This window comes from Gymnodraco acuticeps, unplaced genomic scaffold, assembly GCF_902827175.1.
Source record: "Gymnodraco acuticeps unplaced genomic scaffold, fGymAcu1.1, whole genome shotgun sequence".
Lineage (NCBI taxonomy): Eukaryota > Metazoa > Chordata > Actinopteri > Perciformes > Bathydraconidae > Gymnodraco > Gymnodraco acuticeps.
Genome location: NW_022992222.1, coordinates 1779590 through 2067947, shown reverse-complemented (window position 1 = coordinate 2067947; position 288358 = coordinate 1779590). Strand labels below are relative to the sequence as shown.

At 41.7% G+C, this 288358-nt stretch overlaps 2 protein-coding genes across 3 annotated transcripts; both read left to right on the top strand.

Moving 5' to 3' along the window:
• The first annotated feature begins 51198 nt into the window (after positions 1-51198).
• LOC117539708 (leucine-rich repeat and fibronectin type-III domain-containing protein 2) lies at positions 51199-254048 on the top strand. Of its 2 annotated transcripts, none has more exons than XM_034205972.1 (4): positions 51199-51585; positions 143945-144073; positions 242352-243747; positions 251122-254048. In XM_034205972.1, the coding sequence occupies exons 3-4, from the start codon at positions 242372-242374 to the stop codon at positions 252104-252106; spliced, it is 2361 nt and encodes a 786-aa protein (XP_034061863.1). In that variant the 5' UTR covers positions 51199-51585; positions 143945-144073; positions 242352-242371; the 3' UTR covers positions 252107-254048. The 2 variants fall into 2 exon arrangements, with proteins under 2 accessions (XP_034061863.1, XP_034061862.1); XM_034205971.1 differs by lacking the exon at positions 51199-51585 and adding an exon at positions 186185-186271 and having other exon boundaries at positions 144038-144073.
• On the top strand, positions 75686-78218 carry LOC117539709. The gene is made up of 3 exons (XM_034205973.1): positions 75686-76394; positions 77005-77140; positions 77349-78218. The coding sequence occupies exons 1-3, from the start codon at positions 75802-75804 to the stop codon at positions 78099-78101; spliced, it is 1482 nt and encodes a 493-aa protein (XP_034061864.1). The 5' UTR covers positions 75686-75801; the 3' UTR covers positions 78102-78218.
• Positions 254049-288358: the final 34310 nt, after the last annotated feature.

Sequence of the window (288358 nt, the reverse complement as noted above, 5' to 3'; positions counted from 1 at the left end):
GACAGCGGTTGTCGCCGGAAGAAACTTCAAATACAGAGAATGCTGTGCCTGTGTTGGAAATTGTGTCTGATGGGGAGCTTTCTTTGGTTGATCCTCCTGCTCCAAGTTCTAGTGCATTAGCATTAGCACTAGCTCCGCCGCCTCCTCCAGAGCCTCTAACGTTAGCTGCTGCTGGCGCAACTGCCACCACCAACACCGGGCAAAGCGATGCACCTGACTGCTGGACAACGGACCAGGTGCAATATTTTTGCAAGACCAATGCATGGCTCCTTCTTAAAGATAAGAAGCTAGGATGTCGGATATGCAGAGATGTCAAATCTTTGGGAATACACACTGGACAAGGACTGAAACTGTCAACTGAATGGGGTGAGTGTGCAGTGTCTCATTTCGGTGTTGACAAGGGCAAACAACAAGCTAGCCTGAGAAAAAAAATCAAAGAACATAAAGAATCACAAGCCCATGTAAAAGCTGCTGACATCCTTACATCTGCTTCACGTGAAACTATTCAACATCAAGTGCAGTCTATGCATAAATCTGAATTAGACACCACTATCAGAGTTTTTCGAACGGCATATAAAATTGGCAAACATAGCCGGCCATTCACAGACATGCCAATTGATTTGAATGTACAGAAACTGAATGGGCTGAACGTGGGCAGGGTTTTGCACTCCAATAAAACCTGTGGCGAAATCATCGACCACATAGCTCATGAGCTGAAGAAAAAAATGGCAAAAGACATTACAGAAAACCAAAGAAAACTCTGTGTTTTGGTCGATGAATCTACCACTATTAGTGGTAAAACGGTGCTTGTTGTGTGTCTACGCTCAGCATTAGCTGATGCTGAGCCCGAAACGTTTTTTTGGGAGCTGATCGAGTTGGATGGAACAACGGCTGATGACATCACAAAGGCGTTAATGGAGTGTCTTGGAAGAGATTTTAACGAGGACTTTTTAGGTCAGTGTTTCGTTTCTTTTGCATGTGATGGGGCTTCAGTCATGCTAGGGAAGAGAACAGGCGTTGCTACCCAGTTGTGTAGTAAATTCCCAAGCCTGTTTGTGTGGCACTGCTCCAATCATCGTCTAGAGCTGGCAGTTGGGGATGTGGTCAAGGAGGTCTCAGGGCTCAATCATTTCCAGATCTTTTTTGACAAACTCTATTCCTTGTTCCATGCCTCCCCCAAAAATCAGAGGCAGTTAGCGCAGTGTGCGCAAGCAGTCGGACAGCGTCTCCTGGTGATAGGGCGTGTTTTGTCCATCCGCTGGGTGGCTTCAAGTGAAAGGAGCGTCAGAGCAGTCTGGGAAAACTACCGAGTGCTTCATGATCACTTCACAAATGCTGCAAACGACACGAGCAGGGATTCCAGAGACAGAGCAAAGTACAAGGGCCTGGATGATGTGCTCACATCTGCAACGTTTGTCAGCAATCTGGGACTGATGTACGATGCGCTCACAGAGCTCAGCGACCTCTCTCGGCAACTCCAAAAAAGAGAGATGACACTGCCTACAGCAGATAGGCTCTTAACTCGAGAAATACGAGTTTTTGAATCCATGATCACCATGCCTGGCCCACACATGACTACAGTTCATACAGCTCTAGCTGAGAAGTCCTTCAAGGGTGTTGCCCTGCGTGAGAATGGCAGGCTTGTACAGATTCATGCAGGTCAGTTTTTCCGCAGTATGGTAGAGAATCTGAGATACAGAATGACTTCCACAACCTCCTCTCATGTCAGCACAAGAGAAATCCCATTACATGGCCGGGAGGCCCGGAGCTAATCCAGGACATGAAAGTTATCCATCCTGGAAGTTGGCCTGAAGAGGAGTTAGACGTACAGTATGGGGACGTAGAGGTGCTACGTTTGTGCGAAGTGCTGAAAGTGGACAGAAGAGAGACTGTTCAGGGCTTTCGCGAATACAAGGAAACCAGGGCATCCCGTACACCTGCTGCCATGGAGCCTCTACTGAAAGCAGTCCGAACCATCGCTGTCTCCACTAGTGAGTGTGAGCGGGCATTCAGCTGCATGAACGATATCCTTACTGCAAAAAGGAATGCTCTCTCTGTCAGCCGACTGTCCAGCCTGGTTTTCATTAAATGTAATGGACCATCACTAGGACAGTTCAATCCGGAACAGTATGTGAGGTCCTGGCTGGCAAAGGGAAGGAGAAGTGCTGATGAAAGAGCCTGTCCAGCTCCAGCCCCTGATACTGATGTCCCCAAGGCCTTCTGGAGCCTTTTCTAACAATGTGAAGTATATTGCAAAGCAGCTCACCCAGTGAGAAGACTTTTGGCATAATGTGCCGATTTGTACAGATCCTGGAGATAGAAGGACTTCAGACCAACCAGGGAGTTATCTGATCAGCTTGGTGTTCAATGTAACTCTTTACCATGGCTCAGACTTTGTTACTTGCAGTTACAGTTTCTCATTTTAGATTGTGCAAATTTTGCATTTGTTTTTACATGTTCTTTGTTCATGCTCTTTATCATTTTTCTGAGTTGGAAAGTTAGATTGCATCATAGTTTACTTTATACATATTTGTATTCTTCAGTGGTGAAGTATATTGCAAAGCAGCTCAGCCATGTGAGAAGACTTTTGGCACTTTTTCGTTTTTCGTTTTCTGAGTTGGAAAGTTAGATTGCATTCAAAATGTACAGAAATACTTAATTTTGTTAAAGCTTTTTATAAAAAATGCTTCTGACCAGAGCTTTGTTTCCTTGTCATTAATGTTGAACACCACCAGAGGGGCTCTCACCTGAAAGGTCTCTGCTTCATGTGTCTTCAGCAGAAGATCTAGACTTTGATTGCTATATTTTCAGTTAATATTGACCTTACTGAGCCATATCCGCTGCCTATCATAAAAAATGTTAAGTACAGTGAACCTTTCTAAAATATACAGTAGTAAAGAGACAAACCCACCAGCATTATAGTAGCCAAATTCTTGTTTGTGGGCTGTATATATAAAATTGACTTGAAAAAGTTGCTGATTTTAGAGTACTGGCACCTTTTTCATTCCAATTCAAGCACTGCACACGATAAAGGAAATGTTCAAATTCGGCTGTGATCGTAGCAACATCGGGCCATTCGTGAGGGCATCTTAAGCCTTCGTATGACCGCCGGTGGAGTTTCTTAGGCTCCGGCAGCAACTTCGTGAGCGGTGGGAAAATCTTTGGCATGCCAAAAAATTGCCGAAGGACCTTGCGAAGGTTCATTTTCGTGTTCAATTCGTGTGTAAATGTTGCCCTTCGTAAGGCCATCGTGAGGGCATCTTGTTATCATCGGTGCCATCGGGCATTCTCCCCGATCAGAGTGAGGGTGAATGCACCGATGATAACACGAAGATGACACGATTTGACAAGATGCCCTCACGAGTGCCTTACGAAGTTGCCGCTCACTAAGTTGCTGCCGGAGCCTGAGAAACTCCACCGGCGGTCATACGATGGCTTAGATGCCCTCACAAATGGCCCGATGTTGCTACGATCACAGCCGAATTTGAACATTTCCTTTATCGTGTGTCCATCGGGTGTCAATTTCGGGACAGTGTGACAGGGGCTTTAAGGGCAGCCGACACAAACGAATGCCGTGCTTCCATGAGCGTCAAATCCCGCCGCAGATGGGAATACATTGCAATCATTTTAAAGCTATTTGCGTCCCTTTATGAAGCTGAAGGAGCCTAGGAGCGTCACAACTGCACGCCTCGGGGACCCTGACCAAGCGTCGCTCCTGGACGTTTATGGAGTGAGAGTGTGTTGGATATTACAGTGCAGTCTAGCAGTTTTACATTACAATTAAACTAGTAATTTGTAAAATAAAGAGTTGAATGATGGTTTCACCAACAAACTCTACTGATGTTAACTCGGCTTGGCCTGGAAAGAAGGTACTACACCCTTATCGTGAATGTTTTTACACGGGAAATGTGACAACATGTGGTTTTACTAAGAGTAGTCAGTATGCAAACAAAAACAAGGTCGATTTTTGAGTGATATCGCTGATGTACACCACCGTGTTGCTCATAGATTTATAAAAATATATATATAATTGATCTTTACGACTTTTACCAAATGTTTGCAGATTTGCAAGCGGGAATGCATTTGACTTGCTTCATTAAGGTGCATATGCAGTTGGGAATAACTGCCAGGTTAACTTCCAAACACCATTGCTTCAGACTCTCTTTCAGATTGTAAAGAGCGACTGTCGTTAATTATTTTATTCAAAACATCTCTCATTCATCGCCCCCCCTCCCCCTTGAGCCAAATGCATACTTTCTTCAAGCATGCACACTTATCGAGACAAAGAATTTGCAAATTTTGATGGAATGGAGCGACACAAATCGTGATACTAACCTCTCTTCCCATCACTAACAGATTGAATGTAGTGTTACTTTGTGAATTTTGATCAGCATTGTCATCCCAGAGTCGCAGTTTCAATGATGCCCTGTGTATTCATTCATTGCGTTTTAGTATAAAACACCACATTATGTTGATATATTATATATTACTATGTAGTATTATACAAATGTATATGAAAAGGTACACAAAGTTTGATGGGGGTGTTTAGCAGGAGGCTATGAGGAAATATGCTATCTAGTTGCACTATGAGAAGTACAGGATCCAGTTTTGATCCAAAGGACATTTCGGCTTGTGCTGCTTTTATTTTTACTGTTTTATTTGTATTTTACAGCTATTGTATTAAATAAATGCTTTATTGTGAGTCTTCGAAATAACTTTATTACAAGAGGCTGATCTTCAACACAGAATAAGATAACAGCTACAGTACCTCACCTTTTATCATCTCTAATCCTACAGAGGGTCAATGTTTCACACTAGAAGATAGAGTTTGGAGAACCTATTGCTTCAACCTAGACCACACTTGTTAAATTGGAGACAATTTCCTCTGCTTGCAGTATTGTTTTCCTCTCCTCTATTTAGTTAGACGGTTGATAAATTAATGAAAAAGGTAGCACCAGGTAAAACTGGTGCTCAGTTTCTAAGCCACAGTCTCCGTCCCCACAGACTCTTCTCATCATCACACCATCATAAAGCAATTTCTGGGACCCAGACAAAGTCATTTCCAAGAGCACCTGAATATGGGAGGAAGGAAAATGGATAGAAGTTGTGGCAGACGGGTTTGATTTGTTCTACATTTAAGAAAGTGTTTTATTTTATTTTATGAATGACATGTTTGAAGGAGTGGAATGGAATCTGGCTTCCTGTAGACTCAGAAATAATGAAAAATATGGAAAAAACAAACAAAACAAAACTCTTTTCTCTCTACTGTGTTTTTGCACCAATAGGATTATGACCATTTGTTGTGTAAGTGTTTCCTTTGTGGGAGTAAAACGCCTGCAAAGTCTACTGCAACACCTTGTGTTCAACAAATCGTTTGGTTTTTGGGGATTTAGCCTCACTATAAACTGCGTCTCTCTGTAATCTTTTACCCAGAAAACTGTCAAGTTCTCAAAACACAGAATCCGGTGGGTTTGGAAATTGTATGAGAAAATGTAATTATTCTGTGCTGTAAATAAAAGCACAACACTGCTAAATAACGGTAAGCCTGCCGAGCCATTATTGTGCCGCCACCTGCATGACTCAGCTAATGTGATCACAATTGGCTTCCAATGTGCCACCACAGCCACACATAAAGCATGCTTATTGCCTGATTTATCTTTAAAGCAAGGCTTATCCACTGTGTGAATGGGTAATTAAATTGCTGGTAATTATGTATTGATCCGGAGCTTAAATGTTGTCAAAGGTTAGGTGTTTTATCGTGGGGGGTTGTCAGTCACACACGCTGTTTATGAGGGGAAGGAGGAAAGGCAGAAAATGAGGAGGGGGATGAAGACAAATAGGCTACATGTAGACAAGCATGAGAGGAATAGCTGTAATCATCATCATTTTTCCCTCTAATGCCTTTTTGATTAAATTCTAGTAAGCAATCCCACTGTTTTTTTGTTGTTGTGCTCCATACCCTTCAGCAATCCTGACACGTGCAGGTCAGGTGAGCCGGGAGGTGAGAATGTGTTTGTTAACCTCGTGAGAGACTGTCCACAATGTTTTCCATGCAAGGTGCCATTTCCCCAATGCATGCTGGGATAGATTCAAGACCTCTCAGTGACCCTGAGCAGGTTTAACATTGGATGGGTAGTCACTTTGTCTCACATTGGCCTCCAAAGAGCTTTTAATGGGTTATTGTGATTTTGAATGTAAATACATATACTCTCAACTTGTCCAATTCACATTATTTATGGCTACAGATTTTATGGCTTTAATAGCATCCTGAGATTCTTTCTCATCTGGTTTATGGCTTTGGAGATGAGCTAATAAATGCTAATAGCCAACAAATAGCAGGAAATACCTGTGCTCTGAATGGATGTATAACAACATCAGACTACCTACATTATGGATCTCTAGCAGGCCATATGGTTGTGACTCTTAACTCTCAGGGACAAAAGGGTAAGTAGTATGACATTTATATTAATGCCATAAAATCTCTCAGGAGGAGGTCAGGGTGGATGGGACAACAAAGCCTCAAATACAGGTGACTGTTGACTTATTGTTTACAGCCAACTGTGAACTTTTATGTATTTGTCCTATAGCCTTGCTACCTTGCTTTTCCCTAACTTCAAAGCCTGCGCAAATGAAAATGTTTATGTGAGCAATGATTGAAATGACTCTGTGTAATGGTACATCATAGTGACCAACCAAACCAAAGAGCTACCAATAGACGGTTGTTCTGAGCTCCTCCTAGCAGCATTGCTTAGTGGAGACCGTTAAACTCACCATCGACTTAAAATTGACATTTTTGGGAGAAAATCTGATGTGGGTGGCAGACGTGTTATTTAATGAAATATAGATTTATAGTACACACATTTTTTTTACCTTCAAATCTATCCACATTGTTTTTTGAATGTATTGATACATGTTTCTTAAGAAAGCTGTTATATCTACCATGTGAGGAGGAGGGTATGTGTCTATAAGTCTGAGCATTAAGTAAACAAATGATCATACTGATAGAAATGTTGGAGGTTATTGATCGTACAATGTACAGAGGGGAACATTTTTAAATAAATATGATATATATCAGACATCTGATAACAATGCTTCCTAGCGTCTTTCAGCTTTCTGTTTCTGTACATTATCTGGGCAGTTTTTGTATTTCTGACAATACAGTTTTGGAATTCTTCCTGAAGGCACCAAATAGCAAAAAGACAAAGTTAATTACTGGTTGATTCTGATTTGTTTCTTAGGTGAAGAAGACCAAAACAGAGCTAAATGAAGTGAATAATGGACACATTTCTCAGGTATGTTAATGGTACCATGTGTCTGGTTTATGTGTTTCTTAATGTTTGTAAGGTGAACATATGTAAGAGTTATGATAATAACCCCCATATGGCCAAAAAAATCAATTGCATCTCTAATTTAGTATAGTTGACCTTTCCCATGGTCCTTTTATGAACTCAGTAAACAAGTAGTATTTGTGTCTAAAAATAACTTCTCCCACATTTCAACAGTCATATTTTGGCTTTAAAAGTACTGGCAAACAATGTTGCTCCTCAATTAGTGGCACCATATCACAGACCGCTCATACGTGTACTTTTTTAAGGCAATGAGAAACTATAGAATTGGTCGTGTAATTTTGTCGGATGACGGACCAGTGACATGACGTGTACTGTAATTGGTTGGTGTTCATCAAACAAGTGTTGTCTTTTATAAAGGTGTCTGCGTGGAGGATCAGAGACACAGTAATTCCAGCAGCCAGTTTAACAGCAGAGTGTCTAAAATGTAAATGATGACTCATATTTCCTTATCGGAAGAGAACATGTGCGTTGATGAAATGGTTTGCCAGTTCCACAGTACATCTGCGTTTCAATAATGAGGGTTATCGTTCCTGCTCCGCAGCTGTTCCTCAGCCATTACATTTTCTACATGTGCCAATCCCATAATTCATATGCAGAGATGTACAGTATTCTCTACTTACAGTACAGCCAACGCACAATACCCTGTCAGCATTCAGACCTGAGGAGGTAATTACTATCTGCAAAAAAGCGCAACTGTGCCCAAAAGATGCTGAAAACACTATTTTTTTACAAATCAAGAGGCTGTCGGAAAATCTGTTTATGTAGACAATGTTTATAAGGATGTTCTGACTGCAGCTTGATAAGTTACTTTAGTTTGAGCTGCATAATAAAGAAGAAAATTACGGGAACTTTTATTCGAATAATCTTACAAAGACAATTACACTGACATGTTTGTATTCCAAAGGACTAACCCTAACATAAGACATCTAGAGCACACTGCATTGTGTGTCTCGTATATTTTTATGTTTAACTGCAGAATTTACCAGCCTGATCCCTCAAAAACAACAATCCCATACAGTACAACACAAATACATTGTGAATTTATTTTTGAGAGAAAACATATTTCCTCCCAGATAACATTAGTTTTTGATGTATCAAAAATATGTCCATAACGAAAGTCCCGAAAGTCCAAATACAGAAGAGATTTATGCTGAAGAATATATCAATGTCGACTCCTTTAATTTGTCCACAATGGTTTTATTTCAACCATCAAGCTTTACCAAACAATCGGTTTTTTTGTGTTTTTGTTTTGTTTAAATTAACCACTTTAACCAACCTTGCAACCTTACTATGCGAGAACAAAAGTTAAAATGTTATTGAGAATGCCATTTAGCTTCATGGAACGTAATTTGCATTGTGTTTATGTTACCTTTAATGGTGTAGAGGGATTTTGTGCTTTTTTTTTAATTGTTATTGTTTTTTGCACGTTAACTTCATGTTGGCATTGTCACTCCCGGCTAATATTTCATGTGTAATGTAAGCTATAGAGCGGACCAATATATGTGTTGTGCAGTGAAAAAAGGTGTTTTGGTGCTCCATATGTGCTACATAGACGTTTGCCTCTAAGATGGTTTCATTTTCAAATTTATATTTTAACCATCATGCCATGTTTTCTGCTTCCATACTCCTTGTGCACCCTCAATTATCTGACTTGAATCCCATTTATTTGCAGTTTAAAGTCGATTTTTCTCATTTTCGGACAAGGAGGGGGTAATCAACACCAAATAGATTTTTAACTAATCATAAGCTATGCACACTTTCTGCAAATATAGTCTAAGTCAGGTAAAACATTGACCAGATGCTAATAAATATGTTCATTGTCTTCTAGTAGCCTCCATTGCTACCACCTAAAGACGGTAGGGTGGCTAAATCTGAATTAGAGTGGTGTGTTCTAGGATTATGTTTACTTCCTCCTTTTTATGCTGCTCAGTGAAGAGGGGACTCCAGGTAAAAGCTCCTATCCTGTATTGATGTCCCTTATTAAATATAACAATCACAAATTAGACCATTTAGAGAAAAAGCGAGCGGGAGTTACCGATAAAATCAGCGGATGCAGCTCTCGTAGGCTTTCAGAATAACCAACTCAAAGAGAACTTCTTCACTGACTTCACTTGTTTCTTCAACACTCTCATTTGCATGCCACGGTGGGTCTTTGTCTCCAAAGCAATTGAACACATCTTCCCCGGGGATCAAATGGTCAGTGATCGGGAAATAAATCAAATGTCATGAGAAGACGGATGTCTATCTGTCTCCCCGGGGTGGCATATTGACTGAGTGACTGATTTAGATACTGACTGTCAACTGGTTTGTTGATTAATCATTTTGTGCCAATAACACTGAACGCATCACTTCAGTAATTGCTCGTATGGATAGGAGAGCATGTGTGACGGATTTATCATCGGCGTAAGATAGTAAAACTGATGAAGTCAGTTCACTGTTATAGAGAGCAAATGTAATTGATGCTTTTCTTGAACTGTTTAAGGGAGAAGTGTTGTCACAAACATATAATGGATCATTCCATTTCAGGGATTACCATAAAAGAAGGGTTAGCAGAGATGGTATGTGCCCCAAAACTGGCTTTATAGGCTACAATTAGCCTCTTTTTTTGCCAGACTAGGAGATTTTCAGTTTTTATATTAAAAGTCTTGAACTCTGTTGGAAGGATTGCTTCGAAACTTGGCAATCCATGTTCCTCCCATGGTAAATTATAAAAACTGGGGATCAGACTCACAATCAGAGTAATTAAACAAGGGAGAAAAATATAACCCTAACCCAAAAATAAGTATTAACAATATAAAAGTAAATGAACAATTAAAGTAGTAATATCTGTACTGCATGTTGTTCTAATAAACAGTTCTAAAATAAACCAAATTAAATCTAGTTCATTCGGGATTCAGAAATATTTACTAAATAGGCATTTACTTTCAGATAATGTCAAGTGTAATCTAATACATTAGCCAACAAGATAGGACGCATCATACATTAGACTCAAAGACTATTTAAAAATGTAAGAATGGCTCCATCTTACATATTAATACATCAGTTGTAATATCTCCATAATATATACAGTATTTATAAAATATATAACACTCTTAATGCAGGAATTCTGCATAAAAAGAGCTGTCACTTTGGAACTTTTAGTGCATTATACGGTTGATACCACATTGCACTAATTGACATATGGCATTTTTTACGAGGTAAAATATCTGAATACCTGTACCACTGCTCATTGATTACTGGGAATGTGATCAATCAATCAGTTTTCCATGATGAATACAATAAGCCTAGTGAAGTGCAATTGTATTGCAACTTTACAGAAAACTCTGGATTAGGAAATCTATTAGAATGTCAATACTCTTAAGTGTCAACGTGCAAAATGTAATAATGATTAAGGAACACTTTTCAACTAATTTTGGGATTGCCCAATTGTGGAAGCCTTTTGGAAAGATGTTCCAGGCACAGAATCAGAAATACTTTCGGACAAACTACCAGAATGCCCAAAACTCTTAGGGTTTTCCAAGACTTAAATAACACCAAGAAAAATGTATTGGTATTATTCAAGCTAGACATACAATATTTGACTTTCGGGAAACTCGATTAGTCAGTGGCTAAAAGACCTGTCTCATTGCCTGGCCATAGATAAATTAACATATGGCCTGAAGGGCATTTTCAATTTGTTTATCTTATTTGGGGGTTATACATATGTTTAATGGCTAAATGCAAAATGCAGATTAATTCATTATCCAAATAAATGTCTTTGTTCTCCACAGAATGAGACGTATGAAGGTCAGTTAGTGAAATGCAAGCCAACAACACATCAATTAGAAGCTATAATTCCCCTATTTCATTACAAATGGATATCAATTACATTATATTCCCATCATTCACGGCCATGTGATCATCGATTTGGTTAAAGTGAACAACACTAATAATGTCCAGATAATTTCACACACTTGATGAAAGGTCATCTGAGTGATTGTGTGCGTAATGAGATTAGAAATGGCGACCGTACATACTGATTATTCTTCCAATCATTGATTTTCTTTTGTTTCATTCCATAGGCATGTTGTCAAGTGGTTTATTTGGCTACGTCTTCCCCACAGAGGCTGGTGGTGTCAGCAGGTCACACACACTGATACCTTGATGGGCAATCGACTGCGTGCTGAAAACGACACGTTAATAGAAACGGGATGACAAACTGAAACCTCTCCACTTCACCTTTGATGGATTGCTACAGAGTAAGGGAAGATCAGGGCCATATATCTTCACCGCAACGTTGTCAGGTTGCCAAAGAAAGCATGCAGGACAACAAATATTTCCCTATTTTCTACTGACAAGCTGTGGGAATTGAAATGCAAATCATCAGATGAACGACGCACTTCGGTGGCGACTGACAGAAATGGGAAGAGCACCTTCTATGTTTTCCCTAAGAGAATAGCTACTGGTGTTTCCAGCATTTTCACATTTTAATTTCCATTCCCACGGGTGATAATGTCTAAAACCCATCATCTGTCGGCATAAGTTAACACAAATGGCCATAAGATAATTGCAAACCAATGGGAGATGAAGGACAAATACATAATTACGTGCTTCAAAAAGGAAGTATAAAAAAATGATTTCTAAAAGGCGGATTAAACGGTTACAATGCAGACATTTTGGTATTCTTATCTAGCCCCAAAAGTCAAGGGTGTGAAAGGTCGGTGTCTTAAAATCCCAGCACTGCGTGTACCTGTAGTGAGAGTACAAGGAGATCATGTTCAGGTTATACAGGAAATGTTGGAGGAAACTGAAAAATGATGGAGCATATTTTCAGGTAGAAAATACAATTCTGGCTTTAGGGGAAGAGGGTTATATGTGGCCTGAATATGTGCTTTAATTCAGGGTATGAACAAAGAATTAAGAAGAAATGCAGTTTTAAATGGATGATCTGACTTTCTGCATAGCTGACACACCATGCAGAAAGTCAGACAATGGAGCCTAAAATGAATGCAAATGATCTATCTTGATCTTGTTTTGCATGAGAGAGACAGAGAGAGCAGTAGAGTGTCGTCATACAAGATGGCAGCAGCAGTATTTCTTCTCTGAAAATCAGCCGTGATATTTTAACGTTTTATAGCTTTTAACTACAGTTTTAAATGCTGATATTAATACTATTTCACTGCCTGAAGTCTGCTTTATCAGCTGCAGTCTGCTTTATGTGGTCGCTGGTCTCTAACGGAGACTCGGCACAGCAACGTTCTAGAGCTGCGGGCAGTAGGGTTGGTCCTCCAGCACTTCAAACCCTTAATACAGGGCAAAAATGTGCTGGTGAGGAGCGACAACCGCACCACAGTGGCGTACATCAGGCAGGGAGGAGTCCGCTCCGCCGCCTTGTTGACCGCAGCAGAGAACCTGTGGTTATGGGCCTCAGAAATTGTGTTGTCTCTGAGAGCCCTCCACATCCCGGGACTGGAGAACAGGGGGGGGCCGACCGCATGTCAAGAGGCAGGTCCCTGCCAGACGAGTGGGTGCTTCACCCGGAGGTGGTGAAGCAGATCTGGGCCCGGTTCGGGAGAGCAGAGGTGGACCTGTTCGCCAACCGGCGAAACAGCCACTGTACTCTGTGGTTTTCCATGGCTCGGTGGCACAATCCGCCCTTGGGGAATGGCCAAAAGAGCTGCTCTACTCCTTTCCACCGCTAGTCCTCATTCTCCCCCTCCTGGAGAGGGTGTGACGAGAACATCTGTCAGTCATCCTAGTGGCCCCAGACCGCCGAGTGGCGCCGTGGTTCGCAGAGGTGACACAGATGATGGTGGGCCAGCCCTGGGCGATTCCTCAGGTCTGGGGGGCGATGTCTCAGGGGGCTGGGTGCAATAGGGGCGTTACCCTTTCTGGGCCAACCTCTCCAGGCTTGGCTCCTGAGAGGGACAGGCTGAGACAGGGGGGACTGTCTGATAGGGTTATTCAGACTATCTAGGCAGCAAGAGCAGGATCCACCAGAGCCTGTTACAGGCTGAAGTGGTTGGAATTCCAGCGATGGTGTGAAAAGGGGAGTCTAGAGCCCTTATCTTTTACGCTGGGCTCTAATCTGTCCTACTTACAGTTACTGGTGGACAGGGGGCTTGCTTATTCCACAGCTAAGCAGCAGCCATTTTGTCCTACCATGAGTGATTTGGCGGCAGGTCAGCCTTCAGTCAGCCGCGTATGTTGCGCAATGGGACCTGCCGTTGGTGCTCGAGGCTCAGAACCATTTGAGCAGTCTGGAGCTCTCCTCCCTGAAAGCGTTGTCATTGAAAACAGCTTTGCTGCTGGCCCTGACCTCGGCCAAAAGAGTGTCTGAACTGAACGCTCTGTTTGTACACCCGAGTTGCTTGTTGATCCGGGGTGACCGTAGCGGGCGACACTCAGACCGAACCCCTCCTTTGTTCCCAAGAGCCTAAGGAGTGCGTTCAGGTCAAGGGCTATTCAGCTGGGCGGTTTTAGTCTTCCACCCCATATTGGGGACAGGGAGGCTAAACTGCACCTCCTCTGCCCGGTGCGTGCGCTAGCATGTTATGTGGAGCGCACGGCTGCCATTAGGCGCACTGAACAGCTGTTTGTGTGCTTTGGGGGGGGGGGGGGGGGGGGGGGGATGTGGCCGGTAAAGCTCTGTCCAAGAAACGCCTGGCAGGATGGCTCTGCGAGTGCTTTGCACATGCCCACGGGTCAGCTGGGGAGAGCCTTCCCCACGGGGGTCCGTGTGCACTCTACACGAGCTATAGCTGTGACAACAGCCTTATTTAACGGCGTGAGTGCGGAGGACATATGCACGGCGGCGTCTTGGTCCACGCCAGGCCCCTTTTATCTCTTGGACATGTCTGGCTCCTTCTCATCATGTGTGCTTGCTGGGGCAACACAGGACTGGTGCCCAAGGACCATGCTGCTACTCGGGTTCAAATTGCATCCACCAAACAATATGATTTATCTCGACCTCCCCAACATAACCAAAATCTGACACGGTGTGAGATGTCTTTTTTAGCTGTTCTGTCGTCATTTCCTGCGATCTTCTTCATGCAGTCAGTCAAAATGAATGAATGGGCGTTTCTTTGACTATTTATAGGCAAATATGGGCATTACGTGAAGCCCCCAAAAGCTGCGCCGCATTTTGAGTTGATTGTGATTTATAAAAGGGAAACTGGCGTAGGAAGTGCCGTACGCAAGTCCTGCGCCTGTACGCAGTCTTTTATTAATCGGAAAATGTCTGTGCATGTTTATTTGCTTAAGCAACCTTCCCACGTCAATCCTACGCAAGGTTTTATAAATGAGGCCCCCTGAACATCTCTAAGCTTGTGGTGACTGATGTGGCGCTCTCTGACCCTTCCTGTGTTTTCTTTGAGAGCTCTATTTCCGTCCATACAAATGTTGTGAAAGAGGTAACCACGAGACGTTACTTATCTGAAAATGCACAGGAAATGTTTGTTCAGAATTTTTCTTCCTCAATTGCCCATGCTAACGTCTCAGTAAATGAGCTAGTAGACCATTTTAATTCTAAAATAACAAATGTCATGGATACCATTGCTCCCGTTAAAATAAAGGAAGTATCTAGCAAGAAAATATCTCCATGGAGAAAAGCCATGACCGTGAGAACAGCAAAAATAGAAAAGCTGAACGCAGGTGGAGAAAAACAAATCTCCACCTTCACTTGGAAATATATAAAGAGAGACTCTGCATCTATAATCAGGAAATAATAAAGGCACGACAGCCTTTCTTCTCTGACATCATTACCAAAAACAACTCACGTGCTTTGTTTGCTACCGTCGACAGACTAACTAACCCCCCAGTGTCAGTAGCCTCTGAATTTCTATCCACCAGGGCATGCAATTAATTGGCCTCCTTCTTCACTGACAGAATTCAGAAAATCAGACAAGCAGTCAGTGCCTCTGCATCAGGTACAGCAAATGTGTTGTCCCTGTGTCCACCTAAAATCAATTCAGACATCATGACACAATTCCGTCTGATAAATGATAAAGACCTAGAGGACATTATTAAACATCTGAAATCCTGCCTTGATATTATTCCAACAGGATTTTTCAAAACTGTTTATCATTGCATGGCCTCAGATCTACTTCACACAGTAAACAAGTCTCTTTACTCAGGTGTTTTTCCACAGGCCCTGAAAACTGCAGTAATTAAACCGCTCTTAAAAAGCATAATCTATATGCATCCGTAATGAACAATTACAGGGCAATATCAAACCTCCCATTTTTAGGCAAAATTATTGAAAAAGTTGTTTTTCAACAGCTGAGTCATTTCATGCTTTTAAATGACGGTTTCCATGTGTTCCAATCAGGCTTTCGTCCAAACCACAGCACTGAGACTGCTCTTGTTAAAGTCTTCAATGACATCCATTTAAACACAGACAGTGGCAGAATATCAGCGCTAGTATTATTAGATCTCAGTGCTGCATTCGATACTGTTGACCACAACATATTGCTAAACCGACTAGAAAACTGGGTGAGACTTTCGGCAACAGTTCTAAATTGGTTTGATTCCTACTTAAAGGACATAAAAAACGTTGTCTCTATATTATATATATGTTGCAACCCGGTATCACGGCAAGACGTGAACATGTGACAATTTACCATGCTGGGAGACGTGAAGATGTCACGATTTCATCCCTTCAAACGTGACAGTTACACGGTATTGTTAACATGGCCCAACCAGTGGAGATATAACCGGAAATGCCAAGCAAATGCTACCCCGACGGTCGGTTGTTATTGTCAATATTAATATAATAATGATTTACGATTACGCTGATTTTCTTGTCGACACCTCTTTTAGCAGAAACAAAGGCTACATTAATGTATTAAATCGATGTTAATCCATGCGTGTGGATGTGGAATTAACGGACGTGACGTTGTGCGATTGCGTTGCCAAGCAACAGCTTCGGTTCATGTTAATTTACAAACTGTTCAACTACAACCGTAGTTATATTTAAAAACATGTTAGAAGGCCTCACGAAATACTTTAATGCAAATTCAAATGTAAATGTGAAGGAATGTGTGTATAACAAAATACATCCGTCATAAACGAAACCGGAAACAGACGTAGGCAAGATCCTGAGCTCGATGATTGGATGGTTTAGTCGCAATGCATGCTGGGATTTGGTGTTTATGTGATGTGAAATCCGAAAACATTTTTTAAAAATAAAATAATACTTTATTCCGAGTGTGCTTGCTTTTCTCTTTGAAAGTCATCGCATAACGGCATTGTAATACACGGTTCGGCTGCATTAAATATTACATATCTGCCGTAATTCTCTATTTATAGAGCCCTGCTCAGAAGACTTCTAGACAAACAGGAGAACTGCCGCCAAAACTGAAAACGTGACATGGATCATAAATATATAAGCAATTAAACAACATCTTACATTTCTTTTCACACAATACGTGCCCTTGCAATATCAACACTCATTCGGCTGACTTTTATATTTGATCCAATTGGTAGATTTACACCATAACGGTGCAGAGCTGATAGAAAGGGACACCTGGTGGTTAAAGCACGTTATTGTTTTTTATTATTAGATATTAATAGGAGGATGTGCAAAACAGACAAACTAATAAGGCTTAATTTAAACATTAAAGAATACTTTAGGTAAAGGTCTTCTTTTGAATAAGAAAAAAGCTTTGGGGGTATAGAAGAAGAATATGGAGGGATGAAACCCTCTTTAATGGTCACACATGCAGAGCACACAGCACACACAGTGACAATTGTATCTACAGATAAATATTAAGCCTGACAAAGTACTTAACGTATAATATATTGCTTTCCTGCAATGTTAACTGGTTAAGCACTTATTTTAACTGATATTATACATATGTATTATACTCTTATAAGATGTATGTAGATAGTATAAGAAATGTGCAGAATGACAGTTTAATGGTGGAGGTACACGCATATTGATAGATGTCTTGTAATGCACTGTTGAGGAACCTGTGACCCAAGTTTTTCATTCATTGCATAACTACACCGTAGTTGTGTATAATATGCTATGTCAATAAACCTTAGCTTAGAACATCTTGAAATCTTGAAAGGGATGTGCAAAATAGTCTTTAATTAACTATTAGTAGAGAATAACGAGTAATGAATATACTTTATAGGGATCCTATTAATATCTAATAATAAAATAATAATATTCAATAACGTGCTTCAACCACCAGGTGTCCCTTTCATCGATTTAATACATTAATGTAGCCTTTGTTTCTGCTAAAAGAGGTGTCGACCAGCTGGGGCAACAAGAAAATCGGCGTAATCGAGTGTGACTATTACAAAATAAATCATTATTATATTAATATTGACAATAACAACCGACCGTTGGGGTAGCATTTGCTTGGCAGTTCCGGTTATTTCTCCACTGGTTAACATGGGTTAACAATACCGTGTAACTGTCACGTTTGAAGGGACGAAATCGTGACATCTTCATGTCTCCCAGCATGGTAAATCGTCACATGTTCACGTCTTGCCGTGATACCGGGTTGATATAACTACACATCAGCGTTGACAAATATGACATGCAGGGTTCCTCAAGGCTCCTTCTTAGGATCTCTGCTTTTTAATATCTACTGTATGCTACCACTGGCTCAAATTATGAAAAACAACAACCTAAGTTATCATATCTATGCAGATGACACCAAGATTTATTTAAAAATGTCACCAGGAGACTATTCTCCAATTACAACACTGAGTAAGTGCATTGAGCACATCAATGACTGGATGAGTAGGAACTTTCTCCAATTGAACAAACAGAAAACTGAGATTATTGTTTTTGGAGCAAAGGAGGAACGATTAAAATTCATCGCAGAGCTTCAGTCGGCAGACTTCAAAACAACGAATAAAGCCAGAAATCTAGGTGTAGTGATGGACTCCGACATTCATTTTAACAGTCACGTTATTAAGTCTGCATACTATCACCTAAAGAACATATCTAAGATTAAAAGACTAATGTCCCAACAGGTGATGTTGCTTGGTGCTCATCCTTAAAATGAAATAAACCGTAACTTTTGAGGGGATCTTGACTTTATTTGCCAGACACACGGCACTGAACACACATGCAGAGGTGAACACTGACCACACATGCAGAGGTGAACACAAGACAACATTAGCACGACCAGTAATCCTACAAGCTGTCATCACTACCCTCCTGACTGTTCTCCTCACTGTCTTCCTCTCTGTCAGACATGGTAGCTGATGATGTAGGCCTACTACTTTCTCTCTGGTTGAGTCTGCGATTAGCTGCTTGCATCCACAAGTCAACAGCTGGGTTTGGGTCGAAAATCTCTGTTGTCATCTTAGACAAGTGGATGTACTCAAATAAGTATGTGAACATAACCAATAACCTACCATAGCCAATAACAAATTAATGTAACTTATTTTATTTTTGTTGTTCATATCTTATTTTACCTTAACATTTATTTATGCATTTTTTTTTATCTTTCCAGTTTTAAAGGATATTTTTGGTTTACTGTCCTATAGTATACATTGGAATGATTTCAAACCTGTTTATCCCAATAATTATAAAGGAGTGCCTTGGAAATATGTGTTTACATAAATTGTGATCAAAACGTTTGAGACCCACTGAGATAACTTAGACTAAAGTGAACTATCTAAACACTCTGAGTCCTTTACCTCACTGAGCTGTAGTATCAGCCTCTCAGTCTGACTGGAGAGGACTCTCCCTCCACATCATTGTAGAAACATCTTCTTCTTATATCCGTTAGAGCAGCTAGTACCGGATTCTAATAACAACAGCGCCGGAACCGGTGCTCCCACGCTCACTCGCACTTTGGCTGTGAGCTGCGGGCGCCAGATAAGCCAACATCCCCCATTTTCATCACTTACAGCCAGGGGCGGATCTAGACAAATATTCATGGGGTGGCAAGAGGGTGGCAGGAGATTTTGAGGGGTGGCATCCCCTGACAGAAGTATATGCTGATTGAAATCGCAATCATATCAATCAATTAGGGGTGTAACGGTACACGTACCCGTACTGAGATTATTCGGTACGGGCCCTTCGGTTCGGTACACGTGTGTACCGAATGAATATAGCGTTAAACGTAAAAAATTGAGAACAACTTTCTGGAAGTAATCCCAAGTCATTTCATTGGACGAGAGGCATACTATGAGAGCTGGTCACAGGGATGCGTTCAAATGTAGTCAGTAATTTGAGGAACTGTCGAAATGGCGAACGCAGATAAAGTTGAGCTGAAAATCCTCCAGCATCATTGAAGTCTCCGGTTTGGGAACATTTTGGTTTCGCAGTTACGTACAAGTATGACGGACAAAGACAGGTGGACCGAACCAAAGCTGTTTGTCGACATTGTTCAACTAACATTGGTTACGCGGCTGGCAATACATCACACTCATTTGAAAAGGCATCACCGAACGTGAATATCACCGGTACCAAAAGAAAAAAGACTGAAGTGCAAACCCAACTCCGCTAGCATGTAAGCCTCCACCACTCGCAGAAAGTTCAGACCGAGCCAAAGCTATTACAAACGCCAAATATCCTTATGTTGCCATGGTAGCAAAGCGCTACCTGGCTTTGTCTGCTACCTCTGTTCCTAGCGAGGGTGTTCTCCACAGCAGGAGACATTGTTAGTGCCAGCAGATCTGCCATTTCAGCAAGCAATGTGGACAAGTTAATCTTTCTTTAAACAACATGAAAATAAAATGAAAAGCAAGTCCTAACGTCAAGCTGGCTGCTTAGGAACTAGTACAGTTCAAATACAGATTATTTCAGTTCATCGAAATGCTGCACCTTAATGTTTATTTTACTATATTTTGTATTTATTTGAATACATTAGTCAGTTTAATAATAATTTAAAAAAAATATTTAATGTTTTGTGATAATTTTTTCTGCTGTACCGAAAACGTTCCGAACCGAACCGTGACCTAAAAACGAGGTACGTACCGAACCGAAATGTTTGTGAACCGTTACACCCCTACAATCAATGTTAACTTGGAAAGCCACAATATTAATATTTTAACTCAATCACATAGGTGATATTATTGTGGCACATCAATAAACCTTACATATGCATATATAAGGTGGCAGACGTAATTTAATGAATTTTAACTGAACAATAACTGAATGAGTTTGTCTCACTCTTAGACCAGCAGGGGTACCAAATATATACAGACTGCTGCAATAAGTACATTAATTAACTGTCTCATCGATGTTTGTCTGAATGAATATGATAATATTAACAATCAAATTATTCCTATCAGCTGTCAATCACTGTTAATAAATAATAATAATAATAATAGATTTAATTTGTTAGCGTTTTTACAGGTGCTCAAAGACGCTTTACAGATATAGTGAAGAACTGCATGATTCACATATTCATTTATTATTACATTATTACATTACATTGCATTTAGCTGACGCTTTTGTCCAAAGCGACTTACAATAAGTACATTCGACCAGGAAGACACAACCTTGAAGAAAACAGAATCATATAAGTATATCAGGTTTCATAGAGCCAAACATTTCAAGTGCTACTCAACTGCCTTTAGGTAATCCAGTCCTTTATTGGTATAAAAGTGCTTCGTTAATCGTTCTAACGCTCGAAGTGGAGTCGAAAGAGATGAGTTTTCAGTTTGCGCCGGAAGATGTGCAAGCTATCTGCCGTCCTGATGTCAATGGGGAGCTCATTCCACCATCTTGGAGCCAGGATAGCAAACCCACGTGTTTTCGCCGATGGGAACTTGGGTCCCCCCTCGCAGCGAGGGCGCAACGAGTCGTTTGGCTGATGCAGAGCGTAGTGCACGCGCTGGGGTGTACGGTTTAACCATGTCCTGGATGTAGGAAGGGCCAGATCCATTCGCAGCACGGTAAGCAAGTACCAGTGTCTTGAAGTGGATTCTAGCAGTTACCGGAAGCCAGTGAAGGGAGCGGAGGAGCGGAGTGGTGTGGGAGAATTTAGGAAGGTTGAAAACCAGGTGAGCCGCTGCATTCTGGATGAGCTGCAGAGGTCGGATGGCACATGCAGGTAGACCAGCCAGGAGGGAGTTGCAGTAGTCTAGGCGTGAGATGACGAGAGCCTGGACCAGAACCTGAGTCGCTTTCTGAGTCAGCTGGGGACGTATCTTCCTGATGTTGTAAAGCGTGTATCTGCAGCAGCGGGTTGTAGCAGCGATGTTTGCAGTGAAGGACAGGTTGTTATCTAGGGTCACACCCAGATTCCTTGCAGTCTGAGTCGGGGAAACAACTGAGGTGCCGATGTTGATTGTCAGGTCAAGAGTTGGACAATCTTTTCCCGGGAGGAAGAGCAGCTCAGTCTTGTCAAGGTTGAGCTTGAGGTGGTGAGCAGACATCCACTGAGAGATGTCAGCTAGACAAGCAGAGATGCGTGCGACGACCTGGGTCTCTGAGCGGGGAAAGGACAGAATTAATTGGGTGTCGTCAGCGTAGCAGTGGTAAGAAAAACCATGCGGGCTAATGACTGATCCGAGCGAGTTTGTGTACAAGGAGAAGAGGAGGGGACCAAGAACAGAGCCCTGAGGGACCCCCGTAGTTAATTGACAAGGGTCGGACTCAGACCCTCTCCAAGTCACCCTGTAGGTACGGTCTTTCAGGTATGAGGTGAGGAGGGAAAGTGCAGAGCCAGAAACTCCAAGTTTTTGGAGAGTGCGAAGGAGGATCTGATGATTCACTGTGTCGAATGCAGCAGACAGGTCCAACAGGATGATGACAGAGGAGAGGGATGCAGTTTTGGCAGTGTGCAGTTCCTCCGTGACCGCAATGAGAGCAGTTTCTGTGGAGTGACCTGCCTTGAAACCAGACTGGTGCGGATCCAGAAGGTTGTTCTGATTGAGATAACAGGAGAGTTGTTTAAAGACAGCGCGTTCAAGTGATTTAGACAGGAACGGGAGGAGAGAGACAGGCCTGTAGTTTATAACATCAGACGGGTTGAGAGTGGGTTTCTTTAGGAGAGGGTTTACTCTTGCCTCCTTGAGACTGTTTGGAAAGTGACCAGAAGTTAGAGAAGTGTTGATGAAATGGGTGAGAAACGGTAGAATATCAGGAGCGATAGTCTGAAGGAGGTTTGAAGGGATAGGGTACAGAGGACAGGTGGTAGGGCGGGCAGAGGTAATGAGGGTAAGAACCTCACTTGGAGAGAGAGGGGAAAAGGAGGTTAGTGTGTTGGTGGAAGGAAGGTCTGGTGACCCAGCGGTGAGTAAAGGTGAGTCAGAAAAAGAAGAGCGAATATCATTAACCTTTTTTTCAAAGTGGGTAACAAAGTCGCTTGACAGAAGTGAGGAGGGGGGGAGGAGCTTTTGGAGGGTCCAAGAGGGTGGAGAAGATGGAAAATAGTTTTTTTAGGATTGGAATAGGAAGATTGGATCTTATCTTGAAAGAAAGTGCTTTTTGCCTGAGAGATCGAAGCAGAGAAAGAGGAGAGGAGAGCTTGATAGGTTAGGAGGTCATCACGGTGTTTGGATTTCCACCATTTCCGCTCTGCTGCCCTAAGGACGGTTCTATTAGCACGCAGTGCATCATTTAGCCAGGGAGCCGGAGGGGACTGACGAGCCTGCCGAGATGTCAGAGGACAGAGCGAGTCCAGAGTGGATGAGAGAGTAGAGAGGAGAGTTTCTGCAGCAGAGTTTGGAGGCAGTAGTTGGAACGAATCAGAGGAAGGGAGGGCTGAGAGCACCGACGAGGCAAAGGTAGAGGGAGAGAGGGAGCGAAGGTTACGGCGGACAAGTGTAGGATGGGAAGAGATTAGTTTGTTATGTTTGGAAAGGGATAGAGAGAATGAAATGAAGAAGTGATCGGATGTGTGGAGCGGGTTTACAGAGAGGTTAGAAGTAGCGCAGTTTCCTTGAGAATATGAGATCAAGGACATTGCCAGCTTTATGAGTCGGTGGGGACGGAGAGAGTGAGAAAGCAAAGGCGGTTAACAGAGATGTTAGTTCGTCTATCTTCCCCATCTGGAGGTTGAAGTCTCCGAGAAGTACAGCGGGAGGGCCAGTTTCAGGGATGTGTGAGAGGAGATGATCTAATTCCTCCAAGAAGTCCCCCAAGGCGCCTGGTGGACGGTAGAGAACAACAATGGTTAACTGTATAGGATGGGTTACTGTGACGGCATGGAACTCAAAGGTGGAAGGAGTAAAGTTAGGTAGCTTGAAGAGGGAAAAGCTCCATTTGGGAGAGAGCAGGAGACCAGTGCCACCTCCTCTGCCAGTGGGTCTGGGTGTATGGGAGAAGGAATATGCAGTGGAGAGAGCTGCTGGGGTGGATGTGTTGGATGGAGTAATCCAGGTCTCAGTGAGAGCAAGGAAATCCAGAGACTGCAGGGAGGTGTAGCCAGAGATGAAGTCAGCCTTAGGAACAGCTGACTGGCAGTTCCACAGGCCACCTGAAACTAGATGATGGATCTCAGTGGAGCACGTGGGATAGACGAGAGCAGGCCGGTTATATCGATTAGGAGATACACGGGGCCAGTGATAATTGCGAGAAGACACATGAACAGGAATGGAGAAAATACACATGATTATAGCATGAGGGGCTAAACAACAAAAGTAAAAATTAAAAACGCCAACGATACTTAGCTCAATCAAAGTAGGATTTGCCTCCTCTTTGCCTTCCTCGTGACTCCCGTAGGACTCTAATGTCTTTGTCAGTCTTACTCCCGTAGGACTCTAATGTCTTTGTCAGTCTTAGCCTGTCTGCCGCTGAAGCTGCCGCTCCAGGAAAGAGCTACCCGAAATGGACGCCTGATTGCTCAGTTCTCACAGCTGAAGTTAATTAGTTAACTATCTACAGCTGATGGGCGACAATAGACTGGCCCTGCCTATGTTAATAATGCAGGCTTGAGTGCTGAGAGCTGTAAAGCAGGTTTCGCCTGAGCAGATCTGAGATTTAAAATCTCTCAAAAGCGATTTAGCCGTTTTAGCTACAGTAACAATTATACAGAGTCGAATAAATGAAACCGAGAAGTCTAATTAAACAAGAATATAACTTACAGTGGTTGCTGCGTCAATAGGTAATGTTGTCACCGGGTCCAGATGCACACTTATTGAATAAACTATATTTTTTGGAGGAGTTAATGATGAATGTTCATCAAGATGCTTGCTCACCCTCCTTCAAATTTGAAAAACAAGTAATTATATCATTATTGATATACAGTTACAACCTTGACTTTACATCAGAAAGAACAAACATTAAAGAAGTGACTAACTGCATCAGTTAGGGTTAAAAAACGTGTATTCAGCTAAAACATATACATCGCTGCAGTTATTATCCAGTGGAAGGTCCTTACCTACTGGCCTAGTTAAATCAAAGTGGTTACTTTCTGTTGGCTGGGCAGTGTAGTTTCACACACCGTCTTATTTTACTTTCTCAGGACTTAAAACTGTTTTTTGGGGGCAGACCCCCTCAAAGAAAAAAATATATACACGCATACAAGGTCATCATCTTAACAGTTTGTTATTCTCATCGAGTCATCCATGAGCAGAGCATCAAGTTGGCATGTCTATTACAGCTGAATGCGGCGATTACTATTTTGTTCAGCAAAACGCCTCACAAATGTATTAAGATCAACAGCTGTAGTGCGTTTTGATTCAATGCTGAGTACAGCCAAACTTGACATTCTCTTCTCTGTCATTGTAGACCGCAAATACCTCATTCCTTCAGTGCTTGGGTCCGAAAGGCTTCTCGTTTTGCGCCATCCCCCCGTTCAAGTGAATTCGCCACCAATCATATTTCCACACTCGCGCCAGGACCGGGGGAGGGGTTACATGACGTGCATCTTGTGCTGCATTCACTTTAGGGCTGTGCATCTTCACTGGTCTCACGATTCGATTCGATTACGATTATCCTGTCAACGATTCGATTCAATTCGATATCCCGATGCATCCCGATGCATCACGATTCATACCAATGCGTTGCATCCTCAATTTTCTATATTACTGCACATGGCTTATTTTTCATCAATGCATACATGCAGTAAATACATATGAACTCCCTTTTTATTATTTAGAAAGTGCTTCAGAAATCAATAACATAAATGTCTTGACATTAATTTATAAACCAAAATAAATGAATTGTATAGGTCTAGCCTCCCTATATCTGTGTGTGAAATTGTTCCATCCTCAAAAACAAAAAAATAATGCTTCTGCAGTCTAGCTGCAGCTTCTAGCTACGGTCTTCTGTTAAAAAAAGGACACTGAATGTCCTGAATGTGGCATTACACACAGGACTTGAGTCTGAACACAGCAGACAACAGGAGTATTTACAATAGCATATACAACAAAAATACTGCATGTGGGTGCATACTTACATTCTCTGTCTTACTGTTGCATACATCCCATGAATGTATGAGATTAAATTAGCTTCATTATATCTCAGTGATTAAGTGAATAATAAAGTTTCTATTGGGTCACTATCAGCCTGTCACTCATTATTTCCAGGGAGGGGGCGGGGTTTGGAGGAACGGAGGAGACGGTGATCGCGGGAGCTTTTTTCCTCCTGCCTTCACAAACTTTACACACGTATATCGTCTGAAAATTGCTAGAGGACATTCATACTTTGCAATCCAAGACTTAATTAAATCCACCAAAAACCTGACATGATTGTAACGTGATTATTTTTGAAAAACATAAATCCCTGTGCCGCAGCGACACGGAGTGATTCAGAGCGGGTCCTTCTGCTGTTGGTTTTGGACTGGTGGTGTTTGGTTGGTGGATAAAGCAGACTACTCCGTGTTTGGTGTTGATGTGCCGATGTCACGTCTGTTCCCTGATCTCTGCGTCACCGACCGATTTGATATTAAAGTGACAGAAAAAAAAACGTTATAGTAAAGCCACGGTCGGAAAATCAGGAAGCAACGTTACTACGCTATAACCGATTATCTTCCGTCACTGCATCGAGACCGAATCGTCCACGTCCGCATCGCAATGCATCGTAGAAACGATTATTTTCAACACCCCTAATTCACTTGCACTCGGACATTAGAGACTTTCTCTCATAAATGTCCGATGAGCCACAACTTTTCTTTCAAAACAAAGATGCCAACTGGGGTGGCAGCTGGGGTGGCAAGGCTATTGTTTAGGGTGGCAGTTGCCACCCCATGCCACCCCGGTAGAAAATTAGGATGAGCCCCAATGGTCAAAAATGTGTTTTCCCCTCCCAGAGCTGCCAGCGCAGCGCCTCCACAGATCTGGCGCCCGAGGCGAACATCTATAACGCCAGCGCTACGGGCCGGCCCTGAGTTCATATGCAACTCGCAAATATCTTTCTCTCTCTCCTCTCTTCTCTCTCCTCTCTTTTCTCTTCTCCCTTCTCTCTCTTCTCTCTCTCCTCTCTCTCCTCTCTCTCTTCTCTCTCTCTCAATGTTGGTCCGCATATGCGCCTTTTTTCAAATGACCCGGTGCTCTTTTTTTGGCGGAGGTGCGCATGCACCAGTTATGTGCAGCCCTGATTATAACCTTCATTTAATAGATTGAATACTGTATTGCTTCTTCCTAGTTGTTTTTTAAAATATGACCATATTACTAGAAGATATTTAGCCATCTTCACAGGACCAAAATACATTTCATAATTTAAAGGTAGTAGTGCCGAGAGATATGGAGTCAGAGGCGGTGCAAGGAAGGTGCAAGAATAGTGATTTATTCACAAGCTGCAAAGGACATGTTGTCGGGTCGCAGCCCGGGTCGACAAGAGAGTGAAGTTAGGAGGGCACACAACATATATAGTAAACACATAACATGTCCGTGTGGGAACAATAGCCCCAACTGTAGTTCCATGTAGGCCTATGAATTATGTCCCAGTGTATTAATAGGTGGTCACCACACAAGCCCCACCAGAATTCAAACATGGCAACAAAAAAAAAATCAGGTGAGGACCGGGCCATGGAACGGGCCACGAAAGGGGGCCGCAGGAGAGGGCAGGGGCCCTAACGAGGGCGAGGGCACCCACACCGGGGGCGGGCCGTCGTAAGGGGGCCGCAGTAGGTGTCGCGGAGAACCCAGCAGGAAAGAGCGCAACCCGGCCGCAGGCAGACGCACAACGGCGGCGGGCACGAAGTCCTCGGCAGGCGTCGAGGTATCCCCGGAAGAGAGGAGCAGTCCCCCCGGGAGGAAGGAGCGTAACCCGGCCGCAGGCAGACGTGCAACGGCGGCGGGTACGAAGTCCTCGGCAGGTGTCGAGGTATCCCCGGAAGAGAGGAGCAGTCCCCCCGGGAAGCAGGAGAGCAACCCGGCCGCAGGCAGCGGTGCCGCGGCGGCGGGCATGAAGTCCTCAGCAGGCGCTGAGGCATCCCCGGGAAGCAGGAGAGGCCAGACAGGGTCCCGGAGAGCGCCAACCATGGGCCGATGGAGCATGGGCGACGTCCGGAACTGTCGAGGCGAGAGGGGGTCCAGGAGTGCGCCACCCAGGCGCCGATGAACGTGAGTGGCGTCTGGATATCCCCGGAAGGCAGGAGAGGCCAGACAGGCTCCGGAGCGCGCCACCCACGGGACGATGGCAGCATGGGCGACGTCCAAAACCGTTGAGGCGGGGTCCAGGAGTGCACCACCCAGGCGTCGATGAAAACGTGAGTGGCGTCTGGAACCGCCGTCGAGGTGGTGAAAAAGGTGAGAGTGTCCACATGAGGTCAACCGGCTGGTCGAACCTCCTCTCCGGCACCAGAAAAAAACCTCAAAAGGGCCGATAGCCGTTAGCACTAGCCATCGTTAGCCCCACGTGGTTAGCCGCTAGCTGGCAGCCGTCGTTAGCCCCACGTGGTTAGCTGCCGGGACGTGCAGCCGCACGCCCAGAAGAACAAACCCACGAGGTAGCAATGGGGTTGCTGGTCGACCCAGCAGGTCGTGCATCGTCCCCCCGTTGGATAGAAAGCCGATGCGGGAACGACGAGCAACGTCTCCAGCCTTCTGCGGAGCGCGCACCGAGCCTCAGTCCGCGTGTCGGTGGCACCCACGGACGTCTCCAATCAAACCCCGGCATTTCAAGAAAGGAACTCGAGTTCCTTTTGCCGTGTTCGGCTCCGTCCCGGAAACTTCTCAAGACGTATCAGGGTCACCAGTGTAGTGCCGAGAGATATGGAGTCAGAGGCGGTGCAAGGAAGGTGCAAGAATAGTGATTTATTCACAAGCTGCAAAGGACATGTTGTCGGGTCGCAGCCCGGGTCGACAAGAGAGTGAAGTCAGGAGGGCACACAACATATATAGTAAACACATAACATGTCCATGTGGGAACAATAGCCCCAACTGTAGTTCCATGTATGAATTATGTCCCAGTGTATTAATAGGTGGTCACCACAAGGTATACATATAGTTCAATATTTGATTTGTATGACACTGTCACAGTCTGCTTTCTCACTCACCTATTTTCTGCATTAACATTCCTTAGTCACCTGGTAGTCACACCCTGTCTCTCTCTCTCACTCTGTTACACCCATCAGCTCCATTAGTATTTAGGCCCACTTCACTTTCACCTCAGTGCCAGATCGTACTTTGCAGCATGCCAGTCTTTCCCGCATTACCCTCCAGATTGCTCTCCCGGTTTCGACCCTGCTTGTCCCTGACCAGCCTGCCTCGCCTGCTCCCTGACCCGTTCTGTACCTGCGACTCCCGTCCTGCTTTCTCCTGGAACCCTCGCCTGTCCCCGACCAGCCCTTTGCCTATATCTGCCGTTTTGTCTCCTACCAGCCTATTGCCTTCAATAAAGCTGGTTACCGACCAGTGGCGGCTGGTGGAAAATATTTTTGGTGGGGCTGTTGATATAGTGAGTAAAACATTTTTTTTTGGGAGAAATTACCCCTTAAATTAGGACTTCTGGTGATGTAATGGCGCGTTTCCAGTGCAGCGCGGAGCTTGCTTTCATGCTGCGTTCAGACCGGACGCGATGCGAATATTCGCTTCCCTCTAAATCGCATCGCTCTAGTCGCTCGAGTTTCACCGCGGCTGCCAGCTGTGTTTACTCGCATCATTCAAACAAGACGCGCTGGCTCGGGAGCTACAACTACAACAAAATGAACATATTTTACCGTGATTAAATTGTAATACACGTTTCTAAATGATGCCGACGTAACAACATACTGATACCGGTTAGTAAAAACCATGAATTAATGCTTTGACAAGTCTGCAGACAGACGGCAGGTGAAAAACCTTTTAGAATGGAGCTTGGCTAAGCTAACGTTATATATGCTCCGACCGTCTACACTCACAACAACGGCCTATACAGACATAAATAAACCAGCGACTATATTCTCCATGACACAGACAGTATGTGGTTTGTACTTGTTTAACTTTTGTCTAGTTTCTGAACAGATCGTATCTGTCCCCGGCTGTTTGAAGAGCAAGCATGGGAAACAAAATATAGCATTTACCTGTTTGCATCCAGCTAGCCATGCCTTTCTGGTGTACCAGCTACGTGAGAAGCCTGGTTGATACGTTTTGTCTTTTTCACGAGCTTGCTGTGATATATACAAATCGGGTTGGTCCGGTCCAAGGTCTTTAAGTATCAATTTATCTCCCAAACTTCTCCTTTCGAAAGGATTGGAGAGTAGCTCTTGCACGGAATTGGGTGCGGACCGAGGTCCGGCGACTCCCCCTGCACACCATTCTCATCCAAATACTGCGTCACCTTGGTCACTCACGAGTCTAAAAAACAACTCACGTCAACGCACGTAAGCAACGTGGGCGCCAACGTGAGCGCCCTCGTGACCAAAATATTTTACGCCGCTGATTGGCTGAAATTATGTTTCGGCGGCACAGTTTACTATTGAGACTTTTGCAACGTGCTGGTTGCTGCTGTTTGGCTCGGGGGCTCCGCCCGGTAATGATAAACTAATGCCATGGGCAAGGCCAGGTAGGAAACATGTGATTTATCAGTAACTTTAGACATCGTAACACAATTTTAAACGAGATTTTATTGTAGATTATACATTTTATTGATTCCAATTGTATGATATTTACCTTGTTCATTAAAAATAAAAATATAAAATATATATTTTTAAATATATATTTTTTTAATATATATTTTTTTTAATATTTTTTTTTGTATGTGGGAAGAGGTGCGCCCCTATGGGCCGGCCGCCACTGTTACCGACTATCCCTGGTTTCCCGTGTTGTGCATTTTGGTCCTCAGCTCGTTTGTGACAGAACGATCTGGCCAGAAATGGACCAAGCAAACACCGGGTCTCCTAGAGACCGCTTTGAGAGGGTTGAGGATGCCATCCAGAGACAGGAGGTCACAATAGCTACCTTAGCTACCGAGACCCACCAGGCAACCTCAACCCAGGGACAAACGCTGGCTTACCTTACCTCCCAGATGCAACAGATGGCCGCCACCGTACAACAGCTAGCCGCTACCATGGCTGCTACCGTCCCTCGACCCGCAGCTCCGATGTTCACTCCAGCCCCTGGCCCGACTGGATACGCTCCGGAGCCTCATGTGGGAATGCCGGAACGCTACGCTGGTGAGCCTGAGGGATGCACACCTTCGCCTCCGAGGCGGCTCGTGTAGCTTTCACCGTTAACCATCTGACGGGGAGAGCCCGTTTATGGGGAACTGCAGAGTGGGAGCAGCAGACTCCAGCCTGCGCCTCTTTTGCTGCATTTTCCGCGGAAGGTGTTCGGTTCCGTTCGTCTGGGTCCCGACGCTGCCGGAGGTCTGCTGAGTTTGAGCCAGGGTTCCGGCACGGTGGTGGATTACGCTATTGACTTCCGCACCAGCAGCTGCCGCAGCAGCTGGAACGAGCCGGCGCAGTGTGACGCATATCTGAGAGGATTAGCGGATTATATGAGAGATGAGCTGGTTTCCTATGATCTCCCTGCTTCCTTGGATGGGTTGATTGAGCTCACCTCTCGGATTGACAGACGAATCCAGACCCGGAGAGGAGAGCAACAGACAACAACTTCCGGTTTCCGGGAGATTTCGACTTCCGGTTTCGGCGGAAAATTCCCATTCCTACTCTGACTCACGGTACGGGGAGGTCGAGCCCATGCAAGTGGGTCGTACCAGTCTTACCTCTGAGGAGAGGGAATTACGCCGAAGAGGTAATCTTTGCCTTACTGTGGTCAGGCTGGACATATGGTTTCCCGTTGTCCGGTAAAAGGCAGAGCTCATCAGTAATGGGGAGTATACTGGTGGGCCAAACCTCTGAGCTGATCCCCAATCTAAGACCCTTGTGCCATGCTCGACTCCTCCTGACAGGCAAATCTCAGGCTCTGGCTGTTTTTATCGACTCCGGATCAGATGTTAGCATCATTGACGAGGAGCTCGCACTACAGCTGGGCATCCAACAAGTTCGGCTGCTCCAGCCGGTACCGGCTAATGCTTTGGATGGTCACCTGCTGGGAACGGTGACACACCAGACGACACCGGTCCATATGCTCATGTCGGGGAACCACCATGAGACAATCCAGTTTCATATGCTACGGTCCCCCCAAATTCCTCTGATTTTGGGTTATCCGTGGCTTCGCCGCCACAACCCGAACATTGACTGGGCAACTGGGTCCATCCTAGGTTGGAGTTCCTCCTGTCATCAGGTTTGCCTCAAGCAGGCCGCTGCACCTCAACTATCTGTGGAGATGAACCTGGTTCCGGATATCACAGGTGTTCCGGCAGAATATTTGGACTTTAAGGAGGTTTTTAGCAAGACTAAGACGACATCTCTCCCACCTCATCGGCCCTATGACTGCGCCATTGAGCCACATCCAGGCGCAGTCCCACCCAAGGCCCGGTTGTACTCGCTTTCGGCACCGGAGAGGAAGTCCATGGAGACTTACGTCAATGACTCTCTGGCTGCGGGAATTATTCGTCCTTCTACATCACCCGCAGGAGCAGGGGTTTTTTTTGTGTGCGAGGAAGGACAAGACCCTGATACCCTGCATTGACTATCGGGGTCTGAACGACGTCACGGTGAAGAATCGTTATCCCCTGCCACTCATCTCGTCAGCATTCGAGTTATTACAGGGGGCTACAATCTTCACTAAGCTGGATCTACGAAACGCTTATCACCTGGTACGAATCCGTGAGGGGGACGAATGGAAGACCGCCTTCAACACCTCTTCGGGACATTACGAGTACCTGGTGATGCCATTTGGACTTACCAACGCCCCTGCAGTTTTCCAAGTGTTGGTGAACGACGTACTCCGGGACATGTTGGATCGTTATGTTTTTGTTTATCTGGACGACATTTTGATTTTTTCAAATAACCTCAAGGAACACGTCCATCACGTCCAGACAGGCCTCCAGAGACTTCTGGAGAACTCGCTGTTTGTCAAGACGGAGAAGTGAGAGTTTCACACTTCTTCGGTCGCCTTTCTTGGCTACATCGTGGGTCAAGGAAGTGTGGGGATGGATCCCTCTAAGGTTTCAGCAGTTACCTCGTGGCGGGTCCCTGATTCCCGGAAGGAGCTGCAGCGTTTCCTGAGATTCGCCAACTTTTACAGACGGTTCATCCGTGGCTACAGCACCGTGGCCGTCCCGCTCACCACCCTGACCTCGTCCAAGGTGACGTTCCGATGGTCCCCTGCAGCCGAGGAGGCTTTTCAGGACCTCAAGGGCCGGTTTACGTCGGCTCCTATCCTGCAAGTACCAGACCCCGCTGGTCAGTTGGTGGTGGAGGTGGATGCATCTGACGTAGGGGTGGGGGCCATCCTGTCGCAACGTTCTGGTGAGAACCAGAAGCTCCACCCCTGTGCTTTCTTTTCGAGGAGATTGAGTCCGGCGGAGAGAAACTATGACGTGGGGAATCGGGAGCTTATAGCAGTCAAGTTGGCGTTGGAGGAGTGGCGACACTGGCTTGAGGGGACAGAACAACCATTTCAGGTTTGGACCGACCATAAGAACCTGGAATACATCAGGTCGGCACAAAGACTGAATTCCCGGCAAGCGAGGTGGTTGTTATTTTTCACCCGGTTTAATTTTTTTCTCTCCTACCGCCCGGGCTCCCGCAACGTGAAGGCCGACGCTTTGTCCCGGCAGTTCGGGAGGGAGGGAGACACCTGCGGTATTCCGGACACTATTCTTCCTGCTCCTCGAGAGATCGGCGTCCTCGCTTGGGAGATTGAGGAGAGGGTTAAGACCGCTTTGGTGGACCAACCCGGTCCTAGTTCTTGTCCTCTCAACCGTTTGTTTGTGCCTCAGGGGTTGAGGGCTGAGGTGCTTCAGTGGGCTCACAGCTCCAGACTTTCCTGCCACCCTGGGATTCAACGTATCAGAGGGATGGTCCTACAACGGTTCTGGTGGGCCACGCTGGAGGCTGACACACGGGAGTTTGTGAACGCCTGTCCTGTGTGCAATCGGCACAAACCATCTCACCAAGCGCCAGCTGGCCTCCTTCATCCATTACAGGTCCCACGTCGCCATATTTCTTTGGACTTTGTGACTGGTCTACCACCGTCCCACGGACATACTGCCATCTTGACGGTGGTAGATCGGTTTAGTAAGATCGCTCATTTCGTACCCCTGCCTAAGATCCCGTCAGCTAAGGAGACGGCAGAACTTATTCTTCTCCACGTTTTTCGCATTCACGGACTGGCGACTGATGTGGTCTCCGACCGGGGGCCCCAGTTCACCTCTGTGTTTTGGAGGGAGTTTTGTGAACTGATCGGGGCGACAGTCAGTCTCACCTCCGGTTTCCACCCACAGGCCAATGGCCAGACCGAACGGAATAATCAGGAGATGGAGACCACTCTCCGCTGCATGGCTTCCGATCATCCAACGACCTGGTCAAAACAACTCCTGTGGATGGAGTATGTCCACAACACCCTCATCAGTTCCGCTACTGGTATTTCCCCTTTTCAGTGTGCATACAGTTTTCAACCCCCATTGTTCTCTGCATTGGAGAAGGAGGTTACCTGTCCGTCTGTCCAGGCTTTCATCAGACGTTGTCGGAGGACTTGGAGGCAGGCTCGAACAACTCTGCTTCAGTCTGCTAACCGGTACGCCACATCAGCGAACTGCCGACGCACCAAGGCACCTGTGTACCAGGTAGGCCAGAGGGTGTGGCTTTCCACGCAGAACATTCCCCTTCGGGTGGAGTCTAAGAAATTAGCGCCCAGGTTTATTGGACCCTTCAAGATTGTCAAGGTCATTAACCCTGCAGCGGTTCGACTAAGTTTGCCCCGGAACATGAAGATCCATCCCACCTTCCACGTTTCTAGGATTAAACCTGTCCGGGAGAGTCCTATGATTCCCGTCGCCCCTCCACCACCACCCCCTAGGATGATCGATGGGGGTCCTACCTACACCCTTCGTCGTCTACTCCGTTCCCGTCGCAGAGGAAGAGGGGTTCAATATTTGGTGGACTGGGAGGGCTATGGTCCTGAGGAAAGGCAGTGGATTCCTGCTCGTCATATCCTCAACCCTCAACTCATCCGAGACTTCCACCTGCGTTACCCGCTCAACCAGGCGTTAAGCCAGGGGGCACTCATCCGCTACAGACCAGAGGCTTCGTCGAGGAGGAGGGGGAAGCGTCATCAGTCGAGGACGAGGAGGACGAGGATTTCCAGGAGGGAGCAGCCGAGAGAGCATTCTCAGATGAGTACTAACCTTTCCCATACCTCCACCTTCCACCCTGTGTCTGTAGGGTTTTTGTTTATTCTTCTTTAATTTTTTTTTCTCTCTCTCCTAGAATTTTCTTAGACGTCAGGAGCCGTCCATTAAGGGGGGGGTTCTGTCACAGTCTGCTTTCTCACTCACCTATTTTCTGCATTAACATTCCTTAGTCACCTGGTAGTCACACCCTGTCTCTCTCTCTCACTCTGTTACACCCATCAGCTCCATTAGTATTTAGGCCCACTTCACTTTCACCTCAGTGCCAGATCGTACTTTGCAGCATGCCAGTCTTTCCCGCATTACCCTCCAGATTGCTTTCCCGGTTTCGACCCTGCCTGTCCCTGACCACCCTGCCTCGCCTGCTCCCTGACCCGTTCTGTACCTGCGACTCCCGTCCTGTTTTCTCCTGGAACCCTCGCCTGTCCCCGACTAGCCCTTTGCCTACTATCTGCCGTTTTGTCTCCTACCAGCCTATTGCCTTCAATAAAGCTGGTTACCGACTATCCCTGGTTTCCCGTGTTGTGCATTTTGTCAGCTCGTTTGTGACAGACACAATCCAACGCTGCAGAACTGCTACTATATATACTATGTAGATCATTTTTTCTAGGGTTAAGTTTCATCTTCAAATCTTACATTTTCTAGCCAAAATGATTGACAAAAAAAACACTTTCAATACAGTCAAGCAAACTCAATGTATTTTATTAAATTAAGACCAAAATAAGAGTTTAAGGGCTAAATTAAACTTTTGGCCGGATTGTTTGGTTAAGGTCAAGTTTTTAAGGTCACAATTGCAATCTTGTAGCACAGATATTTCCAAAGGTCAAACAAATGAATGTGCTCCTTGGATGTTCCCATTTCATGAGTTGGAAAATGTTGTTTTTTCTCATAGGCATTTTCACAACATAAAGGTCGTAAGGTGGAAACATGGATATGTTGTATTTAATTGGTCAGAGCATTTACATCAAGTTGATAGCTGTTTCAAAGGTGTTGTTGTTGTTGTTGTTGTTGTTGTTGTTGTTGTTGTTGTTACTACTACATGTGGGGGAGTTGATTCCATATCAGAGGGTGTTCATGGGAATTGTATTAGTCAGGAACATGTTTATTCCATTATTCTGACACCACATGAATTCAGCGAAATTGCCTCATATGGCAATGTAAATGAAAGTGAAACATAATTGTGTATCCACCCTGTGATTCAGATCCACTAAAAAAATCATTGGGTTCTTCCTTGGCCAATAACACAACCTTCCACTACGTTTCATTAAATGTCACTTATTATGCAAGATCCACTTTTTCATTAATGTTATACATAACCATGTATAACAGCATGGCCCTCTCGAAATAAATATTCGCTCACTTTTTGTCCTGATCCATTTATATAAAAACCTGTCTGAAAATTATCAAATTTTGGCCACTTTGTCATAACGATGTTTTGGCTTGTGTGACCATTAGCCAATAACCAACCAATCAACCAAGGTAACCCCCCCCCCCCCCCAACCTTATCACCTGAATCTCCTCCTAGAGCACCATTGTGTTATTTTTAACCAAATATCTCTCAGAGGGGCGTGGGGAGTAGCTCCTTATTTTCATCTAAAGTAACAGACAGAGAATCAGCTCTTTGGAAACAGGGCTGAAACAGAGGGGATTATGGGATGCTACAATGTACAATCTGTTTGGTATTTGGAGCCAAACACTTCAGAGACATATATATGTATATATATGAGACCTAATATATTGATGTAAAACAGTATAATGGGGGACGTTTAAAATAGGGTGAGTCGTTTTTCCCGTATTCTTGGTGACAGACTTTGTTCAGACCTAATTAGCATTTTCACAAGTATGTTCATATGCAATGGTTCCCAACCTGGTGGTTACAAGGGGTCACATAAGGCAAACATACAGGTACAAACAAATTGAAGTTATTGGCTTTGGACAAAAACCGCTTATTTTGGCATGAAACGAGACAAACACGAGACTAGCACAGGACAAAGGGAAACGAGGACTATATATATGGGCTAATGGGACACAGGTGGCAACAATCAAGGGCGGGGCTGACAATCACTGACGGGAAAAGACACAATGGCAGGGAGTCAAGGCCCCTGAAACAAGATTGAATGGTACATATAAAACAGGAAGTGCAATGACAGAAAGTGAATGACAAAACTAGAGGTAAGTGAATGTAACATGTAAAAATGAAACATGACTAAATATAAATAACTAAATCTAAACATGGACTCTAAACTAGACATACGACATACATGATAACTAAAGCTAAAGATGAACTAAAAATGGCTAACTCCACAAACGTGGTGTGATGTTTCACATAAGCAATAGGTTGCCAGTCAATTATTCATTTTACATAATCATAATGTAAAGAGGTTAGAAACCTCTGCCTCCCTGAACTACTTCCATCTCTGCCGTTGGACTTCCCTGCCTCCATTTGTATCCCACTCACCGTCTAAAAACCATAATCACTGCTGTTTCAGCTGCCCACTTACTGCTCCTGTGATTGTCTTTCTCATGACCCTTTCTTTTCATTGTCTTGCCTTTGTTGTCATGGGTTTGTCATGTTTGCTATTACATAAAGGCCATTGTGGTGTCAGTTCATGTTGACATGTCTACATTTATTTTTATTTTTATCCACTGTCTGTGCAAATTGTGCTTTGACAGTTTGTTAATGGAATATGCTTTAACCAAAGGAAAGCAGACCTTGTCTCCTCACACAGGGACACTTGCAGTCTACTTACAGCACTTTCATTGTAATGTAACTGTAGCTAAAAGCCTTGTTTGGGATCATTATTATAATGACATTTCCATAGCTGCAAGGCTGAGCACAAGAGGCACAACAACTGCAGCTGTGTGTCAAAATGAAATAAGAGACGGATGGTTTATTAGCCTTTTACCAGTCTCATAAAGCATTGGGAAATGAGCACAAAGTTTGAAATACTGCCTGTGTGCTGTTGAAACAATTTATGGGGCTGTTGCCCTGTCATCCACTTAGATGTGGTTAAAGCTTTAGGATGGGTTTCAATTTGCCATGTCATCAGCAGATGCAGTTTAACCAGCACCTGTGGTTTAACCATTGAAACTCATGTAAATGTCACTGTATCTAAGGTGTAATTTAAGAGTAATGCAGACCTGGCTTAACTGAAGTTTAAGTTAACTTGATTGGGGTACCACAAAGAATATTTGACAGAGCCAGGCTTTCTTTGCCTTAGCTTACTTTACAGAGCTTTTAGGCCTCGATCAAAGATGGTTATTGTGACGCTGGTGATTAAAATGTTTTGTAAACACTGTTCTATTACCTCTGTACAATGAATTTCACTTGACTTTTGCACTTCTAACGCGAAAAATTGATCAATCAACAGAACTGTTGCTGTCACGATTCTTGTGTTGTGTCACATTTTTAGTTTTGTGTGTCTAGTAGTGGGTGTTTTTCTGTTCTCCTAGGCCCTTTCTCATTTCTCTAACTCCCCTCCTCGACTCCTATCCTCGACTCCTATCCTCGACTCCTATCCTAGAGACTTAGTCCCGCCCACAGGAGATGCGAACGGAGGAGTCGAGGAGGGGAACCGAGGAGAGAGGAGGGGAAGCAGCAGGCGGTTAGAGAAATGAGAACTCCTCTCTGAGCGGTCATTTTAAAGAGACGTCCATTAATGATGACAGGAGGCACAGCAGCCCTCTGTCGGATGGACAGAGGTGTTCATGACCACTTATATATTTACTTTAAATTCATTCACCGTGCGGTATAATGAGACAATAACAGGCTACAGATGCGGACACACACATACACACACACATACATATATATATAAATATATACCATTTCAGAATCAAACAGAGCACTCTCATAATAACGTAACACTATCAGAGACTGGATATATCCCCCCCCCCCCCTCTCTGGTCGCTACAATGAGGGAAATTAATTACGGGCCAAAAGTTTTATTTACAAGTATAGTAGAGACCTGTCTGTCCGCTGCATCTACGCACTGAACAACACACACACACCAACACACTGTACCACACACACACCAACACACTGTACCACACACACCTACAGCTCCTAAAGCATATTATCAGGCTACAGCCGTTGTGTATTTTATTATGTGAAGCACTAAATGGTTTTAGAAAAATATCGACTCTTTGTTTGTAGTTATCTACTAAACTAAAGCAATTAAAGAGAGTAGGCCTGTTATACTGAGTGATATATATTATACACACTGCTCTGCTTTCTGCACGGACCTCACAGCTGTTCTCACTGGAAACATTGTGTTGCGATGAGAGCAGTTAATAAAATAATATCCAGGGGATGCATGCAGAGCTGTCATTGGCTGAGATAAGTCTGGCCGTGCGTCACAACGCTTTGAAACATCTCTGTTCCCGGAAATGCATCCACGAAGGAGCCGTGGAGGACCGTGGAGGACCCATCAGTGTATCCTCGGTTATAGCTCCTCCAGAGAGCACTACCGGAGGACCGAGGAGTCGAGGAGTCGAGGAGGGGGATTTGATGAAATGAGAAAGGGCCCTTGTCACCCCTTCTGTGTCTCCTGTGCTCATCAGTGTCAGTCCCGCCCCTGATTGTTCCCACATGTGTCTTGTTACCCTGTGTTTAAATTCCCCTGTCTCCCAGTGTTCAGTGTCAGTTTGTCTTGTTTCTTGTCATGGTCAGGTATATGCTCCTTGTCTTTTGCCTTGGTCAGGTCTATGCTCTTTTGTGCTCAAAGAAAAGTGTTGTTCCTCACCACGTGAGCGATTATCATTTTGTTCTCAGTTTTGTGTCATCTCAATCTGAGATTAGTTAGAGACCATTTTTGGTTCATCGTGTTTTTTGGAAAAAATAAAGTATCTTACCAATACTTTACCTCTGTCTCCCGGGTCGTGCAATTGGGTCCTACCTCCTAAGTGCCTGAGTTCTTAACAAAATGAACTTACCATTATGACCCAGCCGACCCGAGAACACTTCACTTCACGCCGCTCAGCACACGGAGTGAAAATGTTTCATCACGAGGAACAGCTGGGTATAACCACCCAGAGAATACAAGAGCTGAGAGGACGCCAGGCAGAGATTCAAGAAAACATCTCTACACAGCAACAACAACTGGCTGAACAGATCAAATCAAATCAAGTTTTATTTATATAGCACATTTATAAACGATTTTTGGTCAAGCCAAAGTGCTGAACATATAATAAAAATAGCCTACAGTAGAGACACTTTACAGCAAAAAGAACAGCACAGATTGTTCAGAATATCAGTATGAGAAAAACGACCCCCTCTATCCTTAGACCCTCACATCGTACAAGGAAAAACTTCCAGAGAAAACCCACAGTTTAAGGGGAAAAAATGGGAGAAACCTCAGGGAGAGCAACAGAGGAGGGATCCCTCTCCCAGGACGGACAGACGTGCAATAGATGCCGTGTGTAAATCGAAGAGATAATACATTTTACAGCATATAGACCGAATGTTAGGAAATGCATGTGTCTGTAATAAGAAGATGTATCCACGAGGATGTCAGCTGAATCGTTTGATCCCTCACCTACGGACTGCTCCAGTACCGGCCCCAGTAGCCATGGTCCGAACTCCAGTTTCGGCTCCAGTCCTGGCTCTTCGGCCGATGCCAGCTTCCTGTGTCCTGTCGGCTTACCGACCGTCTCAAGTCTCCTCTCGAGTCCCCTGTCAAGGTCCTTTTCAATTTCCCTCTCGAGTCCCCTATCAAGGTCCTTTTCAAGTTCCCTCTCGAGTCCCCTATCAAGGTCCTTTTCAAGTTCCCTCTCGAGTCCCCTGTCAAGGTCCTTTTCAATTTCCCTCTCGAGTCCCCTGTCAAGGTCCTTTTCAAGTTCCCTCTCGAGTCCCATGTCAAGGTCCTTTTCAAGTTCCCTCTCGAGTTCCCTTTCAAGTCATCTCTCGAGAGCCCTCTCGAGTCTCCTCTCGAGTCCCCTGTCAAGTTCCCTCTCCAGTCTTCTCTCGAGTTCCCTTTCAAGTCATCTCTCGAGAGCCCTCTCAAGTCTCCTCTCAAGTCCCCTCTCGAGTCTCCTCTCAAGACCCCTCTTGAGTCTCCTCTCGAGTTCCCTCTCAAGCCACCTCTCAGTTTCCCCCCTCGAGTCCCCGCTCAAGTTCCCTCTCTAGTCCCCCTCTCAAGTCACCTCTCGAGTTCCCTTTCAGGTCATCTCTCGAGTGCCCTCTCGAGTCACCTTTCGAGTCCCTTCTCAAGTTCCTTCTCAGGTCCCATCTTGAGTCTCCTCTCGAGTTCCCTCTGGAGTCCTTTTTCAAGTCAACTCTCAAGTCCCCTCTCGAGTTTCCTCTCGAGTCCCCTGTCAAGTTCCCTCTCCAGTCCCCTCTCGAGTTCCCTTTCAAGTAATCTCTCGAGAGCCCTCTCAAGTCTCCTCTCAAGTCCCCTCTCGAGTCCTCTCAAGTCCCCTCTCAAGTCTCCTCTCGAGTTCCCTCTCAAGCCACCTCTCAGTTTCCCCCTGGAGTCCCCGCTCAAGTTCCCTCTCGAGTCCCCCTCTCAAGTCACCTCTCGAGTTCCCTTTCAAGTCATCTCTCGAGTGCCCTCTCAAGTCACCTCTCGAGTTCCTTCTCAGGTCCCCTCTCGAGTCTCCTCTCGAGTTCCCTTTGGAGTCCTTTTTCAATTCACCTCTCAAGTCACCTCTCAAGTCACCTCTCAAGTCTCCTCTCGAGTTCCCTCTCAAGCCACCTCTCAGTTTCCCCCTCGAGTCCCCGCTCAAGTTCCCTCTCGAGTCCCCCTTTCAAGTCACCTCTCAAGTTCCCTTTCAAGTCATCTCTCGAGTGCCCTCTTAAGTCACCTCTCAAGTCCCTTCTCAAGTTCCTTCTCAGGTCCCCTCTCGAGTCTCCTCTCGAGTTCCCTCTGGAGTCCTTTTTCAAGTCACCTCTCAAGTCACCTCTCAAGTCTCCTCTCGAGTCCCCGCTCGAGTTCCCTCTCGAGTTCCCTCTCAAGTCTCCTCTCGAGTCACCTCTTGAGTCACCTCTCGAGTTCCCTCTCAAGTCACCTCTTGAGTTCCCTCTAAAGCAGTGTTTCTCAAACTTTTTCAGACCGCGGACCACTTAGCCAATAATAAAACACTCGCGGACCCCCTAACTCCCCAAATATCCTAAATAAAATAATAAGCCTGTTTACCACTCCAACAGTATATTAAAAATTACAGCCTAATAATGACAACTTTGTGTGAACTTCTCTATCGCTCGTTCACACATTAAATCGACAATACAAAACAACTACAGATTATACAAGCATTTTGCTCATATGCGATTTAAACGGTAAATGCTGATAGATTTGACACATCATATGAAACGTAGACTACATTTATTATGGAGTTAATGTCCGTGCGAACAGAGCCGCAATTTACTGACAGCAAGATCGTTTGCTACTGAGAGATATGCAAAATACACCGCATTTAGTACGACAAACTTCCTCTGCGGATTTTCTAAATAAAATACAGTAAAACTATGGTTGCAGTCCCAAGTTAAATAGGAATTTAACAATAAACACAAGATAATTATTTACACTGTTACATTTACAAATAGCATTGTTTACTCACTCATACACTGCGTGTCTCTGTTGCCAACTAATGGGAGGAATGGTGCTGCTTGTGCTGAGACATCAGTGAAACAATGTCGGGATCCAAACTGGAGAGTTTTAGTCTCATATCACAGTCCACATTGATCCTGTTACGCTGCTTTGTTTTCAGACCAACAAGTGCAGAAAAACCAGCTTCACAGTTGTAGGTGGTTGGAAACGGCATCAACTGTTTCAGAGCAGCGTCAGCCAGCTCTGGGTGCTCAGGCTGGACGTGGACCCAAAATCTGTCAAGCTTTTCTCTCTGAAAGTCGTCCTCAGTGTCCCATCAGATGCGATGTCCACAAGGCTGTCAACCTGTCTCGGTGGGAGCTTGGAACTGACATGTTCAATGTGTGTTTTGTCCCCAAATGGATTCCTGATCCACTCAAAGCCTGCATCTAGTTCTGGGAAATATCTTCCCAGCTGAAAGTGAAGGCCTTGCAGATGTTCCTTGAAGGCTGCAACTGTGCCGCCGTCCAGCTCTTCATCTGCAGCGAGGAGAAAATCCGCCAGCGTCGGAAAACAGTCAAACTCCTGGCGATCCAGACGGACACACCACAATTCCATCTTGAGGCGTGCAGCTTTAATTTTGTCCTGCACATTGAAAACAGTAACAGCTTTCCCCTGCAGCGCTAAGTTCAGAGCATTGAGAACGCTAAAGACATCGGCCAGGTATGCCAATTGTGATAGCCACTGGAAGTCATGCAGTCTGTCATACAGTTCATCAGTATGATGCAAGAATAACATCACCTCATCGCGCAGTTCAAATAGACGGGTGAGAACTTTCCCACGCGACAGCCAGCGAACTTCAGTATGAAAAAGCAGTTTTGTGTGTTCACTTCCCATTTCTTCACACAGAGCTTTAAAAAGACGTGTGTTCAGTGCTTTGGTTTTTATTGTATTCACAATTTTCACAGACTGGTCCAGTACTGATTTGAGGCATGGTGGCATTTTCTTCACAGCCAGCTGTTCTCTGTGAATGCAACAGTGTGTTGCTGTGGCGCAAGGTGCAACTGCGCGTATGCGCGCTGCCAGTCCCTTATGTTTTCCAGTCATTGCAGTCGCACCATCTGTGCAAATACCAACACATCGTGTCCATCGTGTTCTGCACGATGAAATTGTTGACCGAGTCAAAAATGGCTTCCCCTGTGGTGTTGGTCGGCAGGGAACGACAAAAAATAAATTCATCCTGCACACCGCCAGCATGAATATACCTTACACAACACAGCAGATTTGCCTCATTCCCGATATCAGTTGACTCGTCCAGCTGCAGTGTGAAAAACTGGCTTTGGGGTAAACGTGTGATCAGCTGATTTTTCACATCTTCAGCCATGGCTGTTATTCGCCGCTGGACAGTGTCATTAGAGAGTGGGACCCTGTTAATTTCGTCACTTGCGGTCTCCCCAAAAGTCATAACTTTGGCAGCTGGTTTGACTAAATTCTCACCTATCGAATGAGGTTTTCCTGCTTTTGCAATTAGAAGGGATACCCTGTATGATGCCTCTGTAGCCTTCGCATTTTCCCCCGGTACAAAAAACTGTGAGGGCGCCTTCGTCATGTGTTTCTTAAATTCATCAAGTTTTCTCTCAAAAACTCCCAAATGTTTCCCAATGTAATCCTTGTGTTTACTTTCAAAATGTCGCTTGAGCTTGGCAGGTTTCATAGCCTCGTTCGCCAACGACTCGTAGCACAAAACACATTGTGGATTGGGATCCTCTTCATCTCCACTCCAAAAAAAGCCAAATTTGATGTAGTCGCTGTGATATTTTCTCTTCACTTTAGCGCTGGACTTTCTGCATTCAAGCCGAGTTTCACAGCTTTCAGCCGGGTGGTTGTTAGACAGTGAACCACTCTCCTGGGACTCAGTAACGCACACAAAAGCACTTGTTGCTGCTGAATCACCTGCATCAGGACGATGCACCTTGACTGTTGCATCCGATTTTTCATTTAATTTTCTTTTAACTGACCCTGTCTTTAGCCATCGATCCATCTTGTCAGTTGACCGTTCTTTTGTTTATTTTTTTAGTTGACCGCTCAAATTGACCGCGCAGATCATTTATGACATAAGACGTAAAACAAACGTACGTACCTACGTACATACGCTACATCTATGATACACTCTATACTAGTAATTTTTTAACAGTTTGAGAAACACTTTAAACTTATAATATATATGAATTTCAAATGTGGCATTTTACCAATATACTCGCGGACCACTCTTTGAGAAATACTGCTCTAAAGTCACCTCTCAAGTCTCCTCTCAAGTTCCCTCTCAAGTCCCTACCCAATGTCCTGGTTCGTTGGAAGTTCTGCTGGGGGTCCTGCCAACCCTATGTCCTGTGCCGTTGGAGGCCCCGCCGACTACTCTTCTCCCGGGGGTCCTGCCAACCCCATGTCCTGTGCCGTTGGAGGCCCCGACGACTACTCTTCTCCCGGGGGTCCTGCCAACCCTATGTCCTGTGCCGTTGGAGGCCCCGCCGACTACTCTTCTCCCGGGGTCCTGCCAACCCCATGTCCTGTGCCGTTGGAGGCACCGACGACTACTGTTCTGCCGGGGGTCCTGCCAATCCTATGTCCTGTGCCGTTGGAGGTCCAGCCGAAACCTGTTTCGTTGAGGGTCCTGCCAACTCCATGTCCTCTCCCGTTGGGGGTCCCGCCGAGACCTGCTCCGCCGAGTTTCCTGCCAACACCGTGTCCTGTCCTGTTTTCGGGTTCCCGCTGACACCAGCCCTTGCTCCGTCGTGGGTCCCACTGACACCAGCCTAGGTTCCGTCCAGGGTCTCGTCTACGCCTGACCCGCCAGAGGTTCCACCAGCTCCTGCCCGTCCCTGTGCCCGGCCCGGCCTCCTGAGTTCCCAGCGGCTTTCGCCCTAGAGCCCGGTCTCCTGAGTTCCCCAGCCGAGGACTCCACCATGAACTCTGCCTTGCCCCTGGGCCCGTCCGCTCGAGAACTCCATCATGGGCTCTGCCTTGCCCCCGGGCCGTCCGCTCGAGAACTCCATCATGGGCTCTGCCTTGCCCCCGGGCCGTCCCGCCCGAGGACTCCACCATGAACTCTGCCTTGCCCCCGGGCCGTCCCGCCCAAGACACCCTCATGGACTCTGCCTTGCTCCTGGGTCGTCCGCCCGAGACACCCATCATGGACTGTGCTTTGCCTTTGGGTTGTCGTCCCGGACCCGTCCTCCTGTTTTTTTGGGGGGGGTTTTGTACGTCTGGAATCCGTCCCTTGGGGGGGGGGGGTTCTGTCACGTTTTTTGTTTTGTGTGTCTGGTAGTGGGTGTTTTGCTGTTCTCTTTGTCATGTTTCCTCCCTGTGTATTGTCTGGTCTTTTCCCCTGTGTTTTCCTGTCTGTAGTTAGTTTCCCTGGTGTGTCTAATTTCCTGATTGTTTTCACCTGTCACCCCTTCTGTGTCTCCTGTGCTCATCAGTGTCAGTCCCGCCCCTGATTGTTCCCACCTGTGTCTTGTTACCCTGTGTTTAAATTCCCCTGTCTCCCAGTGTTCAGTGTCAGTTTGTCTTGTTTCTTGTCATGGTCAGATCTATGCTCCTTGTCTTTTGCCTTGGTCAGGTCTATGCTCTTTTGTGCTCAAAGAAAAGTTGTGTTCCTCGCCACGTGAGCGATTATCATTTTGTTCTCAGTTTGTCATCTCAATATGAGATTAGTTAGAGACCATTTTGGTTCATCGTGTTTTTTGGAAAAAATAAAGTATCCCTGTCTCCCGGGTCGTGCAATTGGGTCCTACCTCCTAAGTGCCTGAGTTCTTAACAGTTGCTGCAATTAACGCGAAGGAGTGTTCGCAGAAAATTGCCTAATTGTGTAAGGTCAAAAGAGATCCTTGATGTCTGTCTTTGTTTAAGTAAGTTTACATTTAAAAGGCAAATGTTCACTCCCTCTGGCGTGATATTTGGGATTTTAGCCTTGGCAGACCATTTACATGCACAAAAACCTAAAACACTACAGGAAAGGGAAAACCCCAAAAAGCAGAATAGGGCCCTTTAAACTTACTTTTAAAAGGGTATCATGACGGTGGTTATCAATTTGTAGTGAACACAAGGCTCTGTGCATTTTTCCACAAAAAAGGAGGCTTTTGGCACATTTCATTTCTAACTTATAAAATGGACCAATTGCGTACCAACTAATTCTGCCATTGTACAGACAAAACTAAAGAACTTTTGCTGCAAACAATGCGAAAAGGAATGATGGCAATAAATGACTATATGGTGTTAATCATAGGTTAAATATAGACTTGGTGTCACTTTGGTGACATTGAAGGGGCCCCTCAGAAGGAGTGTGGCCAGCAGCAGCTCAAGTTACATTTAAAGCTACGGACCCAGAATCAGCACTTTTGTAACAAGGCTGAAACAGAAGGGTATGAGGCATGGCTACACTGGATCTGTTTGGCATTTTGAGCAAAACACTTCAGAGACATGCTTTGTATAGATATGGCCCTATAATATATTGTTCAAATATAGCCCAATAAGTCCCAACATACCTCGCTAACCTACTCATCTTCTTGGTACACCCCTGTAGTTTAACCTCAACCTGCTGCAGTCTTTGTTTAACTAAGGTTTGACTTAAACTTGCTTTAAAGAATTGATGACAGTGGGTATCAACCTGCTTTGATAACACAGGTTTTCTTCCTCAGGCTCTGTGCGTGTTCCCATAAAAAAGGGAGCTTTTGGTGCAATATATTACCAAATTGTGAAAATCTGTAGTGCAAATGTAGACATGGTGTCCCTTTTGGGAAATATTGGCTTAAAGATCAACATAGCTTGCTAAACTACTAACTTAACTTCAAAGCACTTCCATCTGGTTTAACTTAAAAATGCTTCTCTTCTTGAACTTGAGTCAAACTAAGTTAAAGGTCTTTCAGTTCAGTCAGACACATTTATATTGGTTAGATTTTATTGATTTATCTTTAACAATGTATGTTCCTTTTAAAAGAACATAAAGTGATAAGTTTGCAAGTTACTGTATGTTGTGTATTTTAAAAGAGGATGCAAACACAGATCAATGGCACAGTCTGCAAGAGAGGCAGAGCGGCCATGTCTCCTACCATCTGCATCAATAGCATTGAGAGGAGGGGGAGGAAGTAGAACGGATGGGGAGACTTCCACTCAACCTGCAGAGCTCAACAGCATCAAGACAGCTTCCTGAAAATCATTTTCTACCCAAGAACACTACAGGATCGTAGTGACAAAGACAAAGACACGTCAGTGGTTTTAACTTTGAATGGAGTCCGAGGATATCAGAATCAGCAACAAATAACAAGATGACCGCTTTATAGTCCCATATCCTGAAGAGTTTAACAACTGAAAAATAGTTTCATTAAGACATACAAAACAATAATAACTCTAGGACCACCAACAGCATTACAGGTTGAAATCTTTTCTAGGGGCAGATGGATTTTGCTCAAGTATTTTTGCTTTTGCAGGTTCAACTTTACCACTCTCCTGAATTCTTATTACATACGCTGAAACAAAGATTCAGTATTGAATGCTATACACATTGAATACTTGAATAACTGTTATAAAGTTGTTGAAGTCCTGAGGATTGTTTAAAAGTAACAGACCTAAAGCTTGCAAAAGTTTCAGTTAGGTGTCAATAGCTGTTAGCCAGTAATATGATGTTGCATTCAGGGTAACACAGAACTCACATTCCCAGCCTCCTACTAGATAAAGTAAAATACAACTTCAATCAAAGTCTGAGTTTCTGTCAGAGATTATTCAGGCAGTGGGAACATAAAACAGAACAAATATATGACAAAGGTGAGGTTTACAAAATGTGTAATGCTAGTACAAAAACAGCTAACCAGGAAACTGAGGGTTAGGCTATATGTCCAAACATTGACAAAGGACTGAAATAGAAGAATGTGAGACACACAGGTATATAAAGACACCAAACTACTCACATGAAAAGACACAGCTGGAGTAGCTACCAAAAACACAGGGCAGCAGGGTGATTACACCCTGCATCAAATCAGGGCGAAGGGAACAATCCCCAAAAGGCGGGAAAACATACAAAGACAGGAAATGAAACCAGACATGACATGAGGATCCTATTTTGACAAAATAAAACAGGAAACAGAACAACAAAAGGCAATATCATGACAGTGTATTCTTGAAAACTGGAGGAATATCCATACCCTTCATTTCTTAGCAATTTGAACAATGGAAACACACATTGTAAATCAACTAAAAGGCAACGTAAAGTACATTCACCTGTATCCAATTCATATAATACATACGTAAAATAAAAAATGTATCGCAAAATATGTAGCCAAAGCAATTTTGCAGCCGGCTAAAGAAAACAATCCCTAAAATGTATCTACGCTGCTAAAGGGTTGATTAGGGCTAAGCTTGCCACTAAGGAAATTACAAGCCTGCACTGCTGAGACCTCGATTGTGTGTACAATTTCCAATGAAAAATGACTTTGGCACGGTCAGCCTTTTTCTTGTTCAAATTTGGCGACATGCACCTGGCCTACTTGGAGGTTTTTAAAAGTAATAACTGTCCTCTACTAGTAAAACAAATGTACTCCGAGTTTTCTGGAAGGCAGCACCACATACTGTATGGGTTTCAATCTCCCTGAGTATGTGATCTGAAAATGATGACTAACTACCTAATGGGAATGTAATCAGGATGCATGTATGCATGGCATAACCTCAGTATGGTGCATTACTGTCATTGAAAGAGTAATAACTAATATGTGAGTAATGGTTATTCATTAGCTGTGAGCTATTTGGAGGCTGAGTCAGAGTGAATGAGGAACAGCTGATAAAGAAGGTGTTCCTGCAGACTGAGGGTTTTACAAATACTAAGGTTATGAATTGTCCAACACAGCAATTCTATCTCACTATAACTTGGTCCGAATGCTTTTAAAGCACTTTCCACAGGGCAAGGATGGGACTCTGGTGCAGAGATAATACATCGCTTTAACCCTTAATCCTTTTAATGTTGTGTTTGGGATAATGGAGGCACTGAGACTCTTGACTTATAAGCTTAATACTCCATTACTTCTCCTGATTATATGACTGCTATACATGTTTCAGAAGTAGCAAAAGAAAATTAAACATCGATTTTGTATAAAGTCTCTGAAGTTGCACACAACAGGGATGTATAAGCTATAATTCCAGTTGCGTTATAAATGCAGCACCACTCTTCTCAAATCCAAGGTACGTCAGTTTGGGTTTATTTGATTGGACTCCTTTTTAAAAAGGCATGTTTTCCTTTATTTGGTGTTCTAACAATGCTTTATGGCCATTCCTGTTTTTTTCACAACCCCGTATTTGATTCCTTACTTTACATAGGGTTCTCTTGGGGGCATTGGAAATCAATAGTAGCTATAAATGTTGTTATACATTGATTTGAATGATCGTTATGTATATTGCATTTGAGTTGTTCCTAGAGTGCAAACTGGATCAGGAACCACAGCTTTAACTTACCGAGCTCCTATTCTTAGAACCAGTGTCCAGTTACTGTTAGGGAGGCAGAGAGCGTCCCCACATTTAAGAGCAGGCTAAAGACCTTCCTTTTCAATAAAGCGTGTAGTTAGGGCTGGCTTCAGGCTTCCCTAGAACATGCTCCTGGATCCTACATTTAAGGAAATTGATTTGATTTGTATTTATTTGATTTTCATGTTTCATTCTATCTTGTAATTTCATCATATTCTTGGCATATCTTTAATATGTATGTACATTGTCAATAATGCTTGTTGATGTGTGAAGCCAACTGAGACAAATGTGTTTTGTGACTTTGGGCTTTATAAATGAAATTGAATTTAAACAGATAAATCTCATTAAATACAAAAATAAAACAAACAAACAAATAAAAACATGTTAAAGCAAGGGTGCATTATATATTATACTGTAAGCCTATAACACATTTAAAACAATCAATAGAGAATCCAAAAATAAACTATTAAATATGGCTCTTAAATAATATAGTGAATTTAAACCATATTTCCCTATTAGATAGTATAAAGTGGCAACACATGGAATTACTTAAATACCCTTTATTGAACTTAAGTATAGTATTAATGCACAGTAAGTAATAATAGCTATTTAATAACTTCTAATTAATTATCATGTAATTGCTGTCCCTATGTCTTCCGACAGGTAGTGAGCTCCTGGTTTCTGAAGGTCAAACAGGATGCATGCGCAGTTTTGGGGTTTTTACAGATGGCACAACAACTTCCTGTCCAATGGCCTGCCACATAATAGAAGACAGTGTTTCCCGCAGCCCTGGTAGGCTACTTTGTTGCTCTGAACGCTAAACACCGCTAAGCACACACTAATCCGTGGTCGGTCCTTAATCTCCTGCACTCGCTGCGGACCGTGCCAACGTGGCCCTTTACTCATCATCATCGCTACAATCACTCCCGTGTTTGTTTGCGTAAATGCGCGGTAGTTCCAGCTGACCTGCTTCTTGCGCCCCCCCCCCCCCTTCTCTCCTCTCCCCGGTGGGCTCAGTGATACCTCATGGTGTTTGTGACATCTAGGGTTATTTGCCGCTCCATTGCAGTCTTTCTAGCGCAGAGACTTCACACCTCACTATCTACTCTCTCTCGGACAACTCCTGAATTATTAACAACACAAACTTTCTTTTTGGATATTCACCCCCCTTCCCCCCCCCCGGCTTGGATGTGCGTTTTAGGAGTCTCCAAAGAGAAGCAAGGGACATATTGTGTGTTTTCCCCGACAAGTAAGTACGGCACCGAGAGGATATAGAACAACGCCTGTGTCATATAGCAGCACTGTCTCTCCCTCTCTAAAGAAATACATACTGGAAATACATCCACGAGCCCTTCACAGCAGCCAGCTAGTTATTTTTACTTGAAGGAGGGAAACTACAAATATTCTGTGAAGCTCTTCGTCGCAGCTTGGCTCCCGGCGAAAAAAAAGCGCAGGTTTTTCAGAGCATTTGCTTACTGCTGGTGGTGGTGGGGCGTACACATTGTGAAGTGCGAAAGAAGAAGCGATATGTGGCTCGCTCGGCAGCTGGTTTCGCAGTTCGTCTCCTGGAATTAGTGGATGAATGGGAAGGGAGCGGCTGTAGCCTCGAACCGGGGAAAGAGAATACTCCGAGCAGAGCCTGCGGTGGCACACAATGGATACTTGTCCGTCTCTAAAGGTAAGGAATAACCTTTATTGGGTGGTGAGAGTTTCTGCTCAGATTTAAAACTAGTAGTTTCTCTATGTGTTGGACATGCAACATCTTTCCACAAGCTTTATTTTGCTGTTAACGCACAAACAGTAGTCTATGTTTATGGACTCGTTGCTTGCTCTATCTTGCAATTACAGGTAATCCGGAGAAAGTAACAATGCACAGTGCTATGAAGATTTTATTTATTTGCATTTTTGAAATGTACATAAGTGGGGAAAAGGTCGCAGCGTTGCAGGGGAATCAAGAAGAGAGCTTGGATAGTTGTGCCCGACGCATACTAATCCAGGGTGTGTATGAACGTGCGTGTTTCTTTGGAGGGGTGTGTGTGTGAGAAAGAGAGGGAGAAAGGAGGAGAGGAAGAGATTAGCCTACTCTTCCCAAAATGTTCCCTTGTGATCGCAGAAGCTTTATTAAAACTCATTTTAAGTTGTTTGTGCGCACGCGTGTGAGACAGCATCGGGTTATATTATGTGCTGATTTTTTTTTTAAACTAGCAGTCCCTATAGAATGTTTCATTTGTGTGTCTGGTTAAGGGATCGATGGCCGCCTCGAGGCATCATGGGAAGCAGTGTAAAGCAACCACCCGCTGTACTCACCACCCTCTTGTGGATTGCAAGTGTTAGCATGGCAGTGTGGAGGTAGAGAAGCCTGTTCAGCACCATGGACAGTGCAGAGAAGTATGGAACTGCAAGTAGGAGGGGAGGCTTTGACATCCACAATGGGGCATTTATCGACTTTTGAATGGCTGCTATGTTATGCTCCTTAAAGCGTCACTCTGTGAAGGATTTGTCTGAAAATAGGTGAGACTTTCAGATAAAAGCGCTGCATTTTACTGAAGAGTTTCTACTGTGTTTGAAAACAGAATAGTTCTGACTCACCGAAAAGAGCACTCTATACAGGATTTACCTCGTATTGTTGTTTAATTTATGTGAGTGGATCCCACTGCCAAGTCTTCAATGTCTGTGGATGGACCAACAATAGCTCATCTAAAAGAAGATTAAAGAGCCTCTCTAGTTTTGTCTTTACAGTATGATACACAGTTTATTCTTATGGGGTGTCACCCAATGAATTTGACTTCACTTCCTTAAATTATTACCTGCAAATACCTTTTTGGTCACTAGGGGGAAGAATATCAAAGTTGTAAACGAAGCATTGACATATGTCTTATAAGTTTATTTAGTGACCTTTTTAGCAAACTGTTTCTTATTTACAGTAACAGAGCCAAATGAATATTTACTTGGACTATCGTTCGTCCACCTGTTGAATGTACGTCCAGTTTTTTCTCTCTTTTTGTTCTATTTTGGCTCCTATCACCTCCTAAGGGAAATATTTCCTGATAATATAATGATTTTGAGAAGGCCACACCCAATTCAAACCTGACAAAAACACAAATAAACTAATCTCAAATAAAGTAATCATATTAAATAATCCAAACGTTTCTACATAAGAAAATTCTGTGCGGAGTGTGACCCAGTCACTCAAAATAATTCCAAAACCACATTTTCACGGCCTATACAGTTTTGAACAAGATCTATTATAAATCAAAGTTACACCACTGATAGTGCACATCTGTGATGAATAATTTCTTGCGCTTACTAAGAATGTAGTGCTCTGACTCTAATACTGATGGAGATGGGCTTTCAATAAGAGTTAGTTGACAGCCTCAGTGCTTCAGTATCAGAAACTAAGGGGCACTGTCGAGGTGTGTATTTTGAGAGTTTGAAATAAGACTGCCATTGAAATTGATCTGTTTTTGGCTCTAGAAATAATTAACATCGTTTTTAATTTCAGCTAAATCCTTCACCGCTATCACCTGTTGGTTGTTGGCTACATAGCAAGTAGTTTTGTTAGCATCACGTATTGTTACTCGAGGACGAGCTATGTAAATCATTATTATTGTGGTATTTAGTTTCTCTTCGCTAACAGTCACAACACAACCGTCAGCAGTGCCCATCTGATATGTTGATATCCCTGGCAGTTATTGTCTGTCAATGCTCGATGCCAGAATGACGCTTGAGGGTTAATGCCTTCTGTCGAGATGCTTGCTGAAATTGATAGGCCTGTCTTGACAGATGAGATAACCTGCGATCGCAAGCAAACGCAATTTACGGGTACAGGCAGATGGATGCTGAGGATGCACTCAGAAGTAGGCCAGATCTACCTTAAGGAGAGGCCTGCCTTAAAGGGCCTGCAAGGGAAATTATGAGAAGCGAGAGGTGGGAGGAATGGAAACCAGAGGACTGTTTTATTAAACGCCACACACAGTGAAATAATAAAGAAGGGATCAATCGCTCTTCATTTCTCATTCATTTCTCACACCGCTCCTCCGCTCCCTTCACTGGCTTCCGGTAACTGCTAGAATCCACTTCAAGACACTGGTACTTGCGTACCATGCTGCGAATGGATCTGGCCCTTCGTACATCCAGGACATGTTTAAACCGTACACCCCAGCACGTGCACTACGCTCTGCATCAGCCAAACGACTCGCTGCGCCCTCGCTGCGAAGGGGACCCAAGTTCCCATCAGCAAAAACACGTGGGTTTGCTGTCCTGGCTCCAAGATGGTGGAATGAGCTCCCCATTGACATCAGGACAGCAGATAGCTTGCACATCTTCCGGCGCAGACTGAAAACTTATCTCTTTCGACTCCACCTCGAGCGATAGAATTACTAACAAAGCACTTATATACTAATAAAGGACCGGCTTATCTAAAGCCAGTTGAGTAGCACTTGAAATGTTTTGGCTCTATGAAACCTGATGTACTTATATGACTCTGTTTTCTTCAAGTTTGTATCTTCTTGGTCGAATGCACTTGTTGTAAGTCGCTTTGGATAAAAGCGTCAGCTAAATGCAATGTAATGTAATTCGCATGGAATAGCTTTGATTGGAGGCAATTGAAGTTAAGCTGAAAAATTAAGTGGAAAATAATTTGGGATTTAGCCGTAAACCCTCTGTGGAATTTTCCCCTGCATGAGTCTCCAAGTCGAAGAAAAACCGGGGCTTGGTTCCTTTCCAGAAAACTCTCCCTCATGGCTCCATTCACTCACCAGCAGAACAAGCTATGTGCATGGAAAATAAATAAATAAATCTGAAACACAAGCAAGGAGGAGAGAACATGCAGGCAGTCAGATGTGTTTGATCTATTTGTAAAATAATGAATATACAGCACAGCGCTTCCTGGGAATGGAGCGCAGCTGCCGGGCATTTCCATGTGCTTCTGCACCTCAAATTGCCCGGCATCAGAGGGAACCATTTCCCTAATGAATTTAATCAGTGCTCCCGTTGTCACCGAGTTGATCTTTTGTTTGTGCGCCTGGTGACCACGGGCCAGCTGCTGTACTGCAGCATATGTGCAGAGTGAAGATGACACTTCATGCAGCGTTTAGAGGAATCAGCTGCTAGGACGGGGCCCCGGCTCCTGTTGAGGGTTGTGTTAGATAGTTGTGAGATGCAGCCCTAGAGAACTCCTTATTCTGCCTGTTTCTTCTTCTAACCAGGGCAGAACAACTACATTATCTTAGGTTAACTTGTTTATTACCCTAACCCTACATTGTTGGCATGTATAACCCCCTCTAGCTAAATACATTCTTACTTAATTAACAGCCATTGTGTCACAAATGGTCACAAACTCACTAAGGTTTTTATTGTTTATATTTTTGCATTTGGTAATTGTTTATAATATTATTACCTATTGTGAGTTTGGTCACGTAAATATGTGCGGTACTGATTAACAATCACCCATATAAGATGTGTGTGGGAGAGCGGGTGAACGGGTCGCTGTATTTTCTATTGACTGCAAACATGTTGTATGAATGTACACGTTATAATACATTTATCATTTTCATTAAATTAAGATTCTGTTCGAGGCATTTTTTAATCTTAGCATTCATTTTGTATCAATGCGCGTCAGACAAAGTCAACCCGGCCCGACCTCAGCCGCTCAGAGTGACTTGTTTTGTTCCTGAAGTCACTACACATTGTTTTGCTCTCATATTTGATCAATAAACCATAAAATCAAACTGTTGGACTTGAAATTTGCTTGAGCTAAAACAATTGTAGCTTTTGGTCAAACTTGGGTTGTTTTTGCAGGGTAATGCATGCAAGGGAAGTATCAATACTTTTGAAAAGTAATTCCAGACGGTGCATTCAAATGCTTGTTGAAAATTCTGATATCTGAGAGACGCTTGCATACCAACAATGCACCAATGAGCTATGCGTTCTGAAACCTATTAAATAATAAAAACAAGGCCTCAAGCATTGATGTTATGAAAAGGAATGGGTAGCTTTCAAGGAAGGCTGCAGTTCTCTGCCAAACTGCCTCTTTAGTCTCCAGTGTGGGACCTCGGAGCTTCCCACCAGCTGAGTGGGAACGGAATATCCCCTCAAGCCTTTTCAATACACTGTTTGCTTTCCACTTAATGTGCAATATCTCACAACAACACTATGAATTCAAACAGTGGTGGAAGAAATGTAGCAAAATGTGTGATCATCAAAATAAACCTAAAGTACTAGGGGTTTCCCCAGGCATGCATTTACACAGGTGAATCTGGTCAAGTCTTGCCTTTCTTCAAGTGATCTCAATTGAAGTTTGTTTCTTTTACTCATTGATTCCATGTTTAAGCTTGAACAAAGGCAACACAGCTGTTCGCAATACTACAAAGAGGCATAAATCCATTATTAAAAGTATTCTTTCATTTTGAAACAGTAGCCATATTCTCTTGTTATTAAGCATTTCTGAGGCTACGCTAAATGCTACTTTGGTGGTCCAGCTAATTTATTATTTATCCAAGCACACAACAGGCAGATTTATTAAAAGTAAATGTGTGATTTAAATGTTTATAGACAGTATTATAACTAGGCTTATATTTGTACCAAAGTGAACAGTTTTAGAGTGCACAAGAAGATGTACAGTAGTTGTCTGCAAATTCCTTACTAAGGGCGTGTTGAAAAGTAGAAAAACATGGTATTTTAGAAGGGTGATATACTATTTTATGGCATGTATTCACCCTACAATAACATTAAAATATGTACATTATATTTAGTTTATAAACTTCATATTGTTCATCTGACTTCCATTGATATGTAAATCTATCTCATTCAAATAATGGTACATCGAGTTCTTAGAAATAACTCTTTACATCAATGCAAGACTCTAAATGTATGAGAATGGAGAACCTACTCTTTCTCAGGTCCTTTGCCTTTGTGTAGCAGCTTAACCCTCTTACAAAGTCAGAAAAGAGAAAGCACTTTTGGCTGGCGTTAGATCACATACCTGTGTCGTGAGGTGGATTTCTCTGCTTGTCTCAGCAGGAAGCCCCTTGACTCAGGAGAATATCAAAGTGAGCGGCAGAGACCGAGGCCAAGGCCACTCTGGGGCTTTAGCAAATATCTCAGGGAGTTTACATCAACCTTCCTCTGTGAAACACTAGTCAGAACATTAAGATGTCACTGCTGACCGACCAACATGGCCGCCGGTACTAACGGTACGTCCACACGGCAGCGTGCGTTGAAGCTTGCCGGTGGGCGTGTCTGGCCGCCCCGGAAACACAAGCACGCGGTTTGATTGACTAGAGCTTGTACTGGCATATGATTTGATTGGCTGGCGCTTCCATCGACACTTGAAAAGTTGAACTTTTCTCAACTTTCAAAGCGAGCAACGGAGGTAATGCGACGCGACGGAACCACAATGCAGTTCGGCAAAGCGTGACGTCACCCCATTCAAAGTGAATGGGAAGCGTCTCCGTTGAAGCAACGCATGCTGCCATGTGGGTGGCCGTTAGATACACAGCAGCAGCTATGGATGTACCTCAGAAGATGTTTTCTGGAGCAATAATTATGGAACCAGCTTGGCTGACAGTGTGTCCGGGGCAAACCTTTGTTAAAATCAAGACTCAGCACTTTCGGTACATCAGGGAAAAGTGTACCGAGTCAAATTACAAAGGCTCAATTCATCTTTTTTCTCCAATCTATGTTTGGCTGGTAAGCGCTGAGAGCGACCAGTCTTATTTTTGCTGTCACCCTTTTCTCTGCTCCCACATGAATTCTATGGTTGTTGTTGCACTTCAGAATAAAGTGCCCCCCCCCCCCTTCCTTCATTTAATGGCAGACTCATTCATCATAGTCAGCAGTTCAAGCACACTCAAGCTACAGTGTTTCAACTAACCTTTACATTATAAAAGCCTCTACGTTCAGGTATTTGCTGCTCACAAAGCGTTCAGTACAGCCGATGGGAGGTCATGTGTTTTCTAGTGTCTCACACAGGACAAAAATATACTGTATGGGCATTTTTTGAAAAATACTCAAAATATGGTAAAAGGGGTTTGATTTTATTACGCTTTGGAGATAAGACTATTTTCCTAAAACGTATTTTAAAAAGGGGTTGTTTCTGCAAAATGAAATACATGCAAAAGATACTTTACATTTTGTATTGATTTACAAACATTTCAAATATTGTATTTGTCGTATGGACAACAACAACAGTTTGTTTTTGGCAATGCAACATACAGTAGTGGCTCCATGGTTCCCTGCCTCTGAGGACACAGTTGACCTGTCAGTAGGTCAGTGTCTGGCATCAGACTAAGCAGCAGAGATTATCTCAACGTAAACACAAAGGAAGAGATCATGACTGACTTGAGGAAGGCCCATGCAGCACTACACGAGTCCCAATCCCTAAATACAGGTTCTAAGAAGTACAATCATTCCTAGTTTGTGCAGTGTGGACACTATACAAAGGGGAATTCTTAGAAGTATGTTTTTGGAACCAGTGTTTGGAAAAGTATTCAAATTCTTAACTTAGAAAAATACTTAAATACAAGTTAAAGTCCTGGATTCTATTTGTAACTAAAGTAAAAGTACTGAAGTATTGTCGGCAGAATGTATCAAGCAAGTAAAAGTACTTATTATGCAAAAGTACTTTTTCTCAGTATTCTATAAGTATAGTTTTTTTTTCTAATACTGTACACATAAGAACATTACACTGTAGTGTTTGCCAATGTGGAGCCAATTTTAGATTATTTGTATAATACTGGGTAGACAAGAATTACAGTACTGCATCAAATTATATGATGATACCAGTGATATGTAAAAAGTAATTATCAGTGTTAAATAAATGTAGTGGACTAAAAAGTATGTTATTTACCTCTGAAACGTCTGGCTTCCCAACCAAAGGGTCGCCAGTTCAAGTCCTGATCGGACTCAATATACTGACTGCTTGCCACTTCCTATGGGTCCTTGAGCAAGTAATTAAATCCCAAACTGCTCCCTGGTGCTGTAAAACATGTTTGTGCATTTGTGTGTAGGCATGTGTGTATTTTTACTGTGTATACATATAAGTAGAAAATACACACATTTCCCTTTGTGGGATTAATTGTGTGGCCTTTTCTCAAATAGAAATACCAAGTAGAGTTAAAATTATATCAAATTAGTACTTGAGTACATTTACTACAGCATTGCTTCAAACTATGATGAAGTTCCACCGGTCCAAAAATGTCTTTAGACTGCACGTCCCTACAGAGGATGGTGCAGCCAGCCGAGTCCATCAGTGGGAATTCCCTCCCCACTATCCATGATATTTATACTAAACGCTGATGCCTTCAGGATCATAAAAGCTAGTAGAGCATCCGAGCAAGATCCTCCAGACTCAGCAACAGCTTCTTCCCCTCAGGCTGTCAGACTGCTCCACACCCTGCTGCCCATGGACCCCCAGTCCAGTCTAGCTTGTTTTTCTCACACTGTCTTGTATAGTCAATCTGTGCATTGCACTACATGCTTGTATCTTGCTTTGGTGTCTTGTTTTACAGATTGCTCCTCGTGTGTAGTCTGACGGTTGCTCTACTCCCATTGACTGTTGCATCATTCATTCTTCTTGTTTTACACCAGGAGACACCCAGCTGCGCTCCTCTATGTGCTGCACTGTACAGACGGATGACAATAAAGTCTCTTTTATCTTCAAACTCACCCAACAGCAGAGGTGGAAGAAGTACCAGTTTCAGAATCGTATTTAATATATCATAGGACTTAATTATTGATGCATTAATAGGTTAATTTTGCAGCTGGTAATGGAAGGGCCATCTTTAATGAGTTAATATACTGTACAACGGCCGTGTCTCAATTCAGGGGCTGCACCCTTCGGAGTACGCAGCCTACGCGGTCCGCGGAGGGCCCAGCCCACGTAGACCGGGTAGGCTGGACCGAGCGGCCTACGAAATGAGACGGTCTATCCTACGGAGCGCTTCGTATTTACGTCACGTGATACGCGCTGTTCGGTTGCGATGCTCCAGCGGCCTGCTAGCAAATTAGCTTACAAGCTAACTCAGCTGAAAAGGATCCAGAAACTTTACTTTTACACTTTAACCATTTTTTGGAGATCACCAACGGTGATGAAATAAAGAGGACCATGTCCTACACGTCAGGGTAGCATTTTATAAATCCCACCGTACTGTAGGCTATAAGGTCTAAATGTTTTCACTTTGGTCTATTTATATAATATAAAGTATAACTGAGCCAAGATCTCTGTATGACTTTAGTAAACTTCTGAATTGAATTAAAAACAAGTGTGAACCAACAGTGTAGTACGTCCAGCTAGCTAGTTAGCGTCACCAAAGTCAAGTATTTATCCGTATTATTGAACAAAAATGTACCTTTTAAATGCCCTTTGGGTTTGACGTGTGTGACGTTAGTTCATTTAAAGTAAGTTAAAACCCAATACTCACATTTACTAGTGATTCCTCCGCTTGCTGCTGCTTTTAAATCCACTCTGCTGGGGAGACCGGACCGCCATTTCATTTGAAAAAAACTCACTCTTCCCTGCGCGCATTGCACCCTGGGATATGGTAGGCCGCGAAGGATACATCAGATGTATCCTCCAAATCCGGGAAAAGAAGGCTGCATTCGTGGGCTGCATTCGGAAGAGTCTTGTCTTTTAAAAAAATTGGGACAGCCTTCTTTCGGCGGAAGTGACGTATGCGGTCTACAAATGCAGCCTCCAAAGGGTGCAGCCCCTGAATTGAGACACGGCCTACATTTCATGCAAGACTTTTAATTGTTATAAATAATGTGTGGGGGCTATGGGGATTTTACTTGAATTAAGTAAAGGAAACTGTGAAATGCTGTACTCTAAGGAACGTTTTTATATTACATTCAAATGATATGCACACAATTTTAATTTATGAGTCTAAAAGACTCATAAATTAAAATTGTCTGAAAATCTGAAAATCCCCCATTTAATGCCAACTATGTGCCTTCGGCCTTCTATTAAAATAGAAAGAAAATGCATACATTCTCTGCTGTATGTGCCTCTGGGTTAAAATTAACTGGGGTGGCCTTTAATATACAATGATGAATTGCATTTGTATAACCTATGAGTGGGACACACTTGATATAATTCCATTACTTCACACACATGTTCCAACACAAACACACATTTTCACATTTAGAGTATTTAAACATATTTCAAGAGTGGGATTCCTACAGTACGGCACAGTTTGTGGGGAATCATCCTCACTTTTTCCCCGCTATGTTGTGAAAAACCCCAAGTTATCACTGTTCCGTTGGGCCGGCTCCTCTTACCCGCTGATGTGCGGCAAGCCTCGAGGTTGGCAACACAAACTGTTTAGCTCCAGAGAACTTAATGTGGAGCTCCTCGTGCCGCTGCGGAGCGATAACATTCAGGCTCTGCTGGGGATGTCGCCACTGTAATTTAGAGAAGGGGATGGAAAAGATTATCTTCCTAAGCCCCTGAGCAAAATAAAGAAGTAGTGAGAAAAAACACAAGACAGAAGCAATGAGTCACAGTTGATGACAAACAGGGATAATAAAGAAGTCTTTTAGAGGAAGGTTTGCTGGTTTTGTCCCGCTTAATATTCATTTAATTCTTGTTAAGACTGAGAGTCACACGAACTGCGTCCAAAAGGTCAACACGTAGGCGAGCGTCTTCACGCTGCTGCAGCCGGAGATGAAAAAAGTCGACGATGTACAGTATTAGATATTCTTTTTGTCTTCCCATGGCAAAGCTGTTGAACGTTTTGGAAAAGCCATATTTCCCTCTTCGTGTTTGATTTGATCTTTTTCAAATCCACCTTAAACTCCATTTGACATATGCTAAGTTGTGTCCTTGAGAGTGAAGGTATGCTTCTTCTGACTGGAATTCTTTAGAGATATGAACATAGTTTGGTGCTATCAACGAGTAACAACCACATGGGTACTAAGTGCTCATAAAGATTGGCTCTCAAGATTACAGCACCAGAGTTGTCCATGCTCTCTTATAAATTAAAGTCATTAGGCAGAACATTTCCCAATTTCTCTTTAAAGTTGAAGTTCCCTCTCAGCAGCATCTTTGATAAATTGATAGCTAGTCTTTTAATCTCACTGTGCTCCTTTGGGGTCCTCCCCGATGATTGCACTGTTGATGGGTCCTTTGCAAAGAGCTTCCCTTGTCTCACAGCGGTGAGTTTACATCAGTTAGTGAGCACGGCCGTCAGTATGCACACAGTGTTCCCCAAGCGTTGGCTTTGAACGCCAACTTTTTCTTTTGCTTGTTTATTAGGCATTCAGTGTAGGGAAATTGCATTGGATTAGACTTTGAATGTGTTTTTCAACATATAACTCTCCGTGGCTGTTAAAGCGCACACTTTCCATCGTGGTTGACGGTTAAGTCTAACTTCAGCTGTAGTCCTTGTCAAGGTTTGCTTAATGAAAGGACCCAAAATACACCTTTATTGCATCAGTAGACTGATTAACGTCTCATACGTCTGTAACTTATGTTGTGCTTTTTCGTGTTCCTTTTCCTGTTGTGTGTTATATAGGTTCCCTGCAGAGGGAGTTTCAGCAGTAGCATTGCTGTTTGATGGACACACATTTTTCTTTAATTTCTTAATAATATAAAGCTGTTAAGTATGTGGACATTTTTGGATACTAACTGCTGAAACATTTAATGTTTATGATTAAAAAAGTCAATGTGTTCCTCTTTTTAATTATATTATGGTGAGACTATTTATGATGTTAAATACAGTACAATAAAGACTGCATGGTGTCGGGTTGAATTTTTCATTCAAACTGCTTCACCAAACGGGTTTCATTATTTCTTCTATTTTCAATAGACTGAACAGAAAACACCATCTGCCTCTGGCTGTGGACAGAATAATTTCCTGGAGAATCCTTTGTAGAGCTACCATGCTTGACTGTGATTGGCTCAGCTGTTTCCGAGCAATGAGACCAGAGATATGATTGTGGAGAATCATTTCAGATAACCAAAACATTGCATGTCATTAGGGATTCATCCCTAAAAAAAGAATTTTCTGTCAAAATTGTTAAGTGAAAAGACATTATTCTTGTTTTACATTCTAACTTAGGAGAAATGTTATCCAAACTTCAAGGCTAAACGTTTCAAACTGTTATAACACAGACTGTGTATGTTTCTCACTCAGAATTGGTGCAGAACAAGCTCTTTTGAGACATTTTGAAAGATTTTGGTGCGTTTTAGAGGTTAGAATAGCTTTTCTATGCAAACTGTTAGAAAAGTGTGAGTAATAGCTGATGCTTGTTAGCAATCGAAAAAAACAGTAATCACCACACCCTCCGATCTACGATCCATCTCACAAAACTGTTTTGCACTTTGCGCTGTACATGAACCAAAATAACAGTGGGCCATTTCACAAAAGCAATTTTCAGGCACCATATACCCGCAGATCGCTAATGGTGCCAGTGTCCCGTTTCACAAATGACTGCCACCGGCAAATTGCAGATGCATTTAAGAGTTCTACAGTCCTCTTGCATGGCTCACAAGTATGCTGTTTCTATCCATTCATGGAAGGTTTCAAAATGTTTGCAAGACAAAGTGATTATTTGTTGGAGATTTGGGGAAAAAATACTTCAAATCTACCACAGTATGTATATCTCTGCACTTAAAATAGGGTCCATAGTCTAATTAGTATTCCCTTTTTTCCCTATTTGTGACACCCAATCTAGCATACTGGTTTCTTCCTCTGATTTAATATTTTGACTTATTTTATTATTTCATTAATTTGTGTATTTACTTGTATGGATGTTTTTTTTTGTTGTCTTTTTCTTTTTATCATGTTCAGGTTTTACTTGTTTTTTTTGTAAATACTTTTTGTTGATGAATCAGTGAATGTCAGCGGATGGTTATTTCGACAAAATGAATGGCAGTTCAGCAGCCTTGCTGGTATTAAAAAAAAAGCATGCAGTACATGTTTCCACGCAGGTACATCAAAGAGATACAAAAGTTGATGTCTTATCCTAACTTTATCCCAGGTATTATTCCATATTGTTCCTATAGAGTGAATGCAGTTGTTTTGGTGGCACCCGTCCATTTAACTGTAACCACGATTTGTGTTGCACTGCATGGGTTGTGTTCCACATGATTGCTTGAAGTGGTGTGATGATGGTGTAATTAGCTATAATAAGGTGCTAGCATGCATCTCCTCGGATTCATGGGAAAACTGCCAAAAATAGAACATTCTGATGAGTGCAATAAGATGTAGCGCTGTGTGCCTCTGATGATCATTTTGTGCACTACAACACAAAACAGCAGGTGAAAACTGCAACTGTAAAGAAACAAAATCAAGCCACAGCAAACATCGTTGAGTGGGGGGTGCTGAGTGTTTGTAGAATGCCCTGCTAATCCCATCCAACGGGCCAACAACTAGTGCGCACAGTATGCAGTGGTGCCTTTGAATTGCTATCGTCAATTGAGTTGTTGAATTTTGCTCCCAATCCACGATCTGTGCCAAAAATAAAAAACAATATCTCAGTATTTATGCTTTTCTCTCTGCTGGTGAAGGGTAAACAGAAAAAAAAGACACACAGCCACAGGCGTTGAGCCCATAATATAATCCCCCAGCATAGTGTCCTTTAGATGTCAACAGTGGCAACAAAGCCTCAATTTGCTGCTTGTATGAAGTGGGTGCTGAATAGAAGTAAAAAGAAGCAGACAGGACCTCGCACAAAGTGATCGGAAAGATAATGTTAACAAAATTATTTGGTTAATCGTAAACTTCTTTGAAGGTAGCAGTTTAAGAGTGGTCGTAGTTCACAGTATTTAAGCTCCTGACATGTTGTGGCCACACAGAGTCAATATCTGCCATCGGAGATCCTTGCTGTGATGTTTTTGCAACATCTCTGGTGCTCCCCATTGTAGTGTTTTATACCTTTATTCCGAAAGGTCACTTCCCAGTTGGAATGGACCAAAACATGGGTGTGACATTTTGTTTAAATGTTGCTGATGCTTTTGACAATAGAACATTCATAAGAAGTGGAAGTTGACTGTGTGTTGTTACCAATTGGTTCAGTTGAGTTAGCCATTACGACTCTTGCCGTTTTCAATGTTTGCCGCGGCCATCTTTGTTTTTTTAGAACCAAAAGGGGGCGGGGCTTATTATACTGAACACTGAACAAGTCATTTTTATGAAGTTCAATTATACTGTACGACGGTTAAAGTTCTTGTATGAAAACACGGACAACGTGGTGGTAGCATCTATTGTCTTTTTTCTCTAAATCGGACCATAGTTTACAAAATGTTGCAGTATTGAAAAAGACTTGAAACTGGCGATTGAGACAGCAACCTATTTAGGAAAATGCCTATTGAGGTGATAATTCTAGTTAAAAGAAGGGTTATTTTCTCATTGAGTTCTAAACAATCAGATTTTTTTTGCAAACAGTCCAAAAAGTGTAAAACCCTCCTGCAATTGCTTGACTTTTCAGAAGTGGAGATTGCAGTTTGCTATGACTCAGTTTTATACAAATCTCATCACATCATGTTGGAGTTGGAAATGGGCTTAAAACAGATATACAAATAATAAAACATTTCTGGACTCATGAAAGACTGTCAAACATATATAATTTATGCAGCACAACAACATTTGGCCTCTTTTACATCAAAAACGGTTTCCCTTGAAAACTAAAATGGAGTTTATCCGACAGCCTGTAAACAAACAGTTCCACTTCAATCGGTTTTGTTACTGTCATCTTAAACATCTCCAAGATAGTACATTTAAAATGCAAATGAAGACGATGAGCTGTTTATAATGATTGGTGGGGTCCACTGATATACTCTCTCCTCTGCCACTCTTACTGTCTCCAGCTCTAATTTCTCCCTGAGAAATAAGAAACTACTGTATTGAGGTTTCACTTGGCTCTTCAAAGATTGCACTTGTTCATGTATATAATTATCATCCGCATTGAATGACATAAGGCCATTTTAATCGCCAATATCAGTTTTTTTTTGGTTTAGAAGGTGTCTGCTACGCCTTAGGTTCAGGATGTTGTTATCCTCAATTTGTACTGTTGCTTCACCTGTGTCATTATGATGGACACAATGGAGGAAGTCCAGGAGGTAGAATGAGACCATCAAACTTTCCTTAGGGTATGGTGGATGGAATGGCGGTGTAGGCGAAGTCTATAGAGATTTGGCTTGGGAACCAGACCGGAAGTTCACTTGAAAGTGCTACCGAGGTGTCCCTGAGCAAGACACCGTTCCCTACACTGCTCCCCGGGCACTGTACATAATGGCAGCCCACTGCTCCTAACACTAGGATGGGTAAAAAAAAAAAAATTGGACAGTCAGAGGCATATTACTTAGAAGACCAGAGTTCACGTACGTGTGAAACCAATAGTATAATATTAAGTAATTTTAACTGACAAAGCATACGCCAAGTGAAATAGTGGTATAACAACCTTAACCTTAATAAACCTAGGCCCACCACCTACGGGAAACAGCGATGGGGTCGGGTGCGCTGCCAGAAGGGTGGCAGTGAAAGCGGAGGGTCTCGACGGACCAGACCCGGGCGACAGAAGCTGGCTTTGGGGACGTGGAACGTCACCTCTCTGGGGGGGAAGGAGCCGGAGCTTGTGCGGGAGGTGGAGCGTTACCAGTTGGATCTGGTTGGGCTCACCTCTATGCACAGCGTCGGCTCTGGAACCTTACTTCTGGATAGGGGTTGGACTCTATTCTTCTCCGGAGTTGCTCAAGGTGTGAGGCACCGGGCGGGTGTGGGGATACTCACAAGTCCCCGGTTAGGTGCTTCGTTGCTGGAGTTTACCCCAGTGGACGAGAGGGTCGCCTCCCTACGCCTGCGGGTTATGGGGGGGAAAACTCTGACTGTTGTGTGTGCTTATGCACCCAACAGCAGTTCAGAGTATACGGCCTTCTTGGAGACCCTGGAAAGAGTCCTGTATGGGGCTCCTGAAGGGGACTCTTTAATCTTGCTGGGAGACTTCAACGCACATGTGGGCAATGATGGAGACACTTGGAGGGGCGTGATTGGGAGGAACGGCCCCCCTGATCTGAACAAGAGTGGTGGTTTGTTACTGGACTTCTGTGCTAGTCATGGATTGGCCATAACAAACACCATGTTCGAACATAAGGATGCTCATAAGTGTACGTGGTACCAGAGCACCCTAGGCAGAAGGTCCATGATCAATTTCGTTATCGTATCATCGGACCTGAGGCCGTATGTTTTGGACACTCGGGTAAAGAGAGGGGCGGAGTTGTCAACTGATCACCATCTGGTGGTGAGTTGGGTCGAGTGGCGGGGGAAGCCTCTGGATAGACCTGGTAAGCCCAAACGTGTAGTTCGGGTGAACTGGGAACGTCTGGAGGAGGCCCAAGTTCAGGAGGCCTTCAACTCACACCTCCGGCGGAGCTTTTCGGGCATTCCTGTGGAGGTTGGGGACATGGAACCAGAGTGGTCGGTGTTCAAAGCCTCTATTGCCGAAGCCTTAGCGGGGAGCTGTGGTCTCAAGGTCCTAGGTGCCTCAAGGGGCGGTAACCCTCGAACCTCCTGGTGGACACCGGTGGTCAGGGAAGCCGTCCGACTGAAGAAGGAGGCCTTCAGGGATTTGTTATCCCGGGGGACTCCCGAGGCAGTTGCAAGGTACCGACAGGCCCGAAGGGCAGCAGCCTCATCCGTGGCCGAGGCAAAGCAGCGGGTGTGGGAGAAGTTCGGAGAAGACATGGAGAAGGACTTTCGGGCGGCACCAAAGTTGTTCTGGAAAACTGTCCGACACCTCAGGAGGGGGAAGCAGGGAACCATCCAAGCTGTGTACAGTAAGGATGGGACGTTGTTGACCTCAACTGATGGAGTGTTAGGGCGTTGGAAGGAACACTTTGAGGAACTCCTGAACCCGACAACTCTGCCCTCTATGTTAGAGGCAGAGCTGGAGTATGACGGGGGATCAACACCAATCTCCCGGGGGGAGGTCACTGAGGTCGTCAAACAACTCCACAGTGGCAAAGCCCCGGGGGTGGATGAGATCCGCCCGGAAATGCTGAAGGCTCTGGGTGTTGAGGGACTGTCATGGTTGACACGTCTCATCAACGTTGCGTGGAAGTCGGAAACAGTACCGAAGGAGTGGCAGACCGGGGTGGTGGTTCCCCTTTTTAAAAAGGGGGATCAGAGGGTGTGTGCCAATTACAGAGTCATCACACTACTCAGCCTCCCCGGGAAAGTTTACTCTAAGGTACTCGAAAGGAGGGTCAGGCCGATTGTCGAACCTCAGATTGAGGAGGAACAATGCGGATTCCGTCCTGGTCGTGGAACGACGGATCAGCTTTTTACTCTCGCAAGGATCCTGGAGGGGGCCTGGGAGTACGCTTATCCGGTCTACATGTGTTTTGTAGACTTGGAGAAGGCGTATGACCGAGTTCCCAGGGAGTTACTGTGGGAGGTGCTGCGGGAGTATGGGGTGAGGGGGTCTCTACTCAGGGCCATCCAATCTCTGTACTCCCAAAGCGAGAGCTGTGTCCGGGTCCTCGGCAGTAAGTCGGACCCATTTCCGGTGAGGGTTGGCCTCCGCCAGGGCTGCGCTTTGTCACCAATCCTGTTTGTAATATACATGGATCGGATTTCGAGGCGTAGTCATGGGGGAGGGGGTCTGCAGTTCGGTGGACTAAGGATTGCACCACTGCTTTTTGCAGATGATGTGGTTATAATGGCTTCATCGGTCTGCGACCTTCAGCACTCACTGGATCGGTTCGCAACCGAGTGTGAAGCGGCTGGGATGAGGATCAGCACCTCCAAATCTGAGGCCATGGTTCTCAGCAGGAAACCGATGGACTGTTCACTCCAAGTAGGGAATGAGTCCTTACCCCAAGTGAAGGAGTTCAAGTATCTCGGGGTCTTGTTCTCGAGTGAGGGAACAATGGAGCGTGAGATGGGCCGGAGAATCGGAGCAGCGGGAGCGGTACTGCAGTCGCTTTACCGCACCGTTGTGACGAAAAGGGAGCTGAGCCAGAAGGCAAAGCTCTCTGTCTACCGGGCCATTTTTGTTCCCACCCTCACCTATGGTCATGAAGGATGGGTCATGACCGAAAGAACGAGATCGCGGATACAAGCGGCCGAGATGGGTTTTCTCCGCAGGGTGGCTGGTGTCTCCCTTAGGGATAAGGTGAGAAGTTCGGTCATCAGGGAGGGACTCGGAGTTGAGCCGCTCGGAGTTGAGCCGCTCCTCCTTCGCGTCGAAAGGAGCCAGTTGAGGTGGTTCGGGCACCTAGTTAGGATGCCACCTGGGCGCCTCCCTAGGGAGGTGTTCCAGGCACATCCAGCTGGGAAGAGACCAAGGGGTAGACCTAGGACCAGGTGGAGGGATTATATCTCTTCGCTGGCCTGGGAGCGCCTTGGGATCCCCCAGTCAGAGCTGGTTGATGTCGCCAGGGAAAATAATGTTTGGGGCTCTCTGCTGGAACTGCTACCCCCGCGACCCGACCACAGATAAGCGGGAGAAGATGGATGGATGGATGGATGGCACACTTAATTATACCCATTTAAAACCACAACATAATGTTTTTCCTTAACCTTACCACATAGATATTGTGCCAAACTTTACTAAAGGGGAAACCTACGGAAACTGTGAACCTTTCATATTTTTGGATTTGGATAAGTGGACTTTTAAACAACTTTTAGTGGCAATTCAATGGCTTGACAAAATTCAGAATGTATGTAAATACATTCATATTTTAATGTATTTAAATTATTAACCAGCTAGTCGAGAAACAAGCAGAGAGTTTTAAAAAAGAAAGTATGCCGTTTTGAGAGAACAGGCCTCTTTTTCCGTTGTTGCCTCCTGACCAGGCCCGGTTCCAGAACAAAATGACTCAGGGTGCATCTGATATTAGAGAGGGTGCAGTGGTAAAGTGCTATTTTTATAAGTGGGGAGTGTACCTAACACCCTCTAGGGCAGTCCTCACCTCCTCTAGGGGGTCCGGGGGCATGCTCCCCCGGGAAGATTTTTTTTAAAAATATTTAAGTTAAAAGCATCAATCTGGTGCACTTTGAGAGCAACATTAAGAGATCTATGGATCTATGTGCTCTTTGCTTGATTCATGCCTTCCCAGTCCCTTATCACGTAGCAGCCTATAAGAGCATGGCGCCAGTTGATGTAGCCAGTTGTGGTGAAGGCATCTGACTTACTTGAACCGAAATGTCTACATGCATGGCAGAAGATGGCATCTTTTTTACATGAATATTCCAGCCAATCTCTGTTTTGAAACCATGAGCTGCAAAATGAGTGCCTTAATTATGTAACTTTTTTTTGTTTTTATCTTTTTTAGCATATTGTTTATTATATTATAACTTAGTACTTTTTTAACATATTGTTGTGTTGTTTGTTTATTATATTATAACTTAGTACTTTTTTAACGCATTTAAGATATGCAACACTAAGCTGTCTGTGGCTCTTTCCTGCTGTAACACTGCAAATTTCCCCTCTGTGGGACTAATAAAGGTATTCTGATTACCCCACTGTACAGGCGAGTTGGGTACTTTTTTAAATATACCTGGGCGGGCTCTGTTTTGCCGAGGTCCTCTGGCACTTGCGGGCCGCTGAGGGGTGGCGGTGTTTGGGGCAACGAAGACGGCTGCGGCTGCTCCGCCTCCGTGGGCGAGGCGGACTAAGCCGGCGAGTCGGGCGTCAGTGTCCACGAGTAACGTAATGTCCCCATGATCTGAACTGTTATTACCTGCAGTAGATGCAGTGTTACTGCTGGCGATTAGGGCTGGTTGTTTTAACCATTTGCTGATGTCCATCACTGACTGCTGTGTAAGCACCTTGCAGATGACGAACACACAGCGTCACAGGTCACACGCACCTGACATAATAACGTTACTTACCGTTTAAATTGACCAAATAAATGCAGCAGACATTATTAAGGCGAGACACCCCAGGTGAATAGGGTAATTTTTTTAACTTAAAGGTATCAGCTAGAAATGTATCCAGTTAATTACTTACAATAAGGCAATTGTGTTATGTATTACAAGTTTTCTGAAATAGCATGTTTAAATATGCAAATTATTCATTATCTCATTAAATATGCACATATTTTAACACATTTCAGGAATCGAAATCTGAACTTTGGATAAAGCCAGGTTCAAAATTCCTGTTTCATTTTGTAGTCATAATAGTATCTAAGGCTTTTACAGAAGGGATATTGGATATCTCTTTTTATCACTCCATAAATCAGAAAATACTGTCAACAGCCCTAAAATATCAATTTTCGCCATGTTTTTAGGTATACAATGTTGTATAATTCAGGCTATGAATTATATATGAACAAACCCTTCTGTAAAAGCCTTCATAATATTGATAGGAATATAACTGGAAGGTTTGGTGTATCTACGTGCTACTGAAGTTGAAATTTCGAACTCAGAGTAGGAGAAAAAACTCATTTTGAGAAAACGACCTTTAAAGATTGCAGTGAGGCGCTAGCTAAACCCTCCTGTTCTTTGGATGACAGCTTGCGCATCGACGCACTCCGTGAAGGTATTTCATGTTCGGGGTCATTTGTTTTTTGTATAACCTTGCTTCGTGCAAGTGACAATTGTTGTCGTCTTCTCTGTGAACGTTTTTTTCGCCATTTTTTTGCCATTTTGAGATTTCAATTTCTAGCGGAAAGTAACCAGGAAGTGTTTTAGCACACCACGTGACGCATCTGAACGAATCACGTTGTCAGAAATTGACACCAGCCAATGAGATTTCGTTTCTTGGTTTAAGACCCCTTTGTGCTTTCACGATTGGTTGCTGATACAAAGGAAATGACCATATGTGGATCTGATGAGATTGTGCAGGGGCCCTTCTCACTTCGGTTAAATGGAATCCTTGCGTCCCTCACTTGCGTCGTTTCCCTGTGACTAGTCCCTCCCACCAGGGAAGCATGGAGAGACGCAAGGAAACCACGAGAAGCAGGGGCTGCGTTTCACTTATCTTATTTTTCATTTCCTCGCTCCTCGGTCTCGGTCTCACCGGAAGTTGATTTGTCTGCGCCATCTTGAGTAGCGTCCCAATGGCCTTATTTTTGCCGGAGGAGCGAGGAGCGATAATGGAGGAGCTATAACCGAGGAACCACCAGACCATCCTTCGATGAAATCCTCAGACACTCGCGCCGCCCCCTTACTGTGTATCGCTCACTGATTGGACGATGCAGCGCATGCACTGATCTGATGCTTCTTGACATGAGAGCAGTTTCCCAGCGGAGTGAAGAAAATACATGAACCTCACGGGAGTCACTCCTCAGTCTATACTACGGTGGCCCTGAAGTGCAAGACACTACAGCATTTCAGAAAACACCACAGCATTTCACAAAACACAACAGCATTTCACAAAACACTACAGCATTTCACAAAACACTACAGCATTTCACAAAACGCCACAGCATTTCACAAAACACCACAGCATTTCACAAAACACAACAGCATTTCACAAAACACCACAGCATTTCACAAAACACCACAGCATTTCACAAAACACCACAGCATTTCAGAAAACGTCACAGCATTTCACATTGGACGGAAAGGGTATTCCTTTAGGGAGAACACTTATTGTTTGTGATTGGACAGAGCCAGCCAGAGAAGCACTGCTGTGATTGGTTGTTTTTGCTGCCAGTCAATAAATGACGCTTCGTGATTGGTCAACACCCGACAGCGAAATATGTCCCAACACATCAGCCGTTAGCACACACTCAGAGCTCACAGCTCCTCATATCTGTTCAGAAACTGGACAAAAGTTAAACATGTACAAACCACAGACTGTCTGTGTCATGGCGAATACAGTCGCTGCTTTATTTATGTCTGTATGACGTTGTTGTGAGTGTGGACGGAGCAGCTACAGGTTAGTTTAGCCTGATGGATCCGATTCCATTCAGAAAACACGCATTTTAAAAGCTTTTCGCCTGCCGTCTTATCTGCAGACTTGTCAAAGCGTTAATTCATGGTTTTTACTAACCGTTATCAGTATGTAGTTACTTCGGCATCACTTTGAAACGTGTATTACAATTAAATCACGGTCAAATATGTTCATTTTGTTGTAGTTGGTATCTCCCATAGAATTTACATGGAGATACGCCCCGCCCCCTCTCCGGCGCGTCTTGTTTGAATGACAGGAGCAAACACTGCTGACAGCCGCGGTGAAACTCGAGCGATTAGAGCGATGCGAATATTGGGTGGTCTACCATAGTATTTACATGGAGATAAGCCCCTTAAAAAACATGAATTAATAAAGCATTAATTCTGTGTTTACTCCTGTCATTCAAACAAGACGCTGGAGAGGGGGCGGGCCGTATCTCCATGTAAATCCTATCGGAATCGGATCGATCAGGCTAAACTAACCTGTAGCTGCTCCGTCCACACTCACAACAACGTCATACAGACATAAATAAAGCAGCGACTGTATTCACCATGACATAGACAGTCTGTGTTTTGTATATGTTGAACTTTTGTCCAGTTTTTGAACAGATATGAGGAGCTGTGAGCTCTGAGTGTGTGCTAACAGCTAATGGCTGATGTGTTGGGGCAATCACGAAGCGTCATATGGCTGGCTCTGTCCAATCACAAACAAGAAGTGTTCTCCCTAAGGAATACCCTTTCCGTCCAATGTGAAATGCTGTGGTGTTTTCTGAAATGCTGTGGCGTTTGTGAAATGCTGCGGCGTTTTGTGAAATGCTGTTGTGTTTTGTGAAATGCTGCGGCGTTTTGTGAAATGCTGTTGTGTTTTGTGAAATGCTGTGGTGTTTTGTGAAATGCTGTTGTGTTTACTGAAATGCTGTTGTGTTTTGTGAAATGATGTTGTGAAATGCTGTTGTGTTTTGTGAAATGCTGCGGCGTTTTGTGAAATGCTGTTGTGTATTCTGAAATGCTGTTGTGTTTTGTGAAATGATGTTGTGAAATGCTGTTGTGTTTTGTGAAATGCTGCGGCGTTTTGTGAAATGCTGTTGTGTTTTGTGAAATGCTGTGGTGTTTTGTGAAATGCTGTGGTGTTTTGTGAAATGCTGTTGTGTTTTCTGAAATGCTGTTGTGTTTTGTGAAATGATGTTGTGAAATGCTGTTGTGTTTTGTGAAATGCTGTGGCGTTTTGTGAAATGCTGTGGTGTCTTGCACTTCAGGGCCACCGTACTATACCATGTTTTGTTTCAATTAATGTATAATTTAGTTACAAATATGTGATATATCTGAACAACAAAGTGGTCAAAAATCATTTTATTCATTTTTTGGAAACATTTTCATGATCGCTTTTTTCGTTTTACCTTTTCATTTATTGTCATTTCCATTCAGTCAGTCATTCAGTGCTATTAACATGTTAATGTGCTACATATCCACACAAACAAACAAAGTGTGCAATCCAATGAATGTTAATCTAACTGGGTTTTGATAGATAACATATCTATTTTTCTTCTCTCAATTATTTTATTTCTATTGTGCACTCTGATCAATATTAATCAAACTATTGTTCGTTTATAAATTTTAAGAATGGCGTTTATCTTTTTTGAGAATGAGTTCTTATTTTATTTTATTTATTTGGGTCTACAACAGATGATACAAATGTTTGTGTCAGTAAATGTATACTAACAGAGGCGGGGGTGTGTGTGGAAATAACGGGGACAGAGCTGCTGTCAGACGATCAGCTGTGCAGCGTCATCACAAACGGACGTCGCTTCACGTGACGCTCCGGAGGAAAGGACGTCCCATTGGATTGCACACTTTGTTTGTTCGTTTGGATATGTAGCAAATTAACATTTTAAATAGCACTTAATGACTGACTGAATGGAAATGACAATAAATGAAAATGTAAAACGAAAAAAGCGATCATGAAAATGTTTCCAAAAAATGAATAAAATGATTTGTGACCACTTTGTTGTTCAGATATATCACATATTTGTAACTAAATGATACATGAATTGAAACAAAACACGGTATAAACTGAGGAGTGACTCTCGTGAGGTTCATGTATTTTCTTCACTCCGCTGGGAAACTGCTCTCATGTCAAGAAGCATCAGATCAGTGCATGCACTGCATCGTCCAATCAGTGAGCGGTACACAGTAAGGGGGCGGGGCGAGTGTCTGAGGATTTCATCGAAGGATGGTCTGGTGGTTCCTCGATTATAGCTCCTCCATTATCGCTCCTCGCTCCTCCGGCAAAAATAAGGCCATTGGAACGCTACTCAAGATGGCGCAGACAAATCAACTTCCGGTGAGACAGAGACCGAGGAGCGAGGAAATGAAAAATAAGAGAAGTGAGAAGGCCACCTGGAGAGACACAGCTTTCCAACGATATCTCTGTTGACATGGTGCACACAGTGGTCGCAGTACTTTATGTTACGTTAGAATGCTAACTTTTGGTGAATTTAGGAGAAATCTACAGACGCAAATAGACAAACTATAGTAAAATAAACACTTAAATGTGTATTTTGTACGTTTTCCTTCCAAAAGCCTGAAAGAAAACATGTTATAGGATCAAAATAGCACAACATCTCAAAATTGACCAGTACTTGAAAAACGATGTTTTTGCCTGCCGTGTCTCGCCTTAAACCACAATTACAATTTATTTTATTTCAACTAAATTCGTATTATTATTATTACTACTATTATTATTATTATATATGTAATATTTTTCACTTTTCATTATTTATTTTTTTCACTTTTTTATTTTTTTTACTTTTCATTTTTCAAATGAGGGTGCATAACGACTCAACTGAGGGTGCAATGCACCCTTATGCACCCCCGTAGAACCGGGCCTGCTCCTGACCCTGAGCATTTGGGTTTGAATAGGCTACATCAGAGCACTAGGGTCTGAGACGTACTTCCGCCTTAGCCGTTATACTGCTCGGACGCTTCCGGGTTGCTTCTGGTCTGCGTAGCTGAGCGTCCACAAATGTTTTACTGTTTAAATCTGTGGTTTAAATATGAGTCGACGGAAGATTTTCAAAACGGAGCATTTGCAAAGACAAGTAAAAAACTACTCCGAGCACTGCTGTGTCCCACTTTGTACGGCGTCAGCTAAATTCAACGGCGTCCTAAGTTTCCATGGCTTTCCGACCGAACTCGAGCTGCGAAGACAGTGGCTGGTTAAAATACGACGCGATAACTTTACAATCTCCTCTCACTCCAAGGTCTGCAGTCGTCACTTCGCTACGGATCAACTAATAGAGCCAAAAACCCTTGATGGCCGTAGGAGGCTTGTGAAAGGTGCTGTCCCAACTCTGTTTGAGTGGAATCACTTCACTGCTCAAACACCGCGGGCTAGTGTTTGGGAGAGAAGGGAGCGGCCCACTGAACCAGTCTCTCGGGAGGAGCAGGAAGAGCACATCGATGTCCGTGACCATGATTACTGCTCAACCCCTGAACCAGCTTCACTGGACATGTCCTCTCAAGCTACAGAAGACAACTCCAAAACAGTGGAGGATCTGCAGAAGCAACTGCAGGAGTTAAGAGTCCAGCGAGAGTTTTGCTTACAGCGGTTTGCTGGCTCCGACGACAACATCCGATTCTATACCAGGTAATGTTTTGGCTAAATTCTATCCAAGTTTTTGAGATGGGTTAGCTTATAAAGAATCCTGTTTACCTGCCGTTTGACTGCTGACTATTTGCATGCAGTGTTGGAATAAGTAGGCTACTCAACTTAACTGAAGTATAAGTACAAATACTATGGTTTGAAAATACTCCTGAACTGAACATGTATAATCATAAATCATGTGTTTTCATAAGTAACTAGAAACTATGAAGGTTAACTAAATGTGGTGGAGTAAAACATACTAATATTAACAACATACTGATAATACTTTACTACAAGTGGAAATCTTCAAAACCTTACCAAAGTAAAAGTACATGTCAATATCCACTGCGTTTCTCCCAGTTGCACACTTAAGAATGAAGAGTAAAAGTAGTCATTATGTGTAAAATGTTCCCTGTATGTTTTAGATTATTATTACTGCTGCTTTAATGTAGTTGTTACATGTTACTGCTGTATATTACTATACCTGCACCAAGTGCCTTCTTAATCAGTCTATTTGAATTGTAATGTATTATAGCAAACAAGAGGAAAGCATTAGCCCATGTGTTACAGTTAACGAGTCAATTAATGACTGACATGTGTCTTTTGTGTACAGATTCCCGAGCTATAACCACCTGATGGCCTTCTGGTTTTTGATTGAGCCTTCCATTTATAAAATGGTTCGTGTTACAAGAGCGATATCAGCTGCCAAGAGGAGTGAAGAAGTGGTTACACACGCACGTCCATCAACGGTAGGCTACGTTTCTTTTAACACACAATCTAAACACAAACTGAAGGGAAAATGTTTCTCCGACATTTCATTGCTTTCGTGTAGGCTAAAAGGCTATAGTACTCAATCCTTTTTGAATACATCAGAGAACTAAAACAACTTAATGTTTTTCCCATGGTGTGCTACACTCATGACATTAATATAGTACCCTTTTTTTGTTTAACTTCCAGAGACAGCTGCTTCAGCCAATTGACGAGTTCTTCCTTTTTCTCTGCTTCCTGTCGGTGGGTTTGAAAGAGAGGGACCTTGCAAACCGCTTCAACGTACACCAGTCCACTGTGAGCCGCATCATTGCAACATGGACGAGTTTTCTTACAACTTTATTGGGGTCACAGTGCATCTGGCTTACACCTGCAGAAGTTCAAGCCCACCTCCCAGAGGCATTCAAAGATTTCCCAGACACACAGGTGATCCTGGATTGCACAGAGCTGAGGTGTCAAACACCATCCTCACTCCTCCTCCAAAGTGAAATGTATTCTACATACAAATCTCACTGCACTATGAAAGCCCTGGTTGGCATAGCCCCACATGGCGCAGTGACATTTGTTTCCAGTCTGTATGGTGGTTCTGTCAACGACAAGGAGATTTTCAAACAATCTGGAATAGCTGCGTTGTTGATTGAAAACATGGCAGTGATGGTAGATAAGGGCTTCCTGATCAGTGATTGCTGCAAATGCAAGGTGTACTGCCCACCTTTTCTGTCAAAGCAGAAGCAAATGCCAGCCTATCAGGTGAGGGAGACACAGGCCATTGCCAGACTGAGGGTTCATGTGGAGCGTGTCATTAGGAGGATAAAAGAGAACAAACTTTTTGATGGTGTCATCCTCCTGTCCCATGCCTACAACATCAACCAACTGTTTGCAGTAGCATGTATGCTGTCAAACTATCAGAACAAAGCACTGGTCAAGAAATGGGTGAAATAAGACAAGATGATGACACCTGTGCAGGTAGCTGTGATTAAGCTGGGTGAGCACACCGTAATCCTGTGTTGCCTGACACACGCTAGTGTTTTGTTTGAATAAATGGTAAATAGCAAATTACAATGCGTTGATGATTTCTTACAAATGCAATGATTTACTATTCATTACACAAATCACTTCACTTTATTGTCTTTTTAAATACAATTGTATATTTATTTACATATATGAAATGTGACAAACAATATATATCAAAAACAAAATATTGAAATCACATTTTGTTGTCATTCAGAACACATGATTGAGGGATTGCCTCCTAAAAACAATGACGGCTGAGCCAGGGTCTAGCAGCTAACTGCTTACAGAGTTAACAATGGCTACAGTGCCCACTACTTTTTTAATGACGGGTACTTCGGCATGCATGTGTAAAAAAAAAAAAAAGTCTACTTTTTCTCTGATTGCTCTTTGCACTTCTGGATCTGTGTATATTCTTTGCACCAGGTAGTCCTCTTGTGCCCACACTACAAAATCACACCACTGCATCCCAGATACAAGAAGTTGACCCTGTACTTGCCAGTAATAGGCATGGCTTTTCTTGAGCTTAGGGGAGCCACATTCTATCTGCACATATTTGCAGTCGACATCATTTGGGACATTGGGACATTTGAATTCAACAAGGCCAAATTGGGGATATTCTGTTGGGTCAAAAACAACTCCATCAGGGAAGGCACCAAGCCAGGGCGTAGAGGGGTGAATGACAAGGCCACAAGGGGAGTAGTTCACGTTTGCCAGTCTACTGTATTCAGCTGCTACTGTGGGCTCCATCTCGGCACCTCTCCTCATTTCTGCAGTCTGCCTTGTACCTTTGAGTATTCGCTCTGCAAGAGAGTTAGCAGAGCTCTCACCTCTGATGTGACAAATCTCTAAACCTAGAGGCAGTAACCCTGGGTTTGCGGAGCAGATGCCACTCTGAGCTAGAGCTTTGCTCACGGGTAGCCTCCTCAATTTTGTGAGACATTTCCAAATCAACAGATAAGCTGTTCATATGTAGTTGCTCCTCTTCTGAGCACACCAGCGGTAAATCACATGGCAAGATCACATACCCCTCTATGGGCAAGTGGGGTGTTGGTGGTGTGTCAGTGTGAAGTGTGGTGTACCGAGACGTCAAAGCAGGCATCTGATAGGACAGAACACTGCCCTCCTGCACAATCCCGAAGGCACTTTCCACAAGGGGCTTGTCAGGTCTCATGTTCATTGTGGTCACAAGCGGCCTGTCTTCAATGCTGAATGCTGAGTATGCCTCCGTAACTCTGAACAGGCAGGGATCTGGTAATGGCCCCACCATGCCTCTGTAGAATCCACTCCTACAAAGAATGGCAAAGACAATATAGCACATTAATGTGACAATAAAGGTTAGGAATACAGCACCATAATTATGAATTTTAAAAATACAGGAAACACAATTTTCCAGCTAAAATTACCTTACTCCAGTCTGCACCATCCTATTTGGTACAGGCTTGGTGAAGACCATGGAGTTGATGGGCCCTGGCTTCACACCCTTAAGGAAAAGACAATTACTGTTCGTTGAGTCACTTTAAAACAAAAACTCTGTGAAAGATTACAAGTATTTGAACCTCATTGAAATTACCATTGTTCGCGGCTTGTGCCATTGCTGTTCCGATTCAGTACAGCTATGCACAGGTGGCACAACTGGCATGTTCAGTTCAGTGTAGTGTGCTGTTTGGAACAGCAATGCTACTGTGTGATTGCACAAAACAGTTCCTGCAACACAGGAGCACTGGTTGTGCGTGAGCGGCACTGGTGATGAATCACGAAGCGTTATCTAAAAAAGAGAGAAGAAATACTAGTGATTAGTAACCTCACTTGTTACTATGAGCCAGGAGGTTATTATGAGTAGAATTATTGGTTATTTTTACTGACCCATTATCCTAGAAGAAGCATGTATTCCTGAATGCTTAGTGTTACCCTCTTACCCTACAATACCACAATGAACTTTCTTTGGAAACTAAGATATTGAAAATTGTATTAAAGCAGTTTTGACTATATATTTTAACCCCCAAACTTACACATCCATAATCAATGTAATAATATCTGACCAATCAGCTGTGATAAAGCAGGGAGAAGTAGGACACTGTTGAGATTCCCTTAAGGTAAACTAATGTTTAACTGAACTGAAACTCAATAAACAGGGGGGAACAGTGTCAATGCTGCCTGCCTACACTCAAACTGTGTGCTGTCTCACTCTTCCTCATTGACCTGTAGCACAAGGCTCTCACGCTGACCTGCCCTGTCAGCCTGTCTTTATTGGACACTGAATGAAGAAAAACAGAGCAACAGCGTTAGATCTATACTCACGTCAAAACATCTATGGCAACATTGCTTTACAAAAGCTGATACCATTATGCAGTGTGGCTAACAACAAGACAACCTTGGCTAGGCTATAAGGCTATTAAACGATAGTATTTGTTAGTAAAATGGCTAATGTTTTAAATAATTAACACCAGAAACAGTACATAGCGTTACCCAGAGCCCTATAGTAGTCTACTATAGTAGTAGTATAATAATAATAATAATAATAGTAGTTATACTATAGGGCTCTGGCGTTACCTAGCTTTTGACAGCTAATGTTAGCGTAACCCGGAGCATAAGCTAGCTGGTTAGTACCGATTACCTTCTTACCTTCATAGTTGTGTATATATGATGCAGCATATAATTTGAAGCCTTTATCGAGTTTGCTGGCTGGGGCTTTAGTCGTCCGGCAAATCCGATGAACATCTGACATTTTTAATTTTGGAAGCTCTTGTAGGCAGCGGGTGTAGAAGGTCGTCATTTTCAAACAGGAGATGAATCGGCCGCTATGAGTAGAATGCGGAAGTGACTGTGCATGTAGCCTATTAGTAATACTTACTTAGTATAATACTTAGTCACGTAACAACCATCATACATTTGGTAGGCGGATTCAGTTGTAAAGCACAAACATGAGCAATTAAATACTGTATGTGGTTTTTTTGGGGCATTCAACACGCTTCTTTTTTTCAAATAACTGTGTCACTGTCATCATACTTTCCATCATCCCTTCATTGTGTCTTTTTGAGCAGTCGTTAGCATGGTATAGCATTGAAGCATTCTCCATGAAATAACCCTGTGAACAAAGCAGCAGCTAATCAGAGAACAATGCCCTGTCTGACCCGCACTGAGCTCCACTCTGTCCGCATGATTCATTCCCACTGAAAGGCAAATCATCCAAGAAACTGTTGCTTGATTCTTAAGCCTCAGTAAATTGCTTCTCTTCCCTCGAGCAACAATAGCTGACTCATTGACAGAGACCCTGCACACTGGAAAAACAAAAAACGTGTCACTCAATGTTCATCCCATCCATCATGGACTCATTTTAGGGGGACATTTTGTTCGCCTTCATGTGGCGTTGACCTGTGGCGCCAACTGCTCATCACAAACAAGGCAGCCGCTGAACTTATTGAAGCGACAATCCTGTGTTGTCAGTCTTTCATCCACCAGTGATGCTGAAGAGCCCCAGTGCAACAATTATCACAGTGTGCACAAAGCTGTCAGATGCAGCGCCACTGATTTGAGAAGGAAAAGCAAAGATATATTTACTGTGAGATTGAAGTTTCTCTCCAGTGATTACTGCTGCATTTCTACTACAGAATAGAACTGAGTTTTACTAACCATGGTCCAAATAACAAAGGAGAATAGAAATCATAGCTCAAAGGAAAGTTATTTTCCCATGAAGCTTATAAAATAAAAGCTGTGTAGAAACACAACAAATATTTTTGTGTTTCTTAAGCAGCTTTTTCAAGTCTGAGAAAATATCCCGTTATGATATATGACATTATATTTATTTCAGGTTGTGCTTGGAGATTTAACAGTTTTACTGCCTTCTTTACAGAGGCCGGCAGGTGCCAAACCGGCCAAAACATTTCCATTAGAAGGTATTGATGCAGTTAAAACAATTATGCAAATGTGCCAAAAGAAATGCAAATGAAAAACCATCCGCAGCATATAGAACATATTCACCAACTTCACGAAACACCCAAATACAAAACTCTGTCTGTCCTGGCAGGAAGCTTTCCACCCATCATGATTTTTTTCCTTTCTTTTTTGTTTCACTAAAAAATATAAATGTTTTCTGACAGACATTCAGTATATAATACTTCTTGGCTGGTTGGCAGATGATTTGCTCCCCCTGTCAGTTTCTGTATTAAGGACACAGGGAGACACTTTCAACTGTTTTCTTAACTAGGATTATATTTCCTCGATGGAAATAACATTTTAAGTTGCACAGTTTCACTGCTGGAAACAATTGTGGCTTACATCACACTTATCAAAATGTTCAATGTTGTGATAGTCATTAGAAGCGCAATTTTTCAAAAAGCCTTGTTTTTCTGATGCCAAAAAAGACCCATAAGGCCAAATGTTATCCAAAGTGGCAAACAGACTCAGACGGCATCAAGAAGATTGCTTGCAATAGAGCTGTGGATGCACTTTCATGGCCTCGGCAATGACAGCCTTAGCCGGCCACCTCGTCCGTCGCCCCTGACAGGATTCCAAAGAGAGCTGTTACTGACTCATAAACATTACAGAGTGCCAGCCCCACAGAAACACACAGCGGCTTTGTGTCCTGAATTGATAGCTGTGGTAGTTTATAGGGGTGTAACGGTTCACAAACATTTCGGTTCGGTACGTACCTCTGTTTTTAGGTCACGGTTCGGTACGTTTTCGGTACAGCATAAAAAATGATCACAAAACATAAAATATATATTATTTTTTTTGTGGAGATATTGAGACCTGGAGCGCCTCCACGCCGGATATATCTGGCTTTGGGATCTGAAGGATTCACCGGAGAGGCCTGCTGTCTTTCTTCAGCCCTGCATCTCCGGGCCTTCCACCTCCAGTGCCCCGGGCTCGGTGAGTGACGCCGCTTCACTTCATAACGGAAAGGGAATATCGTGGATGCTGTGCTGGCCTGGGGAAATGGCCGCTATCGTGGCTCTGCTGTGCCTTTTGGCTGTCTTGGACGGTGAGAAGATTTCTAGTCATCCTGAGAAGTCTACTGGATTCATGTCTGTTCTGCCGTCCGCGGTGAGCATCCCCTGCAAAGGATCTGGAGTGCTACACAAACAATTACCCGTTACCTTGTCACAGCAGACCCGGCGCCAGAACAAATATAAAGGGAGGGCATATGATTTTCATGGGAGGGCACGCAAAACCATCACGTGCTGCGGGCCTGCGGCACAATATCAAACAGCAAGGTCAACAGCATCGCGTAAAGACGCACTTATCGCAAACATACACAAATAAAGGGCAACATAGCAACCACTTTGAAACATTGTGTGCGTGGCAGCACAGACACTGGTAAATCACGAGCAAGGCACACTGGTTAAGGATGGCAGCTTCCTCATCGCTGCACTCGGAGAGAAATAGTAGAGACGGAGACGATGAGCTGTTTAGCCCGCCTTGGGCATGGTTTATTCTCCTATGCACTGCACTCGGACATGCTGTGGAGTAAATCGAGTAACCTCTGAGAAGGAGTTGGTTGACAACTAAAAAAGCTATAATATCAACGACAGCTGACACGTAATAATGGCTCCGTGCCAGCTGATCTGCACCAAAGTTCTAATTTCCTTATTTGTCTCTCTCTCCACAAACTCTCACATGAAATGTGTTCTTTTGATGCGGCATGTCTTAGCAGTCCTTTATCAGTCTGTAATGCGTGTTTCCAGTCGCAAAAACCTTTGACAGTAAAAGCCGCATCAGATGAAGACGTATTTACTTTAAACTGTCTACCGGGGAAACAAAAGGTTGCGTCTGCTTTTAACGAATCTTCAAGCCGTGGTCTGTTGTTGTACCATGCAGCAGCAAAAATGCGCTTCTTTCCTGAAAACAATCTCCCTGGATAACGATCCAGTTTCACCTGGTTGGGTTTATTAACCCCAAGATCATCTGGGGCTGTTGATCTTTGAGCGGTTGCTGGCCCAATAGTACCTGTTGATGTGCTGCGAGGTAGCGTCTGTAGGAGGAGGAGGATGCTGGCGGGTGTGGTACAGGGTGTGGCAATGCAGGTGGTGATGGTAGGGGCACAAGGAGCTGTGCCTCGGAGGACAGCGTTGGTGGCGGCCGCCTTGATGAGTCAAGGATTGGGCTCGCTAACTCAGCCCCGGGGTTTGCCGAGGTCAAGCTTGTGACATTAAGGCGTGCTGCTGCAACGGCAGGTGCAGGGTTGCCAGCAGCACCATCGGCTGCAGTTCTTTCATCGCCATTTCGTTTTAATAAATCCTTAGATCTTTTAAGCTGATTTATGATGTCCATTTCATAATTCAAACAGAAATGGGAGTGTACAGAATGCACAATAAACAAATCCAGAATAGGCGGCAGAGTGTGACGCTGTGATTGGTCTAAATGGGGTCGAATCACAAATCACAACAGACACATGCATTTATTTGACGTAGCCTGCAATTTTTTTTGTTTGTTCTGACATCAGATACATCGTAGCATAAAAGTTCACAGTTTATTTATAATTAAAAAAATAAAAAAAATAATTTTAATTTTTATAAATAATAAAAAACGTGTTTATTGGGGGAGGGCAGGAATGTCAAATGGGAGGGCCTGGCCCTCCCACGGCGCCGGGCATGTGTCACAGGCAATCAGTTCGACAAAATATGTTTGTCTTTTTTGTTTGCCTGCGATGATGGTTCTTCAGGACTGCTTCTTAAGCTCTAATCACACTCTCGCAGACTTTTCCGGTGATTCTAAAGTAGATGACAATGCACTGTATGTGTGTCATTTAAGAGGAAAAGATGCCTGTTTCTTTTGTTGTTATTACTGTCAGGAAATGTACAACCTAACCCTGGTCCGCCCAGTAGTAGTAGTCAGATCGCTACTCCTGCTGATTTTAAAGCTAGGTCTGGGTTGGGTTTAATCCACTTGAATGTGCACAGTCTGTTAGGTAAACTAGATTTTGTCCGCATTTGGGCGAGCTCGACTGACGCTGACGTCATTGTTTTATCAGAAACATGGGTAAATAAATCTATTTGGCCTCTGACATTGCCTTAAATGGTTATAATGTGTATCGTACCGACCGGTAAGGTGGTGGCGTTGCCATTTATGTTAAGAATAAGTTCAGTGTAATCACATTAGTTTCCAAATCTATCAGTAAGATCAGTTGTTTTTATGTGTAACCAATGTGCTGCAGGTCTCCCTTGAAAAAGAGATCGTTGATCTCAATGGGATTTTCACCTGGTTAAATAAAGGCTAGATTTTGTGCGCACAAGATAGTATTTTGTTCGCACGAGAAAGTTACCGGTGCGCCAACCAGAGTTCCCGTTAGAATATTTTTTCGCCGGTCAACATGTCCGTTAAAGTTTAAATCTTCCGGACAAAATGAGAAAAGTGCCGGTCAAAGGTCTTTGTTATTTATTGTGCTTTAAAACAAATTGATATGATTCAATATTAAACAAACTAATTATAGTAGATTAACTACATTGTTCAAAAGTGTACAGTAACTTACAATAACACGGGAATAATAAACGGAGTGCTCTCCCTCTCCTGACAGCCCGTCAGTATCTCATGCAGCTCGCGGATCAGTAATGAGTGACCCGACAGTAAAACTAAACATATCTATAGTTTAGATAGTTTGAGAGGTAATTCAAATAGCTACGTGTGATATTCTAACCTGAAGTGTGTGTTTTGTCCGCTCACCGCTGCATGTGATCATGCAGAGCTGCGTGTCGACTCGTCAGCAGCAGCTGATCTCTCTCTCCCGTCAGATTAGACTTCACTCGCGTTTATGTCCATATCGATCAGATCCAGCTAGTTCTAGCTAATGATAGAACTACCTGCTTATTAAAAGACACCTAAACAATAAGCGTTGCTATGCAACCTGGTGAGGCCGCAAAGTATAGCGCAGCATTATGCATTTGTTTACATGCCCACCGGAACCCCGAGGTATTACCAACAGATCAACGCACAATCAACCCATCCAGGACATCTCTTTCTCCACATTACGTGTTAGACATTATAATTGACTATTCTTGTCTGTCACATAAATGGCGCAAGTTGCGCAACTGATGTGGTATTGCGCTAAACGGAAATGATTTTTGAACGGACACTTTGACTGGAGAGATTTAGATTTGCCGGTCTTCAGCATATTTTACCGGTCGTAGTCCGGTAATTACCGGCTAACGGGAACTCTGGCGCCAAGTAGGAAGTGGAGCACAGAGGAGTCAACCGTTTCATTGCAGACTGTTATGTTTATGTGGAGAAATGGCAGTGCATACATTATTTGAGATATATTTCAAACTCAGACTTCATTTAGGGACATTTTGGCCAGGGGTTTAGAGCTATTTGTTTAAGCACCAGATTCGCAAAACAGAAGAGTCTGTAAACCAGTCTGTTTTGATCTATGAATTCCTGTCCGTGACTCTCACAGTATCTGCTGCCCACAGCTGTTTTATAGAAGGAAAACCTCCTTCACTTTATGAAATCTCTGCGGCACCAGTGGCCTGTACTACGAAGCAGTATTTGCTATTTACTATTCATTCATGAAGTATGACGCTGCGCTGTCAGCACGCTAACCCCGTCCCTTTTCCCTGTAAAGGAATGTGAATCACTACCCACCTTCAAAACCTCTCTAAAAGAGCACCTACGGGAGACTGCAATTCGAAACTGGCCCCCGTAAATGTCCAAACCCGGCCCCTGTAAATGTCCAAACCCAACCCCCTACAATATACAGTTTCCCACCCCCCCTCAATGTATATACTCTCTTTTTAGACACTTTTTATACTCACATACAGTACTGTATATTTGTAGATCTGGTATGTCATAAATGTCTAGATGTAACAGTACTGTCTATCTGTATGTCATGTATTGTCATATGTTATGATGAATTAAATGGGGGACCCTGATGTAAACAAGACGAAAGTATTTTTCTGGTCTGCATCCCCTTAACAATTGTGTGTATTGAGCTGTACTGTATTGTACCCATTCTGCAATCTGTTAATAACATTTTCAATCAATCAATCAATCAATCAACGTGAACGCGCTCTCAGCCGGACAGAGAAACCCTGGTTGAATTACTGAGTTGATAACCAGCTTCGTAGGACCGCTTAGCGAGATCGCGTTTGTTAGGGTTAGTTAAGACGGGTAACTCAAACATATCCAGGGCCTGTTGAACTGGCTTCGTCGTACAGGCCACTGGAGGCAGTAACGTGTAACTCAGCAGAATCTGAGAAGAGCAGCACCAGCTGCAAAGAGCTGTGCCTTTTACTGTTTAGTTCACTGTGTTTCCCTTCATTAGAACCGCTGAATAGAGATTGAGGCTGCTACGTTTAACCACACACACCTCTACACACATCGAACGACCAGAGTATTCCCCCTATTACTCGTTTTATGATGGATATCTCCGGTCACCTGAGTCCTGTACTACGAAGCTGGTTCAACATAACCTGGATATGTTTGAGTTAGCTGGTTGGCCTAATCCAAACCATACGCGCTCTTGCTAAGCTTCCCCAAATGTATTTCTTTTTGGTGTCTATATACGCCGGGATCCGGAGTCATGGATGTTGCTGCGGCTCTGGATCTTGAGTCGTGGCTGTGCCTGTTGCTGTGGTCCTGGATGGATAACCTCATGGATTCATCTTCCTATTATACACACATGCATTTCCAAACATTTGGAATACCTATGTTGCAAATGCATTATCTTTTCAATTTACACACGGCATCTATTGCACGTCTGTCCGTCCTAGGAGAGTGATCCCTCCTCTGTTGCTCTCCCTGAGGTTTCTCCCATTTTCCCCTTTAAACTGTGGGTTTTCTCCGGAAGTTTTTCCTTGTACGATGTGAGGGTCTAAGGACAGAGGGTGTCGTATTGTCATACTGATATTCTGTACAAACTGTGAAGTCCACTGAGACAAATGTAACATTTGTGATATTCGGCTATATAAATAAACATTGATTGATTGATTGATTGATAAGCGGTCCTACGACGCTGGTTATCAAGTGGATCGCTCAAGCCAGCTGTGCCCTATCTAGTTAGGTGTGCGTTCACATGAGAGGGTTGGTATTTGGAGCATTCGACCAATCACAAACATAAATAATCTGTATTTGAACTGTACTGTACTAGTTTGACATTAGGACTTGCTTGTCATTGTATTTTCATGTGTTTTTTAAGAAAGATTAACTTGTCCACATTGCTTGCCGAAAGGGCAGATCTGCTGGCACTAACAATGTCTCCTGCTGTGGAGAACACCCTCTCGCTAGGGACAGAGGTAGCAGATACAGCCAGGTAGCGCTTTGCTAACATGGCACTTTTTGCGAGTGGTGGAGGCTTAAATGCTAGTGGGAGTTGGGTTTGCACTTCAGTCATTTTTCTTTTGGTACCGGTGATATTCACGTTCGGGTGATGCCTTTTCAAATGAGTGGGCAAGTTTGAAGTATTGCCAGCCGCGTAACCAATTTTAGTTGAACAGCTTTGGTTCGGTCCACCAGTCTTTGTCCGTCATCCTTGTACGTAACTGCGAAACCAAAATGTTCCCAAACCGGAGACTTCAATGATGCTGGATGATTTTCGAGCACAACTTTATCTTCGTTTGCCATTTTGACAGTTCCGCTACTGACAACATTTCAACGCATCCCTATGACTAGGGTTGGGAACCGAAACTCGGTTCCAGATGAGAACCGATAAGAAAATGCCGGGTAACGAGTACCCATACAAAATACATAATTTCGGTTCTGCTTAACGGTTCCTAAATGCGGTAGACCCTGTATTCCACCAGGTCCGTCTGCGCCGCCGTGCCGCCGCGACCCAGTGGAATACAGGGTAACCAGCGGTGGACTGGCCATCTGTGTGTTCTGGAGAATCACAGAACGGTCGGTCGTCAGCGGGTCGTTGGCGGCCGGCTCGGTGCGCTGGCGGCCGGTGTTGTGTCAAATTATGCACCCCCGTCGTGAAATGCACCCCCTGGCCTGCCGTAAAAAGCACCCCCCAAAAAAAGATATTTCTATTAATCCCATCCTCAAGCACTTTGGAGGGTATAGTTGTAGGACCAGTACCAATAAATGGAGCTAGTTTCATGTATGTGACACATTTATTGTCAGAGATAGCAAGGGGTGCATATCGTGGCAACCAGGCTATTCATAAAAAGCACCACCCAAAATAAAAAAAATTATATTAATTCCACCCTCAAGCACTTAATGTAAAAATAAACAATACATTGTAAAGCACAAGTACAAGCAAAAGTATACAGACAGGACGTCACAATTAAATAAAACCATATATTAAATAAAAAATTAACTGAAAAATAAGTTACGAATGAATGCAAAATCCAGGATTCGACAACCCAACCATCATAAAGACAACATAGAATAGCGGACTATACATTCAAATGCGCCTTCCCGTGTCAAGGGGTGCATTTCACGACGGGGGTGCATAATTTGACACATCACCGGCACCGCCCTTAATTTTTTTAAACGGCATCATGTACGTTGCGCTCACAACAGTGGTCCACAGTTGCCCCGCAGCGAGGCTCTCCCCGCCCTCCCGTAGACAGTTCACAAGCTCAGTCACTTCATAACACCAAAGATGGATCGCGGTAAACCAGTGACGTGCGGTGAGGTTCATGGCTGGTGAGGCACTGACTCTTTCAGAGTCAGATTTACAAATATTATATATATTTTTACCTTAATCGAAATATTCGGTTATTTTCAAAAGCCTTTTTAGTCTATTGCTTCGATTCATTTTAAACAGACCGTTCAACAAAAGGATACCCAAAATCTAAATATTGGATTGTTCTTTCTTAGTAAGATCCCATTTTCATTACAATTGGGGTCTTACCTTGACTTGAAGATGAAGTCCATGCTATCTATCCTTCTGGACAACAATCTCTTACTTTTTTGTAAAAGTCCTCCTTATCTTCCTCTAGTTTCAAAAGTCTAGTTTGTTGTTTGCGTCTACCGTCTCTGCCTAGAACAGTAACAGTATAACAGTAGCAACAAAAACCTGTGGGCTCCTCACTTGCGCCCCCTTCAGTGCGGCAGAGGTTATGGCTGCCTCCCCTGGTGCTTTTTTCATTGCCGTTGTATGATGAGACCAGCGAGCCTAAATATCATATACGTGAAATAAGTTATTTAGAGACTATGGATGGTGAGGATAAATGTAATAAAGGGATCTACAAACATTACATTGGTGACCTACAGTGAGATGGTGCAGGCATGCGCTTAGGGCCCGCTTTCCAGCCAGTTTCTGTGGGGTGACGCATTCTGAGGTGAGGCAGAGCTCATCTGTGCCTCACCTCACCCCACAGTAACTGGCTTAAGCGCGCTCACAAAATAAGTGCCCGCATTAAATTAGTGCCCGCGCTCCAGCCAGTTACTGTGGGCTTACGAGAGGCAGAGCTCGTCCCTGCCTCACTTCTCATCGCTACCCGTAGTTGTAGCGGAGCTCGGCAAATTTGCTGATTTTGACTATAAAAAGCGATTGGAATCATACATAAATCACATTTACAACACAGATCAGTGGAGACATTTTATTATTATTTAGTTTTTCTTTAGTTGTTTTTCCGTTACATTGGAGTATGTCAGGGGAGGCTCTGCACTACGAAGCCATTTCAACATACCGTGGATATGTTTGAGTTATCTTAACTAACCCTAACAAACGAGATCTCGCCATGGTCCTACAGTACGACGCTGGTTATCAACTCGGTAAATCAAGCCAGGGTTTCTCTCTCCAGCTGAGAGCGTGTTCACGTGAAAGGGGCGGGGTTAGCTACATTTGACCAATCACAAACAGGGACAAGTGTACTGACAGCGCAGCGTCATACTTCATTAATGAAAAGTAAACTAATATTAGACAAATATGAACTTTAAACATCCATGACTTAAACATATAATCCAGGATACAAGCCACATAGTTGCACCTGCAAGGTGAATATAGAACAACTGGTTAAAAAATAACTACCAAGTGTTTGAAAGCGTACAACAGGTTTATAATATCACTGCCCCGTCTAAGACACGAGTGGATCTGACTTTAATTACATTTGAGTTGAGTGTTTCGTCAACTTAATGTGTTGCTTAAAATAATACGTCTGCATACAGTACTGTAGGCCTATATGTGACAATGTAAGTGTTGCACGGCCAGATACGGCTCGAGAAGCTGACTCAGATAAGGAAATATTGTGATATTATCTGATCGATGATCTGATTGATGATGTGATATCAGTGTGATATGAATGATCTATCTGATCGATGATCTGATTGATGATGTGATATCAGTGTGATATGAATGATAAGTGCGACACGTCGGCGTCTACTCTGCATACGGCAGTTTAAACTGTATTTCCTTTATCCTGTAATATGACTTGATAGATTTAAACTCCGCACACTGAGCTCTGATTGGTCAGCAGGCGGTGCTTTCACTGAGTTTCTCTTTTCTGGATGCCGGAGGCGGGCAGCGTCAGGTAAAAAAAGTTATTTAGCCTTCCCAAATCTGAGTCTCACGTGCCGCCTATGCCCCTGGCCTTTATGAATGCCTAGTATGACATTTCAATTGAGCTGCAAGTGATTCATTTAGTTTGTTTAGTTGCAAAAAACAGTTTGTTTGGGTTGAGAAGATATGAAAGTAAATATAAAGAAGTCCACTAAATTAGCTACAGTTCACACTCTGTAAGTGACATTTACAGCCTTTGAAGATAAATACGTTAAAGATTCTGTAAATAATTACAACCCAAGAGTTGCCTTTATGATCATATCAGCCTTATTGCTTCACATAACTGTGACCACCAACATCAGACAGATGTTACATCACCACGCAAGTACATTCCCTCTCAATTAGTCTGAAGTGCTTGTGTGAACATAATCTCGGGGTGATAATTTAAAGATAGGAGAAACAGGGTTGGCGTGTTCTTTATAATGGCTGTGATAATGGCTTGTGATAATAGCTGTTTGTGCAAAAGAAAAATAGTTTTTCTCACGTTAGAGCCAACAGGTCCAGCAGTGCTATGGTGAAAAAAAGAGAAGGATCTCCTGCCTCATCAAATGAGGAGTCAGAGTATGATTAGAAGTCAAATGAGTTTTCACAGGGGCAGAATGAGCTCAATTACCTGCAATAATGGAACTTACTGGTGACGGTGCAAATGGAAAGGAGACGGATTAAAACTGGCCTTTGGCCATTGCGCGGCAAATTGCCTTTTTGAAAAGGTAGCCCAAAGCATGGATCACTTTGTCCTATGTGGGTAAATGGGGACAGGAAAAGTAGGCAAGAGCTGTTTGTGTATGTGTGTGACTGGTGCACTTTACTGTATGTTAATGCATTTGTTGCTGTGTGTGGATAGCCTGTGGGCATGTTTATTATATTCCGGAAAGGGGAGTATGAAGCTCAAACACAGGTTATCTGAAGTGTCACAAAAGCACTTGAGTTATGCAGAGATTGATTATATTTCAATATGCGGCAGAGTACAGTAAGCTTTCTGGCTAACTTGAAAGTATTTATTATTTTTGTAATATAATTGCAGTTTTGATATTAGCAGCTTTTAGTGAAGCTTGCTCCTTTCATCAATAAAGGGGGGCTGCCCTTGCTTAACAACATCCTCTCAATTAGAGTAAATCAAACCCTTTTTGGGAACCTTTAAAGTGTTGCTTACTTTGTTTTAATTTGCCCAGTGGTTTCGGAGCAACATAATCAATTGATTATCATTTCTGTTCATGTTCAGTTGAGGAATTAACTCTAATACTCAATACATTTTTGCTTTCTTTTTAGTTCGAAAAAAAAGAAATGCAAAGTTTAAAGGGGACATATTCGGCCCATTTTCTGGTTTCTATTTGCACATTTTCAGAAAGTGCTTGATTTTTCTCATACTACTTGTGCTGCAGCAAGAAAACCAAAAAAGCCCAATACGGCCCCTCCCCTTGCTTTTTCAGGTGTTTTTACGTCCACTGGATAGAATGAACCCTTAAACTAACTTTATTTTATCTCTGTCACGAACGAGCTGAGAACCAAAAATGCAACACACGGGAGACCAGGGAAAGTCGGTAACCAGCTTTATTAAAACTTGTTTCCACAGAAAAGTTCTGGTGTAAGACAAACTGGCAGACAGTAGGCAAAGGGCTGGTCGGGGACAGACGAGGGTTCCAGGAGTAGGCAAGACGGGAGGCGCAGGTACAGGCTGGTCAGGGACAGGCAAAGGCAAGGTCGAAACCGGGAGAGCAATCTGGGAGGTAATGCTGGAAAGAACTGCATGCTGCGAAGTACGATCTGGCACTGAGGTGAGAGTGAAGGGGGTCAATATACTAGTGGAGCTGATGGGTGTAACAGAGTGTGAGACAGAAAAAGGGTGTGACTACCAGGTGACTAAGGTTATTGAGAAATGCTAATGCAGAAAATAGGTGAGTGAGGGAGCAGACTGTGACAAGCTCTGTTTTTAGAAATATACAATGTATTCAAATCAAAGCCCAGATCTAAAAAAAACTGGTATATTACCATGTACAAGTCGTCATTGCAACAGCCACAACTGAATTTGTTGAATATGTTTAGACTGCAGAGTTAATAATATATGAAGGCTGATACATGTGTCAAAAGTCAGAGTATGCTTTGTATAAGAACAGCTTGCATTCAAATGTATCCCAAGCACTTTTGATTAACAGTTAAAGTAAACACAGGCCTGCTAACCGCACTCAATAAATGTCAGTCAGCTGAGGTGGCTTCAGTGTGTGAGCGCTGTTCAGAAGGGAATGCATTGATTTTTTCCCTTGGATAACAAGGCTTGACCGACTTGGGTGCTTGCCTGAGTTCGATTGCTTCCTCTCTATGCTGGCCGTCCATACAGATCTCAGACATACTCATCAAAACTCTAAATGCCTCCATGCAGCTGTGGATGTCTTTGAAGAGAGACAGCTTTGACCGGTGCCATCACTCTTCAGACTAGTGTTAATTTTGTTGACTAAAACGAAATATGTTCGTCAACGACCTTTTTTTCCATGACGAAAACGAGACTATGACGAGACGGCACAGACGGCAGTAAACAATAACTGTAACGAAATCATCATGCAATATCGTTGACGAAAAGTGACGAGACGAAAATGTAGTTTACTAAATAAAAACTATGCCAAAATCTCTCTTTACTTTCGTTGACGAAAAATGAGGAGACGAAATATTATCAAAGATAACGTTACATCTCTGATAGTTAGTTTTTCTCCCAGCAGTTCCATTTCCGGTGCTGCGGCAGGGCAGCAGCTGTGTGTGTCTGTGCTGCGCGCGGCGGTAGATTTGAATTACACCGGGCAGCGCACACTGTGAACTGTCAGGAAGACTCGGGTCTAACGGCCCCTACACACGACGGCGTGCGTTGCCGCTTCAACGCTTCTGCCCATTCACTTTGAATGGGGTGACGTCACGATTCGCCGAACTGCATTGTGGGAGCAAAGCGTAGCTTCTCTCGCGGTGCTCGCTGCAAAAGTAGAGCAATGTTCTACTTTTGCCGCCTCGACGGAGGCGTCAGCCAATCAAATCCCACGTATGCAAATCTGACATTACAAGCGCTAGCCAATCAAACCGCGTGTATGTTGGGAGAGCCAGACTGCAGTTATTTCCCATATGTCAAAAAATGGAGGAGAAAATTATCGTGGCGGTACTATATGACCACCAGTCCCTCTTTACATACAGGGAGGAGCCAGGCATGGGGGGAGGTGGCAGAGACAGTGGCTGAAACTGGTAGGTTTTCGCCTGTTTGGGGAGTTTATATCCAATGTACTTCGTTTGAATGGACAGCTAGCAAGCATAGACAGTATATTTAGCCAGCATGGATGGTACGCCGCCGTGTGTCGGGGCCGTTACGGCCCCTACACACGGCGGCGTGCGTGCGTGCGTGCGCGCGTGCGCGCGTGCGCACGTGCGTGCGTGCGCGCGTGCGTGCGCGCGTGCGCGCGTGCGCACGTGCGTGCGTGCGTGCGTGCGCACGTGCGTGCGTGCGTGCGTGCGTTACCGCTTGGCGGTGGGCGTGTCTGAAGCTTGGGGATTTTTTACGAACAACACGACCAACAACCAATCACATGAATGTCCCGCCCCGGACATACAAAGCAAAGCATTCATGCTACATCCATGCTGGCTAAATATACTGTCTATGCTTGCTAGCTGTCCATTCAAACGAAGTACACTGGATATAAACTCCCCAAACAGGCGAACACCTACCAGTTTCACCCACTGTCTCTGCCACCTCCCCCCATGCCTGGCTCCTCCGGTTTGTATCCCTGTATGTAAAGAGGGACTGGTCATATAGTACCGCCACGATCATTTTCTCCTCCATTTTTTGACATGGGAAATAACTGCGGTCTGGCTCTCCCAACATACACGCGGTTTGATTGGCTAGCGCTTGTAATGTCAGATTTGCATACGCGGGATTTGATTGGCTGACGCCTCCGTCGAGGCGGCAAAAGTAGAACATTGCTCTACTTTTGCAGCGAGCACCGCGAGAGAAGCTACGCTTTGCTCCCACAATGCAGTTTGGCGAATCGTGACGTCACCCCATTCAAAGTGAATGGGCAGAAGCATTGAAGCGGCAACGCACGCCGCCGTGTGTAGGCTCCGTAACTCATGGTCTAACTAACCTTATTTAACAGAAAATAAAATGGCAACAACAGGGCTTGGGAGCAGTGGTCGCACTCGCGTTAACCGAATACCCCCCCGTCAGCGCGAGTGAGTGATAAATTGTGCACTCGACGGATAATAATGGATTATGACGGAAATGTTACGATCCTGTCCGTCAAAATGACTGACAACGAAAAAGTCTAAAGCCACCACTGCTTGGGAGAAAGAAACGATGTGATATTTGGGCCTATTTTCGCTACAATGAGGTGGAGGAAAAAAGCGAATGCATTGTTTTATCAGAAGGTAAGCAATGTGGCCATAACACAGCTGGTAAAAACACCACAAACCTGACCAGATACTCTCTGCAAAGCTTCTTAATCATTCAACCTGTGTTTTTCATCAAATAAGGACAAGATATCATCTTATTTATTTATATATACTAAAATGACAAATTATTGGTTTTGGCTAGACTAGTTTGACTGAAATGTTCTATATAATCTGATGACTAAAAAAGACTCAACAGTTTTCATTGACAAAAAGTAGACTAAAATAAGACTAAAATGCTCAGACTTTTAGTCGACTAAAACTTGACTAAATAAAAACAGGATGAAGGTGACTAAATATGACTAAAACTAAAAAGAAAATGTAACACAGGACTAAGACTAAAACTAAATAAAAAAATAGCTGACGAAATTAACACTACTTCAGACAGGTTGATTAATTAAGCGTCTGATGTTCAATCAGGGCGACTGGACAAGGGAGGAGAAATGGTGTTCGACAAATTTCAGCCACCGCAATCAGCAGGAGCTTTGATTGATTAAATGCAGCACTTTCACAACTACTTACACCGCTTTGGAAGCTTTTGACAGTTCTACATTCTGAGAGGCAGTGGCAGTGGCAGCTGGGAATTACAACATCTCAAGAGAGGAATTTCAAAGCTGTGTGACATGCAGTCATTCTGTAGCCGCAGGGTCCATTATTTCATCTATTGGATTTTCCACTCTGAAACCAACAGATGTCAAATAAAGACAAGAACAATGTGTTTCATGACATTTTTTGACATAACAGAGTTCAACATAAGGGAGGTTTCCAAATTGGGACAAAAATAACCCTGATGTCATCTGGGATATTTCAATTTAGTTTTATTTTATAATCTAAAGGTTCTAAATGAAGACAAATTCGGGCAGTGGTTCATACAGCCTCAGCTGCTTTGAGTTTCATCATTCACAACCTCATGATGTGTTGTTACATAGCCAATCAAATGCAACAAATCCAATTTTCCTCACATCATGTGTAAGACTGGGATTAATGAGGGGTCAAATTTGACTGCTAAAATCATTTTCAAAAATCTCTTTAAAAGACAAAGTCAACAGATTAATCTTTATACGTGTCTTTGGCAGGGCAAGACAGACATGTCCTCTTATGGGCCCAGCAGAGCTTTAAAGTCAGATGATGGCTGGAAATAAAAAGATAAATAACATTGGCAACGACTCAGGAGTGTGTTGTGGAAAATCTTTGATGAGAAGTGTGCTAAAATGTATACGTAGTGTCCATTAGGCATGTTTCTACAACCAGATCTTATGTATGCATTTCATATTTAAGCTCCCATTATGTTTTATAAGGAATTAGCTGTATCTTGGCAAGTCAATTACACAAGTGAACTGCTTAAACTATGAGTTCAATGCTGCTAATCGATGTCTGCAATCGATTTTTTTTTAATCCATCAAAATGTGTCAGAATTGTTTAGAGTAATCCAGACTGAAGTAGACTTTGTTGAAAGCAGACTTTGGTGTGCTGAGAGGATAATTGGTGCCTCACTCCCATCACTCCTGAACATTTATAACACCCGCATAGCACTCAGCATTGTGGGTGAACCCTTCCATCTCTTCAACTGCCTCTTCACCCTCCTGCCTTCAGGGAGAAGGTTCCGCAGCCTGAGGTCGAGCACAACCAGACTGAAAAAAATCTTCGTCCACCAGGCTGCCAGGAGACTGAACTCTCTCCCCCCTCCCATCTCTCCACCCTGCCCCCACTGGACCGGGGCTTTAACACCCACACATACACAAACAAAATCCCTTTTCTTTTTAAATTGGAGAATTAGAAAAGAAAAAACAAATATTACATTCATCTTGGATTCACCAGTTATGGAATTAAATGCTCAATTCTTAATTCAAATGAATTCACTTGGGCTATCAAATCATTTTCAAGTCATGGAGTTCCTTCAAAGGTTGGTTTAAGAATGGGAAATCCAATGAACAAAAGGCTCATGGAGTTATTCACATTGAATATATTTTTGCAAACTTATTTGACGGAGTATTTATTCCTCTTCTAGGTTTGCTTTTGGTATTTGTTTTGCGTCAGGACTTGCTGGTGTGGATATTTTCTCAGTGTGAGAAATTCAGTGGATGAAAAACAATCCTGCTATACAAAGCTCAGCATGAAAAACAACCTCTGCACTTTCTGTTTGAAGTAACACGAAACGCTCAGAGACGCAAATATAATGATGTGAAAATATAGTATTTATTTATATTTAAATATTTAAGTTGTGAGTAAGCAAGCTCAAGTAGCTATTCAAGCTCAATGCACATTCTACCTTAATATAGCGTCTGAACTACACTCTCTCTACTTATCCTGCCACAGCAGGGAAACGTAGCATGACAACAGTATACTGTACAATAGATTGGTGTTTCTGTTGCTGTTGTCCAGCAGAGTGGTGTCATCTGTCCTTTTCCCAGCATACCCAGCACTAAAATCCACTGCCAGTGTCTGCAGTCTGGATGTAGGCTGTAATAAATAATAGAAAGCCCTGTGCATTGGGAATACATGTACCAAAACATCGGAGCCGTCACATTGTTTTGGCTGTGTCGAGTCTGCTATTATATATTAATAAGGAACAGGGCTCATAACCTGCTTTTATTCTTTGAAAGCTATTTCATTTTTTTCATGAGCGTTGGCCAGAAGTTATGACATAGGCTGTCTGTAAGGAGGTTAAGTGCTGAATTGAGTGGAAGCCTTCGTCAGCATGTGCCCGGTACAGCAATACAAGGCTAAGCTTACATAAGCAACTTTAATGGGTTATTTTAAATAGAAAATATACAGTTTATCATGTTTACCCGTGTATAATCCTCAAAGTCTGAAACCATTCTTTAAAAGCTCAATGTTTCAGTAATTGTGTGTTTTTATAGAAGAGTGATGCTCCTCAACAGGCTTGTAACAATTTAAGCAGTCTTCACATAAAGTGTTGCTAGTTTGTACAGGAAGGCACAAAAGAGAAGGTACACCAGCTTTACTAACACAGTTGATGCCTCAATGATTATACACCTCTGCTTGACCCGTCATTACTCTCATTATCAGGTTAACTGTCCAACCTTTACACTCTTACCTCTCAAATTCAAGCCTGTTTCCCAATAAATTGGTGGATGGCAATTAAAATACTGAGTGCTATGTGTTCATATAGTGGACTGATGGATGATGGGATGGTTGGATAGATTGATGGAAGAGTTGATAGGTGGATGAATGATGGATTGAGGGCTGGTTTGATGGATGGATAGATGGGTCGATGAATGTTGGATGGATGTTGGAAGGATGGATGGATGGAAGTTGGATGGATAAATAAATGGGTAGATGTCAAACTTGGAAACACAAGGTAAAGGACCAGGGGCGGTGCCAGGGGGTAGCTTGGAGTTGCTATAGCAACTCCAACAATTGGCCTAGCAACGGCTTAGCAACCCCATTGTTTTGTTATGAAAATGTATCATTTATACACATTCTCGCGAGATCTATCAGGGGTCGTTGTAAGTTAAAGCGCAAACTGTTACTTGGCTAATTCTCAGTAGATCGAAAATGAAAAGATTTCTCACAGTCACAAGTCAGCGTAAACGACCGCGATCTCCAACGGAGCCGGTCCAGCCGGACAACCCCGCTATCCACAAGGAACCCGATGTTCACTCTAATGAAAACCGGGAGGATTGGGACCACGAAGAACAGGTTGCCCCGCCAACCGACCCGCTGCACCCGCAGCAGCAGGACCAGCTAGCTGCTACCGCGAGCTGCAGTGGAACTAGCGCTGCTCCCCTCCGCACCGTAATTGACATCAGCCAGTCAGCCTGTGATGGAGCAAGACGTCCTATGCTGAGAAAATACCCGACCAAGAAGTACGGACTGCAAATGCGGTCATTCAATCGCCGATGGTACGAGCAATATACTTGGCTCGAGTACTCAGTGACTATGGACAGTGTATTTTGTTTTGCCTGCAGGCATTTTGCTCACGAAGGACGCCGGTTCCATAAAGAAACCGCCTTTACCCATGACGGATTTAGCACCTGGGTTAATGCTACGCAGTCATTCCTTACACATGATGTGAGCAGTGGACATAAATGTGCCATGGATGCATGGTCTGAATTTAAATTAAGGAAAGAGAGTGGCTCAAAAATCAGCAACGCACTCAGCGAGGGACATTCGAAAACAGGGAATATATGCGGGCAGTTGTGGAAGCATTGCGTTACACTGCCTGTCAAACCATTGCACAACGAGGGCATAGGGAGAGTGAAGCATCAAACAGGGGAAACGTCATCGAACGTTTAGACCCGATTGGCATTTGACAAAACTGTGGCAAAAAAAATATCCGATAATCCGACAAATGCAAAGTACACACACCACGACATACAAGATGAGCTAATCGAGCTGATGTCAAATATGGTCAGGGATCAAATCAGTGGGGAAGTACAGGAAGCTGGATTGTTTGTACTGATGGTAGATGAGAGCAAAGACGTGAGTAAAAAGGAGCAGGTGTCTGTGGCAGTGAGGTATATACATAACGATGGCATACAGGAGGAGTTCCTTCACTTCACCCCAGCTGATGGACTAGACACCGATTCACTTTTGACAACAATCAAACAGACGCTCAGTAAATGCAACATTGATCACAACATGTGCATTGGCCAATGCTACGACGGTGCCGCTGTCATGTCGGGGTGTAATAACGGTGTGCAGGAGAGATTTCGGAAAGAGGAGCCACAGGCCCTTTATGTACATTGCCATGCCCACCGGCTAAATTTAGTTTTAGTTGACTGTCAAGAATGTAAGACCAGCAGGGGATTTTTTTGAAGTTGTGCAGATCCTTTATAATTTATTTTCTGGTTCTGTCGTGCACAACATTTTCCATAAAAAAACAAAAGGAACTTGAACCAACAGAAAAGCCGGTTGAACTAAAAAAGCTGTCAGACACTAGATGGGCTTGTCAGTATTCAGCACTGTGGGCCATTCAGAAAACACTGCCAGCAATCTATGCCACACTCAATGAGGTTATCACGCAGTCAAATGCTCGTAGGAAGACAGAAGCTAGAGCAGTGAAGGCACTGATAGACAGTCAGTTTGCTGTGCAACTCACTCTATTTGAGGATAAGTTTCGGGCCACCAAATTCTTGTCCGACCATTTACAGTCCCCAGATCTGCAACTGGCATCTGCCACGGATCTTGTTGAGTCGGTAATTACATCCCTCTCCGAAAAGCGAAATGAAAAATCATGGAAAAATTGTTTGGACAAAGCACAAGCCCTCTCCACCAAGACTGGCATCCTCCTCCAGTTGAGACAAGAGCGACGTCAGACTCAGCCTGCATGCCATCTACAGGAGTTTGTAGTTGATGCTCCAACAGGAAATGTTCCACCACTCACCTCCTCTGATGACATCCGAAAGCACTGCTACTACCCTGTCATTGATAGACTCGTCAATGAAATGAAAAGGCGGTTTTCGTCTGAATCTTGTGGTGTTCTACAGGGCACGTCTGCCTTAAATCCAACACATAAGTCATTCCTTGAGATGGAACACCTATCACCCATGGCCCAGTATTATGGGGTAAAAACTGACAACCTGTCTGCAGAACTGCACCAAGTTTGACGGCTCCTTGACCGAAAAAAGCAGCAACAGGGACAAACTGTGAAAACCACGCACAAATGTCTCTCCCTTCTCCGGCCATACAAGGACGCATTTATTGATTTGCACAGACTTTTGTGTATATCGGTCATACTGCCTGTCACGTCTGCAACCTGCGAACGCAGCTTTTCTTGTTTACGGCGTGTCAAAAACTACATGAGGAACAACAGCGGGGACTTAAGGAATAGCAATTTGGCTTTGCTGTCAATCAATGCAGAACATGCAAGAGCCCTTGATGTGCAGGAGATCATAGACGCGTTTGCTTTTAACCACAACAACAGACGCATTGTCCTGCTCTGACAGATGTGACCCATTGGTGAGTGGCTCTGCCCCCCTTCTCACATACACATACGTGTGTGTATGTTTTATTTAGGCAATGTTGTTGGTGGGAGTTAGAGAGACCGCCCCTTCCAGGTGTGTGTGTGTGTGTGCGTTTTCCGGTGTGTGTGTGTGGAGGGAGTACGAGACGGTAGGAGTTGTGTTCAAGTGTGGGGACAAGTCATGAGTGTTATACTATTGATTGGTTCTGTAAATAAAGAGAACGTTTTCGACATTGAAGGCTCGAGTGATCTGTGATCTTGAATAGCGGTGAACGCTACAATATGAACAGGCTCGTGCTTGGCCCACTGGTATAGTTTGTTTATAAAATTAACTAGCAACGCCGTGCTGTCATATAGCAACTGCTAAGCTACTGCAGCAAAGAAAATCCTGGCGCCGCCCATGTAAAGGACTCAAATGCACGACCCGGGAGACAGAGGAAAAGTATGAGTAAACTACTTTATTCCAAATAGGTTTACAAAAAATGATCAACACTCTTAACGAGGTGAAAAAAAGGCACAAAGAAAATCACTCGGTAAGTGAGGAACAAAACTTACAAAGTAATTCAGGAGCATGAATCAGGCTTGAGATAAGATAAGTGATCGCTGGTACGCAGACTACTGGCATGGAGACAGGACAAGACGAACCGACACAAGACAAGGGAAGGCTGGGGAATTTAAACAAAAGGTAACTGGCACAGGTGGAAACAATCAGGGGCGGGGCTGACGCTGATGAGAGCGGGAGACACACACAAGGATAGGGAGTGAAGGGACCAGGGGTGCATCTCACTTCGGTTATTTTTCATTTCCTCGCTCATCGGGCTCGGTATCACCGGAAGTTGATTTGTCTTCGCCATCTTGAGTACTGTCCCAGTGGCCTTATTTTTTCAGGAGGACCGAGAATCGAGGAGTGATAATGGAGGAGCGATAATCGAGGAACTACCAGACCATCCTCCGGTGACATCCTCAGACACTCGCCCGCCCCCTTACTGTGTATCGCTCACTGATTGGACAATGCAGCGCATGCACTGATCTGGCTGTTGTCAGACGATCAGCTGTGCGGCGTCATCACAAACGGACGTCGCTTCACGTGAAGCTCCGGAGGAAAGGACGTCCCATTGCTCTTAAAACTAATTTCCCTGCTTCTCGTAGTTTCCTTGCGTCTCTCCATGCTTCCCTGGTGGGAGGGACTAGTCGCAGGGAAACAACGCAAGTGAGGGACGCAAGGAATCCATTTAACCGAAGTTAAACGCACCCCTGGAATGAAACACAAAAGGTGAGTACCAAAATAAAACAGGAAGTGGGAGACGAGACAAAAAATGATTAAACAAAAACATGAAACTTGACTGAACTCAACACTTTTGACGGGACACAACAGTAGATCAATTGATGGAAGAAATATAATAGATAAATGCAAAGCTATCATCGATCAAAGCAAATCCATCAAAATCTTAACCAAATTAAATGACAGAAAAGTCCTCATTCACATAAAGGTTTGATTTGCCTTTCTTAAATGTAATACCTTTAAGCACATGGCTGAGTGGCACTGACTGACAGCTGACAGCTTGCATTATTAATATTCTGCCGCCCCATTCACTTTTAATTAAATCTGCCATGTTTCAGTCTCCTGGTTTTATTGAAAAAGATGCAAAACAAAGAAGTGTGATGAAAAAAAGCTGGCTGATCTTTCAAAAAAAAGCCATGATGATGGGTTCTGATTGCCTAAGCATGTCCATCTTAATTGGATAAGAGTAGATGAAGTATGATGAAATATTACAGCATATGTTAATGTTTGTTTTTTATTTAAAATAATGCATACATATAATTAACTTGGGTTAGGGTTAGGATAAAAGAGCATGCCAACAGCTCCATATTTAGCAGACATTTGCTAGCATGTGAGCATGATAATAAAGAGCACATCTACAAATGATGGGATGTAATTCTGTTCTCTTGCATAACTTTGAATATGTCAACCAGTTCATTAGTTCCTATCAATTTATTTGAAATCTCCACAGTACACATAGTAGTTTTGGCTTTCTGGAAACATCTGGGTATTTTTCATCACAGTCAGAGTTTGGCATTCTACGTGTATCATGGTCAACAGATCACGTCAGCAACCACACAAAAGGTACCATATGTGAGCCTTTCATTAGACATGGACCTCAGGTGTTAGCTCTCTGCTCATCTTGACATACAAAAGACTCAAGATTGTTATTTCCCTCCTTAAACATCTTCCTTTTTTATGAATGTTGTGATCATTTGTGCTCTGTGACAAAGCCTCGGCCACCTCTTTTCATAGATATTTGGGAAAATATCTCAGAAATGAATCAATGAATTCAACAGGAGAAGTACTACATATCTTTTCATATTTTTGATCAGGTAGCAGCTCTTGGGTGTTTCTATGAATACCTGAGCCATTTATAGCTCCTTAGATCTTTCTTTGTTATTGCATGAATTTCATTGAGTATGCAACCAATTGACATTAGTTTTCAGTTTTATAAAATAAACATTATAATAATGCCTTACAAACATGAACAAAATCAGGAGCTTTTCTGTATCCATTAAATGTTTTTTAAAATAAAGCAAATATGATATTTTTTTCACCTAAAGAAGGTTTATTTCTCCGCTCTTACTCTGTTTCATGTTCAGATCCTAAGGGTATACATGTTGAGTTGTGGTAATTCTAAGGAAAGGCGTTAAGTCTAAGCAGTCAGGGAATTAAAAAGTCAAAGAGCATTTATTTGACTACATTGCATTTCGAGAGTTCTGCCTAAGGACGAAAAAGGAGGAAATTAAACCTTTGCCTTATCGTTTTTACACAAGCTAGTGGTTTGACTCTGGGAATGGAAAATCTGGTCCTGGTTGGTCAACCACTTGTGTAAAATTAACAATTAAATTAGAAGATGATAGCACAATGATTTGGTGATGCTCTCTTGTCCTACCATGAGGTTCCCATGTGGTTTCAAGTCAAATGGTCACAACTATTGATATGACATTTGTTATAGACATTCACCTTCCTTTTAGACAACCGTATTCATTTCAGAAATAATCTGGATTTTCATTCAGTGCCATTTTTAGATTCAATTTGTCCTAATCCTTGGTATCAAATACCTTCACAACTAATACAAAATGGTTGCAGACCGTGTGGTTTCCTCCACAGAGGGAAGGACAGATTGATTGTATCCTAAATCAATTTCCTAACAATTGTTTCCATTCACACAGTCAGTGCTGCACCTTTAAGAGGAGAAGTATTTAAGTTTCGCAATAAAGATAAACATCTTGAATGTACCTGCTCTCTCCTGGGCAGAATTCATGGCGTGGAATTGATCACAAATGATCTGTTATAGATTTTCAACTGTACCTTTGAAATAAGTATTTTGCGATCTAGTACTATTGGATAAAGACCAAAGACCTCTGAGAATCATATTTCATGAAGAAATGATTCTGAGTGCTTGTTCAACAATGATACTTTTAACCTTTTCTTCATAGTGGAGAAATGTATAGGATTAATTTTTGCCATTCTTAACAAATGTGCATGAAAAAAATATTTTTGGCAAAACTTTCCCGCCTTAACACGGAGAGATGGGATTCGAGACAAAGAGACTGAATTATAGCCTATTTTGAGTCTTATCAGAACCATTTGCAATATACTGTAAGAGAAGGTTTGCTTTTGGTATAACTTACAGACAGTAAGGCAGACAATAGGAATTAAAAATAGTCTCTATCTAGGCTATTAAAATTGTTCTTGGAATGCTCCACCTCTACATGCGGTTTGGAGCACCGAACCCATGCAGCTTTTTATTTGTCATTGTTCCACAGTCAAAGGGAGACATCAAGGATAGTTGCACTGTGCATTTGTTCCAATATTGCAGATGATCTGGCCCGTTTAGAGTGGTTTATGTGCCCTCAAACAGTCAGCAGATGTCTAATTGAGGTTCAAGGAATTATGGATGAATAAACTAAGCCTTTTTCTTTTTTCTCTGGAAGTTTTTCCTTGTACGATGTGAGGGTCTAAGGATAGAGGGTGTCGTTTTTCTCATACTGATATTCTGAACAATCTGTGCTGTTGTATTTGCTGTAAAGTGTCTCTACTGTAGGCTATTTTTATTATATGTTCAGCACTTTGGCTCGACCAAACATCGTTTATAAATGTGCTATATAAATAAAACTTGATTTGATTTCAAGCCTTGGGGGGAAAACACACATATCTCTAGACTGGGATTTGTCTACCAGGCATAGCCTGTTGGATCTCTGGAAGAGCTCACTGGTGTATGATTAATTCAAGAGTAATCACAGTGAAAGAAAAAGCTTCCTACTTTGTTCTGCCAGTTTATTCCACTGTGGAGGTCAAGTCAAGGATTCAAAGCTCCCAGTAGGCTGTGCAGGATTAGAGATGTTTGTTTTTCTAACAAAGGAATGAACTCGTAAGCTAACAGCGCTGCTGATTGTGTAACATTTGAGTCACACTTGTTGGAAAATTAAATATACCCAGTGACAGATCATTGTTTACATTTGGTGTCCCACTGTGCTTCTGGAGTGTGTGTTCTCCCTGACATTCACGCTTCCACTGGGATACGGGAACATGTTTGGGCCGCTGTCATGGCCTGGCTCTTAGCCATAACAAACGCGTGGAGAAGGACGAGTATATATAGGAAAAAGGTATTTCATATATATTATGAAGCTCAATGTGGCCGAAGCCAAACAAAAAGACAAAGCAAAGAAAGAATAGGCAACGTGGCTGCTCTCTCAGGTCCGGTCCTCTGCAGGGGAGAGAGAGATCAAGAATCTGGCTCCGGCCTCTTAAACCTCCGGTGCCATCCGTCAGGTGTCTTCAATCAGTGCAAGCAGAGGTGATCCTCCAGTGCCATCCGTCAGGTGTCCTCAATCAGTGCAAGCAGAGGTGATCCTCCGGTGCCATCCAGGGCTTTACTTTACCACGTGTAGTCCAAGTGAGATTTTAATTCATACACTTTTTGTGTGTCAAAATATCAAAGTGACTGTTGATTGTGAATACTTTTAAAGGCATTTTGGGACATATTTCCTGAAACTTAGTCTAAGCTTCAAGCCTCTTGGCATATTTGAGAGCCGCTTTTGCTAGGATTTACACTATTCACTGAGGAATTGTATACTGTTTTCTACAACAAAACTCATTAGGGATATGAGAAGCAACATTCAACAAACATATTTTCAGTGAAAACATTTCACCAAGGAGTAGAACTAAAAGAAGAAATAAGAAGAGATAAGCTACGACAAACTTAAATGAAAAGAAACAAATCAGTTAAAAAAGTCAGAAGCTTGCTTGTTAAAAAACATAACGGTGAAAAGCTATGCCTAATCCAGTCCCAAAATGGAGAGGTGTCAGCTGTGGCAGAAATACTGTTATACCAGTGGCAAACCGTCAGGGCCTTCAAGGTATTCAGAAAATACCCTGGAACACTCAGATAAAATAAACAAAAAATCGATTTAATTATATAAATAAAATGTATATAAAATGAATAAATGAGAATCGTATCTGTGTTGTTGATCTGTAATATGACAGTGTTACGTTGATTTGTTTGTCCTTCTCGGACCATGCACTACGCATTTCAGTGGTTTTGTGTTAGAAAATAAAGCAACCAATCAGATCTTGTTCTGGGTCTCTGGGTAGAATATCCTTCAACCGTGTGTGTCTACAGAAGGTCCAGTTGTGATAGACACGGTTCGCCACTGTGTTATACACATTAACTGTTAACAACAAAATCCATCTGTTCCTTTACAACACTACATTTTGGTGAGAAACTTTCTTTGTTTTACTTTCACAAAGTGAAAGCTAGCAAGCTGGGCTTTCTAGCTTCCTGTTAGCATACAATCCAAACACTACCATGAGGGTTAGACACATGGACAGGCGTCAGCTATGGTCGAATCACCGTCATTCCCAGTGTTAGCAACTTAAAGGTCCTGTAAAGGCAACCGAACAACAAATATTTGCCAGTGAGGGATATGGTGTGAAGCTTTTCCAGACGCATGGTGTTGACAGCAAATCAGGTCTTCTCTTTGAGTGCATTTAAGATGTTTATTTGGATTGCAGGATGATGACAGCAAAACAAGAGCCGGGTGTTTAACTGATAACTAAACAACTCTGTGATAAAGAAATAAACTGAAATTAACTCAAAACAAACAGAAAATAAGCGAAAACACGCACGGTTGAAAAACTGTGTGGCTTCCCTCTGGTGATTCCCAATCCCTAATGCTGTGCACCTGTGTCCTCCCTAAATAGTAGGCTGTACCCTGAAATTGGCTGAGTCCCCGCCTATGCCCAGGTCAATTCAGTAGTATCACAGCACCTTCATATACAAATATTAAAATACATCAAATTGGCTGCAACACACCGGCTCCTAATTGTTACTGTATAATAACATAACAATTCAACAACATACAAAACATTGCAGCCAAATAGAATAGTCCATATCAGTATTCTCAATCCATAATGTTCATTGTTCATGTAGATAATCCAATAGGGTTGGTAACCCCAATAATAGAAGTTGGGTTTCAGTCTTTATTCAGCTTCCAATAGAAGACAGATCTTCGTGATTGGTCGCTCCAGGATGTTGTACTTCGTCCGGACTTCAACCGACCGCACAAGTCCCTGTCTGTCGGGAAAGGTCTGCAGTACCTTGCCCAACAGCCAGGATCCGCAAGGGGCATTAGAGTCCGCTACGATGACAATGTCTCCTGTGACAAAGTTCCTCTTGTCCTTTGGCCACCGTTGTCTCTCTTGCAACAGTGGTACATACTCCTGAATCCATCTGTGCCAAAAGAGATTGGCAAGGAATTTAACTTGCCTCCATCGTCGTTTGGAGTAGGAGTAATTTTTGTCAAAAAGCCCGGGTGGTAGAGAAGGTTTGCCTTTTAACAAGAGAATGTGATTTGGAGTCAGGGGTTCGAGATCATTTGGATCCTCTGAGGTTTTTGTAATGGGACGGTCATTCAATATGGCTTCCACTTCGCACAGGAGTGTTTGTAGTCCTTCATCATCCAAATGTTCCTGATGAAGAATAGAGTTCAGCACTTTCCTGACCATGCGAATGACTCTTTCCCATACTCCTTCCTCCATGATGGGATGCGGCTGGAGTGTTGAAACTCCATTTCACTCCAGAATGAAGCAGTGAGTTTTGAATTTTCTGATGGTTCAAATGAGATAGAGCTTCTCTCAGCTCACGTTCTGCTCCAACAAAGTTGGTTCCGTTGTCTGATTTGATGTGTGATACTTGGCCTCGCCTGGAAATGAATCTGCGTATTGCATTTATGCAAGAACTGGTGTCCAGTGAATAGGCCACTTCCAGATGGACTGCCCGACTGGCCATGCAGGTGAAGATAACTCCATAGCGTTTGATGAGACTGCGGCCTCTCTTCACTTCAAACGGCCCACAATAGTCAATGCCCACATTTGTGAATGGTGGAAGATCAGATTGCAGTCTTTCTTTTGGCAAATCTGCCATCTTTTGTTCACCCAGCTTTCCCCTATATCGTCTGCAGACAACACAGGAAGAGAGGATCTTTCTAGCAGCAGCATTTGCTCTGGTGATCCAGTATTGTCGACGAAGTCTGGAAAGTAGGTGATTTCTTCCAGTGTCCTAACTGTTCATGAATGTGGCGTAAGATTAGAGTGGCGATATGTTGGTCCTTAGCAAGAATAACTGGATGTTTTGTGTCTTCAGGCATTGCTCCTTTACTAAGCCTACCTCCCACTCTCAAGATTCCTTATTTCAGCACCGGATCAAGTTTATAAATGTGACTGCTTTTCTTCACTGCAGATGTTCCCTTTTTCAAAGCAGTGATTTCATCACTACACTTGTCCATTTGGCAGTACTGAATGATGACACTTTCTGCCGCGTCAATATCTTCAGGAAATAAGATGTGACCACCCATTGTGGCTCTGAATCTTTTCATGTCCTCTTCCTCTTTGTTCTTTTGTTGAGTTGGGTCAAGTCCACTGCTGGACAGAGAAGCTTGTAATTATGTTCTCTTTTGACTCAACAACTGCAACGTCTTTCTCAGCTGGAGAAACCACGCAACTGAGATCTTAAGCCTTTTCCAAGAGGAGAAGTGGGTTATCAGTTGATTTACTGCATTCTGTGGGTCTTCATCAGAGATGTTATTTGTTGCATTTGGTGCATCATTAATGATGACAGTATTAACTGAAACTTCTCCTCTAACCTCTGGGTCATCACTGCTGATGGAAGTTGAATCCAAGATGTTAAGAGGCCATTCCTCTTCACTCTTGGAAAGAAACTCTGGGCCATGGATCCATCTGCTGCAAGTGAGAAGGTGTTCAACTTTCACCTGATGCTCTGGCACACTCTCTGCATAGCCGTTGTTTATGACATCAAGAAAGTTGGTGTATTCCTCTTTGAATGTTGGATTTCTCTCCAATTTCCTTTTTAGGCAGAGGACCCTTTGCTCAGCAAGATGGCGGTTGTTGGGCATGACAACATTGTCCTCCCTAAAAGGCAACTTCAAGCAGTAATGTCCATTGTTGAGTTCAGCTGAAGTGTTGGCAATTTGCATGAACTTAAGATCTTCTATGGACATTTCTGGCTTGTCTTCTGCTGATTTCTCATTGAAGTCATGGTTGTACTGCTTCACCAGCAGTTCCTCTATGTGAGCAATGGATATGCGGTTGGCTGTGACTGTGGGGCAGCTACTCTCACTCTCATTGCCTCCTCTCAATGGTCCGTTGACAACCCATCCCAATAGGGTTCTAACAGCGTAAGGTCCTTTACCCCTGCTGTTTATCACTTCCCATGGCTCTATTACTTCTGGAGAGTTAGTTCCAATTAACAGCTCCACATCAGCATCGATAGCAGGAATTTCCACAGAGTCCAAGTATGGCCAAGCATACAAGTCTTCCTGTTGTGGGATGTTATTACGAGTCACAGGCGTCTTGCGTTGGGTGTACACATCAGGTAACTCAATATAGATGTTACCATTGAGTGCAGCTACCTCTAATCCTGAGATGACGTGACTGTTGACAAAGCTTTCTTTATTCATTGTTTTCATCAGGAATTTAGTGTTCCTTCCTCTCACCTTTAGCTTCCTCATCAGTTGCTCAGAGCAGAAAGTAGATGAGCTGCCGGAATCTAGAAATGCATAGGTCTTTAGAATTGTGCTGCCTTTCTTTGCCTTGATCTTTACAGGCACAATTGACAAGACGCAATCCTGTGCTCCGGCTCCTATATGGCCACATGTCTTGGGAGTAGTGGCTTGACTCATCCTTGTTGTTTCTTGCTGTGAGTCCTTTGACTTGATTTATTTCCATTCCTTTGCATGGATATGGAGAATGCTAGGATGTTTCAGGTTACACAACTTAAAAGACAGCCGACTGTGACAATCTTTACTCATGTGTCCAACTGATAGACATCCAAAACAAGCACCTTTCATTTTTAGAAAATCAATTTTATCCTGATGCTGCTTCTTTTCCATCTTGGGGCACACTTCCAATCTGTGGCCCTCTTCACACAGCAGACAAGGTCCCTTTGTTGACTTATCAGGTAAGTATTTCTCCTTTTGAGTTTCAGAGTTAACAGCTGCCACAGATGTAGCGAAACTGCTTCCTTTCTCCTTTATGCGTCCCTGTGACACTTTATTTCCAATTTTGAATTTTGAGAATGAGACAACTGTGTCTTGAATGTCTCCATACAGTGGGTCAGATGCAATAGACACTTGTCTCTCAATAAAATTGACCAAGTCACTGAAACCTGCTTGACGATGGCGTCTCTCCTGATGTTCAAAAGCAATGTTTCTCCATTTTCCCCTCAGTTTGTATGGTAACTTCATGATTATAGCACGTATGTTTGATGGCATATTCATTTCTGACATGTAGCTTATGTCCTCCATAGCGTTACAGCAGACGCGTAGGAATAGTGAAAATGCTTGTAAGGCTTTGATGTCCTCTGACTTCAGTGGTGCCCATCCAAGTGCTTTTTCCATATAGTGGCTATTTTTTGCTCATTTCCAAAGCGTTCTTCTAAAAGCATTCTTGCTCTTTGATACCCCCTGTCAGATGGCATGTATTGACAGCTCTTGACCAGCTCTCTAGGTTGCCCTCGAGTGTACTGCTCCAGGTAGTATAAGCAGTCTACACTGCTAGCAGCTTTTCCTTCCACTCCATTTTCAAAAGCTCTGACAAATAAGTTGTACTCAAGAGGGTTTCCATCAAACACTGGTATGTCCCTTGGGGGTAATGATAATGAAGACTGCTGTTGCACTAGTAATGCTGTGATGTCGTTTTGCTTTTGCATGATGGTGAAAATATTGCCTTGGTCCGGTTCCTCCCTGTTTTGGTTTGATTGCTGTGATGGCTGTGCAGTTGGATATGACTGACGAGATCTTTGAGGCATTCTGCCTTGGTCCTCATCGACTTGGATACATTGCTGTTGTGTATATGCACTGGGATATGACTGCAAAGACCTTTGAGGCATGCTTGGGATGTGATTTAAAGCATACGTTTTTGATCTGGTTCCTTGTGAAATGGTTTATTTGCGCCGTGCCCCTGTTCCACTTGGCATTGTAGCTGCAGTATTGAACTGGTTGTATGGATCCTGTAGCTACTGAGACTGTAATGGCATTGCAGCTTTAGCAGCTCCTGTTGGTGGATTGTACTGGTTGTATGGATTTTGATGTGATTGAGTGGGTTTTGTAGTTTTACTGCCTCCTGTTGGTGGATGATTGTATTGACAGTTTGGCTCCAATAATTGTGCTTTCATTGACATAGCAGTTTTACTGCCTCCTGTTGGTGGATGATTGACGGTACAACTTGAAGTTTGTGGAACAAATGGCACAGCAGAGGGTTTGAGAGCAGACTTGTGTTTTGACACATATTAATTTGTTCCATTTGTGACTCCTATGTCAGACCCTCTGTTTCGGAGTACTGTGACTTTTGCTGTCTGCGCAGCAATCTGACTTTGCACTTCAAGCAATTCTCTTTTCTTCCTAATTTGAGCCTCTTGAGCTTCCAGCTCATGCTTTTCCTTGAGAGCAGCCTCCAAAGCCAGGAGCGCAGCCCTTTCAGCCTCTGCCCATTTTTCCATTGTGTGTATTACTCCTTTAACATTGTGCATTTGATTTTGAAACCATTCCGTTTGTTTAAACATTTCATCCTCAGGCAATAAAGGTTTTAATGACTCATGCAACCTTGTAGTTTTCGCAGACAGTTTCCACAACATTTCATGTTTGATTTGCATGTCAGAAACATTTCCATCTGAAATCATCATTTGTTCCAATTCCTTTGCCATTTTACACAATTGCTTTATCCCAGAATTCCTATCCTTTTGCATAGATAATATATTTGCTTCCGCTGCTTTATATGTGAGTTTAGCTGTCCTTTTACCAAGCCCATCCTCCTTTTCAGTTTGATTGACAGCAGCGTTAATTTCTGCGTTCATTTCCTGATTTTCCTCGTTACTCATTGCCATTATTTAGCAATCCACGGAGGCTTTGTTTAGAATTACTTTATGGGATTTGCCTGTATCCCGTTGCGTGAAGGCCACTCTCCTCCGCAACCTTTTATTCATTCATAAATACTCCTACCGTGACTTTGATGTTTGGTCCGTCCCCGTTCCTCTTGCGGTTGCGTAACGTGGATTTAAGTCGGGAAAAGTCAATGAATACAGCGCTGCATGTCCTCCTGTGTCCATCCGTCTTTGGAAGCGAGTTTTTCAACAAATGTAAAGGCAACCGAACAACAAATATTTGCCAGTGAGGGATATGGTGTGAAGCTTTTCCAGACGCGTGGTGTTGACAGCAAATCAGGTCTTCTCTTTGAGTGCATTTAAGATGTTTATTTGGATTGCAGGATGATGACAGCAAAACAAGAGCCGGGTGTTTAACTGATAACTAAACAACTAACTGTGATAAAGAAATAAACTGAAATTAACTCAAAACAAACAGAAAATAAGTGAAAACACGCACGGTTGAAAAACTGTGTGGCTTCCTTCTGGTGATTCCCAATCCCTAATGCTGTGCACCTGTGTCCTCCCTAAATAGTAGGCTGTACCCTGAAATTGGCTGAGTCCCCGCCTATGCCCAGGTCAATCACAGCACCTTCATATACAAATATTAAAATACATCAAATTGGCTGTAACAGGTCCCATGTCATGCTTTTCCGGTTATCACCCGTCCCCTTGTGTGTTATGAAGGTTTTTATGCATGTAAACGGTCTGCAAAGTCACAAACCCTCAAAGTACACCCTGTAGCGAGTACAACTCTAACACAGAAAATACCTGTCTATGCTGCCCCAGAACGCCTCGTTGGAGAGTTCTCTTTTTCTTCCTGGGCACACTGACGTGACCATACCCAAATGGACACATTGGTCGAAATGGACCAATCCGTGGAGCTCCTCACAAACACACACTCTCAGCGGTGAAACTGTGACGCGCTGCGGGGGGTTAGGGTTAGGCAGCCCCCTCAGCACCCCCCCCCCCCCCCCCCCTTCCCGCGTCCATTTGCGATGTCTCGCTGTCTCGCAGATCCCACGCAGCAAGCAGGAAATGAACCCTGTTCACACTGTCCGCTCCTCGCAGCAGCGAGCCGCGCAACGTCCCGCCAACACGGCACCCAGACCTCACGCAGCATTCTCATCTGTTTGTCATTACTGGTGTCATTTTCTGGTTGCTAACGCAATTGTAACACATAATCACTGATGTTCCGCTGTAACGGTGGTGGACTCATCAGAACATAGTGGGCGAGCTGACCAATCAGAGCACAGGCCCACTGTGCTCTGATTGGTCAGCTCGCCTACAGGGAGGGGGGGGGGGGCAGGAGCTCCAACAAGCCGTGTAGTACAGAGACTGAATACACATACTATACAGAGATGCTGTATGAGAAACCATGTGATTTTGGAACATTGAACAATATAAATCTATTTTAGTAGACCTCAACAATGGAATTATGATCAGTAGAAATGACCTTTTTAAAGCAACATAAACAACCTGTTTTTTGCATCATAACTTTTTGGCAATACTCATATTCCATTCAGAAAGTGGAAGCTTAGCACGTTTGGCTAACTAGCTTTGTCTCTCTAGTATTATTTCCTAGCACTGATTCATGCTTCATGTCCTTCTTGTTGGTGTTATTTCCAAACCCCCTCTATGTCATTGGCAGCTTCTGCATCCTCAGTGATGTGTTGGTTCTATTTTTTTTGTTTCCAAAAATAGGATCTAGTTAGCATTAGATGTGAAAGCACAATACCAGATTGTCAGAGCAAGCAGCTCACTAGAGGACTGCGACATATGGGTTGCTATCATAACAAAAAAAATCAAATGACATGGAACTTATTTTTTCGATAAATTCAGTACAGCTTTTTACCAATCATTTACACATAAAGAGTTGCATGCACAGTTTACATTTTTCTTTTTCTTTTACACAAGCAACAGAGACACCCAAAACAGATGCTGAGAGTCTGATGTTTTAATGGGCACGTTGTGACAGTAAGCTGTCTGCCCTTTACACACCCTCTGTGTCAGACAGCTAACACAGAGCCACTGTGTGGCGTGGAACCTCAGCTAATGAGCCACAATCTGACATTAAATAATGGATGATTTAAGAACAGAGACCGAGAGAGAGGAGTTTGTTAGAGTTCTCACAAATACTTAGTGTGAATAAAGTAGAAGTGTGTGTGAACTATGATTCGTCCGCACCATAGGCTCCAAAGTACATTTTGGAACCTTTTGTACAAGCCACACCATTTAAAAAAATAAACATTATTCTTACACCAAAACATTATTTTTTAAACGGACATATTAGAAGTAAATGGAGTTTGTCGAAGGCAACTTTATCACATTCAGTCTGCAAACATTTTCTAAAACAAAGCTTTAACTTTAGCTAAATGGACGCAAAATATAAAGCAATCGTCAACTAACGTTCATAAACTCTAAAAAAAAGTCTGTTAGCAGTGGTAGCAGCAAAATATACTTACAATTGATTTTGTAAGAGACTGGGAGTGTATACCATATTATACCATTGGTGCAACTTATAAGGCATGATCTTTTTTCATAGAGCATCTTTGGTCTAGTTTTAAGATGCCAGTGATGGCATTAAGGTTCACTTGATTTGGGCATGGACACATAAGACTTAGTTATAAAAGAGAAAATGCATTATGTTAAGTGTTTAAGCAAAATTGAAGTCTAAGGGTCAGGATATCTCTGTCAGTCCTGTTTAAATTATGTTTCCAAATTCATGGATTTTGGGATTCAAAATTAATAGAAGTCCCCTTTGAGACACATAGGTAGAATTAGTTCTTTGCTTTTCTAGTAATTGTGAGAAATTCCGCTAAGAACGTAGTCCTTATATGTAGCTTCACAAGAAAGGAGAAGTTCACATCCAAGGCAGCTGACAGATGATGTAGCTGGACTCTAATGACCTCTCATAGAAGTTCCACTCTCACTGTAAAGGTCGCTGTCCAAGGCCCTGAAACCCCTCTCTACACAGCGGACACTTCAAGACATTTCCTTTTCCTTCATGTTTAAAATCCTGACACAATCTCATGATATTGACATTTCATTATGGGGTGTCTGCACTCTAAGTGCCTTCTAACCTCCTTTATGGTACATATCCACCATACGAAATGGAAAAACTAAGTAAAAAATTGGCCACAAAAAAACAAACAGTGTTAGTGTTACTGACTCTACATTTTGCTACAGTGCAGAAAAGGCTAATTTGATTGTATTGCCTGAATTTGAGTATGAATGCATGTCTGTGCATGTGTTAGCTCTGTGGTAGTATGTTAAATCATCTATGGTATACTTCCCCTCTCGCCCAATGTGAACAATGGCTCCCTCCACCTTCGATAATGCACATCAATGACTGTTTTTGGGTGTCATTTAAAAGAAGTGAGTGTGGAAGCAGGCTCGATATCCTTGGGCATTGTTCTCCACTGATACATTGAAGCCTAATTAATCGTCATTGTCAGGCTGAATTTACAAACTGCGCCCTGCCTGAGGATCTCATGCCGTAATTAGGCTCATAAAGGATTGAAAGGTCAGAGATGTTCCTCGATGATAGTCCGGAACAAACCGTTCAGTTGACCAATTACATCAATATATCAATAATTCAACCATATAAAAGCTTTAAATGGCCAAATAGAACATATATTTCCTCTAAGTTGGGGAAATAATGGCACTTGACACTTGATATCTGTAATGCAGTGTTTTTTTGGTTGTTTGCTGGCTTTTATGTGGGCATACTCGCCCATAATACATGAAACAAAAGCCTCAGCTCGCTGTGACTGCAGTTCCATTTGCCAATTCGATCGGGTAAAATGTACAAAAGTCCATAATGACTCCGAGGGGTGCTACAGTAGATCATTAACCCTCTGAACCTCAAGTGGTTACAGGCTGCTTCTTTCTCCTGTCACATTTGATTCACTGTGGCCTTGTTTCTCACCGCAATATATAAGTCCTGCACTTCTATGGAAACAGCACATCCAGGACTAGGAGTAGGGAGGACTCAGGAATGTATTTGCTGCAGCATATTGCAGTTATACTGACAAAAACAAGTTGAATTTCTAAAATAGGGGCAAACATGGGAGCTGAATTCACAAAATGTTCAAAGAGCCCATAATTGAGACGAATAATACAAGCAATCTGATAAACATGTCAAACTATTTTACATTTTAAAGCCTATTCCAACAACCTCTGTTGCCCTCTGTTCTCGACTTTGTGTAAAAAGTCACCAGTTTAGTCAAAGTCTTTCTACGTTTTTGTCATGTGATTGTTAGGGTTCAGACAACTCACTACTGTCTAAATGTATTCTTATATAAGATCCTATTACTATAAACTCTTTATTATGGTGTGAATATAAATTATATAATTAACTAATTTCGATGAAATATGACTGTTATGAGCTTTGTTCTGATTATTTTGACTGATTGACCTATTTGTCTCCAATCATCTGTTCAAGTACCGTTGGAAAGTTAAACGTGTGATTGTGATGTTTATTTTTACAGTTTCTGGCTTTGACAAAGCCTTCAATTTTGGCATTTTTTGGAACAAAACAGCGAGCTTTGGGGTTCAGGAAAAGGCTGATATAGTGTTCTGTTGACCAATATATCCATATATTATTTATGTATTTTATATTATTCTTTTCACTCATGACAATGAATGTACGCAGTGTTGATACAAAATACAATGTTTCAAAATTGCTTTAAATACATAGTCCACAATCCAGTTTTTAGAAAAATGTTGATACTTCTTAAAATAAGTACTTCCATGGAGCACATTAAGTCAGAACTGTATGCATCAAAATAAACCTTTATAAGACTGTATCATATAGTGCCATTATACACCTCAGACCCACATGGGTAATTATTCTCTAAAGCCACATACTGTAGGTGTCAGCTCAGGCTGTTGCCATAGGTTGCATGCCACAGCCATTATACACCATGACTTCTTATAATGCATTTGAAATTGAAACCCATTAGATTGAATATACTTTGGAATTCATAAGGGCACATACATAAGAGTAAAGGCCAACTTTCTTCAAATGTAATCCCAGAACCACGCAAATGTCAAGGCTACAGCTACGAGCTGGCAGGACCGGAAAATATACACACAGAAAGAAAAAAATCTCTAAAAATTCAATGCATCACATTGTGGATGAAAAATGGTAAATAACGCCCCTAGTGTCCCTACCTTAATATCATTTTAGCACAATTCTTCCATTTATTTGATATTTATTTTATTAAAAGGGACACGTATGGTTTTCTTATTGACATTTTGCATTCTATTGAAGTTGTTATTTCTGATATTTATATGTATTTTATTTACTGTATGAATATAGAAGCAACACGTCTGATCATGTTACAATCAAATGTATGTTATTATGATATATGTCAATATACTGTATATGACTTTTGTGTTGGGTAAGGATTGGGTCTATAGTAATGTTGAGGCGTTCCGTGCTATTCTATACGGTGGCCCCGAAGTGCAAGTCCAAACAGAATTTCAGGAAACACCACAGTATTTCAGAAAACACTACAGCGTTTCAGAAAACACTACAGCATTTCAACTTATACGGAAAGGGTATTCATTTAGGGAGAACACTTCTTGTTTGTGATTGGACAGAGCCAGCCAGAGAAGTACAGCTGTGATTGGTTGTTTTTGCTGCCAGTCAAGAAATGACGCTTCGTTATTGGTCAACACCCGACAGCGCAACATGTCACAAAACATCAGCCATCAGCCGTTAGCTCACAGCTTCTCATATCTGTTCAGAAACTGGACAAAAGTTAAACATGAACAAACCACAGACCGTCTATGTCATGGTGAATACAGTCGCTGCTTTATTTATGTCTGTATGCCGTTGTTGTGAGTTTGGACGGAGCAGCTACAGGTTAGTTTATCCTGATCGATCCGATCTCCATTCAGAAAACAAGCATTTTAAAAGGTTTTTCGCCTGCCGTCTTTTCTGCAGACTTGTCACAGCATTAATTCATGGTTTTTACTAACTGGTATCAGTATGCTGTTACTTTGGCATCAGGCCCTCCCATTTGACATTCCTGCCCTCCCCCAATAAACACGTTTTATATTATTTTAATTACAAATAAACTGTGAACTTTAATGCTACGATGTATGTGATGTCAGATAGTAATATAAGAGTAATACATGAAAAACAGTTATGAAATACTATATGACAGTAAAACAAGAAGACAGTTTAAAAGGGGAGTGATTTGTAAAATATCCATAAAGAAAAAGAAAATCTGTTTCCAGTTCTGTTTCATATGGGTGTTGAGAGATGTATCCATAGATCTCTTCATGTTGCTCTCAAAGTGCACCAGATTGATGCTTTTACACTTTACTGAGCGAGAAGTGAGAGGAAGCATTGTGCCGAGTGGCTTTTAAAAAATAAATGGTTTACCAGGAATAACCATTTTAAATATAAAGATATTGTGTCCAATTCAGTTTATTGTTGCTCATAGGCATTTTAAGGGCATTAGGACATGTTGGATTTGAATACATCTTGATTACACTGCTCAAAATCTGACTGTTTGGGGACATTTTGCTGTATTTTCTGCGGGAGCAATGATGCAAAAATATATATCTTAAGATAAAGAAGTATAGAACAAAGATGTTCGTAAATAATAGGAACAATTAATGGGCCCACATAGCAGATTCACCCATTTTCTCCACTCTGAGACCAAAGCAACTGTTTAACTGGCAAGCCTGCTAAGAACATACATAAATAATTTGTTTTTGTGCTTACAAGACACACTGCAGCTGTCTGATTTGAAGGGCACTCACCGCTGGGTCTCACTTGACTTTGTCTTATTTTCAAAGAAAACTGTCAAAGAAAAAAATAAAACAGACAATACAGCTAACTGCAAAAGGCAACGTTGGTCAGAAAGGGTAAAGTCATTACTTGTTCATGAATATAAACAATTGTGTTTTCAGGCATTCTGTTTATCATAACCAGGCCCAATTAATCTGGCTGTAGATGTTGATGTGAAAAAGAAAAAAAAAATAAGTGGGAAAAAAACAGGTGCATTAGTGAATGCCTTCCTTCTTATAATACTCAAGAGCTTAGTTGTGTTATAGATAAAAGAACATCATTTAATACCATGACACTATCTGTCTGAGGGCACATTAGTCCTTTCATATACTCATAGGCATTTATATCATCCAGACCTTTTGCAAAAATAGTTTACCTTTTCTCTCTTTCATGTTTTTTAATTGGGAGAATCCGTGTCATAGATTCAGCTCTCAACACTATTTTAAATGAAAAAAAGGCTTCAGCTGTTGAGTCTATGAGCTAAATGCCAAGGTGATCATGCTGCTGGTGGTGGTAAATCAAAAGTCAAAGATCACCAAAGTAATTCACATCAAATCAAGTTTTATTTATATAGCACATTTATAAATGATTTTTGGTCAAGCCAAAGTGCTGTACATATAATAAAATTAGCCTACAGTAGAGACACTTTACAGCAAATACAACAGCACAGATTGTTCAGAATATCAGTATGAGAAAAAAACGACACCCTCTATCCTTAGACCCTCACATCGTACAAGGAAAAACTTCCAGAGAAAAACCCACAGTTTAAGGGGAAACAATGGGAGAAACCTCAGGGAGAGCAACAGAGGAGGGATCCCTCTCTCAGGACGGACAGACGTGCAATAGATGCCGTGTGTAAATCGAAGAGATAATACATTTTACAGCATATAGACCGAATGTTAGGAAATGCATGTGTCTGTAATAAGAAGATGAATCCACGAGGATGTCAGCTACAATCCTGTGGAAGCCATCAGGGAAGCAGCATGACGAGACCCAAGGCAGGACCGCAGAGACAGGTTCAGCCACGACCCGAAGTCAACGACTTAATCCAGAACTCAGGATAGAGGATTCAGGGCACAGGACTACAGCAAGAGGATCAGCCTTGACTCCAGATCCCGGCGTAGATATAGATACAAAACAAGAAAAAAGATTTGGCTGGGTTAATCGGAACAAGAGAATACACAGACACAGACAGAGAGGGAAAAGGTCATTGGATAAAAGTTATTCTTGATAACCCTCTAGAAAAATCTCATGAACTTCCCCACTCAATCTCAACTTTAATCAATTAAAGTTGCTTTTATCTTCAAAATCATTAGTATTCATTATCTGGCGACCCAGAACGTTTGGACAAAATATTTGTACAAAAACCATAACTACCAACCTGCTGATGGCTCAAAGGGAAACGTTAAGCGTGCAGTAAAGTCTGTAAGCTTTATCCTCTGGGGAGTATGAATGTTTGTACAAAAGTGTATGGCAATCCATTTAACAAGCTTGGCTGAATTGTGGTTGCCTAAAGAAGCTGAAAACACAAGAAAAGAAAGAACACTTGTTCACCTGCAGCATTCAGGGGACCATGAATATTTGTAGAAAATTGCAAAGCAATTAATTAACTTTTGTTGTGATGTTTCACAAAAGACCAACCTGTCAACCTGCTGGTGGCTTAAGGGGAAGAGCTAAAGGCTCATTGAGGAAGGTCAACTTTATCCTCTGGGGACCATAAATGTTTGTACAGATACATAACACATTTGTCCACATGTTTCACTAAAATCCAACCTGCTAAAGGCTTGAGTGAAAACAATTATGGGATCAGTAAAGTCAGTGAGCTTCATTTTTTGGGGACCATGAATGTTCTTAAAAAAATAAGGTATCAATCAATTTAACATTTATCGAGATGTTCTACTAAAACCCAATCTGTTGGTTGCTTAGGAGAAACCTTAAGTGCTTAGTGAAGTCTGTAAGCTTCATCCTCTAGGGACCATGAATGTTTTAACCAAAATGCATAGCATTAAATGTAACATGCGTTGAGATGTTTCACAAAAAGGGGAAATATAGAGGATCTGTAAATCCAGCTTCATCCTAAGGGGAATATGAATGTTTTTACAACATTTTAGAGCAATTCATTTTAAAGTTGTTGAGACATTTCTTCCTTGACAAAAGTGGTGAACCAAGTACAGACTCAAATACAACCCTTACGCCAGCTCTAAATGACTGATTAATGTGAGAATGCTGTGTTTACATTGAACAAATCAATCCATAATTCCCAGTTACATGAAAGTGGCATGATATGCGGAGCTGCATAAGGCAGTTCTGATTTATGTGTCTTCAATTGGCGAGGTGAAACATTGTCACCATGTCAACATATGCAGCAGATCAGCGGGGTTTGCTGAAAATGGCAAATTGTCAGTCAGGTCATGCCAGTAATATGTTTACAGGAAAATGCATCTGACAATACTGTCACGGTGTGTGTGAAGCAGGCAGGACCCAAATGCAGATTAAAGTGACAGTTCCTTTATTTCAAGGCTAAGTGGTAACAAAGACGTAACAGAACACTCAACGACGAACTAGTCATGACACAAGACGAACCGACAAAGACAGACAGAAAAACCAGAACTTAAATACACACAAGACTAATCACACAAACAAGACACAGGTGAGGAGGGAGGAGAAAACACAGGGGCCACAGGTGAACACAATCGGGTAATCAGACACACCAGGGAAACTAACGACAGGGAACCACAGACAAATCCAAACAAGACACAACGCAGACAGAAACAGGCAAGACAGGAGGTGAAGACCTTACAAAATAAAACATGAAACAAGACAAGACAAAACACCATAAAGACAGATCGTGACAGTACCCCCCCCCCTCAAGGGACGGATCCCAGACGTCCCAAAAAAACACAAAAGTCCTCAAGCAGGGTGGGTGGAGGGGGTCCGGAGGAGGGACGTATCACTAGGCCACCAGGGTGGCCCACGAAATAATATGGAACATACATGGTGCATCACCCTCTGCTTGAAGATCATTATTTTCAAACGGGAGAATCCATTAGGGCTGCAATAGTCATTTTAATTGCACTGAATCAGGTTGACAGTTGTACATGCATACTGTAAAGCAAGTGCTGTTTGGCTCATACTAAAGGCAATTTATGTGAAAAGAACATTAAAAAATAATAAATAAACACTGTGAGTAACACGTATCCGAGCACATTGAGTTACAGGGCCTAACATGACTCACATTAAACTTACATTCAGGTGGTTAGAAGAACATATACATGTTTTAATGTGATCAAGGCGGGATGTAATCTTTGAACCCCTCGTCTTTCAGTCTGATGACGATAAGGCTCAGTTGCTAATGGACAAGTTTCTTGGAATTTAATGTAACCAGTGGAAATAGTCCTTTTCCCCTGGCCCCGGTCAATAGTTTAAAGGGCCCCTAATTTTGAGGGGTTTCCCTTTCCTGTAGTGTGTTGTATGGGTTTTTGTGCATGTACATGGTCGACAAAGGCTTTAATCCCCAAGTTTCCTGCAGAGGCAGTTTCTCTCCCACACCCCCCCCCCCCCCGCCTGAAGTGCCTCCATTGGACTTCCGTAACATAATGACATCACTATGTAACACACGCGATTCTATTGGCTAATGCACCAAACTATTTTATGTGATAGGCTTTGGGGCAGACAGCTCTAAGCGATTGACCAATCACAAGAGTCGGCCAGCGAACCAATCAGAGCAGACTGAGCTCTGGTTTCAGACAGAGGGTGTAAAGAGGTGCTGAAGCACAGGCAGTATGTGAAAAAGTAAGCAGTTCTTGAACATTAAAGCATGGAGACATGTCACAGTAGAGTAGCCGATTCTTGTTCAGTTTTCTGTGACTATCGTCCTCGCCCTCTCACACTTTCAGTTGCGCGCGCTACTAAAGAGACGCGCTGCCTACCATGGAAACCAAACAATGGTGTAGCTGTATTAAAGTCCGAGTGGAATCTGATTTTGCCAGAAATCGGGAGAAATGCGGGAGAAATATAAAAAAAACAAAAAAAACAACGATATCGTTGTCAGTCAATAGCCAATGGATATCGATATTGCAATTTATTTTTCTCTCCACACGCACTTGCTTGCATACAACCAAATGTGCTCAAATGTGATGGAGGAACAAGAGTGCTTCCAAAACCACAGTCTTGTCCTGTTGCTTACAGGTTCTGCCTTCATATGGACAATCTGTTCATAGAGATAATGAATCATGTAGTAGGCTATGTATTTGCTGTGCTGTAGGTGGTTTGCCCTTAGAGAAACCAGTTTGCTTCGGCCTTATGGAAACATCTTTTAGCTTTTGATAACACCAACAACTGCCTGAGGTTAAAATGCAGCTACGTTAGCAATAGCAGCTTTACAGCTTTTGGCAGATGCTTACAGCTCTGCCTTAAGGGGAAAGAACAAAACTGTGGAATATCGAGGGGTAGGAGCTAGTGCTAACCCTAAGCTTTAGCAACATAGTTCTGTTTGTAAAATGCATTCTTGGATGGGAAGGGGTTAGGTGCAGGGCAGTGGTTTACGTTAGCTTCACCAAAACGTTGACATTTTAATTGGAACATGCTAATGGAAAGAGGTTCAGATTCAGAGGAAAAATAGTTTAGCTCTTGACTCTGTGTGTGTGTTTGGTGTGAGAGCACATGCAATTTAATGAGCTTCTTTACACAAGGAGCCCAATAACAGCTGTGAAAATAATTATGTGCAGCAAAACATTCATGTGAGAAACAACAATCACAAACATGCTGTGTAGCCTCGTCGCTAACAGCTCCTTAATTGTCCGCGTTAGCCTCTACCGGGCAGTAGGAAGGACACAATGTCACATCTGATGGCAAAAACAAAGCCTTTACCGAACAACCCCAGCTGGAGTGGCTCATAGCTTTATCAATCCGCGGAAAGAAATATCAGATTGCAACTGACCTCGGCACTGCTGCTCAAAATCCCACTGCCGCCATAAGAGGCTTTACTACAGACTCGAGGCGGGTGAATAGGGATAATTTAATGAAACATTAGACGAGAGCACTCCACAGTCCTTTAACAAATTGCTTTTCTGACTGCCAAGCTCGGCTCAATTTGGATTGCCTGAAGGAAGTGAAAACACAAGAAAAGAAAGAACACTTATTCACCTGCAGCGTTCAGAGGTTGGATATAATAGTTCCAGAAAAACAATTGAAATATACAAAAGGAGGCTGTCCTGAAATGGCTTTCCTACAAAGTCTACTTGTGGATTTATGACAACTTTCTGAAGGACAGATTAAGTGTGATGGGAGGCTGTTGACTTCCGACCAGAGAGAGCAGAAAGCACCCTTCCTCTTATCTACAGCCACCACGGTGCACAAACAGGTGGCTGCTGGATACTGGCACCTTTTTACTGGCAATGCTAGGTAATTAAAAGCTGGTGTTTTTAAGATGTTGGCAGGGCTCAGGGTGGCATTTGTGTGGCATTGCAAAGGAGATTCACCTCTTTGTGCAAAAAGAGTGACGTTAAGCTCTGGGTTTAAAGCCGGCCACTGCGTAAAGCCTTGAATAAGCTTAATTAGAAGACCCAGGCACATGACTTTAATCTCACGTAGAGAGAAAGTCCCAAGATGACACTTAAAGCCAATATGACTATTGTGTCTGAGTGCTGCACAGGCTTGGCTTGGTTATGGTGTGTGCGTGTGTGTGTGTGTGTGTGTGTGTGTGTGTGTGTGTGTGTGTGTGTGTGTGTGTGTGTGTGTGTGTGTGTGTGTGTGTGTGTGTGTGTGTGGTGTGTGTGTGTGTGTGTGTGTGTGTGTGTGTGTGTGTGTGTGTGTGTGTTTTTTCAGGAGGGACTTGCATGCAAGAGAATGACTTATGTCCATGTTTGCCTATGCCGGATGTACATTCATGTGCTAATGTGACAATAATTGGGACTCAGGCATATGGCTTCTTGGTGCTTCAGTAATGAGGGCAGAGAAAGGCACATAGCCATGAAGTGTATGTGTCAATTGTACATTGTGGCTTGACTTAGCTCCGGTGGGTGTGAGATAAAGATGTAGCCCTATTCGAAACACACTGGAGGCATTTAAAAGACGACGGCACATACATTTATGCAAAGATAAGTAACACTGAGACCAATTAAAGGGAAATTAGGGAAAACTATCTTTTTATGACTTTCCATAAATAGGCTCCTGAAAGATAGTATCATTTTAACCAGAATACATTTAACTAACGAAGAGTAATGTTCAAGACAACTATGTTACATTTAGCAATTAAACAAAGATGTAATGTATTGGTTTGAATGTCAATATTTAATATTTTATTTATTTTATTTTGTCATAATAAAAGACTATTAAATCCCATTTGCAAAACATAAACTGCTTACTAATACTGTAAGTATTTAAGCTAATTTGTGTTGCAGCTTGGGTCTTATTTTGGTAGTCATCCTCTGCTATGCTAACAGTGTACTGAGCTAATTCACTGTTGAGAATCTAAAAATAGATCCAACAGGGCAAAAATAACTGCACACTAACGTATGAGCCACATTTATTTGAAATATAATCCATCTGGTCAACTAGTCATTTATAAAATGCATAGCCATAGATGATTTGGGACAAGAGGGGTTTTTTATGGAAGCAATTCAGGCTATCTAGCCAACACATCCTCACTCCCAGGTCGGCCTATGTTGACGTTATGTCAAGTCCTGTGTCTGCTTTTTCCAACGCAAGGGGGGGGGGCCTTAGCGTCCATTTTCAACGCAAGAGGGGGGCCCTTAGCGTCCATTTTCAGCTTTCCGGGATGTCCATATGCTTTCTATGGACGCTCATGAAGCACGGCATTCGTTTGTGTCGGCTGCCCTTAAAGGCAATGTGAGCGTCCATTCTCATTGGATAACGGAGAATTGTACACCCGGAAGTAAGTATCCCCTTACTGTCGATTGAGTTTACAGTGATATCTGCACTACTCATCGACTAAAAAACACCAGATTATCCTTGTTAATTACACAACATTGATTGGTTTAAATTGTGTGCAATGCTTTTGTATTTTTCCCCTTCGATTCGGAGAAACAAATATTTTTTCGGAGTAAAGGATGGCAGAAGACACTACACTACCCAGAATCCCCAGCTATCGTTTGAACTACACCATGTGCTCTGTTGACGTCACGTGATCTTCAAATTCTCCCTGCAGAAAAAAAACATGGCCGAACTTCGTTTTATTCTCGGTGTAAAATGCCTATTTTAAAGTTAGTTTGGCCATTAAAATGCGTTTTGATGTCATTTGATGCGAGAAATATGAGTTGTTATTTCAGATTATGTGTGCAGTGGATGTACATGATCTTTAGTTTGCTAGTTATTACGAAGATTACTTCAGGAAGTTTTCATTGTTACCAAGGTGGTTGCTAGGGACGCTGCTATCGATATCAATTATGTTATGTTGTGTAACTGTTTAATGGTGTTATCTTTATTGCTACCCACTTCCCCGTCAATGTATAGTGTTGGTCCACAGCGCAAACGTATTAGTTTAACAAACTCCGCATCTAAAGATACGTTATTTTCCCCTGTGCAATTCCAGTCTCACATCTCAGAGCACATCGTCATTAACAAATACCGGAATCAGACCGAAAACATTTTTTAAAAATACAATAATACTTTATTCCGAGTGTGCTTGCTTTTCTCTTTGAAAGTCATCACATAACGGCATTGTAATACACGGTTCGGCTGCATTAAATATTACATATCTGCCGTAGTTCTGTATTTATAGAGCCCTGATGAGAAGACTTCTAGACAAACATGAGGAACTGAAAACGTGACGTGGATCATAAATATATCAGCAGTTAAACAACATCTTACATTTATTTTCACACAATACGTCTCGTTGCAGTATCAACACTAATTCGGCTGACTTTTATATTTGATCCAATTGGTAGATATGCTGTATTACACCATAAAGGTGCACAGCTGATATAAAGGGACACCTAGTGGTTAAAACATGTTATTGAATTTCATTATTTTTATTATTAGATATTAATAGGATCCCTATAAAGTATATTCATTACTCGTTATTCTCTACTAATAGTTAATTAAAGACTGTATATAATGACTATTTTGCACATCCCTTTCAAGATTTCAAGATTTTCTAAGGTTTATTGACATATCATATAGGCCTACACAACTATGGTGTAGTTATGTATTGAATGAAAAACTTGGGTCGCAGTTTCCTCAATAATCCATTACAAGACATCTATCAATATTTGTGCATACCTCCAGCAATGTTAACTATGTTGAAGCACTTATTTTAACTGATATTATACATAATGTATTATACTCTTATAAGATGTATGTAGATATTTAATCTCCGGCCTTGTCAGGTATTGAACAATCAATAAATAAAGAACACAGAATTGTTGAATATAAAACACAGAATTTGTGTGATTATACTAAATGATTTACAAATGAACACCACTGCATATTTAACTGTTACACATGCTGATGTAACGCAAATGTTCCAACTTGGGATCAATAAAGTATATCTTATCTTAAGCTGATCGATGGCTACTGCCATATTTGCAAAATGTGCCTCTGAACCTTGACAAGTGCATGTTTCAGGCTTCTCAATTAATGTAATGTAATGTTATCAATTAACAACAGGGGTCACAAACATAAGACCAGCTGTTAAATAAAGCTCTTCTGACCTTAGCTGGCAAGCAATTAGCTGGCAAGCAATTTTCACCCCATTTATTAATTATATGTTTTAAATGTGAGTGTTTCCTAGACCCCTAAACCTCCAGGGATGTACACAGTTTAATACTGGCAACTTCTTATTATGGGAAATACGAAAACGTCTTTTAAAACTACAACTCCCAGTAGAGACGTGCCATAGATAGAGAACATGTTGCGAAACAGAATAGCCAGCATGTGTAGTTCTGGGGACGGGGTGGGGGAGGGGGGGGACGCGGTGGTCCCGTTCAAATCCAGTTTTGGACATTCTGCCGTTCGAGGCTCGGCGTAACCCTCGGAGCACACTCTCCAATCACAGAGCTTGAGGACTATCACGAAATTTGTCAAACAGAGCACATGGTGTAGTCCAAACGATAGCTGGGGATTCTGGGTAGTGTAGTGTCTTCTGCCATCCTTTACTCCGAAAAAAAATGTGTTTCTCCGAATCGAAGGGGAAAAATACAAAAGCATTGCACACAATTTAAACCAATCAATGTTGTGTAATTAACAAGGATAATCTGGTGTTTTTTAGTCGATGAGTAGTGCAGATAACACTGTGAAATCAATCGACAGTAAGGGGAATACTTACTTCCGGGTGTACAATTCTCCGTTATCCAATGAGAATGGACGCTCACATTGCCTTTAAGGGCAGCCGACACAAACGAATGCCGTGCTTCCATGAGCGTCCATAGAAGCATATGGACATCCCGGAAAGCTGAAAATAGACGCTAAGGCCCCCCCCCCTGCGTTGGAAAAAGCCGACACAGGACTTGACATAACGTCAACATAGGCCGACCTGGGAGTGAGGATGTGTTGATCTAGCAGGTTTACAACACATATGGCTAATTTACCTTATTGGTGTGCCCTTATGAACCTATTCTTAGCAATGATGATGCGTTGCCACTTCTCAAAAACGATTATCAATGACAAGACACACAATAATGATGCCCAAACAATAACATTTCTCCTATTCATTTACGTTAGCAATTCTCTATGGACAGCCCTAAGCACGGCTGATAATTGTAAAGTGATTTATGTGAAAACTACACAGCGTGCTTCACACTTAAACAGTATGTGCAATCATTTCTCCACAACATAAAATGAAATGAAGGGAAAATACATTGATGGTAGACTACCTTCTATTGTTATAGATAAACTGTCAAGCTGCCATAAGTTGTCACATACATTGTTAGAATTTAATTTACACTCTAGGCGTTCCCTTCTATTGAATGCCTATCATATTTAACCTCCACACATTTAGACAGCTTCATTATTATTACATTTATTTGTTAACATGTGTAGGTGGTATGTTCCTTGAGTGTGTTGTGCACAATATGCTTTTTGATAGACGTGTTGCATTTCATTAATAACAACTGTGAGGAAGTGACTGCTTCTCATTAGCAGTCAGCAGTTTGGTGGTATGTGTCTGCAGTAGTGTCTGTTCCTGGGTGTGCTGTGCACCGACGTCAATTGAATGAATTCTCCGACCTTAGCTCTTGATCAAACAGAAGAACCGGTTTTCTCTCCTCCCCTGCTCATTATTCTCCTGCTGTTTCCTCGGTGCATTGTCCGCTGTGCACGGGGACATTGGGACAGAGAGGTTAGAGTTCCCTGTGGCTCGACACTTCATTGAGTTGAGAGTAGCTGCCAGGGCACACAACACATATTTTTGTCATCCCAGGGGAATGATGGAAGGATGGAAGATTGTACGGCATGAGCGGAGTGGCATTCCGATGATCACGTCAAGAAAAACAGCAAGCCGTTGAATGGTTTTCAGATTAAAGCTGATGCTGGACACAACACGAAACAAAGAGCGACATTTCAGAGTTTTGGTACATGGGTAATCATTTAAAGGGGGTAAGGTCTCCAAATACATAGGTGGTTAAAACATATTTGAACTTAACAACTGGCAAAGAAAAATGTAAGCAAATACGAGATACACCTGGGAATAAGGGGAAGATAGGGGCAGGTGGAACTAATCAGGGCGGGGCAGTTTATCATACAGGCTGGAAACACACAAGGGCAGGAAGTGAGGTATTTGTACCAAGAGCCCAACTGTTTAAGTCCTTTCAGTGACACCACATTTCTGCAGTAGCTGTGGGAATTCAAAATGTTGCCACATTTTGCACCTGGTTACCAGGGGAAATCCAGAGCGTCAATTAAAATGACGGTGTAAATTGTACACAGAAACATAAATATTTACGATGGAACATATCAATCAGAGTAATGAAGGCATAAGCTATGTATGTTACGTCATTTTTCACCTGTCATTTCTTTAACTGTTGCTTCAAGATTCTATATCAATCATAACACTAAATGTCAGAATGACATCACCTTTTGCTAGAACCTGAAATATGTTCAAATCAAGTGAAGTCTAGTACATTAGAAGCGTACAATAAAACCCCACATCATGTGCTGTTGTGTCCCGGTAACCCAATATTTTCTGCAAAGTGCTGTCCAAGATGTATTTGCTGGAGATAAGGGCTTTGTGAGTGCCAAGATTCAAGAGCAAATTGTTAATAATAAGAACAAAATTGAGAACAAGGAAAAACGTAATCTAATCCTGGGACCAGAACATGAAGATGAGATTTACAAGTACTGGTTGAGCCATAACCCAAGAGGGTAACTTTGTGAACACAGCTGGCTTTACAGAAGATCCATGAGCAAACAAATGTTGTAAATGGTTGTTAGCTTTGCACTGGTGTGACATGATCTGCAAAAACCTCTTAATATTAGAAAAAAGTCTCCATTTCCCATGGTTAAACCTTTGAATTCCTTTGATCTGTCAGTACACTCAGTCACACTTTCCACAGATCATGTTGTGGTCATGATCTAAATGAGTACACAGGCTTTTGTCAGGTAACTCTGACAGGCAGAACATGGACATCACATTATACCCTGCATGAATCATCATCAATGTGCTTTGCCTGTATTAAAGTATTTCCGGTAGCACTCTGGGAAACATACCTTTGAACAAGAAATGGCCTGGAACACATTAAATCCATGAGCAGGTATGTGTATTTGAGTCAAACACTCAAGAGATGGAGGAGTACACCTGGATAGACATTTACTCAGTTATAATGCTTGCAGGTCAGGACATGTATGATTCACGTTGAATAGTCTAATGTAAGTATATATACATACCCAGATAAGAGTCTCTTAGGTGGTATTTTGTCCTCTGCACAACATTTACAGAGAAGCAGCCGTTGGCAATGATAATATGATATATCGCGCTTTGGTACACATAATAACACGCAAGTAATATAATGAGAATCTAACAAAAACGTTGAAGTAAAATATAGGTTTAAGCCCTTAACCTCCCCAAATACATTCGTGACCACATCAATCTCACCATGGTCAAATCAATACTCACCTTTTCATAGCTACTTTCAATTTTTAATAAATGTTGTGTGTTATATATTTTATGTGTGTTGTTTTAAATGTTATTTTTATGAATTTTAACTAGTGCTGTCAAAATTATCGCGTTAACGGTGGTAATACATTTTTTGAATTAATTGCGTTAAAATATTTAACGCATTTAACGCATGTGCAGAATGGCCCGCCCACCCGCACACCAGTGGCAGCGCCAGGGTATGGCTGGGGTAGGCTACACCCATACCAATAAATGGCTTAGCCCCACCATGAAAAATGACGTTAAAGTAAGCAAAATAAAGTCTGCCAACTCGCGCGGAGTAAATTGCACAGACAGCAGTTAGTAAGATTGATTTCAGGAGCCACGGTTTTGAAAACTTTTGTCACATAGTGATCGTCTTCTCAATAGAACATCTTTGATAATGGCGTGGTGTTGTTGCAGGAAGTCCCGACGGATAATACTTTTGCTGTAGTACAGCGGTGCACATAATACGCAGGTTATTTGCGTAATCTGAAATGCGTACCGTCACTTGTGTCACAAAGCACATTTGCGTACCGACGTACTTGTGAAGCTTTTCCAGAAGGCGGTTAGATCACCGGACGACAGAGTCGGTCTCCGTGTGCACAGACAGGGCTGCTGTTAACGTCGGTCTGTACAACGGAATTGTGCCAAAACTACGCCAACCGGCTGCGGAGGGAAACTCCCCCCCCCTTCACTGGAGAACTGCGCTAAAACAGCTGATCACAACGTTCACACTCTGTGGTCCTGAAGTACTCCACTAGCCCCCCCCCCCCTCTGTCGACTTTCCTGAAGTACTCCCCCGTTGATAGAAATCAACACGTAATGAATTAAGACCCCACGGTTTGATGATTGATAGGATATGTTGTTGATAGGATATGTGTGGGTTGTCTTTCATTTTGACACGCAGAAAAATGTTATAATAAACATAGATACTGTATGTTAAATGGATATATCCGCCTTCTTTCATTTATCTTTCCATTCCCACAACAATATACATAAATAAATGGCATATTTTGGACATAGTTCGAATGGTGATTAATCATGATTAATTAATTTGTAAACTGTGATTAATCTGATTAAACAATGTAATCGTTTGACAGCCCTAATTTTAACATGTTACATGTCTTTGAGTACCGTGAAAAACGCTCTATAAATAAAACGTTTTATTATTATTATCATTATTATTATTATTATTATTATTATTAACCCTATTCACACTATTGAAGTTTTTGACAGTAACCCATTAACAAATTGTTAGTCTTGTGCCCAGTCATAGGGTTGGCACATCAGTGATATTTTTGTTCTGTTCTTTTGGTTCATTAAAGAAACCTGGTTTGCTTCAGTTAATTCACAGATATATTGTTTTAATGCAGAGTGTTGCTTGGGCAGGTTTCTTTACGCCTAAGGGTAAAATAAGACAATATGGCACATGCAAATGTTCTACTAAGTCCCCATTATCACAAGAAAGTTTATTTCACCTAATAACTTGTTTCTGTATTACCATCAGTGTACCTTGTCACTCTGTTGAATTGGTAAAAGTGAATACCTGTTATGGCCCATTAGAGATACAGAAATGTTTCCCATGTGCTTCCAAGCTGCTCAAAATGGTCCATTGCCACATAATGGTAATTCCCAATCTGTTTTATTGTCAGGCAAGAAAAGGCCTGACTGTCAGGTCATTCAGAATACCCTTAACCTAATACCCTAATAAATCTACAAGTGATAGTCCTCCCTGGAACTCTCTGAGTGCAAAGCCTAAGAGTAAATCACTTCCATGGGATTTGGGAGGACGGATAACAGGCAGAGCCCAGAGCTCCGAAATCTGTGATGCGACCGGCTGGCCTGCATTGTTATCACCCAGGAAGAGCGCCTCTTCAACCCCTATTCATACTAGGAAACAGCAGTGGACAGCTGCTAAAGGGAGAATTACAAACAATCCTCCTAAACCACCAAGTGTGCCAATCCAGAACAGATACGCTCCGCTGACCGAGAACCGGAGATCTGATGACCTGGATAACCTGTCCTCTTCACGCAGCAGGGTAAGGACCAATAGCTACTCTAAAAGTAAAAGGCTAGAGGGAAAGCTAACGACTAGGCCTGAAACTCTGATTGTGGGTGACTCTGCTGTAAGAGATGTAAAAGGTCTGTGTAATAAGAACAACACCAAAGTACTCTGTTTTCCCAAGGATGTGGTCTCTGACTTGGCTGAGAAGATCCTGCATATTGGGGCTGAACATCCGATTGTGAAGAATGTGGTACTGCACATTGGAACAAATGATGTTGTGAAACAACAGTCAGAAGTGCTGAAAGAAGACTTTAAATGTTTGTTGGAAACTGCCAGCTCTCTAAATGCAGAGGTGTTCATCAGTGGCCCTCTACCGCCAGTCAGAAGAGGAGTGGAGAGATTCAGCAGATTGTTTGCACTGAACACCTGGCTTTCAACGGCCTGTACTGACCATTCTGTTCATTTTATTGACAATTTTAACTTTTTCTGGGATCGCAGACATCTTTTCAAGGCAAATGGAGTTTGCCTGAACAAGTCAGGAGTGAAATTGTTTATCTCTAACATATTCAACTGCCTGCGTCATCAATCTGTTCCCTCTGCCAAGGACAAGCGGCAAGAGGAATCAAAACACGAGAAAGACACAACACATCACGCAGAAAACCCTGAAGAATTATCACTGCACCCGCCTGAGGAATGTTCTGATTATGGGAGACACATGAGACACATGGAGGAGTCTCCACTGCCTCCCCCCCCTGTCAACGCCTTTGAGGATACTCCGTTCACCCTTTCACCCTCGCCCACCCTCCTGGAGATCGATGAACACACAAAGGAGATACAGAGGGTTGGCACCGATTCCTTCCTGGAGTTCAAAGACCAAACAAAGGCGATACGCAGGGCTGGCAGCATGTCCTTTACCCCCGCTCCTCAACGACGCCCACCAAAATCACCGCGGAGACGCGCACCATCTCCCCCGTCCTCATCACCGCGCCTACGTCAACCACCTCCCCCCCCTGGCAGCATGTCCTCTACCCCCGCACCATCTAGCCCGTCTCCATCACCGTGCCTACGTCGACCACCTCCCCTCCCTTCGAGGGGGCTTCTGCAGTCTCCGAAGCCTGATAAGGATGTGTGTGTACAAAACACAACAAACTCTTACTGATATGTGATGGGTCCAGGCTCAAGGGCGTATGGCACTCTCAACTCTTTCCAGGACATGTCGGGGCCCTGCCTGCCAGTAGCTTTGCCGATATCTGTGTTGATAGGTAATAGATTAAGAGCGGTGAATCATAGAAACAGGAAGCGCTCAAACGTTTGTGTGAGTGTATCTAATTTAGCAGTGATTCCATGTCAGCCACAGCTTGTTACAAAAACATGACTGATAGTGTGTTTAACAAACTTAAACTAGCTTTATTAAATGTCAGGTCTTTGGCAGGAAAAACATTTTTAATCAATGATTTAATCACTGAGCACAATCTCGATTTTATGTTTTTAACAGAAACTTGGATTGAACAAAATAACAGTGCAGCTGTTCTTATCGAATCAACCCCTCCCAACTTTAGTTTTATGAGTCAGGAAAGAATGCATAAGAAAGGGGGTGGAGTTGCTATTCTGTTCAATGATTCCCTTCAATGCAGGAAGACATCGTATGGAAACTTTGATTCTTTTGAATATGTGGCCCTTCGGCTGAAATGCTCCTCTCGAGCTCTGTTCCTAAATATCTATAGACCACCCAAATACTGTGCAAGCTTTTTTGATGACTTTACTGAACTGCTGTCTATAGTGTGTATTGACTTTGACCGTCTAGTCATTGTTGGTGATTTTAACATCCATGTTGACAACCCCCAGGACAGAGGGGCTAAAGAACTGTTTTGTGTTCTTGATAGCTATGGACTGACTCAGCATGTGACGGAGCCCACGCACAATAAGGGGCACACTCTGGACTTAATTATCTCAAAGAGTCTGAATATATCTAAGGTTGTGGTGACTGATGTTGCACTCTCTGACCATTCCTGTGTTTTCTTTGAGAGCTCTATTTCTGTTCACAAAAATGTTCAAAAAGAGGTAACCACAAAGCGATATTTAACTGAAAATACTAGAGAAATGTTTACTCAGAATTTCTCTTCCACACTTGCCCCTGCCAACATCTCAGTAAATGAGCTAGTAGTAGATCATTTTAATTCAAAAATTAAAAATGTTATAGATGCCATTGCTCCAACTAAGGTAAAGGAAGTGTCTGGCAAGAAAATATCTCCATGGAGAAAGGCCATGACCGTGAAAACAGAAAAAAGAGAATGTCGAAAAGCTGAACGCAGGTGGCGAAAAACAAATCTCCAGGTTCACTTTGAAATCTATAAAGAGAGACTTGGCCTTTATAATTTGGAATTGAAAAACGCACGACAATCGTTCTTCTCTGACATCATTACCAAAAACAAAAACAACGCACGTGCCTTGTTTGCTACCGTCGACAGACTAACTAACCCCCCAGTGTCAGTAGCCTCTGAATTTCTATCCACCAGGGCGTGCAATGATTTTGCCTCCTTTTTCACTGACAAATTCAGAAAATCAGACAAGCAGTCAGTGCCTCTGCATCAGGAACAGCAAATGTGTTGTCCCTATCTCCACTTAACATCAATTCAGACATCATGACACAATTCCATCAGATTAATGATAAAAACCTAGAGGACATTATTCAACTTCTGAAATCCTCCTCCTGCTGCCTTGATATTATTCCAACAGGATTTTTCAAAGATGTTTTGCCTTGCATGGCCTCAGATCTACTTCATATAGTAAACAAATCTCTTCACTCAGGTATTTTTCCACAGGCCCTGAAAACTGCAGTCATTAAACCGCTCTTAAAAAAGAATAATCTAGATGCTTCAGTAATGAACAATTACAGGCCCATATCAAACCTCCCATTTCTAGGTAAAATCATTGAAAAAGTTGTTTTTCAACAGTTGAGTAATTTCTTGCATTTAAATAACTGTTTTGATGTGTTCCAGTCAGGCTTTCGTCCAAACCACAGCACTGAGACTGCTCTTGTAAAGGTCTTTAATGACATCCACTTAAACACAGACAGTGGCAGAACTTCAGTGTTAGTATTATTAGATCTCAGTGCTGCGTTTGACACTGTTGACCACAGCATATTACTAGACCGACTGGAGAACTGGGTGGGACTTTCGGAAACAGTTCTGAATTGGTTTGAATCCTACTTAAAGGACAGAAACAACTTTGTTTCTATAGGTAAATACACATCTGAGTTGACAAATATGACATGTGGGGTTCCTCAAGGCTCCATCTTGGGGCCTCTTCTCTTTAACATCTACATGCTACCACTGGCTCAGATAATGAAGAACAACAAAATAAGTTACCATAGCTATGCAGATGACACACAAATTTACGTAACAATTTCACCAGGAGACTATGCTCCAATTCAAACCCTGAGTAAGTGCATTGAACAAATCAATTACTGGATGTGTCAGAACTTTCTCCTATTAAACAAAGATAAAACTGAGGTAATGGTTTTTGGAGCCAAGGCAGAACGTATAAAAGTTAGCGCTGAGCTTCAGTGTGCAATGTTCAAAACAACAGATAAAGCCAGAAATCTAGGTGTAGTCATGGACTCTGACCTGAGTTTCAACAGTCACATTAAAACTGTTACTAAATCAGCCTACTATCACCTAAAGAATATATCTAGGATTAAAAGACTAATGTCACAGCAGGATTTGGGAAAAACTTGTCCATGCTTTTATCTTCAGTAGACTCGACTACTGCAATGGTGTTTTCACAGGTCTCACTCAAAAATCTATTAGGAAGCTGCAGCTAATTCAGAACGCTGCTGCTCGAGTCCTCACTAACACTAAGAAAGTGGATCACATCACTCCAGTTCTGAAGTCTTTACACTGGCTTCCTGTGTGTCAAAGAATAGATTTCAAAATACTGCTGCTGGTTTATAAAGCACTGAATGGTTTAGGCCCAAAATACATTTCTGACCTCCTGCTAAATTATGAACCATCCAGATCTCTCAGGTCTTCAGGGACTGGTCAGCTTTCTGTCCCCAGAGTCAGAACTAAACATGGTAAAGCAGCATTCAGTTATTATGCTCCAAATATCTGGAACAAACTCCCAGAAACCTGCTTTTAATTGAACTATTCATATCTTAGACTGCAGTGTAACTTTTATCCATGTATTTTTTCTTTTAATGTTTATTTTATTAGCTTTTCTTTTTAATGACTGATTTTAAATGCCATTTTCTTAATCTCTTTCATTTTTTGTAAAGCACTTTGAATTGCCTTGTGTTGAAAAGTGCTATATAAATAAACTTGCCTTGCCTTGCCTTACCCTTCGTTTGTCCTATTGGGGAGATTGGTTAGTTCAGTTCTGATTGGACAACTGTGCAATATCTGTTATTCTTTATGCAACTATTTCAGTCACTATCTACAGGAATAGCCAGGTGTGACATAATTAATGTTTTCAAGGGTAAATGGCCTTCGAATGGCATTGGACAAATCTGTGTACAAACCAGCTGGTTTCAAGCTTTGCCTGACCTTACAGTTCCTCTATTGTTAGTGCAACTAGTTATAACCTTGCTGACATCTTTTAGGAAGAAAAAACAAGCCAGTGGTAAAATGAATAATGTCATTGGTAGATATCCAATAGCATTAAACAACTGACTTCCTTCATTGGACTTTGACCTAGCTGACCTGTTTGACATCCGACTAGTTGTTGAATTGTTTGGTTTGTTGTAACTTGATCTCTCTGCAGATCAAATTCTCTGTCGGAGCTAAAGTAGACTTCATAGACTTACAGCGCATGCTTGATCTCCATATATTGGCAAAGAAAACACTTGTCTATTATCCCTCATGAAATGCCTAATGCATAATGCTAATATTGAATATACATACTGAGTAATTAGACCAGTATACATTAAACAGTTGCCTCCCAGCAACACTTTTTATGACCTAGTTTGTTTCAAGCAAACTGAACTCTGTACTTATGCATTTTCACCTTACGATGGGGAATTCAAAATAGTATTTAGCACAGTTCTCAGTGTAATCTGTGTCAAACAGATAAGACTTCCAAACAGACTAACTCCCCTTAGTTGTTCTGAAGTGAAAAGGACCAAGTTTGACAGGTGAAATTGAATGTATTTGACAGCAAAGATGTCTACTAAAAGCAAACTAGTATCTTCAAAGGTATGAGGAAGAAGGAATAAGTAAGTGGAAAGTCCTTGAGAGTTGGTGCATCCTGCAGATTTCAGCCAACCTTTTTGCTAATGGAGTTGCAGAACCATCCCCTGTAAAGAGGAGAGGGACGCTCAAATGAGGCAGCGGAATGACAGGCAATAGACTGGAAAATATGAGACAGGGAGAGGGGGATGGACTCAAGCTGATGTGTTTATTTGCCACTGCGGGTTCCCAGCAGAAATCGTTGTGGGCGAATGCATTTGAAGTCCCCAATGCATGAAAAGAAGTTGACACAGCCTGTGTCCTACCATAAAAATCTTTAGAAATCATTCACGCCCTCAGATTTTGTGACTGTTGATCCTGCTTGGTTTCAGAAGTTCAAAGAGGGATTTAGGGCAATGTTACAATCTTGATGAGTTCATGAGTAAAATCAATTTTCTTCAGGTTGAGCTTTGTCATTGAGACAACTTTGTGCTACTGTGAAGTCAATGGAGTGATTTTGACAAGTGAGTGGATTCTAGAAGTGCAATTGAGCTAGGTAATAACATAAGGCTTGTGCGAAGAAAAGCATCACAAGTGAAGTTCCTTTAAAAGTGTCTCACAAGTTGTAGTTTGTCACCTTAGTTTCTCAGGTACCTGGTCTAGAAAAGCAAATCACAGCCACTAGGGATGAAGTGTACGAAACAACTAACCAGCTATTGCTATTCCTGACAGCTTGACGTGCTTGTTGTGTTGGAATTACACAATCAAGTCTTCGTTCAGCAGTGAAACACACAAGTTCATCTGGTAGCAAAATGCAACGTTATTATCTTTTCACTACGCTTTTCAAAGAACGAAAGGATGCTTGGTGACGTTCTTGGCTGACCCCACTTAAACTGTTATTCTGTAAGAGAAAAGACACGTGTAAAACATAAAAGCTACCACTGAGGCAGCTTCTTAAAAAAGATACAAGACATCGATAATGTAGAGCATATTTGAAAGCTTGCCAAGATGATTAATTACATTACAACTAACTGCTGAGTCACGTGTCAATCAATTATGAATGGAAACATGTAGCGTTCCTTGTTAACCTTTCAGATTGTGCTAAGAGACAAAGCTGAAAAAGCAAAGTAACACATGCAATACAGCAGTTCTATGTTTGTTGATATAGCTTGGCTAGAAAGGCTGAGTCATTGCTTCCGTTGTGCTGCCTTTTGATGCATGTCATCACGGCCGCCCCTCCCTACAGGCCAATCACGCAGACTGCGTGGGGCCTCACCTCGCGGAGGGGGCCTCAGCTTGTGGAGGGTACTTTATTTTGTGGAGGGAGCCTCATCTGAAGCGCAAATGCGGCGCGCCACAGTTTCGCCCCTGCAAGGCTCCACTAGCACCCCCCCCGTCGACGCTCGCGACACAGAGGGCCTCATCATATAACTTTGCGTGGGGCCACAAGTTGGCCAGGGGTGGCCCTGCATGTCATCCCCCTCTCACTCTCCAATATATTTCTCCTGTTTCTATATTAAAGACAGGAAGAAATGTACATGAAGCAATAGTGGGTTGAAAGTCAAGATTATAATATAAGTTTAAGGTTAAAAAAGGCTAATGCTAAACTGAAGGTTCAAAAAGTGGAGCTAATAGTAGTTTAAGGGTTACATTTTAATGTATTATCATGTGTATTAAATCATACAATTAAATGATTGTGCTCAGTGACACTCTCCTTTACAAAAGTGACACACATCCCCAGTCAACAATGAAGACAATATATACAACATGAGGCTAATGCTAAGTGAGGCTAAGGCTTAGCACAAGTTTGAAGTGAAAAAGTCAAGCTTATTTATGGTTATGGTTTATGGTTAAATAATTAAGCATTATACTAAATGGTTGAGAAGCTAAGGTTACGATTGAAGTTGAGTAATCACCTTACAAGTGGGATAATCACTAAAGTGTAGGTTCAAAGGTTATCAACGCTTTGTCTCGAGGCATATTGTCGATAAGACTTCTTAATGTTTATTTTATCTTACTGCCAATTCCTATCATGGATGAAAGTGCATTCATTAAATAAACGTATATACCACTTTCAACACACGTGGTGAATGATTTGCCTATGTTTAATGCAAGGTAGTAGCTATGTAACGTTTTGACTGTATCTTTCTTCTTTTTGTGGGGGGAGTAATCTGCACAGGAAGACACAAAAGAGAAGATGATGGAGGAACCATAACAAAAAATATATATGGTTTCAAATATCTCAGCACTTACACTGTGAAGCTGCTATTTTTAGCCAAGACGTTACTGTTCCCTTGTTGACCGAAGAATATGGTGTTGTCCGGCTCACTGTATGTTTGTTCTGTTGGACGATGATACATTATAGCGACTATAGAGGGGCACTTGAAGAAAATGACTTCAAAGGAGCGAGAGAGATAGCAGCTGCCCAATCAGATCTCACTTTAGCAGGATAATAGCATTCAGATCCCTCAAGGCAGAAAAGAGGATGTGTCATAAATTATAAATTTCCTTGAGAAAAGATATGGATGGCGGTGTCATGCAATAATTGGCACAGCACTTAGCTCCAAGTAAAGCTGGCCGGTGGCTGAGTGATGTACGCTGCAGGCACCCACCCCGAAAACACGCCGAAGCGATTTGCAATGTCAGCGTGACACAAAGAGGCGCCCCCAATTATCATGTCGACCCAATATGGTTTGGCAACCTCATTTCATGACCTGTACGGCAGCATGCTGGGGAGTAACCGAGATTTCAAGGCGAGAGGAGCTTCCTGAGATGATTGAATGTGCTCCTGGTAATATTCTAATGTCAAAACACACCTGTAATATTAAACTAAAACTGGTGTTACACTGAAATGTACAGCGTTAACCCTTTTCAGACACACACATGATGAATTAAAATGAGAGGGAAAGAAAGAATGCTCAGCCAGCCACGATGATTCAGATACAAACGCTCCGATTTACTGGCAGGATCAAAGGTTTTTGACGAAAAAAGGCCTTTGTACTTTCAAAATGTAATGCCTGTACCCAATCCTGACAAGCCGCAATGTTGCTTAGCTTTTAGGATCATTCTGTTTTCATTATTTCTTTTTCAAATACTCTTTTTTAAGGGACAGTTACCGAAGTACAACAAGCATTCTGGTGTTTGAACCAGTAGGTTTATATGTTGATACAGAATTATTTTCAATCTCAAACCAGTTGATCAAAACCATCACTCTTAAAAGACTGAAAATCCCTTACAGACATAATGTACTTTACCAAGTGGAGAAGCCTACGAAAAAATTATGCTATTTCTCACTTGATGAAGTACTACAGTAATCATTTTCTTAACGAGTTTACGGTCCCATTGGCTTGCTTAAAGACCTTTTCAGTACAGCATGATAGACGCTGAACAAGGGTTTCCTTAGGGCATGGATTGACATGTTGATACTAGTTTGGGTGTCACCTGTCTTTTTGTTTCAGCTTATGGAATGGTATCATTGTGGTACTTAAAAATGTTCAGTGTTTGATTTTACTTATGTCCTACATCAATTCTGGCAAGTCAGAAAACAGAAAGTTGGCGGAAAAGGTCAAAATGCCAAACTCAACGCTTTATAATGATAGTCTACAAAACAATTGGTGACATCCCAGTCACTTCTTCTATATGATCAATACTAAATACTGATATTATCATACAATCCACTATTAATGTCTTTATATATCAAGAAAATCAAAACAAAAATAAGTTTCAAATTCATTCATTTCAAGATATACACTTTTTTGCTTTTCCAGCTGAGGGTTAAATTAATAGATTAATAACATCCTGTGCATTAATAATGAAGCTGGAAGGGATTTAGCTTAGCTTCTAAAGACTGTATACAGGGGGGGGGAAAGCCAGTCTGGTTCAATCAAAATAATAATACACACTTAGCAGCACCTCTGAAGCGCATAACCATTTGTTTCTAGTTTGTTAAATGTGTACACAAATAGGAACGAAACAGCATGTAATGGCCATTAAAACCCCAGCTTGCTGTTTTACATTTATGTGTGTTAAAATAACTATTGCATTAGATGCAAGCGCTTGCATCCTACCTAATTTAGAAACCCAATTTATAAAAGCTCTTCCAAGCCTTGCTGAATTAAAATCCCTCCTGCATGGCTTTTATAGCCTCAGGCTTTTTATTTTTCAAGAAAGCCACAGCCACAAATTTGCAGTCGCAATTCTCACTGAAATGTGTAGAAACCAGCACTTTGACGACTTTCTCTTTGTTATGCGTCTAACAATTCCTTCGAAATAATGCCACCCTTAGGGAATGGATGTAACTCCAGACCTCAGTCAGGGTTTGGGCGAGACCCAGTGTTCTGTTTTCTCTGACATGAAAGAAATACAGACCACACATATGTATAAGATCGCTGCCATTTCTCATGCCTCTTCTCATTGTTTTCCTGTAGGTGAAAAAGTGAACAGATGAGGTGGAGGACTTCTTCCTCAGCACACACAGAGACGTCACCTTGCAGCGTTCATCCGTGGGAGGAGAGGAAATACTTGGGACTGTTTGTTGCCCTCAGGAGGAATTCAAGGTCAGTGCAGCACTCTCAAACACACACACACACACACACACACACACACACACACACACACACACACACACACACACACACACACACACACACACACACACACACACACACACACACACACAGGTTTAAGACAAATAATAGGAACAAGGGAGCATCTTCTCTCCTATTGGCTCTGTATACTAAGATGAGTCAAGTGAGTTGATACGATGTTTTGCATGAGCTGCATTGCTTTCATGAACAAATAATTAACGGTAAATGAAGATTCTGTTCAATATCTAACAGATATTGTTCGATGAAAGAAAAGAGACAATTCCCAAATGTCCTTTTGCTCCATCTGGCCTTTTTCTCTATTTCTCCCTCAATTGAACTGTTCCTTTCCTAATAATATGTTTCCTTTTCTTGCGTTGCTTCCTTCCTCCCATGTCCCCTCTTTAATCAACGCCTCCAAACAAATGTTGAGCCGTCCAAGGTTTTTTTTTCTTTTCTTTTTTTCTGTGAAGTCCTCACACTGGGATGAGTTTGGATTTTAATTTGTTCCCCACAGATTGCTGCCTCACTGAGAAACTGGGTTAATTGCATGAGAAGACAGAGCCACTTGTGACCTTCATTGAATCCTGCCAACTACAGTTACTGCAGCATGTCTACTGCAGTGTTGCATTTACAGGTTATTTAGCCACTTCTATGACAACAAAAAAGGTGATGGCTTGGGTGTCAGGAAGGCTTTTTTATGAATGTTGACATGTGTTTCGAAACGATTTTAAAGTGTCAGTCCTGCAAAGTTCTCCTGACAGATTGATGTGTCCTGTGTCAGTTGGCATATGGAGATGTTTTGTGTTGATCAGGCAGGTTGATTGGGCTGATTGAAAGCAAAGAGGGAATGGAAAGTAAACTTAAGATGTCAAAGATGATCAGTCCATCAATACTTGCTTATTTCAGTCATTACTTAAAGAAAGTTGGTCAGCTGTTCTCTCTCATACATATTCAGTTAGTGAATGAGGGACGGCTCTTGACGGAATCAATCAGACCGTGAACTCTCTCCAGCCTTCCTTCTTTCTATCCTCCAATCCTTCCTTCATTAATTACTTTTTTACCAATCTGTGTCATGTGTTCCTTAAGTCCTTCTTTTTGCCTGTACCTTCCTTCCTTTATCTTGTCTCCTGCTCATGTCTTCTTTCCTTCTTCCTCCTTCCTTTTACCTTCTCTCTTTGTCATGTCTTTTGTTCATTCTTCCTTCCTTCCTGCTTTCCTTCCTTTCTTATAATGTTTTGAACGTTATTCCCGTCTTTTAACTTTTTTTTCCATCCTCCCATTTGTTCTTACTTTCCACCTCTTTGTTTCCTTCCTTTTTTTCTTTCCTCTCTTCCTCATGTTCTTTGTCCGTTATTGTCCCAGTTTGTTTACATTGCTTCTTTCTTCTTTTCCCATCTCTTCCTCATGTTTTTTTCAACCTTCCTTCAATATTTCCTTTCTTCCTCTTTTCTTTCCACCTGTCCTTGATTTTCTTAATTTCTTCCTTCTTTTTTTCCTCTGTCTCTTCCTTTTCTTTTCTTCTCTTTCTACTGTCTTTTCATCATGTATTTAGTCTCTTAAGTCAGGGGTTCCCAAACGTTGCCATGCCAAGGACCCCCATATAGCATTATCCTCTGGCGGGGACCCCCCTGTTGCAATGTTTTTATTTAAATGATGTGTACAAGTGCCTCGCGATGGAGCATGCAGTGTGTTGCCACTACATTTGGGGCCTTCTGCCTGATAAAAGCTGTTACTCCGCTTTTTTGCCTGTCATAGCCCCACTGCCCCATCTGAACACACACCCACACAACGAGACCAGTCAAGTCCATTTGAGATGATGTACTCATCTAAAACTTGGAAAATGTCTCTTCGTGTGGTCCTACCTTCCAGTGCTTTGCAAAATAATATTTCCTCAACAAAGTTGTCTTCTGAAATAAATCTGATGTATGCAAGCAATTCTGCGACATTTGCTACATCTGTGCTCTCATCCAGCTGCAGAGCGAAATATTCACTAGCTCTCACTTGCTCCAAAAGCTGAGCAGATACTCAGTTTCACTCTCAGTAGCGGCAGCTCGATTCTGATTGGCTTGAAGGGCGGTCGTGTGATTCAAAAACAAAAATATTAAAAGATTGGCATCAAAGGACACATAGATTAATAGATATACAGTTATTAATAACATCTTTAAAAAAAAAAAGATTAAACTTTTTTAAAAAAAACACTGTCTTAAGTAATGTATTCCCGCTCCTTCATCCCGTCGGTATTACTGTCATCTTTGTTCCTTTTTCCATGTGTCCCATTTTTTCTCCACCGTTATTTATTCGTTTTCTCCTTCCTTCCCTTCTTCCACTTTTACTTCCATATTCCTTCCCTCACCCCTTCCTCCTGTCTGTCCTCTGTTCCTTACCTATTCCCTCATCTCTGTCTGTCGCACCATGGATTTCCTGGTGAATATGAGGAGCTCACACAGAGCCAATGATAGCTGGAGATGAGGTTAGGACTGACATTCCCCTTAGGACTGGTGCCTGGCACAGAGCCCTTGTAGAATATTCCGCCAAATTACGTGAGAAGCTGCAGATAATAATACCTGTTTTATAGGTTGACAAACCCAGGGAACTGTGAAGGACGAGCAGGGTGAGGTGAAAACACACACGGGCTGTAAAGTGTGTTTCATTGGCAGGGAGGCCTGGTGTTCAGATATATGAGAAGTGGGTTGATATTGGACTGAAAGAGCATTTGACACACTATGATTATCCCAAATAGTCCTAATTATTTTTCAGATATCATTACATTACATGTGACTTTTTAGACGCTTTTATCCAAAGCGACTTACATACTCGAAACTGTGGGCAATCCCCACAGGAGCAATTTGGGGTGAAGTGTCTTGCCCAGGGACACAACGACATGCTGACTGCAGTGGGGTTTGAACCTGTGACCCACTGATCCCAACACCAAGGCTCTTCTTGCTAATGGACTGCCACAAGGTATGTTTATGGTGAATAGAGTAAATATGAAGCCTATAGACTGGCAAGCATTTGCCATTTATCTGTCGATTACCTTTGTTTTCACTTTAATTGATTCCCTTTAGATTGATGATTTAACAATATTCACTGTATTGACACAAAATATGCTTGATGGTAAAGCTTCTGCTAATGAACAAAGTCATGCAAAAATATTGAGGCTGCTAAAATGAACATTCAGAGTTTGACATTCAGACCAATGAATGTTTTATTTTGACCTTCAGATCCATCAGCTGATCAACATAAAAACCCCCCCAAAAAAATGGGACTTGCATTGTTTCATTTACAGTAGGTCTTTGTGTCTGCATTATAAGTGACACATTTAGCAAAAACAATGTTATCCTGCAATTAAATAAGACTATATTCATTACCTATTTGTATTATTAGGTGGTAGTATATTTTTTTTAAACAGAAGACATGCTTGAAAAACATGCTTTTAATGACCTTCAGTAACAATAGTCAATGAGTCTTATCATATCTATTAGGAATGCAAATGAGGAGTTTATGCAGGAAAGGTAACTTTAGGTATATTTTAACCTTGACTTTTCATTCTATGTCTTCAGTGTCTTACTGAACCAACTACAATGTAATCCTATCAGGGCAGTCATGCACTGTAAATGCATGTGTGAGTAGGAGAAGAAAGGTGAAATGTGAATGTCCCCCAACAGTCTAAACCTATAGAAGCATAGGGGCTTGTCCAAAGTAAACCTGAGCCTGCCCTAACTTTGAGCTTTATCGAAAAGGAAAGTCTTAACCCTACTTTTAATTGTGGAGATGGTGTCTGCCTTCCCGAAACACAAACTGGAAGCTGGTTCCACAGAAGAGGAGCTTGATAGATGAATGCTCTGGCCACCATTACACGTTTGAAGACTCTAGGGAACCATTAATAACTCTTGGAAGGTAATAGTGGGGAAGTTGTGTACAAAAGAGGATGTTACCTGGCCAGGGAGCAAGTGCAGAGCAGCTTATACAGGAGTAAAATGATCATATTTTGTACAGTGTTGAGAGACGTGTTGGTACAGCCTGATAATCAGGAATTACAATAGTCCATGCCTTGAAGTAACAAATGCATGGACTTCAATCAATCAATCAATGTTTATTTATATAGCCCAATATCACAAATGTTACATTTGTCTCAGTGGACTTCACAGTTTGTACAGAATATCAGTATGACAATACAACACCCTCTGTCCTTAGACCCTCATATCGTAGGAAACACTTCCAGAGAAAACCCACAGTTTAAAGGGGAACATGGGAGAAACCTCAGGGAGAGCAACAGAGGAGGGATCCCTCTCCCAGGACGGACAGACGTGCACTAGATGCCGTGTGTAAATCGAAGAGATAATTTTACAGCGTAGGTAGACCAAATGTTTGGAAATGCATGTGTCTGTAATAAGAAGATGAATCCACGAGGATGTCAACACTCCTGTGGGAGCCATCAGGGAAGTAGTATGACTTGTATTATTGCATAATTTTGAGTCAAGATATGCTGGATGTTCGCAATGTAATTACTGCATCATTTGTAAATGATCAGTGAATATTAGTGATAACAGATAGTAATGTATTATCCAAAGGAAAATATCCTGCTGTGTCTTTCCAAAATCAGGCCTCTTGCCTGGAGGAGGACAATGATCAGTCTATCACTTCAAACACACACTAATTGATTTGCCAAATAGAGATCTTCCTTTAGTGCACCCCCACACACTCAATCCTCCATCATATGCATTTTAGTAATAGCCAATGGAATATGGATATGATCCTAATAGGTCTCTCCTCAATATATTGAGTAAGTCTAACTCCGGAGTGATTGTATTACATTCTAATGAGCTCTGTTGTTTTGACTTTCACAATTCAATTTCCTCTCTGATTCTCCACTTTTGAAATCATGATTAATGTGTAGAACACAACTCTGCCATAGAATGCATTTGGACATCTGTTGTTTTTGAATGACAAGCCACCATTTGTACAAGTTTTGTTGATTTCAAGTCAAATATAATAAACTTTTCAATTAGCCAATCAGGGAATTAAAACATAATGATTGTTATTAAGAGGCGGAAAAGATGTTTGAATGGATTTAAGGCGGTTTTGTGGTGAGCTTAAGTAGGCAGATGGTAAATAAATATAATGGATCCTTATTTGAGTTCTGATGGCACAGCCTGACAATATTTTGGGGAAATCCATTATTTGCATGGTGGCATATCGTTCAATCTATTTGCTGCCATGACAGCCCCTCGGCCTTAGCTCTTGTTCTTTAGTTAGTCTTAGGGTTAGGGTTTCTCTCTTTCTCTTGCCTTCTGCATTTCATGGTAACACCTTCTTGGATTTCATTTATTTTGGATAGTTCTAGATTGCCGCTCTATTTGAAGTCTGCATTGATAATGGTTTCTGGTATGGACAACCCCAAGAAGCATCTGAAGCAGTGGTTGATGAATGCCTGTAGTTTGTTGACTATGTTGGCAATTTTTAATGTTTTGATCTACACAACAGAATGGATGTAATGTTGCTCTGAAGCAGTCTACATCATAACTTTGACCCACTGACCCTAACCCTAACACAAGATATTTTCATCAGTCCCAAATGCCTAATTTGCCAAGTTTTCTTTAGCAAAAGTGTTGAGCTATTTGTCTACACTTCAACTTGTATGCCTCACTAAATAAAGGCCATATCTACCTGCATTTCCCCTGAAAATGACCACTGCCATACATTGTGAGCTGCAGAATCGTATAAGGGGAAAAATGTGTTTTGCTTTAAACATTACCCAAATATATTGAGTTCAAAGCAAACTTGACAGTCAGACAAAATCGGCTACATCCAAGAATCGTGCATATTATATACAAATTGGCTGTTGAAACTGTAGCTCAGAATCCACCGTGGTGCTGTTTGTGTCTCTTCCTACTGAGCTTTGATCAACAACATTTCTGGATGGCGAGAACCCTGAATAGCTCCCCCTCCTGCAGCAGCTATTTATGAACTTGTCCCAAAACTGTCACCCTGGATGAAGGGTGCAGGATCGAGTCAGCCTATTCCTCAACAATCCTTTAATAGTCTAAATACTCCTGTGATTTAGCTGAGCCACCCTCAGATTGCACTGCCTGCTTTGTGAGCCATATTAACCTGTCTCATATGTGTGAATAAAACTGTAAGGAACATGTTGATTATCATACTGGCATCATTGCTGTTCAGACAATGAAGCGTCGGGTGGTTAGACAGCGCCTTGGGTTGCAATATGTGCTGCTACACAGAAACACTTTTATTTGTGTAACAGTATACAGGGAGTTAATGAAGTGCTATATAGGCTTCGTTCTATGATAAATACAAATCCACAGGAGGGCCTGGGGTAGAAACTAGGACATTCACTAGATATCTCAGGTAAATTGAATCCTATGGTTTCCCTGACTACTGTATGTACGGGAGTCACGAGGGAGGCAAAGAGGAGGAAAATCCTACTCTGATTGAGCTAAGTATCGCTGGTGGTTTATTTTCTTTAGTTTTCTAGCCCCTCATGCTATAATCATGTGTATTTTCTCCATTCCTGTTTATGTGTCTTCTCGCAATTATCACTGGCCCCGTGTATCTCGTAATCGATATAACCGGCCTGCTCTCGTCTATCCCACATGTTCCACTGAGATCCAACATCTAGTTTCTGGTGGCCTGTGGAATTGCCAGTCAGCTGTTCCTAAGGCTGACTTCATCTCTGGCTACGCCTCCCTGCAGTCTCTGGATTTCCTTGCTCTCACTGAGACCTGGATTACTCCATCCAACACATCCACCCCAGCAGCTCTCTCCACAGTATATTCCTTCTCCCATACACCCAGACCCACTGGCAGAGGAGGTGGCACTGGTCTCCTGCTCTCTCCCAAATGGAGCTTTTCCCTCTTCAAGCTACCTAACTTCACTCCTTCCACCTTTGAATTCCATGCCGTCACAGTAACCCATCCTATACAATTAACCATTGTTGTTCTCTACCGTCCACCAGGCGCCTTGGGGGACTTCTTGGAGGAATTAGATCATCTCCTCTCACACATCCCTGAAACTGGTCCTCCCGCTGTACTTCTCGGAGACTTCAACCTCCAGACGGGGAAGATAGACAAACTAACATCTCTGTTAACCGCCTTTGCTTTCTCACTGTCTCCGTCCCCACCAACTCATAAAGCTGGCAATGTCCTTGATCTCATATTCTCAAGGAACTGCACTACTTCTAACCTCTCTGTAAACCCGCTCCACACATCCGATCACTTCTTCATTTCATTCTCTCTACCTCTTTCCAAACTAATCTCTTCCCATCCTGCACCTGTCCGCCGTAACCTTCGTTCCCTCTCCCCCTCTACCTTTGCCTCATCGGTGCTCTCAGCCCTCCCTTCCTCTGACTCGTTCCAACTCCTACCTCCAAACTCTGCTGCAGAAACTCTCCTCTCTACTCTCTCATCCTTTCTGGACTCTCTCTGTCCTCTCACATCTCGGCAGGCTCGTCAGTCCCCTCCTGCTCCCTGGCTAAATGATGCACTGCGTGCTAATAGAACCGTCCTTCGGGCAGCAGAGCGGAAATGGTGGAAATCCAAACACCGTGACGACCTCCTAACCTATCAGGCTCTCCTCTCCTCTTTCTCTGCTTCGATCTCTCAGGCAAAAAGCACTTTCTTTCAAGATAAGATCCAATCTTCCTATTCCAATCCCAAAAAACTATTTTCCATCTTCTCCTCCCTCCTGGACCCCCCCAAAGCCCCTTCCTCCTCCTCCCTTCTGTCAAGCGACTTTGTTAACCACTTTGAAAAAAAGGTTGATGATATTCACTCTTCTTTTTCTGACTCACCTCTACTCACCGCTGGGTCACCAGACCCTCCTTCCACCAACACACTGACCTCCTTTTCCCCTCTCTCTCCAAGTGAGGTTCTTACCCTCATTACCTCTGCCCGCCCTACCACCTGTCCTCTGGACCCCATCCCTTCAAACCTCCTTCAGACTATCGCTCCTGATATTCTACTGTTTCTCATCCATTTCATCAACACTTCTCTAACTTCTGGTCACTTTCCAAACAGTCTCAAGGAGGCAAGAGTAAACCCTCTCCTAAAGAAACCCACTCTCAACCCGTCAGATGTTATAAACTACAGGCCTGTCTCTCTCCTCCCGTTCCTGTCTAAAACACTTGAACGCGCTGTCTTTAAACAACTCTCCTGTTATCTCAATCAGAACAACCTTCTGGATCCGCACCAGTCTGGTTTCAAGGCAGGTCACTCCACAGAAACTGCCCTCCTTGCTGTCACTGAGGAACTGCACACTGCTAAAGCAGCCTCCCTCTCCTCTGTCATCATCCTTTTGGACCTGTCTGCTGCATTCGACACGGTGAATCATCAGATCCTCCTTCGCACTCTCCAAGCACTTGGAGTTTCAGGCTCTGCACTTTCCTTCCTCACCTCATACCTCATAGACCGCACCTACAGGGTTACTTGGAGAGGGTCCGAGTCCGACCCTTGTCAATTAACTACAGGGGTCCCTCAGGGCTCTGTTCTTGGTCCCCTCTTCTTCTCCTTGTACACAAACTCGCTCGGATCAGTCATTAGCCCGCATGGTTTTTCATACCACTGCTACGCTGACGACACCCAATTAATTCTGTCCTTTTCCCGCTCAGAGACCCAGGTCGTCGCACGCATCTCTGCTTGTCTAGCTGACATCTCTCAGTGGATGTCTGATCATCACCTCAAGCTCAACCTTGACAAGACTGAACTGCTTTTCCTTCCGGGAAAAGATTGTCCCACTCTTGACCTAACAATCAACATTGGCACCTCTGTTGTTTCCCCGACTCAGACTGCAAGGAATCTGGGTGTGACCCTAGATAACAACCTGTCCTTCACTGCAAACATAGCTGCTACAACCCGCTGCTGCAGATACACGCTTTACAACATCAGGAGGATGCGTCCCCAGCTGACCCAGAAAGCGACGCAGGTTCTGGTCCAGGCTCTCGTCATCTCACGCCTAGACTACTGTAACTCCCTCCTGGCTGGTCTACCTGCATGTGCCATCCGACCTCTGCAGCTCATCCAGAATGCAGCTGCTCGCCTGGTCTTCAACCTTCCTAAATTCTCCCACACCACTCCGCTCCTCCGCTCCCTTCACTGGCTTCCGATAACTGCTAGAATCCACTTCAAGACAATGGTACTTGCGTACCATGCTGCGTATGGATCTGGCCCTTCCTACATCCAGGACATGGTTAAACCGTACACCCCAGCACGTGCACTCCGCTCTGCATCAACCAAACGGCTCTCTGCCCCCTCGCTGCGAAGGGGACCCAAGTTCCCATCAGCAAAAACACGTGGGTTTGTTATCCTGGCTCCTAAATGGTGGAATGAGCTCCCCATTGACATCAGGACAGCAGATAGCTTGCACACCTTCCGGCGCAGACTGAAAACTCATCTCTTTCGACTCCACTTCGAGCGATAGAACTATTAACAAAGCACTTATATACTAATAAAGGGCTGGCTTATCTAAAGCCAGTTGAGTAGCACTTGAAATGTTTTTGCTCTATGAAGCCTGATGTACTTATATGATTCTGTTTTCTTCAAGTTTGTATTTTGTTGGTCGAACGCACTTATTGTAAGTCGCTTTGGATAAAAGCGTCAGTTAAATGCAATGTAATAATAATGTAATGTATGTACTGAAAAGATTGACAAGTTGACTTTAATTAAATGTTGTATGTCAACTAAACAATATTAGGTTCAACTTAAGAAGTTAGACTTTCATCTAACTTAATTATTTGACATGATACATTTAATTAAAGTCAAAATGTCAGCATACCCAAATGGATTCCTGGTGGCAGAAACTGAAGGAATAAACCAGTGGCTTCAAATGCGTACAATCCCATTGTTGTTGATAGCTTATGATATTATATTATTCCATTAAGCATTGTTGTCCATGCTTTTGGGATTCAATATTGTGTAGTGCTGCCTGTCATTACACGTTACCAAGAAAACATGCTAAGAAATGACATTGTTGGCATTTCAAGTAGTTTATTGTTTTTTCAGGTTCAAAATGGGTTCATCCAGTCATGCAGGAACTTGATGGTCAGATGACGTATTTTCTTTAACTGCATAATAAACCAAGAGGTTTTGACTCCACCGGACTCGCTCTTTGTTGGTTTTCAATACGGAAAGGTTGTGGATATAAGCTTGTAACGCATACTTTTATTAGTACCACGGTTGCCAAGGTTTCAGAAGTGGATTAAATAAGATTGTTTCTTCCAATATGGAATCAATTCATTCCATCACCCTCCAGCTTTATCAAGACAAATTGCTATTGGTCAAAAACTGGAATATATATTTCACCAAAGTTGAGCTAGACAGGAATGATTTGTACATATTCACTTGTATTAATCATCTGACTCCATTTCCGGCTTTTTTCATGTTCAGCAATTCAGCTTAATTCACCAAAGGAAACACTGGTGTGAAAGAGCTGTTGTGCTGCGGTCGCACTGAGGCAGCAGAATGAGACAAACATGATAATCACATTATATTCTGTTTGGGGAACGTTGAACCATTATTCCAAGATGGTAAACTCCATTGAAGTCCCACCAGAAATGGAAATTAAGTCTTAATTAGCTATTTGTGTATTGCTTTGTAAACAAGGGAAGCCAAACACAATGTAAGTGTTGATTCTTTTTTAATTAGCTGCATCAATCGCATTAGTGTTAATTTTGTTTTGTTATGACTGTCAGTTATTCCTTTGTAGTAATTTTGCCAGAAGTTTGTGGACACTGCTGTGATTCTTCCCATAAAATAAGATATTTTGAATCTGTCATAAATTCCTAATTAGTGGAATACTGACATACTTGTTTTCAGCATACACTTCTGAAAAATGGCGTGAATTTAACATTTGTCTCACGTAAAAGTGTCAGCCAGACTAAGTTCAAAAGCAGCTGAAAGCTTTTTTAGCCTAAAAGTAATCCCAAGAGTTCTTGTGTCACAGAATTCCCAACATACAAAGAAAACATCTATATACTGTAGCAAACTATTCCAGGTTTACCGTGATGTGATCAGGTTCTAATCTTGTTTAAGTTGCAATATGTCCAAAAGTCATTATATCAATCCACAAATTCAGCTCACTCAAAATACTGTTATTAATTTACTTTTCCAAATTAAATTGCTGTGTTAGAAGAGCAGCAAAGTGTTTAGATGGAAAAAATAACCAGTAAAATTACAAATCAAACTTATGAAAAATTCTATCAAATATTCAGTGTTGATGCATTTTAAATTTTAGAAAGCAGCCAAATCACTCCACAGAGAATTTCAGAAAATGTCCTTGTTGCTCCTCAATTAGGCTCAGTGTCACGGTTAATGTGCTCATATAAAAGCTGTGTGTTATCATGGAGAAGTGGTATTGAATTGAATTTCAATACAGGAAATGCCTCAGCAGTTATTTTCTTTTATGAATAATCTCTGCAGTTTTGATACCCTAGCCACTGGGGAAGACATGTATAATGGTATGAAACCGAACCCGTCAGTTGTATTAGCTATCGTTAACTGGAAGTGCAGAAAGAGTATCTCTGACAAGCAAGATGAATATCACTGACTCATGAGTGCGTTTTACCCTACAGCTCAAGACCAATCCTGAGCCATCAAAGTACCGAAGACTCTAACAGAAAGTGGAATCAGATCCCAAAAAACTCAGTGTCAGATAGTCGAAGCCAAAGTTTTCTCCAGATACTAAAAAAGACATGGACAAAAACACCCAAGCAGAGTTCCACAAACTCTCAGCTTTCTATGGTTTTATAACCTTTAGATTCTCATTGTCAAAATATCCTGATGTAAGCTCAGGCATGTGTGGTGTCCTTTGCTATAGGAATGGGTCATATTTGTTGGAGGACTTGTTGATTCATTATCATGTGCTATAGAGTGGTGAAGATTTATGGTATGCCGACCCAAAAGTTAGCATTGTAAGCAATGGGATTTTCGGTACATTTACAATAAGACTACCCTTATAAAGGATTCACAAAGGGTTTATAATTAGGTTATGAATTAGGTTGTAAACACTTTATTAATCATTAAGAACCATTTATAAACCAGTTCTAACATAGTTTTCATACATCAACACAGGCTCACTATTTGGCAAGATGACTAAGCCTTATATTGGCTACTTAGCGAGAATCAACTCAGTGAGCAACAGATACCAAGGATGCTGGCTGATGAAGAAGATGAAGTAAGCTAGGTTGTCAATATAAGACTTTTACAGATAAACGTGGGCTCACTATTTGGCAAGCAACCGGTCACAGGTGCCCTGTTTATCTCATGTCTTATGTAAGGGATAATGTGCAGTGACGCTTCGCGTCAGTCTCCTGATCAGCCTGTCGGTGTTCTTTTCCCCATAATGACCATGTCGCTGCACATTATCCCGCTTATTACATGGCCACATTCTCAACAAAGTAACGTTATGACTCCCAATATTAATTGAAATGCTTTTATGGATTTAGAAAATGATTTTATTGATTTAAAAAATAGTATATTGATTTAAATTCACATGCATCCGCAAAGAAAAATAGTCCGTTGTTACTGTTTGAACTAACGTAGCAACGGCAGGAAGTGCTTCGATAGCGTTTTTGAGGAGCTTTTTGATTACAGATTTGAAAACATCGCTGCTTACTTTAAAAGTAGCACAATTCATTAAGTCAAACCTTGGAAAGTATCTAGATATCCCTGCCCTAATGCCAAAGTAACTGGCAACTGAATATGTATCGCCGTTTGATGTCTATGTCTGGACCGCTGCGTAAAAAGGAGGGTTTCCGCCCGTTACTTCTCCTCTGTTTTCTTGTCGCTCTTGTCTTGTCAGTTAGAACTGTACACAGTTAAATCGAACGGACTTGTTTGTGCAGATCTGAGCGTCCTTAACAACGGTCAATAAGTGCTTGACAGCGGTCTGTCTGTTCTGGATTAACAACGTGTCACGTGTTCTGAATTGACCAATCAGAATCGAGTATTCAACTAAGCCATGTAATAAAAAAGCGTATTAATTATGTATAAAGTGTTCACAACCTAATTAATAAATGAATTACAAACTATTCATAAACCCTTTATCAGGGTAGTTTTATTGTAAAGTGGTACCGGATTTTCTGATATGGATTTCTGTATATCGCAGAAAATAAACTCTGTGGCAAACACAAATGTATGATACTTAACAGGTCGAGGTGTTAATACATTTGCCAGATGTAAATAGCTTACAAATATCACGGCCGCTAAGCTAAAGACAGACTTTTTAAAAGATTCTTGTTAGCAACCACCATTTTTACATAGAAGATCATCGATTCACCAGTTGGGTATTTACTGACCTATTTTATGTTGTTGAACAAAACGTGAACATCTCATGAGCTTGTGTTATCCACAGACCTTATTTCAGGCATCAAACCACAATGACATTCATAAAAACGCTAACTTTGAGACGATGGAACCACAAGTTGTAAAATGCTTACTCATGCATGGGTTTTAAGACTCATTCCTATTAACTTTCATCTACAACTTGCACAGTTGTAAAAGGAGGTCTCAGGGAGTGCAGATTGAAAAACGAGGCATTATAATGTGTCAGGTACTGATAAGAATGAAGTTCAGATGTTGACAATGAGATGATCTTTTTTTCAGCTAAGGTTGGTCTGCTTTTTTTTTTTGTCTGTTCCAAAGCAAGACATCACTAAAACATCACTTCAACGTTCTATGAAACTTGGATATTGATAGCTCAAGCATTAGGGCAGAACGTACTCATAATTGAGTCATTGGGTCGTGCAACTCCCATTGAATACATGACATGAATCTGTGGAGTTTCTGAGATCTACAGAGCGAGGGAGGAGTATTTTAGGATGGTGCCTCACCCATGCATGGCATCTGTGCATCCTTATTTCTGCCAATGGTTCTACACTGAGGCAAAGTTAGCAGTAATGTATAAAGAAAGGCAACAATGCTCTGATACAGGCAGTGGAGAAGAAGAGTGAAGGATTGCAAACTTGAAACAATCCAGAATTGAACCAGAAAGGAAATGCATCCAACACGCTTGGTGCTGACTTCAATGATACAAACAACAATGCGGTCTGGTGTGTCGTTTTGAATGTAAATAAATAACTTGTTACCTGTTTACATTAATAATAAAGGTTTTCAGATGTTGATGCGAAATGCCATAGCAGTTCAATTGTTTGTAGATCTCAGTAAGCGTCAGTGCCTTAATCTGCTTTTTATATTAAACTGTACCTCTAAGGGATTTTGAATGCAATATCAGTTATCTTCACCTGCATTTCAGTGTACATGCAGCAGGGGAAGGTGCAATAAATCATCATACAGTGTGGGCGTACACTGACATGTACTGTAATGCCATCTTGGGATCATTTTCAGCAAAACACCTTCATGGGAGTTTGTATTACAACAACTACTGTAATGAGAAAAACACTCATTTAGATTTCCTTTAATTTCCCTCGCATACTCCCAGTTGAGTTAATAGCACTGTATGTAAAGATTATGTTATCCTCTAATGAAGACAGTATTGTCTTAAATCACTCCCTAGGTTTAATGAAACACAATATTTCTCAACAGCTAAATATTATTGTAGAAGCAATCCTCAAAAGATAACCATTTAAAAGACAATTGTACGAAGTATCACTGTCTGTAAAATGATTTACCCAAAGCATATTACGAAAAAGTCATAAAGATTAAACATTTGACACATCTTCTCAAAAAATGAAATAATTAGTAGTTGCGCTCACAGTAAATAGGAACAAAAAAGCATTGATGAACTAGATAAAACCATCCTTGAGAGGTTAGAAAAATATCTTGTGATTAAAACTACTTCATGTGATAAAAAACAAGCCATTCTTCAAACTTAATTAAAAATAAAAGGGATCTTCACAGAATTAGTCATGAATGTGGATTCAAAGATACATTCTCCCATGTCCAGTAATCACACGGAAAGAAAAGCAACCCACTGGTCTTTTTTTAGAATGTGACTGAGCGACTGCTGACAAAGCTCTTCATGTTTTATTGATCAAAGGAGCTATTGATAGACTGATGTGCATTTTCTCTATCTTATTAACTAATGACACACATTATGCTGCCAGACAACAACAGTCCCACATCATGCAAATGTGGAGCAACCTTTCATTTGCCTCTGCAGAGCATCATATGGAGCACACACTGTTCCCTTCATTCATGTCTCTCCGGGGTGCATCTTGTTGTTTCCGTCAGCAGCTGGTTTGCAAACAGAATGCTACCAACAAACATCAGTGTGTAGCTCATTGTTATCAGACTGTTGATTTCTTCCCAGAGAGCTGTTCACTCATATTTCACTGACTGACAGCTTTGTGAATATTTGATTGAATATTTGATGTGTGTTTTCAAGAACTCTATCAGATGTGAGACAGGCAGAGCAGCACCTCAGCATGTCATGTTTCAGACCGGTTTGAAACGGAATCACACATTTATTTCAGTGGACGATGTTTAAAGGGGCCCTATTATGCTCATTTCCAGGTTCATTGCCTCCACTATGACATGTCCCCATGCTTTAATGTTCAAAAAGCTCTTTATTGTACTCATACTGCCTGTGCTGCAGCACCTCTTTTCACCCTCTGCCTGAAACCAGACCCCTGTCTGCTCTGATTGGCCGGCTCTGTTGTGATTGTTCAACCGCTTAGCATATCATGTACAATGTGTTGGAGCCCTTGCCAATAGTAGCGCAAGTGTTACATACTGATGTCACTATATTACAATATATTATTATTGAGTACAATAGAGGCGTTTCCGGCAGGGAGGGGTGTGACCGAAAGAAACTTCCTCTGGAGGAAACTTTGTTAGCCTTTAACCGTTAGCCACAATGTTATCAGACGTTTTGATCAGTCTTTGGGAGCAACAGATTACAGGTAACCAGATTACGTAATCAGAATACAAAATAAGGTAACTGTTTTTCCTTACAGTAAGACAAAAAGAAAGATCTAATCAGATTACTGGTACATTTATAAAAACTGCCAGCAGGATTAAAATGTTTCTAAAAACTAAAAAGAGCATATTGTGTTTGTTGTAAAAGGATCAGATGTGATGTATGCTCTGTAAACTGTATTGTTCTATACTTTCAGTGAATCTATACGCCTGCTGCAGGAATTTGCTTCATGGTTTTTACTTTCTGTGGCTCATTTGTTGAATTTTAATTCATTAGTTCAACCTATATTTTCATACAATTGTGCGTGGCAGCCTTGCTGTATGTGTTAAACATATGTGTTTGCTTTTTCAAACTGTAGTATGTGCTCATGTTTTTCAAATATATATTCAAGAGAATATCTTTGTTCTTTGGACTGAAAAATAAGCCATCATCTTCTGTAATTTTTGTAAAATTTTTCACATTTTATAGACCAAACAATTAGCCTATAGAAAGTAATAGGGAAGATAGTCAGGAGTTTCAGCTCTGCTAAACTTTCAACCATGGGACTATTTCCCAGAATAAAAGAGAACTAAAGTGATTGTGTGCCATGAGTAGAGATGATAAGAAAGAGAGGTTGCCATGTATTCATACTGCAGGCCGACCTTTTGAAATGCCATCCTTTGTCTTCAAAGACTGACTCCATGCCACCAGAGAGCCGTTTCACCTCTGCAACACCAACTACATACATGCATTGTCCTTTTGCTGGGGCCAATGTATTAAAGTTTTTCCAAGAACTTTGTGAGTGATGGTTTCCCTGGAAAAGGGCACATTCGTTGTAGCTAAATAAACGATTTTCAGGGGAAATGGTGTAGAACTAACCCAGCGAAAGTTGTTATTTTGCATGCAAATGAATATATATCCCTTTGTGTGAACAGGGGAGATAATGCACTGCGGCTTTGCCTGTCTGTATGATGCAAGATAAAATGACGTCATATTAAACTGGTTTTCAAGGTCTGGTTTGGATGTAATCCAGCTAGTTTAGCATTTACATCCGGCATGCATAAGTGAGTACATTACAAGCTGACAGGAGACAAACATGAGCTTCAGGCCGGGGCTCTTTATGTAAACCTCATCCCAAAACAGATTTTACAACAACAAAGAATTTTGGAATTTAAAATGTGTTATTACCCTTGCATACATAATGTATTCCCCCCTTGTTTACTCGTCATAAATATTCTATCTTGTGTTCAGCACTGCAGGGCCTAACTTAGACAGTCAATTACTGTATGCGCCTTCATCATATATCTTGCATGCAAATGAGCCTATAAATACAACGACTCATCTCTCAGATGCATGACTCTGTCGCTGCATTAAACAGTGGGCTGAGACTCACTGTAGGTCTGTCACTGTCTTGAAGTTCTTTATAACACTCGATCGCATGATATGGGACATGCAATATTAATCTTCATCTCATGCAATGTCAGAAGTTAAGCCCCTACATAGGCTAGAACTAAAGACATATCATTTTTAAAGTTTTAACTCAGACATAATTGTGCAAGACCGACATCCTGGCTTCAGGAAGTGCAACGGAGAAACTCTGCAAACAAAAGGTGTTTATTTAACTTTGAACCGTTTAGTTGTGAAAAATAAACTCGATTTTAGATATTTATGGATAGAATACTATGTTTGCCATTATTGTAAGTCCAAATATTATCCATTTACTACATCATTTGACAAAAAGTTAGCTAAACCCCAACAAATAACATGAATTGCGGAGTTCTAAGTTTTCAAGCTCCAAGTACTGATACGCTGCTAAGCTAACTTTGGACTAGCTAGTTACAAGAAGTTCAAATGTTTTAAGCATGATTTATCAACCTTGTTTAAGAAAGATTAATAAATAACTCAATTATCCAGATCCCAGTTCAAAATGGATATTTCTTCAGTTAAAGATATGGTAACAGATTGGGAAAAATCTCTAAACTAACTTTAATTTTAGGTTAAGCTAATGCTATCCATTCATATCTCAGCCACCTTTTTACTTATTTTCTATTTGGTTGTATTCAAACCCCATATTTTTTGCACAATTGCAGGAATAGATGATGCCACACCAGTAATATGAGGATGATACTATTTGTATTAGGGTTAGGGTGAGATCTAGTAGTAACTTTATTGGATTTTTTCCAATTTATGTGATCCAAGAATTTGCACACTATAATGTACATCATATAATCATTGGCATTCATCAGTTATGTAATTGCTTAATGAGATTATCAGGGTATTTTCATATCCCCAGTATCTGGGGTGTTGCTTTTGATCAAACACAGATGAATTATATAGCAACGACCCACAGAAGCAATCCACAGGCTGTGTCACCGATGCTGCAGAGCTAAAGATAGAAACAAGAAGAGGTCAGGTTCACTCCGCCTGCACAGAGCCTACAGTGTTGTAAAAACACAGCAGGTTCGATGCAGGGAATAAGCCAGGAGAGTGTGTTGAAACCACGCATGGCATCCATGAAAAGTTTCAGTCTGGCTTCACACCCATGCACAGTACTGAAACAGCCCTTTTAAGAGTTTTTAATGATCTGCTCCTAGCCGCCGACTCAGGTAGCTTAGCTGTCGTGGTGCTGTTAGACCTGACTGCTGCCTTCGACACTGTGGACTATAGCATCCTGTTGTCACGGCTTGAACAGTCCACAGGCATCACAGGCTCTGCCCTTGCATGGTTCAGGTCCTACCTGACAGACCGTAGCCTCTCAGTGCAGTTGGGTGCCTTCTCCTCTGCTAAAGCCCCTCTTACCTGTAGGGGTTCCCCAAGGCCCTGGGCCCCATGCTCTTTTTACTGTACATACTGCTCCTAGGTTCAATTCTCACAAAAAATGCCAACTCACTACAGCAGTTGATGGACTGCTTGATAGAGATACAATTCTGGCTGAGCAAAAACGTCCTTAACCTCAACGAGAGCAAGACCGAGGTCATCTTTTTTGGACCCCGACCTCCAGCCTCTCCGGTTGATATTCTGGGCTCCCTCAGTAAAAACATCCTCCCCTCTGTCATGAACCTTGGAGTGACCTTCAACAGGTCAGCACCGTAGTCAAATCCTGCTTTTTTTAAATACGACTATTGGCCAAGACCAAGTCGTTTTTATCTTTTAAAGACCTAGAAAGGGTTATTAACGCCTTTGTTACCTCGAGACTGGATTACTGCAATGCTCTGTATGTGGGTATGGACCAGGCCTCAATTAGACGCCTGCAGCTAGTGCAGAATGCAGCTGCACGTCTTCTTACTGGCCATAAAAAGCGTGACCACATCACCCCAATTCTGGCCTCACTGGCTTCCAATTTGGTTGCGAATTGATTTTAAAATAATTGTATTTGTTTTCAAAGCCCTAAATGGGCTGGCTCCGGCCTATATAGCAGAACTCCTCCAGCGCTACACCCCAGCCAGAGCCTTAAGGTCGGCTGACCAGCTGCTGCTGATAGTGCCTAAGACCAGGCTCAAAACCCGAGGGCACCGAGCCTTCGCAGCAGCTGGCCCTAGGCTCTGGAACACTCTGCCCCTCCATGTGAGGTCGGCCCAGACCCTAGAGTTTTTTAAATCCTCACTAAAAACATACTTTTTCTCTCTGGCCTTCTAGTCAGAGCGGAGTATGACACCTGACTTTTGTAAATTATTGTCTTTTATTGTGATTGTAGTAATGTGTTTTTATTACATGTACAGCACTTTGGCTCGACCAAAAATCACTTTTAAATGTGCTATATAAATCAAACTTGATTTGATTTGATTGAAAGGTTTGCTCAAGGGTCAAGTGTGTCGCAGAACATAGATTTAAATAGCATAACACAGTTGAACCTATCTATGTACATCTGGAAAATATTGATAAAGCAGGTTTATCTCTAGAACAGCCTACTCTAATTTATTTTAGAACAGCCCTGAGGTCATCGGTTACCGCCAACGCAACAGCAGATACTGGTAAAAATAGTTAATTGTTTCTAATGATCATTTTTGACAATAACAAAGACTATAATAAAACAAGTTTTTTTAAATTCTGTTTATAAAATGTATTCATTTTTCAAATTTGGCTTTTTTCCCCCAACATTTTTTTATGTTAATAAACCAACCATTTAAAATGGTACATTTAATCCTGACCATATACAAATTATTATTCAATGTGGAACAGAAGCATTTGGCAAAAATGTGGTTAACGCCAAAGCAAACTAACGGAAAACACGCACAGACGCACAATATTCTATAAATAATTGTATAATCAATACGCCTCATAATTTGCTAGGATGACGCAATATAGGCGAGTTAAATGTATAAGAAAACCTTTTCTGGTGTAAAGATCAAGTTCAAATGTGTTACCTTGTGCGCATGTGTGTAAGTCAATGACATCAATTGAGAACGGGAGAAAAAGGAATTTGTGTCACAGTGTTTGTTCTGTAACTTTGCCAAAGTGTGCCCTAAAATAATAGTATCAAATGTCTATATTCATCCAACTAGCACATCTCATGTCCAAACTACTCGGTTGACAAGGATGTGCTCTCACAGTGGATTGCTGGACTTAAGAATTGAAGTTAAATGAATGAAAAACGCTAGTACTTTGATGTCTACCCACTCCATACTGTTTATGTGAACTTGTCTTTTACATTAGGCCCAATAGCATAAGGTGACTTTCGGGAGTGCTGCTTTCTTTGAAGACTTCATTCATTAGCATTCAAAAGGACGGCCCTGGTCCAACCGCCCAGGGCTCGGATCAAAACATTGCCAACATCAGGGCGGAGGGACGTGAGTAGCATTCTCTCTGACCTTGTGTCTTTGAGGCGCCTCATTTGCAGCTCGGTGTCATGTGAAAATCCCTCTAGATAGATGGTGTCATGGTATACTCAGCAACCTGTCATGTCACGATGATAGGTCTGTTTTCTGAGAGCGATTGGTTTTGATTTGAAAGCACGGTAAAGCAGCTCTTTGATGATCTAGATCCAGGTGGTAAGGATGTTAAAGAGGAGTATGTATGTAGGCCCTGCAGAGACTTGTGAAAGACAAAGTCAATGAAACTCTTAGGACTTATGGATTTTGCTCACCCTCCTAAATGTTTCCTTGTGCAAGCATACCGCCAACTAATAAGGGCCTTATGACTCAGTCTGTGAACTTTCTCTCTGTTGAGTTAGAGTTTCAAAAGTTTTCAAAGGCACTACAATGATTTTACTGGTCAGAGTTAATTTAGTAGTCATGATTAGTACTTCTTAGTCTGGGAAAAAAAGTTGTCTGATGCTCTGGCGCTTTGTGATGTTTCATCACCCGGGTAGTTTGGCTTTCCGACTTTAAACAGAAAGTACCGTTTGTGTCTCCTATGTGGGTGTTGATGACTTTTTTTAAATGCCTTAAAGTGTATTGGTTTATATCTATAAAGAAATACACCTTAAGGAATTTTCAGTAGTATAGGTATGTAAACAATATATATATATAAATATGCATACAATATTTTGTAAAACCCAGATCTAATGAACTAGGGAACAAATGAAATATCTGCATGGCCATTGTGAGCATGTTGGGCCACATCAGTAAAAGGTCAAAACACCTCACAAAGATTGGGGTACTTTCAGAATATTTTACACTAACCCCAACCCGTAACCCATTACAGTTAGCAGAGCCAGATCTCATCACAACATCAATGACATATTAACATGTGTTTTTTATAGAGTGAAGTCTGTACGAAAAATCTGCTCTTGGCCAATTGAATGGACACATACATACATTTGACAGCTTTGCATTGTTGCAATTATGTAACCATTTCAAAGCTTGCATTTTGATGGATTGAATCCTCTTTTATGTGTGTTTGTGCATAAGTAAGTAGCCGATATGTAGCAGAAGATATGCAGAAGTAATACATGTGTAAGATTTAAAGGGTGCTTCTTTTAAACACACTTCATCTCCCCTGAAGGCAATACAAGTTTAAATTTGGATCTGTCTTGTAGTACTCAACCACCATTCCCTTGCTTATTTATAATGCACACTGAACTCAGTAACTTTTATGCAAGGAGTAGGTACAATCTAATTCTAGAGCAACCCAGCAGTCTGCTCTGTCTCTTGTGGGCGTCCAGTTGTGGCTTTGGTTTTGGGATCAGATGTGCTCTTTGTGGCTTGGATCAGATGACTAACCAGACTTAAAATGATCCTCTAAACTGCAACCCGTGTGTGTGTGTGTGTGTGTGTGTGTGTGTGTGTGTGTGTGTGTGTGTGTGTGTGTGTGTGTGTGTGTGTGTGTGTGTGTGTGTGTGTGTGTGTGTGTGTGTGTGTGTGTGTGTGTGTGTGTGTGTGTGTGGTGTTGTGTTTTTGACTCAGTTAGTCTGTTAGTATGTCAGCAGGTCTACACAAAAACCACTGGCCCAATTTTCATGAAACTTGATGGAAAGGTGTAGCATAGCCAAAGAAAGAACCAACAAATAGATTGTGGAGTGTCTATACGCTAATGTAACAACACAGGACCTGTTGGTTTAACTGATTTAACTGATATCCAAATTAGCAATAATATATAACAACTCTTTTTTAGCATCCATGTTTTCTTCCACAATGCGACTTAAAATTCCCCAATACACAGAAGTCTTAAGAACTTCTTCCCTACTGTGAAACCGAGATCATCTGAGGAGCATTTGAATGCACCGTTGACTTTGACGAAGGTCCGCACTCTCTGGTTAATGTACTATAGACCTGTGGTTGTCGACCTGGGGGTCCGGTCCCCACAGAGACTTGCAGGATAATTCCTGGTGGTGGCCAGATGGTTGGGGAGGAAAAAATGCAATATTATCTGAATGGCATTTACAGTACATTACCTCTACCATCGACATAATTTTGCTGTGTCTGAAAAAGAGGATTCCGGAAGGTCAATTGGAGAGAAACAGTCATGTAAATCCAGCCAGGACATACAGTAGAAGTAGTTCAAGGCACACAAAACTAAGCAAAACTTTCATCACGAATAGAAGCATAGCCTATCATCATTTATTAATCACCTTTCGTGTTACCAGGGGCCTCATTTATAACGCCGTGCGTAGGATTTACGTGGGAAGGTTGCTTACGTAGTAGAAATCCAAAAAATAGGTACAGAAATGTTCCGACATTTTCCGATTCACCAAACATTGCGCACCGGCGAGGAAAGTGCGTACGGCACTTCCTACGCCGGTTTCCCTTTATAAATCACAACCGACTCGAAATGCGGTGCAGCTTTTGCGGGCTTCACGTAACGCCCATATTTGCCTATAAATAGTCAAAGAAACGCCCATTCATTCATTTTGACTGACTGCATGAAGAAGATCGCAGGAAATGACGACAGAACAGCTAAAAAAGACATCTCACACCGTGTCAGATTTTGGTTATTTTGGGGAGGTGGAAATAAATCATATTGTTTGGTGGATGCAGTTTGAACCAGAGTAGCAGCATGGAGGTCGGATCGTCACCATCATAAATAAATAAGTGGCCCGAAAAAGGTTAATGACAAAAACAATACACATAGCCTTCCTCAGGCAGTGTGTTTGTACCGGGGACAGGAGACACCCCCTTGATGAGAGACTGTAAGAAATTATCGGGGAATCCCCCCGGTGTGGAGTCATGACGACTGGATCTGAATTATGTTTTTGTATTTGGTGGTTTGTGTTCCAGCTGTTGATCAGCTGTGCGCAGCATCTCCACTGCAGCCTGTGCTTCTCAACCCCCCCCCCCCCCCGCAGCAAACCCTTTCGGCCCCTAAATCGATCTGTTGTTCTGTTTGTCTGTCTTTTGTTTTGTTATGTTTGTCTTTGCACTATTACTTGTGAAGCGACCTTGGGTCCCCTGAAAGGCGCTATAGAAATCGAAGCTATTATTATTATTATTATTATCCACCAGTTAAAGGAAATACAACCAATGTGTTGTGTTATATTAGCTGTACAATTTACCACATATGGTGTTCTTAGTTTCCATACCTCCTGTGTTTTACGAGCGACTTATCAAGTCTTGACAAACGGCATAAAACACGATTAAACATGATAGTATATAAAACCATGCTCGTATTTACAACCTATAGAAATGCAAAACGGCGTCAGTTTAGACGTAATTCTGTCTTCCTGCTTACCGCATCATTTATGAGAAAACATTCGAGGTGGTTTTCAATAACATTTCCGTATTTATTTATTTCTCCAAGTTATGTTTTTGTGTGCACTGAGGAGTCTCAAACAGGCGTTTGTTTAATCATTTTAAGATTGGCTTTAATCAATGTTTGAACATGAATTCTTCATATATGATAAATGAGAGGTAACATTTTATTTATCGTATTATTTCCACATATTTCTCTCCATTCTTCCTTCTGCCAATGGTGGCGCAGTTTCTCGTCTCTCCCGTTGTTGTGCTTAGTGTGTACGCATGGGTTAGAGTTTGCGTGGAGGACCGCAATTTTTCCCGTCAAGTTAGTATTTTATAAATCGCAAACATTGCGTAGAAACTGGCGTACGCCATCTTTTGAGCGTATATCCCTTTATAAATGAGGCCCCTGGTCCTTTCATTCCAATGTGTTTTCCCTTCTGGAAAGTCGGAATTAGATCTTAAAGATCTATTCAGAATCACAAAAAGCAAACAGGCTAAGAAAGAAACCGTGACGTGACAAGTTCCTGACTCTATCGCTTCATTTTTTCAGTTTTATGGAAAGGTGCGTACTAACACAAGACCCGCTTATGTGTTTACATTTACATTATGTGTTTTCATTTTATAGCACAGACATCCACTTTTGTAGCTTTGGGACTTACTGTAATAATATGCCAAATGTTTACACCAAAAGCATTAATTTCTCACAGTTTATTAGTGATTAATGTTGTGAACACCGACATGATTATTCTTGGGGTTCCTGACTGAAAAGGTTAAAAACAAGTGCTTTCATTTGTGTAAGTACATATCTAATTGCTTTATAGTATGCATTGTAATGGTATGTTAACGTGTTATTCCCAATGTCTCAGTAACTCCTGATGTTCCCATACTGATATATTCTTGCTTGTGAAAGGCCCTGAATGAAGATCTTAATTCCTTAATCAACACACTGTCAACACTGGATTCACTGGGCTTTAAACACTGATTTTAAAACGTTTTATTGGCATCCTCCATCCGCCTTGATTGACCCTTGAAGAGTACCAGACAGGCAGCGTTATTGATTGATTACTTCGATGCAACTTATTTTGTATAGAGCGTTCAGAGACACACGCAGCTTAATTAATTTGCTTTCAGGCACTCAGTAGCTCACACCTTACTTGAGCTATTTGACGTTCATGAGCATGCACACTGCTTGTTTTACGTCGAGAAGCTGACACCCAGAGCATAGTTGTTGTAGCGTTTGGGGTGTGAGTGAAAACAGATGAATTTATGTATCATAGGGCAGACGATACTCAATTTACATATTCCTTACCTTCAAGGTCTCCACATGCAACTGCATTTACATAACTTTAACACCAGAGATGGCAAAAGTCCAAACATCCTTTACTCAAGCAGAAGTACAGATACTCATGTACATTTACTCTGGTAAAGTTAGTACTGACTAAACTTCTTTACTCAAGTAAAAGTAAAGGATACACGGATTGTGTTAAAATCAATAAGCACGCAATGACTCTAAATAATAATGATCACGCCACCAAACACAGATTAAAACTAAAGGAACCAGCCTGTTTGGAAAAGTACAGGTATTTGTGTTAAAAATGTAAGAAGTAAAAGTAAAAACTCGTCAGAAAAAGAAGTAGTGGAGTAAAATACTGATACCAGAAAAATGTACTTAAGTACAGTGACAAAGTATTTGTATTCCACTACTTCCCACTTCTGTTTAACACGGCAAAAGTGAGAAAGGAACACATGCAGTTAGAGGGACTCTTTTTCCTCTGTTACATTCTGTTACATCAACCATAATCTAGAGTGACAGCTGTTTGATGACCTACGCGTCACGCAAAAGCAGCGTCTCAGTTATGCAGCGTGAAATTGTAACTGTCTCAATTCTGGTAGAACTTTCACAGCTTCATGCCCGTTTGCACTGGAACAATGTTAAGCCCACCACGAGGCAGTGTGGGCACTCGGCTGCTGGAGGTGGAGCGGTTGCTTGCAGGCTCTGGAATCTGGTTCAAGCATATTGTGATGCCAGAATCAAAAGCAGAGGTGTACTTGGCAACTGCTAACCGCTATAAACATGGATGTCGGGATATTTCTGTGGCTTAGAATCACCCCGCACTGCAGAGAGAGATTGTCAATGGGATTCTGGGAGGATATTCTGCATTCTTGTCACAGAGGCAGAAATCCCATCATGACGTAACAAGTGAAATGGGTTGCCAGAGATAGCAAATTGTTGTATTTTCGTTTAGTTTATTTTAATGAATAGATTGAAACCCCAGGAAAAGTTTGACTTCAGGACATATGAAGTTGTTTTTATCTATCTTAATTTATGAACTAACTTTAAATTTGCCAACATCTTCAGTTCAAACCGGAGAGACGTGATGTAAGAATTACATATTTATTGTTTACACGTCATATGAATGAAATGATTGCCATGATAATACAACAGGAGAATGTAATGGTGTTTGGCGATTAGGCCCCGGTTTGCAGGATAATCATTCAGGAGGGAAAGAACCGCTCCGATGAAATCCCCGGGGTCTAGACACTGGTGGTGGTGATGAGTAGGTGAGACCGGTCTGAAGGAGGAAGGTTTAGCTTTGTCCTGAAGGAGACGGGAGGCGAGAGGGGTGGAGGCGGGTTGCGTGTGATCATCTGCAATGACAACTGACAGGGAGGAAGAGCAGGCATTTAAGGAATTTAGCATGTGCAGCGATTGGCTGCTGAGGGGTGACTCCCTCGTATTTAATGAGGGGGGAAGGGAGCCATAGAGTGACGTGTAAGTGACTCGTGTTAGGTCTTCCTTATTGAACTTGCGCTAAAGCTTTCATTTCTTTTTTTAAGGTTTTCAAAATGGTCTGGTTATGTGGTCATTGATGTTTGCTATGGGAGGTAATTGAGCCAATGAGGATTATGTGGAATTATTTATCTGGATGTCATGTTCCTGTGCCAGAAACCTGTTGACTTGACTTGAAAAATATCAAGCCTTAAATAACATTTTAATATTTACCACTCAAAATGCTTTGCTTAAACACTCTTTAGATTTTAGGTTCAAAGCCAACTTGTTTTGAACAAGATTTTACAAAAAGTCCCTTACATTTGCACGTACATGAATCTGTGCATATTCTATCCCAGGGAGAGTCCACATCCTCACCTACGTACGTTAACAAATACATTTTATGTTTGAAAATATAACACCTAATCCATTTTTTATACTTGTATTAAAGACAGAATGCTGCAAACTCTTTGCATAGAGAGGTTATCCTTGTTTGTGTTCCTTACTGCAATGTAGAGTTATATTAAGAAGTAGAATGATGAGTAAAAAACTATTTTCTTTTTTTAAATCTGAGTTTTCTAAGGATCATTTTAAGTATTCTTGGACAAATACATATTGTTTTTGTCTTTTGGATGAACAGACCCTTAAAAAGGATGCACATTACTTGATAAACAGGCAGATGGAGAAAGTGCCAACGACGGTCATTTGTCTGGGATCAGGCATTCTGCTTCTTCATTATGGTAGGCCGCTGTGACACAGTGCTTATTATCCACCATGACACTGGCACTGTTAAACTTCTTTTGTCTTTTGCCATAAGACTGCAGTGTTTTCCCTGTCAGCCAGTTGGATTTTGTGTCATTTATTTTTCTACCCTGACTGTGTGATTTGGCAAAGATGGACGCCTGGCAGATGCAGACCTTAGAAAGAGCTTTGTTTTAGCAGAAGGATGTATTGGTCTGTGAAACAGCACTAATTGCATGGAGACTTTAAAATTGCTTTTGTTTATTCACCTCGGCCAACATAGCCTCGAGCCAGAATGCACCATTGTTATCCAAATAAACATAATGAAAGCTTGTTCTCTACCATTCTCTCTGTGTTTTCTTTTTATCTTATCTTTGATGAAAGGTTGAAAAGCAGCATTGGGTTTTTTGAGGACGCTAGCAATGACTTGCTTACGGAATTTTGATGAGTCAATGTATGAATGCTGTATCATTTATCCCGAGGGCTATATTTTGCATTCCTATAACTAACTAACATCCAAACAGTTTCTTCTGTCAGGGGACTCCTTTGAAACATTCCCTGCAAAGATTTTGGATTTGAATCTGTCTATCTGACCCTGATGTGCTCAAACTTATTCACCCTTACTTATTTATCATTTGTATTCTACAGACATGAATAAAGGTCACTGAAAGGTATAATTACCAAACCGAATGCAACGAAAAACTGTTTATCTGCTGACTCTATAGTGCAGTTTGAATGTCTGATCATTAATTTCACTTTGGTCATGGCCAGCCAGTGGGCTTTTGGTAACAGATACATAATAGACCAAATCAACACAAATCAAGTACACATTTGGGTTAATTTAAATGTCTTTCCCCCCCCCCCCATTGAATCCTTTAAATCACAAATGGTTTGTTAAGCAGACAATCTTCTACATTCATAATCATTCATCACAGAAAACCAACTCTGAACCCCCATGATAGTAATAAAGTTAAAATATTCTTTAACTAACTTGTCTAAGTTTAACCTCTTCATATTTGTCTATTATAGTTTACTTTTCATTCGTGAAGTATGACGCTGTGCTGTCAGTACGCTTCTCCCTGTTTGTGATTGGTCAAATGTTGCTCACCCCGTCCCTTTCATGTGAACGCGCTCTCGGCCGGACAGAGAAACCCTGGATTGAGTTACCGAGTTGATAACCAGCGTTGTAGGCATACTTGCCCACCCTCCCGGTTTTTGCAGGAGACTCCTGATTTCATTGCCCTCTCCCGGTTTCCTCCCGGGATCATATTTCTCCCGCATTTCTCCCAATTTCTGACAAAATCAGATTTACTCACGACTGTTTCCACTCGGACTTTAATACAGCTACACCATTGTTTGGTTTCCATGGTAGTGTGTCTCTTTACTAGCGCGCAACAGAAAGTCTGAGAGGGTGTTCATTATGGTGAGGAAGATAGTCACAGAAAACAGAACAAGAATGGACAACTCGACCCTCTGCTCACTCCTTTCCTGTAAAATACAGGTCCAGTCCACACATAGGACATCAAGGATGGTGCTACAGGCCGCAAGGCATTGCACTTACAACCAGGGCCGCCTTAATGCACGGGCTGACCTGGGCTGAAGCCCAGGGGCCTACGGAGATCAGGGGCCTATCATGAGCCAATAAAAAAAATTAAAAAAAAGTTTTTTATTTCGGATGTTTTAATTTTTTTTTAAATAAACAAAGTCTTGGCTTTCAGAATATGAAACTTTTATTTCCAAAATCACACGATAAATACATTTTGAAAGCTTGTAAAGGGAAGAAGACAGCTCTCCCTCGCCACTCTGCTGTTCTGCTGTTCCCCTCCCTCCGCTGAAATTATGAATGTAAGGCGTATAGTAATCATAGATAACACGGCAGGGGTTTCAAATAAACAAAGTCTTGGCTTTCAGAATATTAAACTTGTTTCAGCAAATTCAGATGATAAATACAACTTTGAAGCTTCGGCATAATTACAAGCGGAGAACGGAGTAACTTAACGTCACAGCAGGCATAACAACAGCCGGTGTTTCTCGTGAGTGTTTTCCCCGGGAAACAAACACAATACACACAAACGCAAAAATACACAAACACACACACGTACACGCACACACACACACACACACACACACACACACACACACACACACACACACACACACACACACACACACACACACACACCACCAGTAAAAATATCTTCCCTCCGTAGTATTTTGATCATTTGCTCCGCTAATCAATCAGATCGATGGATTCCAGAGATTTTTCTCAAAAATGATGACTCCGAACAGTCAGTGGGCACCACTTAACAGCCAATCAGAATGAGAATATGTTTCACATGTGACTTATTCAAATTGCGAGTGATTGATGAAGGTTGTTTAGGAGAAAAAGTTTGAGAAGAAAAAGTTTGAGAGTGGCGCTCGGGAAAGGAAATTGTTGAGGGAAAAGTAGTTTAGAGACAAGCAGCTATTACAAAAAATGTCGAAGCTTACAGGTTATTTTAAACCTGTAGGCCAGGATGAGGAGGAAGGACAGATGAGTTCTGTACCGAGCGGTAGCGGTGCCGGCCTCGGAGCCAAGTAGGCCGTCTGGTTCTGATAGCGATGGAGTAGCGGGAGAGGAAGAACAGACAGGAGGGATGTTGGAGGAGATGGAGAGAACGACGAGGACTTGCTAAGTGGAGGGGAGCCAACGGCAACCGGACAAATACATGAGGGAGATACGTCACTCATCTGGAGGAGAGGACCAGGCGCGCGTAGAGCAGAGTGGAGAAGTGCGATCACAGAGTCTGCCGAGGAAATGACTTTGATTTGTTGTTTAAATAGGGGACCTACAAAACCTATCAGCCCCAGGGCCTGATGGCAGGTTAAGGCAGGCTTGCATACAACTACAATAAGCATGTGTAGATGTTCTTTTCATCTTTCAAAGTCTGTTTCCCCGCTGCGAGGCTCCGGCGCTAACAGTTCTAACAGCTTGAAATTCACCCAATTTCTGAGGTCCCAAGGTTGGCAAGTATGGTCGTAGGACCGCTTAGCGGGATCTCGCTTGTTAGGGTTTGTAAAGCCAGATAACTCAGAGATATCCAGGGTCTGTAGAACTGGCTTCGTAGTACAGGCCACTGATTGATTAGGCTAAGCTAACCTGTAGCTGCTCCCTCCACACTCACAACAACTTCATACAGACATAAATAAAGCAGCTGTATTCGCCATACAGGAAACACACATTTAAAACGGTTTTGCCTGCCGTTTTTGTGTACACAAGCATTCATCAATGGTTCGGAAAGTGGCGCTGTACCTTAATAATATAAAAGATTGTATTTGCGTGTATTTCCTGTTTGGAAAGTGGCAATGTACTGAGAGTGGAAGTGTCCTGAGATTAGCGCCTGCAGGCAGGCTCCATGGACCTGTCAGCTCCGGACAGCGCAAAATGCGTACAGTACATGAGGCGCTACGTCATGAATGCAAGAAATCATCAGCGATCAGCGATTCATGCACAGAAAGCGGTTTGTGTTTGCAGGTTCAGAGGTTTTAAACGGAAAACAAATATGTGAGGATCAAAAATACATATGTAAAACTTTTTTCTGTATTTGGATTTTATTTACATGTATATGAAACGGAACACATTTGTGTGTGCATTGAAAAACACAAGTGTGGATCCGGAAATACAAGTGTGAATCCTTCTGTATGCATGTGTGTATTATGACACTGTTCTGAGCCCATAACTAAGGGCTATCAAATAAATACATATATGTCAGCAATCTGAAAATAAATGTATTGGTTGGTATGGATATGTCTTGCTTATGTCGCATTAATGTTCAATTACACTTATAAAGGAACACAAGGAAGCTGTCTTGGCTATCACTGATATTTGTAGATAGAGCACTTGCTAGCATTGAATAACCCTTTAGTGAATGCATGTTAGCATGTAGCATTGAGCTTATGGTTAACTTGGAATGTATAGATGAACAGGGGCTTCATACCTAGCAATGGCGGAAAAACTCAATCAAACTTTGGAACCCTTAAGACAAAACATGTCACATTTTCTTTTCAGGGAAATATGACATGCTTCACCAAATCGTCTTAAACCCATTCTGTCACATTCCTTCAGTCAGCATTTGTGCCGCCTGTGCCACAATGATTGGATGATATAAATCACTTCAACAGGACAAACAATCAGCAAAACCCAGAGCGTTCTGATTTACTTAAGTTGGATTAGAGTCTTAAGCTATCTCCCCCAACTATTCTCTTATTTTCCAATTCTATCATTCTCCCTTTCTCGGAGTAAATTGGCATCATTTACTGCTGTCACTGCAGAGCTCATTGTCCCCCATTATCCCAGGGACAAAGCTGCTGTGACATTGAGTTAATCCGTGCTTGTTTCAATTTTGCTCCCAGGGGGTGAAAACAGATAAGGAGTTCAGGTAACTGAAGGCAAGGAGGTGCCATACACCGAGGCAAAACGGACTACAATGATTGAACACTTAAAGAAAGATAATATGCAATCTGCCAGGCAAATTATGTTGATTTCCCCAAAATGGTCACAGACGTGTTTGGCTTGCTTTTTAAGGTTCTCTCACTTAATTTGATGGGAAACTTTTCTTAAGACCATATTTGCTTGCCAGAATGTCAGACAAACGTATGCTACTGTAAACAAGACACCATGTCTTCACTAAAAGGAATGTTGTTTGGAATCAATGGCAAGGCGAAGACATTCCCCCGCTAAAACATTGTTGGAGCAAGAAACACACGACCAAACAAGTAAGACCTCTGTCAGAAGCTTTTGAAGGATAGCTGTCAGCAATCTACATTTGCTGGCCTGCTCTTTCACTGACTGATGTGAAATGTCATGTATAAATCTCATTGTCTTGTCGGATAAAGCTCTCACCAGGTGTCTAATTATATCAGGTCATATGCATGTCATTTGGTGTATTGTGTGTTTAAGCTAAGCTTTCTTAATTACATCTACAGAATAAAGATAAGACACTAGAATTAGCTGGGGTTCTCCATCATACTCATTCAATAAGACAAGAAGTTTATCAAGATTTTCAGAGCTTGACTATTCTCTTGAATAAAAGTTGAGTCCTTTTATAATTTCACTACATTTATTTGTATTTGTCTCTTATAAGGCTGCTCACTCAGTTCTTTTTTCATCACTAGAGAGCTGCTTCAAGGTCTAATCAACAATTGAATAAAGCATAAACAATTGTTTTGCTTCGCGTGGATTTGCTTTCAGGGACAAAGTAATTTGTTGTTCAACTTAGATGAACTTTGATACAATCCATTGACACATAGCAAACCTGACAGTGCTAACCTTTGAGGAAAAGGTAAACAGAGTCCGAAAATTGAGTATTCGCTCGTTAGACATTCTTCATCCACTTTTATTCACCCTTTCTTTCTTTGCCTGTTGGAGGTCAAAACGGCTCCACAAAAGACATTTTCTGAAAGTAATGAGATAAATGTCAATGGTAGAAATGCTTTTCTTAAAATGAGACTACTTTCAAGTTATAGCCTACAATAAGAAATACACATCATTGAAAGTACACCTTTGCTCAAGGCAACCTTTTTTTTTGCCACAGGGTTTGACAATTAAGTTTTATTCAGAAATAGCCTATTGATCAGTCCGTGTATTGACCCATCTCTGGGTTCAGATTTTAAATAAACAGAGCAATCATATTTCCCTGTTAGCAAATGTGTTAACTTCATCTAGCTTGGAGAACTAGCCTGAAAATGAATGTGACTAGTGCTAGCATCTTCCCAGCGAGCTAGCATGTAAGCGTTTAACCAGCAGTTCAACAACTTCCCCTCTGAGTAGTAATTATTTCACACAACCTTTAGCACTGCCGTTGTCTTGAAGACTCTTTGAGGACATCGCTATTCCACTTCCTTGTGTCTATGGTAGCAGAAATGCAGCACTCGTGTCAGGATGTTGAGGGTGGATGTAGGAGTATTCACCACTTTAGAGGGACACATAAAAGGCACCCAAAAGCAGTGAACCAAACCTAATAAACAAGACAAATATGTCACCGTTAATGGTCTTTAATGCAGAAGTGTGTCTCCCAGAAATATCTGTACCCATCTGTCCCATCTGCTAGATGGTAAATGTGAAGTAGTAAAGTGGCTCTTGATAGCATTTCATTGGCAAATTAAGTAATTAACTAGAAATGGATTCATAAAGCGCTCGAAGGTGTCATAATGTTTGTACTGAAAACATTAATTTGCAGTGCTGTGAAGACATTTCACATTTGTCGAAACCTGGGAATTGCCTCCCTCCTAGGTCCCATCTCTGCTGAATATCAAAAAGATGATCGCAAGTTAATATCACAGTGCGATCTATTGATTGCACATGTCAGCTTTTACAATCTGGCCTCATCTATTGGTCTGCAATCCGTCTGTCTCATTTAAGAGATTTCGGGAGCTGAGGTGAGCCCGTCCTCTACCTGACAAACTTTTGCTCCCCCATCCATCCAGCCCCTCTCTGCTAGCCTTACCGCCCCTCTTACAGCCCAGCACAAGAGCTCTATCGTGGTTCACTAATCCTCCTCATTAAGCCGGGCCTCCAGGCTCTCGTTAGTGTACATCTATTCCCACATGCCCTGTACTCGTGTCTTTCATCTTTGGCAGTATGTGCACATGTCATGAATTTGCCATGAAGCAATATAGCATGTGTGTCAGGACTCTGATGTCTCTGTTGGCTGAGGGACCAGATAGCACGTGGAAAAGGCAGCTGTTATCGCTCCATCTTGCTGTTTGAGGGAAAATTGGACTGATAGAATTTGCGCTGCCTATTATAGAATTTCACATGGACTCCTATTAAAAGACTCAGGGTTTATTTATTAAGTATCGCTATTAGCCAATGGCACCACAAAATCTTCCTGGAGTTCAAAACCCAGAATATTTCAAATGTGTTCAACTTATGTGAATTTACTAATAAGAAAGCGGTTGATGTCAACATGTATTACATTGTACATTAGAAAACATGTCTCTTTAAACAATAGGTCTTGCATTTAGTCTAGGAAATAGCCTGAAGGACCCTCATCAGGCAGCAAGAACAGAGCCCAACAAAAGGTTCATATTTGTATAAGCTTTTCAGGATCAATACAAGTGGCAGGGATAGTTATTGTAGTATGCGGTGTAAGATACAGAAGGTAAAACCTCAGGGCTGAATTCATTTCTGAATGCATTGTAGTCAGTCCTTGTTTTATTTCTTATTTCTGAGTTCTTAGACCAAACAAGCCTTGAGGTTCTGATGGCGATAAATACATATACATTGTATAGCCCAGGGGTACTCAAATACAAATCTTAAAGGTCCAAAATAAATGTTTCAATAAGACAAAGGTCCGTTTATCACGGTCATTCAAACTTTTAAACAATTACAACAAGATTCTTAACACGAGGTTGCAAAAACAAAAATAATCTGTATGCAGCAGTTTTCATTGTTATTGTGTCTGTGCTTGACCCCTCAGAGTCGCAGTGTAAGAGCTGCACAGTTAGGAATAAAGGCAGCTGCACCCTCTTTCATTCAGCATTCCCATTATTGCTTTATAAATGTATTCCCCCTTGTGTGTCCACTGAGGTTCGTCAGGCCCAACACATCTTCAACAAACTCCCCCTTTGCCTCATCATAAAAACTCACAAACACCAGCAACTGAGCATTGTCAGTGGTGTCAGTGGACTCACCCACAGCTAAGGAAATGCACTGTGCATTTTTTATTCCATCACAAAGCTGATGAATCAAATCACCAGCCAGTATTTATGTTCTTCTGGTTGCTGTGGAATCTGAGAGGGGATTTGCTTGATTTGACCTGTTATTTCCTCTTTTTGTTTGCCTTCAACATGGTCTCCATCACTTCAGTCATGCATTCTTTTATACTCAGTTATTATCCAGTGGAAAGTCCTTACCTACTGGCCTAGTTAAATCAAAGTGGTTACTTTTTTTTGGCTGGGCAGTGTAGTTTTACACACCGTCTTATTTGACTTTCTCAGGACTTAAAACAGTTTTTTGGGGGCAGACCCCCTCAAAGAAAAAAATATATTTACACACGTAAGGTCATCATCTTAATAGTTGTGTATGCTCATCCGTGAGCAGAGCATCAAGTTGACATGTCTATTACAGCTGAATGCGGCGATTACCATTTTGTTCAGCAAAACGCCTCGCAAACGTATTAAGATCAACAGCTTTAGTGCGTTTTGATTCAATGCTGAGTACAGCCAAACTGACAGTCTCTTCTCTGTCATTGTAGACCGCAAATACCTCATTCCTTCAGTGCTTGGGTCCGAATGCTTCTCGTTTTGCGCCGTCCAGTTCAAAATGAAATCGCCGCCAATCGTATGTCCACGCTCGCGCCAGGACCGGGGGAGGGGTTACATGACGTGCATCTTGTGCTGCATTCACTTGCACTCGGACATTAGAGACTTTCTCTCATAAATGTCCGATGAGCCACAACTTTTCTTTCAAAACAAAGCTGCCAACTGGGGTGGCAGCTGGAGTGTCAGTTGCCACCCCAGTAGGTGAAACTAGGCTACTAGCTACAGTACAGATGGAACTAGATGAGCTGTTAACTCTCGCTCTGAATTTATTTATTTTAAATTCTCGCTCTGACTTAGACAGGTTGAAAGAGACACACACATTTTTCCCACCCGCAGTCCGCGAAGACCCGCCCTACTGTGCCTCTGATTCGCAGATTGTTTGGGGGGAAAAAACGCTGACTGGATGCTGAATGTGATTGGACCAAAGCGTTGACACACACAGGTGGAACACAGTGGAACAGTCAGACATGCAGAGCGCTGTTTGCAGTGGACATAGCGGATAATTTTGACTCGTTGCGAATGCGTTGTGGCGATGTCTCACATATAATACAGAGAGATAATACATATGAAAAGTATAATTTGCTCAGAGTCCGGAGACAGTGGTGGTTCGGTCCGGATCCGGACCGGAGTCCGTAGTTTGAGGATGCCTGGTATAGCCTGACAAATTGACGTTGAGCATTTAGCTTGTGCAAAGTTTCCGGAAGGGAATAAGTATCTACATATCGACCCTGCTTTGAAGATACCTGTTCAGTCCATAAGCTCCTTTTTCATTTCCTTGTTAAACGCCTTTCAGATTCATCTTGAAAACAACTGAGACCAATTGAAAGCTGGTCTATCAGGGGCAGCACTTCCAACCATAGAACTTCCTCTGACAAATGGTGCTAAAGCTCCAGTGACAGGCGGCGAGCAAGATGGGTTAGAAGGCTACAAATCATCCACTGTGAGAAAGCACAGAGTCGAGCAGCTTTGGCTCTCTATCAGAAATATGCTTTAACTAACGGGCTATCCTTTTTCAAAGTGTTTTAGGGTACGGATTATTTTTAATCAGAGGAATAGATGTGAAATATTGAACCATAGAGAGTAGTTTAATGTGTCTGACAAGGTATGAAACTAAAGAACAGGTGATAACAGGAGAATATTACACTTATTTTATAGCTTATTTCTGCTTTGTGGAAATCTTTTAACTCCTTTACATTTACATCACTGGATACATTTAGGATACACGCATAGTTAACAAGTAGATGTGCCACTATTATTATTGTTAGCGAAAGTAATTTTGTACACAAAAAAAGTCATAGAGATATTTAGCTTTTCTCTGTTTCTGTTGTTCTCTGTATTATGTTAAAGTGAATGTGTGTAGCTATGGACTAAAACAACTACATATTCATACTGATAATCTTGTACTTTGTCATTATGGGATGGATTATTTTAATATTGATATCAAAAACATTCCTCTTATTATTTTAACGCAAGCCGTCATCCCCACGGAGGAGCACACAGCACACAGCCAGAGAGAGAGAGAGAGAGAGAGAATTAGGGATAAGGGAATTAGTTCTGGAGGCCCTAGAAAGCTGGAAAACAAAGTACTGAGATGTAGTGACGAAAATATGAGACACAGCATTGATGTAAGCAGCAGCGTTGTTGCAGTCCTGCCAATAAAATGAATCAATTTGTGGCAATAGGCCACTTAAGGCTCACTTTGTTCTTAACATCTCAGCATTACCTTGAGTTTCTGGGTCCCTGCCTTTTTTCTCTGTTTACCACTACATTTATATTATTCATTCATTATATTTCATCTTGGTAAAATGGCGGGCTGCCAAGATGGACTGGGCTTGAACAGTACTCATGACAACCACTGGCCTCAAGCACCCACCATGGGAAATTATTTCAACTTTTATCAGCTAATTTCTGGCCCACACAACCACCAACCATCCTGTGAAAAAAGACTCCAGATGGCCAGTCCGTCTGTGTCATCCAAACTGGAGTAAACATACTTGTACTCCTCCATGCTTGGACGTCAAGGATGACATAGTTTGAACTTCTAAACAGGCCAAGTCATTTCTTGGCCCACTTCTAGATCGTCAATGAAGGTTACAGACTGATATTGAAACAAGTGATGCTCTGCGTAAGTGTCTTGGTTGTGACGTTATTCAAAGACAAACATTATTGTAACTCAATGAGTTGGATTTTGCGATCAAACATTGACTTTGGGATTGTTTTCAATCCTGCGATACATCCATCTCTGAGCTGGTTGACTGATATGTGAAACGATAGCTGCGAGGAGCAGGACAGTGTGAGCTGGCTCACTGGTGTGGGGTTGGCGAGACACCGCGGAACTCAGCCCGGGCACACACACAAACTCCCAGCTAGGCTGCGGGTGTGTGCCCAGGCTGAGTTCCGCGGTGTCTCGCTGTCTCGCAGACGGCCACTGGGCTCACAGGGAGGGAGGGGGCAGGAGCTCCAACAAGCCGTGTAGGACAGAGAGTGAATACACATACTATACAGATATGCTGTATGAGAAACCAATGTGAGTTTGGAAAATTGCACAATATACATTTATTCTAGTATACCTCAACAATGGAATTATGATCAGTAGAAATGGCCAAGACATGGGACCTTTAAAGGGAACTTTAGTCAACCCTTTTGAAAAAACACTTCTACAACGTCTTGTGTGGTTCTCAGTCCAGAAAAATAACTTTGTGGATTTCACGGGACCATTCATTGGTTGGGCGTATTCATTTCTGAACAAAAACCTGCGTTAAGTCCTTTATGTAGGCATTTACCAGGAGATTATAACATGAGTACTCATGAATTGAAAGTTAATTATTTAGTCAATGTCTTTGGTGCTTGATCCATTCCAGAAATATGCCAAAAAAATGCGCTTCTGATGTTTCAGTTTAATGTTTTTCTAGCCACAATGCTAGCATGCTCTCGGGATGGCAATAAGTCAAATGGTCCATCGATCACTTTTCATCTGAACTATCTGAACACATTTTGGAAGGATATAAATGAAATGCATGAAAGTGTTATCACCAACTGTAAATCCTATTGGCTTCAGTGATCCCCTGAGTTTTTATCTGCCACCATCAACACTACAAAGTTGAGAGCGACATTCACTCAGACACCAACAACATAAAGAGGAGAACAAAATGTGCATGGAAGTGGCCACTTCATCTCCAGGTTCACAGAGTTTAGTATGGGGTTTGGGTGAAATGTCTTGACTGTTGCCACTGCCACTACATAAAAAATAGGCGTCAGATTTGGAAACTTAAATTACAACTAGTCAATACAAGCAAAGAGCCATATGACAAGTTAAACACATAGAGGTTTAAAATTGTGGGATGGGTTATTATAACTTCACTTCAATTAGTTAAATGATGTATGATGTTATGCAAATTATTGCTTCAAGGATTCAACAGTAAATCTACAGTGCTTTAACTAAACTGCCAAATACAATTCAATACACATCCCTGAACCTACCTGGTCATTTTCCTTCTTGCATTATCTACACTCCCAGCATAGCGACAAGTATGTGTGTGTGTACTTTCCAGCCTTGATGCTTTTAAACCGCATACGCTTGATACAAGTGGCCGCAGATATTGAGGGGAAACCACATGGACTGTGTAATGACAATGTGTGTGAATTCGATAAACCCTTTTCTCATGGGCACTAGAACCACCGTCGCGGAAAATGTGATTATACTTCTCCACAGGAGGGGCAATGTGGGACGTTGTTGCAGAGGGGAACTTGGCTTGTCATTGAGTCCCCAGTTTGTCTGTTGCCTCATAGCCAGTAACAACGTTGACACAGGTTTAATGTCCAACTAGGTCTGGAAATATCTTTTGTGTCTGTTTTCTATTTCTACTTTTGAAGCTGAGCGTGAGTGGTAATGATTCAATGATGCATAATGTTGATGGCACCATGTTGAACCATCATTGGTGTAAACTGACTTGTAAATTGAAGAGAATTGAGATAAGTAGTGTAACCAACATCCTTTAAAAAGGCCTGCAGCCTGCCAGCTGCCAGTGGCTCGAAACTGAGACTCATTTTACTGAAACAAAAATAAAATACAAAATAACTTACTCATTTTAACTAGAAGAGTTAAAAAAGTATGAAAATGTATCTTTGAAATAACTTATCTTTAAAGTAAAATATAAATGAATGGTTGGATTAATCTGGACATTTTTACCAATCTTAATCTTAATTTGTGTTTAATCACATTTAATCACATTATCAAGTTAGACCCCAACTTCCTCCATTAGTTCTAGAATGGATGTTTGTTGTAAGAAAACAACCTTGTTACCTTATTCCCTGCAGTAAGTAGCAGTTATTTGTCTAAAACCAATTAGCCAATTTAGTCAGCCATGGAACTAAACTGTACAAAACAAACATATGAAGGCAGCAGCTAATGCTAGCTTGTATTGTACAATGCACAGCAGCATGGTTGGCAACATCATTAGCCTAAAAATAACAAATCAACACAAAAAAAAAACATTCACCCAAAAACGAATAGTAGGATAAGATGAAGGCTTTCCTTCATCTTATCCTACTATCCTACTGCTGAAAACCCTTTGTTGTACATTCCTAAAGGTGGAGCATTGATTTGTTGATCATTTGTGACCTTTAGTGGATACTAATGTTGCCAACAAGGACACACTGATTACAAATGAATAATGAGTTCCATTAATAGTGTTGTTGTGATGTTATAATGAAAAAGCGTTCTCTTGCCATCTTTCAAAGTCTCAATTCCCTCATTCATTGTGTTAGCATAAATGTGCAACATGGCAGGAAATAGCTTGAGGCAATGTCTTTAAATGAAGTGATGGTGAATTAAGAAGGCTAATGAAACTATTCTCTAACTGCTCCGCCTCAAATGCTTATAATGACTTCGTGAATGGGCGACCCACCATCCACCTTCTCCGATAACTCCGGTTTAGCTATTACCAGTTGGGAATGGTTTGAGTGGAGGTTCAGTCTCTTAGGTGAGCGTGAAGTGCATCCTGTGTTGGCGTTTGTAAAACTGCAAATCGACAAGCTAAGCCCAGCAAGGGACCTGCTAAAAACAGAGGCTTAGATTGTTTTCTGTTAGGGTCCCCTGGTTGATGGAGAACTGTTGATGAGCCAGATCTGCTCCAGAAATTAAAGCTCCGTTGGGGTAGCGCTTGCAAGTTTTCAACGCATCAGACTTGAAGTTCACGAGAAAAGAGTGAGCTGGAAGTCAAACAATACATCTGATCCGTGAGAACAAGGCGTGTCATGGGTCCACTGAGAGAGGCATTGATGGAACAGTTGCGTGTGTGCCAATAAGATAGTCTGGATCAAGAAGAACTTGCGAAGGAGGGGAAATACATGAGGGTGGGAGGCAGCATTTAAACTCCTCGTAAGATGAGCACTGAGTGCAATATAAAGATGCTATCAATGGAGGAGGAAAAAAAATGCAACCTGTAATTCCTTAATTCCTTACATGATTATGACTTCACAACATTCGGATAAAAATACATACTCACCTTTATTTAATACTTCTAGAGATCATAGCCTTCTATTGCTTTGTGAGCAGATGGTGGCATTTTGCTTCATTTAACGTCCCCAAAATGTTTTTTTACATGCATGACCTTGTCCTTTTCATCATACATGAAGACGAGCACAAACATATTCAGCCACATGCACACCGGCACTCTTACTCCCACACATTCTTGCAAAGTAAACAAACAATACAGCTTTCGGAGTGTGTGTTTATGAAGGCAAACAGCTTGTAGGGATGACTGGCCAAGGAAAAATAAGAGAAAAGAGACGAATAATGCTCAGTCCTTGCCGAAATTATAATGTCACTTGGGAGCCGTAGCCCTGCACAAACACCCCGCTGTGCTCTATTTCAATAATTTTCCATAAACCAATTCAATCTCCCCTCCCTCCTACACTGTGCTTTAAGGAGACTTTTCTTTGAGAAGCAGATCATTCCCTATCAATCACAATGGCGCTGCCTGAATTGTAAAATGTTTCCAAGCTTAAGGGCATGATTGGCTCACAGCAAATGCTTTGTTTAGAATATGTGTGAGATGGTATCAAAATACAGAGGTTAACATGACTCTCATGTAGGTGCCTATTTTATTATTCAGTACAATATTCACAAGAGAGAAAAAATGCTTGTTATGTCATGACTTTCTCTTGGAATTTCCTACGCTTAACCTTACATTTGAATGGGACATAACCTTATTTTTAATATAGTGAAATAATGTCGTAGAAAATGTCCTTTTAACAGTTTTCTCCTTTTCTCTCTTTCTATAGGCTGCGTTACATCTTGCTCGCTGAGTGTGAATGTGTGGCCTTGAGGTATTTTCGAGGGACCGTATGGCACAATACCACACGATATAGGTACGCTTTTTTCCCTTCACTTCTCCTGTTTACTTTGAGGGCTGAAATTACCCCTGAAAAGCACTTGACTATTCTTATCAAGCTCAAGCCTTGGCAGGATGTATTCACTAATGCAGAAGACTTTCAACATGAGAAAAGTGACAGAAACCTCAGGGGAAGGTGATCAACTTGAGCCTTTAACACCAGATTTGGTTGGTGAATTCTTCTTAGCTTCCACATTTATCTCCCGCCCAGGAGTGATACATAGTATCAGGAAATGGAGGCATGAATTATTAGCCTTGAATAACCTATAAAACTGCCAGATGAAAAGAAAAATGTCACATGACAAATTAATCAGTCAGGTACGGCTGTATGCTTAGCTTATATAATTACCACTGTGTAGAAAACAAACAAATCAAACAAGCAAACAGCACCTCCCACTCACTACTGTATATGAGCTTGCATATTAAACTGTTCAGTGTCTCTTTTTTATAAAACATTGTACTTGCATACCGCCTCCATGCTCTGAGCATAGTCTGCACCTACTTGCATCTGTAGCCTGTCTTTGTACTGGTGACAAAAGCTAATTAAACACATAATATGCTGCAATCCTTCATATTTCATTGTCATAGCGACTACACATTTACTCTGCTATTCATTGTCATTGCGACCATACATTTACTCAGCTTTGCAATATCCATACCACCATAGTATTTAGAATGTCAAATGCTGAATGCCAAAATACCGTAAGCCTGCTTCTCGCTATTCTAACCCACAAGTTGAGCAGCGGATGATCTGTTACAATGCTTGGGTCGAGGATAGAGCACAGACAGATGACAGCTCATAGGAATTTCCCGCTGTGAACTGCAATGGATATATGACAAGGTCATAGTTCAAGGTGCAATCTAATGATGGGGCAGTATGAATTGTATGTACTACATGAAACAGAGTTGTTGGGGCACATTCAGTTCTAAAAGTAAAAGTAAAAAGTGTCAATAGAAATCGGGACATTGGAGCCATTATGGGACATGTAACCCATCAATATTGCCTGTTAAAGTCATAGATGTATAAAGAAAACTGGATACAGCGTTGGAGGTGGGGTCCTTTTCACTCAACAAAAAATTGCTCACTTGTGAATGTAGCTTAAATTGCTTGACTCTTGAGAACAAAAATACCTGGATCGTAGGCGATCTTTCGGACACATTGGTCACATAGAGCATGCCAACTTTAGCCCTGCCTCCAATCAGCAGTGTCACGGGGGGACTCAGCTAAGTCACAGGAATGGAGAGGAACATAACTCTAGATTCGGCTTTCAGCGCATTTTACAACTTAGACCTAATGATTTCAATCAGGGTTTTTCAAGTGTTCATATAGGAAAGTTGGTTAATCTCACTGAAAAAATGTTTGTTAATTTACAGCCTTGTTTTTCCTCATGTAAGGCAATTAGAAAAAGTATGTTTGGGCCCAATGGCATCACCTGACTAACACAGAAGTTGAAGTACCATCTTTTGGCCACTATCATTATTTTTAATTAGCCTTCCTGAAGGCTTTGGTGGGTCAATTTACCTCATAATATACTCAACTGAATGTGAAAACAATTATTTAATATCTCTAGTGACAACAATATTTGAAAGAGGAAAAAAATATCCTTTTGATAGCATTATTATTTACAGAAGCACCCAGTGTTTAGGGTAGTGATAGGTCAGAACATGTTGTTGAGGCTTTCTAGCCAAATTGTTTTAACTGTGTTGCTTCTCAAGGCTTCAAGAGAACTCTAAGTGGCAATTTACTGCTTGAAACGACAAGTCATTGGTACAACAACCTACATACTTCTTCCTAGTTGCTTTTCTGGTCACTGCATTGCTAACCAATGAATATTGAAGTTGTTAGAATTGTTGACATGCTATACATGTATGCAGGGATGCATCCTACATATGACGTGCATTGAATGATATGCAACACTGAGCGAAGGAGATGCCGGTGCAGCAGCTTGTGAAGATGATGATGACGACAGTGATGATGGTTTTGACACTGTGATCACAGCAGAACACCCAGCTGTTAAATGAGGCTACAGTATACAGTAGCTGCCATTGATGTTGTCACTACTGTAAAGCAAGTGGCAATTCCAAGCCTCAGTGGAAGCTGTCCTAGATTCTTGATGAACACTTCTGATCACTGCAGATCAGTCTTCTAAAGGGGATCCAAAGAGTGCTTCAGGCTTTTGAGGCTTTACGCATTCCCACTCAGGGGGTTTGCGAAGGTCACACAAAGTGAAAAAACTAAGAAGGTGATATGCAGAATAATTGTGCCACGTGCTTGGATTCGGTCTTTGTAACACCTGCAGCAAAACAATGCATAAAGTCGTGCTGCGGGGGATTTATTTTTGATCCAAAGTACATCTAGCTTAGAGTACTTGAAGAGGGTGAAGTGATGTCTAGCTTGTTTTGGCACTCAAATAGAAATTATAGATATGGGGCAGGTTCATAAAGAACAGATAAACAGCTAAAAACAATGCACAGCGTTTTACTGACCCTGAGATAAACAAGAATGCAGGCGTGGATTTGATTTGCGCTCACTGTATGTGAACATAATATAAAGTGCATCAGTATAAATTGAAAACCTCTCCTGTGTGATTCATAAAAGGATATTTTATAACATGGACAAGGCACGTCACATATCTCCATTAAGGTATCATTTTGAAGGGAGAACGAGAAGGTGAGAATATGTAAAACACAGTTAAAAAGAGTTACATTTTTAAACCGCAATGAGTGAAAGCTTGAATCATGTCTGACCTACAGTACCAGAGTTGACAAGCTGAGGCTTTATAAATAAGTTGCTTTCCTCTGAGGAATGTCTTGGGAAATACATCATGCATTGTTTCAATTAGTTCCCCCCTTCATCCCAGGAGTCTGCAAGTCTGATATCTTAATGACAACACTCTGCAAACACACTGTAGATGTTAACTTTCAAATGACTGGGCATGCTAAAGTAAGTGTGACAGGTCCATGTGTTTTAGTCCAATAACATCTAGTGGTCCAGCTTCTATATTACATTGTTTCTAGGTATTAAGTAACACTGCAGAAATTCTAAGTAAGGCATGACCTTTGTTGTAAAACAAATGCAAAATGTTCCAAAAGTCTGCTATACAGTATATGGACATTTCACCTCATTTGGACACCGCAATTGCCTTCAGTGATGACATGTCAATACTACGGAGCCCTGGAGGGTTCATAGAGAGAAAAATAAATAAAACGAGCTACGCTTTATTAACTTGTGCGCACAAGATAGTTTCTCGTGCGCACAATATACTTTCTCGTTCGCACAAGATACTTCCTTATGATTAAACACATCGAACTGCCCGATTATTACGCCATATTATTAGTTTTATGAAGAATATGTCCGGTCGCCAGGGCGTGCGTGTGTGTTTGTGTGTATTTGTTTATGATAGTGTCGTTCGTTCCGGTGCACTCTGGCAGGACTATAGTACTACATCGAGATTAAGATTAAACTCATTTCTTTCACTTGGGAATACACATATAACTATGGATAACCAGATGTGTGTAAATTACTGTTCTTGGTAATTTGAAAACAAAGGCCGGTGGTGTCGGACACACACACCGAACACACACACACAGAGCCGAGCTGAGCACAAACACACACACATCCTGCGCCCTGGTGACCGTGTTACCGTTTAACTGGTTACACCGGGGAACTCGTTACGTTACGTTAACGGTAGGAATGGGGCGTGTACTTTGAGGAGCCATTGTCGAATAACCAGGTAATACACATTTCGATCGCTTCTTTTGTTGTTTACATTTATCTTTTGGTATATTTGGCTCCATAGGAACACTTTGATGCACATTCAGTACCAGTGTGTGAGGTTGTGGTTGCGATGCCGATATCCGGACGCGTACAGCGAGGACTACAAAATGGGGGGTGGGTGGGGACGGGGGTGGGCACAAGTTGAATCCATATAATGAAATTGTTATTTTATATATATGTATATACATAGGCTATATATATATACATGATATATATTTCTATTTATTTATATCCTACATTGTCTAGGCCAGGGGTCGGCAACAGGCGGACCGCGGTCCGGATCCGGACCCAGACGCCGACCTATACGGACCCGGAGCTATAATCAATACATTAATAGGGGATTTTTCGGCGCCTCCCGCTTTTTTAACGCTGATTTGGATGACTTGTGTAATTCGTGGAGAACCGAAGAGTTTTCGTTTTGGGGGTGGGGGGAGTCCGTCCGTCCGTCAGTCTGACTGACGGACAACTTCTCACTTCAAAAAAGAAGAAGAAACCTAGACCGCAAAAATAATTAAACAAGCGACTACCTGTTTTTCCTGGCCAAGGAGAGGTTCCTTGAACACAACACAAGCGTAACGTGTCTTCACGTGGTATATGTCTCGTCTGAAAGGAGTGCTGACAGAGAGCACCGGAACGCCGCTCCAGCCCTTAAAATATTGCAATACCCATAAAGAGCCGTACACATGCCGCAGTGTTTGCGTGGCTGTGTCTTTAGTTGTAAGCACAGTGGCGATCTGTTGTTATTAGCATCTGGTTAGCTAGCTATACTAACGAATTTAAAGCGCTTTTCTACAACCAGGTGGAAGAGAGCTCTCTCATGAGAGGCTCAAATAACCTCCGGTCAGTGACCGCGGTGAATTTAGTTTTAGGTTGGATATTCGACGGACATTCGCGGACCCGCCAGCAGCGTCAGTTTCCCCTGCTGCTGTCTGTATTACGACGGGGAGATCTTCTCCGCGAAACGAGGCTTTCACTTAGGGACCATCAACAAATGACTTTTCAATTACACAAGAACATTTTTCTTTTTAATAAATCGACAGCTTCCCGATCGAGTGAATGTGAAGCAAATCCACGCTAGAGCATGCATTTGTTGAACACACCTCTCTTTATTGCATTTTAATACTTTAAATATTTTTATATTAATAATTTGATGGAAAAATGTGCTTATTTCTTCAATACCTTCCAGGTCATGTGACCTAATCACTAAAAATCAGTGCTGGGTCAAATAACTACACTGGCTGCATAGGACACACCTCTTTTTATTGCATTTTAATACTTTTAATATTTTATATTAATATTTTGATGGAAAAATGAGCTTATTTCTTCAATACCTTCCAGGTCATGTGACCGATTTACTCAAAATCAATGTTGGGTCAAAGAACTACACCGGCTGCATAGGACACACCTCTTTGTATTGTATTTTAACACTCTAAATATTTTTATATTAATATTTTGATGGAAAAATGAGCTTATTTCTTCAATACCTTCCAGGTCATGTGACCGATTTACTCAAAATCAATGTTGGGTCAAAGAACTACACTGGCTGCATAGGACACACCTCTTTTTATTGTATTTTAACACTCTAAATATTTTTATATTAATATTTTGATGGAAAATGAGCCTATTTCTTCAATACCTTCCAGGTCATGTGACCGATTTACTCAAAATCAATGTTGGGTCAAAGAACTACACTGGTTGCATAGGACACACCTCTTGTTATTGCATTTTAATACTTTAACTATTTTATATTAATATTTTGCTGGAAAAATGAGCTTATTTCTTCAATACCTTCCAGGTCATGTGACCGATTTACTCAAAATCAATGTTGGGTCAAAGAACTACACTGGCTGCATAGGACACACCTCTTTTTATTGCATTTTAATACTTTAAATATTTTATATTAATATTTTGATGGAAAAATGTGCTTATTTATTCAATACCTTCCAGGTCATGTGACCTAATCACTCAAAATCAGTGCTGGGTCAAATAACTACACTGGCTGCATAGGACACACCTCTTTTTATTGCATTTTAATACTCTTAATATTTTATATTAATATTTGTATGGAAAAATGAGCCTATTTCTTCAATACCTTCCAGGTCATGTGACCGATTTACTCAAAATCAATGTTGGGTCAAATAACTACACTGGCTGCATAGGACACACCTCTTTTTATTGTATTTTAACACTCTAAATATTTTATATTAATATTTTGATGGGAAAATGTTTGGTCAAATCTTATTTCTTCAATACCTTCCAGGTCATGTGACCGATTTACTCCACAGTAAAGTTAGGAATCAGTTCAGTTTGTCCAGACACCATCTCAAATGCTCTGTCAAGGTACACTGACATATTTTCCCTGTTAAAAGACAAGCACACTATTTATCAGAGCCCAACTATAATCTGTCTCAACCTGTGCTATCTTTCTTTTTGTTATGTAAGACAACTTTCTTTTAAATTCCATGAGCCAATGGGAAATAGATGGAATGGCTGTTGGTGATCAGTTCTGTGACAGGCAAGGGAGGCTTATCCTTACCCATTCCGGGCAAAACCAAAGCATAATACAAGACCCGCTTATTTTGATCAGGAATTTTCTGTATCACGCTGCCTGTGGCATCAAGGTAGAGAGTCGTAGGTGTTGGCTTTTTCAAGTGCTCAGTCAATATCTTTATTCCAGCATCTGTGTATAAATGTACAGCAAACGGATCAAATTTGTAGGTGCTGAAGATAGCCTTTTGATGATGCATGACTGCTGCTCTCTTTGATTATTTTTTGAGTCAACATGAGTTCAAGCATCATGTCATCGTGGAGCCTTGCACTTTTCTTCACTTCAGAGGATATTTTCTTCAACACGTCTTTGGTGAGGCTTCTGCTTATGTTATTAGCCATTATTTCCTCTACTGGTGTCTGTCTTAACATAGTGTAATAATAATTGCTGACACCACTGGTTAAGGCTTTGGAAATTGTTCCTCTTCTTGTGTATTTTGCTGGTCTAAATCGCCTTTGATTTTTATGGTGTATAACTTCACCAATGTGCATGACTTTAAAAATATGTGTGTGTGTGTGTGTGTGTGTGTGTGTGTGTGTGTGAGGGAGAGAATAGCTGTAGGGATAACCAAGAGGGGATGGATTCAGGAGTTGTTAAACAACTGATGGATTTTATGATCCACGATATTTATGCTGATGGCTTGAAAAAAAGAAAATTGTTGACAATTATCCTTTATTATCTTATTAATATTTAAAGTATTAAAATGCAATAAAGAGAGGTGTGTTCAACAAATGCATGCTCTAGCGTGGATTTGCTTCACATTCACTCGATCGGGAAGCTGTCGATTTATTAAAAAGAAAAATGTTCTTGTGTAATTGAAAAGTCATTTGTTGATGGTCCCTAAGTGAAAGCCTCGTTTCGCGGAGAAGATCTCCCCGTCGTAATACAGACAGCAGCAGGGGAAACTGACGCTGCTGGCGGGTCCGCGAATGTCCGTCGAATATCCAACCTAAAACTAAATTCACCGCGGTCACTGACCGGAGGTTATTTAAGCCTCTCAGGAGAGAGCTCTCTTCCACCTGGTTGTAGAAAAGCGCTTTAAATTCGTTAGCATAGCTAGCTAACCAGATGCTAATAACAACAGATCGCCACTGTGCTTACAACTAAAGACACAGCCACGCAAACACTGCGGCATGTGTACGGCTCTTTATGGGTATTGCAATATTTTAAGGGCTGGAGCGGCGTTCCGGTGCTCTCTGTCAGCACTCCTTTCAGACGAGACATATACCACGTGAAGACACGTTACGCTTGTGTTGTGTTCAAGGAACCTCTCCTTGGCCAGGAAAAACAGGTAGTCGCTTGTTTAATTATTTTTGCGGTCTAGGTTTCTTCTTCTTTTTTGAAGTGAGAAGTTGTCCGTCAGTCAGACTGACGGACGGACGGACTCCCCCCACCCCCAAAACGAAAACTCTTCGGTTCTCCACGAATTACACAAGTCATCCAAATCAGCGTTAAAAAAGCGGGAGGCGCCGAAAAATCCCCTATTAATGTATTGATTATAGCTCCGGGTCCGTATAGGTCGGCGTCTGGGTCCGGATCCGGACCGCGGTCCGCCTGTTGCCGACCCCTGGCCTAGACAATGTAGGATATAAATAAATAGAAATATATATCATGTATATAGGCCTATATATAGCCTATGTATATACATATATATAAAATAACAATTTCATTATATGGATTCAACTTGTGAAACTTATTTATTTGTTAACCAGTTGTTCTGTATTCACCTTGCAGGTGCAACTATATGTGTAAATAATGTATGTTTAAAGTTCATATTTGTCTAATATTAGTTTATATTTCATTAATGAAGTATGACGCTGCGCTGTCAGTACACTTGTCCCATATATGGCTCTGACTTGTCCCTGTTTGTGATTGGTCAAATGTTGCTAACCCCGCCCCTTTCACATGAACGCGCTCTCAGCTGGAGAGAGAAAGCCTGGCTTGATTTACCGAGTTGATAACCAGCTTCGTACGACCGCTTAGCGAGATCTCGTTTGAATGTTGAACTGGCTTCGTAGTACAGGGCACAGGTGGCTGCATAGCAGCGCTAATGTCAAAGACACAAACATTATAGGCTACATTATATATTTATTTTACCAGGATGCAGTGACAAAAATATTTGGGAAGGCTTAGCCTTCCCTAGCCTACAGTACCCGCCGCCCCTGATGCTGCCCATAAGTTGCTAAAGAATCAATGAATGTAAGTTTAAGAAACAGTACACTATTTTTGGAAAACATGCTTTTTCACTCTCTAAAGGCAAGAAAAAAGGGTCTCAGCTCTATGTGTTAAAGGGTAGCTTCGGTATTTTTTGCCCTCGGTCCTATTTTTCAAGTTTCTGTGTTATTCTGTTTTCCACTACAGCGCGGAGCTCACTTTAAGCGCGCCGAGCCGTGCGGGGCCCGTTTTTGTTTGTGTTTCCTCTTGGCCTAGTACCGGGTCCTAATTCACAGTTTTTCGGCCCCATAAAATCGTGGTTCTAGGGCCAGGAACAACCCGGCTGAGTCGGGCTGAGTATGCTAAACTAGAGAGAGAATCGCTGGCAAGGGGGCTACAACTACAACAAGATGAACATATTTGACCGTGATTTAATTGTAATACACGTTTCAAAATGATGCCGAAGTAACAACATACTGATACCGGTTAGTAAAAACCATGAATTAATGCTTTGACAAGTCTGCAGACAGACGGCAGGCGAAAAACCTTTTAAAATGCGTGTTTTCTAAATGGAGATTGGCTAAGCTAACGTCGTATATGCTCCGACCGTCCATACTCACAGCAACGGCCTATACAGACATAAATAAACCAGCGACTGTATTCGCCATGACACAGGCAGTCTGTGGTTTGTACTTGTTTAACTTTTGTCTAGTTTCTGAACAGATATGAGGAGCTGTGAGCTCTGAGTGCTAAGAGCTAACGGCTGTGTTGTTTTTCTGGGGCTCTCATTGAAGTTGACGTCACGGCTCCGCCTACACTGCGTTACTATAGATACTACCCCAGTTCCTAAACTGTAATAGCCCGTCCACACAGCGACGTGCGTTGAAAGCTTCACCATTCACTTTGAATGGGGTGACGTCACTTTTTGCCGAACTACATTGTGGGAAGCGACGCGGAGCTTTGCCGGCGTGGCTCGCTGCAAAAGTTGAGCAATGTTCAATTTTTGAAGCCTAGGCAGAAGCGTCAGCCAATCGAATCATATGCCAGTACAAGCTTTAGCCAATCAAACCGCTGCTTGTGTGTCAGGGGCGGGAGATTCATGTGATTGGTTGTTGGTCGAGTTTCAGACACGCCCCCCGGCAAGCTTCAACGCACGCCGCTGTGTGGACGGACAGTAATGGAAATGCGCCATAAAGTGAGCCAGTCCTAATGAGGCCTAGCCATACCGAGCGAGGCCGTGTAGTGGAAATGCGCCATTAAACCCTTTCGAAATAGGTCAAAGGTTAACAAGAAGTTTCGTGTCATAAAAATGGTGGTGAAAACTGTTGTTCGAGTATCTAATGGAAGTTACAATCCTTTAAAGTCACATAATCTAAGACGGTGAATTATGCTTTTTAAATGTAGTCTTGCAGTTACGGTAAAATATGTTTTACTAAAAAAAAAGACATCACAGTATGCATTTTTCAGTGGACTTATTTGGGGAAATCATATTATGAATGGCATTGCTAGAAAGAACCACCATAAATAACCATAAAGAGTAGAGAGTTTTAACAAAGCTTCTCCGACACACTCAGTATGAACCCACCTTCAGCTGCTTCACAGCCCAGCTGTCACGTGCATCTGCAGGATGAGGAAGGCAGGTGTGATGAAAGGGAGGAAGGGCTGGTGGTGGGGGCTGATCAGGAAATGGTGTAGGGAAATCTAATTTATTTTTCATACACTGCTGAGATGGAAAGTCATATGTCATGCCATGCAGCAATTGTGTGCCAGTCCCAGGCACACAACAGATGAAAGAATAGTGATCAAAGATACAGAGAGAGAAGTCAGCTACTGGAGTTGCTATGAGATCCACTACCACTGAGAACAATATAAACTGTGTTGAAATAGTCATTCAGAATCCTGTCACTGTTGTTTTTTATTAGCATATGAACAAATTCCATATACTATAACTATCAATCTTTCCTTAAAGAAGATCAACGGTCTATTGCTAAAAAAAATACAAAATCTCCCTGCAACAACAAGAAGCACATGTCCAATTATAAGCCAGGATGAACTTCCCAATATAAACTATTAAAATTATTGCAAAAGCTTACTCTGTCTCTCATTTTGCAGGATAATAAGCCATGTGCTTCTGTTTGTAGCATAGAGAATGTGTATTTTCAGAATATTAGACTGTTGGATCCATGTCCAATGGGGCAATGTTCGGACTTGAGGGCATATTATCAAATCACGCAATGTTCAGAATATTGTGGCCAACCTAAATTTGTGGGTGGGCATTTGATCTCTGAATTTGGACCCAAGGTACAAGTACCGGGTGGCGCAGGGCTCATCAGTTTATTGATCTTGCTTATCAATAGGCAAAATACTTATATTTGTCTGGAAATTCACTGATCTTAAAAAAACACAATCATAGTTGCATCCCATCAGGGCTGCAGACTAAGAAATGAAACCACTATCATCTTGGGCAGCGCCAACGTGGTGACCCAGTTTCGGCACAGCAGAGGCATATAGTAATAATAACATAAACATTCAGGCTACCCGGACCTCTGTAGAAATGTCTTGGGGGATTCAAAGCTGGGAATTTATATGATAAACAAGCTCTATTTTAAAGCTTTTATGGTTACCCTGGCAACTGATTTCCCTGCAAAGAACATGTCTCAGTCATGGTGTACATGTATTACCCAAGCGGCAAACTATGGGCCATGGGCCATGGGCTATGGATGCGAATCAGGAAGTGCCTCAAACTGCAGTTCATCTAGTGGCCAGTAGGAGCAGTCTGCAGAAAGGAGCAATTTCCATAGACCACAATGTTAAAATGCCCTACTTTACAGCAGAAATAAACATGTTTACATCGTGGTTTCAAAACATTTTATTCTCAGTATAGTTAGATTCCCCCTTACTGTCTATGGATCCTGGAGTGAATTTTTTCTCAACTCATCTGTTTAATTAATATTCAGTCTTAAAGTTATGCATAAATTAGGGCGTGGTCACTTTGAGTGACAGGTACGAGCCTCAATGTCGGCTAACAGCAATTTGTCAGCTCTGTAGGCTCATAGGCTAGGCTTTGCTAGTTGTATTTACCGAACTTGACCCAACGGACGTGTCCGTGGATTTCGTGTCTTTTGTTAAGTATAAGACAATTAAAATGTCTTGTTGTGCGGTTGATTGTACTAACCGACATTCCAAGAAGTCTATTTTGCACTTTTTTCGGTGAGCATAATTGTCATATTTTATATATATATATAAATATGTCCAACACATTAGCATTGATTAGCAGGTGTATTTGTCTAGCTATAGCTCGTTAAACAGCGAATTAGCCGCGGTTGGTAGAGCTATGGCTCCGGCAGTCGGTAGAGCTATGGCTCCGGCGGCCGTTATAGCTCCGGTCGGTATGTCTACCGACTGCCGGAGCCATAGCTCTACCAACCGCGGCTAATTAGCTGTTTAACGAGCTAAGCTAAAAACATACACCTGCTAATCATGCTAACGGGTTGGACAGAGCTCCGGCCGGGAGAGCTACAGTATAGGTCTTCGGAGCTATAACTGCGGCGGGCTGTTCGCAGGGAGGTAACGTGGTAGTGGCAGCCAAAGGAATTATGTAGGCCACAATTGTTCTTATATGTTTATGTACTAATTACATATTATTTACGGGTGCAAACTAGGGCTGTGCGATTATGGCAAAAATCATAATCACGATTATTTGGTCAATAATTGATATCACGATTATTTTGACGATTATTCATTGACCATTTATTGAACTTTAAAACAAATAATATTTTACCAATAAACAAGATCAATAAATGTGTTGGAGCGCACTTCCAAAACCATACTAAACATATATTAATATGATAAATAAAAATAAATTAGACCAAAATAAATTAAATCAAACATGTTGCAGTGCACTGTCACAACCTACTGAAAACTCTTTAACATATAGCCAACATTTTGGTAAAACATATTCAACATATTCCACTCAGTTAAACGTTGAAGGCTGGCCAACCGTCATGGTCCAGAAGTAACAGGAAATACATATTGAACTACAATTTAAGACCAAATAAAAATGTTTAGGCCACCATGGCAAATGCTGGTAGGGCTGCTCATGTCATCTCTTAAAGATTTTTTGCAAGAAATACCAGCCTGTTTACATGGTCTGGTTTCAGAGATGAGCGCAGGCAGGTGACAATATTGCCACCTGTACTGAAGACCCTCTCTGAAGAGGAACTTGTGGCAGTGCTGCCACATATGACACAGGAAAAAAAGAAAAGACTCTGAAGAACCCTTTCTTTGCCATTATATAAAAATAGTGTTGCTACAAAAGTATAAATTAGGCTTACTAATAAGACAACTCAGATCTGAAGCTACACAGTAATCTGCTGCAGCAACAGTGCAATAAAAAAGACAACATTAATAGAATCAAACCCATTTTTTGTTGCATTTTATTAGAGTATAAAAAGAAATGCCTTTAAAATAGGATGCAAGCAACACTAGTTTCTGAACTGATAGACTATAATCAATTTAAACAGAACAGATCTTAATGTTTGCATTCTTATACCATTTTGTACAATAATTATCATGAATAAATTCAAACAAACCAAAACTTACAGCAGATTAATAACGGTATCTAAATTGAGTTTTTATTATATCAAAAACCTGTTGAAATGCTGCTGTTATTTTTACTGTCCCACAAAAGCACGTCGCAGCCTCCAGGAAAGCTTCTTTCATAACTTCGCCGTCTTCGAAAGACTTCATGTGTTTCGCAAGAACGTGACTGACACGATAAGATGCTCTGGTAGCAGCCTTGCTCTTGTTGTTGGGCCTGGTGAAAATGGACTGCTGTGCATTTAGCTGTGCTCTCAGGCCCCTCCCCTTTTGGAGCGTAGGGCAGAATTAGGAGGGAATTCCGTCTCGTAGCGTTTGTGCAGTTTTGAAATGCCGCTCCTAAATTACCCTTCTTCGATAAAGCCACGCTCGCATTGCAGATGAGACAGATGGACTTTGAATTGGAATAGATACAAAAATAATGATCCTCCCACTTGGAGTGAAAATTATATATTTTGGGCTTTTTTGCTTCTGCCATAATTGCGGTCTTGTGTGTGTGCGGACTGTCACTCCTGTTGACCATCCATGCTGTTGACACGGACAACGTCAGCGAACTAGTGCACTGCTCACCAGCCACGCCCGGACACATGGGGTGAGGCCGGCCAATCACAAAGCTTTGATGTGTTCAAGTGCATTATTCTGGCACGGGAACATTATGTTACAGGACATTAACGATAAAACAGAATATTGTTGTTCTATTTTTAGACACATCTCGCGATCGACTGGGAATCTCCCCGCGACCCTTCTTTTTAACTAGTTGCTGCTCTTGTTCTGACATCTTCGCTTGCGCTGAACACTCACAATACATGTCACTCCCACGTGGCCGAGTGGGCTTTTAGGGAGGGGCGAAAGCGCACCAAGCAAAATAATCGTATTTTGTCAATTATGCTGTTTTCCTAATCGTCGCAAGCCATCGCGATTAAAATACGATTAATTGCACAGCCCTAGTGCAAACCATAGACTGTATAACCTGTTAATATGTTAAGTAGCGGATAGTGTGCAGCAAGTCATTATTGAAGAAAGCCCGACGCTAGCTTCTCGTAACTTCGGCTTTTTCCTTCATTAATGACCGCCTTGCTGTACAGTCAGGGGCGGATCTACCGGGGTGGCATGGGGTGGCAACTGCCACCCTAAACAATAGCCTTGCCACCCCAGCTGCTACCCCAGTTGGCATCTTTGTTTTGAAAGAAAAGTTGTGGCTCATCGGACATTTGAGAGAACATTTCTAATGTCCGAGTGCAAGTGAATGCAGCACAAGACGCGAGTCTTGTAACCCCTCCCCCGGCCCTGGCGCGAGAGTGGAAATATGATTGGTGGCGAATTCACTTGAACGGGGGGACGGCGCAAAACGAGAAGCCTTTCGGACTCAAGTAGACGGAAGGAATGAGGTAGTTGCGGTCTACACTGACAGAGAAGAGACTGTGAAGTTTGGCTATACTCAGCATTGAATCAAAACGCACTAAAGCTTTAGATCTTAATAAGTTTGTGTGGCGTTTTGCTGAACAACATGGTAATCGCCGCATTCAGCTGTAATAGGCATGCCAACTTGATGCTCTGCTCACGGATGACTCGATGAGCATAAAAAACTGTTAAGATGATGACATTGTATGCGTGTATATATTTTTTTATTTGTGGAGGTCTGCCCCCAAAAAACTGTTTTAAGTCCTGAGAAAGTAAAATAAGACGGTGTGTAAAACTACACTGCCCAGACAAAAAAAAGTAACCACTTTGATTTAACTAGGCCAGTAGGTAAGGACCTTCCACTGGATAATAACTGCAGCGATGTATATGTTTTAGCTGAATACACGTTTTTTAACCCTAACTGATGCAGTTAGTCACTTCTTTAATATTTGTTCTTTCTGATGCAAAGTCAAGGTTGTAACTGTATATCAATAATGATATAATTACTTGTTTTTCAAATTTGAAGGAGGGTGAGCAAGCATCTTGATGAACATTCATCATTAACTCCTCCAAAAAATATAGTTTATTCAATAATAAATGAATATGTGAATCATGCAGTTATTCACTATATCTGTAAAGCGTCTTTGAGCACCTGTAAAAGCGCTAACAAATTAAATATATTATTATTATTATTATTTATTAACAGTGATTGACAGCTGATAGGAATAATATGATTGTTAATAGTATCATATTCATTCAGACAAACATCGATGAGACAGTTAATTAATATACTTATTGCAGCAGTCTTCATAGATTTGGTATCCCTGCTGGTCTAAGAGTGAAACCAACTAATTCAGTTAAAATTCATTACATTATGTCTGCCACCTTATATATGCATATGTAAGGCTTTTCTGATGTGCCACAATAATATCACCTATGTCATTGAGTTAAAATATTAATATTGTGGCTTTCCAAGTTAATATTGATTGTAAGGCAAGGCAAGTTTATTTATATAGCACTTTTCAACACGAGGCAATTCAAAGTGCTTTACAAAAAATGAAAGAGATTAAGAAAATGGCATTTAAAATCAGTCATTAAAAAGAAAAGCTAATAAAATAAACATTAAAATAAAAAATACATGGATAAAAGTTACAGTGCTGTCAATTAAACATTAAAAGAAAAAAGTACATGGATAAAAGTTACAGCGCAGTCTATGATATGAATAGTTCAATTAAAAGCAGCGACAAAAAGAAAAGTCTTCAGCCTGGATTTAAAAGTAGTAAGAGTTGCAGCGGACCTGCAGGTTTCTGGGAGTTTGTTCCAGATATTTGGAGCATAATAACTGAACGCTGCTTTACCATGTTTAGTTCTGACTCTGGGGACAGAAAGCTGACCAGTCCCTGAAGACCTGAGAGATCTGGATGGTTCATAATTTAGCAGGAGGTCAGAAATGTATTTTGGGCCTAAACCATTCAGTGCTTTATAAACCAGCAGCAGTATTTTGAAATCTATTCTTTGACACACAGGAAGCCAGTGTAAAGACTTCAGAACTGGAGTGATGTGATCCACTTTCTTAGTGTTAGTGAGGACTCGAGCAGCAGCGTTCTGAATTAGCTGCAGCTTCCTAATAGATTTTTTAGTGAGACCTGTGAAGACACCATTGCAGTAGTCGAGTCTACTGAAGATAAAAGCATGGACAAGTTTTTCCAAATCCTGCTGTGACATTAGTCTTTTAATCCTAGATATATTCTTTAGGTGATAGTAGGCTGATTTAGTAACAGTTTTAATGTGACTGTTGAAACTCAGGTCAGAGTCCATGACTACACCTAGATTTCTGGCTTTATCTGTTGTTTTGAACATTGCACACTGAAGCTCAGCGCTAACTTTTATACGTTCTGCCTTGGCTCCAAAAACCATTACCTCAGTTTTATCTTTGTTTAATTGGAGAAAGTTCTGACACATCCATTCATTGATTTGTTCAATGCACTTACTCAGTGTTTGAATTGGAGCATAGTCTCCTGGTGAAATTGTTACGTAAATTTGTGTGTCATCTGCATAGCTATGGTAACTTATTTTGTTGTTCTTCATTATCTGAGCCAGTGGTAGCATGTAGATGTTAAAGAGAAGAGGCCCCAAGATGGAGCCTTGAGGAACCCCACATGTCATATTTGTCAACTCAGATGTGTATTTACCTATAGAAACAAAGTTGTTTCTGTCCTTTAAGTAGGATTCAAACCAATTCAGAACTGTTTCCGAAAGTCCCACCCAGTTTTCCAGTCGGTCTAGTAATATGCTGTGGTCAACAGTGTCAAACGCAGCACTGAGATCTAATAATACTAACACTGAAGTTCTGCCACTGTCTGTGTTTAAGTGGATGTCATTAAAGGCCTTTACAAGAGCAGTCTCAGTGCTGTGGTTTGGACGAAAGCCTGACTGGAACACATCAAAACAGTCATTTAAATGCAAGAAATTACTCAACTGTTGAAAAACAACTTTTTCAATGATTTTACCTAGAAATGGGAGGTTTGATATGGGCCTGTAATTGTTCATTACTGAAGCATCTAGATTATTCTTTTTTAAGAGCGGTTTAATGACTGCAGTTTTCAGGGCCTGTGGAAAAATACCTGAGTGAAGAGATTTGTTTACTATATGAAGTAGATCTGAGGCCATGCAAGGCAAAACATCTTTGAAAAATCCTGTTGGAATAATATCAAGGCAGCAAGAGGAGGATTTCAGAAGTTGAATAATGTCCTCTAGGTTTTTATCATTAATCTGATGGAATTGTGTCATGATGTCTGAATTGATGTTAAGTGGAGATAGGGACAACACATTTGCTGTTCCTGATGCAGAGGCACTGACTGCTTGTCTGATTTTCTGAATTTTGTCACTGAAAAAGGAGGCAAAATCATTGCACGCCCTGGTGGATAGAAATTCAGAGGCTACTGACACTGGGGGGTTAGTTAGTCTGTCGACGGTAGCAAACAAGGCACGTGCGTTGTTTTTGTTTTTGGTAATGATGTCAGAGAAGAACGATTGTCGTGCGTTTTTCAATTCCAAATTATAAAGGCCAAGTCTCTCTTTATAGATTTCAAAGTGAACCTGGAGATTTGTTTTTCGCCACCTGCGTTCAGCTTTTCGACATTCTCTTTTTTCTGTTTTCACGGTCATGGCCTTTCTCCATGGAGATATTTTCTTGCCAGACACTTCCTTTACCTTAGTTGGAGCAATGGCATCTATAACATTTTTAATTTTTGAATTAAAATGATCTACTAGCTCATTTACTGAGATGTTGGCAGGGGCAAGTGTGGAAGAGAAATTCTGAGTAAACATTTCCCTAGTATTTTCAGTTAAATATCGCTTTGTGGTTACCTCTTTTTGAACATTTTTGTGAACAGAAATAGAGCTCTCAAAGAAAACACAGGAATGGTCAGAGAGTGCAACATCAGTCACCACAACCTTAGAGATATTCAGACCCTTTGAGATAATTAAGTCCAGAGTGTGCCCCTTATTGTGCGTGGGCTCCGTCACATGCTGAGTCAGTCCATAGCTATCAAGAACACAAAACAGTTCTTTAGCCCCTCTGTCCTGGGGGTTGTCAACATGGATGTTAAAATCACCAACAATGACTAGACGGTCAAAGTCAATACACACTATAGACAGCAGTTCAGTAAAGTCATCAAAAAAGCTTGCACAGTATTTGGGTGGTCTATAGATATTTAGGAACAGAGCTCGAGAGGAGCATTTCAGCCGAAGGGCCACATATTCAAAATAATCAAAGTTTCCATACGATGTCTTCCTGCATTGAAGGGAATCATTGAACAGAATAGCAACTCCACCCCCTTTCTTATGAATTCTTTCCTGACTCATAAAACTAAAGTTGGGAGGGGTTGATTCGATAAGAACAGCTGCACTGTTATTTTGTTCAATCCAAGTTTCTGTTAAAAACATAAAATCGAGATTGTGCTCAGTGATTAAATCATTGATTAAAAATGTTTTTCCTGCCAAAGACCTGACATTTAATAAAGCTAGTTTAAGTTTGTTAAACACACTATCAGTCATGTTATGTCATTGTAGGGGTGTAACGGTTCACAAACATTTCGGTTCGGTACGTACCTCGGTTTTTAGGTCACGGTTCGGTTCGGTACGTTTTCGGTACAGCAGAAAAAATTATCGCAAAACATTAAATATATATATTTGTTAATTATTATTAAACTGTGAATAATGTATTCAAATAAATACAAAATATAATAAAATAAACATTAAGGTGCAGCATTTCGATGAACTGAAATAATCTGTATTTGAACTTTACTGTACTAGTACTCACAAAACATAAACTATTAGTTTTGGGTTTTTAATTATTATTAAACTGTGAATATTCACTCAAATAAATACAAATATAATAAAATAAACATTAAGGTGCATCATTTCGATGAACTGAAATAATCTGTATTTGAACTGTACTGTACTAGTACCTAAGCAGCCAGTTTGACATTAGGACTTGCTTGTCATTGAATTTTTATGTTGTTTAAAGAAAGATGAACTTGTCCACATTGCTTGCTGAAAGGGCAGATCTGCTGGCACTAATAATGTCTCCTGCTGTGGAGAACACCCTCGCTAGGGACAGAGGTAGCAGATACAGCCAGGTAGCGCTTTGCTAACATGGCAACATAAGGATATTTGGCGTTTTTATTAGCTTTGGCTCGGTCTGAACTTTTTGCGAGTGGTGGAGGCTTGAATGCTAGTGGGAGTTGGGTTTGCACTTCAGTCTTTTTTCTTTTGGTACCGGTGATATTCACGTTCGGGTGATGCCTTTTCATATGAGTGTGCAAGTTTGATGTATTGCCAGCCGCGTAACCAATTTTAGTTGAACAATGCCGGCAAACAGCTTTGGTCCGGTCCACCTGTCTTTGTCCGTCATCCTTGTACGTAACTGCAAAACCAAAATGTTCCCAAACCGGAGACTTCAATGATGCTGGAGGATTTTCGAGCTCAACTTTATCTGCGTTCGCCATTTCCTCAAATTACTGACTACATTTGAACGCATCCCTGTGACCAGCTCTCATAGTATGCCTCTCGTCCAATGAAATGACTTGGTCGCTCTATGATATATACCTGAGATTACTTCCAGAAAGTTGTTCATGTTCTCAATTTTTTACGTTTAACGCTATATTCGTTTGGTACACACGTGTACCAAACCGAAGGACCCGTACCGAATAATTTCAGTACGGGTACGTGTACCGTTACACCCCTAATTGATTGATATGATTGCGATTTAAATCAGCATATACTTCTGCCAGGGGATGCCACCCCTCAAAATCTCCTGCCACCCTCTTGCCACCCCATGAATATTTGTCTAGATCCGCCCCTGTGTACAGTATCCCTTATTTATTGTATTTGCTCCTTTTGTCTGCACGGACTCTCTTCTGTGACAACGTTACATTTCCCGAGGTGGGAGGAAATAAGGATTTACAATTATGAACCGCAAGCTGGGTTGTTAGCTTAATACTGGGAGCATATTAGCGTAGCTTCTTAGCGTCAGCTAGGTCTGGAATTTCACGTCCATTATCAGCAGGTCCCGCCCTGTCCCGCCTCGACTCCGCCTCTTTGTCCTTATTTGGAGCAGGCGGGAGTTAAAATCGACGTCACTGTCGAGCCGTTAGTGGCCGACTCCGCCTACTAAGGGCTTCTCTGCAACTCTGCAGAATCCTATGGGTGATGTCACGGACCCTACGTCCATTTATATATACAGTCTATGGTATTACCGCAAACCCGCATGTTTATTTTGAAGATCAGATATGGATTGTGATGTCAAAATATTTACGCTTTTCCCTATCTCATCCTCTGTGTTGCTCAGGGCTGACCACCAGACTCTTACAGACAGAGTTAGTTCAGGGATATATGCTTATTCTGACAGGCTGTTACAACCACACATTTTGTTTATTTTCTGTAAACTTGCTTACAATTTAAAAAACACCGGGGGAGATCTCCATGGTAACTTATGCTGAACATCCTCTCCAGGAGATAAAGAGATCACCTCCAGAAAGCACCGCCTGCTGACCAATCAGAGCTCTGTGCATATAGTTTAAAGCAATAGAGTCATATTCCAGGCTGAAGGAAATACAGTTTAAACTGACGAATGCAGGAAAGAGGGCTGGCAATGAATCGCCGATTGTGTGAACATGGTTATTGATAAAATATCACTGCCCATCTATCACATTTGCAGAAAGCAAGCTTAACTGCCACAACATAAGTAAATGGAGCAAAGTAATTCAGAGCATTGCATACAGTCCGGGCAGTGTAAGTGGGATCACATCATATATTTTCTTATCTGTGTCAGCTTCTTAATCTCGTCGTGCAACACACCGGAGTCGTGCACTTATATTGCTACTACATACTGTATGCACAAGTATTATTTTAAACAACACATTAAGTTGAGACAACACTCAAGTGTACTGTAATTAAAGTCACTTGATGGGGCAGTGATATTATAAACCTTTTATTTACGCATTCAAACAGTACTTAGGTTTGGGTTTAAGTCATGGATGTTTGAATTATAACATGATAGTTTAGTCTTCATTCATGAAGTATAACGCTACGCTGTCAATACGCTTGTCTATATTGTGTTCGGTCAAATGTTGCTAAGTCCGCCCATTTCATGGCAACACACTTGCAGTTGGACTTAAAAACCCTGGGTTGATTTACCGAGTTGATAACCAGCGTCGTAGGACCGCTTAGCAAGATGCATTTGTTAGTTAAAGTCAACTTTATTGTCAATCTTCCAGTTTGTGTGACGGACTGAGATCGAAATACTGTTTCCCACAATCCCGAATATAAAAACAAATGTATATAAAATATTAAAATATGTGTGCAAATATGTATATATATATACACAGTCAAAGACACATTTGTACATGTGCACACATTTAGACCTACATAAAAACACAACAATCAATATAAAATAACAGTCACTTTGTGCAGATTGTCCATCAAATGTGCAAAAATAAATATTAGTGCAAGATTTTCTATAGAATGTGCATTATTGCAATATTGTCCATAGCAGCGTAAAAAAGTGTCTGTTAGGGTTAACTCAAAGATATCCAGGATCTGTTGAACTGGCTTCGTCGTACAGGTCTCTAAAGTCCATTCACATAACCTGTATAAATTATCTTTTATTTTTGTCTTGTTCCATTGATTTATCTGAATAAATTAGGTGATAAAAAAGTCTCATCTTTTCTTTTTTTGCCACATTTATTTCTACATTAGTAAATAAAGCATAGAAGCTTCTGAGAGTCACCAGAAGCTTTCAAAGCCATAAAGATATTTTGGAGTTGGCTGTGAATTTTAATCAGGGTTATTTATCAACCTGCTGTACTTCAGTTGTTTACCAGAAGTATTTTTTTGGAAGTTCAGCCCCTATTGAACACTGTAAAACAATCCCTTCTATTTTTTATTTCATTGCTAACCTTCTTTATTGTATAATGTTAGCTCAAGCGCAATGTAGACCAATGCTTTACAAGACAGAAAGACGAGGAAAGCATCCATTTTGTGTATATATTAAAATAAACACAGAGCAATTCAGGGTGTTTCCTCTCTACCAGGCTGTGAAAAAGGTGATTATCTGTACCTCGTTCTGCGTAATGAATTCATGAGTCGATATCAAGCTATAGGCGCACCGCATATTAACAGAAAACTAACATTTCTTTTTTAATACTTACTTTTCTTGGATTGATATAATTTGGTCATCATATTCAAACAAGAGATACTGATTTGCATCGGTAACCACAATAGTCTTACACCACTGGCAGAAGATTTTTATAGTCAGTCCAAGATGAAACTGTTTTTTCTTTTGCCAAACACCATACAGTTGTAGATCCAATTATCGAGTTACAACACTCAGCAAACCCACACAGTACTTGTCTTTCGCTTTATGAAGATACAAACCAAATTGTTGTGACTGTGTGTGTGTGTAAGGCTTGATTTTGCCTTCTTACTCATTACTACATTAATTTGGGCTATTCTATTTGCCTCAACATCATCCAAGTCTGTGTGCTGCAAAATGAAAGTCATTGATTTTCTGCAAGAGTGAGAATATAATGATCGCAAGCAACCAACTTGTGATTGTTATACTGTAGGATTGCTATAACATTTGGACAAAGTTTGGATTAGTTTTTCAAAACATATAATTTTATTAACGGTGAAACGTTTTTGTCAATTAAATTATGGATCATCAATCATGGAAATCAATCTTCAATAACAGAAACAAAAGAGAACAAATATATTTGACAGAAAGTGTGCAATAAATACTTGGGGTATGGAGTCTCAAAGGTGTTGACGTCATCAGGAAGAAGGTGTCTAACCAAAAACCATATTTAGTTGCATTATTGGAAATGTATGATTGATAATTTTGGTATTTTGTCCAATAATCTTGAGATAATTGGTACGACAAATAACTTACAACACATGACGAGACTTCTCATAAAGTAGGTGTGCCCAAAGAGGTCACAGCAAAACAAGCTAAATACATTAAAATATTAACATATTATAAACATTACATGGCTAAAATGTTAGCAGGGGGTGCTTCATTAGATGGGTTGAGAGATTATTATCTATTTGGGAATAGGTTTTTCTGGCCACCTGGTAAATCCAACATTCTACTTTTAACTCTGTTTTGGTCAACTCCTTAGAGAAATATCTGGCTCTTTAGCTGATAGCTGCTACTCTATGCTCATCATATGCAAACTTTGTTTGTCTGTTTATTGGTACTGGGTAGGTAGCATACAGTGGGTTTTCAGAGATGTTATGCTATACATGCGGCGGAGAAAATCAAAACAAAGATAGCCTAACAACATAATCAGTGTCTATACGTTTGTAATCTTTTGACATTTCATGAGGTCATGTCAACATGAAAACATTTATAATTGCAGCTTGCAGTAGTACGTTTGAGGGTCCAGAGCTGCAGTTCAAGGTGTTAAGTGTAACAAGTTACAACACATGTAATTATAATAATTACAAAGCAAACACTAAGCTACATGATATCTATAATGAGCTGATTGTTGTCTAGATGAATCCAGCGGGTTGTAAACAGAGCCTGTGTTGCAATAATGCCCACACAACTTCAAATCAGTGAGTGTGTGAAGATGCTGAATACACAAGTCAGGTCACTCCCACATCACGGTTGTATAAATTATGTTTTATTTTCCATCGTGCACCAGGCAGTGTGATGTGTCCTTGCTTAAGGCGAAAGTGAATCGATGTGTTTTTCTCTGATCCCAGCAGGGGTCCTTTGGCACAAAGTTAAGGCACCTATCAAAACTTCAAAATGGATCAGTGACACGTCGTTTCCATGAATGCGAATGATTATTATCATCATAGCATTCAACTAAAACAAAAAACAAATCTATTTCTATATTTGGCTGGCTTAATTGCTGATTAATGCTGGATTACTTTGAGTGTTTGTTGAATGATTTCACAATATAATTAATCAGATTCAGACCACAAAGGCAACTCCTCCCTAACAAACCAATCAGCTAAACAAGCTTAAATTAAGCATTGCAAACTGGGCCACCTCTGACGCTCTTGCACGGAGAACACAATGCACAGTTCCCCAAGTAAGGAGAGCATTGATCTGCGCTAAATCATCGCAACTTTGTGACAAACCCACTGGAGCTGAACTAATGCTGTTAAAAAGATGCACCAGCTGCCATGTGCTTCTGTCTGATGTGTTTTCTCGCTTGCTGCCTCAATGGAAGGAAGAAGAGAAAGGGTTGCAATTACATGCAGAAAGGAGTCGAAAAGTATTGTGTCTCACCTGGAGGGGAAATCTATTTCTCTCAACCTTCTGTTCTTGGTTTTATTTTGTGAACTTTTCTTCTTTCTTCCAATTGTGTTCCTCACCTGTCTACAGTCCGTCATCTTTATTACACTGGTAAAAGTTTCACTTTGGTGAAGAAGCACGAGGAGAGGAATCTTTGAGTAGGGCGCATAATGACGCTTCATGACATCAGCATAATTTTCAGCCTCGCAAATGTTAGACAGTGATTCTTCAGTCCTATATTATCTTCCGAAATGTGTTTTCACAAGTATATAGCAGGTTATATGAGCACATTGAAAGCATGTGACTGAAGTGATTGACTGATGCAACTGTGGCTTCAAGGTACATATTTCTGTTATGCAGCTGAAAAAAATACAAAATGATCAGAAACTATAAATTGATCCACCTTAGGTCTGGGTCTTATGAAGAAATCATCTGTCTCGATATTTATTTACCAAATACCTGGATATGCTGCTGACATTGTAGGGTTGACCATCGATGCCTTGTCTACACAATTAGAATTTTCCTCAATAATCATCATTAATGCAGAAATAATGACTTAGTGGGTAAAACAAATAATATAACTGCTGGAACTATTTAGTAAATTAAGAAAATTGAAAAACTTTACCCGACCACGGATAAGCGGGAGAAGATGGATGAAAAACTTTACTGTGTTACAGTCTTAAGAAAACAGGAAAAGACAACACATGATAATGATTTCCAAAATCTAAAACGATATCTAGTCTCAAATCCCATAGATAGTATATAAATATTTCGCTCCAGTCCCAATTATCCTAGAGAGGAGAGATTCACTGCATATTATCCTACAGCTAGGGATGTGAACGAATATGAAAATAATCTTGGTAAATGAATATAGAAAGGGTTATTAGCAGATACAAGCTGCTCTGAATATTTGCGGAAATATTCCCAATCCCTGATTTTCCAAAAGCATAGTCATTAGAATCCAACTTGTTTTCCAGTCTCACAGTAATCAGGTGATGTCTGTGCAGTGCAAACAGCAAGTGACCATTATGTAAGGGATAATGTGCAGCAACGTGGTCATTATGGGGAAAAGAACACCGACAGGCTGATCAGGAGCCCGACGCGAAGCGGAGGGATCTAGATCGGCATGAAGGTGTTCTTTTCCCCATAATGACCAAGTTGCTGCACATTATCCCGCTTATTACATGGCCACATTCTCAACAAAGTAACATTATGAATCCCAATATTAATTGAAATGCTTTTATGGATTTAGAAAATTATTTTATTGATTTAAAAAATAGTTGTATTGATTTAAATTGAGAAAAATAGTCCGTTGTTACTGTTTGAACTAACGTAGCAACGGCAGGAAGTGCTTCGATAGCGTTTTTGAGGAGCTTTTTGATTACAGATTTGAAAACATCGCTCCTTGCTTTAAAAGTAGCACAATTCATTAAGTCAAACCTTGGAAAGTATCTAGATATCCCTGCCCTAATGCCAAAGGAACTGGCAACTGAATATGTGTTGCCGTTTGATGTCTATGTCTGGACCGCTGCGTAAAAAGGAGGGTTTCTGCCCCGTTACTTCTGCGCTGTTTTTCATGTCCCAGTTTGAAAAGCAAACTGCATGCAGTTTGCTTTTTGGCCCAACGGTATACAGTTAAATCGACCGGACTTCTTTCTGAAGATGTGAGCGTCCTTAACAACGGTCAATAAGTCCTTGACAGCGGTCTGTCTGTTCGGTATTAACAACGTGTCACGTGTTCTGAATTGACCAATCAGAATCGAGTATTCAACTAAGCCATGTAATAAGCATTTTTATTACACTCTTAAAGACTTCAAACTACTCTTCCAAGAGTAAAATATGAAGCTAAAGGAGAAATAAAGACCACAGAAAGCTTAAGCTGCTCTAACCTACAAAGGATGGGGTGTAACGTATGTACTTTTTTTTACAGGTCATTGTTGTCCTTCAAATAATCTTCTCTTACTTGTCCAAGGAAGCAAGCCATTTAAGATTTGTAGAAGCCTTCAGCCCTACCATGCTGAGTTTGACAGTCCACACACTCTCCCCTCTGTCTCACACTCTTCTTGACTGTTATATTTCAATCAATGGACTCCTCTAGTGTCTCTGGTCAGTGCAGCAAAGCTAATGACCCTAGTGGCTATCAAGTGGCTGCATCAATGATCCTGCAACGGAATAGTTATCATGTTAATACTGGTTAGAACTGTACATTCAAAATACAATGGTATATGCAGTTTAATCACCAAAAATATTGGGTTATGTACATTAAAAGTAATGGTTAAAGCTTTGCCGGAGAGTAAATTGTTGTTAAAAAATGGACTTCCACACATTTGAAGCAATGTGTGCATATATCGCATTGACAATAATATAATTGACAGTATTCTTACTTGGTTGTTTGATTACTTTTCCAACACATCCTTTAAACATTTCATATATTTATATTACTAATGGGATAAATCAAGGCATTTTGTGAATGCCCAAACCCAAAGTGAATTACCATCTGACTCTGTAATTCCCTCTGCTCTAAAATGTTTATACATCGTTCAGCACTGTTTTGATTTTACAGCTTGTAAATGGATGTGCACAGCACCTCTCTGCTCAGGACCAAACAGCAGGCAGACAAATGGATCTATTAGTTCTGGTCCTCTATGGAGCATTTATAGCAGATGAGGAGCCAGATTTTCCTCAAGAGTTGGTGAAGATTAAAACTGATTTTTGGTTCCACGTGGATCCGATGGACAGAAACATGAATCCAAGTGAAATATAATTGAATTTGTGGTAACATATCAACTTTATAATGTAATTTAAATGTTGTGTTAACAGCTTGATTTGCTCCCCTCTAGGGTCCAAACTAAATCTTTGGAACTTAAGTATTGTGGTTAGAGCCAAGACAAGTGAGAAATTAGTCATTCAGAAAGGATTGAAGCACTACAACAATAAAGTCACCATGACTGTTAAACCCCCTACAGTAGGTCAAGTTTTAAAAAAATCCAACCCGGAACACAGTCGAGTCCACGTAAAGGTAAAACGTAATTTCTTGTGTTATTTCTGAATAGAGCTGTCCGAAGTGTGATAAATTACTTGGGTGTGTTGGGGCTGAAGACTACAAGTTGGAAAAGTTAGTGTGAAGTTGGGAAGAACTTTGCATACTACATATTTGTAAACCACTCCTCTTTTCTGCTTAAGGCTTAACGCATAACACACCCACATCTCCAGCCAAACTGTCAATGTTAAGCTGCATTTTGTGTAATAGATGCCAGATGAGATGAAGAATGTAGTGAATGGAAAATAAAGACTGACCATGGACTTTTATGCTGCATAGACAACACAGTCTCACTCCTTGATAGTCCAATATCGACGCTTGGTCAGGGTCCTTTGGCGTGCAGTTGTGACGCACTGAGTCTCCTTCAGCTTCATAAACGGACGCAAAGAGCTTTCAACTGATTGCAATGTATTCCCATCGGCAGCGGTATTTGACGCTCAGGGAAGCACCGCACCCGTTTATGTCGGCGGTAGTTAAAGGCAATGTGAGCGTCCATTCCCATTGGATAACGGAGAATTGTACACCCGGAAATAAGTATTCTCCTTACTGTCGATTGATTTTACAGTGATATCTGCACTACTCATCAACTCAAAAACACCAGATTATCCTTGTTGATTACACAACATTGATTGGTTTAAATTGTGTTCAATGGTTTTGTGTTTTTCCCCTTCGACTCTGAGAAACAAATAGTTGTATCGGAGTTTAGGATGGCCGAAGACACTACACTACCCATAATCCTCAGCTATCGTTTGAGACTACACCATGCACTTTGCTCAACAAACCCCGTGATTAGTCCTCAAGCTCTGTTCAACATTCACTTCCTGGCGGACCGCAAAAAAGCCAGAGATTATAGAAATAAACAAATAAATAAAAACAAGGATAATTGTGTGTTATTGTTGTGTAAATAACAGTGTGTTATTTAGAAAAGAATAACAAATTAGAAGGAAAAAAAGATTTTAAAAATACAGATTTCAGTATTCTGAGGCTCTGAGCTCCATTTATTTTCCTCACAGACGGCAAAAAAAGTCCGACATTATACGATTTAAAATAAAAAACAATAATCGTGGCTTGATATTGAGTAAGAACATGTTTTTATGAACCCCACAGCTTCCGGTCTTCCACGACCCGAACGGACAAAAAGACGTGGTGCAGGCACGAAACATACTACCAATAGAAATACATTGCTTTTAAAATCGTTCTGTGTTACACGAAAAAAAAAAAGGGGGAAATCGTGTTGGTGAACACGAACCAATAGGTTAAATGTCGTGACTATAACACGAAATGCCGTGAGATTGGGTTGTAATGTATTAGCGACCCCCACAGATGTATGATTTCCCTGCTTTCATGGGAGCTCAAACCCCTCCTTATGGGAGCTCAGCTCCCATCGGCTCCCACATAACTCAAACCCTGGTGGAGAGTCTATCAAACCGGCCCACACCTGTCACCTGCAAAACATGAACAACAAGGTGTCGCTGTCTAGGTTGCTAGGCGACAGTGCTATGGACCGTGGGTGTCAGGTGACGCAAACAGGAAGTCCTCCGTAAACCAGACCGTCTCATTTCGTAGACCGCTCGGTTTGATGTTCTTTCACTTTATTTTTATATTTATACACATTCATTTTGGACGAAAACTTAGCGTGAGGAAAGGCATGTATGGCTCAGTGCGTGAGGGTTGGCAGCCCTGGTACTTGCAAACATCCTGGTGATTTGATTTCTGCACAGCTGCCGAAATGTAATAATTCTGTGATTTTATAAAGCAACAATATACTGTAGGTGTCTACCTTGTTTTCTCTTAAGTTACACTAGTCATATTGCTTAATTTTGTTCATGATAAAGTCAGGGAAATAATTGTTCAACTTCACTGGTTTGATCTCTAGTACTGTGTTGCAAGTACTGGGGTTCGACTGTCATAAATGGAGGCTAAAATGTGATAAATCGCAGAAATAGGTCAAATTTAGGATTTAAACTATTAGATAGTTGAAACTAATGTTACAGCTACCTTTGTTGTACAAGACTCTGTCGATGGAAGATCTATTTCATGTCTCTGGGCCAGCTGTACCACAAAGAAAGGCAGCAGCAGCATCTGCTCTGTGATAGGGATGTTTCAATAGGATACGGCTGTAATAGGCCTAAGGCCTTTTAGTCGCTCATAAATAAATGAGTAGATCACTGATTCTTTATTTACTATGGATGCTGGCAACAGTCACATAGTCCAAAGTGAAGGTGATGTTTGACCAGTAGTGGTCGAGGCGGGATTTGAGACAGTTAACCGTCTTGGATGTGACAACGCTTTCTGGCAGATCATTCCACAAGTCAACCACACGCAGGCTGAAAAAGTTGCGGCGGATAGCCAGTCTTGAGTACTGTTTCTTCAACTTGAGGCAGTGTCCACGAGTCCTGGTGTTATAATCCCGTTGTAGTGGGCATGATGTTTTGTAGATGTTGTGGAGATATTTGAAAACTTCGATCATATCTCCCCTCGCCCTTCTATAATACATACTCGGGATTTTAAGACGTTGCAGTCGTTCTTGATATGGTAGGTCCTTTAGTTCTGGAACCAGCTTCGTTGCCCTTCTCTGTATTTTCTCGATGAGCTCAGCATCCTTTTTGTACATGGGGGACCAAGCGACATTCCCATACTCGAGGAGTGGCCGTACAAGAGAGATGTATAAACTACGTACTACGTCAGAGTCCAAATAAGTGTATGATCTGCGGATCATTGCTAGGATACCATTGGCTTTGTTACTTGCCCGACGGATATGGTCACTAAATGTCAGGGTATTATCAACATTCACACCAAGGTCCTTTTCATTCTGAGTCTCGGATAGGTTTATAGTGTTTGAATTATCACCCATATTATACTCATATTTTTTATTCAGAAAACCTAAGTGCATTACTTTGCACTTTGCTGCATTGAATTTGAGCTGCCAACACTCGGACCATCTTTGTATTTCTCTGAGATCTGACTGGAGTTTTTCTGCATCCTCTTTACACTTAATTTCCTTGAAGACTTTAGTATCATCTGCAAACATCTGGACCCAGGAGCTCACATTATCCGGTAGGTCGTTGATATAGAGGACAAACAGTGCAGGACCCAGGACACTACCTTGTGGAATTCCACTGAGAACTGGGCACCATCCAGATGGTTTCCCGTTAACAAAGACTCTCTGTCGCCTGTTTTTGAGAAAGTCTGAGATCCAGGTGAGTATGTCTCCACGGATACCATACCCATAGAGCTTATTCAGTAATCTTTTGTGAGGTACAGTATCAAATGCTTTCTGGAAATCCAAATAAATAGCATCGAGACTTCCTCTCTCGTCCAGGGTACGAGACCATATGTCAAGGCAGGCCAGGAGTTGGGTTGAACAGGATCTGCCCTGGACGAAGCCGTGTTGGCGGTCTGATAATAGGTTGTTTGAGTCAAGATGTTCTATGACGGCATCACGCACCAAGGATTCAAGGAGTTTGCATACTACTGCTGTAAGGCTGACAGGCCTATAGTTTCCAGGATTGCTTCGGTCACCTTTTTTGAATATAGGAGTTACATGACCATCCTTCCAAGGCTGTGGTACCACACCTTCATCAAGCGATTTTTTAAATATGGTAAGTAAGGGTTCATCTAGTTCGTCACACAGTTCTTTGAGAATCCTGGGATAGATGCCATCCGGTCCTGATGCTTTTGAGGCATCTAAGTTCGATAGTTTTTTATGGATGTCCTTAGATGTGAAGTCCAATTTATTTAGTGTAGTATTAAATGGTCTGTCCTGGAAGTCTGGTATTGATGAGGTATCCTCCTTTGTGAACACACTAGCAAAGAAGGAATTTAGTGTATTGGCTTTGTCCTTGTCATTTTGAGCCAGGCTGCCATTAGCCTTTTTCAGATCTCCGACTGTGGCATTGACTTTTAGCTTGCTTCTGGCATATTTATAAAAAGCTTTCGGATTCTCTTTGGCTTCCTTTGCAATTTTTCTTTCATGCTCTCTTTTAGCTTTCCGACACTCCCATTTAACTTGGTTGCACAATTTTGCATAGGAACAACGGTCACTCTCTGTACCAGATAACCTTTGTAAGGTGTAAGCTGCACTTTTTGATTTGATTTGATGTTTGATTCTATCATTTATCCATTCCGGAGTAGAGCGATTTTTCTTACTTTTTCCCGACGACATAGGGATGTGCCTCTTGCAACTTGTTAGGATTTTTTCTTCCATGGCCTCCCACTGTGCTGAAGCTGACTTGTTTTCAAAGGTCTGTGCCCAGTCTGTCCCAATCATTTCCTGTTTCAGGCCTTCATAATTTCCTTTATCAAGGATGAACTTGCGGTTTGGATTGTCGCATATCTCATGGTAGCATAGACATTTGAAAGACAGGCAGTCATGGTGACTTTTTCCTAGTGGTGCTTCATGGCATAGATCCTCAACCATTCCCTCCTCATTTGTGATAATTAGGTCAAGCACGTGTGGGGTTTGGTTTCCTCTTGCATGAGTTGGTTTTGTTACATGTTGAAATACGTAGCAGTCTCTCAAGCATTCAAGGAACATGGATGCAGGGTGGTTTTCACTCTCTGGTGCCCGTATGGGTTGCCAACCAATTTCAGGATAGTTAAAGTCTCCCATAATTAAAACGTGGCTGCGGTTTAGTGAGGAAGCTTCGTCAACTAAACTTCTAGTTTCAGAGTTGCCAATATCTTGACAGTTTGGTGACCGGTAGACACATCCAACCAGAAGACGGTCCGTATTGCGGAGTTGTATTTCACACCACACAGATTCTGTAGATGTACAGCCCTTCAAGTTCTTAGGTACTGCTCTGAGGTAGGATTTCGTGTAGATACAGACACCTCTTCTACCCTCATCTAGATTGCTGAAAATGTCATATCCACTGATGTTCAATTCACATAACTGGATTGGTACTTGTGGGTTTTTTGGAAGTGCTTCACTAATAGCTATAATATCTGGGTCATATTTATCAATGTTTGCTACCAGTTCATTTCTCTTATTCATAACATAATCTGCATTAGTGTAAAGACATTGAAGGCCCTTAGAAAGTCCTCTACTACTCTCTGAGTTGTTATTATTTATGTATTTGTGGGTTCTGTCATGTTTTAATTTGGTTTGATTTTTTGCCAAACAACTTTCATGTCCCACACTGGTCCTTGTATTTTGAACCGCCACATGTTCGTTCCGTCCTCTTCCATTTTGATTTTTGCTTTCTTGACAAGGTCGTTCCTCTGTTCCCGTTCTTCTTTGGAGAGGTCGTTTGCCACACTTATTAACTTGAACTTTGCTGATGCGTTCTTTAATTTGTGGAGACTTGACATTATTTTTCGTTTCTCGAAAGTGGAATTTGTGGTAATCAGCATTGGTCTGTTTTTTTCCGGTTCTCGAGTCCCGAGGCGTATCACCTTTGATGCCAAAACCCCTTCGATTCCCAACTCGTTTTTTATCAGATCGTTTATCGTATCTTCATCATGCCGTTTCCTGGCATCTATATTTTCGTCCTCACTTTCTTGTAATCTGTGTATAACAATGTTTTTCTCTCTGCTCTCTTCTGACTGTTGTTCTCTCGTAAACTCCCTGATTGCCGATTTGACTAGTACCTTATCGTGTATTGTTTTCTTCCTGACAACATCTGACCACGTAGGTGAAGTATCATCCTCAGTTACAGAGTCACTGTCTCCCTCCTTAGGTGGGCTCACCTGTATGTCTTGGGAGATGAGCTGTGTGATAAGCTCTCTGGTGTAGTTTTGTTGTTTCTCTGCTTGCTTAATTATCATCTCCTCTAGTGCGTCCAATCTTTTTACTAATTCAGGTGATGAAATTGTTTCTTGTTGTTTCTTGTTTTCCAACAGTTCCTCTGATTTTGAATCCTTCAGTGCCTTGCGGGTTTTATCCTGGCATTGCTTACTACACAGCCACATCAAGTCATCACGCCGTGTGACTGCATACTGTGCATTTGTTAGTTTCAGACATTTTGCACATGTGTGTTTATTGCAATTTTCACATTCTAGTATCTTTGTGCTGACCTCACTGAATATGACTTGGCAGATATTACATACCCAGGAGTCTTCATCTACTGTTTTATTGACATTTGTTACATCGTTACCTCCCTCTTTTTTATCGTTTACTACAGACTCTGACGCAAAGTGCATCTCACATCAATGGGAACATTCGGTTTCGTAAAAATATATTGCCCAACTTCAATCGTTCATCACTTTGTGTTCTTTTATCATTTCTGAAACTAATTAAAAGAGGACCTTATCAGGCTCTGAAGGCAAATCACACAAAGTTAATGTTATTATTGTAGCCGGAATATTGGCTGACTGGATCACATGCAGATTATTTTATTTGCTTTGAGTCCGCTCTAGCTGCTCGTCTTCAAACACATTTGAAACCGTTCTGTCCAGGAGGAAAGGCTGACACCACACATGTTCCTGTTTGACAAAAAGCTGGCTGACAACCCACTGATTGGTTTTGTGCCCCTCATATTCTCTTACTATTGTGTGTCCCTGTGCTGGGCATATTTCTTCTCAATGGCTTCTTCCCGTCAGCCATTTTGTGAGCATATGGGTGCATAGTGTATGAATGCCCCTGTTTCAAAGCTGCTTGTCTTTCATTCAGGAAGTCTAAGCTCTTTAACACCTGCAGTATGAATTATATAACAGTCCCCCATATGGGCAGTTGTCTGGATAAACAAGCATATATGAGAGTTTGCATTATCTAAAAGATGACTTATTACCCGGTATCATATCTGCCTCTGTTGGCTTTTTCCCAGACCTAGATTAGATTTGCTAAAAGTTCTTTGTTTTTAGTTTTTCCCTTTTTGGAGAAGCAGATGGGATGGGTTTACTGCCTCTGAGATTTTAATTTTGGGTAAAGTTTGAATTGCAGATGGCTGTTATTTTCTTCTTCTAAACATTTCTCCAGACACCTGATTGTCTGGAAAAGTCAGACTCACAAAGAGTCATTTCAATATTTGTTCAGACACCTGGGGCCTCATTTATAAACGGTGCGTACACTCAAAAGGTGGCGTACGCCCGTTTCTAAGCAATGTTTGCGATTTATAAAAAACAACCTTTACGGGAAAATGTGCGGTCCTCCACGCAAACTCTAACCCATGCGTACGCACTAAGCACAACAAGGGGAGGGACAAGAAACTGCGACACCGTTAGCAGAGGGAAGAATGGAGAGAAATATGTGAAAATAATACCATAAATAAAATGTTACCTCTCATTTATCTTATATGAAGAATTCATTTTCAAACATTGATTAAAGCCAATCTTAAAATGATTTCAAACGCCTGTTTGAGACTCCTCAGTGCACACTAAAACATAACTTGGAGAAATAAATAAATACGGATATGTTATTTAAAACCACCTCGAATATGTTGTGTTAATGTTATGAAATGTTTTCTCATGAATGATGCGGTAAGCAGGAGGACAGAATTACGTCTAAACTGACGCCGTTTTGCATTTCTATAGGTTGTAGATACGAGCATGGTTTTATATACTATCATGTTTAATCGTGTTTTATGCCGTTTGCTAAGACTTGATAAGTCGCTCATAAAACACAGGAGGTATGGAAACTAAGAACACCATATATTTGGTAGATTTGGCATCACAACTGCTTTACGTTATCCATATTGGCTGATTGAGAAGATAGATTGGTCGATTGATAGACTGTGTATCTAATAGAACACTATTTCCTAGTTTCTTCTCAAAGAAAAGATTATTCTGAATCTTCATCTTATATCCTTCTGTATTGCAAACACGTTTGGCTTTTGGAGTGTTGGTCAGGTAAAAAAAAATCACATTGACATCTGGGCAGGTGTGGCTCAGCAGCTTAATGCACTCATCTTCAGATCAGGGACGGACCGGTTCAATCCCCACTGCAGTCAGCATGCCACTGTGTCCTTGGGAAAGACACTTCACCCAAAATTGTTCCTGTGGGGATTGTCCACAGTATTGAATGCATGTAAGTCTCTTTGGATAAAAGCGTCTAACAAAGTGACATGTAATGTAATGTAATTTAATGCAATGTAGAATAAAGCGTCTTTGAGCACCTGGAACAGCACTATAAAAAAAACCATGTATTATTATTATCTGAGAACTTGTAAGAAACATATCTTAAATTTGTTCAGCTTTTTTAGACTTCGTCATCAATCAACCTGGCAATGTTGCCTTGTCCCTTCATTCCTCTAGAATGACTACATTTAGCTCCCTCCTTTTTATTCCCTTACCATGCTTGAGTTCTTATACAAGACGCAGTGCCATTCGTGATGGCTTCTTGTACCCGTCTCTCTATGTCTTCCTCTCTAACTCACATGTTATGCTCACATACTCAGCTAGCTCTGTTTGTTTGGAGGACTACTGGTGGTGGTAAACAGCTTTCACAGGCAGCGTGAAAAAGAAGCTGAGGCGGTGAGCAGCTGCCAACCATCGTGTGCATGAGTGTGTACGCCTGTGCGTCTGTCAACTGTGTGTGCATCTGACTGTCAACACAGATAGTCGTCTTTAAGAAGAGAACATGAGAAAGTGAAACAAAATTCAATGTTGGGGCTGTCAACTAGAACGTTCTCAGCAGTCTGTCAAAATTCTAATCACAGATGGCTTGATCAGAGAGGGTTTCGCGCTCTGGTAAAAAGGTTTTCTGCCTTCCACATATACCATTTAGAAAGGTTACACCCACTGTGAAAGACTGCCAGTGGGCTTTTGCATACAATGTGTGCATGATTGGCTTTGCTGCTGGGCCTGTGCTGTAAGTTGAAGCTGTAACAAGGGTGATGGATGGAGCTTGTTACTCACAAGTGATTTGCATCATCTTTACTGTTGCCACAAAGCTGCCGGGGGAACCACCGTAAAACATATTTTTGTTCTCCTTTTTCAAAGTAGCAGATCACTCTGTCATCTGAAGTTCTTTCGTCTTCAGGCATGGTGGGGGAAACAGAGGAATTGGTCTTTGACGTTACAGATCCCCTTTTTCCCAGCATCCCTTTGCTCCAATCGACCCTCCTCCGCACCGTGATCCACTTTTGGTTCCAAATGTTTCCAGGCTATACGTCTCCTCTCCCTTTTACTGTATCTCAGGCTCTCCCGCGCTCTCTCTCCCCAATGCGAAGGCTTCGTGTTGCGGTGCACCTTCAGGCGGTGTGTGGGATGGTGTTGTGGGCTGGCATCTGGCAGCCTCTGATAAGAAACGAGTGAGCTGGTGCTATTCCTTCTGAAACGTTTTCAATTATTATTTTTTTGTCGTCCAGGAAGACCATTGGGAAATGTTTTTGGTGATGTGTGAGGAAGTTTATAAAAAATGTACCTTTCAATAGGCTTAGACGAGTTAATGCAGTGACCGTGCACCCCACTTAATATGTCTCTAAAAGTCGTGTCATTTTTTGCTCTTTTGATATGTGGATATAATGGAAACACAATTTTTGACTCACCACCTCATACATTTGGCATGGCAACAGTTCTGATGTACATCCAGCTTCTTTAGCAGTAGGTTTTCTATCCACCACTTGAAGACAGATCACCCTATATGTCCTGCCCTACAAACTGCTAAATGCTAATCTATTCCGACCAGCCTGTTGCTAAATTTGTTTTAGTTTGTTGGCTTCTAGCTGATGTAGGTTGTTTGTTTGAATTAGCTTTCTTTGCTAATACCATTCTTTGGCTGGACATGAGGCTAATTTGGGAAGAGCATAACAATGCTTAAAGCTGAATAAACTTTAAAGCTCAGAAGGGGTAAAGGTTTCTAAACAGTTGATCTATAAGGCCCATTATACATTGCTAAAAGGGCTAACGTTAGCTTACCAAAAAACGTATCAACAGCCGCCTTACAATTTGCTTGGGTCAACAATGGGGAAAAAAGTTGACAGGTGCCATGAGTAGAAGTTTTTGGAACTTGAGACATAGGTCGCTCATGCAAAAACATATATCAACCCAACAGCATTAAGAAAAACCTAAAGTTAATGAAACACTTGTGAAAAGCCAAATCTGTGCCAATGGCTACATAGTCATTGTTATTCTTAATATGTGGCGAAATATTTCCACATAGCCATTTTATCCATTGTTGATAAAAATGAGTGTGTACCGCAGCTTTATGAGTGGCCTATTTATCATCTTCTGTCAACAGAGATGAAAAAAACATGCCTAAACCTGTGAATAATAATAATAGATTTAATTTGTTAGCGCTTTTACAGGTGCTCAAAGACGCTTTACAGATACAGTGAAGAGAAAAGAAAAGGAAGGAACAACAAATAAATATATAGTTAAAGTTAAAGTCAAATAATACAAAAACAATCACACATTAAAAGCCAGATTGAAGAGGTGAGTTTCTGTGAGTTTTTTGAAGGTGGTGAGGTCAGTGCAGTCTCTGATGGGTTGTGGGAGTGAGTTCCAGAGGGAGGGGGCAGCGACGGAGACGGCTCTGTCCCCCCAGGTCCGGTGATTGGTGCGGGTGGGGATGGATAGGAGGTTGGCTTCTGATGAGCGGAGGCAGCAGGAAGGGGCGTGGTGGTGCAGCAGGTCTGTGAGGTAGGGGGGTATAATCAGCAAATTAAGTTAAGTTTTGATTTTGAGTGATCTTGGGGAGTCTAGATCTTCCTGATACTACTTCAGCTTCTGGCCACTAATGTCTGGCTGGAACACGCTCCAGGCAAACCCTAGCCACATCTTCTTCCTGCACTTTTTGAATGAGAATATATAATCTGAACCACAGGCTGTTGTTTATCACAGTTGAAATCTGTTTCTAGGAAGTTTTGGAATTAATCGCTTAAATGAGTGGTTAAATAATACAACATCTGTATATTAATTTAACCCCTGAGGCCTTCTTTGTTAAAAAGAATACATGCCCATTGTTGTCAAACTATTTCCCCCGTTGCACTTTTTCACTGCCTTCATTTCGTGTTTGACATGGGGCTGTGGTTTCCGGAGTATAGGGACATTATTTGTCATTTTGCAATTAATTGCAAATAATCTTTCTGGGGAAAGAGTCAGACAGCTAATTGCTATGATATTATCCATGTTTCTGAGGCATCACGGGCCACAGATTGATCGTGGCTGTGCTAGCAGTAGTAATGGAGAACAGTTGCCAGACTGGCTGGCTAAATCACTTTCATTGTATGGCTCCATCGACCGCTCAATTGTGTCTCAAAATCCCAATTCATAAAAGTATAAGATATTTTATAAGTTTTTATAGTCTGTGGTCAGTGGTTATGGTATTTTCACAACATAGCTTTCCAAGAGCATTGAAAAATGAATACATCTACACAAAAATATGCATTGTTAGTGAAGCTATAGGATGTATGACAACCAAGCCCGCCTTAACCTGCCATCAGGCCCTGGGGCTGATTGGTTTTGTAGGCCCCCTATTTAAACAACAAATCAAAGTCATTTATAGCCTCGGCAGACTCTGTGATCGCACTTCTCCACTCTGCTCTACGCGCGCCTGGTCCTCGCCTCCAGATGAGTGACGTATCGGGCCTCCCTCATGTATTTGTCCGGTTGCCGTTGGCTCTCCATCCCTCCTGTCTGTTTTTCCTCTCCCGCTACTCCATCGCTATCAGAACCAGACGGCCTACTTGGCTCCGAGGCCCCGCGGCCGGCACCGCTGCCGCTCGGTACAGAACTCATCTGTCCTTCCTCCTAATCCTGGCCTACAGGTTTAAAATAACCTGTAAGCTTCGGCATTTTTTGTAATAGCTGTTTGTCTCGAAACTCCTTTTCCCTCAACAATTTCCTTTTCCGAGCGCCACTCTCAAACTTTTTCTTCTCAAACTTTTTCTCCTAAACAACCTTCATCTGTCACTCAATCACTCGCAATTTGAATAAGTCACATGTGAAACATATTCTCATTCTGATTGGCTGTTACGTGGTGCCCACTGCCTGTTACGGAGTCATAATTTTTGAGAAAAATCTGGAATCCATCGATCTGATTGATTACCGGAGCAAATGATCAAAATAGTAGGAGGGAAGATATTTTCGTTTGAATTACTGGTCTGGGGAAGCTTACGAGTGTGTGTGTGTGTGTGTGTGTGTGTGTGTGTGTGTGTGTGTATATGTGTGTGTGTTTGTGTATTTTTGCGTTTGTGTGTATTTTGTTTGTTTCCCGGGGAAAACACTCACGAGAAACACCGGCTGTTGTTATGCCTGCTTCGACGTCAAGTTACTCCGTTCTCTGCTTGTAAGTATACCGTTACAAGCTACAAAGTTGTATTTATCATCTGAATTTGCCGAAACAAGTTTAATATTCTGAGAGCCAAGACTTTGTTTATTTTAAATCAGATGAAAACAAACTGTAATGGACCCTGCCGTGTTATCTATGATTACTATACGCCTTACATTCATTACATGTCACTTGTTAGACGCTTTTATCCAAAGCGACTTACATACTCAATACTGTGGGCAATCCCCACAGGAGCAATTTGGGGTGAAGTGTCTTGCCCAGGGACACAACGACATGCTGACTGCAGTGTGGTTTGAACCTGTGACCTCCTGATCCGAATACCAACTCACAACCCACTGCACCACACGCCTCCCCCATTCATAATTTCAGCGGAGGGAGGGGAAGCGGAGCTGAGGAACAGCAGAGTGGCGAGGGAGAGCTGTCTTCTTCCCTTTACAAGCTTCAAAAATGTATTTATCGTGTGATTTTAGAATGAAAAGTTTCATATTCTGAAAGCCAAGACGTTGTTTATTTAAAAAAAATTAAAACACCCGAAATAAAAATAAAAACTTTTTATTTTTTGTATCTCTCCGGAGGCCCCTGGGCTTCAGCCCAGGTCAGTCCGTGCATTAAGGCGCCCTGTGACAACCTTAATTTCATGTGTTATTAAAATGATCAATTCTTAAGACCACAGATACATTGTGTACAAACGTCATTTTTTAACAAAGAAATCCTCCAAATGAGGAAGTTCTAAGACATTTTTACATAACTGATACATTCTTAATGCTCATTAGCCTGGAAATTGTAATTCAAACCTTAAACAAGTTTATATTCATGAGTAAATACGCAACAATGAAAGTAAATGTTTAAAACAATTAAAAGCCAGCATATATACTTCATGGACCACGTGTGTGGTTTGAACAGATGTGTTGACAATGATCTGTCAACAAACAACACAAGAACTGCCATTAATCTGAATAAAAACATACAGAAAGTCCATTGACACAAAAATGTTGTTTTAAAAGACCCAATCCCTAAGAAGCTGATTTAATGGGCTTTTACCTCCGTTTTGCTTGTATCTATTGAAACAGGTCTTATTATGCATTGTATTTATAGCAGAAGATGTTTTTCCTGAGCTTTGAAAAACAAATCTATGTAGCATTTACCAGTGGTGATCCAATTAGATATGACCATTGGCTTTCTATTTAATCTTAGTCAGATCGCCACAAAAAAACATCATCACCAATGAACCAATTATTTGTTGTACATCCACCCCTTCCTATCAAACTTCCTCTGTTTCACAGTTTTGATTCTCCTGTTAGACATGATTTCTCTCTCACACACACACACACACACACACACACACACACACACACACACACACACACACACACACACACACACACACACACACACACACACACACACACACACACACACACACACACACACACACACACACACACACACACACTTATAGAATATTGGCCTTGGATCTCACCCGTTGCTCCATCTCACGCTTGAAAGAGTCAGAGTCTCTGGCCGGAAAGTTCAGCGGTCAGGAGCGATGATGTGAGCCGGGCAGAGAGCCAACCAAATTCTAAAATGAAGAAGAGACACAAGTGAGATGCTTTGACTGGATAAAGGGAGCGAAAGCAGGAGGCGTACCTTGTCAATTACCCATTTAGGTCTGATATAGCGCAGAACCTGTGACTTGCCTGGGGGGGTGTGAGGGCTGTTATGTGATGGAAACAGGAGCGTATCCCGCACTGCAGATATATAGTATGTCGACAGCTCTGTGTGGGAGCCGTCTGAAACTGTACTGCAATCTGACTCACCCCTACATATCTGCACTTCTACCGTCAAACCTAACCGAGCTGTCCTGGGTAAAACAGTAATAATTCATCATTCTAGTCATTTCTTTTGTGTAACAGCACAGGTTTATGTTTATTAAAACTGCTATATTGATTGTTGGTTTCCCCTGATGTTTTGTTTGATCTACACAGATTGTCTCTGACTGCACAGTTCTTTAAGATGCAATATAAATGAAAACAGGAATGCATAAAATAACTCTCTGAGATCTCATGATGCTCTTTCAAAATCTTATCTCTTGAACCAAACAGTTGTGAAAAGTAAATTTACGCAAGTACTTTTCTTTCTGTGCCATTTTATACTTGTGTTCCACTACAATTCAAAGGGCAATATTGATTTAACAGATAAAGTTACTAAATGAATTCAGATCTTAACATACAAGGTAGAGCTTATACATCGTTTTGCTTTTATATGAATTGAATGACCATCCAACATTACCTTCAAGAAACATTGAGTGGGTTGACAGGAAATGAGTTGGTAGCAATTTTGCTAATTGTTTAAATTGTTTTGTTTAAAAAAACATTTAAAAGTTCCCGCTTCCTAAATGTGAAGATCCTGTTTGTGATGCCTATGTGTTGTGTATTTTTTTAATTTCCACATATCTGAAGAAATAGACGAGACAGGAGCAAACGATTTTGGTTGTTTACTTTCAAGAAAGGCATCAGACATCCAATACAATCTCTTCATATAGAAACAAATAGTACATGACCTCACATCATTCACTTATTGACTCTGAATCTGTTCTTTGGACAGCTGGGACATCATGTTCTGGTGTCACCATGAGAGGACATCTCATGCGGTCCCAGATACACATGTTTACTAAACAAAACTCAATACAAGATATAGTTTTAAATTCATATACTATACTGCTTTTCCTTTGAAATGTTTTTCATAAGTTTCTAAACATACTTTTACTTAAGTTCTATACTCAATATAATAATTGTAATGGTGTATTTTAATATTTTGCCTAAAGGATCTACTAAATGTACCCCTTCTCGAACACTAAGATACAAACACTTTTTCAATAGCAAGTTGGAACAACAATGTGGTGTTTCAACTTAATACTTGACAACCATTAAAGGTGGGGTAGGTAAGTTTGAGAAATTGGCTCGAGATACACTTTTTGCTATATTCCATGGAATGCTCTTAACATCCCGATAGCAATGAATATCTTAAGTGCTTTGACAGCTGTAAAAAGCACGACCAATCATTTTAGCCGGCCCGGCTAAAGTAACTGGATGGCCTACCTGCCTGTTAGCCTTCCATCTGTGCACAAACTTATCTCGTGCCCTCATTGGTCATGTGCGCGTTCGTGTGTGTTGGAGGAGGGGCTCTGTAAGGAAGTCTGAAGGAAGGGGCAGATTTTTTTCGGCTGTGTATTTTCAAATTCTAGCACACTCGAGCTGGCTTCTCCAAAATTACCTACCCCACCTTTAAGATCTGCTAAAAGTAAACAATAGGATCAAATTAATTAAAAGGTGCTGAAGGTCTTAGGTGACTAGAGCAAAATGCCAGAGGTGGGAGTAAGTCCTACATGTGCAAGTCATGAGCAAGTCTCAAGTCTTGACCTACAAGTATCAAGCAAGTCCCAAGTCACTGTGATGAGAGTCAAGCAAGTCAAGTCAAGTCATGTGACTCGAGTCCCCACCTCTGCAAAATGCCATTGACAAACAATTATTATTATTATTATTTATTTTCAAATGCATCACAAAACTAAAGCAAGGCCACGTCCTCAGTAAACGTGTGAACAACTCCAGATGGTCTGAGAAAGCTACATTATTATGGTGGTTGAAAATATTCTTTCTTAAAAAACTCAGATGATTCAGCTTACCCATACGCGGCGCGTGAGACTTATGGTATTGAAATTGAGCAACTATTAGTCGAACCGCATAATCCTGCTTTATCCGACCATTTCTTAGTAACTTTTGAAGTACTGTTACGAGACTACAAAGCATTAGTCAAAAGCTCCTGCAGCAGAAACCTATCTGTTAGTGCTATAGCCAAATTTAAGGAAGAGATTCCACCAATATTTAACTCGATAGCATGTCTGCATGTAAGGGAGGAAACTTATACAAAATGTACACTACCCCAAATTGATCATGTTGTTGATAGTGCTACAGATGCGCTGCGAATAAAATTAGACTCTGTTGCTCCTTTGAAAAAGAAGAAAATAAAACAACATAGATTAGCTCCATGGCATAATGCCGAAACCCGCAAAATAAAGCAAAAGTCGAGACAACTTGAAAGGATATGGCGTTCCACTAAACTTGAAGAATCTCGTTTAATTTGGCATATTACTCTCAATGAATATAAGAAAGCACTGCGTAAAGCGAGAGCAGCCTACTACTCTTCATTAATAGATGAGAATAAGAATAATGCAAGATTTCTTTTCAGCACTGTAGCCAGGCTGACAGAAAGCCACAGCTCAATTGAGCCTTCTATTCCCATAGCACTCAGTATTAATGATTTTATGTGCTTTTTTAATGATAACATTGTTACTCTTAGAAACAAAATTAATGACCTCTTGCCTTTGACCAGTATAGTGTTATCAACAGCTCCCGGAAACGTAAGTTCTAATATTACACTAGATAGTAAACTAGAATGCTTTTCAGCCATAAACCTTGAACAATTCAATTCAATGATTCTCTCTTCTAAACCATCAACGTGTATGTTAGACCCAATTCCAACTAAGCTGTTGAAGGAAGTTTTTCCATTAATTAGCACTTATTTATTAAATATTATGAATATGTCTTTATTATCAGGCTATGTTCCACAATCATTCAAAGTAGCAGTGATAAAACCGCTTCTTAAAAAGCACAACCTCGATCCAGAGGTTTTAGCCAATTATAGACCTATTTCCAATCTTCCGTTCCTCTCAAAAATTCTTGAGAAAGCGGTCGCAAAACAGCTGTGTGATTACTTAAAAAACAATGATTTATTTGAAGATTTTCAGTCTGGCTTTAGAACACATCATTGCACAGAGACAGCTCTGGTTAAAGTCACAAATGACATTCTAATAGCCTCTGACAAGGGACGTGTCTCTATTCTTGTTTTGCTCGATCTCAGTGCTGCATTTGATACTATCGACCATGATATCCTATTGCAAAGACTAGAGCACTTAGTTGGCATACAGGGAACTGCTTTAGACTGGTTTAGGTCCTATCTATCTGAACGCTCTCAGTTTGTACGTGTCAATGATGAATCTTCCACGCAAACCAAAGTTAGCCATGGAGTGCCACAGGGCTCAGTGCTCGGACCTATTTTGTTCACATTATATATGCTTCCGTTAGGCAATATTATAAGGAATCATTCTGTACATTTTCATTGTTATGCGGATGATACTCAACTATATTTATCAATCAAGCCTGATGAAATTAATCATCTAAATAAAATTCAAGACTGCCTTAAGGACTTAAAAACGTGGATGACCTTAAACTTTTTGATGTTAAACACGACCAAAACTGAAGTTATTGTACTTGGCCCGAAGAATCTACGAAACAAATTATCTAAGGATATATTAACCATGGATGGCATTAATTTGGCCTCCAGTGAGACTGTAAGGAATCTTGGTGTTATATTTGATCAGGATTTATCCTTTAACGCCCACATAAAATCAATTTCAAGGACCGCCTACTTCCATCTACGTAACATTGCAAAAATCAGGCATATCTTGCCTCAAAATGATGCAGAGAAACTAGTCCATGCATTTGTTACTTCAAGGCTGGATTATTGTAACTCTTTATTATCAGGGTGTACCAAGAAGTCAGTCAAGTCGCTTCAGCTGATTCAAAATGCTGCAGCTCGTGTACTAACCAGAGTTTGGAAAAGGGACCACATTACTCCTGTTCTGGCTGCCTTACACTGGCTCCCTATAGAACACAGGATAGAATTTAAAATTCTTCTTCTCGCCTACAAAGCCCTTAATGGGCAGGCGCCATCTTACCTTAAAGAACTCATTATACCCTACTGTCCTACTAGGGCATTGCGTTCCAAGAATGCAGGGTTGTTGGTTGTTCCTAGAGTCTCTAAAAGTACAATGGGAGCCAGAGCCTTTTCTTATCAAGCTCCACATTTGTGGAATCAGCTTCCAGTTTGTGTTCGGGCGGCAGACACCCTATCCGTTTTTAAGAGTGCGCTTAAGACCTTCCTTTTTGATAAAGCTTATAGTTAGGGCTGATTAGATTCAGCCCCTAATTTTGCTGATATAGGCTTAGTTTGTCGGGGGACATCTTACTTCTTCCTTCTCTCTGTCTATACCTGTGTACTCTCATGTTCCGATTAACCCAGCTTCCCCAAATGTCTTTCTTTTTGGTGTCTGTATACGCCGGGATCCGGAGTCATGGATGATCCTGTGCTCCTCTGTCCTGGATCGCGAGCCCTGGATCTTGAGTCGTGGCTGTGGTCCTGGATCATAGGTCCTGGATGGATATCCTCGTGGATTCATCTTCCTATTATACACACATGCATTTCCAAACATTTGGACTACCTATGTTGCAAATGTATTATCTTTTCAATTTACACACGGCATCTATTGCACATCTGTCCGTCCTGGGAGAGGGATCCCTCCTCTGTTGCTCTCCCTGAGGTTTCTCCCATTTTTCCCTTTAAACTGTGGGTTTTCTTCGGAAGTTTTTCCTTGTACGATGTGAGGGTCTAAGGACAGAGGGTGTCGTATTGTCATACTGATATTTTGTACAAACTGTAAAGTCCACTGAGACAAATGTAACATTTGTGATATTGGGCTATATAAATAAACATTGATTGATTGATTGATTGATTGATTGATTGATTGATTGAGGCTCAGGTTTGGGAAGGCTAAATCACTTTTTTTACCTGACGCTGCCCGCCTCCGGCCGGCGTCTATAGCAAAGAGATCAACTCAGTGAAAGCACCGCCTGCTGACCAATCAGAGCTCAGTGTGTGGAGTTTAAATCTATCAAGTCATATTACAGGATAAAGGAAATACAGTTTAAACTGCCGTATGCAGGGAAGACGCCGACGTGACGCACTTATCATTCATATCACATCATCAATCAGATCATCGATCATATAATATCATAATATATCATATATTTCCTTATCTGAGTCAGCTTCTCGAGCCGTATCTGGCCGTGCAACACTCACATTGTCACATACTATATGCAGAAGTATTATTTTAAGCAACACATTAGGTTGACGAAACACTCAACTCAAATGTAATTAAAGTCAGATCCACTCGTGTCTTAGTGATATTATAAACCTGTTGTACGCTTTCAAACACTTGGTAGTTATTTTTTAACCAGTTGTTCTATATTCACCTTGCACCTATGTGGCTTGTATCCTGGATTATATGTTTAAGTCATGGATGTTTAAAGTTCATATTTGTCTAATATTAGTTTACTTTTCATTAATGAATTATGACTCTGCGCTGTCAGTACACTTGTCCCTGTTTGTGATTGGTCAAATGTAGCTAACCCCGCCCCTTTCACGTGAACGCCCACTTAGCTGGAGAGAGAAACCCTGGCTTGATTTACCGAGTTGATAACCAGCGTCGTAGGACCATGGCGAGATCTCGTTTAGTTAAGATAACTCAAACATATCCAGGGTATGTTGAACTGGCTTCGTAGTGCAGGGCAAAGGTGGCTGCATAGCAGCGCTAATGTCAAAGACACAAACATTATTATATTTTTATTTTACCAGGATGCAGTGACAAACATATTTGAGAAGGCTTAGCCTTCCCTAGCCTACAGTAACCGCCGCCCCTGAGCTTACCTCTACTGGTACATGTGCTGTTGAATATAAATTAGGCTGATATCAACCAACCCAGACTGCCAATCTACTTACAATATCATCGCAATGAATCTGCTCCTTACTTATCCATTAACCTTCAATGCTCCCAACTCATACATGTTCATTTTTCTTGTCAATTATTACCTTAATGTTTAATTACTATGTCTTTATTTTTGTCTGAGGCCATTATCATCCCCAAATGACTTTTCTGACCTTAAAGGGGCCCTATTATGCTCATTTTCAGGTTTTTATTTGTATTCTGTGCCTCTACTGTGACATGTTTACGTGCTTTACTTATTTCATACTGCCTGTGCTGCAGTACCTCTTTTCACCCTCTGTCTGAAACCAGAGCCCAGTCTGCTCTGATTGGTTAGCTGACCGGCCCTGTTGTGATTTGTCAATCGCTTGGAGATGTCCCGCCCCTTAGCCTATCATGTACAATGTGTTGGAGAGCTGGCCAATAGAAGCACAAGTGTTACAAATGTATGTCACTATGTTATGGAAGAAAACAAAGGCATTTCAGGCAGGGGGGGAGTATTTGGGAGAGAAACTCCTTCTGGAGGGAACTTTGGGACCATTTACATGCACAGAAACCTACAGTATACAGCACACTGCAGGAAGGGGAAACCCCAAAAAGCATAATAGGGCCACTTTAGCACTTTAATTCTAAAAAGGTTTACAAAAAAGTATCATGTCATTGCTGCATTACAATGATAAGAGGCATTGGAGACGTGTAAAGAATGTGTTGCATTCAAGGGCATAACAGCCACAACAAGATAAACCAGACAAAACAAACAACGATAAATAGACACAGTCTAATCCGATAAAGGTTAATTAGGTCTGCAACAGTTAAAAGATAAAATGAATACAAAAACAATTTAATTTATTAACTGCAACCCTCAAGCAGAATCAATTAATTTGATCCTGTTTTGGGATGTGAAGACGCTCGCATTCATTATTGTGCGCGGGGGGATTTCATCAAATACCAAGCACGGTTGTGAAGTCTGCTTTAATTAATCAGCGTGTGTGTGTGTGACGATGTGTGTTTGCAGTCGAATGTCAGAGGCATGTATGTAATTAGTACAAGACAATGGTAAACTACAGAAATTAAGAGGGTACACAGACCTAAAATGTCTGACCTTTTTACAACCATGACGGCTTGTTCAAGAGGCAGATCTCTCATTGAATAAATGAAAACACCACAGATGTACAATGGCACAAAGATCCTCGTTAGTTCGGTGTAATTCCAACAAATTCCCTTTTATCCCGAGCAAATATGATATGATATGCTAAGATGAAGCTAAGACAGGAAAACTAGCACCTTCTCATTCTTAAATATGGAGACTAATAGATATATATGAGGGAGGCTGTGGCTCAGTAGATAGTGTGCTGGACTTCAATTCACGGTGTAGCAAGTTCGAGTCCCACTGCAGTCAGCATGTGGTTGTGTCCCTGGGCAAGATACTTCACCCCAAATTGCTCCTGTGGGGATTGTCCACAGTACTGAATGTATGTAAGTCACTTTGGATAAAAGCGTATAACAAATTACATGTAAAGTAATATAATTTAAGGTATTCAACATAAGTCCTTTAGGAAACGTCAAGTTTGGACATTAGAGCATATTTACCCAAAATGTAAGCAGACCATTAATGGTTTGGGGATTGTCAAGTCAATTAACAGTTTTCATGTTGCACTATCAATATTTGTTTGACAGTACTGGGCTCTGAATGTCCCACCAGTATTGTTGTTCACTAAAGCACCCATCTGTCATTGGGTTCGGTGGCAGTTGTGTTGAATACGACTGACTTTTGAAAACTGCTGACCCAGACCGAGTTCTCCATTGTTATTTTGAATGATATCTAGGGTCAGATTTTAAGTTTAAACTTTTAGAAACGGAAAAAGAAAATTGCCACTCAGAGTTCAGTTTCTTCACAAAAAGCTACTGTGTTACCACAAAGGAGTAAAGAACTGTGGAGTTCTCTTGGTTAAAAGTGCCAGCCCAATTTCAGAGCCCACTCAACCATATCATGACTCTGGGCTTCAGAGGCTGGATTTACCAGCAAGTTCAAAGCTGATTATAGAGCTTTCAAATAAAATTCCATTTTAATTTCTGTTACGCACACAACATAATCTTAGGCTTAATGAATCAGTGCTTCTTACTGAAGATAAGAACACTTTAGGTGTTGTAGTTTACTTTTCGCCTCATTGTACTCATACCCAGGGTTATACATTTAACTATTGCATGCAAGAACCAGATCTTTTCTAATGCAGTTGATAATCTTAATACGGAAGATTCAAGTGGGAGGTATTCATATCCAATGAATGCTTGGCAGAGCTCCAACTACTGTAAGTGCTAATCAAGTAAATTAATTAGTCATTCTCTTTGGCAACTTTGGATGCCTGGTATAAGAATATCTACTTTGCAACTTTGTTTCCTGTGCAAAAGGACACGTGTGACAGGATAAAAAGTAGACTTGTGTCCAGTGTACCACAGAAAACCTTTGGTGACATTGAAAACTGACCACAAAAACATTTGGTGACGAATACCACCCAGGAACCTTTGGTGATAATGAATACTACCCAGAAAACATTTGGTGAGAATGAATAATACCCAAAAAACATTTGGTGACGATGAAAACTACCGAGGAAACATTTGGTCACGATGACATTTCAAATAAAGCAACATCAGTTTCTCTGAGCAGTCAATCAGAATTAAGAACCTTTTTTTAAAAACTTGTACAAATCCTGATCTTACCAGTGCTCAAAGACAGCTATCCTTATCTCAAAGGTTTTAGACTCCTAAAATCTGATTGAACAGACTGAGGATACGTTTGTACATCTGCATCAATTCCATAGATCCTCTTCAGAGAAACTTGTAAGAAAGCGTAGCAGGAAAAAAAACTCACAGCTGGTGACAATCCTGTCACAGTTCTAGAAAGTTACACCCTTTCAGGTTGTCTTTTCATATCCAGCAGACAGAGACAAGCCTGTAAATGTGTTTGGGTATACAGTATGTGATTGAACAGATAGATCACTATTATCCAGTGTCAGGTTTCTGCCATGACGTGCTGCTTCCATTTTACACTCTGATAATCTCCATCTTTTGTCAAGATTTTCCGTGATGCCAAGATTCTTTTTTATAAATCCTGTGAGCAATTTTGCATTTATTTTCATATTTAATTTCCCCAAAGATGCAAGATGCCAGGAAGTAAACAGAAAAAAAACTGAATTTTGTCAGCTTCACAGGGGCATCTTTATATGTGCAGGTAGCTCCAAATAGCAGTGAGAGGTGTAACTGTTATGTTTCATCATGTGTGCTTGCTGACGCTCCGGCACTCAACATTGTGACATCAATGGATTGTACACATCACACCAAGGTTTACCAAGCTGTCTATATGTGACACATTCTATCAAAGTGTTACAGAGAAAAGAGAAAAGGCAGAAGATGTAAGGCTGGTGAATCCAGCTCTCTCTAGTCAGTACTCTCACAATATTCTGTAAGAGCGGGAGTAGTGTATCCCCCACCCCCTCCCCCTCAATTGGGTGTTGGGAGATTACACCACTGAACACAGCTGACAACGGCAAATAGCACTGAGGCAAAGGGGGCGCGACTTGGATTACTTTTTTTGTAGGTCCGGGCATTGAAAAGATAAGTCAGATACAATGAAACATGACCAATGTATTTGGCTGTACAGCATGACATATTCACTTGGACTGATATAGAATGTTCGTTGGTAAGAAGAAGCCATCAGACTGACCGTCCTTCTCCCCCTAAAGGAGTACTATTGGATTTTTCTCTAACAGATTGCAAAACAGCTGTGCAGTCATGTTCATGTGATGGTTAACCTTGTACAACAAACTCCTACTCACAAAAGACACGTTGTTTTTAACAAACCTGCACTATCTTTCCACCGTGCCAGCCTGTCTTTGTCTGTTTCTTTCCCCAATAACTCGTAGATAAGTTACAATCCATCCTTGTATATACATCATAAAAGCTGAGCTTGGCAAAAAGCCTTGAAGCAGGAAAAATAGCTAGTCTGCTGCTACCACAATATAAATCTATTCATTTAAGGACCAAAGGACAAAGTACAATACATTGAATCCTGGATTTGTTTGAATGGCAAACCATTTCTTTAAAGTTCAACCTACATAAACCAGTCTTCATAGAAGAACAAAAACACTCGGAAAACACTGTTTGAACATTTCTTGTATGTTTCACAGCACTTCATGTTTAAAGTTTGGAAGAAAATGTACTTGCCAACTGTAGACCATTTTTTCAAGGTTTTGTTCTCAAAGGAAATCAGTTCAGTAAATGTATCAGAATAATTGAGAGTTTCTCCACATAATATGTATTTATTTTTCAAGAGAATAATGTGGAGAGCAGCATGTAGAGATTTGACAATACCTAATGATAAATAAGTAGCTTTCCCACCTATGCCTTTTCATGTCTGTTTACTTTTTTCTATATTAGCGTTTGATTGATGCTAGCACAGCTGACACAACCAAAAGCTATTAAACCAATGGCCAATTTAAAAACCTTTTAAACTGCATTTGCTGTTCTAAATGTCCAATGTTGTACTTTCTTTTTTTTTTTTTAAACAAGAAATTCCTGTTCAGCTGATAAAGCGATGTCCTTTAACATTCACAGAGGCAACAGCAGCACATTTCATTTCACGAGTGCATGAAAGCAGAAGTAATGGAGTAATTTGCAGTCTGCGCTGGATGCCTTTTAGAACCAGTCTCTGCACAATCATGTACAATTAAAGAACGGCTGCATAAACACATTTCAGTTCAACCAAAGTTTGTTGGTTCTCAAAAGTGAGTGAAAAATGTGTTAAAGTAACTGCCAATGCATGTACAAACACTAGCTGCAGTCTTTGTAGTTTCCTTACCTGCAACTGAATTATAATATTCCACTATAGACGCTTCCTCTGAGTTCGTATTACTGTTAATAGACTATTGCCAAAGTAAGTTACTTCCATCTGTCTTTCCATTCTGCATGGTGTATCTTTTTATCAATTACAGAGGAAAAGAATAAAACATCAACATTCTTAGTTTAATGCATTTATTTCAGCAATGGGTCTTTGCGTTCAGACAGAAGAGAGAAAAAAAGGATTCTCATTTCATCAATTTCAAATGGGTGAAATCATGACTGTCAATCTCTAAACTACAGCTAGCAAACTTACGCTATAAGTTACTTGAAAACACTGTCTGTGAAAGGTTCATTAGATGTTTTCATACAGGTACTGTACAGCTCAATAGGTAATTGTCCTTGTTACATTGTTAGATATATAATAGGGAAAAATCTACCTCACTGGTTTTGTTCTAAGACAATCCCTGTTTAAAGCTTGAGCTTGCTAAAGTAAAAAAGCTAAGCTTCGATCGTTAGCTTGAAAATCTTTGATTAATGCTTTGAATTTTCTCGTTTACAAGTAAATAAGACTTTACTGTAGGTTAAGGACTTCCTCTGTAGATTGAGAAAAATACTTGTTCTAGTCTAACTTTGGCTAAAGGTGATAATGTAACCTTTAAACTCTCATATTTCAGGTACCAACTCGCCCAAAATGACCAGGTTGTGAAAATTCCAGCACAACATGACTTAGCTATCGCCACACAAAAAGGTCTATACAAATACAAATATGAATGAAAAATGACATAATAAACTTAATTTGGGCAGGCAAACACATATCCTGGTGTGATATGACTAAGAGGATGACATAACAATGTGAAGCAGCCCGAACGCAGTGTATTTTTTATTTAAAAAGTGTGTTAAGAAGGGACAATGCGGGACAATGCACATCAATTGACTCTTTAAGGATTTAAAACTGTGAATTGTAAAAAATGACACCAAAATCTTTTGTCTCAAGTATCATACAACAATCACCCTAGTTACAGTTGCTAAGCTATATAAATATATTTTATTCATAGAAGAGATACAAAGAGTGCTTTAATCACCAAAGAATCCAGGGTCACAACAAGGTTAATAATGGATTTCACAGGTTGTATAATGCTATGCCCTGTGGAACATTCTATAATGTGGCCTTGTTGGTATTTCCAGTTTCTTTGTCGCTTGAATTGAATTGTAGACGGTGTTGCTGGCTTGGTAAAGGCCACGAGTAAATGGATGTGGACCTCAAACATCCGTGGTTCTCGTCTCTTTGTGACTACTATCCTTAAAAGGTCACCTCTGCCTCCCCTATGCGCCTGGCTTGCTTTACCCATCATCTAAATACTCTCCACATATTGCACACACCCTAATGGGAAGTGCGGAATGAAAATTATACAGAATTGTTCAACTGCACCCACATAGCATTATGAGCATCTCTGCAAATGTGTATATTTCCCCCAGTTTTTGAAAAGGCTTACCCACCACAATTGGCTATTTTCAGTGGAAAGCAAGATCAAAAGAAAATGAGCGAGTCAGGTTCTGTGGGTTTTCATGGGTTTTCAGTTGCTGTTTCTCAATGCTGTCCATTCAAATTAGTTCATGAGAGAAACTGTCTCTCTTCACTGACAGCTCTCACCATGAGGCCTTGTGGGAATTAGCTCCAGAGTGCTGAGAGAGTCAGAACAGCATTAGATTTGCAATTATTTTGCTCAAATAAACACCTTTTTCACACAGTTCACTGGAGTGCTGATTGAATGCTCAGATGTAATCACCATGGGGGAATTCAGGTCCATCTTAAAGGACAGAGAACACGGCACCATTGGTAGATGTGAGTGCTCGTATATCCTAAAATCGTTTTAAATCTTGCCAGTTTTTAATGATTTTTAATACTTTGTTTTACTTCGCATATTGACTGGCTAATGTGCCATTTTATTTGTGTTTTACAGCTGTATTCGTCTGCCTGTCTTGTCTGTGTTTTATCTGTTGTAACTTCGTACATGCTGCCCTTCAGGTCACTCTTGGAAAAGAGATTTTAATCTCAATGAGTCTTTTACCTGGTTAAATAAAGGATATATATTCCAAAAAAAAAAAGCTAATTTAATGGGTCAAACAAAAGCATATTTTTACTGAGAAATCTGTATAATTCAGTTAGCTTTTTGGTTGAAATTCTAGGCATTAGTTACAGCTTCCCTAAGATTAGTGTTCCATAGATGGAGTGAATTCACACTACTAATATTTTTGGTAAAGTAATATAATTTGAGAGTAATATATCCCATCTTTCTGTATGGTGATCTGAATCACCAAAAAAACAGAGTGCAGAGATTACATAGCTCATTGTTGCACTGAGTTTTGATAGGCTAGTCATTTGCTATCACCACAATAAGCTAACATGCCAAGCTTGCTAAAACAGCTTAAATCACTAGACATAGCTAGCAAACGTTATGTGGGCTTGTTAAAGAAGAGAGACAATGCTTAATGGGCAGATACAACATGTTGCTCCCCTTAATACACTCTGGGGGTTTAAAGCTGCAATTTCTCTTGGTCTAGCATTGTAGCTAATGTTAGCACATCTTGGATTCTTCCGTGTCATTGACATCACTGAGATGGCTTTGTCTGTCCACTTTAGTTCTGCTACTGTTACACTTCATTTAAGTACCATTATCTTAATAACCACTCGTTCCCACAGATGCTGTTAAGATGCTGAAAGTCTAGCTCTTAAACATGCATATTTGAAGCAACATTAAATGTGTCCACATCATAGCAGCTTGGCTAAATCTACTGTCACAAAAGTCTTGTAAGACTTATTTGCTTATATTTTCCCATTTTTTTATTTTAAAATGTTTAAAATGCCTTTCTGTTTATTATTTGGCTGAGTATTTTTTTTATTAAGAACAAATCAAATAATAGTACATGATTGTAAAATGTTAACTTGGTCTTATATTGTAAATGTGGTGAAACATATGAACAGACTGTTTTATGTCTGATATACATTAATTTCTTCAGGCATTCAGACTCCATGAATCACTTTTTTTTCCATATCAATTTCCTTCTCATTATCTGTGTAATACACAGACCATATGCAGTGGCACTCCACAATACAACTACTACTTGAATCAAGGAGAGGAAGGGTTATTTATGCATTTTTCCTATTGTAATTATGAGTAATGAAAAGTAGAGAAAACACATTAAAGGGTTGTAACAACTTAGTTAAGATGAATAGGCCATATACTGCGACTCCTCTCACACACATGAATAATGATAAATAATAGCATGTAGTTAACATACGAATATTACAATTGTGCCTCCCTTTGGTTCTAGTGAGAAAGACTAGAAGGCAGAGTTGTCCATTAATGTTGCTCATGTAAAACAAATTTAAATTGATTTTAGTGTATTAGGAATGAATGATACAACTATCTGCGGGGATTTAAAGACCGTTGGATGAAGCCAAGTTTGGCCATCCAGTCAGGTGTGAGGTTCTGTTAAAAAGATTTTGGAATATTGCATACAATGTGTCTGAATGGTACAGATATGATAGGAAAAGGGTACTAATAAGGCAAAGGTTGAAAACATATTCCGTCAGTTAACACACAGACCAGAACTCATCCATGGCTTACAGCATATACATTCACTTGCCCCACTTTATCTAATTTCCATTGCATGCATAACACCCTATCTGTATTGACAGCTTATAGGTATGTGCGTCATTAAAAATGCCTTCTTAGCTGGCTTATTCAGAGAATCCTCATGTGATTTCTCACACATTATTTGCATTGCAAAATACATGAAGGATATTAATGTAGAAAATCCTCAAAGATGATTGATAGATCTGAGAAATATTTGCTTCCGTGGTCCAAAGGTCATGGTGGAATTGTATTTTAACTGTGTTAATAGGTCCTTCACATAAACACACACACAATGATGGATGCATAAGTGTGATGTTATTGATGTTTTGATTAAACTATAAGATGAAGTAAAGTGTGAACAGTTTATCTTAGCTGATCATTATCTAAAAATGTGTCTCTTTATTTTTCTCATTTTTGCAGGTCCCTTTCTGTGAACTAACATGGACAAAGTGGTCATCAGTCTCCTGCTTCTGGGAACCGCAGTAACGATGGTCCATGCATGTCCAAAATACTGTGTCTGCCAGAACCTCTCAGAGTCTCTAGGGACTCTGTGCCCCTCCAAAGGCTTGCTCTTTGTCCCGCCAGACATTGACCGGCGAACTGTGGAGCTCCGGCTGGGCGGCAACTTCATCCTCAAGGTCACCACCCTGGACTTTGTCAACATGACGGGTCTTGTTGATCTCACCTTGTCCCGTAACACCATCAGCACCATCCAGCCTTTCTCTTTCATCGACCTGGAGACCCTAAGATCCCTTCATCTCGACAGTAACAGGTTGACTGAGCTGGGACCCGACGACCTCCGAGGACTGGCCAACCTGCAGCACCTGATCCTCAACAACAACCAGCTGAAACAGATAGCTGACACAGCCTTTGACGACTCGTTATCAACAATGGAAGATCTGGATTTGTCGTATAACAACTTGCGCAATGTGCCTTGGGAAGCCATCCGCAAGATGGTTAACCTCCATCAGATAAGTCTGGATCATAACCTCATATTGTACATTTCTGAGGGGACTTTTACAGATCTGGATAAACTGGCCCGATTGGACCTCACCTCCAACCGTCTCCAGAAGCTCCCTCCAGACCCCATCTTTGGGCGCTCACAAAGCAATGTAGTGATGAGCACTCCTTATGCACCTCCGCTCTCTCTAAGCTTTGGAGGAAATCCATTGCACTGCAACTGTGAAGTGCTTTGGCTTCGAAGGCTAGAGCGGGACGATGATATGGAAACTTGTGCATCTCCTAATAGTCTAAAGGGGCGCTACTTTTGGTCTGTTCGTGAGGAGGAGTTTGTTTGCGAGCCCCCTCTGATCACGCAACACACACATAAATTACTAGTGCTTGAAGGCCAAACGGCTAGCCTGCGCTGCAAAGCAGTCGGGGATCCGATGCCAACTGTGCATTGGGTTGCTCCTGATGATCGTTTGATCAGCAACTCCTCCCGAGCAACAGTATACGAAAATGGCACCCTGGACATTTTAATCACCACATCCAATGATTACGGGATTTTTACCTGCATAGCTGCCAACGCTGCAGGGGAATCTACGGCCTCCATTGAACTGTCAATCATTCAACTCCCCCATCTGAGTAATGGTACAAACCGTACCACACAGTCCAAGTCAGGGCTTTCAGATATAACCAGTTCTACCAAGATCAGTAAAGGGGAGCCTAAACCTCTACCAGAGAAGGTCGTTTCTGCATCAGAAGTGACTGCCATCTCTGCACTGGTCAAGTGGACTGTTAGCAAATCAACTCCAAAGGTCAAAATGTATCAGCTTCAGTACAATTGTTCTGAGGATGAAGTCCTTATTTACAGGTAAGAATGCTTTGTGAAACTCCATTACTTGAGCCGAGGCATTTCTGGTCAGAGTGGTTAATTAAGCCTGAGGTATAATCTTTAACTTCAATCATTTTATTTTAAGCCTCTTCAGTCTAATTGGGATCCACACTTGCTAATTGTTGCTGAGTACTCACGTCAATGTTTGTTACTGCAAGATATACATAAAAAATGTTTCCTCTTGAATGAAGAAATTGCACACTTTTAAGCAAACCGGTATCACGGCAAGACGTGAACATGTGACGATGTACCATGCTGGGAGACGTGAAGATGTCACGATTTCGTCCCTTCAAACGTGACAGTTACACGGTATTGTTAACCCATGTTAACCAGTGGAGAAATACCCGGAAAAGCCAAGCAAATGCTACCCCGACGGTCGGTTGTTATTGTCAATAAACCGTACACCCCAGCACGTGCACTCCGCTCTGCATCAACCAAACGGCTCGCTGCACCCTCGCTGCGAAGGGGACCCAAGTTCCCATCAGCAAAAACACGTGGGTTTGCTATCCTGGCTCCTAAATGGTGGAATGAGCTCCCCATTGACATCAGGACAGCAGATAGCTTACACACCTTCCGGCGCAGACTGAAAACTCATCTCTTTCGACTCCACTTCGAGCGATAGAACTATTAACAAAGCACTTATATACTAATAAAGGACTGGCTTATCTAAAGCCAGTTGAGTAGCACTTGAAATGTTTTAGCTCTATGAAGCCTGATGTACTTATATGATTCTGTTTTCTTCAAGTTTGTATTTTGTTGGTCGAACGCACTTATTGTAAGTCGCTTTGGATAAAAGCGTCAGCTAAATGCAATGTAATGTAATGTAATGTAATGGCAATATTAATATAATAATGATTTATTTTTTAATAGTCACACTCGATTTCACCGATTTTCTTGTTGCCCCAGCTGGTCAACACCTCTTTTAGCAGAAACAAAGGCTACATTAATGTATTAAATCGATGTTAATCCATGCGTGTGGATGTGGAATTAACGGACGTGACGTTGTGCGATTGCGTTGCCAGGCAACAGCTTCGGTTCATGTTAATTTACAAACTCTTCAACTACAACCGTAGTTATATTTAAAAACATGTTAGAAGGCCTCACGAAATACTTTAATGCAAATTTAAATTTAAATGTGAAGGAATGTGTGTACAACAAAATACATCCGTCATAAACGATACCGGAAACAGACGTAGGCAAGATCCTAAGCTCGATGATTGGATGGTTTAGCCGCAATGCACGCTGGGATATGGTGTTTATGCGATGTGAAATCCAATTTTAAAAAAAATAATAATGATACTTTATTCCGAGTGTGCTTGCTTTTCTCTTTGAAAGTCATCACATAACGGCATTGTAATACACGGTTCGGTTGCATTAAATATGACATATCTGCCGTAATTCTCTATTTATAGAGCCCTGATGAGAAGACTTCTAGACAAACAGGAGAACTGCCGCCAAAACTGAAAACGTGACGTGGATCATAAAATATATAAGCAATTAAACAACATCTTACATTTCTATTCACACAATACGTCTCCTTGCATTATCAACACTAATTCAGCTGACTTTTATATTAAGCCTGACAAAGTACTTAACGTCTAATATATTGCTTTCCTGCAATGTTAACTATGTTGAAGCACTTATTTTAACTGATATTATACATATGTATTATACTCTTATAAGATGTATGTAGATAGTATAAGAAATGTGCAGAATGACAGTTTAATGGTGGAGGTATACACACATATTGATAGATGTCTTGTAATGCACTGTTGAGGAACCTGCGACCCAAGTTTTTCATTCATTGCATAACTACACCGTAGTTGTAAATATGATATGTCAATAAACCTTGGAAAATCTTGAAATCTTGAAAGGGATGTGCAAAATAGTCTTTATATACAGTCTTTAATTAACTATTAATTAACTAGAGAATAACGAGTAATGAATATACTTTATAGGGATCCTATTAATATCTAATAATAAAATAATAAAATTCAATAACGTGCTTCAACCACCAGGTGTCCCTTTATATCAGCTGTGCACCTTTATGGTGTAAATACAGCCTATCTACCAATTGGATCAAATATAAAAGTCAGCCGAATTAGTGTTGATACTGCAAGGAGACGTATTGTGTGAAAATAAATGTAAGATGTTGTTTAATTGCTGATATATTTATGATCCACGTTTTCAGTTTTTGCGGCAGTTCTTCCTGTTTGTCTAGAAGTCTTCCCAGCAGGGCTCTATAATTAGAGAATTACGGCAGATGTGTAATATTTAATGCAGCCGAACCGTGTATTACAATTCCGTTATGTGATGACTTTCAAAGAGAAAAACAAGCACACTCGGAATAAAGTATTATTATTTTTTTTTTTTTTAAATGGATAAACACCATATCCAAGCATGCATTGCGGCTAAACCATCCAATCATCGAGCTGAGGATCTTGCCTACGTCTGTGTCCGGTATCGTTTATGACGGATGTATTTTGTTATACACACATTCCTTCACATTTAAATTTACATGAAAGTATTTCGTGAGGCCTTTTAAAATGCTTTTAAATATAACCACGGTTGTAGTTGAAGAGTTTGTAAATTAACATGAACCGAAGCTGTTGCCTGGCAACGCAATCGCACAACGTCACGTCCGTTAATTCCACATCCACACACATGGATTAACATCGCTTTAATACATTAATGCAGCCTTTGTTTCTGCTAAAAGAGGTGTCGACCAGCTGGGGCAACAAGAAAATTGGCGAAATCGAATGTGACTATTAAAAAATAAATCATTATTATATTAATATTGACAACAACCGACAACCGACCGTTGTGTTAGCATTTGCTTGGCATTTCCGGGTATTTCTGCACTGGTTAACAATACCGAGTAACTGTCACGTTTGAAGGGACGAAATCCCAGCATGGTAAATCGTCACATGTTCACGTCTTGCCGTGATACCGGGTGCTTTAAAGATCATTGAAGTCCAAAGTGTAATCCTTTGCCGTGAACTATTCATTAGAAATCCAAGAAGAAAAAAGATTAAGGACCCTCATTTTGATGCATCTTTCTTAAGGTGCTCAAGTCCATAAAGTGAAAGTTTGGAGATCTTCGTGCTCTGTGAAATCACTTTTCTTATGTCAAAGGAGAGACTTTCCATCATTATAATCAAGTTGGAAATATAGAAAAGAGCCTCGTTGTAAAACATTAAATCATTTTGGGAAAGAAAAAAAGATGCCACACTTTGCTGTAGGAACTAGTGTTAATTTCGTCAGCTATTTTTTAATTTAGTTTTAGTCTTAGTCCTGTGTTAAATTTCCTTTTTAGTTTTAGTCACCTTCATCCTGTTTTTATTTAGTCAAGTTTTAGTCGACTACTGTAAAAGTCTGAGCATTTTAGTCTTATGTTAGTCAAATAAAACTAATTGTTTTAGTCTACTTTCGGTCATTGAAAACTGTTGAGTCTTTTTTAGTCATCAGATTATATAGAACATTTCAGTCAAACTGGTCTAGCCAAAACCAATAATTTGTCATTTTAGTGAAACTTATTTCACAATAAGATTATATCTTGTCCTTATTTGATGAAAAACACAGGTTGAATGATTAAGAAGCTTTGCAGAGAGTATCTGGTCAGGTTTGTGGTGTTTTTACCAGCTGTGTTATGGCCACATTGCTTCCCTTCTGATAAAACAATGCATTCGCTTTTTTTCTCAGCCTCATTGTAGCAAAAATTGGCCCAAATATCACATTGTTTCTTTCTCCCAAGCAATGGTGGCATTATACTTTTTCGTTGTCAGTCATTTTGACGGACAGGATCGTAACATTTCCGGCACAGTGTGCCGCTGCCCGGTGTACTTCAAATGTACCGCCGCAAGCAGCACAGACACACAGCTGCTGCCCAGCCGCAGCACCGGAATTTTCGTCTCATCACTTTTCGTCAGCGATATTGCATGTTGATTTCGTTACAGTTATTGTTTACTGCCGTCGGTGCCGTCTCATCATCGTTTCGTTTTAGTCATGGAAAAAAAGGTCGAAAACATATTTCGTTTTTTTTAGTCAGCGAAATTAACACTAGTAGGAACAAACAAATAGATACATGTTTGATGAATCCTTGTTGCGAACCTAAAGGATTCAATTTGTCTGACAGCTCTAAGATATTTTCCTGACTTTGCCAAAGACCACCCTTAGACTAATACAAATGGTATTCACAGCATCAGAATGGAGGGACAATTGTTGGCCTGTTGTGGTCAACATGTACTGCAATTTCCTGTCAGCTTCATTCTTCCTTACTAACTGACAATGGATGTTAAATTCTTTAGCACCACTTCATGAATTCACATACTCTGTGCCGTAGTCCTACGTAATTTTCCTGCACTGCGCATCCCAGCTAGAGCCATTTAATGAAAGATCATTGAGAAAATAAAAGAAGTATGGTTATTAGCTGGGAATATGAGATAAGAACTGTACACAATATTGAAGAAATATATTACTTTGTTCAAAAACTGTCAATGCAACTCACTATCCATGCGAATTCAATAATAAGGTGTTTATCTGATTTCCTTGCTTGCAGTGCCAGATTGTCATGCCAGAAAAAAGAGAACAATATGAATTTGCAGTATATTTTTCCCCCGGTGATGGAATTGTCAGATGACTTATCTTTCTTTTTTCATGGATTTTATCTAATGTGCAAACATACCACTGATATGTGTGGTATATGTACTGAATTATTTTCCTTAACAAAGTGATTATTTTAATAGCATTCCTGATGGTGTTGTTAGTCAAGAATCTTTATTTCATACTTCCAAATTGCCCTCATGATTCGCTGTTTAAAATGTTTTTTCTACTTCATAATCACCACACACAGTATGCAGTAGAAAAATGACCGAAAGCAATGGATTTATCTGGTCTTGTAAAATAACGGCTGTGCAGTACTTTTGCTTGTCAGAAAACAAATTAGGAGCTGGAAGGAAAAGATTACGTGCACAGAGAGGCCACCACTGTCTTTGAATTAACATCAATATGACTTCATTACTTGCACACGCACACCTACTGCTCTCCACTTGTTGGCTGACATAGTTTCCCAGGGTACTGCCCGCACTCAAGCAATGGCATGATTAAAAATCAATCAGAGCCACGTGGGGGAGGAGAAATATTGCATGAGTTCTCTCAAACGGGAGCCAACACAGCTTCTTCCTAGTTATGTAAAAATACAATTATGGATGAATAATGGACTGCAGCCCCTCTGATGTCTGGGCTCCCTGCGATTCAGAGGGATCAAAGATGAGGATACATGTACTGGAAGGGAACGGCAAGCTAATATAATCTATAGACGACTGAGGAATCTATTTTCAGATACACATATGGTGAAGAGTCTATAAGGGCCATTGTCTACTCACAGTGTGTTACAGCCATTGATTGCTACTCCATGTTTTGTGGTCTCAGTAATAGGCTATATAGCAATGGTTTCCAACATCTTCCTTCAGATATACCCAAGCTCAATATCTGCTCCACTGATACCACCCACCAAGTGAAATTTATTTTATACCAGACATTTTTGATTCACAATAGTATATCATAATTCATTAACCGATTGTATTTTCGTACTAATAATTTGAAACTGAAAATTAACTCATTACTAATCTTTTCAAAAAAAGATGTTGAATAAAGAGTACAATATCTCTACCCGATTGTAGTGAAGTAAAAGTAAGAGGTAGCACAAAATGGAGATACCAGGTAAGGTAAAAGTACCTAAATATGTCCTTAAATACAATACTTCAGTAAATGTTTTTATTTACTCTGCCCCTTTGGCATTGTTTTAGCTTAGGCCCTTTCTGTCAAGTTTGCAATACCAGTATTACCACTTTACGTTACATGTTATGCTAAACCTTTCCAACATGTATTCTTGAATTTTGGTTACATATTTCCATTTCTGGTAACACTTTCTATAAAACTCAAGACTATTCTATATAACTGTAGAATTATAGTAATAAACACTCATATTATAACGCATTGTTTATAGACTTTTAACTCAAAATACATTGTAATTGCTGTTCACTCTCTGTTTAAAATAGATATCAGTTGTAATTGCTGATTTTATACAATGCATTACATTGCATGCATTATAACACGTTAAAGGTTAAGGTTTGGATATGTGCCTTATTGCTGTATTTCAGCTGTTACCATGACAATGTAGGACTTTTGATCAGCCCAAATGCTTCCTGAGTATATTCCCCAAAATAACTTTTCTTATATTCTTGCTTTTAATATGTGAAACAAAGCTTTAATACAAAGTGGTTGACTCTGAAACACGGTTTATATTCATTCGTAGCCTACATAGCAATGATCTCAGAGAACAGATGTTTAGAGTCCTATTCCAGCTTCCTTAATGTTTCTGGTTCATCGCAGTTCGAGTATGTGCATTGCCACGACTTGTACAATATGGGTACTGCTAATTCAAAGGAAAATGCTAGCTTTAAGTTGTTTCCACGACAAAAGTCGGACCCATCCAACAACCAAACCTCCACACATTTCCTGTAATGGCATTGAACATTGGCACTCAACAAAAATGGAAATCAGATTTGTCCAATATGTACGGAATTCCAAGAGTAATGGACTGTGTATACAGTGTCTGCAAAGGGCTTACATACATTTGATATCCAAACGCTGTTTCAATCTGATTTGATTGAGTTGTTTTGGAAAGGTTTATAACACTTCACTGTTGTTCACGAACTGCATTAATCAAATAGCTTTTTTAATGAGTTTAGTTGCTGAAATTATCTAAAAAAACGTTAATATAACTGTTTTTGGGATTTGTTACATGTGTATGTCACTGCAGTCTGTGTAGTAGGATTAATTTGTTGGAAAAAGGCCTCTATCATTGGCTGTCTACACAATTCAGTGTTTCATGCAGCATAGCATTGATTGGCAATACAATTTAGAGAATTAATCTTCTGCAGATTGACGTTCATTTCAGTCAAAAGCAGCGAGGCTTAGTATTCAGTAATATTTAAACATCTGACATTGTAACAGATTGAGTTGAAACAAATGAATGCTTGTTAAATGGAACATACAATAGTTTACATTTAGCCAAAACAATGTTCAAAAAGTCACCATTGAATACTTATCTCATTGCTTTTGCCTCATGCATGTCAAATGGGATACACTGGGACCAATGAAGTCATCTTTCTGAATTACTCTGTGCATATAAATAGCTACTTAGCCTGCTTCATTTTGGCAATTCCTTTGATCTGCTCTTGTATAACGAACCATGCCAGTGTTTCATTCAAATTTCAAAGTCTTCTACCCTTGCACTTCCACAGCAAGAGGTCTGTATTTTTCATGCTGTATCTTTTTGTGTCTTGTCAGGATGATTCCCACGACTAACAGAGCCTTCATAGTCACAAATCTTGTCCCAGGAATGCAGTATGACTTGTGTGTCTTGGCCATCTGGGATGACACCGCCACCACCCTAACTGCCACCAACATTGTCGGCTGTGTCCAGTTCATAACCACGGAGGACTACCCGCAGTGCCAGTCTCTCCACAGTGGCTTCCTGGGTGGCACCATGATCCTAGTCATCGGCGGCATCATCGTGGCCACGCTGCTGGTGTTCATCATCATCCTCATGGTGCGGTACAAGGTGACAAGTGGCATTCAGACCGATAAACTACCTGCTGTGAGCAACACGTACTCGCAGACCAACGGGGGGTTGAACCGGTTCAGCGGTGCCCAGCCGCAGGTCAAATCCACAGTGGTGGTTATGCGTGAGGAAATGGTAGAGTTCAAGTGTGGATCCCTCCAGAGCAGTCTATCTTCATCATCATCATCTTCTAACTCATTAGACAGCAAAATAGGAAGGGGGGCTGGCGACCACTACAGCATGCAGAGCAGTGAATGCAGTACCTTGCCCAGCAGCAAGTTCAGGAGGCATGGCACCAAAGCACGGCCAAACCTGGACCACCTTTTAGGGGCCTTCACCTCACTGGAGCTGCGAGGGGTAGCAAGGGACCACCACCGGGCTTCTGGCCCCACTACCTCTTCCAATGCTATGATCACGGTAGCAATGGTACCCCCGTCTGACAAACAACCCCTGCTCGGTAGGGCCGAGTCAACCACCATGCTGGGACGTCTGTTAGGGATGCCCCAAGAGGGTAAGCCCAGGAGGAGCCACTCGTTTGACATGGGTCACGTGGGGGCTTCACAATGTCGCGGCAGCCACCCTCGCAGAATCAGTAACATCTGGACTAAGCGCAGTCTGTCTGTCAACGGCATGCTGCTGCAGTACGATGACAGTGAGGACGAGAAACCTGCTTTCGAAAGCGCGGAGTGGGTGATGGAAAGCACAGTTTGAGTGGGTCTTACTATGAGGTTCATGGCCAATAAATCTATATCAGGAGCTAAAAGGGACATGAGTATTTTGGCAAGGTGTTGCAAATGGGAATCTGCATTTGAGTATTGCATGAAGTTCATCCATGTGAATACTGTCTAAATTATGTGAGAAAAGACACTCAAATCCATAGATTACTGGCCATGATCTCAAATCTCTGAAAGTGTCTAACTGTATTTCAATACTGTTCCCATGTCAAAACAACACTGATTCCTGGATTGTGCAGTGGGAATAATGTCCCAACCACAAGGCATATGAAAGTGTCTCATAGAGAAAGAGGGGGAAAAAGGATGATCAATTCTGAGTGGATTTACTAAGTCTTTATCGAAAAACTGAATGCCAAGAGGATTTGCCTCGGCTGTGGTGAACTGAATGTGCGTCACAATGTCTTGGACCCTCAGCACGAAATGGAACTACTGCAACAGACAATGGGACTGCTGCGACAGTAGCGAGAAAGACTGGAAGAGCGAATAGAACATTAAAACAAAGTCATTTTTATTTTCATCTTGGTTTTTCTACAATTTTTACTGTTTATTATTTGATGTAATTCCTCAGCATTTGAATGAGTCCAAATTGACTTTTATTAGTTTGATAAAGGTCATTATGCTGCTCAAGGGAGGATGTTAAGCAGAGACAATGGGAGAAAGATATATTTAAAAAAAGGGCCAAACAGCTGGAAACTAGCTTGAAATATATCTCACAAGATTGCGTGATACAGAACCACAGTTGGTTTTTGTATTATGTGAATTGATTCATCAAAAGAACCATTCATCTTTTACCGTCTTTCATTCGGAGCTGTACATTGCAGTACAATTCTTTGAATTAGTGGCTATTGGGATTACTGCCAAGACATCCCTACACATTTTGATGCCTTTCTCGATATATTGTGGGTTTCTGCTGCATTTAAAAAATGTCGGGTGGTCATAATTTTTGTATTATTTTCATCCTAGGTGTACTGTTCTGTATATTGGCATTTTTGTTGTACAAAAACTGGGTGAGAATGTAAAGGGGGGGGGGGAATTGTGCAGTAGTACTTTTATTTTCATGTGAAGCAAACAGTGAGAAGGTGCTTTACTGTGGTGTACCAACTTGGTCATTGTTAGTTGGCTCACTGAAATAGGATTTTACATGATGTCACATCTAAACTACTGGCTGATTTAAAGGGTCAGCTAAAATGTAAAAGATACATTCAAATGTCTTGGTTTATTTGCCAAGGATTTATTATCCCACTATGAAATGTCTACCTCCACCATAACGCAGTTGGTGTGCAAAATAACATTATATACCAACAGACAGTTTTCAGAGTTGTAACCATAACACGTATACCACAGAAGCCATCTATTTAATACATATGGGGGTATAAACTCTGTGTGAGCTTATAGCACTATTTGTTGTATTTTCTTCAGTGCCATTACAAAAGTTTGGCATTATTTCTCCCATGTATCTTAAAGAGACCGATATAACAATGAACCAATCCTTTTGAAATATGTGTTGTCCTCTGACACAGAGCTTGTTTGCTAAGACACAAACAGGGGAAATGTTATTTTTTACCAAAATTACAGGAACTTTAGTTTATTTTGACTAAATCCTGAAAAGAGAATCATTTTTAAAAAAATGCAAAACTTGAGTAAATGAAACGAACATTTCTGCATGAAATGCCTATAAAGATGAATACGAAAATTCCTTTTTCTTTTATTTGGGGTAACTGACCCTTTAACCTGCTCTCTTTACCTGTGACATCATGTAACATCCTCTGCCACTATGTTAACTGACAATACAATTTAAGTGTTTACTTGACTTGACATAGTCATGACTCTCACCTGAGGTTCTAGGACAAAAACAAGAAAAAAACATGTTCCTGTGTGAAAACATTTTGCTACAAAAGAATATAAAATATTGATCTATTCCTATGAACCAAACTGGCTCTTCTGTGTTTTCTCTTCTCAAAACATCTTACACTAAACATATTATATTCCTTTGATTACTAACCTAACCCTAACCCTATTCCTTCTATGCTTGAAATGTTACCTTACGGTTCTGTTCAAACCCACGATACAAATTAAATCAGTGTGTTTCCTATCCTGCTGTCTTTGTTTACTGGGGATGGGAAGGGTTTGCCTCCTAAGGTCCAGCTGCTGTAATCAGGCCAGTTGCTGCTGACTCACCTTATCGCTGCCCTTATTACAAATCACCGGTACATGCAGCTCCTGGCCAGAGCCCATAATAAGGTGCTTACGGCAGCACAGAGTAAATATAACCTCCACAAGGGCCAAGTGTTGCATGATAAGGCTGTGATATGCACCTGCCAAAGGTTGACATGACAAAGACATAAACACAAACTGTGGCTACATCCACATTAATACCTTTTTCGATGGAAAAATATTCAGGTGTTTTGGAACCTTTTTAACTAAAGGTTTGCCATCTAGTCTGGCTAGGAAGAAACGGTTACCTTTGAAGACGATGACGCAGACACCCATGATAGCTTTTTAATAGGGTCCTTTTAGTCATGATGTGTCCTTCCCTCATTCGTCACACCCCTATCACGTTAAAACTTTACCGAAAGAAAACTTACAGCATCAACTTCAGGTTCCCCGCAACTACTACTGGTTAATTCAACATAGAATTCCTTTATTTGGTAGATGGCTTTGGACACTGAAAACCCAATGCAATGCTAAATGTTGATGCCAGTCCTTGCGATGTTATTGGATGGTCAGAAGGACCTGAAGGCTGGGATGACAGTCCATGGAGCCCCTCTTGAGGATTCTGCCATCAAAGAACACGGCTGGTTACATGAGGTATGTTTGCTGATCTCAGTCTACTGGTTGCCAAAAAACATATCTTACAAAATGGTTTCAGAATGGTGCCTACAATCTGCAGATTGGTGCTAACTCGAGCCAAGAAAATGGAATCCCTTTGCCAGGACGTCATCCCACGGCCAACCGCTGGAGCACAGGATGAGGTTGGCAAAAGCATTGCACGGCCTCCTGTTCTTCAGGTATGTGGATGCCATTGATGGCTGCCATGTCTGCATAAAGACTCCCAAAAGGACCCAAGTGCCAGGATTACCTTGGCAGAAAGCTCTTTCCATCATAGGCAATAATTGATGGGAAGGGCCTTCATCAACACCTTTTTGGGTATCCTGGCTCCTTCCAAGATACCAGAATCCTGGAGCAGAGGCTCTTTTTCATCCTTCAAGTGAGGCTAAATTAAGTTGTTTCTACATGAATATCAATCAATTATTAGAAATTCTTTAATTATTAGTTTCCCACTCTGAAGTATATTTATTTTTATGGCGTGAGAGGCTATCCCTCTGTGACGAAGGTAACTTCGTCGCTGTGGACTAACGGCTTCGGGCCTTGTATATTGCACATGTATTTTATTTTGAAAAGTGTTCCCCCTCCCGTTCTTTCTGTTACTCCTCTGTGTTTCCTGTTTGGTGAAGGCTGGTAGTGTGGGTGAGATCCTTGTGGCTGGTGACTGTGTTCACCTGGGCAGTAATATTGAGGTTGTGTATCCTGTACCACAGCGATGAATAAATGCCCACACCGGGTTATATTTGAATGATCTGCCTCTGCCTCCTTGCTTGGTCGGGCCGCTCAACAGTCAGCTTCACATTTGGTGTCAGAAGTGGGATTGACCAAGTGAGGAGGTGAAAACGATGGAGGAACTGAGGGAGATTATGAAGTCATACATGCAGTATGAGACAGCCAGATTCAAGCGGGAGGAGTGCCGTTTGGGAAACATGGAGCAACCGTTTTCAGGGATACAGGAACAGGTTTCCCTGATAAAAGAGAACATACTAAAGGCAGAGCCGGCTGCAGAGCAACAAATGCCTCAGGCCACTCCATTGAAGAAGAAGGTTAAGAAAAGTAAAATGGAGCCGGATGCAGTGGACGAGGAGGGTCTCGTGAGTCCAGCTGAAACGACAGCAGAGGCAAAGAAGAAGGGGGAAAAGGGGAAGAAGGTGGACGGTCAGGAGGAGGTGCAGTCTGAGGACCAACCAGCAGGGGGCGATGCAGAGACAGAAAAGGAGCCGGAGACAACAGACGCAGACGCCTCTCTGCTCGCGTTGGGCCAAAAGAAGAAACGTCTCCGGAGGAAACTGAGTCTGAAGAAGAGACAGAGGATCCAGAAGAAAGAGACGAGCGGAGTGGAGACACATGGAGGAGAGCAAAATGGCCAAGATCCATAAGTGTCGCAGGAATGAGGTACTGTTCTCTTTCGGGAGAGGAAGGAAGAAATGTGACGAAGGTAACTTCGTCACCTGGTGCCCTGGTGCCCTGGTGCACTTCGTCCCCCCCCCCCCCACCTGTGTATAATTGCTCCCCCCTCACCTGTATCTAATTGCTGATTAGTGGGTGTGTATTTAGGCTCTGTGTTTCCTGTTTGGTGAAGGCTGGTAGTGTGGGTGAGATCCTTGTGGCTGGTGACTGTGTTCACCTGGGCAGCAATATTGAGGCTGTGTATCCTGTACCACAGCGATGAATAAATGCCCACACTGGGTTATATTTGAATTCTCTGCCTCCTTGCTTGGTCGGGCCGCTCAACGGTCAGCTTCACACCCTCCATTAAAATACCCTCAGTCATCGCCCAACCCTATAGAAAGTGGGCATTTGTTAACCTGTTGACGTTTTTATCCAAAGCGACTTACATACTCAATACTGTGGACAATCCCCACCGGAGCAATTTGGGGTGAAGTGTCTTGCCCAGGGACACAACGACATGGGGCGAGGAACCATATTTGATCACTTCCGCACACACCAAACATGGCGTCACTGCTACGACTCAGTGAGGTCGAGAAGCATATGGTTTTCTCCCAGCCAATCAGTGAAGATAACTCTACACCACAAAGCCCGCCATTGGGGAATTTGACCAATCAGCAGAGGCCTGAAACATTTCAAACTTCCGGTTTTCTCGGAATCCGGGAAAAGGCAATTTTGCGGCTCTGTTCATTCACGGAATTCTGTGAAACAACAAAACTAACCATTGTAAGTTGACGAAACTCACACATTGTATGGTTGAATAGTTGTGCTAGGTTAGGACATTTGTGTTGTTAGCGGAAAAGTGAGTGAAATTAGTGAAATTACGGCATGAAAAGTTTGGGCACCATATTTGATCATACACCCCGTTCAGGTAAACACTGGAGTTAGTATGATATGCCCATATTTGGACATACGCCCGATCCGTCTAGTAAGCGATACATAGTATATTTTAATAACAAATAAGGCAATACAACTTAGGATTTTATATTATAATGTTGCCAAAGGTTTGTATAACACTATACAGTGATTCAGTGAAAAGTTTAACCAATTTCTAGACATTTTCAAGCTATAAATAGTGAATATGATATTCTATTTTATCTATTTTGTCAGTGTTATGACCTTATAACAGTTGTTTTATGTTTTTTTGCATGTGTTTACTTTTTAGCAACTGTCCACTCGGATGTTTTATTCCAAGAGAAAGGATATTGTCATTGTGCCAGCACAAGGAGGAAGATGACGATGTGGAAGACCCTGACTTTGTCCCACCCACCCACAATCTGGACATTCCAGGCCCAAGTGACATGGGCCCCTCTGCCAAGAGGAGGTGCATGCAACCTGCAGTGCTCCAGGTCGATGACGACGATGACGACGATGACGACGACGATGGTGACAACGAGCAGCCAGCCCTACAAGCCAAGAGGCCCACCAAACCCAGGAAGTCGGCAGCAAGGCCAACCACCTGGCACAAAGCTGACCTGGAAAACACAGAACTGCCGGAATACCAGCACTCTCCCCGACTACATTGAAACCCCTTTTCAGTACTTCACAAGGTACTTTGTCCCCGAAATTGTCACTCATATCACCTACCAAACTAATTTGTACGCCACTCAAAAGGACATTAACACCACTTTCACCACCAATGAGAATGAGATAATGACATTGCTGTCCATCCTGATGTATATGGGGATTTCAGAGCTCCCAGCTGTTGAAGATTACTGGGCCATGGAGAGCAGAGTCCCTCAAGTTGCCAACCTGATGTCCTCAAAGAGGTTCAGGCTGCTGAAAAGGGTTGTCCATTTCAATGACAACACTGAGCTTCCTGGTTCCATTGACCGCTTCTTCAAAATCTGGCCACTGTTCATCTTCCTCAATTCTGCCTTCAGGCGTGAGCCGCAGACCCCGAAACAGTCTGTGGATGAGGTGATGGTTGTCTACAAAGGGAAGACAGTCGGCAACCTGAGGCAGTATATAAAGACCAAGCTAGACAAGTGGGGTTTTAAGTTGTTTTCCAGGGCCTCTGCGGATGGCTTCATCCACGACATGGTGCTGTACCAGGGGAAGACTACTCTGGAGGCCCACGGTGTCCCCCTGACACCTGAACAACAAGCCATGGGTGCCACCAGCCAGATTGTCTCTGTCCTGGCAAGTACCATGTCCTCCCCCAGCACCACAGCCATCTTTGCGGATAATTTTTTCACGAGACCAGAACTGCAGGTATACAGGGACAGCCAGGGACAATAGAATTGGAAAGCCCCCGCTCAAGTCCATCAAGGAAATGGAGAAAAAGGCTGTTCCTCGTGGAACATTTGACTACATCATGAGTGATGATGGGATCCTGGCTGTCAGGTGGAAGGACAACAGAACGGTATCTCTGATGTCAACAGTCATCAGGTACTGCAGTGAGACGAAGGAGCCGGTGAGCTGTCCAGCTGTCATCCGGACCTACAATGCCAACATGGGGGACATTGATAAGAGTGACATGTTTGTCCACCTCTACCCAGTGGCGGCACCAGAGATTTTCTCTAGGGGGTGCTGTGGGGTAGCTTGACGTTTCATAGAGGGTGCTCAAACATTAAGGGTTTCCCATTTTCTACTGCAACACTCCCCACACGCACACACAGTGTACCCGCGACTGTTACAATGAAGGCTCGATAATCAGCTCACGGCATATAAGAAGGGGTAAAGTGCTATTTTTACAAGTGGGGGGTGGACCTCACCTCCTCTAGTGGGGTCCGGGGGCATGCTCCCCCGGGAAGATATTTTTTTAAATATTGAATTTAAAAGCATCAATCTGGTGCACTTTGAGTGCAACATTAAGAGATCTATGGATACATCTCTCAACACCCATTTGAAACAGAACTGTAAACAGATTTTCTATTTCTTTATAGATATTTTACAAATCACTCCCCTTTTAAAACAAACCATTTGAGACCCACTGAGATAACTAGACTAAAGTGAACTATCTAAACACTGAGAGAGTCCTTTACTTCACCTGAGCTGAGGTTATCTGAGACTCTCAGTCTGACAGGAGAGAGTTCTCCCTCCACCTTGTTGTTGAAAAAGCTCCTTATATCTGTTAGCTTGGCTAGCTAGCACCAGATGCTAACCACAATGATCTCCGGTAGATACCCACCGGTGCGCGAGCTCTCTCTCTCTCGCGCACGCACACAAAATGGCTCGTGCCACACACACAGAGCAGGGCTTGAATGAAACACAGAGACCCGGAAGTAAGCTACTTGTACTCACGAGGCCTATTATGTGCAGAATCCCTCTCGCTTTCAGGTCGTTTTGATTGAGTGTCCACACGTGGACATTTAAGCCCTAAAAAACGATCAATTTTTCACTTTGCTGTTAGCAAATAATTTGGCGCTCTAGCTAACAGGAAGTCACTCAAGTGTCACAAAGTAATTTAGCCTATGGGTAGGTCAAAAATCTAATGGGTGCTGGCCATTGTCATAATCATATCACCTGTGTTGGCTTTATGTTTTTGGTAAACAATTTGTTTGTTTCACATTTGCATTGATGTAATCAATAATTTTTCTAATTTAATAAAAATAATAATTTTCGAAAAGAAAAAACACATATTTCTTGGGGGTGCTTTGCCTCTACTGCACCCCCATGAAGTCCAAGAGGTGGTACATGCGTATGTTTGCATACGCCATTGATGTCAGCCTCACAAATGCCTAGATCATGTACAGGCGGGACTGCAAGGCCCTTGGTGTGAATGGCGTGCCTCTGAAAAGTGGAACGATGGTGGAGTGTTTTAAACATGTGGGGACTACAGACTGCAACAGGGGCCTGTTGAAGATGTCTGAACCCCTCTGCCAGCTGAACTGCACACACCCTGAGAACACGGCCAGGGATGCCATCAGGTCCAGGAGACTTGTGTGGGTTAACCCTTTTAAAGGATTTGCACACATCTGCCCTGTTTAAAACAAAAGGGCAGGGCTCCTGGTCCTTCTGTGCCTCCATAGCCTGGCTGCTCTCAAATCGTGCAAAAAAACTGTTCAGCTCATCTGGGAGAGATGCGTACGCAGACACTCCCGCAGCACCCCCCGCTGTTACTTTGTAGTCTGTCATTGTTCTTAGTCCCGCCCACATGTTCCGGGTGTTACAGCCTTTGAAGTCAGATTCCACCTTGTCTTTGTATTGTCTCTTTGCACTGCTGATTGCTCTCCGGAGTTCATACCTTGATTTCCTGTACTCCTCCAAATCTCCAGCTCTGTACTTGCCACGCACCTCGCTGTTTATCCAGGGCTTTATATTCAGGAATGTTCGCACAGAAACCTTCGGTACCACGTCATCGATGCATTTCCCAATGTAGCAGATGACCGTATCCGTGTGTGTGTTGATGTTGTTGTCCTCAAACACACTCCACTCCGTAAATGCAAAGCAATCCTGCAGAGCTGAATCTGACTCCTCACTTAGATATTGAAAATGCGCCGCACACACACACTTAGCACAGAACTGTTGAGAACCGAGAACCCACCTCGGCTCCGCGCGTCCTTTAATGAGCTAGTCAAATTTATAAAATAAGGAATTCCAAGCACCAGATAAAGGGTTAAACAATAATCTGTTTTAATGGTAATAGAACAGCAATACAAGTTTAAAAGGAGTACTCCTGCTCTGTTCCTAGTGCTGGGAGATCTTACTATCTTGGCGGCAGGAGGAAAAGAGACCGAACAAAGCACACAACAGGATATATGTAAGAACAACGGGGAGGAGTTGTGTTGGCTGCTCCTCCCATAGGGCCCATCTATTGGGAGATATAAAAACGACAGCCTGTCGCAGCGAATCAGCGCGAGCCAGCCGAGATGACCCGGGGACAAGAGTCTCTTACGTTTGTGGCAAAACAAACACATCTGGTGTTCGTTGTCACACATTTTTGCAGTTTGGACACACACACACATTTTCTGCATAGATTTCCCTCTCTCCGGCCCCCTCCCCCATCAGTTCAATACACACAGCTCCACACACCCTTGGCATTTTAAAGATATGTCTAAGATATAGTTGTTTATAGTTGACTAATACAAGTAATACATGTAAGGTACTTTAATATCAATAATAACGAGGAAAACATTACCTCTGCTCTTAAGCAGTCCTACAGCCATGCTTCTGAAATAGTAACGCACACTCATTCTACCATGCAGCATTCCAGAGGTTCGAGCTGTTGTCCAAATAAGGATATCTCATCTCCCACATCTCCACTACTCTTGTTAGACAGACTGCTACTATTTAATACAAAGTAATTAAGTATACACATGAATATATAAAAAGTAAAAACACACTTCTTATATATCAGGTGACATAATAAAATGAATATACCAGAAATACGCTGTATTAAACTTTCTGCTATAACACGTTACTTTAGAACTCATGGTAGAAACACTCCACCACTTATCAGATCTTCACAAACAAGACATCAGCTAGCAAGCTGAGATTCCACAGATTCCAGAAATATGAGTATTATCACTGAGCGACCAGAACTTGCGGCATGGGAAGCAAACCCATTCATCACACAACGTAGCTTTACGGAGCAAACACGCGATTAGTCTTACCTTTGCTGTTGTTCTGATCAAAAGTTGTGTTCAATGGCATCAAAACGATAAAAACACTGCTGAAGGTTAATCCAATGGTTAATCCAATGTGTCTATGTCACTTTGAAATTATTACTGATAATCCATCTTCATATTTACTAGTTTGAGCCTAGGTTTCAGTTTTCAGAGCGTAACATAGCTTTCGACTGCGTGTGCGTCACTCTCACTCCTCAATGGTAATGTGTGTGTGTATGTGGAACTTCCCATTCAATTATATTGGCTCTAACGGTTCAAAAGAGATGTCAATCACCAAAATCAAGCAATGGGTTCCAGAGAAACGGCAAATCCACCCAAATGACCCCAAAGGTGGGGTTTTCTTTTGCATCAATCTTGATACAGGGTACTTATATGTTATAGTATTCCTAAAGCTTGTAGTCTACTATCCCATCATTCAAGGGTGGTTTTCACTATAAGTAATGTTTTTTTTTGGACGGACACTATAATTAACATTTTTTTACTATGTTCAATCTGAATTTACTTTAAATTAAAAACAATTCTATATTGATTCTGACGTTTCTACAGCCAACACACAGGTTTATAATTGCTTTGAGAAAAAAGATTATTAATTTACCCCTTTTAGAAGTGAAGTTATGGTAATTTGTTCTGGGAATGTCATTTTCGAGCCTGAGGCCTGAAAAACAGGCTTGGGGTTTAACAGGTTAAATAATCTGTGGAGATTGTTTGAGCAGACCCTAATCCCCTCAGTCATCAGAGCCTGTGTAGTGCTTCATAACTTCTGGCCCACAGCAGGAGACATCTTTGAATCCATCAAGGATGTCAGCGACGTTGGTTTGGTTCCTCTACGTCCAGCGGCGAACAATACTGTATGTGCACCCTGTGGAGTTGCAAGAACAGGTTTTTTGTGTAGAGCTTGGGGACAATGTCTACCACTCTTTACTATAAACTGTGTGCCATGAAGCCCCTTTGGTGTTAGTTATGTATGGTGTACTACTAAATTGACTAAGTTTGAGCTTTGCAAAGGGATTTGAGAGAATACCATTGTTTATTATGTTACACCTTTGGTCAACACTAATCACGATTTGAACACTGATTCAACACATTGTTTATCAACTAATAGGTCTCCTATCATGCAAAGTGCACTTTCTTATGTCTTTTATATATAAAGGTGTCCCCGGTGTGTAAGGGAACTCACAAAGTGTCAGAAAATACAACCTTCTCTCTTTTCCTCCGTACCCAAAACTCTTAAAACGGGGGTTCAACGGAGCTGATCCAGATTTTCTACCGATATGACGGGCTGGCGTTACGCCCACGGCTCTATCAGAAACGTTGCTATCAGATACAATGCTCAACGTGTTTTGGAAGTAATATGGTCTTTGTTTACATTAGCAAGCATCGCTAACACTAAGTAACTAAGCTGTACTGGAGAGAATAGGCATATGTGTAAGAAGCAGGAAATAAAAAAAGGAACTCACCTTGTAGTAAACCCGCAAGAGAAAAAGCATTTGAGCTCCACACTGTTTCAGAAATAATCCTTGATGTTGTTTGTAACATGATATGGCATTTAATCACGGCAGCATTTAGCTGTAACTATCTCTCTGCAGCTCTGGGGCCTCATTTATAAAGGGATATACGCTCAAAGAATGGCGTACGCCAGTTTCTACGCAATGTTTGCTATTTATAAAATACTAACTTGACGGGAAAATGTGCGGCCCTCCACGCAAACTCTAACCCATGCGTACGCACTAAGCACAAAAACGGGAGAGACGAGAAACTGCGACGCCATTGGCAGAAGGAAGAATGGAGAGAAATATGTGGAAATAATACCATAAATAAAATGTTACCTCTCATTTATATATGAAAAATTCATTTTCAAACATTGATTAAAGCCAATCTTAAAATGATTTAACAAACGCCTGTTTGAGACTCCTCAGTGCACACAAAAACATAACTTGGAGAAATAAATAAATAGGCCTACGGAAATGTTATTGATCACCCCTCGAATATTTTCTCTTGTTAAGAAATGTATTCTCATAAATGATGCGGTAAGCAGGAGGACAGAATTACTTTAAACTAACACCCTTTTGCTTTTCTATAGGTTGTAGATACGAGCATGGTTTTATATACTATCATGTTTAATCATGTTTTGTGCCGTTCGCCAATAGCCTACTTGATAAGTCGCTCGTAAAACACAGGAGGTATGGAAACTAAGAACACCATATGTGGTCAATTGTACAGCTAATATAACAGAACACATTAGTTGTATTCAGTGGCGAATCATGTCTATCACAACTGGACCTTCTGTAGACACACAAATATGGGCGTTACGTGAAGCCCGCAAAAGCTGCGCCGCATTTCGAGTTGATTGTGATTTATAAAGGGAAACCGGCGTAGGAAGTGCCGTACGCACTTTCCTTGCCGGTACGCAATGTTTTGTGAATCGGAAAATGTCGGAACATTTCTGTACCTATTTTATTTTTTTAATCTTTATTTCTACTACGTAAGCAACCTTCCCACGTGAATCCTACGCACGGCGTTATAAATGAGGCCCCAGATCTTGCATGCATGCTCCAAAGGGGGCGGGGCCAGCAGCTACTGACCCATAATCAGCACTTCTCTAACAGGGCTGAAACAGAGGGATATGAGGGATGTCAAAAGTACATGATCCGTCTATTTTCAGCAAAACACATCGTTTTTTTATTTGTATATATCTGAGACCAATAATATATGCCTACAAATAGCATAATAGGAGTAAAATGTTCTTTGATGGTTTCCGACTTTTGCCCCAGCTGCAGAAGAAAGGGAGCCACCACCACAAGGCTTATTCCTCTCCTGGGACATGGGTCCATTAGAACAGGGGGCTTAACAGTAGGCAGCCTCCCGATTGCCTCACAAGTATTTTTATCTGGCATGAGGCTACCGATTTGACTAGACTCTTGCACATGTGATAACACCATCAGCCATCACTGGTTTGATATCCTGTCTGAACGAATAAAACAAAAAATGTCTTTGTAAGGAAAATATGTTTGATGCATACAGAAAAAGAACAGGATCATCGTTTGTTTGACTGGGCTGCCTACCAGGGACGTTCATCATTGTATTCGTCTCTTATCGCTGACCTTCACTGTCACCGTTTTAATCAAAAGACCTCAACCAAATGTGGTTTTACTGGGCAACAACCCCTTTTAGGTTGACTGACGTACTTTTTTCAGCAATTTCTTTTAGGCAGCTTTTTCACACTCACAGCCCTGCAGTGCGTCCATCGATCATCTTTTATGCTAGAGTACAGGCCGCAGGTGTGGGTTTTCTCTTTCTATAGAGGGAAACCACACCATATTTGAGGTCATGACAAAAAAGTTAGCATAAAGTGGGAGTCTCATATTCACAACAAAAGTGGGTGTCCATTACAAAGAGCTCTGGGAAAGCAAACCTTATCTATCGTCTGTGTCTGCAGCCTCATCACCACTTCCATGGGGATGTTTTATTCCCAGAAACCTATATTAATAACCTCATGATTAATAATGCGTGAGGGAACGGCTGACTGTGTGAGGTTTGTTTATTTCTCAGACAAAATTGTCTTGCTGGAGAAAAGTTGAAATGCCAGAGTTTATTTAGTCATGTCTCATAGCTGGTATACCATCACTCAGTCTTAATAAGTATCTCATCCGCTGTCAATCTTCCTTCCACTCTGTAACAAGGAATTAAGTGATATCTGCTGGATAGTGTAATAAGGTGTCAGAATGCAATTAAACGCTCCTCTGGACAGCTATCAAATGCAATCACATCTCCACATCATTACATTAACTGTCATGTATGCTATTTCTTCATAAAGGTGCCAACCCTTTTTAATGTAATTCCACACCTGATCAGTCTGGCATTTCGCATACATTACATTGGAATATTTGGAGTTATTGCAGGAAACTGAAAACTCATCTCTTTCGACTCCACTTCGAGCGTTAGAACTATTAACGAAGCACTTTTATACTAATAAAGGACTGGCTTACCTAAAGCCAATGGAGTAGCACTTGAAATGTTTGGCTCTATGAAACCTGATGTACTTATATGATTCTGTTTTCTTCAAGGTTGTGTCTTCCTGGTCGAATGTACTTATTGTAAGTCGCTTTGGATAAAAGCGTCAGCTAAATGCAATGTAATGTAATGTAATGTAATGAAAGACATACTTTTATAATTGGCTTCACTAAAAGTAGCACTAGCACAATGTAGTAAATCATTCCCTAAAGCTGCACAAGTAATATTGTTTGTATCAACAATCGATCAAATTACTGTGTTTTAGCACATTGGGAATCATCATGCAACTTAGAAGTTCCCATCCTTTCTATTAAGCATTTTAGCATCTTTCAGCTCAATGTGTCAGTCCTGACGTGTTGTCCCGCCTGTTTGATAACCTGATTCTATTCACCTGATGGCCTTTCGTTTGTTACTTCCCCCTGCGTATTGTCATTATGATTACCTCTGCATGTATTTAAGTTCATTTTTTTGTCAATATTTGTCAGACCGGGGTTGTTTGTTTTTTGGCTTTCCCAAATCTATTCTGACACTATTAAAAGGTACGTTTTCAGCCAAATCATTTGGTTTCCTGCTTGTGGATCCTGTTGGCTTTGCTCTCCAGTGTGAATGTTTTAGTTTCACTCTGTGCAACTTTTACTGTTTTGGTTCAGCCTTACCACTCAACAGTAGACAGAACAAGTAAGCAAATAGCAAGTGAACTGTATGGAATATTTAGCAGCTAAACAGACATATCTAATATCCTCAGGAGTCACCATTCATCAGGTGGGCGAAGATACTGTAAGACTACAATGATTGATACAGTTGTTGGAACGTCGTTTGGTGTAAATGAGCATCTAGCCTTTTGACATTGAGCTATATAAGTTAATGTACAGAAGCATCAGATGAAACAATCAAGACACCTGTGAACACTTATACAACAATGCCTCAGATCAATTAATCACATGTTTAGTATGTCAAGCCTTAAGCCCTGTAACCCGTCCCCAACCAATCCATTGTTTGCTATTTTACGGCGTGTAACCCGCTTGGGCTTCCTTTTGCACTTCTTCTTCTTCTTAGTCCCTTTTGACCCAGGAAACCAATACAATCAAGTAAGAGGCGGGCTTTCTTACTTCATAAATTATATTCCTGTTTTGATGCAAGTATCTAAACCAAAAAAAAGACAATAATAAACGGGGCACTGTAACAACAGCAAGAGCTCTACAAATGTGGTCACCCACACGTTTGTTTTTAAGGCATTTATTATGGCAACATATTACATTACATTACATTACATTGCATTTAGCTGACGCTTTTATCCGAAGCGACTTACAATAAGTGCGTTCGACCAACAAAATACAAACTTGAAGAAAACAGAATCATATAAGTAGCCTACATCAGGTTTCATAGAGCTAAAACATTTCAAGTGCTACTCAACTGGCTTTAGATAAGCCAGCCCTTTATTAGTATAAAAGTGCTTTGTTAATAGTTATATCGCTCGAAGTGGAGTCGAAAGAGATGAGTTTTCAGTCTGCGCCGGAAGGTGTGTAAGCTATCTGCTGTCCTGATGTCAATGGGGAGCTCATTCCACCATCTTGGAGCCAGGATAGCAAACCCACGTGTTTTTGCTGATGGGAACTTGGGTCCCCTTCGCAGCGAGGGTGCAGCGAGCCGTTTAGTTGATGCAGAGCGTAGTGCACGCGCTGGGGTATACGGTTTAACCATGTCCTGGATGTAGGAAGGGCCAGATCCATTCGTAGCATGGTACGCAAGTACCATTGTCTTGAAGTGGATTCTAGCAGTTATCGGAAGCCAGTGAAGGGAGCGGAGGAGCGGAGTGGAGTGGGAGAATTTAGGAAGGTTGAAGACCAGGCGAGCCGCTGCATTCTGGATGAGCTGCAGAGGTCGGATGGCACATGCAGGTAGACCAGCCAGGAGGGAGTTGCAGTAGTCTAGGCGTGAGATGACGAGAGCCTGGACCAGAACCTGCGTCGCTTTCTGTGTCAGCTGGGGACGTATCCTCCTGATGTTGTAAAGCGTGTATCTGCAGCAACGGGTTGTAGCAGCGATATTTGCAGTGAAGGACAGTTTGCTATCTAGGGTCACACCCAGATTCCTTGCAGTCTGAGTCGGGGAAACAACAGAGGTGCCGATGTTGATTGTTAGGTCAAGAGTGGGACAATCTTTTCCCGGAAGGAAAAGCAGTTAATATCTCTACATGTATGTGATCACAGCCTTCATCCGCAAAATAGGTTGGTATGGTCATGAGGTAATTGAAGTGAATACAAACCCTTAAGTGCACGTTCTTTAAAATCGACACCACTATAAAAGTCAAGGATCACTCATTTTTATGAACTTTTTTACTTGGTTACCTACTGTTTTATCATTATTTAATCGATATAAAGAGGTATTATTTGTATTGATTTGGTACAGTGTTTCCCTTATAACACAGAGTTCTCCCTCACAGATATCCTGTTTAATCTTTAACTTCTGGCAAGTTTTTAGTGATCAGGGGAAGAGATTTATACGTTATGACGAATAGACTTCCTCTCCTGTGATGCACCTCCAGATGCCTTTTCCTGCACGGAGATGCTCACTTGGCAAATATCCAATCATCTTGCGGCTGGTGTTGCACCAACACCTCACCACCTCAATTGATTCTTCTTTCATCAGCGTCAACTTCTCACCTACTAAAAGTATGTTGAAGCCCAAGGAATGCTGCAATTTGTTTGGCAATGAAATCCCCTCTGTTGGCTGATGGTATGTCTCTCTGTGAACTAGCAACTTGGGATGCTTTTATCTCCGTACAACTAAAACTAAAATCTCCCTTTCAAATGTTATTATCAACAAACACACATTCCAAATAATTGAAGTCCCTTTTTTTGTTTTAATCTTGTCCTTATAGCAGTTGTACGACTGCCAAACCAACCTAATCAAACACTTGACAGCTCATACATCTGATTATAAGCAAGCTTGAAAACATTAGGTGTCTGAATGTACCCACAAGAAGATAAAGAAAAAGTACTTATAATTGCTATGCAGTCTGGAAAAGAAAGAAAATAGACTGGTTTAAACTTTTCGAGTGACAGTGAAACAGCATTTGGACACCATATTGCTTCCTTAATTTCCCACATTTCCTATTGTAACATATTGTTAGAGGTAATGCATTCAGCAGCTTGAATCAGCAGGATAGGAGTTTGTCTGACAGAACAGTTGTTCAACAATGTGTGACAATTGGATTGAGTTTAATTAAATTCAAATGTTTGTATTACCACAACAACATTAGAGTTTCAGTCACAGCAGGCAGACACTTTTAGCAATAACAGAAAATAGAATACCCTGTACTCTACTAACCCAGCATCCAACAGCAGTACTAGTTTGCAACCAGGTGGTAAACAAGTGGAACAAGAGCCAGGAGTCTAATAAACCAACCGGAGAATGGAATGGAATTTTGAAGAAATAAAGACATTTCCAAATTAATAAAGCTGATTGCTGACATGTTAACCCTAGGAACAAATCAATGTTTGCTTTTTGAGCTTGCTTCACAACCGTCAACAATTTTCATGTTAATAATGTGTACTTTTTGCTAAATGTTTGCGGTACTGGTGAACCAGATATTAGCTGATGGAGAAGAAGCATTAAAACCAGTTCCCTAATACAAAAATAAAACATATAATTGTTATCAAAAGTGTACCTTTTTTTCTGTTGAATATTTGTATGTTGTAAAAACTGAAATGTCAACATGCTCTTATGTTAATAGTCTTTATTTATTCTCATACTGCCTGTGCTGCAGCACCTCTTTTCACCATCTGTCTGAAATCAGAGCAGTCTGCTCTGATTGGTTAGAAGGCCGGCTCTGTTGTGATTGGTCAACCGCTTAGAGATGTCCCGCCCCTTATCACGTACGATGTGTTGGCGTACTAGTGAATAGAAGTGCGGCTGTTACATAGTGATGTCACCGTGTTACAGAAATAAACAAAGGAGTAGGAGGGGTGGGAGGTTGGGTGTTGGAGCGAAACTCCCTCTGGAGGGAACACAGGGATTTTAGACTTTGCAGACCATTTACATGCACACAAACCTATAACACACTACAGGAAAGGGAAAACCCCCCAAAGCATAATACGACCCCTTTTAAAACTGTCATTCTAAAAATCTTATGAAACAGTATCATGTCATTGCTGCATTAAAATTATTAGAGGCATTGGAGGCTTTTAAGGAATGTGTTGCATTCAAGAACTAATGTTCCCTATAAATACTCATCTGTGGGAGTATTTGCGAATGATGTGAGTGACCACTGTGCTGTAGCCACAATTAGGGACACTAAGGTCCAAAAGGTTAAACCTCATATTATTATTAAGAGAGACATAAAACATTTTGTGGAGCAGGGTTTTGTGCATGATCTGTTTGGGTTTGATTGGGGAAAAATCGATCTGTGTGCTGATGTAGAAACTGCATGGTCTTATTTGTATCTTGGTTTTATGGAGATCATTGATAGACATGCACCCCTGCGTAAATGTAGAGTGGAGGGACGAGACAATCCTTGGTTTTCTGCTCAGCTGTCTAGTCTCCTGCATGAGAGAAACAAGGCCTGGGCAAAGGCTAGGCAATCAGGCTCAGAGGTAGAATGGCTGCGTTTTAGGCAGCTAAGAAATAGCTTCACTTCACATGTCAAAAGTACGGAGCCCCCCTGGTGACATGAGCCGCATTCACACCGCAGGACTTTCCCTGGTACTTTGGTTCTTTAGTTCCGTTAGTACCAATAATGTCGCGTTCACACCGCCGGGACTACTCAGTGCCGGGAACTCTTTTGGCCATTTTCAGTCCCTGCTAGAGAGGTGGTACGAACCTGGTGATAAAAGAGTGCCAATTTCTATTCTATTTCTATTGGCTGGGCGAATTGCAAACCACGCCCCGTTAGACTCGGAATTTTTTTTGTTAGGCAGCCATTTTTTTCCTCGCTACAAAACCACATCCACACCTGAGCGAGTAGTTTTTTTGTACTTTAAAGCAGTTATGACCACACGTACTACAACACCGGAGCGGTGGAATGATGAGGAAGTGTCGGCGCTTCTGGCAATTTACTCCGAGGACGGGATGCAGCAGCTTCTACAGAAAGCAGTTCCCAACTCCAAATGTTTTGAGCGATGTTCGCAAAAGCTACTTGAGCTGGGAATCGTGCACAGTGCACACGGATGCCGGGTAAAAATAAAGAAACTCAGGCAGGACTATAAAAAAATTAAAGACCACAATAATAAGAGTGGTAACGATTTTCTATTGTTATTATATATATATATATTGCCACTGTTTTTTAATACTGACACCTAACTTGCACTAAGGTGTGTCTGCTGCTATATATATTGCCACTGTTACATTGTTTTGAAACTACTTACACTTTATTTTACATTTCACACTTTTATTTAACTTCAATTTACATGCATACGACACACCTGGAACAGCGTGATGCCGTTATTGTTATGTCTTGACTGTGCAATAAAACAAACAAACTGGCGAAGCTTTATTTATTGTGTCCCACCCCAAATGTGCAGAATAGAAGAATGTGAGAGCAGACAGGTGTCGGTGGTTGAATGTATCTTCAATGTTGCAACCTTGTGCAGCAATGGCAGGGGCAGAAACACAAGTCTTACACACATAAACACAAGTAATTTATCATGTCATTTGTTTTAGATAAATAAGGGAAAAACACCAAACAAGGGTTAATGTCCTTTTCCAAAATCAGCCTGAGGGGGTAATATATAATAAATACATAAAGATAAAGTTGTTAACTGTGATGGTTATTCTCGCGTCCAGGAAAGAGAAGCTTAAAAAGGAGACTAAATGGAGTCTCTGAGATGTTTTCAAATTGGTACTTTAATTAATAAAAAGGGCGCGGTAAAGTCACAAACAGGATATTTTCTGACAGAAAAGCAGCTGCCTCTGGCTCCCCGCTAGCAGAGAAAAGACGCCGAACCGCTCAGGTGCTGCTGTTATATAGCTTCTGCAGGCTCCTCCCTGCGGGCCGCCCCTCCACATCTTAATGTCCGTTGTTACGTTTAAACAGAGGATTCAGGCATTGTACATTCAATATATATCTAAACACGCCTTTTCTCCTCCTTAACTCTTTCATGACTTTTCATTTAACACATTTTAAACGCTGTAATCAATACTCCAAAAAATACAGGAAATCCTTCACAGCAATTTGATTTCCGTTCGTTCCGAATGTTGTGTTGTCTGTAAACAATGACGAACTCAAATAAACGCGCAAAGGTGACGTCATCGCCTGTATTGAGCTTTTGCCGTTTTCACCCTTTTCAAAGCTTTTTTCTCTCTTTTGAATGATATATCAGATTAAACAGCAAACGGCTGAATAAATAATGTGCATACCATTGCGAGGAGGCTCGTTTTAAGGACACGTTTTTCAGATCTGTCACAATCTTCGTATTGGAATAAACTTCCGTTTTTGAGTGCAGTCCCACTCTGTTATATTCCTCCTTCCTACAGAACAGACAATGACGGGATAATATGTGATTTGTCAATAGTCCTATTTCTTAAAAACTTCTCTGTTGTTTAAGTGTCTGATAACCACGAATAGTAAGCAATGATATAACAGTAATGATATCACATGATCATGTCAGACACTGTTATTTTCAATCAAGCCTAAAAGATAATGTGTTCAAACTGGCTTCACTCACTTGAATTGCTCTTTTGAATATCATTTTATATATCCCTACTCAACACATGTTTGTATTGTAATGCCACTCATATTTTTTTTTAATTGTATTTTAAAGTGACATTGAATGCTTTGAAAGGTGCCCTAAAATAAAGTGTATTATTGATCTTATATCTGTGCCTCTATTACATTACATTTCATTTTCTATCACACTATTAATGTTCCTTATTTTAGACTAGGTTAATCCTGGTGTCAATAAGGAAGATCTGCACTGTTCTCTACATAACATGTTCAGAGCAGGTATTTCTCCTGCCGGATTTGGAACCCCCCCATATCTTTCTCCAGGATAGTCACAGACTCACCAAAATCACACTGGTGCTTGCTGTTCCCCTCTAGTTTGTGCTCACAAAAGCATTTCATTCTGGGCCCAGCAGGTGAAAAACTAAAGAGGGGCTTCAAAATCCGGCAGTGCAGTTGTTAGAGCTGCCGGATTTTGAAGCGCCCCCTGTAATTTTGGCCAGGATAGTCACAGACTCACCAAAATCACACTGGTGTTGCATATTCCCCTCTAGTTTATGATCACAAAAGCATTTCACTCTGGGCCCAGCAGGTACAAAAATAAAGAGGGGCTTCAAAATCCGGCAGATCAGGTGTTGGTGCTGCCGGATTTGGAAACCCCCTATATCTTTCTCCAGGATAGTCACAGACTCACCAAAATCACACTGGTGCTTACTGTTCCCCTCTAGGTTGTGCTCACAAAAGCATTTCACTCTGGGCCCTGCAGGTGAAAAACTAAAGAGGGGCTTCAAAATCCGGCAGTGCAGTTGTTAGAGCTGCCGGATTTTGAAGCGCCCCCTGTAATTTTGGCCAGGATAGTCACAGACTCACCAAAATCACACTGGTGTTGCCTGTTCCCCTCTAGTTTATGCTCACAAAAGCATTTCACTCTGGGCCCAGCAGGTACAAAAATAAAGAGGGGCTTCAAAATCCGGCAGCACCAACACCTGATCTGCCGGATTTTTCACTACACACATCAATAGTCTCATGTTGCTCATACTACAGCAGAGAGTTTGGAAGAATGTGGTTTGGAATAATTTTGGTGAATATTTATACAGTATAATAGTAACGTTATTGAAGATGATGCCATATTTCTTGAAGATTTTACACTATAAATATTCACCAAAATTATTCAAAAGCACATTCTTCCAAACTCTCTTCTGTAGTATGAGAAACATGAGACTATCGATGTGTGTAGTGAGTTTGGTAGAAATATACTGTAGAATAGTGAAGTGATTGAATATTATTGTATTCTCTTTTTTCGGAGTTGCACTTTGCAGACGGTCCCTGAGCACTAATTTCTTCTCCGGCTGCAGATAGAGACCAATGTAATGTCTCCAGTTTGGAGGACAGCACGTATTGGCTTTTTTTGATCAAAATGTGATTGTAGTTCGTTGTCAACCTTACCACGGTACTTAGGAGACGTCATTTGTGTCTGAACAACATTTTGTTCATGAGTTATTGATCCGTGAAATCTGAATCTGCCAATATCGTTCCAACTTTACTCGACTTGTTGTCACTCAGTCATCAGTTTCACTATCTGGATTTAGTTATTGCATAATAATTATGTTCCCACGCATGGGCGTGGCCACGCATTATTAATTCGTGGCCACGCATTATTAATACGTGGCCACATTAATATTTCTCTCACCAATGTCACCAGGGGGGCTCCGTACAAAAGTGCTAAGTCGAAGTACTATTTGTCAGTTACCACAGAAAACCTAAATAATCCTAGGAAATGTTGGAAAGCCATAAAATCGATATCCACCGGTAAGATCCGTAATGAGCTACCTCCTTGCCTTACCACAGCATCTGGCACTATATCGGACAGGGCCACCATGTTAAATTGCTTTAATGAGCATTTTGTGTCCTGCGGTTCTATGTTTGATTCTGTGACTAACTCTGCTTCTGTGAACACCCCAATCCGTGACTCTGAACAATGTGGTCTGGAAAACCCTTTCAGTTTTACTCCTTTTACTGTTAATGTTGTTCATGAAGCCTTAACCAGGCTAGATCCTAAGAAACCGGCTGGCCCGGACAACGTAGAACCTTTCTTTTTAAAGATTGCTGCAGATTGTATTGCTCCACCTCTCACTACTCTTTTTAACCTCTCCCTCAGCACAAATGCAATTCCAAAAGTATGGAAGTCAGCTTATGTCCTGCCTCTACTAAAAGGAGGGGAGGCAACTATTTTATATCTCTAAATTATCAGTTATGGCTAAGGTTCTTGAACGCCTAGTGAGTGAACAAGTAAAGGTGTTTTTATGTACAAATGACATCCTGTCTAAACATCAGTCAGGCTTCAGAAAGCAACATAGCACCATCACTGCCACAATGAAAGTGGTGAATGACATTACGATTATTTTAGATAATAAGCAGAGTTGTGCAGCTCTATTTATTGACCTTTCCAAAGCGTTTGATACCGTCGATCATCGCATCTTAAAGCAGAGGCTACTCAGTATTGGCATATCCAGCCATGCCGTGGGGTGGTTTGTGAACTACCTCTCTGAAAGGTCCCAATGTGTTAACTTTGATGGGCTGTCTTCTGAGTGGTTAAACATCGCAAATGGTGAAAATGTGGATGAAGCTACTTTACATTTTTATGCGGATGATACCGTGATGTACTGTGTAGGTCCCTCCATTAAGGAGGCTGGTGTTAAATTACAGGCTGTTTTTAACATTATTCAGACTCAGCTCGCTGAGCTTCTTTTAAATGTTGATAAAACCAAGGTAATGCTATTTTCAAAAGCTAAAAAGACACCAGAGCCTGTTTTAGATATTGTTACAATGCAAGGACAAGTACTTGAAGTGGTTACCTGTTATAAATACCTTGGTATCTGGCTTGATGATTGTCTTACTTTTAAACTTCATGTCAAAAACCTGCTTAAAAAGCTGAGGGTTAGACTAGGTTTATTTTTCAGAAACAAGTCCTGTTTCTCGCTTGAAGCCAGGAAAAGGCTAGTCACTGTGACCTTTTGACCTGTGCTGGACTATGGTGATTTGTTGTATATGAATGCACCTGCCCATTATCTGAACAAGTTAGATGCCGCCTATCACAGCACACTGAGATTTGTCACAAATTGTAAAGCACTTACTCATCACTGTACCCTGTATACCAAGGCAGGTCTGCCATCACTTACTATAAAGAGGCTCAGTCATTGGTACACGTTTATTTATAAAGCTTTGTTGGGTAAACTCCCATATTATATCTGCTCTCTGATCACACAGAGTTGCAAGCAGCTATTGTCTGAGATCGCATGATGTACTATTGTTAGATGTGCCAAGAGAAAGGACTGTCTTAGGTAAGACAGCTTTTATGCGCACAGCTCCACTTGCTTGGAACAATCTTCAGCAAGAATTGAAACTGAGCAATTTTATTCCTCTGCATGTTTTTAAAGCTAGGCTAAATTAAATGCTTGTTGATACTATGGCCACTTGTAAATGTCTATAACTATGTAAATGTATCCTGTAAATATAATGTATGATGTCCTTTATTGTTTTATGTTTCATGTGGAACCTATATGCTGCAGGTCTCCCTTGAAAAAGAGATCTATGATCTCAAGGGACCAATCTGATTAAATAAAGGTTTGAAATGAAATGAAACATAACAGCCACAAGACGATGAACCAGGCAAAGCAACAACCATGAATCAACTAATCCGATAAAGGTTCATTAGGTCTGCAACAGTTATAATGTAAAAATAACACAAAAACATATTCATTTATTAACAGCAGGCCTCAAGCAGAATCAATTAATTTGATCCTGTTTTGGGCTGTCGAGACTCTCGCATTCATTATTGTGCGCAGGGGGATTCAATAAAATATCAAGCACTGTTGTGAAGTGGGTCCCTTCAACGTCAAACCGCTACATCTGTCATGTTGGTCATGGATTACACTTACATGGTATAACTGGTTTTCAATAAATATTTGCCTGACCTCGCCCTAACCTTGAACAGTTCTTGCACCATACACAAAGAAAGACCAGCAAAATTCAAACCTTAAACATGCAAAATAAATGTTACCATCAAAAGTTTGATTTTGATGGAAAGTAATTTGTTGCTTCATTTCGGAACTGTACGTCAAACAACAGAGAGGCCAGTATAATGAAGCTCAGCAGCACAGCATGACGCATCCCGGCAGCGCACCCTTTTGTTCAATATTGTGTAAATGTCACTCAGTAAATAGAGCCGAGGAAGTGTGTGTAACCTTGAAATATTTCTCTCGTCTGTAACGAAACGCCATCCGCCTCTGTGTCATCCAGCTGGTTGGCGTGATGAATGGGACTGAATCACCTCATCCAGCTGTAGCAGGTATATGTGATTAACTTGTTTGCAAATCTCATGCATAAAAATGTCCTCTGTAATTGAAGCGAGATATTTCCTTTCTCAACAACATGTATTATGAATATTTTATGGCACATATTCAAGTGGTAAATGGTCCAGGAAATAAGCTCAATTCAGAAATTGTATTAACTGAAATTATATATTGTCAGGTCTGTCTGCCAGGTGAGCACTCGTCCTCTGGTTTGATCTATTTTGTTTGCCTTTAGTTGGGAAATTGGATGGAGACCAGAAACCATTCAGGTTTTTAAAGGTTTCACTCATTCCCCCAAGAGGAAAATTATCAGGAAAATGTATTAGCACCAGTGTGGTTGTTATGTGCCCAAATGTCATGGGACATTTGTATTATGTACTATTGCTTTTCTTTCCCAATGCCATTTTTCTTTCTTCTATTTTTTCTTTCATGTTATAATTGATTGAATTTGGTCCAAATGGATTTAAATCCATTATCTGATAAATTGAATAAAAAAAAGTTTTTTCATAGAAATGTACAAGTTCCTGGAAAACAGCTTATGAAATCTGCAGTAAGCAACCATTTAATAAAGTATTATAATGTAGAGTTACTCATATGTTTTCAAATACCAATATTAATGTAGTAATTATTAATAAACTACACAAACACACTTAGATTAAGTAAATGTATAAAATTGCCCAAAAGCAGGGCTCAGTATTATTTTTTTACGTTTTTTCATTTCATCTGTTGTGCATGTTCTACACCACAGTTTGTTATTTTGAGGGATGTGGAAAATCAGCTTGAAAACATATAAAAAGAAGACATTATAACCTTTCTGTTTGGCGGTTCGACCAGCCTGAATGATCGAAACAATTGTATCTCCAAAAAATGATGCATCTGTTACGATGGCCTATCTTCCTTAAAACACATTTAGATCAATTCAAAACTAAAGGTAAAATGTTGACGTAAGGTGTCAAGTTTTCCTGAAGATGCATCCTTCAGGCAAACAGCACTGAGAGGTAATAACCAAAACCCAAACAAGAACTAATGATCCATCTCTGTATGCAACAACATAAAGAGTAGCAAAACATCTTCTGCGATGCAATCACACAGTTTGTCTCAGTGTGGCAAAGAAATAAAGACATAATGATATTAACACACGCACTGCAGCTCCATATGGCTGATGTTTAGTGCTGTTGTTTGCATCATTAACCTGCAGCATCTAGCTACAGCAGGCAACTATACAGCCTATACATGTGGGTAATTAGTGCTCTGATTTCTCGTTCTTCTTCTTCTTCTTAACGTTGGGCTATACTGTGTAGGCTGTATTTTTAAAGTAGAATATCTAAAAACTTCACTAATTTGTTTTAATGTCATCAGTTGAGCATTAGAGAAGTCTTGGTGCATCCAGTAATACACATATCGCTGTACAAGCCTAATCAATCCAAAAATGGAGCATATAGCATACCACATTTTCTCGAGAACATATGGCGTGAATTTCTAAAAAATATAAAATTGTACCTAAAAAAGTAAGTAATCATTTTTAAGAAACAAAATGGATACCAGAGAAAACTTGGGAGAGAAAACTCCCTCTGGAGGGATTTTAGCCTTGCAGACCATCTCAATCAGGAGAGACTTCATTTACATGTATTGACACATGTCATATGATAAATGTTAAGTCTTTGGCGATTAGACCCCAATCCTAAAATCTTATATCTAAAGGGGGAAATGCAGCCGTGAGCATATAGGCAACCCCCCGGGGTCTGGTGATGATGCTGAATATCTGGATTTGATGAGGAGATGGGATGAAGAGGAGGTGTGATGAGGTCTTTGGATTAGCTCTTCTGGCACTGGATATGATCAAAGGAGGTGGATGGATGGAGGAGGAGGCGGGCGGCAGCATGAAAACCTGACATCACAGCTGACTGCAGGAGAGAGGAGAACCATTTTGAAGTTTGGCTGCATCACAGTGATTGGCTGCTGGAGAATGAGGTGAATGTAATAGGTTATAGACAACGCCCGTGATGAGCTGATTGTATGCAGCTGCGGAGTGAATGTATATATACCCAGTCTTCCTGAAAGAACTTGCGCTGAGCTTCATTTCAATCAGGAGAGACTTCATTTTGTTTAAAGAGCATTTATTGACACATGTCATATGATAAATGTTAAGTCTTTGACCCCGATCCTGAAATCGTATATATTTAAAGGGGGAAATGCAGCTGTGAGCATATAGGGAACCCCCAAAAAGGAGGAAAGTGAATGAGAGATAAGGAGATCAGGCCACTTGACGAAGGATCTTAACTTACCAGGTGGCATTTCATTTCTAACCTTTATTTAACCAGGTGGCAAATGATCTGTGTACAGAATGCGTTATCATGAACAGCTGACACTCACTGAGTCTGAAAACCATGACGAGACCAACCGACGAGTTGCTATTTTCGTGCTGTGTGGAGCAATCCACTCATTCGTGTCCGCTCACCGAATCTGTGTCTGTGAGTTCCGCTGACTCACTCGTCGCTCAAATCACTAGTATCGGTGATTCAGAGTCTGCTATGTTAGCACAGTGAAGGAAGTTACCTTGATTCAGTCAGGATTTGCGAATCTGAGGTCTGCTGTTGACTCGTGTATGATGAGTCTGGATCTCTGGAACTGCTACGGTTATGAGTCCGCACGAGTCCCCGGGAAGTTCACTGATCTGCATCCCCTGAATCAAACAATAATGTCTGCAGCTATCCTACTGCTAAAGATAGGCAGATGGACTGGGGTACACTGTAAGTGACTTACATGTTATAGGGAGTGTAGCGAGTGACGCAATTATAGTTTTAATTTGTACATCACCGGGTGTAGGACTCAAGACTCGGGTTAATGAGAGGGGAGACTCGTCACTCCCAGGTCATACTAGGATCCGGGTTAAGATCCGGATTAATCAGGACTCACCCAACTCTACTGGATATTAGCTGAGGAAGAAGTTCCCTGACTTATGAAAGCTTTAGCGCAAGTTCAATAAGGAAGATCTAACTCGAGTCACTCACACGTCACTCTATGGCTCCCCTTCCCCCCTCATTAAATACGAGGGCGTCACCCCTCAGCAGCCAATCGCTGCACATGCTAAATGCCTTAAATGCCTGCTCTTCCTCCCTGTCAGTTGTCATTGCAGATGATCACACGCAATGGTAGTTGCAATACAATACTGCTTCTCGTGAGAAAAACCGTAAGAAACAACTAGCTCAAGATGTCCAACTCGGACAATTCGGAACACGAACCTTCTCTGGAAGTCTCCGATCCCGGTTCGGCTCCCCACAGCGGCTTATCAACAGAGGAAGACTTCCTCATCGCCCGGCTCCTGCAGCAGGGCTTTCCCACAGCCCCAGGCCTCACTCTCTCTCAGCGGCGATAGCTCTCGGACCAGGTCTCCAGCGTAGCTCCCCAGTCCGGGGCAGCAGCTCCAGCCAGCTTCCCAGAGAGCAGGACGAGGCCGCAGCCGCGGAGGTAAAAAAGGGCAGGAAGTCGAGCCCTCCAGGATCCCGTCCCCCTCCAAAAAATCCACCCCTTCTCAGGCTCGCAGTCCGGGAGCGTCACACACCCCTATGGAGAGTAGCGCGGCCGGCTCCCTGCAATCCCTGGCTAGCTCCATGATAGCTATCGATGCTCGCCTCCAGGCTCTGGAAGACTCCGCCACAGGAGCTTCAACTTCCGTTGCACTCAGGTACTAGTTTTAACGAAAACGTTTGCACTCGACCCTTACACAGGGTTGGGTTGTAACGGAATACATGTAACGGTGTTAAGTAATCGGAAGAAAAAGAAAGAAAAAAAAATCAGTATATTCAGCTGGCGTTACATTTGAAAAAACGAGTAAACTGAGTGCAGTTACTTTCGTAAACCTGAAGTGAATACTTATTGGAATTATTGGTGGAAAGTTTCCTCACAATGTAATATTCATTACCGGCAGAACCGTGTGCACAGCGCTGCAGCGTATCTGCGAGCGAGAGATGCAGCGTGTCCGTGAGGCCCCGCCCCGCACGCAGATGAGAGAGAGAGAGAGAGAGTTCTCTTTCAAAACATATTGGAAGGTAGAAACGGAGATGTTTAGATAAAACGTGGAAGATAACGTTTATGTAGCATTTATTTTATTGTCGAAATGATGACATTCATAACGGGATCAAATCTAACTGAATGGCCTGCTGCTGCCGAATGCATGGGACAAGTAACTGGGAAAAGTTTTAAAAGTGATTACATCGTTTCAGATAATAAATAATAATGATAATGTATTCTATTTAGGGGCGCCTTTCAAAGCACCCAAGGACACCTTACAATGCATAAACTTTTCCAAGGAAAGGTTTTAAGACAGTACAAAGAATGCAGTCTGGGTGAGTTTTTCTTTTATGTGCGGTGCAGATGTGAGAGCTGTCAAAAATGACACTAAAATGTTGTGTTCGTTCTCTTCATAAGCCATTAAAACAGTAAAATACGTGTCTCCCGTTCACCAAAACATACCCATCTGTTATGGAAAAGAAAGTATTCTAAAGAGAAAGAAGAAAAAGAAGAGGAAAAGATAGAAATTAGAGGAAAAGGAGAAAAGAAAAGATAAAAAGAAGAGGAGGGAGGAAGAAAAAAGAAGAGGAAAGGAAGTATTCTAAAGTAATCTGCCACCGGTATCCGGCGGGATCGTGGTTAGTTTCCGATGCGCAGAAGAAAAAATCTGGCCCACCCTATATTTTTACAGGCCCACCCTAAAGTACATTTCTGCCTACGCTACTGGTCCGCACAGCAGCAACAACCAATCACATGAATCTCTTGCCCCGACACACAAAGCAATAGCAATGTTAAAACTAAGTATACTGGAAAAAATAAAAAATAAAAAATCCCAACAGGCGAAAACCTACCCAGTTTCACCCACTGTCTCTGCCTCCTCCCTCCATGCCTCACTCCTCTGGTTTGTATCCCGGTAGATGACAGAGACTGATCATACAGCACCGGGTGATTCACTACCGCCATAATGAATTTTCCCTCACATTTTTGGAATATGAGGAATTACCTGCGTAGTCTCTCCCAACATACACGCGGTCCTGATTGGCTAGCGCTTGTACCGGCAGATTTGCATAAACGGGATTTCATTGGCTGACGCTTCTGCCGAGGCGCCAAACGTTGAACATTGCTCAACTTTTTGAAGCGAGCAACGCCAGCAAACGCTCCACGTCGCTTCCCAAAAATACAGTTCTACTAAAAGTGACGTCACCACCCCATTCAAAGTGAATGGGCAGAAGCGTTTGGAAGCTGTAACCGCACGCCACCGTGTGGACGGGCCGTCACAGTGGCTCTGCGCCAGAAAACAAAAAACAAAAAAATAACTTAAAAAAAAATAAATAAATTAAAAAAATAAATATTCTGGAATATCACCCCCTCCACTCCCATTAACATCCCTCAGCTAGCAGCTGCGCTATCTACAGATTCGGTGTTTGTTGACTATCTCCCGTCAGGGCTCTCCCAAGGCTTCAGGGTAGGGGTCCTCCCATCTCCCACAGTGACTTTCGTAGCAAGAAACTTACAGTCAGCCGGCTAAAGAACCCAACATAGTGTTCCCAGCTCATCGACAAAGAACTTCTCAAAGGATATATAATCGGTCCTTTTAGCTCCTCCCCCTTCTCAGTGTTCCGTTCAAATCCCATCGGAATAGCCACACGTAATAAAAGGCTGATTTTCGATCTGTCCGCTCCTGCTCCGGCCCATTCTGCAGCGTCAATAGCATCATCCCTCCAGATCAGTTCTCCCTTCACCATGCCTCAGTGGATAATGCAATAAAGATGATCAAGTTCACAGGGCACGGAGCTCGGCTCTCCAAAGCGGACATTACCGATGCCTTCAAATCATCCCCATTCATCCGTCTCAGTGGAACTTGTTCGGTATTAAGTGGGAGTCCAAACTCTATCTTCGCGTTCGCCTGACCTTCGGGTGCAGAAGCAGCCTCTGCATCTTCAATTCCTTCTCGGAAGCGCTCTATTGGATCCTGCTGAACATCGTCAGAATCCCCTCCGTCCTTCACCTACCGGACGACTTCCTCCCCATAAACCCGCCACAGGACAGCTCAGGGATCTCACTGGCCAAGCTTAAAACACTGCTTCAGGAGTGAGGTGTCCCTCTCTCCAAAGAGAAAACGTTTAGGTCCCGTCACACGCTTAGAGTTCTTAGGCATCATCCTCGACTCCATAGACATGAAGGCGTCTCTCCCCTCAGACAAATCGCAGCGCATCCAGGACATCACCAAGTCATACTGCGAGCAACAAGTTATCACAAAACAACAGTCGCTCTCCCTTCTCGTATACCTCAACTTCGCCATGCACGTCATCCCCCAGGGGCGCTCGTTCATCTCCCGCCTCCTGGACGCAGCATCAGCGGTCGACAACCTCCATGACTGCGTTTTCTTAGACGAAGGCTGCCGCTCAGACCTTCGGTTCTGGTCCCTCCTGCTCGCCCACTGGAACGTAATTACTTTATTTTACGATGGCCTCGTGCGTTCCTCTGACTCAATGAGGTCTTCACGGATGCCGCCCATCCATGGGTTTTGGGGGGTTTCTTCCAGGGAGAGTGGTTCGCAGGGTCATGGCTCCGTCAATTTCTACCTCAAGCAAGTTCTCACTAAATCCAGCCTATCACCCATATCATACCCGGGGCATTCCTTCAGGATAGGTGCAGCCACCTCTGCTGCTAATCAAGGTCTCTCTACCTCATCCCTACAACAACTAGGACGGTGGTCCTCCTCCGCCTTCACAACCTTCATTCGTCCGGACATCAGCGCCGTACGGGCTTCCCAAAGATCTCTCAGACCCTAACTATGGTAGTTATACATATAACTGGTGGTGGCTCAAACACATTCACAAGTATACATGTCTCACTAAGGTTCCCGATATTCAAACTCTGCAATTCCTGTCCTAATTTCCGCGGGCCCCCGCCCACAGGGAATAATGTCTCGTCTCACGCTGCAACCACATGTAACGGGCTTCATCTCCGGCACACAGGTATTTCATTCCCAGGCCTTGCTCAAACGTATCAGTGTAAAATGTATTTCCTGCAGTCCGCGTGGAGTCGGGCCACCGTACACTCCGGTGTCAGTTACAAAACAAAGGAAATAAAGAAAGAGTAAAGAAAAAGATATATATATAGCCTGCGAAGTCAGGCGTGGCGGAAGGCCACCGTACACTTCGGTGTCAGTTACAAAACAAAGGAAAAGGAAATGAAGATTAAGAAAAATATATATAGCCTGCGAAGTCAGGCGTGGCGGAATGCCACCGTACACTTCGGTGTCAGTTACAAAACAAGGAAAGAGAAAGAAAAAAAAAAAATATATATATATATATATATATAGCCTGCGAAGTCAGGCGTGGCGGAAGGCCACCGTACACTTCGGTGTCGTAGCGGAAGGCTACCGTACACTTCGGTGTCGTGGACGTTGGGCCACCGTTACAAAACGAAACCGCTCGCTCCTCGGCGTAGTCAAGCCCCTGCTGGCCAGGCATATGCGACCCGCAGGTCGTTTTTCAGGTAAGACCGGCACTAATTTCGGCAGTCAGAGTCTCAGCATGACCAGTAAGCTCCGGCAGTGATTCCGGCACAGTGTCGCTCATATACGTGTTAATCTATTATCTCTCCTTCCCAGATCACCAGTCACCCCACAAGGTAAGCAACTCAGTTCATCTCAGTATTCATACTTCACTGGTTTTGGGGATTTCATCGGAGCGGTGCTTTCCCTCCTGAATGATTATCCTGCAAACCGGGGCCTAATCGCCAAACACCATTACATTATCCTGTTGTATTATCATGGCAATCATTTCATTCATATGACGTGTAAACAATAAATATGTAATTCTTACATCACGTCTCTCCGGTTTGAAATGAAAGCTTTAGCGCAAGTTCAATAAGGAAGACCTAACTCGAGTCACTCACACGTTACTCTATGGCTCCCTTCCCCCCTCATTAAATATGAGGGCGTCACCCCTCAGCAGCCAATCGCTGCACATGCTAAATGCCTTAAATGCCTGCTCTTCCTCCCTGTCAGTTGTCATTGCAGATGATCACACGCAACCCGCCTCCACCCCTCTCGCCTCCCGTCTCCTTCAGGACAAAGCTAAACCTTCCTCCTTCAGACCGGTCTCACCTACTCATCACCACCACCAGTGTCTAGACCCCGGGGATTTCATCGGAGCGGTGCTTTCCCTCCTGAATGATTATCCTGCAAACCGGGGCCTAATCGCCAAACACCATTACATTCTCCTGTTGTATTATCATGGCAATCATTTCATTCATATGACGTGTAAACAATAAATATGTAATTCTTACATCACGTCTCTCCGGTTTGAACTATATTGATCATGTTTGCATGAAATGAACTCCTGTTCGCTTGTATTGTCTGACAACGCTGACAGGGGAGACATTGAAAGAAAGAGATCTCTGATTTCATTAATCAAAGAACTTTGTTGTGTTGTGTGTTATGTTGGAGATTAGACCCCATCATGCTGTAATGATTTAGGGGAGGAGAAGCCTATTAGGAAAGAGAAACCCCCCAAAATGAATGATGAATGATCGATGCAATGAATCATTACGATAATATCCGGGAGGTGTTTACAATAGTAGAGCTGCACTGAACTTGATATACCTTATCTTGTATGATGCGACGGGTCTATGGAAAACAAGACGAGGGTTAGACAGGAATTATGCAGTGAGAGAGAAGGGAAACCGTTAGAATGAAATTGAGCTGCGGCCAGTATGAGGTGCTGCTGACGTATCTGTTAAGTGTTCTCTGGCCTGATCTTACTGACAATGAAGTTGAGCCGTGTTTAGGGAGAGCTTCTCCCAGCACGCATGTGTTTAATGATGGGATACTACTAACCTGATACTAACGAGAGGACTTTGGCAGGACCCCCGGCATGTTATTGCCATTTTACATGTTATCGGACACTGCGTCTGATGTACCGGTATGTAGACATGCATTTTTAGTAAAGATGTATAGTTAAGATTAAGTTAATATTTCAGTCCCAGAGGCAGGACCCAGCGGCACGGCACCAAAGCGGCCACGCCTGGAGTGCCTCATCCATTGCACATCTCAAGATGAAGACTCAACCCTGGTATCACCAAAATACATTGGTTCCTGGAAAACCCTGCTGAGAGCAGCAGAAATCAGACAGCATGCACCGATCTTAGACATCGCAAAGGACTTGCCAGATGATGTCATACCACCTGTCACCTACCATAGGAAGTGCAGAAGCATCTTTACTGGAGAGAGGCTCCAGGACAAGTCGCTGTACGTGACCTGTGGCGAGGCATGCTACCTGATCACCAAGGATCACTGGCATGAAATCCAAGATCAACCCAAGAAGAAGCTGATACGCGCATGCTACTTCATGCCAGACATGCTTCAGGTGATGGTTATGGGTCCATAATCATCACAGCTGAAGACACTGATGTGTTGATACTGTGGCTTTGCTTCAGCAAGACGATGGCCTGCCCTCTGTATCAGAAGTGTGGTACACAGAATCGTACACGATACATAGACATTGGTAAACTAGCGAGCTCCCTGGGCGAGGAAGTCTGCCAAGGTCTTGTTGGACTACATGCTCTCACTGGGTGTGACACGGTCAGTGCATTCGCTGGTCGTGGAAAGTTAAGTGCACTGAAGCATCTGAAGGAGAATGAGACCTACCAGGAGGCCTTCAAGCGTCTTGGTGAAGCATGGGATGTATCTGCTGACCTATTTGATAAGATGCAGGACTTTGTTTGCCGGTTGTATGCATCCTCATCCACCACCTCTGATGTCAATGAACTCCGCTACCAACTCTTCTGTGCACAACGGGGAGAGGTGGAATCCAGCCAACTGCCACCATGCAAGGATTGCTTGCACATGCACATCCTCCGCGCGAACTATCAGACCGCGATTTGGCGACGCTGTCTTGTGAGTGAACCCGTTGTGCCAGACCCCAAGGGCTGTGGCTGGACTACAGGTGACGATGGCAGTCTGGAAATAGAATGGATGCAGGGATCACCGGCACCTGATGCAGTATTGCAGCTGATGTCCTGCAAGTGTGCACATATCTGCAAACTTCCAGCCTGTGTGTGCCTGGAGAACCAGCACGGACATGTGCAAACTGCAGACATGCACCAACCAGAGAAGTGAAGATGAGGACGAAGTCGCAGTGGAACTGGACGAGTCTGACACTGATGATGAAGAGAACTGACAATGTTTTGTTTAGGCAATGGTCTGGACTTTATAGTCATACCGGTACAACTTCAGATGAATGTATAGTACCCATGAAGTGCATGGCAAGTCACTGTCGATGAGTATAAACTGATGTATACTCAAGTACTGGGTAAATATGTAAGTAAATCAAACTAGACTTGCCACCATGAATATTTCTTGACCTTGTGAAGGAGTTCTACATGTAAAACTGGTAGTATAGTTGACTTTGTCTAGTTGGCTGGTCAAAGCTAGACACTACAGACATGTACATGTAACTATATTATGCAGTTCCATGTTTTATGTTTTTTTCTTTTCAAGTAATAATAATTTTATTTGGCTAAAATATTGTCCAAGTTACTTTAGAATGACCTGTCTAACTAAACAACACCATAAGAACAATGCATTAGCCATTAAATGGTTGACTTCATGTTGGTATTTGAGTTATATGTACATTCAAGCCACATTTTACGCCTTCGAATTTGGCGCTTCGGGTCATTGTATTCAATAGCTGATTTCTATGACTAAGCTACCACTCTGGAATGTCTATCATACCAAAATATCATCTATAGATATATGCCACTTGAAAACACTTCACTAAAATGTGCCTGTTGGGTGGTACCGATAAGTGGAAATCCAGGTATGGGCCCATGGACTAAAAGGAGGGACTAGAGGAGGGAACCGGAGAGGGGACTAGAGGAGAGACTAGAGGAGGGACTAGAGGAGGGACTCCAGAGGGGACTATGAGAGAGGAGGGGCTAGAGGAGGGGCTAGAGAAGGGACTCAAGGGGGAACTGGAGAGGGGACTGTGGCAGCTGGGGCCGGGACCATGGCTGCTCGGGCCAGAACTGGGGCTGAAACCATGGCTGCTGGGGACTGTACTAGGTCTGGAACCATGGCCGGAAATATGGCTGTATGATCCAGTTCTGAAGCCGGAAACATGGCTGTATGGGCCGGCTCTGGAGCCGGAAATTGAAGCCAGAATCATGGCTGTAAGGTCCGGTTCTGAAGCCGGAAACATGGCTGTCAGGTCCGGTTCTGAAGCCGGAAACATGGCTGAAAGGTCCGGTTCTGAAGCCGGAAACATGGCTGTAAAGGTCCGGTTCTGAAGCCGGAAACATGGCTGTAAGATCCCGTTCTGAAGCCGGAAACATGG

Excerpts from the sequence above, each read along its gene's own strand:
- LOC117539708 (XM_034205972.1), top strand. The coding sequence starts at position 242,372 with ATGGACAAAGTGGTCATCAGTCTCCTGCTTCTGGGAACCGCAGTAACG. Across the intron at positions 243,748-251,121 it reads GATGAAGTCCTTATTTACAG|GATGATTCCCACGACTAACA; the intron begins GTAAGAATGCTT and ends GTGTCTTGTCAG.
- LOC117539709 (XM_034205973.1), top strand. The coding sequence starts at position 75,802 with ATGAGTCGACGGAAGATTTTCAAAACGGAGCATTTGCAAAGACAAGTA. Across the intron at positions 76,395-77,004 it reads AACATCCGATTCTATACCAG|ATTCCCGAGCTATAACCACC; the intron begins GTAATGTTTTGG and ends TTTTGTGTACAG. Across the intron at positions 77,141-77,348 it reads CACACGCACGTCCATCAACG|AGACAGCTGCTTCAGCCAAT; the intron begins GTAGGCTACGTT and ends TTTAACTTCCAG.